Consider the following 267,009-nt stretch of genomic DNA (forward strand, 5'->3'; position numbering starts at 1 on the left):
TAACTGAACACCTGTTGGACAAAACAAGCACGGCGACTCAGTCACGCTTCGTAAACACAACCCTAAAATCAAACAAAGTCCTGACGACATGCACGTTAATATACTGACGGAAACGAATAAGGGAACAATGAAACATATTGGGAAATAAGCTTTACTGTCAGTACATTTGAAATACCACGTATACAGCATCAAATGTTGAGATGTGTTTGTGTGCATTGTTTCCAGCGGGTATTTTGTAGACAAGGCTGAGAACCCATGGTAGCACAACATTTTACCGTGACTAAAACTAAATGTTCCCTTATTCAGTAACTGGGAGTTTGTCTGAAGAAAATACTATTAAAAAAAGTGTTATTATTTTTTTCACCTTTTTGAAAATGAATGTGTTACTGTGATAACAACGAGTGTATAGCGTATGTATAACGTGCAGTGCATAGTTGTGTTATTACGTGAATGTTTTTGGTGTTTGGTCAGTTTGTTTTAAACGGCTTTTGAAGTACCCATATTGAATACTAAGTAATTGATTTTCCCCGCCAATAGCCCCGATATGGCAGGAATTCTACGACGAACGCTCGATTTCAGACACACTAAGACAATGGGGGCTGATTTCTTCAACAGTCGTATTTTTCATCAGAATGAGCAGCTTCCATTGTTTGTAATTTGTACCAAGGCAAGGTATCCTTACATATTCGTTGTATGGATAAGTCTTGTTGACTTTAAACACATTTCTGTAACCATTTGAGCAGTGAGTTAATAAATTGACGTTTGTAATTAATGTTTTATCCGTAACGGAGAAATCATAGGAATCTGTTGATTTCGGAAGTTGATTCTACGTTCAGAATGAACATATTCGAGTGATTTCTGTACGACTTAAAACCATTTTATAGTTGATGTATTAATTTTCAATAATTTTGGATAATGACCTGCAGTTGTGTTAGTTTTACTTTTTTTGGAAAGAGCTCGTTCCGAATGTCCAGTGAATTCCTGGCTCAGAATCAACTGTAAGAACAATAGCGTGACGTCATCATAATTGTTTAAATATGGCAACTAATATTTGAATACTTTCTGACGACAACTAAACCTATATCAACGAATTTGATATCGTAACTCTTTAAAGTAATTGTTTTGTGAAAATGACATGGAGTACTCGTATTTGCAGTACTGATTCGCTTAATGGTATTCTCAAACTTGTATGACTATATTCTCAAACTTGTATGACCATATTCCCAAACTTGTATGACCATATTCTTAAACTTGTATGACCATATTTTCAAACTTGTATGACCATATTCTCAAACTTGTCTGACCATATTCTCAAACTTGTATGACTATGTTCTCAAAATTGTATGACCTATTCTTAAATTTGCATGATCGTATTCTCAAACTTGTATTACCATATTCTCAAACTTGCGTGACCATATTCTCATGCCTATATAACTATATTCTCAAACTTATATGACCATATTCTTAAATTTGCATGAACGTATTCTCAAATTTGTATGACCATATTCTCAAACTTGCGTGACCATATTCTCAAACCTATATGACCATATTCTCAAACTTATATGACCATATTCTTATATTTGTATGATCGTATTCTCAAACATGTATGGCCATATCCTCAAACTTGTATAGCCATATTCTTTAACTAGATCCGACCGAAATTATCAACCTTTTCGCGTGGTTTCCCACCTGTTTGCAGATTCGACCATACATGTAGGTGGACATAAATCGTCAGGTATATTCGAGATTTAGAGGGCCCAGTCTAAGTACACCAGCCTACAATGTTGACTAAGTTTACTTACACCCGTATCACGTGAATCATGCCGACGACACGATTGGCTCCCGATTACCAAACACGCGTGTCACCGTGACAGCTGAAGGTAAACACTGTTCTATGTCGCGTGAGATCCCGTTTTCTTCAGGTGCCCGGTCACTCCGATCCGGATATTGCCAGGTGCCCGTTACCTATGGTACTTGTGATATAACGTTACGAGGATCTTAGAACAGAAATAAATAGTCCGGGACAAAGAGACTGTTGTATAGGGGATAGAGGACTGTGCGTGGGCGACCGCTGCTTGGACAGTCAGAGTTTGACAGTGTCCAATTTCATAGATTAGAGAACAGAATTGATCAAAGGAATAACTGCTTTGAGCAGAAAGTTTCATATTTCCGCTCAACCGATAAAAACTCCCGTTCTCCGAGTCCATATAAGCTTGTATTGTGGTTACGTTCTAATTGATATAATACTTTGGTTCATGTATATCCAGCCAGATGCACAATTGTTAAATGTATTGAAATTTCGTATTTGAATAGAAGTCGCTCTTAATTAAGTAAATTATTCACAAGAGTATTGCATTGACAAGCATAAACCGTGACAGTCCCCGAAACAGCGCAGTATCTGTAATACAGTTAATTCCTTTAAAACGAAAAATATTTGTTTTTATTCTGTTCCTTGATTATTTAATTATTTTGATTTTTAAGAACACGTTTCTAATCGAATTGTTTTTAAGGAACATTTCCAAAAAAATAATCCATTTCGGTTTTTAATTCATTATGGAGACACATCATAACGAAACAGTTCGTAGACCTATTCTCGTTTGTTCTCCTCTTACAAAAACTGCTTTAAGCAATAATATTCTTTTTGTATAATGACATGTAAGAATATTCAATAAATTGTTTTATAACTTTATATATTATATTAACTTAATTGAGACAATAAAGAATACTGAAGCCTTCCTTTCAAGTCAAAAGGGTAGGAAATCACGAGAAAGAGTACTGAAACTGTACCTGTCCTGAGCACCGATAGACATTCATGTCGTGTTTTACCTGGTACAGTTGCATATGTCACGCGCACTGTTACAGTGACACGGGCCGCGCAGCAGCTGCAACATTTAGATTCTGTCTAAGTACACATCGGTTATTTACAAAACCCTGAAACCATCCGTGTACTTCAAGCCAAGTAAGGTAAGTAAATCGAGCACAAGACGCAGCGCCATTTACCGGCAGAGCGAGCGTAGTTTACCTGTAGTAAGACATACCTGGTGACCCACACGGTAAATGTTGACCCGTCGCAGGCATGTGGCACTCATTAACGGCGCGAGTCAGGAAACTGTCCCTCCCCCGGGTTTTACCCCCCATGCATTTTGTTTACCCCTCCGTCAGTTGACCCCCCGGGCTATATGTTTATCTCCCCTCCCCCACATATTTAGCCGGCCAATAAGCTGTGTTTGGGATGTGGTGCTGGGAGTACTAGATTCGGACACTGTGTGTGTTCCAAGAAGCATATCAAATACGACGCAGCCATTACCTGGGGTGTTACTTCCGCAGAATGTCTAAATAACACGGACATTGGAAACATGTGGCCGCTCACTGGATACTCACTGGATATTGTTTAGGATATTTTAAAACTTTAAATGAACATGTATCTAATAATCTTTAAATGCCTAAACGTGATCAGTAGATACTAGAAAGATACCAATTTTCTATAAGATATTTTTGTGGGTTTTTTTAATATAAAACGTCAACGCCAGAGAATAATCACTTTCACTTATCTTCCCAAACAGAATTCATTGGGCATGCCAGGCGAATTAGTGGTGAACATTTTATGAAAGGATCACTTTAATAAGTTGTGACACCAGGTGTTCACGAAAAGAGTAAGCATGTCCTGCTATGTCGGGAGCACCCGATAGCATATTGATGGAACGATTTAAATAGTCTGATAAAGATTATTTTAACCGCATTTTTATTAATATACCTGTAAAATTCATTAAGAAATGGGAAATGTCTCGGATGACATCTGATCTCCGTACGTATTCTTAAATGTATTCATGTCACAACTTTATACATAGATCATGTAGTTCTTTTTTCTTAATTTACTGTGTAGAGACTTCTTTTAAGTGCATTAGAAACGTGGCCTTCTTCAGAATAATAGACACTCGTGATTCAGAAAACTAACTATTTCAACTCTTCATGCATCTTTGGGATATAAGTACTTGTAGTTACACATTGGCTATATCGTCCAATGTGATTTATTTTACTGTGCGAGTGACATAAGATCGTGTGTGTTCGACATAGGATCGTGTGTATTCGACATAGGATCGTGTGTATTCGACATAGGAGACACAAATTATGGATAACAACAACTGTCCTGCTTGACAACGGTATAAGGATCTATACCAGAACGTTGCCTTTACAGTATTAAAGAAGTTGTTATCCATAAGTTGTGTCTACTTTGTCATCCGCCAACTTCTAAGTAATGCCTATCAAACAAATCTTGTATTCGAGATGTTCCGATGAAGGTCCTCATACTGAATTGCAAATCTACGGTTGCAACGGGAGGATATTTCACTGCTTGAAAGCGTTTTCGCTTTACAATGCACACTTTACAGACCTTTACGAAATGACTCACACAAACTCAACTCAAACATCATTTGGGTTGAAACCTTATATCGTATGTTTCTCCGGTATATTCATATTATATGACCATGGTGACCTAACGATAATATGATCGCTTTTGTGGACTGGACACCTGATACATCTTGTTCAGAAAGTCTTTGAAACAACATATGCTTTCTGATACCAAAGTGCTGGTGACATCAAATTACCGGCATTTCGATACAGTTTTAGCGTAGGAGACTTTTTTAAAAACATTAAGTTTTTTAAATAAATATACATGTAAAATACAAGCGTATAAAGCGTTATATTCCATCACTGAGACTTGATTCTAAATTTATTGATATCTTAAACAGACAGACAGACAGACAGACAGACAGGTTTATTCAGTATTATGGTAATATGGCCTAAAGGACAATTGATACTAACTCATAATATGATGTCGCGTGCATATACAGAAATTAGATCTTCTTGAATCTGATAGAATAAACATGCTTTATATATGTAACCACTGAAAAGATAATATATTTTGTGAGTTGATAATATTGATCATTAACATTTCAGATTTATAGTCATTATTCAATAAGGGGAGATATGTAGATCTCAACTTGGAATACTTGTGACACTTAAATAAGACATGGAATTCACCTTCAATTTCACCTCTGTCACAATTGGTACAAACACTGTAAACAGCATCAATATCTTTCGATTTACGACCCATATTTACATTAAAATTATGTAATGAGATTCTAAATTTACAAAACGATCTTATTAGTGACTTGACTGGTAAGACAGATAAATACATTTCCTGTTGAAGATATGTCTTTAGTTTACTATAATTGCTAAGATAATGCGAAGATGTAACAGTTTTGTTCTAGTTTTGTGCAAATATATCTTTCTTTCGCTGCTTAAATATTCCCATAAATACTTGAATGTTTCCAATATCCTCTGCAATCAACACACAAGATTTGGTTGGTTGGTTTGTTGTTTAACGCCGCACTATGCAATATTCCAGCTATATGACGGCGGTCTGTAAATAATCGAGTCTTGACCAGACAATCCAGTGATTAATATCATGAGCATCGATCCACGCAATTGGGATCGATGACATGCATCAACCAAGTCAGCGAGCCTGGCCACCCGATCCCGTTAGTCGCCTTTTACGACAAGCATAGTCGCCTTTTACGGCAAGCATGGGTTGCTGAAGACCTATTCTACACCAGATCTTCACGGGAACAACACACAAGAAAAACCACATGTAAATAATAGATTTCTTACTTCAGATACCCAGTTTTGTTTACCTTTATCATCCAACTGCTTTAAAAATTTATAACATTGAAGAGGATATCTACATTCTTCCATTCTTAGTAACTTTATCGAGTATTTAACTACTCTAACTTGGCTATGCACAAACATATTGCAGCGTCCAGTTTCACCAAGAATTGATTTATTTGAGGCATATTTACCAATACCCAAAAAACGTTTGAAGAATGAGGTATGTACTTTTTCGATGGCAGCATAATATTTTGTTCCCCATATTTCCGAACCATATAGTAATATTGGTGCAATTTTACGATAAAAAATATTGCATGTTGGAAATATATATATACTTATTTTGTTTAAACAATTTATACACAGGCATACATGCTTTTGAAGCTTGAATAGCAAGTTGTTTACATGCTACTGACCACATTAATTTAGAAGAAAACATGATACCCAAATATTTATATACAAGTTTCAACCTTGACCGAAGCATTTCCATAAGTCCACTTTACCCTTTTGGCAACAATACCACCATTTCTAAAGACCATTATGTTTGTTTTATTTACATTTACCACCAGTCCCCATTTCAAACAAAATGATTGTAATACATTTAATTGTTTTTTGTAAACCGCTTACTGCAAATGAAAACATTACAATATCATCAGCAAACAATAGCATCATAATATCAACCATGTCTTGATGGACAAATATGCCATAATTACATTGTTTATGAATTTCAATAACAAGTTCATTGAGAAAGAGGGGCGGTCGGGTAGCCTAGTGGTTAAAGCGTTCGCTCGTCACGCCGAAGACCCGGGTTCGATTCCCGACATGGCTACATTGTGTGAAGCCTATTTCTGCTGTCCCCCGCCGTGAGATTGCTGGAATATTGCTAAAAGCGGCGTAAAACCATACTCACTTACTTACATAGTATAGCAGCCGTATCTATCTATTCGTATGTATCATAACATCATGAAAGATAATACACTCGATAAACGAGGATGATAGTATAAAGAAGCAAACGCTTATAATAATTATAGCGCAACTCAGTGAGCGAGTAGGGTGTAACTCCGCTTGGATCAGTATTTCGGCCATACGAGTCTCGTTTCACGTCTTGCCAGAATCAAGTGAGCGGAAAGTGACAAGTGACAAAAGTCACCGATGTTTACCAATTTGGTGAAACCTATGAGCCTGGGTACTTTGTGAGTGAGTGAGTGAGTGAGTGAGTGAGTTGTGTTTACGCAGCTTTTAGCACTATTACATATTAAGGCGGGGACTCAATAGATAGCCTTCACTCGATGTACCCATGTTGGGAATCCGCCCCGGGTCTTGAGCTGGATGAGATTTAACAACTGAGCCAGCCGACCGCCATGTCAGTGCCATGCAGAATTTACCACAGCAGGAATCTTACTTTGTATGTATAGCGGTTGTCTAGCCAAGTGGTCAAGTCGTTGGTTCGTTACTCCAATTGCCAGGGTTCGATTCCATACATAAGTGAGTGAGTGAATAAGGTTTTACCCGTTCGACTTGAAGGAAAGGTTTCAGTATTCTTTATTGTCTCAATTAAATTAATATAATATATATAGTTATAAAACAATTTATTGAATTTTCTTACATGTCATTAAACAATAAGAATATCATTGCTTAAAGCAGTTTTTGTAAGAGAACAAACGAGAGTAGTTCTACGAGTGAGTGAGTGAGTATGGTTTTACAGCCCTTTTAGCAATATTCCTGCAGTACAAATAATAGATTTCTTACTTCAGATACCCAGTTTTGTTTACCTTTATCATCCAACTGCTTTAAAAATTTATAACATTGAAGAGGATATCTACATTCTTCCATTCTTAGTAACTTTATCGAGTATTTAACTACTCTAACTTGGCTATGCACAAACATATTGCAGCGTCCAGTTTCACCAAGAATTGATTTATTTGAGGCATATTTACCAATACCCAAAAAACGTTTGAAGAATGAGGTATGTACTTTTTCGATGGCAGCATAATATTTTGTTCCCCATATTTCCGAACCATATAGTAATATTGGTGCAATTTTACGATAAAAAATATTGCATGTTGGAAATATATATATACTTATTTTGTTTAAACAATTTATACACAGGCATACATGCTTTTGAAGCTTGAATAGCAAGTTGTTTACATGCTACTGACCACATTAATTTAGAAGAAAACATGATACCCAAATATTTATATACAAGTTTCAACCTTGACCGAAGCATTTCCATAAGTCCACTTTACCCTTTTGGCAACAATACCACCATTTCTAAAGACCATTATGTTTGTTTTATTTACATTTACCACCAGTCCCCATTTCAAACAAAATGATTGTAATACATTTAATTGTTTTTTGTAAACCGCTTACTGCAAATGAAAACATTACAATATCATCAGCAAACAATAGCATCATAATATCAACCATGTCTTGATGGACAAATATGCCATAATTACATTGTTTATGAATTTCAATAACAAGTTCATTGAGAAAGAGGGGCGGTCGGGTAGCCTAGTGGTTAAAGCGTTCGCTCGTCACGCCGAAGACCCGGGTTCGATTCCCGACATGGCTACATTGTGTGAAGCCTATTTCTGCTGTCCCCCGCCGTGAGATTGCTGGAATATTGCTAAAAGCGGCGTAAAACCATACTCACTTACTTACATAGTATAGCAGCCGTATCTATCTATTCGTATGTATCATAACATCATGAAAGATAATACACTCGATAAACGAGGATGATAGTATAAAGAAGCAAACGCTTATAATAATTATAGCGCAACTCAGTGAGCGAGTAGGGTGTAACTCCGCTTGGATCAGTATTTCGGCCATACGAGTCTCGTTTCACGTCTTGCCAGAATCAAGTGAGCGGAAAGTGACAAGTGACAAAAGTCACCGATGTTTACCAATTTGGTGAAACCTATGAGCCTGGGTACTTTGTGAGTGAGTGAGTGAGTGAGTGAGTGAGTTGTGTTTACGCAGCTTTTAGCACTATTACATATTAAGGCGGGGACTCAATAGATAGCCTTCACTCGATGTACCCATGTTGGGAATCCGCCCCGGGTCTTGAGCTAGATGAGATTTAACAACTGAGCCAGCCGACCGCCATGTCAGTGCCATGCAGAATTTACCACAGCAGGAATCTTACTTTGTATGTATAGCGGTTGTCTAGCCAAGTGGTCAAGTCGTTGGTTCGTTACTCCAATTGCCAGGGTTCGATTCCATACATAAGTGAGTGAGTGAATAAGGTTTTACCCGTTCGACTTGAAGGAAAGGTTTCAGTATTCTTTATTGTCTCAATTAAATTAATATAATATATATAGTTATAAAACAATTTATTGAATTTTCTTACATGTCATTAAACAATAAGAATATCATTGCTTAAAGCAGTTTTTGTAAGAGAACAAACGAGAGTAGTTCTACGAGTGAGTGAGTGAGTATGGTTTTACAGCCCTTTTAGCAATATTCCTGCAGTACAACGACGGGGGACGCCAGAAATGGGGTTCACACATTGTACCCATGTGGGGAATCGAACCTTGGCCTTCGCCGAGACGAGCGAACGCTTTAACCATTAAGGTTCCTCCATACATGGGTATAAGGTGTTAGCCTGTTTTCGCAACAAGAACAGAAAGGCCATATTCCTTACTCATAATCGAGGTTAATCTTGGATTTAAATCACGGCCATGGGATCCTGGTATGGTGAATTTATGACAAGTCTGTAAATGACCTATATTAAGTTTTACACACGGTAATAAAGGACAATAATATATGATGGACCCATCCCATGGTTTATTGCTACGAGTCACGTTTCTCAAGTCACATTTTCTCATTACGAGCCATGACATGATGGAATACACATTGTTTACCGTGAAGCATGTCGGTATGACCAGTCAAACTTCATCCGTCTCGACTAGGATCCTGCTCATTCTCAGGGCGATACTGTTTAAATAACACGTCATATCCTGGTATATTTATGCACGTACATTGAATGATCAAATATCAAATAAATATTATTAGTTAAGTTAAAATATATTTTATTTACAAATGAAAAAGGATTAGGAACAAATAATCCAACTTAGGACAACCTAAGTATTGTTAACAGAGACACTTTACATGCTTTGTCAGAAAACTTTCAAAATTTCAAAAATAGTTTGATTGATTATTTGTTAGTTTCGTTTAAAATACCTGTTTAATCTGTGATACGGAATTCGATGTCATTGGTGTTGTTTTCTGAAGGACACTGTTTGAGTGACCTTGACCTTTACTCACCACCTAGTGTTATCAATTCATTTTAACCTGTGGTACGTGTGTTTGAGTTTTTTCCTTTCATTTTCTGGTTCATTTTACTTGTGTGGTTGAAATACGAAAATGAACACCCATAGGTCTTGACGTGTTACGTGTACCGTCTGTAATTCATTACATGAAAAATGAAACACTGACTGAGCGCATAACTCAACCCATGACGCAACGCCTGACTAAACGATTGACGGAACCATTGACACGATGACCGGCATTACGATTAATACAATGACTGGTATGACGTTTGAAACAGCGATTGGCACAACCATTGGCACAAAAACATTGACGATTTTCACACTGTCTGGCACAACGACTGACATGACGATTGTCATACTGTCTGATACAACGAGTGACATAACGACTTTCATACTGTCTGGCACAACGAATGACATGACGATTGTCATACTGTCTGGCACAACGAGTGATATAACGATTGTCATACTGTCTGGCACAACGAATGACATAACGATTGTCACACTGGCACAACGACTGACATAACGATTGTCATACTGTCTGGAACAACGACTGACATAACGATTGTCATACTGTCTGGCACAACGACTGACATAACGATTGGCATACTGTCTGCCACAACGACTGACAAAACCATTGATATACTGTCTGGCGCAACGACTGACATAACCATTGATATACTGTCTGGCGCAACGACTGACATAACCATTGATATACTGTCTGGCGCAACGACTGACATAACCATTGATATACTGTCAGACACAACGACTGACATAACGATTGTCACACTGGCGCAATGACCGATATAACGATTGTCATACTGTCTGGCACAACGACTGACATAACGATTGTCATATTGTCTGGCACAACGAGCGACATAACCATTGTCACACTGTCTGGAGCAACTACTGATATAACGATTGTCACACTGGCGCAATGACCGATATAACGATTGATATACTGTCTGGCACAACGACTGACATAACGATTGATATACTGTCTGGCGCAACGACTGACATAACCATTGTCATACTGTCTGGAACAACGACTGACATAACCATTGATATACTGTCTGGCACAACGACTGACATAACCATTGATATACTGTCTGGCGCAACGACTGACATAACCATTGATATACTGTCTGGCGCAACGACTGACATAACAATTGTCACACTGGCACAACGACTGACATAACGATTGATATACTGTCTGGCGCAACGACTGACATAACGATTGATATACTGTCTGGCGCAACGACTGACATAACGATTGATATGCTGTCTGGCACAACGACTGACATAACCATTGTCATACTGTCTGGCACAACGACTGACAAAACCATTGATATACTGTCTGGCGCAACGACTGACATAACCATTGATATACTGTCTGGCGCAACGACTGACATAACAATTGTCACACTGGCACAACGACTGACATAACGATTGATATACTGTGTGGCGCAACGACTGACATAACGATTGATATACTGTCTGGCGCAACGACTGACATAACCATTGTCATACTGTCTGGCACAACGACTGACATAACCATTGATATACTGTCTGGAACAACGACTGACATAACCATTGATATACTGTCTGGCGCAACGACTGACATAACAATTGTCACACTGGCACAACGACTGACATAACGATTGATATACTGTGTGGCGCAACGACTGACATAACGATTGATATACTGTCTGGCGCAACGACTGATATAACCATTGTCATACTGTCTGGAACAACGACTGACATAACCATTGATATACTGTCTGGCGCAACGACTGACAAAACCATTGATATACTGTCTGGAACAACGACTGACATAACCATTGATATACTGTCTGGCGCAATGACTGACATAACCATTGATATACTGTCTGGCGCAACGACTGACATAACAATTGTCACACTGGCACAACGACTGACATAACGATTGATATACTGTCTGGCGCAACGACTGACATAACGATTGTCATATTGTCAGACACAACGACTGACATAACGATTGGTATACTGTCTGGCGCAACGACTGACATAACGATTGTCATATTGTCAGACACAACGACTGACATAACGATTGGTATACTGTCTGGCGCAACGACTGACATAACGATTGTCATATTGTCAGACACAACGACTGACATAACATTGGTATACTGTCTGGCGCAACGACTGACATAACGATTGTCATACTGTCTGGCACAACGACTGACATAACGATTGGTATACTGTCTGGCGCAACGACTGACATAACGATTGTCACACTGGCGCAAGGACTGACATAACCATTGATATACTGTCTGGCGCAACGACTGACATAACGATTGTCATATTGTCAGACACAACGACTGACATAACGATTGATATACTGTCTGGCGCAACGACTGACATAACGATTGATATGCTGTCTGGCACAACGACTGACATAACCATTGTCATACTGTCTGGCACAACGACTGACAAAACCATTGATATACTGTCTGGCGCAACGACTGACATAACCATTGATATACTGTCTGGCGCAACGACTGACATAACCATTGATATACTGTCTGGCGCAACGACTGACATAACAATTGTCACACTGGCACAACGACTGACATAACCATTGATATACTGTGTGGCGCAACGACTGACATAACGATTGATATACTGTCTGGCGCAACGACTGATATAACCATTGTCATACTGTCTGGAACAACGACTGACATAACCATTGATATACTGTCTGGCGCAACGACTGACAAAACCATTGATATACTGTCTGGAACAACGACTGACATAACCATTGATATACTGTCTGGCGCAATGACCGACATAACCATTGATATACTGTCTGGCGCAACGACTGACATAACAATTGTCACACTGGCACAACGACTGACATAACGATTGATATACTGTCTGGCGCAACGACTGACATAACGATTGTCATATTGTCAGACACAACGACTGACATAACGATTGGTATACTGTCTGGCGCAACGACTGACATAACGATTGTCATATTGTCAGACACAACGACTGACATAACGATTGGTATACTGTCTGGCGCAACGACTGACATAACGATTGTCATATTGTCAGACACAACGACTGACATAACATTGGTATACTGTCTGGCGCAACGACTGACATAACGATTGTCATACTGTCTGGCACAACGACTGACATAACGATTGGTATACTGTCTGGCGCAACGACTGACATAACGATTGTCACACTGGCGCAAGGACTGACATAACCATTGATATACTGTCTGGCGCAACGACTGACATAACGATTGTCATATTGTCAGACACAACGACTGACATAACGATTGATATACTGTCTGGCGCAACGACTGACATAACGATTGATATGCTGTCTGGCACAACGACTGACATTACCATTGTCATACTGTCTGGCACAACGACTGACAAAACCATTGATATACTGTCTGGCGCAACGACTGACATAACCATTGATATACTGTCTGGCGCAACGACTGACATAACCATTGATATACTGTCTGGCGCAACGACTGACATAACAATTGTCACACTGGCACAACGACTGACATAACGATTGATATACTGTGTGGCGCAACGACTGACATAACGATTGATATACTGTCTGGCGCAACGACTGACATAACCATTGTCATACTGTCTGGCACAACGACTGACATAACCATTGATATACTGTCTGGAACAACGACTGACATAACCATTGATATACTGTCTGGCGCAACGACTGACATAACAATTGTCACACTGGCACAACGACTGACATAACGATTGATATACTGTGTGGCGCAACGACTGACATAACGATTGATATACTGTCTGGCGCAACGACTGATATAACCATTGTCATACTGTCTGGCACAACGACTGACATAACCATTGATATACTGTCTGGCGCAACGACTGACAAAACCATTGATATACTGTCTGGAACAACGACTGACATAACCATTGATATACTGTCTGGCGCAACGACTGACATAACCATTGATATACTGTCTGGCGCAACGACTGACATAACAATTGTCACACTGGCACAACGACTGACATAACGATTGATATACTGTCTGGCGCAACGACTGACATAACGATTGTCATATTGTCAGACACAACGACTGACATAACGATTGGTATACTGTCTGGCGCAACGACTGACATAACGATTGTCATATTGTCAGACACAACGACTGACATAACGATTGGTATACTGTCTGGCGCAACGACTGACATAACGATTGTCATATTGTCAGACACAACGACTGACATAACATTGGTATACTGTCTGGCGCAACGACTGACATAACGATTGTCATACTGTCTGGCACAACGACTGACATAACGATTGGTATACTGTCTGGCGCAACGACTGACATAACGATTGTCACACTGGCGCAAGGACTGACATAACCATTGATATACTGTCTGGAACAACGACTGACATAACCATTGATATACTGTCTGGCGCAACGACTGACATAACAATTTTCACACTGGCACAACGACTGACATAACGATTGATATACTGTCTGGCGCAACGACTGACATAACCATTGATATACTGTCTGGCGCAACGACTGACATAACCATTGATATACTGTGTGGCACAACGACTGACATAACGATTGATATACTGTCTGGCGCAACGACTGACATAACCATTGTCATACTGTCTGGAACAACGACTGACATAACCATTGATATACTGTCTGGCACAACGACTGACATAACCATTGATATACTGTCTGGCGCAACGACTGACATAACCATTGATATACTGTCTGGCGCAACGACTGACATAACCATTGATATACTGTCTGGCGCAACGACTGACATAACAATTGTCACACTGGCACAACGACTGACATAACGATTGATATACTGTCTGGCGCAACGACTGACATAACGATTGTCATATTGTCAGACACAACGACTGACATAACGATTGGTATACTGTCTGGCGCAACGACTGACATAACGATTGTCATATTGTCAGACACAACGACTGACATAACGATTGGTATACTGTCTGGCGCAACGACTGACATAACGATTGTCATATTGTCAGACACAACGACTGACATAACATTGGTATACTGTCTGGCGCAACGACTGACATAACGATTGTCATACTGTCTGGCACAACGACTGACATAACGATTGGTATACTGGCGCAAGGACTGACATAACCATTGATATACTGTCTGGCGCAACGACTGACATAACGATTGTCATATTGTCAGACACAACGACTGACATAACATTGGTATACTGTCTGGCGCAACGACTGACATAACGATTGTCACACTGGCACAACGACTGACATAACGATTGATATACTGTCTGGCGCAACGACTGACATAACCATTGATATACTGTCTGGCGCAACGACTGACATAACCATTGATATACTGTCTGGCACAACGACTGACATAACGATTGATATACTGTCTGGCGCAACGACTGACATAACCATTGTCATACTGTCTGGAACAACGACTGACATAACCATTGATATACTGTCTGGCACAACGACTGACATAACCATTGATATACTGTCTGGCGCAACGACTGACATAACCATTGATATACTGTCCTGCGCAACGACTGACATAACAATTGTCACACTGGCACAACGACTGACATAACGATTGATATACTGTCTGGCGCAACGACTGACATAACGATTGATATACTGTCTGGCGCAACGACTGACATAACGATTGATATACTGTCTGGCACAACGACTGACATAACGATTGTCATACTGTCTGGCACAACGACTGACAAAACCATTGATATACTGTCTGGCGCAACGACTGACATAACCATTGATATACTGTCTGGCGCAACGACTGACATAACCATTGATATACTGTCTGGCGCAACGACTGACATAACAATTGTCACACTGGCACAACGACTGACATAACGATTGATATACTGTGTGGCGCAACGACTGACATAACAATTGATATACTGTCTGGCGCAACGACTGACATAACCATTGTCATAATGTCTGGCACAACGACTGACATAACCATTGATATACTGTCTGGAACAACGACTGACATAACCATTGATATACTGTCTGGCGCAACGACTGACATAACAATTGTCACACTGGCACAACGACTGACATAACGATTGATATACTGTGTGGCGCAACGACTGACATAACGATTGATATACTGTCTGGCGCAACGACTGATATAACCATTGTCATACTGTCTGGAACAACGACTGACATAACCATTGATATACTGTCTGGCGCAACGACTGACAAAACCATTGATATACTGTCTGGAACAACGACTGACATAACCATTGATATACTGTCTGGCGCAACGACTGACATAACCATTGATATACTGTCTGGCGCAACGACTGACATAACAATTGTCACACTGGCACAACGACTGACATAACGATTGATATACTGTCTGGCGCAACGACTGACATAACGATTGTCATATTGTCAGACACAACGACTGACATAACGATTGGTATACTGTCTGGCGCAACGACTGACATAACGATTGTCATATTGTCAGACACAACGACTGACATAACGATTGGTATACTGTCTGGCGCAACGACTGACATAACGATTGTCATATTGTCAGACACAACGACTGACATAACATTGGTATACTGTCTGGCGCAACGACTGACATAACGATTGTCATACTGTCTGGCACAACGACTGACATAACGATTGGTATACTGTCTGGCGCAACGACTGACATAACGATTGTCACACTGGCGCAACGACTGACATAACCATTGATATACTGTCTGGCGCAACGACTGACATAACCATTGATATACTGTCTGGCGCAACGACTGACATAACGATTGTCACACTGGCACAACGACTGACATAACGATTGGTATACTGTCTGGCGCAACGACTGACATAACGATTGTCACACTGGCACAACGACTGACATAACGATTGGTATACTGTCTGGCGCAACGACTGACATAACGATTGTCATATTGTCAGACACAACGACTGACATAACGATTGGTATACTGTCTGGCGCAACGACTGACATAACGATTGTCATATTGTCAGACACAACGACTGACATAACCATTGATATACTGTCTGGCGCAACGACTGACATAACGATTGTCACACTGGCACAACGACTGACATAACGATTGGTATACTGTCTGGCGCAACGACTGACATAACGATTGTCACACTGGCACAACGACTGACATAACGATTGGTATACTGTCTGGCGCAACGACTGACATAACGATTGTCATATTGTCAGACACAACGACTGACATAACATTGGTATACTGTCTGGCGCAACGACTGACATAACAATTTTCACACTGGCACAACGACTGACATAACGATTGATATACTGTCTGGCGCAACGACTGACATAACCATTGATATACTGTCTGGCGCAACGACTGACATAACGATTGTCACACTGGCACAACGACTGACATAACGATTGGTATACTGTCTGGCGCAACGACTGACATAACGATTGTCACACTGGCACAACGACTGACATAACGATTGGTATACTGTCTGGCGCAACGACTGACATAACGATTGTCATATTGTCAGACACAACGACTGACATAACATTGGTATACTGTCTGGCGCAACGACTGACATAACGATTGTCATACTGTCTGGCACAACGACTGACATAACGATTGGTATACTGTCTGGCGCAACGACTGACATAACGATTGTCACACTGGCGCAAGGACTGACATAACCATTGATATACTGTCTGGCGCAACGACTGACATAACCATTGATATACTGTCTGGCGCAAGGACTGACATAACCATTGATATACTGTCTGGCACAACGACTGACATAACGATTGGTATACTGTCTTGCACAACGACTGACATAACGATTGGTATACTGTCTTGCGCAACGACTGACATAACCATTGATATACTGTCTGGCGCAACGACTGACATAACGATTGATAAACTGTCTGGCGCAACGACTGACATAACCATTGTCACACTGGCGCAAGGACTGACATAACCATTGATATACTGTCTGGCGCAACGACTGACATAACGATTGTCACACTGGCGCAAGGACTGACATAACCATTGATATACTGTCTGGCGCAACGACTGACATAACCATTGATATACTGCCTGGCGCAACGACTGACATAACGATTGTCACACTGGCGCAAGGACTGACATAACCATTGATATACTGTCTGGCGCAACGACTGACATAACCATTGATATACTGTCTGGCGCAACGACTGACATAACCATTGATATACTGTCTGGCGCAACGACTGACATAACATTGGTATACTGTCTTGCACAACGACTGACATAACAATTGTCATACTGTCTTGCGCAACGACTGACATAACCATTGATATACTGTCTGGCGCAACGACTGACATAACGAATGTGTTTGGTGTTACATAAGTAATGTATGTCATACAATAACAGCGATTCATTCATTACACAAACTTTTAACATTATGTACTTGACATTGTCTCAAAGCAAAGCACGTGTATACTTTGTTTGAGGTTTTACTTTTGATTAACATTAAGACATACATATTATATGATATATATGTGAATGAAAGCGACAAAATGCATTTCCATTACAATAAGGAAGCTATATCCATTGTACGATTCCGGCTATATCATAAGCATGTGTTTATGAATCACTATCAAATAGTGATGACACGAGGTGTTCGCGAAAATGTGACACCAGTTCCAGTGCACATGCAATGGCTCATCAATTGTTCACCTGAAAAAAACACGGGAACGTGGGGAACAAAATAGGGAATTGAATACCAAAATCATATTTGTCGTTCTTACATGCTGTGGAAGTGTCACATTCGTCTGTGTGGTCACGGTTACACACACCTATTCTTATCAACAGGGGGCACGGGTGGCCCAGTCGTCTAAGGCGCCGCGATTCGCTGTGCAGAGTTGCGTCCCTTGGGCACGCCAGAAACCTATGATTGTGGGTTCGAATCCCAGTTCGCCCCAATTATGTTTCTAGGTTTGTCAGCACCATACCCGTGCTCGTGGGTTTCACCGAAGTAGTAAACGTCTTAGACCTGCATCACTTCGGGCTTTCCTCCCACATTAAGCTGACACGCCGTGATATAACTGGAATAATGTTAAAAGCGGCGTTAAACCCAACTCACTCACTCACTCTTATCAACAGATCATCGGCCACTCTTTGAATGATAAAATAAATACGAATACTCTGATCATGCATCGTTAAGACATGTTTGATTGCAGTTGTTTGACAGTACCACATGCATAAGATAGTGTTGTTCTTGTTCTGAATTAGACAAGCATCTAGTTCTAGAAAGAATCATCTTATCAAAAAATATATATCTACAAATAAAAAATATACAAATGGAGCCAAGGACAAATCTAGATTTGCTAAATCATTCTAAACTTTAGTTTGGTATTTCTTTTTTCATTTCTTTTCTAGGGTCTAGGGACTAGGTCTGAATTTGCAGCGAATAATTGCCCACACTCAATGAAAAAGTATAGCTTATAGTCAGGTGGAGGTATTCGTCAAATCCACTTCAACAATATAACTAATTATGGGTGTTCGTAAAAGAATCATGAAGCTGAATGAATCAGGTGTGGCTGGAATTCCATGATGGTGGCTCAAAAACGGTTCTATTGATGTCGTTTAGCTCCGATGATCGTGTTTCAAAGACCGTTTGTTGACAGGAATCAAATGGGATGCGCTGATTACAGCAATACAATAACGACATTGACATCAGGTATGCAAGCGGAACTGATCAAAGCGAGCAGGTTAGAAAAGCGAGTTGACGACATTAGACTACCGTAATCGGGTTCGATCCGACACATCCATCATAACCAGCATCTTAGGTGGCCCTACTTGATAGCGACAACCGTAAATCGTTCATGCTTAACTTGCTTTATCGCAACTTCCTGTCTCGCGACACATATTACAGTTTTGTAATCAGCGAGGTCCTATTAAGGTGAATTATTTTTACAAATATTTCATGTAAGTTCGTATCAATTGCAAGTCTTTTTAAACACTGTAGAATATAACTGTGTGCATTTTTGTTTTAATGGTGATAACCAAATGTTGATATACGTATAAATAATTTCATTTCATGAAATCCAGTCCTGTAACATTTTACGGAAACATTGGAGGCAGAAAAGAATTTGTGGATTTTGACATAATCCATATTGCAAATAAATAAATTATAAAAAACTTGCATCTGTAAACTGATGGTTAACCTGCATGTAATTAATGTAGATATGGCTGACTAATCCAAGGGTGTACTACATACGTATTGCGTAGAAAATGGCATTCGAGTAAATGTATGCAAAATCATCTGCCAGCCATAAAAATGAAATAAACGAAAAGGTTATTGGATGGCTATGAGTTACATACGGGTATCGTGGGCGATATTACATATACATACGGCGACAGCGAGGACACAGTAGCATGTATGTTAAATTCGATGTGTAAATTCAGTAAATTTGTAAAATAACTGAAAATGTGAGTACGTTTTAGTTTTACAGCTTTCTTGAGTCACACAATACAAGCTGTCTGAAAATTGCAATAATGAACAAACTGATTGACTGAGTCTTCTCAAATGTAAAATATAGATTCTGTTTTTAGTGGAGATTCGTAATTGTGGAAATGCTTTTTTCGCTTGTATTTATTTGAAATTTCCCATATGCCATGCATTTAGATATTGACTGTAACAGATATGTGTTAATGTTTGATTGTTTGTTGTTTAACGCCGCACTCAGCAACATTCTAGTGATATGACGTCGGTCTGTAAATAATCGAGTCTGGACCAGACAGTCCAGTGATTGACATCACGAATATATGCTAATGGAATGAGTGGGTGCACGTGTTTGAAACACTCGCCGTCGGCAAAGGAGTTAAGACACTACTTGCTGTCATTCCTCCGTCATGACTAACTTCTTCACATGAAGCAATGTTCACACATTGCTTTAATAGTGCTATGTTACCTAATATCTTTCCATCAGTATACGGCATATTTGTAGTATCCTTATTAAAGAAATCAATACATGTTATCAATAATATCAATAATAAATATTCCATGTAACAATTGCATGTTTTCATACTTATTCATGTCAGAGATCAAACACACTAAATGGTATCTGATTAATTTGATAATTTAACGCGCGCTTCCGATGGAGCCAATTTCACACTCTGGGAAAACATTAAATTCCATTACTGCTTATAGTCAATGACATCTTTTCATACGCTTTACATTTCTGTGTTCGTTTTGGTGTTTATTTAAAAAAAAAAAATTCTAATGCTGATTTCACTTACGTCAGTTAGATGTGCTTATCTGTATCTCCTACTTGGTTTGGTTAAATAAAATGCACATATTCCGAAGTCATGGTGCTTCATATCATGGCAAAAGATCCCCAAATACCTCCACCCTCCCAGGGCCTCAGTGTTTGCCCCGAAGCCGACACCCCTGCCCCTCCCCAGGAATGTGTTGCACAAGAGGAACGGCACCCAGACAAAACACCAGCCACGCTTCGTCTCGCCCCGATGCAGCCCTCTTCAGTGTTAACTGACCGATGTCCAGGAATAGGGGGGCAGTGGATTATCAGAGGGCTAATGGTCATTTAGGCATGTCTCGGGTTACATTCCTGCGTGGTCAAGTGGTCCGCTGGGCCCACCCCCACACCCAACTGGTCTCCCCGTGACCTTAGGGGATGGTCAGGGCTGGACGCGGGGGCGGAAGCCGGGGCTGGTGAATCCATCATTGTGATGACTTCATTGAGAAAAAATTCCACATCAGTGGTCAATATGTGGACATTGTAGATATAACTTTTGTTGGGAAAAGGGAGAAGCTTTAAATGAGATACTTAACATATTAACCCGTCTCTTGCAATCAGTGTGGTCCTTGGGGGTCGTATGGCTGTCTGGTTGATGTTATTCATCTTTGAAACAAGATCTATTATTCCTTGACGCATATTTTATTGAGGTTTTGAATTGATCGCATGCAAAACAATACCACTCTGTTTATTTCAAATGGATCTTAAGCACAAATATCAGGTGTTACATGCTGTACTTCCGAACTGAGATAAACATGAAGTTCCAGGAATAAAGCTATCACATTTAGAAATATATATGTGCAAGATATAAAGTAAAATCCAAAAGGAGCCCAGAACAATGCTTAATTTCTGGACTTAATTTGGATTCGATTTAAAATTTATTGTGTGGGATCTAGGAGACGGACAGTCCTGAACCATAATCTTGGGACAGTGTGTGTGGTTCCAAATTTTGGAAATTTGGGTTAAATTTCAAGTTTGGGTTTGACAACAATTCGACATACCCTATATCTTGGGATATAGGTTCTGAAACATTTGAATTTAGCCGCTGCATCGATTCAAATTTTGACAATTATCATTGAGTTTCATAAATATAACGCCGATTTGGGGACAACTTGTTTTCATTTATAAAGGGTCAATGATGCCAATTTGATCATGGCATATTTAGAGTGAGTTATTATAAAGCTAAGATGACGTGTGAGTTATTCTTGAAGCACCAGGCACTGCGATGTTCTAGCACTGTAGGGGTGAGTTTGGCGTCTTTTGCCATACCTTTTGTACTATCAGCATCCTGATGAGATTCTCTTGACAATTGACACCTACAGGGCCAATTTTTATTTTAGGGATTTCGACATTATCCTCAATATCCCCTGCACGTCCAAACCGTCCAAACCAGGTTCAAAGGTAATTTCCGACCATAATGCATTAGGGGCTGGTCACGTTGCATACCAATACCAATACCAATTTCTGGTTAAAGACAAAAACTTTGACACAACGCGGACCTTAGTACCATTATTGAGTGAAAACAGGTCCACTCCCATTTTTAGCAATACCAGCCAGCTGACGGGGCAAATTCATGGTCTTAGAGGACCGCCTCCGTGGTCTTGTGGTAGAGCGTCCGCCCGGAGAGCGGAAGGTCCAGGGTTCGATCCCGGGCCGCGTCATACAAAAAGACGTTAAAAGATTGTACTTGTTGTTACCCTGTCTGGCGCTCGGCATTAAGGGGCTAAAACAAGGACTGGTCGGCTCGGAGTCAGTATACTGTGTCTGAGTGGGGTATTCATGTTAAACTGCGGCATGGTATCTCAGTGAGCTAGCACTATAAATCGGCATCAGTCCGGACTAGTACAAGCAGCCACACACACACATACACGTGCATGCACGTCGCTATATAAGTGCAATAATCTTGGACGCGACGTTAAACCCAATTTCACCTCACCTCACCATGGTCTTAGAAGAGATGTAGAGAATGGAACCAGTGTCTATAGCATGTCCAGCGAACGCTTTCACTACTAGACGACCCCACTGTCCCCGCAATATGAGTGAGTGAGGGTTATACACCACTATTTATAATAGCGCAGCCCTACCACAATCGGAGATACCAATGAGCTTCACTGATTTTACCCATGTACAATGTGTAGGGAATAGAACCCGGGTCTTTGGTGTGAGGAGCGAACGCTTTAACCACTTGGTTACCTATCTGTCTTACAGACTCTGATACAAATATATCCAATACAGCCCATGCAAGTCTATAATGTTTGGCAAGTCTAGATTTCTGCAGTATCTGAAAATGAAGAGATTCTATGGGCTCCTTTTTATTACATTTTTATTAAGATAATTTAACAACTATTTTTTTCTGCACATGTTGATTTCAGAGACTAGATGTTAGTCTACTTGGTTACCTGTCTACCTACTTCCAATTGTGGGTGAGTATAGGTTTTACGCCACTTTTGGTAATATCTCTGCTCTGTCACAGTGGGGAGTGCGCGCGTGCGAATGTGAGTGTGTGTGTGTGTCAATGAGCTTCATGACATCGCTCTATAACCACTAGGCTACCTCGCCATCTCTCCTGTATATAACGGGGCAATAGGGCGTCAATCAACACTGCCATGTGGACTAGTATTGCCTCACGAGGACTTCCGGGTCGGCCGCTGTAGGGAACCCCTGACGGCTACTTTCATACATGACAATAGATACACGGATATTTCAAATCATTTTCGAAATTTTACATTTCCAGGAATTCTGAATATCACACGTCATCCTGACGTCATGGGGGTTAGAAGTTACTGAAAGTACAGATGTATGGCCAATGCTCGGTATTTGAACGCAAACAACCCGGTAGTCCTTGAACCATATTTATTCCCTTCCGCCAATCCCTTACTTATTATACCCTATACTGTTCTGTTGTATCCTAAATAAAGCAAGTCTAGATTATCCCCAGGTTCAAGCGTTAGTCATACAACCAGGATACAACTCTAGTCGTTCCAGAATGTATTCTAAAACTTCCTTTCTTCTGAAATATAAAAAAATTATTTTCAACTAAAACCACTGCAGTGTCTTCGCTTTGTAAATTAAACATTCCGAATATTAACCAAAGGTTAACAAACCTGTATTTATTATCTATGATATATATTGATCAGTATACCGGTGTATGTTCTGAAACCTTATTTGACGGTGCGCTCATTTTTTTCCCAACATAAAATAGTTTTTTTCGATTCACCGAAATAATCGTATGTGTGAGATATGTGTATTAAACCAGGAAGCCGCGACATCCGATGACGTGTACACGTTTTCGCACGTGTTTGCGTATAACATCAATGACTGCTTAATTTATTTATTTGAGTGCATTGTTTCCCACGTCAAACACAAATGGACTACACATGTTAGCATTCTACTGACGGCTATCTACCACCGTCAGTGGCTGCGCGGGAAGCAGCACGCGCCGCACATCCGGACGGGTGTCACAATCTGGTCATCTGTCGCATGTTGACGGTAAGGGCAAAATTTAAGAGGTCACAGAGTAGCGAATATAACAGTCGGAAGCGCGGTCCTTCCACTTACAGCAAGTGTGTAAACCAATACTTACATCGTAATTACCTCAAGTGGTTTGCATGGAGATCAGTCACTGCATGGAAGTCGGCTTGCGGAATCCCGACTGGGTTCCTGTCTACTCATAGTTATAGCTAAACCAAAAGGATCATTTCAACGTCAAGCCATTTCACAAGGCTGACGGTCTCATTTGCCAAACTAGTACCAGCACATTAGAAAGAGCAGTGTCTTTAACCCAATCATATTTTCATTATGTCATGCTAAGATAGTCGTAAGATGGTAGTACTGGTATGTCATGCTAAGATAGTCGTAAGACGGTAGTACTGGTATGTCAGGCTAGTATAGTCGCTAGAATAGCCGTAAGATGGAGGTACTGGTATGTCATGCTTAGATAGTCGTAAGATGGTAATACTGGAATGTTTTACCTGATATAGCCTTAAAAAGGTAGTACTGGTATATCATGCTAAGATAGTCGTAAGATGGTAGTACTGGTATGTCATGCTAAGATAGTCGTAAGATGGTAGTACTGGTATGTCATGCTAAGGTAGTCGTAAGATGGTAGTACTGGTATGTCATGCTAGGATAGTCGTAAGATGGTAGTACTTGTATGTCATGCTAGGATAGTCGTAAGATGGTAATACTGGTATGTCATGCTAGGATAGTCGTAAAATGATAGTACTGGTATGTCATGCTAAGGTAGTCGTAAGATGGTAGTACTGGTATGTCATGCTGAGATAGTCGTAAGATTATAGTACTGGTATGTCATGCTAAGATAGTCGTAAGATGGTAGTACTGGTATGTCATGCTAAGGTAGTCGTAAGATGGTAGTACTGGTATGTCATGCTAGGATAGTCGTAAGATGGTAGTACTGGTATGTCATGCTAGGGTAGTCGTAAGATGGTAGTACTGGTATGTCATGCTAGGATAGTCGTAAGATGGTACGTGTGTGTGTGTGTGTGTGTGTGTGTGTGTGTGTGTGTGTGTGTGTGTGTTGTTTGTAATAGTCCGGACCGAATTCATAGTGCTAGCCCTCTGAAATACCATGGCGCAGTTTAACATGAATAGTGTACTGACACCTAGCCGACCTGTCCTTGTTTTATCCCCTTAATGCTGAGCGCCAGACAGGGTAAAAAGTACCATCTTTTAACGTGTTTTGGTATGCCGCGGTCGGGGATCGACGTTCCGCCGTCAGGGAGGACGTTCTACTGTCAGACCAGAGGGTCGGTAGTTCTTCTGTCGCAGATCTAACCTAACATAGTATGTCATACCTAAGATAGTTTTGTTCGTTTGTTGTTTAACGCCGCACTCAACAATATTTCAGCTATTTGACGGGAGTCTGTAAATAATCGAGTCTGGACCCGACAACCCAGTGATTGATATCATGAGCATCGATCTACGCAAACGGGATACAATGACATGCATTAACCAAGTCAGCGAGCATGACCATCCGATCCCGTTAGTCGCCTCAATGACAAACATAGTCGCCTATAAGTGTTACGGCAAGCATGGGTTGCTGAAGACCTATTCTAACCCGGACCTTCACAATGAGTGAGTGAGTTGGGTTTAACGCGGCTTTGAAGAGTCTTCAACCATATAAAGATGTGTAATCGTAATGGATGAGGGATGCCAGTAGCAATGCAGGTCTCAGACGTTTTCCACCTTCGTGAAACCCACGAGAATTGGTATGGTGCTGACAAACCTAGAAACATTACTTACTCGAGGCGAACCGGGATTCGAACCTATGATCGTAGGCGTATCCAAGGGACGTAATTCTGCATAGCGAATTGCCCGCTACCCACTAACATAGTATATAGATGGTAGTATTAGTATGCATAAGATTGCAGTACGAGTGGGTTGGCGGGAATCGTTAAAAGCCAAATGCAATATTACTCATCACATTTTCCGCCGAGGATATAAATCCATCTCCTCAGTCAACACAAAGCTGTTATTGTTGCCGGGCACGACTGTTATTCAGTTTGTTATGACGCAAATAGTCCCCGCATGCTACGAAAACATTTACGGGTTTCCGGGTGCAAAGAGCGGGAACACCGCCCTTCTGACATGGCATGACAATAAGCAACAATCAATTATCAGAACAACGTGCAGTGTTCTTGGTAGTCGTACATGAGCCAGTGTCAGACCGGTATTTTCCTCGTGTTCAACTTTTCTCTTTTTTTTCCGCCTCGTGTCTTCATTGTCTATGACCTTTGGACCCAACTGGCATTGCGTCACTGCGCATGTCAGACGAAAGGGGTTATTAGTGATTATTCACCAACGGCCTGCAGTATTAGACTGGATGCCCTGTGAGAGTCTTGTCACGCGTGCCTTAACAATTAAACTAGTTCTTACCGGATAATGAGTATAATTCCAGTTCGATATACTTGAAATATTTCTTTTGGAAATCAGACATTAAATTACTTAATTATAACTGATGTGACATTCTCTTGGCTGCGCTCAGTGCGCGTGGCACGAGACCTCAATATAACCCAGTTGTTAGTGACACAATGAATATTTCATTCAGCGACTGTAAGGGTAGTTATGGCTTGTGTGCTGTATGCAGCAGATGCTCATGAGATAAGCGTCTAATTACCCAAAGTCTGTACTTTTAATATTCTAATAGAGCAGAGCGAGCAGAGTGAAGACAAAACGAACAGAACACATGCAATAACCAATCTCTCTTACAGAACCTGAATCCAAAATATGTCAAGTAAATCTACCATACTTTGGCAAGTCTATATTTCTTCAGTTTTGGAAACAGATTACCCGGGCTCCTTTATATTATATTCTTTTAAAAGTAAGTAGGGGATCACGAGCTATTAATGTTAATACCAAGCATTAGAACAAAAATACGTGTTGACGACAAACATCCAATGCAAGCACGTTTATGTCTGTAAAACGTTACACCAAAACTATAGTTTGCACGTGCCTCACGCAGTAGCGGACACATGTGCGTAGGATGTATATCTTGAGTATGAACGAGTGATGCGGCGTCTGCCACGCACAGAGCGTCTACGGGCTATTGCCATACCTTCAATGTTTCACAGTCTGTAATTAGCGGACAACGGAACAGGTACCAACAAACCCAACATGATCGTCCCCGTTCAGGGCGTCCCAGGTCAACGACAAGGTGAGGTGAGGTGAGGTGAGGTGAGGTGAAATTGGGTTTAACGTCGCGTCCAAGATTATTGCACTTATATAGCGACGTGCATGTACGTGTATGTGTTTGTGTGGCTGCTTGTACTAGTCCGGCTGATGCCGATTTACAGTGCAAGCTTACTGAGATACCATGCCGCAGTTTAACATGAATACCCCACTCAGACACAGTATACTGACTCCGAGCCGACCAGTCCTATTTTAGCCACTTAATGCCGAGCGCCAGACAGGGTAACAGCAGGTACCATCTTTTAACGTCTTTTGGTATGACGCGGGCGGGGATCGAACCCCGGACCTCCCGCTCTCCGGGCGGACGCTCTACCACTAGACCACGGAGGTCAACGACAAGAGTACAGGATCGAAAGCCAGGCTGTACGGAATCCAGATCAATCAGCGAATCAAGATGCCTTCATTAGGCTACTGGAGTAAAAGTTACAGATCACACGACAATGCAGTTCATCCCCGGATCCATGCCACGTGTTGTTCCGCCCTGAAAGTTTTGTCATATTGCTAACAGACGTCAATGGTGTACACCAGGTCGAAACTGGGGAAATCGTCGCTGGTCACGTGTCATGTGTTCAAGTGATGCCCGATTAACTTTGTCACTCTGCACTTCCTTGATAGGTGTGGTCGTTTCTGGTGACGTCGAAAAGAACGTCAAGCCAATGTCAACCTGGGACCTCATGACGGATTTGGCGCTGGATCGGTTATGGTGTGGGGTGGCATCACTATGACTGAGCGAACCCCAGTCCATATTGTGTAAGGGAGGGTTGCTGGACAGTGCTATCGGGACAACATTCTGACACGTGTGGGTCGACGTTTTGTCTTTCAGGACGACAACGCCAGTGTTCACCGTGCACGACTCGTCCAGCACTCCAGCAGCACGATATCCATAGAATCTCATGGCCAGCAATGAGCCCAGACCTTTCCCCAACTGAAGACGTCTGGGATATGACCGGTAGACGTGTGCGTCAACGTCATAGGCCGCCGACCACGTTGGCGGAACTCGACCAGGCGCTGCACGTGGCGGAATCCCTCAAATCGCCATTTAGAGACTCATACGCCGTATGCCTCGTCGAGTTACTGAATATTTGACAATCTCATTAAAATCAGATCTAAGTTCTCGCTGCCGTTAAACAAAGATCTGAGGACATCCCATTGCGCGTCACGTCAGAACGACCTTTCGCGAACTTTGACCGACCACTGAAACGACTAACATGAAGTCGACATCAGCCATTTAGAAAGCAGCTTTCTCGAGCTTTACGGCACTCGTTTCAACCTGGCGACTTCCATTTCAGACTACGCTTGAAAAATATGTTGACACAGTTCTCGATTAAAATTGTGAAAACTGAACAAACGAACATTCCATAACGTCTAATATATGGTTGCGTTTGTATGGCAGTGCTTCCCACGTACTTTGCAACGAATCCTCCGTTAAAATGTTTATCCCACGGAAGCGAGAGACAGACGATAATTTTGACGGAATCAGTCGTACGGTTGCATGATTTGAAAACACATTCCGACTGTCATTTTCATGATCTGGTAAGCGACGCTTTGATTGGTCGGATGAAAGGTCGTTCTGACGTGACCCGTTATGGGATGTCCTCAGATCTTTGTTTAGCGATAGCGAGAACTAAAATCTGATTTTAATGAGATTGAATATTTGACAAATCGTGGCAGGATTACGTACTACACTATCCAAAAATGTCAACTTTGAAATTTCCCATCTAACCCCTATCGTCTAGTCTGTCTTACAGACCCTGATACATTTATATCAACTACAGCCCATGCAAGTCTATAATGTTTGGCAAGTCTAGATTACTGCAGTATCAGGAAAATGAAGAGAATCACTGGGCTCCCTTTTTATTAGATTTTTATTAAGATAACTGAACAACTGTTTTTTTCTGTACGATATGTTCATTTCAGAGACTATATGTTAGTCTACCCTATCGTCCTTTCAAGATCGTAACCGGTCATAACATCTACTGTCATACTTCACTGCTGGTTGTAGTGTGTTCCCAGTTCGTTCATTATTACCATTCAAATATTACTAGAGGCTAATATCGCTAACAATTTCGGATATTTTAAGTTATTTCCGAGTATCCCCTTCTTTTTTAAAGAGAATATTTGCGATGGGGTAGACTTGCACAAGTCTCTAAGGCAATAATAATTAATTTAAATCATAATTTCTAGATTATGTAAATAATAAGACCAGTGTATATAAGGCAATAATTATTACAGTAAACTACGTTTATAACGAACACGCTTACAACGAACTGACGGAAATAACGAACTTATTTTTGTTACCGGACACATGCTGTATATATGTTGTATATATGCTTACAGCGAAATACGGTTATAACGAACTAACAGTGGTCCCTTTGATTTCGTTAAGACAGTAGCTTACTGTAGTTTAAATCACAATAATAAGAACAAGGTGTACCTATAAGAGTCCACACATCAAGACTTGCCTATTCGGAGGATAGAATTACAACACATCCATGGACTTATCTTTCAGTACAGCCTTGGAGCAAGGCTAGCAGTGAGGTTGCCTAGTGATTAAAGCATGGACTCGTCATGCCGGACCGGCGGACAACACAGATAAGCCGTTCCCTATGGAACGACGAGAGACGACGTTTTTGCATTATAACATAAAATATTTACATGCATAGGCATGAAGCAATGCTCGACGTCGAGCTGCCGTGATATGATAAAGGGTTTGGACAGTATTAACAGTGATGCCCCAGCTAGACATGACAAAAACCAGATCTATGTACACAAGTTAACCCCCCCCCCCCCCCCCCCCTTTATATATAACTATATGTTAGTCTATGATAATGCTGGAATATTGCAAAAAAACAGCGTAAAACCACATTGATGCTTACAAACTCCCCAATGGCTACCTTTTGGTGGTATGGGTTGGGTTCTTATCGAAACATAATCGTTTAAACTTTTGTTACTCTCTGATATCTTCAAATGTAATAAATGTCATAATTTGCGTTTTTATCAAAGAGAACCCCTAAACCTATTTTTTCTTTAAATTTAGAAATATGATTTTGCCCTTTAATGTCCGTTCTGACATTATACAACCAAACGAAGCAGATACCATTTAGGGTCGTCAGTCACTCCCTGTTGATATTTCGAAAACAATGTCTGACAACAAAGACAAAACATTGCTTCCAGAAAGCGGTTAATTGCGTTTGCTGAAAGTCACGGATGCAAGTGGAGAAATGAACTTCACGATTTATTGACTAATCGACAATAGAACCGGAAATTGCTTCGACATTGAGGAGAAATCTCTCATATACGACGTCTTGCGTCATATATTAACCGAGATTTACAGTTGTTATTTGTCTCGTATGTGTACAGTCATGAAGCACGTGCTAACCAAAAATATTACCCAATCAAACCGAGTAGGTCGATGATAGCTTCTAAATTGATATAAAAGCACGTCGCTGATTGGTCACTTTTACGAGGGAGCGTAAAACTGCGTTATATTTACTTGTACGGATATGAAACTGAAATAATGTTAATCACCAACCTGATCGTCTGTAAACCACAAACTGCATATTAAACATAGAAAAACAGTTTTTTTCTCTGTCATGTTATTTTAATGAAGTCTGAAAAAATTGAAGATAAAAAAAATAACACAATTATTTTTGTTTGTTATCCCACCATGCACAATATATATTTTGAAATTGCCGCGGAATTCTGGAGATGAACTATTCCTTGTGTACCATATTTGTCTAAGGACAGGACCTAAATTATTTTGGATAGTTACAGCTTGTGCGCTTTTCGTACCCCAAATTCGTGGATCGTTGCTCGTGCTATCAACCACCTGTTTGTCAAGTCAACATTCTAGTAAAAGGCGATCGGGTGGTCAGGCTCGCTGACTTGGTTGATGCACGTCATCGATCCCAATTTCGCGGATCGATGCTCATGATAGTAATCACTGGATTGTCTGGTTCAGACTCGATTATTTACAGACCGCCGTCAGATAGCTGGAATATTGCATAGTGCGGCGTTAAACAATAAACCCACCACCACCTATGGTTGTGAATACAACTGACAAATAGGTGCAAACGTGATCCACAGCTTAATCGTTATTGTGTTATATTCGAAGTGCATTGGTAGGATCTATAGAAAAAGAAGAGAGCTTTTATACGAAAACAACAGAGCAATACTGTTATCAAGTTTTTTGCCTTTATATATGACCTGTGATCCCTGAAGATCCGGGGTAGAATAGGTCTTCAGCAACTTATGCTTGCCGAGCATGGGGCAGCTGTGCTTGTCGCCCGCCGTGATATTGATGGAATATTGCTAAAAGCGGCGTAAAACCATACTCACTCATCCTAAATATAAGGAGAGCGTGCAGGGAAATAATTCTCAATTAAAACACGCCAACACATGCCACCATAGAAATTGAATGTTAATCTGGTGCTACACTTTCAATAACCTTTCTGGGCTAAGTACGTCTAAAATATCGAGAAAAACAATCCATATTTTTTTACCCCCTTAACAGGAAATATCCGGTGGCTGTGGTCTGACAGGGCTATCAGCCCGCATTATACGGCTGCGAGTCTAACGACGTATTACTGTCATCTGAGCACGCGCGCCTCTCTCCCCCGAGGTATACGGTATCCGCACGCGGTCAAATTAAACAGGCGTAGGTTTTTATGGACGTGCCTGATTCAGAGGGTGGGAATGTCAGATATGTCCGAAAACACAAGCGGATTATCTTTATTGTTTATCATGGAAGTAAAAATGAGACAATGGACCTGGCGTGACATTCCGCCCTGGAAAACAACAGGTTCACGTGACTCTCAGAGGAAAGTCCACTGGGGTTGTTTTAAACAATAGGAATCACTTCACAAATATGACACTGTTGGACTCAGCCTTAAAAGATGCCAACAGACAACATGTCTTCATGTTAGCGAGACTGCCTTGCTAATCAGAGCTGACACGTCACTTCCGGTAGTGCGAAATGTCGTAACAATGGTGATTGATATTGGTCTTACGCGTGGGACCCTGCCGGATTACGTTAAGTTCATAAACACCCCAACGTTAATGTCTTAATTCACTATGTTCAAAAAAGTGTGTAATTGTGTCTTAATTCACTGTGTTCATCAACATCTGTGTTATTTTGCCTTAATTCATTGTTCAAAGACATCCTGTTTTATTGGATTGCAGTAATAAGAATGAAACAGAATCTTAGTGTCAGAGACTTTTAAAAACCTTTCTTTTAAAACTACTACATAATGCAATGATATTAAATTGTAGTTCTTACCACATGTATTATATGCAAAGATCGGCACATAGAGTGAAAAAAAACTCTGTACTCCTATTTTGGCAAAACACAATACGAGTTTATGCCATCTTCAAGCGGATATTTTCGTGGAGAAGTACAACTTTGTAGGTGAGTGAGTGAGTGAGTGAGTGAGTTTGGTTTAACGCCGCTTTTAACAGTATTCCAGTTACATCACGGCCTGTCAGCTTAATGTGGGAGGAAAGCCCGAAGTGATGCAGGTCTCAGACGTTTACCACTTCGGTGAAACCCACGAGCACGGGTATGGTGCTGACAAACCTAGAAACATAATCGAGGTGAACCGGGATTCGAACCCACAATCATAGGTTTCTGGCGTGCCTAAGGGACGCAACTCTGCACAGCGAATTGCGGGGCCTTAGACACCTGGGCCACCCGTGCCCCCTACTTTGTAGGTCACTCCATGAGATCAACATGTTATTTGATAAGAAAAGACAGACATCGAAACCTTAGAAATACTTATACAACTAAACTTTTGATAGGGATAGGGAGTATCCAAGTGAAGTCTGAATGTGACTGCATTATTGCTTGGATATGTTGTCATACGAATAGTATTTGAATTTGCCATTGAACTGAAGCATGCGCAGCTTCAGTTTAAGTTACCTATACAAGGAGCGGACCATTTATTTCTTAATCATATTAATTTATGAAATTGGGCTACTTGGTCATCTTGATTGGTATATCTAATACCACATACATGTCGAAACGAGAATGGTGTCAAACTGTCAAAGTTTCTCTATATATGCCTAGGCTGGTTGGCTGGTTTGTTGTTTAACGCTGCACTCAGCAGTATTCCAGCTATATGACGGCGGTCTGTAAATAATCGAGTCTTGACCATCCAATCCAGTGATTGACATCATGAGCATCGATCCACGCAATTTGGATATGATGACATGCATCAACCAAGTCAGCAAGCCTGACCACCCGATCCCGTTAGTCGCCTCTTACGACAAGCATAGTTGCCTTTTACGGCAAGCTTGGGTTGCTGAAGACCTATTCTACCCCGGACCTTCACGGGCCCTGTGGTCTTTGTAGTGCTGTGCGGCTCATCATGGGTTTGAATCCCAGATTAGCATCCATCCTGATTCTTGGTTTAGATGCGGTTCGTAATATTCCAACATCCCTCAAGCATTTCACTTACTAAAATGTTCAATAATATTTTGGTGCCTGTATTGTGCTGACAAAGCAAGAATCACAATCGGGAATCTAGCATTCAGACATGTCAGCAGATTCTGTACAGTAAAGTATGACGCAGTAGACCACTGGGCCACCTGTACCCTGTATTTATATGTTGCAGGGCTTACCTTGTCAGTGCACTGGATAACCTCTTTGGTGTCCCATATGAATTTATTGACTTGTGTTTGTTGTTTAAGGAAGCACTTGGCAATATTCTAGCTATACCACAGTAGCAAGTAAACAAGTTTGGACCAGACAAACCAGTGATTGATATTTTGGGCAATGATCCCTGTAGTCCATACGATGACACATCAACCAGCCTGGGCCTTAGTGCCAAGATGATTGTAACTTCCATGACTTAACAGACTTAGGACAGTCCTAGCAATAAGATCACTATGTGGAACGGTGCCTTGACAATCCCATCCATTAAGTGCTAAGATCGCTGTGTGGAACGGGGTCTTGACCATCCCATCCATTAAGTGCTAAGATCACTGTGTGGAACGGGGCCTCGACCATCCCCTCCATTAAGTGCTAAAATCACCGTGTGAAACGGGGCCTTGACCATCCCATCTATTATGTGCTAAGATCACTGCGTGGAACGGGGCCTTGACCATCCCATCTATTAAGTGCTAAGATCACTGCGTGGAACGGGGCCTTGACCATCCCATCTATTAAGTGCTAAGATCACTGTGTGGAACGGGGACTTGACCATCCCATCCATTAAGTGCTAAGATCACTGTGTGGAACGGGGACTTGACCATCCCATCTATTAAGTGCTAAGATCACTGCGTGGAAAGGGGACTTGACCATCCCATCTATTAAGTGCTAAGATCACTGAGTGGAACGGGGCCTTGACCATCCCATCTATTAAGTGCTAAGATCACTGCGTGGAACGGGGCCTTGACCATCCCTTCTATTAAGTGCTAAGATCACTGTGTGGAACGGGGACTTGACCATCCCATCCATTAAGTGCTAAGATCACTGTGTGGAACGGGGACTTGACCATCCCATCTATTAAGTGCTAAGATCACTGCGTGGAAAGGGGACTTGACCATCCCATCTATTAAGTGCTAAGATCACTGTGTGGAACGGGGACTTGACCATCCCATCTATTAAGTGCTAAGATCACTGCGTGGAAAGGGGACTTGACCATCCCATCCATTAAGTGCTAAGATCACTGTGTGGAACGGGGCCTCGACCATCCCATCCATTAAGTGCTAAGATCACTGCGTGGAACGGGGTCTTGACCATCCCATCCATTAAGTGCTAAGATCACTGTGTGGAACGGGGCCTCGACCATCCCCTCCATTAAGTGCTAAGATCACTGTGTGAAACGGGGACTTGACCATCCCATCTATTAAGTGCTAAGATCACTGCGTGGAAAGGGGACTTGACCATCCCATCTATTAAGTGCTAAGATCACTGAGTGGAACGGGGCCTTGACCATCCCATCTATTAAGTGCTAAGATCACTGCGTGGAACGGGGCCTTGACCATCCCTTCTATTAAGTGCTAAGATCACTGTGTGGAACGGGGACTTGACCATCCCATCCATTAAGTGCTAAGATCACTGTGTGGAACGGGGACTTGACCATCCCATCTATTAAGTGCTAAGATCACTGCGTGGAAAGGGGACTTGACCATCCCATCTATTAAGTGCTAAGATCACTGTGTGGAACGGGGACTTGACCATCCCATCTATTAAGTGCTAAGATCACTGCGTGGAAAGGGGACTTGACCATCCCATCCATTAAGTGCTAAGATCACTGCGTGGAACGGGGACTTGACCATCCCATCCATTAAGTGCTAAGATCACTGTGTGGAACGGTGCCTCGACCATCCCATCTATTAAGTGCAAAGATCACTGCGTGGAACGGGGCCTCGACCATCCAATCTATTAAGTGCTAAGATCACTGTGTGGAACGGGGACTTGACCATCCCATCTATTAAGTGCTAAGATCACTGCGTGGAACGGGGACTTGACCATCCCATCCATTAAGTGCTAAGATCACTGTGTGGAACGGGGACTTGACCATCCCATCTATTAAGTGCTAAGATCACTGTGTGGAACGGGGACTTGACCATCCCATCTATTAAGTGCTAAGATCACCGTGTGAAACGGTCCTTATCCATCCAATCTATTAAGTGCTAAGATCACCGTGTGGAACGGGGCCTTGACCATCCCATCCATTAAGTGCTAAGATCACTACGTGGAACGGGGACTTGACCATCCCATCCATTAAGTGCTAAGATCACTGTGTGGAACGGGGACTTGACCATCCCATCTATTAAGTGCTAAGATCACTGCGTGGAAAGGGGACTTGACCATCCCATCCATTAAGTGCTAAGATCACTGTGTGGAAAGGGGCCTTGACCATCCCATCTATTAAGTGCTAAGATCACTGTGTGGAACGGGGACTTGACCATCCCATCCATTAAGTGCTAAGATCACCGTGTGAAACGGTCCTTATCCATCCAATCTATTAAGTGCTAAGATCACCGTGTGGAACGGGGCCTTGACCATCCCATCCATTAAGTGCTAAGATCACTACGTGGAACGGGGACTTGACCATCCCATCCATTAAGTGCTAAGATCACTGTGTGGAACGGGGACTTGACCATCCCATCTATTAAGTGCTAAGATCACTGCGTGGAAAGGGGACTTGACCATCCCATCCATTAAGTGCTAAGATCACTGTGTGGAAAAGGGCCTTGACCATCCCATCTATTAAGTGCTAAGATCACCGTGTGAAACGGGGACTTGACCATCCCATCCATTAAGTGCTAAGATCACTGCGTGGAACGGGGACTTGACCATCCCATCTATTAAGTGCTAAGATCACTGTGTGGAACGGGGCCTTGACCATCCCATCCATTAAGTGCTAAGATCACTGTGTGGAACGGGGCCTTGACCATCCCCTCCATTAAGTGCTAAGATCACAGTGTGGAACGGGGACTTGACCATCCCATCCATTAAGTGCTAAGATCTCTGTGTGGAATGAGGCCTTGACCATACCATCCATTAAGTGCTAAGATCACTGTGTGGAACGGGGACTTGACCAGCCAATCTATTAAGTCGCCTGGTACAAGCATAGGTTGCTGGGGACCTAATTTAGTCCAGAATCCTCACTGGCACAATCAAAAGATACTTGATTGTGCCACTCGGCCATACTCATGGTGCCCTAGTGGATCAAACAGAAACATGACACGGGACTGCTTGTAGCAATATTTATTACAGTCTGCAACATGAACATTGGCACGTGTAGGACATAGCGTTGCCACGGAGACCTGCAGGTGTGTACTGAAAAAATATCATCCAATAAACCCATGCATACATCAGAAAACATGCCCGTGTACAAAAATATACAGGCAAATAATATTTTAGGCCATTCCAAAAAATTATCTTCGTCTGATAGCACTGCTGTTACGTGATCAAACAACGACTGGAAGCTTACATGAAATGGGGAAATATGCTGACAGCTGACTCCCACAATCTTAGATATCGGGACATACGCCATGATTTCAAATTACACAATGTGACCATTTGTTTTGAAGTCTTTCTGCTTACATAACATGAAGCATGGAAAGAACCCATTTGATCAATGTTGAGTTGAAACATGTCAAAGGTTTCACGCTGAAACCGTCTTGGATCATCAACCTTGGTATCTGTGACCCCATTCAAACAAAACTTAACAAAAGATTCTGCAGGACGCACTAGTGTTAAACACTTCAAATATCAAACATTGTCAAATTATGGAATTATTTATTACTGGGTCAATTGTTTTTTCAGTTTAAATTTTGAAGACATTTCCCATGGTGTAAGATCCTTATCCCAATTGGAGACAAAAATCTTGGTTAATTTTCTGGCTTTGTCCATCAAGTCACCTACATATAGAGAAATAATCCCCACCCAGAAATCAATGAACATATTATATAGCATCCTGTATAATTTTCAAAAGCATAAAACAACAATAAAAAAAAAAGAATATTGGTCCAAATCAACACAAATAATTGATTAACCTGTAGTTTTCAAAAGTTATTATTTATCTATGGCACGATGGGTTTCAGGACGGTGTTTCATTACCCAAAATGACATCGACTTTTTCGAACTGAACGCTGAATAAAAACACAAAGAAAATTGGTAATTGACTAGGATCTAATTCATGAAAGTGAACGAAATAGCTTTCTAAAAATCAAGACAAAAGGAGTCAATTGAATGTCACATATGGTACATCTCACCATCCTACAGACCTCGTGACTCACTTGTCAATGGCACTGTGGGAATATACTGTCACCGGAGGGACTATGGAGTAGACACTTTCATTATAAGATGGACAAGACAACTTTTTCTTCGCAGCTGAAGAAAATAATCAAAGAAGACATCTGAACCAGATAACTTGAAATAATTTTCAGCCAAAGCACTAAGTTGAATTAATCGATCAAGGCTGTCCAAATAAATAAAAACAAACCTACCAGAGTATTCTCTCTTTCAAACCTTTTTCTCACAACAAACAATAACTTATAATGAAGGGACTTGGAATTCCTTTGCCTATTTCAACATGGAAGTGGATAACAAGAAACGGTAATTCTCAATAAACACCAATGAACAATGACTTGCCTGAAATGATCAAACCATTAATACTTGAAACAGATCATCATTATAATTGTAACATTAAGCTAATTATGCACCATAGTACAATAATACAACATGGCTTTAAACACACATTCCTTACAACTTTTGAAATCGGTATCGGTTGATTAAACATTCACCAAACTCACTCTACCAATTCTGGTTCAAACTGACACACAACCATTTAGTTGTAATTTTCACCATGAACATCAAACTAGCATACAACAACAAGCATATTCATTCACAGGATACAAGCTTAATGACCAGTAAATACGGGGCATATCACATACAGACATAAGGCAAACCTCTTCCTGAAGTGAGCCTCCAGAACATGGTCCACATGCATACTGATAGTGTACTGGTGACGGAAATGGTTTTACATGAAGTAGCAAATGTCACCTCAAATTCAGTTATCTATTTTATTAATTTTTTCTTTCAATGATTTTTTCCTGTACTCAAAAGGCACAGGTTGATGTTCTTGCTAAGAAAATATTTGTTTTTTGGAAAAAGTCATTACGTCAACTGTTTTGTAAATATTTCCTTGGTGAACCACCTGCTGACCTGGCTATGCATATAACAAAAGCAACCACACTGCTTTGAGAGTAGAGAGATATTAGCCAATCAGCAGGATTGTTGCAATAAGCCACAGAAAATGTGGTGGTGCATTTTTGCTTGACCTGGTAGACGGGTCCTAATTCTGGACCAAGGCAGTGATTGCAAAGTTGATGTTTTCTGGATCCCGGTCCATGAACTTCCGCAGGACCTTGGCTGTGTCCTGCAACATTTAAAGTATATAAAACGTCAAGGCCAGAGAATAATCAGTTTCAATTACCTGCTGAAACATTTGATTCCGTGTTTGTTGTTCAACGCTGCACTCAACATTATGGCAGCTCTATGATGGCAAGGCGTGGATAGTCAAGTCTGGACCAGACAATCCAGTAATTGACATCATGAACATCAGTCTAGGCAATAAGTGAGTGAGTGAGTATGGTTTTACGCCGCTTTTAGCAATATTCCAGCAATATCACGGAGGGGGACACCAGAAATGGGCTTCACACATTGTACCCATGTTGGGAATCGAACCCGGGGCTTCGGCGTGACGAGCGAACGCTTTAACCACTAGGCTACCCGACCGCCCCCTAGGCAATAAGGATTAGGTTAACAAACAGAGAAATTTAAAATGTCCACATAATTATTATTTTTGCTTCACAGGACCTTAAAGATGGTCGCTTGGCAATATTCTATTTGAAACATAGTGGGTAAAAAAACTCATTTTGCGGGCAGTGGGGTGTGAAACCAGTAAAGGGCTTAACACATTTTATCCATGTTTGGAGCTGAACCAGGGACTTCGGCAGGACAATTGGGCGTTTTAACCACAAGGCTACCCCACCGCCCCCTTGAACAGTGAACACCTGATCCATTTCATTACCACTTACTACCAGCATATTTTGCTGGGGACAAATTCCATCCAAGAATCCTCATGGGCCAAATCACAAGTACACACTCTTGTGGCAAACAGGTAACTATACTTTTCAAATTATTCTTCCACAACATCACTTCTTGTTTTTAAGGTCAGTGGATAGGTAAACTAATAGAAAAAAAATGTATTGTCTCACACAATAAATCAAAAACACTTGGCAACTAGGCTAGGAATTACTTGAAGATTGAGGACTAATCAAGATTACATATATGCGACAAATGTCGTGCTTGTTGACGCAGGACTATGAATGGAGACAGCTGGTGGCTCCCATGCTCCATATGACTTTCAGGAGCCTTCAATGGAGGTCAGCTGGGAAAGTCAGGACTGAGACACCTGATCACATTTCACCGTTACTTGTCAAAGTAAAAATTAACGATTCTTTGAATAGTTTTTTTCTTAGATCACAGCAAGTAATGCTGAGGTGAAACGTGGCAAGATAATTGCATTCATATGGTGCAAGCGTGCGTGTGCGTGTGCTTGCACTAGGCTGGTTTTATAGTGCTGTCCCTCTGAGATACCATGCCACAGTTCAACATGAATAACAAACTCATACTGTATACCAACTCCGAGGCGACCAGTTCTTTGTTTTAGCCCCTTAATACCATCTTTTAAGGTCTTTTTGTATGACTTCATGTTTTCCACTTCAGCACAAGAAAGGTGCTGACAAACCATGGTTTATTATCGGGACAAATCTGGGATTCAAATTCAGAATCAGCTACCCTTACACAGCACCCCAAACACCCATCAAATTGAAGCAACGACTAATGTGAAATGAAATATTATCAAAAACCAAATATGCATAAACCGACAGTCCTCTATTAGTTTGTTTGTTTGTTGTTTAATGCCGCATTCATATTCCAGCTATATGACGGTAGTCTGTAAATAATCGAGTCTGGACCAGACAATCCAGTGATTGACATCATGAGCAACAATCCATGCAATTGAGTGAGTGAGTGAATGTGGTTTTACGCCGCTTTTAGCAACATTCCAGCAATATCACTGCGGGAGACACCAGAAATGGGCTTCACACATTGTACCCATGTGGGGAAATCAACCCAGGTCTTCAGCGTGACGAGCGAACACTTTAACCACTCAGCTACCCCATTGCGCCCACATGAATTATGAAGAACTACAAGTTATGTACAATAACATAGCGTGTACAATAACATAACCTTGCCAGTTCACGACATCATGCATGTCCCTTACTATCACATGACACAATGCAACACAATGCAACACAATGCAACACAATACAGCACAACAAGAGCCAAGGATTCCTACACAGAAGACAGAAAAAGCATTCACTAATATTGCTTGTCACTTCCTCAGTGAAAATTCTTAAATAGCAACAACGTTGAATGGCTTGACCTTTCCTGTGTACATTCTGCATACACATATGCAGAGTTCAAAAGTAAATAGGTGCAGGCAAGTACAAAACTTAGTCGGGGTGTGCTGAGCAATGTAGCTGGCTCTCCTCGGAGATATTGTTGTTTGTTAGTTGCAGGACCCCACATGAGGCCAACAGCGTACACACTGTCTCATATTAACACAGGAAAGACTGCCGGTAAACAGGTGTGCAGTGTACCTGAGGAAGTGAGTGAGTGAGTGAGTGAGTGAGTGAGTTAGGTTTAATGCTGCTCTGATTAGTATGTCATGGTGTGTCATGAGGAAAGAGGAAAGTGATGTAGGTCTTAGATGTTTACCACTCTGGTGAAACCCATGGTAAGGGGTTTGGTGTTGATAAACAAATATTCTCATCCGGCGGAATTTGTGATTAGTGAGGATCATAGGATTCTGTCACACCTAAGGGATGCAACTCTGCCAAGTGAATTGTGACACCTAGGAAGACAACTAAGGGTACAATTACTGAAGGAAAACAAATCACAAAACTGCAAAATTAGAGAGTGATTTGATTATCATTCTCTGTATGGACCACTTCTTTCACATTAAACTTTGTAGTGAGTGAGTGAGTATGGTTTTACACGACTTGTAGCAATATTCCAGCAATATCATGGAGGGGGACACCAGAAATGGGCTTCACACATTGAAACCATGTCGGGAATCGAACATGGGTCTTTGGCGTGAAGGGTGAACACTTTAACCACAAGGCTACCCAGCCGCCCTATTAAACTTTGTAAGTGATCATATGAATTGATAAAAATTCCAATGACAAGTTCCAACATTTCATGAGTACAATTCAAACTGAAGAAGACATGTTTATTAATTTCTTTTAACGTGTTAACCACTAGACCACCCGACCTCCCCTGCAAATTGAGAAACCAAATTCTTTGCAAAACTATTCTGAAGAACACCGAAAAGCAACACATGCTGTTTGACATTATTGTTCATACTGCTGAACTGGTAGTTGCTGCTGATGTCCACGAGCGCCGAACCCCAAGACCACTTAAGGTTTTGCATTCGTGTGTATGGTCTTTAATAACCATGAAACACAGAAAGCTATCTTTAGGATAAACTAAACTCCCACAGTCCTTGAAACAAGATCTTTTTGAGATGGCATCTTCACTGGCTAGGCTGCAAGAGTGAGTTGGGTTTAACGCCGCTTTTAACAGTATTACAGTTATATCACGGCGTGTCAGCTTAATGTGGGAGGAAAGCCTGAAGTGATGCAGGTCTCAGACGTTTACCACTTTGGTGAAACCCATGAGCACGGGTATGGTGCTGACAAACCTAGAAACATAATCGGGGCGAACTGGGATTCAAACCCACAGTCATAGGTTTCCGGCATGCCTAAGAGACGCAACTTTGCACAGCGAATTACAGCGCTTTAGACGACTTGACCACACGTGCCCCCCCTAGACTGTAAGAAAGACGGCATGATTGGCATTGTCACGCATTGTCACGCATGGTTATTTCAGGTGAAAAAACGAGCCATACATATCCACTGTCCGTGAAACATTTCGGACAGCATAAATGTGTATTTGCAAGTTTCACGTTGGAACAGTTTTTCATCAGACCTGACTCTATTGACATTTTCAGCAGACATGCTCTGACACCTCTAAAAGGAATGACAGAGGCCAAACTGGAAATTGCTGTCTGCTGCGTATGCAAAGCTGTCTGGTCTGGTACTTCTACTAATTTTTGGTAAACCTTTATTACATACTTTCCCTGTGGGAAATGAGAGACTGAATGCTGTAAATGCCAGGCAACGGAATAAAGCCACACTACTAGTCTAGACCCATCTTCCCAAGGCGACTGCCTCCGTGGTCTAGTGGTTGAGCGTACGCCCGGAGAGCGGAATATCTGGGGTTCAATCCATGGCCGTGTCATACCAAGACGTTAAAAGATGGTACTTGTTGTTTCCCTGTCTGGTGCTCGGTATTATGGGGTTAAAACAACGACTGGTCGGCTTGGAGTTAGTATACTGGATGGGGTATTCATGTTAACAGCGACCTGGTATCTCAGTGGGCGAGCACTACAAAATCTGCATAAGTGCGCACTAGAACAAGCGAGCGTGCGCGGACACTCGCACGAACACACTATCACGTTGCTATATAAGTGCAAAAATCTTGGACGTGATGTTAAACCCCATTTCACCTCACCTCACCTCTACCTGAGGCAAGGGAGTTAACTCATAATAAAAGTCCAGTTTCCACCCTTACCTAGGCTGGAATTTCTGAGTTTTATTTTGGCTGGACTAATGAGTCTATGCATTGTTCCAGCATCCCCACCCCCCCACCCCCCTCCCCCCCAAAATCGAAAAACAAAATCAACATCCTGTTTGTTCAGATTTCGGTCTACTTTGGTTTGAAAGCATGTGTACTGACAACTGGGCATCGACAGATATTTTCCAAATCCTTCCATGTTTTTAATCAACATGCTCAGGTTTTTTACAGATTAACTTGATCAGAACATCTTGACTCGGCACGACCATTTGGTTTGATGTAAATGCAAGAGATACGAGAGTGGTATCTGATTGGTCAATCATGTCAATAGGAGGGACATAACTCCTAATAGCAACGATATTTCAGTAAGGGTGGTAACTGGACTTTTAGAGTTAGTTAACTCCTTTGCCTCAGGGAGATGGTCCAAACCAGACATTTATTTGTTTCTTTCTGTCTTATTTAACCTGGGATTTATCTAGGATTTCAAGATAAGTGAAAATTGGGTAACAATTGTAATTTTGTTCAATAAAGTCCTGACAAGTCCATATTATCTTAAAATCAGGAGCATTTAAATATTTCATTCAATGCCAAATTGTAAAACTAAACATTAAAGCCTCTTCTTGTTTATTAGTCCTAAAATCAGTAAAAGGCAAGTCACCTCTATAAGGCAATAAGATATATTACAGTAAACTACGCTTATAACAAACCGACGGATATAATGACCTTATTTTTTTGTCCCGGCCACTGCTGTATATATGCTTATAACGAACTACGGTTATAACAAACTAAAATTAGTGGCCAGTTTGAGCTCGTTATAACCGTAGTTTACTGTACTACTATAATAGTGCCACTTGTGAAATCTTTAATTCCACTTTGGGAATTTTTACTGACATTTGCTTCACACTTTGGACAGGTCCAGACATATCCTTGTTAACTCCAAACACTCAGCAATTTTCCATAAATATGATTGCGGCCTGTAAACAATTGCGTCCAGTGACTGATATTATAAAATGTCCCATACAGTTGGAGTATGATGGCAAGCAATCAACAAACTCACCACTTACAACCAGCATAGGTTGCTGGGGACCATTCTAACCCGGAATCCCCAACTGGCCTGGACCAGCATAGGTTGCTGGGGACCATTCTAACCCGGAATCCCCAACTGGCCTGGACCAGCATAGGTTGCTGGGGACCATTCTAACCCGGAATCCCCAACTGGCCTGGACCAGCATAGGTTGCTGGGGACCATTCTAACCCGGAATCCCCAACTGGCCTGGACCAGCATAGGTTGCTGGGGACCATTCTAACCCGGAATCCCCAACTGGCCTGGACCAGCATAGGTTGCTGGGGACCATTCTAACCCGGATTCCCCAACTGGCCTGGACCAGCATAGGTTGCTGGGGACCATTCTAACCCGGATTCCCCAACTGGCCTGGACCAGCATAGGTTGCTGGGGACCATTCTAACCCGGAATCCCCAACTGGCTTGGAGCAGACAAAACGTTGGTTGATAGCATGAGCAATGATAACTCCAAGTGACTGTCACAAGAAGAGGTGAGTGGGATCTATTGAACGTATTTTATATCAGTGGTGTAAGGGAGATAACTCTTTGTCAGACGTGTTGCAATGCCTCAAGATTATCACCACAGTAGGGACCTGGTCAAAACTTTGGTGTCAAATCTTAATTCCTTCAAATTAACCTGATTCATCAGTGTTTTATATACATGTAACTAAACTCAGAAAAAACAATTTCTTATTTTTTATACAAAATCATTGTCTGTCAGGGCGAGTTGAGAGAAAAAACCAGTTAATACAGCCCACAAGCTCTTAGCACCACTGTCAATGTAAAGCAATAGGATTTGCCAGGCATACGCTGTTAGGAGCTGTCATTAGGTTGGGTTTTGCATCACCAACTCTAGTGGCATGTCCCAGTATTACAAGGAATTCAACATTTTTAGAGTGAGTGAGTGAGTGAGTTGGTTTTAACGCCCCTTTTAACAGTATTCAAATTATATCGTGGCGTGTCAGCTTAATGTGGAAGGAAAGCCCGAAGTGATGCAGGTCTCAGACGTTTACCACTTCGGTGAAACCGACAAGCACGGGTATGGTGCTGACAAACCTAGAAACATAATTGGGGCGAACTGGGATTCGAACTCACAATCATAGGTTTCTGGCGTGCCCAAGGGACCCAACTCTGCACAGCGAATCGCGGCGCCTTAGACGACTGAGCCACCCGTGCCCCCCAACATTTTTAGAATTATTGAATATGTCTCAAAACTTGAGGAATTAAATTTTTGATCCTACATTTAACTTTTGAACTGTTCCCTAAGCAACACGACATTGTCGGTGATATCCTCATCTAAATAAGTTTTAACAGTACCACAAGGGATATATGTGGTTTTATGTGTCCCACGTTAGGTTTTATACCATGAGCTGGGGGTGATACAACAAATTAATCTTGCCTCTACTATTGTAAAAGAATTAAAACAAATGGGAAATTGATAGAAAACAGCTGTTCGATTGAGCTGAGGTGAACTGGTGCCAATGTCATGTGACTTTCACGACTCATGAACAACGTGCTGCTTGTTGCTTCATTGCGGGGCCCCTTTCAGAAATTCATTTGCAGCCTCTTTTCTTCCTGGCGGGGTATCAGGGATTTATTCTCCTGCTCAGACATTTATTTCCCTCCCAGGCGGGATATGAAGTATTTTGTCAAGATCACATGAACCAATCAGATCAGTGACAATGAGGTAAGATAAAATCTTATCAATGCTCTGGAAAATGAAAGAAATCAACACAACATGAACAGGAGAGCAAGCTGCATGTGAGGTGAGGTGAAATGGGGTTTAACGTCGCGTCCAAGATTATTGCACTTATATAGCGACGTGCATGCACGTGTATGTGTGTGTGTGGCTGCTTGTACTAGTCCGGACTGATGCCGATTTATAGTGCTAGCTCACTGAGATACTGTGCCGCAGTTTAACATGAATACCCCACTCAGACACAGTATACTGACTCCGAGCCGACCAGTCCTTGTTTTAGCCCCTTAATGCCGAGCGCCAGACAGGGTAACAACAAGTACAATCTTTTAACGTCTTTTTGTATGACGCGGCCCGGGATCGAACCCTGGACCTTCCGCTCTCCGGGCGGACGCTCTACCACTAGACCACGGAGGCGGTCCCGAGCTGCATGTAAGAAGGGTGTTGACCTATGATCAGCTGTGTGTTCAAACAGCTGGGGTGTGTTCAAACATGTGATGACTCATGAAGATCCGGGGTAGAATAAGTTTTCAACAACCCATGCTTGCTGTAAAAGCGACTATGCTTGTCGTAAGAGGCGACTATGTAAGAGGATCGGGTGGTCAGGATTGCTGACTTGGTTCATGCATGTCATCCTATCCTAATTGCGTGGATCGATGCTCATGATATCTTTCACTGGTTTGTCTGGTCCAGACTTGATAATTTTCAGACCACCGTTATATAGCTGCAATATTGCTGAGTGCAGCAACAACAACAACAACATCAAACAGGTGACACTCCTACTGACTGGCATGCCGTGCAGTTAATATATTGTCCCAATGGAAATAGCTGTAAAATACGCATTCTGTTTACCCACACAAACCTTAATCTATAACTTGCCCTGACAAGTGTAGCTTTCCTCAGTGAATTAACATGGTAATAACAGCAGGTCAATTAAGGTGATATCATCTCAGATTTGGTTACAGACCCACTGACCCTAAAAAAATTAAAACTGGGTGGAATATAACCCTGAAAGTGCTATTTTTGTACAGCAATAAGTAAAACTGCCAGACAATAAACATTCGAAGGCTTAAATGACAAGAATTGTTCTAAAACTAAACAAAAATTTGAAATACAAGTTTTGTTTTATTCCCCCTCCATCCCCCCCCCTCGACTACAGACCAGGAGTAAACAATCAAGCAAAAGGCCACGTGTAACTAGCCATACTCAGTCAGGAGAAAATATAGATTTCATTTTTACAGATAAAATTATATCACCCTGTTAATTCTCACTTCAATGCACTCTGTTTACCCAGCAGTGATATGGGTACCCAATAGGAAGAGAAGGTCATGTGGCCTTCTAGTGCCTTACAGACAGCCTGGGTTGTATACTCCCCAGGGAGCAGTGAACACTGATTCACGGACCTGGATAATAATGTAGCGCTGTGAGCAAGCTTTAGGGTGTTGATCTGATGCCTTATAATTACTTACTTGCAGGAGGGTCTCTGGTGTTGAATCAGAGTGTCTGATTGGTCCATCCTTACGCCCGTCTGAAAACAACGATATCATATTATATATGAATCCATAAAATTTCATTTCATATGAAATGGTTACAAAATACAATATACAAAGAAGAAAACATGGACCCATCTTAAAACAGTGTTTGACACTGACCAAAATGGTCCACAGGACCAGAACCAAACAAAATCTGGTCCTGTTGGATCTCCACTAGACACAATGGTGCTCAGAGTTTACTTTCGGTCTAGCTCTGATTTCAAAAGTCATACAACTTAAATTACTTTGTTCATCCCAAAATAGCACTAGACCACCGTACCACCAATTATTTAATTTTACTGGTCCTTAAGCAAATATACTAGACTCGGACCAGCAGACCAGTGTTAGTGTCGAAAAATGAATTGGATTTGAAAGAACAAGCTAATACTCTTTTGAGAATTCAGATTACCAAAGTGATTGAGAGCAGGGTTTGACATGATGCAAAATTGTGCGTCCAGTATGCACGAATGTCTAGAATGGATGCAGGAAAAAATATATAGTAATATTAACTGTACAAAATTCTTGGCAAGAAATATAAAGGTCCTTTAATAAATGGAATGATTAAATCTTACAACACAGTACACTTCACCATTTCACTACAGGACCAGACAAACCAGTGATTGATATCAGGAGCATCGATCCACGCAATTGGGATATGATGACATGCATCAACCAAGTCAGCAATCCTGACCACCCGATCCCGTTAGTCGCCTCTTACGACAACCAAAGTCGTCTGTTACGGCAAGCATGGGTTGCTGAAGACCTATTCTACCCCGGGTACTTCACAGTTCCATTGGGTAATTACGCAGGATGTTGCTATACTATTGGGTTTAAAAAAATTCATCAAGTGCTATCTTTTAACGTCTATTCTTATGATGCGGCCGGGGATTAAATCCCCGACCTTCTGCTCTCCGGGTGAAAGCAGCTTGTATATTAATGGATTGTACCATTGTAGGCTTAGAGCCAACATTCAGAGCTCCAGATAAGCTGCATATCTGCGTAAAGTACGCATCAGAAATGCAGAAATATGCAGTAAAATAAAATCAAAGTGTATCAAATACGCAACGAACATTACAGATACGCTACAAAATAAAACTTGTGCATATCATCAAAATATTGTGAAGTAACCCTGCGTATTCGATAAGCAGATCAGCAACTTATTTTGAAATTATAAACGGGCATTCCGTCAACCTTGCCAAAGTCCACGATGACAGTTACATCATGATTATTTGCCATCACACTTTCTTGTTGAAGTATCGTGGTATTTTTGAGTCCTATAAAGCTCTCGAACCCACACGAAACCAGTTTGCAGGGCCTAGATGAATAGTGTTTTTAAATATTAAACTTAAATACCCACATGTGTAAAAACTAGTGCATAACAGAAATTGGAATACCCAGATAGAATTACTGAGACCCAATGATTTTTAAATGCATGGGTAAAATACCCACAACACCAAAAGCTTATCTGGAGCTCTGAACATTTCAATTTTTCACTATATTATCTGTATGTTTGTTTGTTTATTTGTTGTTTAACGCCACACTTAGCAGTATTCTATCGATAAGATGGTGGCTTGTAAACAACCATGTCTGGAACAGACAATCCAGTGATTGATATCAGCAAAAGATCCCCACTGTCGGGGAAGATGACCAATCCACCGAGTCCCCGAGCCTGACCACCCAATGCCTGGATACCTCTTGTGACCAGCATGGGGGACCTATTCTAACCTGGAATCCCAACAGGACACTTACATGAGCAAATGTCACTGGTTTATCTTGTGAGGCCATGGTATGTTGTTCAGGAATAGATAGTCGTGACCAGGCCTAATCTCACTGCTGCTAAGTCCACCGATTTCTCACGGCTTTGTTGACAAAAATATCAATTTCTTTTTTTTTAACATTCAAGATTAGAGTTAACAAAACATATAACTGATTCTAGTTAAGCATCCTGGGTTTTTGACAAACTGACATCAAATTACTAAGCAAAGTACCGTATTCGACGTAATTAGCGCCCAGGGCGCTCTCAAAATTAGAAATAGGGGGCTCTTATTAGAATATTATTTTAGTGAAAAAAACAGAGTTGAAAGATAAATTTCGTGGTTTATGCTGACAGCCTGAAATGTTTATATACGACAGATATATGTTTCCAGAATTTAATTGCCCATAATTGAGGGTGCATATTACACACGAGTGCGTATTATACACGACAATATAGGTCTTGTGTACATTGATCAATCGGTAGGGGTGCTAATTGGGATTGTTCACTAGCCAATAAATTAGCAAATATCGCCGTGGGTGCTTATTAGAGCGGGGCGCTTATTACGTCGAATACGGCATTCACGATCAAGTCAATAAATACAACTGAAGTTAGCAACACTAACAAAACTGTTTCTCTTATACTGACAAAGTAAGGTTGATACGAACATAGTTTTAAACAGGCTTGTAGTTTACATTTCAGAGTTACAAACTTCTTACAAGAAATAAATTTATCTTAAATTCACAAATTCCTTGGGATACATAGCAAAAGAAAATCCTGTTGTTACAGTTAATGAATATCACACCCATGAACAATGGTCCACCTGGCCCCAAAACACGACAACACTGATGATTAAATGTCACCAAATATGGACATCTGAGATAGACTAAAACAGTGATAAGTCTAGACACATTGCATGTACAGAGAAATGTTCATCTGTTCCCATTTTCTGCCAACTAGACCCAGCTTCAAGACAAATGTTATACAAATACATTATGATATTATGAACACTGTCTGTCTGTCTGTCTGTACGAGCATGCTTGCGTGATTTAATGCTGCACTCAGCAAAATGTCACTTTTATGATGATGACCTGTCAATAATCAAGTTTGGACCAGACAATCCAGTGACTGATGTGTGCCACGCTGTCGGGGTACCATGACACCTAGTCAGAACACCTAAACTTCCTCCTATGGGGGCCTATTCTAACCCGGAACCTCTCACAGGGTGAACACATTGTGATCAACCAAGAGTGGAGTTTAAGTGTACTTTTGTTTATCTAAGGCCTGATTTGTGGATTCTGGGCCAGGCTAACTCAAAGATACAACCTGTCACCCGTTCAACCATCTGATCTTAGTCGGATCATACAAGAACATAGGGTGACTATTAGGGTCTATTCTGCTCCTGGGCCCACTTGCACAAAGCAGACTTAGCGCTACGATGATCGTAATTCCCATACTCTAACATAGACTAAGAACGTCACGCATGTGGGGAATTGAACCTGTGTCTTCGGCGTAACAAGTGCACACTTAACCACTAGACTACCCGTTTCACCTATGAAGCCTGTAATTAATGTTGTCTGGACAGCATTAGAAATTGGCACTAGTCCAGTAGTCCTTGCCAAACTGCCCAATAGTTAAGGTATCATAAGGACAAATAGAAATTTGCCAGTTTTAAGGTTTTGCAAAATGTTATCATTATAAGGACTGGCAGACTAAAACTGTTAGTTTCTATTGCTGTCTGGACCAGACCAATGTACGATGTTATGATCCACGTCCTACACCGTTGGGATATGAGTGAGTGAGTGAGTGAGTATGGTTTTACGCTGCTTTAAGCAATATTCCAGCGATATCACGGCGGGGGACACCAGAAATGGGCTTCACACATTGTACCCATGTCGGGAACCGAACCCGGGTCTTCGGTGTGACGAGCGAACGCTTTAACCACTAGACTACCCGACCACCCCTGGGATATGATTACATGCAGTCAAGTACATCACAGAGTCACCAAAACCATGTAGGCCCCTCTTACAACAAGTTGCTTATCCTGATCTTATCCTGAAGTGAGGCAGGTCTTAGCCCTTGATCCCTTTGGTTTGTTTGTTTGTTTGTTTGTTTGTTGTTTAATGCCGCACTCAGCAATATGACGGCAGACTGTAAATGATCAAGTCAATCCAGTGATTGACATCATGAGCATCGATCCAAGCAATTGGGATACGATGACATGCATCAACCAAGTCAGCGAGCCTGACCACCTGATCCCGTTAGTCGCCTCTTATGACAAGCATAGTCATCTTTTACAGCACGCATGGGTTGCTGAAGACCTATTCTACCCCGGATCTTCACGGGTCATCCCTTTGGTGAAACCCATGCATGAGCCTAGTAATGGTGCTGGCAGACTAAAGATCTAAATCAGAACCCTAGACAGCAGATCCTGGCATGACCAAGGAATGCAACCCTGGACAGTGACAGGTGGCAAAATAGGTGTTTGTGACTGAACTGATAGTAGCTGACCTGAAATGGACACACAGCTTGCCTTCAAATTTATGAATCAAAGATAAGAAGTAGGATTGGCTGGCGTATATTTGCATGAACTGAATGAATATTTAGAACAACCTAGTTGTGAGATTTGAGGTAGTATTACCGTAGATTATTTTAATTTGGAAGCAAATGATTTAGGTTGACAAATGCATACAAATTTATAACAGACTGGTGAAAATCTGCAAGGAGACAAAAACAAGTGAACACTTGATGAATCCTCTTGAGGTTTACAGTTAGTGTTGGGTATTGGCCCAACTTTCGTATTGCATACAAGATACTGCATGCATTCTATCATCTCTATTTTCTTTTGACCCTGAATAAAAATAACCCTCATATTTGACACCTTTGAAGTCGTCCACCATTTTGTTGGCTGTTGCTACGGTCACAACATTGTGTAATAGACACACTATACACAGGAAGCTGGTCGCGATTAGTTACCCTATTTCAATCGCAGGAATCAATTCTGAATGTCATAATTTCAGTTCAACTTGTCACTTATGGAAACCTTGCCAACAAGATGAAAATATGCACGATTTGGAAAACATGCAATACACCTGTATTTTCCATACATATTGTGGTGTACATACATACATTAGTATTTCTAATCGTGGAATACTGGAAATGCCATGTACCACTACTTAGAGTAGGTCCTTGCTTTAGAGAAAGCTTTGGCATTGGTCCTATTGGCAGTCCTTGCAGCAAGTTTGATCTAATTCACGCAGGTGGTTGGGGAGCCTTCTGGTTTAAGACTTTGATTACCCACATGGATACCATGTGTAGCGACTGTTCTTGTGACACCCCACCCCCACAACCCACCCTGTTGTCAAAATTGTCAAAAACACCATACGTCCTGAAAGAATCAAGTAACTGTTTTAACTCAGATTTTACTATGAATACCAATAGAGCAGTTGGAGATAAGCAAATAAAATCTAACTAGGCACCCTAAAACCTAGACTGGAGTGAGTGAGTGAGTGAGTGAGTGAGTGAGTGAGTGAGTGAGTGAGTGAGTGAGTGAATACTATGTTGAGTTTGGGGTACTGGAGACCTATTCTGCCTTGTAACTTAGCATCAATTTTGAAGGCTTTTACAGGGTGCTCCCCTTATACATTGGGTCACTTTATAGACGTCGGTATGTGATCTGGACTACCAGTTAGCGGACTTCTATTTTCTAGTAGCCTCGGTGGCTGAGTGGGTTAGATCGTTGACTTTGTGTGCTGGTGATAAGCTGCCTCTCTTTGAGAATGGGTTTGAATCCTGCATGGGACTTAACCCCCCAAAAAACAAAAATTTGTACTTCATTTAGAAAGTTTAATCGCAAATATAACATGTGTTACGGTCACACATTACTTGTTTTACCCCTGCATGTACTATATACACTACTCAACTTTTGATAGGGATATTTTGGCCTTTCCATGTTACACAACACTGATTCTCTTTACATGTCACGTGTGTATTAAGAGTGATTCTACCATGAATTGGAATTTACTCGATTCTGATTGGTCAATCAGAGACTATTAAATCACAATAAACCCCCTCTGATTGAAACAGATGGTTTGACGGCTGCATCACCGCGGAAGCTAATATTCATAGAATAGTACTATTTTCAGTCATTGTCGGTAGGCATATTTAAATAACTATATCTAGAATTAAAGGTTACAAAATGCCCAGATGCGGTTACTACAATATTCAAAGGATGTGTGGCAATACATTTTGTGCAGAAAAACACGATAGAAATCAACAAAGGGAATGTTTTTACGTTTTGGAGACAACAGAGAGCTTGGAATTTTGTCGCTTTTCTACACGACTGTGACATTATATCTTTTGCGTCACAATGAGCGATATGTCGTCATAATGGTGACGTGCGATGTAGAGCGAAAGCCTTGCAAAACTTGCTTTGTTTTCTTTCGGGATGCCCACCTCATGTTAGCTTACCAAGTTGACGTGCTTATATGCTTTCAATGCCTGTCATATGTTTCAGTGAAGTATTACGGTGTAAACAAACTGTTTGAGTATATACGGCACCATATTTTGTTCGGTGATTCCGTAATTCAGATCGATAACCCACTCAAAACACTGAACTCAACCCATGCCGCTTCACTCAGTATATTTGCTAACACCAAAGAGTTCGCGTTTTATTTAGTCATGGTAGAATGGAGATAAACAATCTGTGTTTATCTCCTAAACGACATATCTGACTAACCCTATCAACAGTGGAGTAGTATATATGCACACACTCACACGTGATCATGTGACCTCAGTTGTACTAAACTCACCAAGTTCGTACAGGCCGCCGTCCTGATGGATGAAGGCCACGAAGTGGGGGTTCACCTCATCCTCTCTCGAAGGAGCCTACAACAAATACAAACAAGTCCTATAAAGTACAGTGCAGCGAGTGGCTGAGCTGGATATAACGCCCTATTGTACAGTATTCCAGTTATACCATGATATAACTGTTATATCACGGCATGTCAGCTTCATGTAGGAGGAAAGCATAACGTGATGCAGGTCTAGACGCTTACCACTTTGGTGAAATCTTACAGCAAGGTATAATGCTGACAAACCTAGAAACCATTCCTGACCAGCTTGTTTTATTCCGGGATAATCAGTTCATGCCCCTCTCGTGGCCATCTTTTCCGACTGGGTTCCATCGAAGTGCAAACGGGCATAGCTAAAGAACTCTTTGAGTAGTGAGTCATATATATTCCCCCGTATATCACACATATTCCAGATGCTATTGAAAACACATCGGGACCTATAGTATTATACAATATGAGTTTAACTGTATCTTGGGTATATTATTAAATGCAAGACATTAAAAATAAAAACAATTTCCTGAGGTATTCTTTGACTGAAGTACAGTCATCCCCAGCAATAACGCGGGTCTCGGGGTCCATGGACAACTCCCCCGCGTTATCAGACACCCACATTATTCCAATTATGGAATGTAGGTCGGGTGATAGTTCAACTAACGGGGACACGAATACGTGTACTGTATGTGTACACTTGTACTTGAAGCCATACTCACATTCCGATTGGTTCGTCATATTTTCTCGCATAACATTCATCGATAGGGGGACGAGTCATCTTACATGTTACAGAAAGGGGCGAGTGGTGACGAATGACCTAGAAACATGATCAGGCAGAATCGTGGATTCGAACCCATGACCATGTGTTTCTGGCAAACCTAAGGGCACCTTAGACTGGTATGTTTCATATGTTCAAACCATGCATTCATAATTTTTACATGAAAGTTCACATTGAAATAATTTCTGATAGATTTTTGTTGTAGTCAGCCATATTGAAGCTGTACCATAGCAGCCTGTAAATAATAAATAACTGATTGGGAGCCGAGCAATATTTTCCATGACATTGATATTTCAGAAAAACTAATAATGGAATTATCCTCTTACCACGAACCATCATATGCCCAACCCTAACACTAACATGCAGCGGGTGCTTCAGTGTGGGGCCAGGGTTTTACGTGACTCACAAATGTGCGTCCATTGAGCACAAATGTAGAGAAATGACACAGAAAAGAATATATCGGGAATCACAATAATATTCATTGTACCTCCAGCACATCAAGTGCAATTATAGGTGTTATTTGGTCCATCAATCATGACCACTGTCCACATGATCATTGATTTATTCCAGGTTCTAAAGTAAACTCTATTCGTAGAGTACACTACACCATTCCATTCCTTTACAGGACCCTCTTATTGTCTGCAGGGACCCTGATAATTGATTATTAGGGGTCCCTTGGACCCCCTCTTTTGCAAGTCAAGCTAAAAACCTGGGGGTCAGTTTCAAAGAGGACTATTTCCATACAAGCTAGAAACAGCTGTAGTACCATATGAGTGAGTGAGTGAGTATGGTTTTATGCCGCTTTTAGCAATATTCCAGCAATATCACGGACGGGGACACCAGAAATGGGCTTAACACATTGTACCCAGGTCGGGAATCGAACCCGGGTCTTCGGCGTGACGAGCGAACGCTTTAACCACTAGGCTACCCGACCGCCCCTAGTACCAGATGAAGATGCCCCAAGGCTTACACGGTCAGCGAGGAAACAAGAATTACACATTACTGAGAGATGCCAACTGAAGCCTTGGAGTAAATCAGTGGGATACAAAACAGAATAATTTCATGTGAAAATGACTTGTTGGCAGTACCATGATGCATGGTTTTGCTTTAACATTTTCATTAGGATAAGACATAAGTGAAACGGTGTCAAAACTCCACATACTTGTAAAATTCCTCATGTGACACTAATTAACTGTTTTTTCAGACAGACAATGTGGTGTTTTCAGTTCCAAATTAATATTGAAGTTCCTGTCTGCACCCGCAAAGAACAATTGACAAAATGATTTCATGTCATTGAATTTTCAATTTGCTCTGCTTGATATTTTATCAGTACATGAAAAAAATTCATAATTTGTGGATGGATAGGTGTAATAATGTATGGTTTTTTTTAAATCATAACTATTACGCCCAAACTGTAATGTTTGGCATCTGTACCCCACTGCATCATTCAACTGTACCCTACTGACTCTGGCAGTGATGAAAATAACAAAATCCTTCAAAATACTGAACCGACCACACTGACTGACAGACAGACAGACAGACAGACAGGCAGGCAGAGACACACTGGCCCATCCCACCCCACCCAACCCCACCCCCCACACACGCAAGCACCCCTTTTGTAAATTTTCGAAGCACCCAATTTACTTATTACAGTGAACAAAGTATACTTTAAAAGATACCTTTTCTTTCTAAATTTTACACTACAATTGAATAATTGTCCTCAGGTTTCTGGACCTGTAGCGTATATAGGTTGATTATTTACAAGTTGAGAATTGTAGTCTATGATATTCCAATCTATGCAATAATGTGGAGTATCATGGGGTAAATATTGTGAAACATGAGTGTGTATCACGGCAAGGCATCACATCACATTACACTTTCTTAGTTTTGTTTACGGATCAGTCCGACCAGAGCGAGAGCCACAATAATGACATCAAATAGTTTTTAGTTGTGCATCCAAACTTTAATTGAAAAAAAATAGATACAATAGCAAAATTAATACAAAAAATAGACAATGATAACTGTTAACTTCATAAATATCAATTCATATAGTCTCTGGTCACTGGTCATCTTCTAACGAGAACAAATACTTGTGTGACAGAAGTCAATGCAGGTAAATCTGGTACTGTTAAGAATTTAAACATATGCACTTAAAACAGAAGTAGCATCGGTGACACTGTAGCCGTATGTGTTGTTTTGTGTCCACTTCAGGCACAACTGAAGACATTTTATGACTGCTTCATTTAGTGTCTGCACCAATACTGCTCCAAATCTGATATTACCATCTTACTAGGGCAAGGGAGGTAACTGACTGTAAAAATCCAGTTTCCACCCTTGCAGAACGAGGCTGGGATTATGGAGTTATATTTTGGCTGGACTATTTAGTTGCCCCTCATGGATAACAACAGGGAGCTGGGGACCCACTGTATCCCTGGTGCCAACAGAACTATGATTGATAAGATCAAACCAAATGATTCCCACTATTATTTAAATGCCTTCCATAACTTCCCATGATGTGAACTAGTAATGGTATTTTTCAATAAGTTTTTATGTGATAGCAATGTTACATATACTATTTTCAAATCTCTAAATGATAATTCCACAACAAAAGTCTTGTTATCATGTTTTTTGCCTTAGAAATTCAAAACATAAAGGCGCCAGATCAGCACTTTGTTCTGATGGGCAAACATGGATTCACAAAGAAAGACTGTGCCGTTAATGAGTTATGGAAACATACACTTCCCTAATTTGAAGTCCAACTTGTCCAACATATGCAGAAATGGAAGAGTAATGAAAACTGACATGTTAAAAATGGTCGCCATGGCAGCCATGTTTACTGTCAGATCAGGAAGTCTGTTAGCAAAGCCAGTTCAGTGAATACCTGACGCGCAAACAAAGTTTCAAAGAAATATTAAAAGGTCCAAGAGTTCTGCTCTGGAACGGAAACGTACCCTCACAATACAATAATAGTTTCTTTACCTGCGTTTGGCCTTCCTGTGCACTTTCTTCATGAATGTTCCCCATATTCTGAAAGGAATATAAACATAAGCAATTATCCTCAGCCATGCTTGTGTCCAAGCACAAGCAACCTTGGATGACGTTCATAATGTAAGAAAAGGGACATAACTCTATCAAATCTGTTCATTCCTTAATTACACTTAATTCCTGTGTATTCAACACCATTATCACATGCAGCAAAGTTTTATGTTTCACCTTTTTGTCAACGACAAAAATTGTAACTCAGTCGACAGAGATGAGAGAGAGACACAGAGAGACAAGAGAGACAGAGATGAGAGAGAGACACACACAAAGACACACACACAGTGTCACAGAGACAAAGAGATACAACACAGACAGAAAGGGAGACACAGAGAGACAAGAGAGATAGAGATGAGAGAGAGACACACACAAAGACACACACACAGTGTCACAGAGACAAAGAGATACAACACAGACAGAAAGGGAGACAGACGGACGGACAGACAGACAGACAGACAGACAGACAGAGTGAAAGGCACAAAGAAACAGAGTTAACAGGCATTGTTTTACACCAGACAGAAAAATGAAGTAGCATCGGTGACACTGTAGCCGTATGTGTTGTTTTGTGTCCACTTCAGGCACAACTGAAGACATTTTATGACTGCTTCATTTAGTGTCTGCACCAATACTGCTCCAAATCTGATATTACCATCTTACTAGGGCAAGGGAGGTAACTGACTGTACCAGGAGTAGCACCAGGAGGTAAACTTCAACTTACAGAATCTTTCTCCAGAAAGCCTGCTCTGTCTTCTGGGCTCATGGTCTTGGTACTTTCCAGGAACTTGGTGAAATATTTGCTATCTAGAAAAAAACACAATCAGATTTGTCACCCAACCTCAGGCAAACACGTTACTTCAACACATATCACTATGGATGATATCAAATGAGGACCACATTCCTTGATAATAAAAATTGGGTCCACTTTGTTTGTTCCACACGCAGACATCAAAATGAATAATTACATACATAAACGATAATCTGAAATGAGTCACTGACTTTAAGTGCCTGTGAGGGAAACATAACTGAGTGAGTGAGTGAATTGGGTTTAACACCACTTTTAACAGTATTCCAGTTATATCATGGCGTGTCAGCTTGATGTGGGAGGAAAGCCCGAATGCACATGTGTGTCTGTGTGTGTGGCTGCTTGTACTAGTCCCTTAATGCCGAGCGCCAGACAGGGTAACAACAAGTACCATCTTTTAACGTCTTTTGGCATGACGCAGCCGGGTATGGAGCTGACAAACCTAGAAACATAATCGGGGTGAACAGGGATTTAAACCCACAATCAAAGGTTTCTAGCGTGCCCAAGGGACATAACTCTGCACAGCGAATTGCGGCGCCTTAGACGACTGGGCCACCCGTGCCCCCGGGAACATAACTAACACTGTGGGTACATCAACACAAGTCCCCACAGGCACTAGTGGACAATGAATTTATCTAACCGCACACATCTTATACATGCATGTCTCATTACTTTTGTTGTTCTTACATGTAGATATATATGCTCTCTGCCTCATAACATTCATTCACCAGATGGAAGGAGTAAGTATATACTCCGAAATTTTGAAGAAGTTTACATCTATAAATTCTCTTCATTATATGTATCACTTCTAAATGCCTTTCAAAGACTTGATGCATGTTTTGGTCCGAATCGGTAATACCACAGTTAGGCATTTTAACACACAACAGAAAACAAACTTAGAGTTGTTCCCCCTAGATCTATTTCATTCAGAAAATATCGTAAATATCTGGAGAATGGCCTCTTACATTATTAATAGATATAAAATTGTGGTTGGTATGTTGCAAATGTAATGCCAACAGTTCAACAATTAAAGCAAGGAATATATGAAATGTACCTTACATGTTACGAGGGTACATTGAAAATACTGCAATGCATCTCAACCAATCAGAATCTGACATTCATGTGTACTGTAAGATAAACTTGTACGTTTGAAGCTTGCCATGTAGTACTGACCATCAAACTCAATCTTGTCCTTGTTATTGGCCAGGGCATGTACAAGCGCAATAGTTCCACAGGCATTGCGGATGGTCTGTCTGATGAAGTAGGCCTTTTCTAAAACACCTGTGTCCACATCTCCAATTGGGCTTCCCTCTACCTGGTAAAGAGAGCATGTGTTGATTGAAATCTTGTTAGTCTGGACTGTCAAACCAGAAAACCATCATTCCGGATGATGTTTTGGGGAAAGCAAGACATAATTAAAGGGACACTTCTCATAATTTGTTAATCGAAACATGATTATCTGGACGATTTCAAAGATTGGATTAGGAGGCTGAGCTCAAGATAAGCTGCATATTTGATGAAAATATGAAAAACAAATCACCATAACCCCATTAATTTTGAGTTGCTTGCGTACAAACACGCATAAAAAAATCAGTGTTCACTAGCCTTTTTATCAATGCCTTGTTTCCCCCCTTGCCACATCAAGCCCACTTCCCTGTGCTAATTATGACTGGACTATCGCACATATCGATAGTCATATCAGAGAACGTTTCACAAAATCAACATCCATGACTGGTACACCTTTGTATGAAAGTGATTTACCGCTGCCTTTGCTGATTCAAATATGTTTCATCTTTTCAACCCCTCAACGATAGCCCATGTTTTTGTGTCAGGGATGAAATCACAAATGTTCGAATATATCTGATCGACTACCAGTAGGTTGTCACCTATTGTAGTTGTCATCTTTGTGAAGCTATACAAAGTAAGATTGGTTGTTGGTTGCACTCTTGTTGTTTGACGTCTCACTCAGCAATATTCCAGCTATATGACGGCGGTCTGTAAATAATAGAGTCTGGACCAGACAATCCAGTGATTGATATCATGAGCATCAATCCACGCAATTCGGAAGAACAGAGATCTGATTGGATATCCCATTTTCAGTACAAGGGGCACAACTCGTGATCTACGCGAGGGGACGCAAGGGTCGAGCCAAGAAAAGTGGCCTTAATGTGGCATGGGTAGAAACCTGGCTTTGATACAGGCATCATGTCTAGCTTATTGTCAAAACGACATGTATGTCGCTGTTGTGAGTTTATGTGATGTTACATACTTGGGGCACCACGAGAATAGGTTCAAATTTGAAGTTACCGGAAACAGTATTTTAAGCAGAATTTTTTTTTATCTAAATGTGCACACACTGGTGTAAAAATATCCATCAGACTGGACCCAGGAGAGTGACAACATACTGAATACCCAAAGAAAGCTGTCAATACCCAATGTGAATGATAATTTGTCATTGTGAGTAAATGCTCCAAGGCTACAACAGTATGGTAAGTACAGCAGGGTATGAGTGAGTGAGTGAGTGAATATGGTTTTACGCTGCTTGTAGCAATATTCCAGCAATATCACGGCGGGGGGACACCAGAAATGGGCTTCACACATGGTACCCATGTCGGGAATCGAACCCAGGTCTTCGGCGTGACGAGCGAATGCTTTAACCACTAGGCTATCCGACCGCCCCTAGCAGGATATGAAAGCATGTCAGTGAGAGGATTCTGTGTTACACCGCAGTATCACGGCAGGTGTGTCATTATTCAAGTCTGAACCAGGGATACCAGAGGTTAATAGCATGATAAATTCAGCCTGACCACCTCATGCATGGGGAACTGGGGGATCAATTCTACATTCAAGATAGACAAAAATTAAAAAGTAGTTTCAGAGCTTTAAATCAGTGTTGGCAGATTTTATTTCTTGCGAAAAGTTCAGGTTGAAAGGTGGAAAAACATTATCAAAACAGACATTGGATTATCATGATTATTTGATATCTGAAATATTTTGCCATATGTGCCATGTTCACTGTTGTTTGTTTGTTTTTAACGCTGCACTCAGCAATATTTCATATTAGTCGCCTCTTACGACAAGCATGGGTTGCTGAAGACCAGTTCTAACCCGGATCTTCACGGATCCATATTCACGGTTAATATAGATATTAAAAAATCATTTTTGGTTATCCTCTTATTTTGCATTATCAGAATAAAATAAAAGTACTTTTCATTATTTTGGAGTAAGCAAGTCTCTAAACCAAGCAAAATCTATATGAAAGCAGTTCTTGAACCTTATTACCATAGAAATGAAAATGGCATCTGAATATGCAGAAAGTATATTAGTAGCAAAAAATTGTTTCGTTGCAATAATGTAAAGTTAATTTTCAAGCCCTGATCGGCAAATAATACGACACCATTAGCCCCAAGTCCCTGCCACAACACTGCAGGTCTTCGATGACACATAGCGTATGTGTTGCACGACAATGCAACAGATTACGCAAAAATCAATAATTCCCAGTCACTGAGACCTGAGAGACATTCTTGCATTCCAAGCTTCTCAGGTTATAATCAGCGACAAGGCTGGAAATTCTATTGATGTAGCATCCTGAATCTTATTTCCAAAGAGCTGTTCATATAGCATGAAAACTTAACTTGTTCAAGGTCTTTTTTTAAGATAAAAGTTTCAATTTTGACAGGTCTCTTAGTTTCCCTGGAAGGTTCTGCTCGAGTTAATTAATTATAAATATCCTATCAATCTGTTATGGGGGACTGAATACTGCATAACACCACAGTGAGCAGTATTCCAGTTGTGTCACAGGGGACTGCAAATAGCTGAGTCAGGACTAGACCACTACAGGATAACTGTCTTTTCTTGTCAAATAACATGTTTATATCGAGTTTGTCTGTTGTTTAACACCACACTCTGTAATATTCCAGCTGTATGACAGCAATCTGTAAATAATCAGGTCTGGACCAGACGATCCAATGATTGACATCAAGTGCATCGATTATCGCAATTGGGATACAATGACATGCATCAACCAAGTCAGTGAGTCTGACCACCCGATCCTGTTAATCTCCTCTTACGACAAGCAGTCGCCTTTTACAGCAAGCATGGGTTGCTGAAGACCTATTCTAACCCCAATCTTTATAGATCTATCTCATCGAGTGATCTGCAAAGTTGATATTTCCTCGAGTAGCGCAGCCACAAGTGAAAATGTCAACTGAGCAGGTCATGCGATGTGCAGTGTTACTTGACACTGTGTAGACTCCCTGGTCGGGATGCCTCTGTTATTGCAAAAGAGAAATGTGGTAATAATAAGATTCTTTACTCTGATAAGATCTGCCATTTATCTGTCAAGGATGAAATCGCAATTTTTTTGTTATCTGATCAACTATGTTAGTCATCTTTGCGAAGACATTAGAAATGAGAACAGTGATCTGATTGGTTATCGGGTTTTCATCACAGAGGACACAACTTGTACATGGGATGGTGACATGATCAATCCAAGTAACGTAAGCTTGAAATGGTGAGTGAGAGAGTGAGTGAGTTGGGTTTAACGCCGCTTTTAACAGTATTCCAGTTATATCGCGGCGTGTCATCTTAATGTGGGAGGAAAGCCCAAAGTGATGCAGGTCTAAGACGTTTACCACTTCGGTGAAACCCACGAGCACGGGTATGGTGCTGACAAATCTAGAAACATAATCGGGGCGAACCGAGATTCGAACCCACAATCATAGGTTTCTGGCGTGCAACTCTGCACAGCGAATCGCAGCGCCTTAGACGACTGGGACACCCAGGCCCCCTAAGCTTGAAAAGGCAAGGGTAGAAACTAGGCTTTGATATAGGCTAGTGGACACTCTCGCCACTGGAAGATGAAGATAAGACTGCATGGCAATTGCATAAAATATCAAGAAGTATTTGTTATTTTCCTGTCATGCCTTACCTTCTCTGTGAGTGGATACAACAGCATAATGGCCACCACTGGCTGGGGTACCATGGCGAGGAGGTCATCGTCCAAACCAAACACATCCACAAACTGCCACTTGCTTGGGGCTCCGAGGTCATGGATATACTGGAAGACAGAAGAGGCCATGTGGGATGTTTGGAGTAAGCATGGGAGTGTTATATATACAGCTGTATCATGGTTATATATACACCTGTATCATGGTAAATGGTAGTCAAGATACAGGGTTCACTCTAGAAATTTTCTGACATGGGCCCTTTATGTGAAAATTTCAAATATTCCAGAGGTACGCCCAAACAGCACAGTATTAAAATGCCCCATTGTGTTTGAAAATGTGGGCCTTTTTCAAAATTAGGGGCTATAAGCACAAGGCCCCACCCTAGAATTATCCCTAAAGATATCATAGCCAGATAAATGGAGTGAGTGAGTGGGTTTGGGTGAGGGAGTGAGTCTTACACCATTTTAAGCAATATGTCAGCATTATCATTACGAGGGACACCAAACATAGACATCATACATTGTAGTCATGTTGGGAATCAAACCCAGGCCTTTAGCGTGATGAGCAAACACCATAACTACAAGACTTCCCCACCACCCTGATAAATGAAGTGATTGAGCAACTGTTTAACAGCCATTCCACACTGACCTGCAACCAACCAAATCACACAGCCTTAAGACCTGACTCAATCTAGTCATCCCCTTCAACCAGCAATAGGGTGTTGGAACCTATTCAAATAGGTGTCCCCATGTATCTTTGCCTGACAAAGTTGGTCATCAGTGTTGACAACATTCACTCACTCGTGCTTCTGACCACTGGCCAGCATAACCAATAATCAATAGCAAGAGAGAGTGGGTTGGTGGGTGTTTTTGTGAGTGAGTGAGTGAGTGAGTGAGTGAGTGAGTGAGTGAGTGAGAGAGTTTGGGTGAGTGAGTTTGGGTGAGTGAGTGTTTTGGTGAGTGAGTTTTGGTGAGTGAGTGAGTTTGGGTGAGTGAGTGAGTTTGGGTGAGTGAATGAGTTTGAGTAGGTGAGTTAGTGTGTGGGTGGTTTGGTGAGTGAGTGAGTGGGTGGGCGTTTTGGTGAGTAAGTGAGCATTGTTGCAAAGCTGCAGATAAACTGCAATATAAATCACAATTATCCGAATCATTTTGAGTTGCTTTTGAGATGCAAACACAATAGTAAAACAACAAAGGGCACAATCACCCTTTGTAGCCTTCACAGCTTGCGTACCTGTATTCTTTAACAATACTGAATACCCTTAATATATGTGTAGGCTTTAAACATAAACTTACTCTTCAAGGATACAAAAGCATACAATTATGTTTGAATTTAATCTAAGAAGGGAAAAGAGCCCAAGTTAACTGGCATTCCAAGAAAGTATGAGTTTGGTTGTTAGTAACATCAAGCACTTTCTTGGGAGCAGGCCATTTGCGAACTAACTTAATTGATGTATATCAAACTAGCACTTTAAGCTTACACTCAGTGCACAGGAACAATTAATTATATCAATGAGATATAATCCAATCTGTGCTGATCCATTGCAACAATATCGATAGACCAGCCCTTCTTTCTTGATCTGTCCGATAACTGGGGTCTGACAAATGGGGCAGAACCATTCCACACACTGCACTGATTACAAAGACTAGAGCCTAGACGGAAAATTAGACACAAAAACATGAGCAGATTTCGTGTGATTCTTATTTGTAGCTAATATAAGTCTTAATAAAACTCAAATTAAGTCAGATCAAAATAAGATATTAAATATAAATAGATCTCCAAATATTGTAGAACTTTTGTCAGTTAGAAATAATGATAAATTGGCTGAACATAATGCTGCCTCAGCAATATTCTAAAAAATTATAAGCCTACTTCAAAACATCCCCACTAGCAACCCACGTCGGCGATCACGGATATCACACAGCCTTTGAATGTTATGGGGTTTTTCTAAACATTGTGTGGGCACACATTTTCTTTGACTTATGTTTATAGATCGCCCAGTTGCAGACATGCATTAGTTATGATAAACACGATGCCGAACGTTCTGCATCATCAGCCTCGGACTGAGCCGGCTCTCCACTGTCGTGTTGACATTTCAGTTGACACTCCGACCGCGATTTCTCACCTTGTTCAGCACCTGTGAAAGACAAAAACAGACATAAACTAGTTGCTAGGAATAATTCTCAAGCCTAATGCGAGTTTTAAACCAATAAAGAGGCTGTCATTACATACATCGGGGTTAGACTCCAGGGGTACCCATCTCTGTTCAGCCATTTTGACGCTTGATTATGAAAACCACGTGCGCACATGGATGGTTCACTTCCGGGTTGTAATGTCAAAAAACATGTTCTATTTTCAACGAAACTGTTTCCTATCCGTAACTTTTTTCCGGAAAAAGGAAGTATTTCGCATCTAAAACAAATGTTCCAGGTATAGATTTTTTTAAATCTATGTTGAAAAAAAACACAGACAAAATATGCGTAAATGAATTATTTTGGAGACCTTTGAAGCTTCAGTTTTACAATGAAATATAGAATTTTGAAGTGGTTAAGTTCATATAACAGTCTACTAATCTAAATACAAATACCATTGCGTGTTAAACTTTTATGTCAGGCTGAATATCACATGTATTTATCTATTCAAATATCTGTCGCAACCACAGTCAGTGGGGGTGTCTGTCTGTCTGCTTTTATATATTAATATTATTAATAATAATTGTTATCGTTATTATTGTGAAATAATAATAGACGGTCCTCATAATATCAATCACCTGTTTGTCTGCACCAGACATGATTATTTACAGACCTCCGTATGATAAAGCTGGAACATATTGCTAAGTGTGACGTTAAGCAACAAACATTATTATTATTATTATTATTATTTTTATTATTATTAGTCATTTGTCAAACACATCATGTTCAAAATGCCCCAAGTCTGTGCTACTGAGACGCGGCAATCAACTATTAAATTAACGGCGTTGTTACACCAATAAACACCTGTACTAATCCCATTATTTCTAAACACCTGTCACCGTTAGGTAATAAAGTATAATAGGATAGTCATCTGCTAACAGAACTGATGTGTGATAACGTATCTAAACAGATAATGTACCGAGCCAATCAAAGCCCCGCTGTCCTTGAAAAGAGCACAAGCTGGACTGAAAAAGCATTCTTTCTTTCTTACTCAACACTATCAAGTAATGCATTGTATCAATCTTCAGAAATATTACAATGGTATCTTTGCCTCGCGAAATGTGTTGTACAAGACGTTTACCACTGTCATTTGTGTAACAGTGTTTTTACCTGCTTGGTTAATAAATCTGTTAGAGGGAGCATGCATGCGATATGTAGTTATTCAAATAGAAATCTGAATAATCCTGAATTTTATGCACTCATAATGGTATTTCTAGTGATCGTTACCAGTGTGTGGATTCTTTTGGTTCCATATTATGTAAAATTTGTTTAGTATGGGATTTTTAAAAGCTAAAACATGCAAGATAATTCTCCCAACAGAACACCAACGTGACGTTTTTAAGTAGTCGTGCCGAAAATGTAATACATTGACCTACCTTTTGTAAACAATTCTGGCAAAATTGCAATCAATGTTTATGTGGGATATAAATCTGTTTCTCCAGTGACGAAATGTCTTATGGTACTTAGCTGAATATATGCGTCCAGAAATCAATATTGTGTTATTGTGACGTTGATGACGTCATGCCCACTATGGCGGCTAAACAAAAGCGTGGAAGTTTGTGCAGACGAAAATAACCACGGAATATCAGAATTCATCTACTCGAGAAGGCCGCAGGTTTCATGCTGTGACAACCGTTTCATGCTATTCTGAAGTTTATTGGAAAGATGTGAGAGAGAAGTGTTGACGACATTGAGGTTGCAGCCTGTCTGCTGGTTTGTTTACGATTTGACTTCTGATTTTAAGCAGGTGCGTGTTTCGTTGATCAGCTGTTCAAGGCTGAGCGGTATGGAATCAGTGAAAGCCGACCCCGAGGTGAAGCAAGCGGCCGGTATGGCAGAATCGGGAGATGCATCCAGCAAATGTTTCAAGGTGGCGTATCTTGGGTCATCTTGCATGGACAGGCGCCATACCCAGAGCGTCCAGCCATGGGTTATGGCCGAGATTCGACGGCGAAAGGAGGGGGCGAGAGAGGTGACACTCGAGGTGTTGCCCCACTGTCTCAAAGCAACAAGTTGTGACGACATGGGAACTGATGCATTGTTTGAACACAAACTGCAGGAGTTGACCAGATTTGCTAAACTGCACCAGGAGCCAAGATGTTTTGCCTATCTCTCTCGTCAACAGCTGAATAGTGATGACTTCGAGTGCCATGTCTTTATGGCACATGAACCGGACGCTGTGAGTATTTTTTTGTTTTCATGTTGATAAAGTTCCAAAAACATAATTTTCAATTCAGACAAGAAAAATAACCCCTGTCTATTAAACTGTTGCAAATAACAAAAGATTTTCCCTGAACAAATCTTTTAAGTATTAGATAAAAATAATGCCACATGTCTTTGAATTTTTTGTAATATATTTGTTCTTTCAGCAAAGTCCCATATACACCTAAAATTCTGTTTGCTTGGAATTTTTTTTTATAAACTGTATATTATACATAACAATGTTCAACATATTTACAGAAGCCATATACATTTTATGGTGTTACACAAACCATGAAGTATAAGAATATACATATATGAAACGATCCTCTCAATTGTATGCCATATTTAGCAACCCTTCAAAAACGTTTTTTTTTTTTTTCATGACAAGCACCATGAGGCCAAATTGCTTTCGTAGTTTTTTATCTTGATTAATAGCAAAACAGTTTCAGTTTACAATTACCTTTTTACAATACAATTACTAATTTTTTGTCACTATTTTCTTCACGATTGTGTATATTCACAACTCTCCACTGATCAATATAGCCCTCCCACCCTTGTTATAAATGATTACATGCTCACGACCAGTTATCACCGAAGACCAATTATCGCCAACTCCTTAATATAGTGTGCACATGATCGCTTCTTGTTTTACTTTGTCTCAGTTTCATTAGAAGAGAGAAGTATTTATCAAAAAAATTATTACCAAAACAGACTCTTGTGAGGAAATATTAAAAAACACCATATGATCACCTTGCTCAAATACAACTTTAGAAATGACACGTAGGCTGTGTCACATGTAATAAAATCATTTCTTCCCAAAAATACAATTCTAAAACCTATTTGAGCTATTTTTCCAAAATGCTTAACCCTGTATATATTGCGAAATCCATCGTTCATAGTGTTGAGGATAAACATGTGTAAATCGAATTTGGGGAATATTGGTTTACATCAAAGATTGATAAAAGCATTTCTTATTAATTGTAGTGAATATAATAATTGAGTGCAACACCACAGAAAATAGAAAAAGTAATTTGTATAACTGAAGTGGTGTGCACGATCCAGGACACGTGCTGTTTAGACAATGCTGATCACTGGTACGGCTGGTCGATGGGAAGTTTCTATTCCCACTGTTTTGATTCCCAATCGTCGCATTATAACAGAAATCAACTGAAACTTTCTACACGGACAGAAATTCAAGCATCTGCTCATGTTTTTACACAAATCAAAGTTGGCACAGTTAACTTTGTACATGGAATATTTCAGAAATAACATGTAAAAAATGGTGATGACTGGTTGGTGACAAGCAGTCTCTACATTTAGTTTGTAAACATTGGTGTTTTCAGACAGACTGTTTATTCAGTAGCAGACCACTGGCTTATAATACATTAATCTGGTATAATAATTGCATGCTGGGGCGAAGTATATAACAATTTCATTCATGAAAATATAGGTATTCAGGTGTTTCTTAGTTTTTAGGCTTTAGCTAAGGACAAGATTGTCACCTGTTTCAACACATCTGCTTCTATTCACTCTCTGCTTGTGGTATTGTCTGTGTCATGGATTTCAAGACATGACCAACGATGTGTATTTTTTTTTTTTTTTGCTTCATATTTGGTGATGAGCTTATAAAATGTTCGTTTGGGGAAAAGTTTCTGCTAGTTTTGGACTTACATGATCAGTCCACAGTTGTAATCTGCTGTTACAACTGATCAGTCATCCATTACCCTAATTGATGCAATTAGCACTTTTGGCATTTAACCAATACAAGTCAGAGGTTAAGAAGGGGCTTATTGAGATCCTGTCTAAGAGGATGCTTGTTATTGCACTTATATGGTGACCATGCTTGTTAGGACACTTAACCTATCTAGTAGCAGATGAAAAATATGTTGACACCTACTGACACCTAGCGCTAATCTTATCAACTCACCTATTGATCTTTTTATCTTACATGATGGTAAATTTAATGTATGGTACACCTGTCAATGATTTATCCCCCATAACAAAAACAACTTTACCCATGTGGTTATGATAAATAATTTGCTGGTAACTTTATGCTTATTGTAAGTGAGTGAGTGAGTTGGGTTTAATGCCACTTTGAACAGTATTCCAGTTACATTACAGCATGTCAGCTTCGTGTGGGAGGAAACCCCAAAGCGATGCAGGTCATAAAATTGGTTTTACAAGGGAGCGAGTTAAGTATTTTATTTATTACTTGTCATTGATAACGTTTTTAGAATTATGCTGTTGAGTTTGAATAGGCTGACACCTACACGATCCACGGCATAATCCAACTGAGTTTAACAGAATAATACTTCAAACACATCAAAAGTTGAAACGTATGAATTTAAAATCATACAACGGTCCACCTTTAGAATTCAGGCGTCCGTTCCACAAAGTCATCGTAGCGCTAAGGTTATCGCAACTCACATACTTTAACTTAGATTAACAACTGTCGATGCGCTACAATACGATCGCCTTGTGGAACTGGGCCTTGCACCTCAAAGCTTACAATCATGTCACAACATCCAATGATGTAATTTGTGGAATTTTGTTACGAGATCCATCGTTGAAACAATGCCATGTGACGTCAGCCTAGCAACAAGGTTGCTCAATGCTGGGGTCATTGAGTGTGCTTAAGCTCCTCTCAGTGATCTATCATCTCCACACGCAATGTCGTTGAATAAGCCAAGGGATGTTGCGAGCTTTCAATATTTGTTCGTGAAACGTGTTCCGAGAGTACACAACACACGTTTTGGTATTACACAATGTGTAATACAGCTGTATGTTTATTGAATGGGTGATCTCTTCAAGGGCAAGTAATAAATTGCATCACATATCAAACAAACAAAATAAACAGTTCCGTCCGAAATGATATATGCAAATAAGTTAAATATTGACACTTGGTGTTTACCCCCTCTTGGTATCAGTTCCTGGTTCAATCTCTAAAATGAATTAAAAATCCCACATAGGGATTAAAATAAATGCATTATCCACCATCCTCTACTGGCTAAATACAGATGCATTGAAAAGGAGACACTGGCTATACAGGTGATATAAATCTTTTATTCTCCACTGTGACTGTCACCCAGACAGTACACAACAATATTACATGATATGACAGCCAACCAAAACAGTGTTCTGGTTGACAGATAACAACCCTCAGTATTCCGTAGTTAAACAAGGAAAAATGTTACCAGTGATTTTGTTTGTTGAACACCCCATGCCTGAGCAAGACATGCTGAAAGTGCGTCCTGTGCATGGAAGGAGGTTGTAAAGTCTGTCAGTGGGTACAGCCAGTAGGAACAATGAAGGTAGAACAGTAGGGACAGTACACAATGCTCTTCAGGGATGTGAAACTAGGTGTGATACGACATATGAGCTTTGTTTGTTTGTTTGTCTATTTGTTGTTTAACGCCACACTCAGCTTAAACCATTTCCATCATAAGTGACTCAGAATATCAGGTTTTTATAACACTGTCAGTGAGTATGTCCTTCTCATTAACTGACTCTTTCAACAATAACAACTCCCCCATATTGTATTCACCATATTATTTGATTGTTTATTGTTTTATGCCGCACTCAGCAATATTCCAGCTATATGACGGCGGGTTGTAAATAATTAAGTCTGGACCAGACAATCCAGTGACTGACATCATGAGCATCAATCTAGCAATTTGGATACAATGACATGCTTCAACCAAGTTCACGAGCCTGACCACCCAATCCTGTTAGCCGCCTCTTATGACATGTGGGTTGCTGAAGACCTATTTTAACCAGGATCTTTACAAGTATGACATATATTTTGCAGTATACCAATATTCAGATGACAGTCTTTCTCTTTGATTATTATCACACTGTTTGAATTGTTGTTTAATTTATGGAGTGTTTTCAAAGTATTGTTCAAATCACATTGAATAAATGTATTGAGAATGCTCCATATATAATGTATGGCAGGGCTGTTGAACATGTGTTAAGAATAATCTATATTTGTGTTAAATGATTTAAAGTAGAACCTTGATATAACAAACTCAGGGGCACCCTTAGGATTAGTTAGCTTAGTGGTTAAAGTGTTCACTTATCAGGTCAAAAGTCTGGTTTGATTCCCCACATGGGTACAATGTGTGAAGCCCATTTCTGGTGTCCTGTGATAGTGTTTGAAGCTGAGTAAGATCAAACTCACTAATTTGTCTTTGAACATAAAATTGGCAGTCCCTGGACTGTTTGGGCTCTGGAACTTTAAAAATCTTCAGTAGAAGTGACCCATATTATGATTTATTGCTAGTCGGAAAGCATTAATGATGCAATGTTATGTTTTTTTATGATCATGTATACTCAAACAACACGAGTTCAAATTTACTACCCGGGTACCCAACCCCCTATTACCCGACCCTCCTGGGTACCTACTGTAGGTCTCAAGAGATACAAAATGTCCAATTGGGAATTTTTTTTAACACAGCACTTGTACAACGTATTTAGATACATGTATTAAACGATCTGACATGCATATCTTTATTCAACTATATGAAAAGTCAGAAGGAATGGGTGCATAGTCAGAAAGAAATGCGAACATTAGTGACTTGTAGTGTAGCCATAGAGTTCTAGATAATTTATTGTCATTAAACAATATTTCATGTGGGTACCCGGGTCCTACTCAGGACCCACCCGACCCGGGTACTTGAGCCCTACTACAAAATCATGTATTATTTAAAGGCTTTTAGAAACACACATTTATTATTATGATTGGTATTCGCTATGTAGTAATCAATATACCTCGTGTTCATACTATCATTGCTGCCAAAGCTTTTTGGTGTTGTTGTTGGTTTGTTGTTTTACGCCACACTCAGCAATATTCAAGTCTATATGACGGCGGTCTGTAAATAATCGAGTTTGACCACACAAGCCAGTGATCGATGTCATGAGCATCGATCCACGCAATTGGGATCGATGACATGCTTCAACCAAGTCAGCGATCTGCCAAAGCTTTTTGAAAGCATTATATTGACCAATTTGTACTCAACTTGGATTTAACTGCTAAGTTATTTCCTTTCAATTTGACCTATTAAAATTACAACATGCAGAACAAAGTAAGATATAATTCAAGCATGAGGAAATCTTCATGCATACCGATACATACGTGTATGCAGTTTAGGACAGGAACAATGTTGAACTTACACTGTTGGTGTATAACCTTAAATATATCACCTCTCCATATCACACATTCGTATCTTCCAAGGGATGGTTAGTCAAGCGAAGCCGGAGGTCAACAAGATTCACTGACATTTTCCACAGCTAGGGGCAGTGAGTGTTCCTTTAGCTTCAGGAGCACTAAAAATATATCATTCTGTCCCACAACAGAAATAAAACTTCCTGATTGTTCTGTCCCACTACAGAAATAAAACTTCCTGATTGTTGCATAAATAACTAAATTGTGTATATATTAGCTTGGTCTCGTCACTATATGGCTGAAATAATGCCGATGCGACGTTAAATTTTAACTCACTCACTCACTCACTCACTCACTCACTCACTCACTCACTCACTCCTGATTGTTGAACAAGACATGTATGTAATGTTACTGTGTGTTTATTTTGAACATATCAGAAACTGGTTAAGGATTTGAAACTGAGGGTCAATGGCAGGATACATTGGGATAAACATTATTTTGTTTCTTAAATTTGGAGGTATTCTAACAATATTTTGAAATAATGTAAAACTAAGTATTATTGTCTTCTTGTTTATTGATCAATGAAATACAAGTCATCTTTGCCAAGTTAAAACATAATTTGTGAGCTTTGAGTATAACCTGAATATGGAATTATTTTCTTGGGAAATTTTACTGAATTTTCTTTTGACCTGGGGTTGAATATCAGCTCGTGAGAACGACATTCATTTATGATACATGAAATACGCATACAGTCTCTGACAGGAAATGTATGGATGTGAATAAGTAAGTGTTGTTCTATGTAATAATAGGGCTACATTGTGGCAGCCTGTGAATAAATAAGACTGTGCTGTGTTGCCGGTTCACCAGAAAAGACCGAGGGCTTCTGCAAATGATAATGCCCTGAAAAAGAGCGTTACCGTTATTATAGCTAAAATGGATGGAATTTGTTATCAAATAAAAAGAAACAACAACATCGGTTTTGAAACACTGCAATCAACACGAATCTCACTGACCACATTTTACAAATATGGAAACGTCATAGAACAAACCAGATGACGTCACTATAATACGTGACGTCATTTTCTCTACGTTATGACGTCACCTAACAACGGGCTTGATAATGGCCCGTCGTCAAGCAATATGAGGGCATTATCAAGTTACAGTGGCCCGCTCATTTCTGATAACGTGCGGGCGGTTTAATGATAATTCTATCTATTTTAGCTATAAATTTGAATAAAGATAAAACTTCAGTCAACTTCAGTGTAGGCATGACCAGATCGATTTATACGTGTATCTAAATACATTTTGTCCAGGGCTACAATCAAACTATTCCCAATCAGACATTTTGTACCTATAAGGGCTACAGTCAAACTATTCCCAATCGGACATTTTGTACCTATAATCTCTTGAGTCCTACAGTGGGTACCGGGGTAGGGTCAGGTAATAGGTGGATGGGTACCCGGGTAGTAAATTTGGACTCGTCCCAGCCCTACTATACACTATTTGACTTCCATTCTCTGTCAGTGACCAGCTAGCAATGAGGGGATGTAGACTTTGCGTCCTTATCACTGTGTTATATAGAACTGTGGGTACATGTACACATCTTAATCACTTAACAATGAGTTCGAAAGGAGCCATTTTGTCCTTTTAGTGTATCGCTGAATGGAGAAGAAAATCCAGCATTGAGCATGAAAGTCATGTACCAACCCTTTCACAACCGTGGCTAAGGATAGTATTTATAATAAAACATTGTCCCACCTTTGAACAGGTACAGTGTTCGGGTTCGGGTGTAGGGTTCGAATATGATTACATACCAGTGCCGTAGCCAGCTGGGGAGGCAGGGGGGGCAGTTGCCCCCCCTGGATTTTTTCTTATAGAAAACAGTTTTATTTGAATCATGAAAATACAAGTTGGGGACAAGTGATACTTGTACAAATATTTGCCCCTCCTGTCAAAAAAAGTTAACAATGGCCTTGCATACAATATTAGACTTAGAATCATGCTGAATCACATGTCAGCAGTAAGGCTGGATCTGTTTAGTGTTAATTTTATTTAGATTTTGAGTGGGCGCATAGACAATATATGTCACTATTAGAATATGTAATAAACACAAAGGCCGTAGTATAAATGTCAATTGGAGATATGAAAGTTATGGTGGGCCATTCCAGTTTCAGGGTAAAAGTTCAAAGTTATTAAATCCCCGACCCAGAAGGTCAGTCTAAACAGGATCTGTCACCGTGTATTTTGAGGCAGTGGGGTAGGTAGCCTAGAGGTTGAGGCGTTTGCTTGTCATGACGAAGACATGGGTTCTAGTCACCACATTGGTACCCTGTGTGAAAATGTTTTCTGATACCCTTGTTAATAATAATGATTATAATAATAATAAATCCATTTATAATGTGCCAAATTCCACTTATAGTGAATGCTCATGGTGCTGCATTATCATTACTCTAGTCAATGGGTCAGTGTGCACATGATTTTCATTCTCAGCTCCCTGGGGACTAAACGACCCAAGCTGCCAATGAGGTGCTAGAAAACCAGGCACATTACTATCTCATCCTACCGGGTACCCATTGCCTGCTAAATGAAAAGAGGCTTATTTTAACTTGCTTAGGGACACAGACCTGTGAAGATCTGGGTTAGAATAGGTCATCAGCAACCCATGCTTGTCAAAAAAGGGACGACTAACAGGATCAGGTGGTCAGGCTCGCTGACTTAGTTGATGCTTGTCTTCATATCGTAATTGTGTGGATCGATGATATCAGTGACTGGGGTGTCTGGTTCAGACATGATTATTTAGAGACCGCTGCCATATTTATGGAATATTGCTGTGTGCAGTGTTAAACAACAAACAAACAAAGCCTAACAAGATACCACATGTGCTTCAGTGTGGGGCAGGACCTGGGCCACAAAAACTCTCATTCAAGCAGCCAAACATGGTCACCCATCCTACTGCTCTCTGTGACCAACGTTGCTTATCGTGACCTGATTGGTGTCCTGCATGCTTTTCATAAGACTACATACCATCTTTGCTCTGATATTGCTGTGATATCGCTAAAACCATACTTAGTAAGGAAAAGAATTTATGGATGAACAACTTCTTTATTACAATTAAGAGTGACGTTTCGGTGTAGGTTCACTTGCTTGATAACGGTGTTAGAACCTACACCGAAACGTCGCTCTTAATTGTAATAAATCACTTGCTTGATAACAGTGTTAGAACATACACCGAAACGTCGCTCTTTATTGTAATAAAGAAGTTGTTCATCCATAAATTCTTTTCCTTACTTAGTACTTCAACTTCTAAATGCCTGTCAAAGAAGTTAAAACTATATTTTCTCACTCAAAATCACGACCACTGTCTGAATTCTGGGTTACAATTGATCCACACAAGTTGGCTTATTAGATCTGGAGGCTAGGCGGCTTGGGTGGTTGCTGATAATATCAATCACAAGATTGTCTGATCCAGGCTCAATTTTACAGGCCACCTTCATTTGGCTGGAAGATGTTGGAATATTGTTGAGTGCAGAATTAAACAAGAAACAAACAAATATTGATTCATGAAACCATGTTTATGGCTTAGTCATGTCTATTGTGATCAGTGATCCTTATCGACACCTCTTTATGGACAAACATCAAGGCTATCAACCGAGAGTGAACATTTCAGTCGAAATGAAAACAGTGTTTGTGGTTAGGTGTTCCTCCTCAAATAGAAATGTGCACTTTAAAAATAACACTGGTTTCTGAACACAGTAATACCTTTTATTCAGCTGTCATGACTGTCACAACTTAGATCTGCTCGTGACAGAAACCTGTTTGATATTGACTCAGATTGAAATTCTAGCCTTGATGAAACTGGACATAATTTTTCTCTCTCTTCTCACAGATTTATGATTGCCTTTGCTCGGGTAATAAAACTGGCTACTTAAATCTGAACTTGGTAAAGTAATATCTAGCTAGCTTGGCTGGCTAGTGCTGATGAAAAAATATTTCACAATCCGGATCTACCCATACAATATCTGTTTGTTTGTTTGTTGTTTAAAGCTGCACTCAGCAATATTGCAACTATATGACTACTGTATGTAAATTATCAAGTTTGGACCACACAATCCAGTGATTAACATCATGAGCATCGATCTACCAAATTGGGATACGGTAACAGTCATCAAACAAGTCCTCGAGCCTGACAACCCCACAAGCAAGTGTTGCTGAAGACCAATTCTAACCTGTCACCAAGCCTGACCACCTGATCCTGTTGGTCGCCCCTTTCAACAAACAATATTCGTATCATGGCATCAAACGTTGAGTAAATCATTACACCTTTACTGAGGCTGCCAATATGCACAGGGTTCTCTTGGGAAATGCCTTGAATTTGGCTATCTTGCCTTATAAAGGCCCTAATTTTGAATGTATGTTGTAAAAATCTTATTATTTGATAAAAGGCCTTCAATTTGGCAATTATGGTTAACTTGGCTTGTGAAAAATATATTCCAATTATTTTTTCTCCAATATTCCATGATGATATGAATCAAAAGATTCCTCCCTAGCTAATAAATAATAATATTCACTGGTTTGTTGACGTGATTAATTGAATAGTTTAGAGAGGACATATGTCCTCTTAAGTTTATTTACAAGACACTTGTGTCTTGAAAAGTGTGGTCATTGCTTTGAAAAGGCCTTAGAATGTCTTAAATTTGTGTGTTTAAGGTCAAGTGTTTTATGAACCATGCAGCCTTTTTTGCCAGGTTAGAATCGCATACAAGGATACAGGGTTTGCATCATAACAGTTGATCGCCATTTTACTCCTTGTCAGCTTTTTCGACAAGCTTGGAATACCGAGCTCTTATTTGCCACGGAATCAAAACAGGACTTTTTACCAGCTTTTTTTATCTTTGAGTAAACAGACATACTGTAAGTCGAGTTGAATAAAACTAAGGACTGCAAATAGGACAAATGGTGTGTCCCTTTCAGTGCAATAATGAAGAAACAGATGACTTTGATCAAAGGGCAACATCTGCCACACTGTGTTGTTTCATTTGTCCTAATATGTCAAGAATCGATTCTGCGAAGAGTGCATGAATGGGTTTTACACCACACTCGGTCATATTACAGCCATGGCGGTGACCTGTAAGGTTATCAACAACTCAGTATTAAATCATTGATTTGATACTTGCTCAAACCTATCAGTGTCATGCTTTAGAGTCATACTAAGAGGCTGGAAGACTTCAAGTTAGATGTGACCTAAATATGTCAAGAAATGATTCTGTGAACTGCTTGAATGGCTTTTTCCCCACACTCAGTCTTATTACAGCCTTGGCAGTGACCTGTAAGGTCATCAGGCTGGTAACAGATGAACCGGGTGTCTGTAATGGAAGTACATGGTGCATGATGAGATTGTAGGATGGCCCGCGATCTGCAGGATTACAGCTGGGAAGCCATCTTCCTAGGCAAGTGAGTTAACTGACTATAAAAGTCCAGTTTCCACCCTTGCCGAACTAGGCTGGTACTATGTAGTTACATTTTGGCTGGACTAACGAGTCTATGCATAGTCCAATCAAAATCGCACACCGAAATCGAAAATCTGGTTCGTTTACTGTCGTGCAGATTTCGGTCGATTGCAGGATTTGCAAAGCATTGCACCGCCAACTTGTTGTCAGCAGATATTTTCCAAATCTTTTCATGTTTTTAATCAAGGTGCTCACGTGATTTGATGCATTTCGTGATGTAAGACTATTATCACAGTATAGATCTTGATTATCGATCAGATCGTCCTGACTGGGCGCCACCATTTTGTGTGAAGCAAACGCAAGTGATACGAGAGGTGGAATCTGATTGGTCCATAGGAGAGGCTTAGAAGGGACATAACTGGTAATAGCCACTGGTGGCGCTATGATTGAGCCCAGTAATTCCAGCCTAGTTCGACAAGGGTGGAAACTGGACTTCAACTCTCTTGCCTCGGGAAGATGCTGGGAAGCATGGCCCAACATCAGTTCTCGTTGTTTGTTACCTGACCCTTCCTAGTGCTTTGTGGGGCACAGGTGGCCCAGTCGTCTATGGCGTGGCAACTGTGCAGAGTTGTGTCCCTTGGGCACGCCAGAAATCTATGAGAGTTCGAATCTTGATTGCCTCAATTGTGTTTTTAGGTTTGTTAGCACCATACCCGTGTTTGTGGGTTTCACCAAAGTGGTAAACGTCTGAGACCTGCGTCACTTCTTTCTTTCCTCCCTAATCAAGCTGACATGCTCTGATACAACTGAAATACTGTTCAAAGCTGAGTTAAACTCACTCACTCACTCACTCACTCACTCACTATTTGAATCACCTTTTATTGTGGCGTATAAGTTAACTCCTTTCAGCCTGCTTCTTAATCCTCTAGTCCAAAAGCAGTCTCGTAAAGTTCCTCAGTAAAAACCTAAATGATTCAAGTTTTAAATGTCTTAACCCTTTGTATTGAGCATGCTACAAAAAACTATTCATGTTTTTGTTTGCTTGATTAAATATTGTGTTTGGAAAAAGTATTTGTTCCCCACACTTTGTCACAGCGAAATGGTTGGTGACCATGACAACAAAGTGTTAAATCAATGATTTGATACTCCTGCTCAAACCGATCAGTATATTGCTTTAGAGATCGTCATTGCGTCTTACTAAGCGGCTGGACGACCTAAAGTAACATGTAAAGTAACAGAGTTTGTTTGTTTGTTTGTTTGTTTGTTTGTTTGTTTGTTGTTTAACGCCGCTCTCAGCAATATTCCAGCTATATGACGGTGGTCTGTAAATATTTGAGTCTGGACCAGACAATCCAGTGATTGACATCATGAGAATCGATCCACCCGTTCTCGTTGCATGAGTCGCCTCTTACAACAAGCATTGTCACCTTTTACATCAAGCATGAGTTACTGAAGACCAATTCTACCCCAGATCTTCACGGATACCCATTTGGCACACATCAGAATTATAACATGTTGATTAAATATATCTCCCACAACAGACATTTTATTTAAACAAACATAACATAGTGCCCTGTATTTTGAGGCCAACTACTGTCAAGATGGCACCATCACTGTGCAGTACGTAATACAGAAACCTCTCACTGGTATCCTAGCATTTTGAGTGTACAACTGATAGGAGTAATCATCGTGAGTGAAGTCCCACGAGATCTCTCTACTTGCAATTGTTTATGGAACATGTCTGAGGAGACGCTATTTCTAACAGATTTTCGCTGGTGGGGAATTAGTGTTCGTGTCGAATATTGTGCAACTGAAGTTTCGTTAAGCATATTCCTATCAGAACTGCAGCTTCAAGGAATATTTAGGTGTTGATTTAGATCGGTCAATCTTGGTGTCTTAAGGTCTGTCAGCCTTCTGCTGCAAGAACTGCTTTAGTCATGTGGATAGGCCTTATGAGCCAGAGCACTGTAACATTGATTTTATGAATTTGTGCGAGGAGACTGCTTATCTTTGATATCAAATTCAGGAGAATGTAATAAAAAAATCAGATGAAACGCCTTTATCTTTCCGGTCCGACTATCTATGAAATCTATAACTAATAGTTTTTTATATATTATTTCATTTTCCAGAACTTCAGTATGCCATAGCTGTGTAGTGTTAGATTGATTGGCATGCTTATGGGTCAGGGTACCCTTTATCTGTGAAAATGATAGGGCTTGATTTCAGAAACATAGGGCTGGGGTCAATATTGATCAGTTGTGGTTTTGAGGGGTCAATGGCCCTTAGTGACCTGAAACACTGATAATCATATTGAAACTAATTATGTTGTGATTAAGTGTACTTTTATTTGTCGTGGGTTTTATGGGAATGCAGTTCTTGTTCTTGTGCCATCACGTTGTAACAAGGTGGGATAATATGCTAAACATTAAACAAGCCTATTTAACCTGTTGTGTGATGTTACAGCCTTCAAAATTCATAGGGGCGGTCGGGTAGCCTGGTGGTTAAAGCGTTCGCTTGTCACGCTGAAGACCTGGGTTCGATTCCCGACATGGGTACAATATGTGAAGCCCATTTCTTGTGTCCCCTGCCGTGATATTGCTGGAATAGTGCTAAAAGTGGCGTAAAACCATATTCACTCACTCACTCAAAATTCATACTTGTGTGCTAGCCCGAGTCTTCTAAATTGTGCTGAGTAGAAAAATCCAATGATGGTGGTTCTTATCGACTAGTAACATTTGAGGGCTATAATTATGAACCAGTTCTCAATTTTGCTACAAATTATTTGTTTGTAGTTTAACCCGGCACTCAGCAATATTTCAGCTATATTATGGTGGTCTGTAAATAATCAAGTCTGGATCACACAATCCAGTGATGGACGTCATGAGCATTGATCTACGCAATTGGGATACGACATACATCAACCAAGTCAGCAGGCCTGATCACCCAGTCTCGTTTGTTGCCTCTTACGACAAGCATAGTCGCCTTTTATGGCAAGCATGGGTTGCTGAAGACCTATTCTTAGCCGGATCTTCATGGGTCTGGAACTCACCGGTAACAAGATGATCGAAATGCAGAGTGACTACAGTACTCAAGACCCCTGGGGATTCCGGGTGATGAGAATATTGGTCCCCAGAAACCTATGCTTGTCATAAGAGGCAACTAAGTGGATCAGGTGGTCAGGCTCAGTGACATGGTTGATACATGTCATCATATCCCATTATTGTGGATCGATGCTCATGTCTGAGTCACTGGATTGTCTGGTCCAGACTTGATTATTTACAGACAGCTGTCATATAGCTGGACAATTGCTGAGTGCAACGTTAAACAAGAATGTGATGAAACAGAACTGGAAGCAAAGCCTGTTGATTTTGTTGATTGCATGTCATCGTACACTGATGGTGTAAGATGTTGCTCATAATATATATATTTGCTTATTTACAATACGGGGTAACGTAGCGGGAAAGCCTGACCACTTGATCCATTTTGTCACCTCTTCCGCAGTTTGTGCCAAAAGCTTTTCACTCGAATTTGGCACTTGGCATCCTTTTCAGTACATTTTAGTGTTATATGGACTATTGTCTGTTGAGCTTACTTGACCAAACAGAATTTCACAGACGAGGGCTTTGGTCTAATGGCTAAAGTCGCAGACTGCTTCAGACAAGTATAGTTTTCTGGAAACCTATTCTAATCCAATTGACATCACTTCCAGTCAAAGCTGTATCACACTGAATTATCAAGGATAGACCTTTTATGGGTCTGTGAACATTTTATGATATCCTTCCGTGTCACCATGGCACCACCTGGTCTTCTGAAGATTTGTTTAAAGGACATCCATGAATAGAATTGATCTTATAAGCTCTTAGGTCTGTTTCGCTTTCTGAAGTAGATTTACCCAAGTATGTGCTATTTTAGAATCTGTAATTTGTCAGTGTAATTGAGCAGTGATAACACAACACAAGCTTCATTTGTTTTCCTTGCCATATACACAAATGTTATTCACAAGCCTTTGAATCTAATGCTCTAGGTCCCAGGAGGATTGCTAATTCTGAAAACAGATTATATGCTTCATTTTGTAGTGTCAGATCAGCAACACGATGCACATTTTCTTTTCCACTGCTGACATTTGGAAGCATCGTGATGAACCTCCCATGAGGCTCTTTACCTTCCTGGATATAATGGTGTCCTTACATCTCTGCCCAATGCAGGTCTGTCAAAATTAGCCATGTTCGTGTTTGACGCTCGGGGCACTATGGCTGTGACATTTACAGTTGACGGCTTTACTTTGTCGCCAGGGATGTTGCTAGTGTGTTTTTGTCTGGCCATCTTTATGTATCTCATCCTCTCATTATGACACAAATCTGGTGCCTAAAAGCTAGCAGTTCCCTTGTGATTACCAGGATTATTGCAATCTGGTCACATGAGCTGTACTTGATGGTAAAGTTACCATCAGATGTCATCAAGCATTAATTAGATAGCCAGCACGTGTGGATAGAGACGCGGATTTACATGGCAGCATGGTCTGAGGAGGTATTGAGATAATTTGATCTGACAGTGGTAGACTGTAAATAGATTATTGTGGTTCCGTCAGTCATCAGATTGTGCTGAATATGGCAAAGGTTATGAAAACATTTCTTTATGTGTTTATTTGTTATGTGAAATCGCTGGACTTTGTGATTGGATTAGACTTTGGTGATGCTTACCATTGTTGTCGTCTTAGTTTATTCCAGGATATAATAGGTACCTAAAACTAACATTTAGTCCCAGAAATAAAGTCATCTCATTTAAAAATGTATATCCACAAAATATAAAGTGAGATCAAAATAGAGCTCAGAACAATCCTTAATTTCCGGCTAGCGCTGAGGCAATCATGACTTGCCAAATCATTCTAGACTTCAGTTGGACTTTTTCGATATTTTCTCTAGGGTCTAGGAGACAGACTATAGGTTCCTATTATCCAATCCTTGTGAGGACTGACTAAAGAGTATTGGTGGTTCCAATGTGTGACCGGGGCGTTCGGGTAGCCTAGTGGTTAAAGCGTTCGCTCATCACGCTGAAGACCCAGGTTCGATTCCCGACATTGGTACAATGTGTGAAGCCCATTTCTGGTGTCCCCCGCCGTGATATTGCTGGAATATTGCTAAAAGCGGAGTAAAACCATATTCACTCCAATGTGTGACCTAGCTGATTGTGTGGTATTGTACCCTGAAGTCTTGTATAGTTGCTCATGCTATCGACCACTATATCAGGCTAGACCAGACTTGATGATCAACAGGCTACTGTCATGTAGCTGGAATTCTGCCAACTTTAACGTTAAGCAATTCAACTCTTCACTATTTGTTGGAATTCAGAAATGCACAAGATATTGATTGCTATATTCCATACAGAGCCCTTTGAGGACCATATCTTTTTTTGTCTTTCTTGAATTTCTTTATGTTTTTCATGATACCAATTTGAAATTTCAAGATACTGTGTTGAAAATTCATGATACTGTGTTGAAGATTCATGATACTGTGTTGAAAATTCATGATACTGTGTTGAAAATTCATGATACTGTGTTGAAATTTCAAGATACTGTGTTGAAAATTCATGATACTGTGTTGAAAATTCATGATACTGTGTTGAAAATTCATGATACTGTGTTGAAATATGGAGATAATACAATGCATGAAATTTCAAAGTAGTACCTTGAGTTTCCAACATAATATCTCATGATTTCAATATACTGTATATCTTGAAATTAACATAAGCATGAATTAAATGTGAAAAATGAAAATGGTCTTTGCTTGCATTAATGAAACTTCGCATTTATGTCTCCAAAATGACTATCAACAATGAGACGGCCTCACTGCACACTTAGGATAGCGGAAATACATGTATTGAATATAAACACAAACACGGTTTATTGAGCAGCAGTTGTAACAAGTATATAACAGTGTCATTCAAAGAATAGGAATCAAACAATCGGCATCCGGTGAGTTATCACTGCTGGGGTCAAGAGTTCTACCCACTCGTGTCAAGCTTGTTGACACCTTCTCTGCATACCAATCAGTGAACTGTTGTTGGTTCAGTTTTTTTATTACCCTTGAACTCACTTAATGCCAGTCAACCGAGTAAACATATAAACTGTGTGATTTTTTTAGGAAAACAGTGTTTATTTTTTTTGCTCTACTCAGCCCTAATAAGTGGTGCTATTTGCTGTATGATTGGATTAAGGTAATGATATGTATCAATCCACTGGGGATGGGGTTGGGGAGTCGCATTGATATTGAGTCGCATTTTTGGCTAGGGGTCAGCAGTCGTATTAATTTGGAGATGCATTAATTTCCAGATTTACAGAATTACCTTGAAATTTCAACATGCTATCTTGAACTTTCGAGAAAAATGAAATAAATGATATGGCTTTAATTTGCTTCCATAATTCTGGGAGGAAGGGATCTTATTATCAGCCTATGTAGAATTTTATACAGTGATTGGTCCACATTGTCTCTCAGGCAGACCCTAAAATAAAAATATCATTACAGATCTTCTCACTCACCCACCTGCCCATTCGCATGCACCCTCCCTCACACACTCAATCGCCTGCCTGCCAGTCCGCATGCACCCTCACTCACTCACTCACTCACTCACTCACTCACTCACTCACTCGCCTGCCTGCCAGTCCGCATCCACCCTCACTCACTCACTCAATCGCCTGCCTGCCAGTCCGCATGCACCCTCCCTCACACAATCGCCTATCTGCTTTCCACATGCACCCTCCCTCACACACTAGATTGCCTGCCTGCCAGTCCACATACACCCTTACTCACTTAATCGCCTGACAGCCTGCCTGCTTGCCTGCCTGCCAGTTCGCATGCACCCTCCCTCACACAATCGCCTGCCTGCCAGTCCACATGCACCCTCCCTCACATACTAGATCGCCTGCCTGCCAGTCCGCATGCATCCTCACTCACTCACTCAATCGCCTATCTGCCAGTCCGCATGCACCCTCACTCACTCAATCGCCTGCCTGCCAGTCTGCATGCACCCTCACTCACTCAATTGCGTATCAGCTAGTCCGCATGCATCCTCACTCACTCACTCAATCGCCTATCTGCTAGTCCGCATGCACCCTCACTCACTCAATCGCCTGCCTGCCAGTCCGCATGCACCCTCACTCACTCACTCACTCAATCGCCTGCCTGCTAGTCCACATGCACCCTCACTCACTCAATTGCGTATCAGCTAGTCCGCATGCACCCTCACTCACTCACTCATTCAATCGCCTATCAGCTAGTCCACATGCACCCTCACTCACTCACTCACTCACTCACTTAATTGCCTATCCGCTAGTCCGCATGCACCCTCACTCACTCAATCGCCTGCCTGCCAGTCCGCATGCACCCTCACTCACTTACTCACTCAATCGCCTGCCTGCTAGTCCGCATGCACCCTCACTCACTCAATCGCCTGCCTGCTAGTCCGCATGCACCCTCACTCACTCACTCACTCAATCGCCTATCAGCTAGTCCACATGCACCCTCACTCACTCACTCACTCACTCACTCACTCAATCGCCTATCAGCTAGTCCGCATGCACCCTCACTCACTCAATCGCCTGCCTGCCAGTCCGCATGCACCCTCACTCACTCACTCAATCGCCTGCCTGCCAGTCCGCATGCGCCTTCATTCACTCACTCAATCGCCTGCCTGCCAGTCCGCATGCACCCTCACTCACTCACTCAATCGCCTGCCTGCCACCCTCATTCGATTTTCACCTGCCCACCCACATATATTCTCACTCACCCGCTGGCTGCTCGCTTTCGCCTGCCTGCACGCACTCACTCATTCACTCGCCCGTCCGTCCACACTTACTCACTCACTCACCCACCCACCCACACACCCACTCAATCACTCGCTCACCCAGTTTCCACCAACTCACTCACCCACTCACCCACCAGGACATGTGCAGGACTGAAAGCATGCTCAAGTGGTATTGTAGCCAACATCATTGATTCTTCTGCAGTTGAGGTTTAATTTCCTTTAAACATCCTGGTTTTTTGGAAGACGTGGGATGCTGCTACTCCAGGACGCTATCTTCCCATTGATTTGTATCACAGACAACTTTGTGGAATTACTGGCGGCATTGTACTGTACATACTTATACATCCTGTTTCTGTGTTGCCATGGAAATATCAATGCTAATTGGATGGAATTATCATCTGAAGTTACGGCTTCATACCTTTAGGTAACTATTTGGCAAATATCAAAATTGACTATTGAATCTAAGTCGGGCTCCTTAATGAATGGAGGCTATAAACATTCAGAACATATAGGCCTGAACTCGGGAGACAGCAACATGGCAAAGTGTGACCGAATTTATATCAACCAACTCTGTTTTTGGGGGGTATGTCAATGCTGACTGCTTACATTGATAGAAGTTTATTTTCTGTTTTATGGGCCATCTGCCCATGTACACAGTTGATACAACAATATCATACATATACGGTAATTTGGTGGTAGATGACACAATATACTTACTATCAAGTGCATATTTACATTTCAGAGCTTCTTTAACGCACATTTGTTAAGGATTGACACACCATTAGAAGTCAGTAATTTATTAAATTTACAAATTTACTTAATTTAAATAAATTACTTAATTAACTATCATGATTTCACTTTTAACTTTTTAAAAAAAGAAGAATTTTTTCAACTTGCATTTTCTAAAATACATGTCAGGTAAAGTAACTGCATATTGGCATTTGGATATTTGCATCCAATGAAATATTGAACTTTGTGTAGTATTTCTGTTTAGGAAGAAGTTTTAATCCGACATGTTTCACATACTCTAGTTCTCCCAACTTCTTAATGTCTGAAAAACATCGAAAGCAATTTTTACCCTAATCAACACAGTAAGGGACCATATCATTATGTGAATTGGAAGATATGATACTATTTAAGATCATGAAGATGGGCATGTCTATTTATGTATTTGCCGTAATATGTTCCCCAGGCACCTAGAAAAAGGGGGTGGTTATTAAGAATATACACCACAAGTTAGTTATTTTGTCAGAGCAGTAGCAGGGACCCCCAATAATTACTTTTAAGGGTCCTTGCAGGCAATATGAGGGTCCTGTAAAGTAACGAAATGGTGTAGTGTACTCTACGAATAGAGTTTACTTTAGAACCTGGGATGAATCAATGATCATGTGGACAGTGGTCATTATTGATGGATGAAATAACAAACACCCGGTATTATTGTGTGTCCTTTGGGATACAGTATATTTTTTCTGCATCCATTCTCTACATTTGTGCGTACAGGAAGCACATTTGTGCATCACATAAAACCCTGGCAGTAGGGAACAAACTAAGTTTAAACATCACTGAAACTACCGTATTTGACGTAATAAGCGCCCAGGGCGCTCTCAAATTTAGAAATAGGGGGCTCTTATTAGAATGGTGTTTTGGTGGAAAAATAACAGTTGAAAGATAAATTTCGTAGTTAATTCTGACAGCCTGAAATGTTTATATACGACAGATATATTTTTCCAGAATTTAATTGCCCATAATTAAGGGTGCATATAACACACGAGTGCGTATTATACACCAATAAATAAGTCTTGTGTACATTGATCAATCGGAAGGGGTGCTAACTGGGATTGTTCACAAGCCAATATATTAATAAATATCGCCGTGGGCGCTTATTAGAGCGGGGCGCTTATTACGTCAATAATAGTTACAAGTCTATTATTCACCCCTTCTACACTGCTGTTTTAGGTAAATGATGAATATATGCAAGAAAATATAGACTGTCATGTACGTTTTCTCTCTCAGTAGGGGACACTTATAAAATTTACTTACAGATGGAGGGATGGTTGGGTAGCCTAGTGGTTAAAGCGTTCGCTTGTCATGCCGAAGACCTGGGTTCGATTCCCGACATGGGCACAATGTGTGAAGCCCATTTCTGGTGTCCCCTGTCATGATATTGCTGGAATATTGCTAAAAGCGGCGTAAAACCATACTCAGTCACTCACTATAAAAAAATGGTATCCTGAGACAGTTATGTTGGAAATTGTTTGAGCGTTTTTAATCAACTATTAGAAATAATGATTTGTACTCAGCTGACCCATGGAATATATTTCATTTTGACTTCGCAAATATGATTCACCTAATAACTTTGACATTTCCGCCTCTAAAAGCCGAAATTGTTATGTCATATTCATGAGTTTATAATAAAAACATTCTAATTTGCATATGACACAGGAGCAAACTATGGAAAAGAGCTCTGTCTTCTGCATCTGGTGCAAATATTATTTTGAATTATGCTCCCTGTTAAAACTAGTATTTCAAGAACAATACATCTATAACCATCAAATGACAGTCATTTCTCTATTCTGGAAAGGTCACACCATCCATCTGCGAGTCTTCAGCCTCCATGTGAGATCTGCTTTAAACATATTTCATTTCACATGGGGGATTGATGAACAGGCAATTGGATACTTATCTGAACATTTCCTTAATCGTACATAACAATTTTTTTGTATTTATTGATATTAAAGGGACAGAAACTCAGCAGTTTTTAAATCATGAAAAAATTAATTTCCAAGTGTGGCGTCCGATGCCTGATTCAGTTCTCAAAACCCAAACAAGACAGCTCCACAAAGCGAAGCCGACAACGCAAACACTGCGCAGAGAAAACAAACTTCAGTAATGTTTTTTATCAGAGGCAAATTGAAGAGAAAGTTTGTGTGTTTTTCTTTTGAGGTACAAAATACTAATTATCAGCTTGATTTGATCAGGAACCAGTGTTTATCAAAGCCAAGATTACAATATAAATAAGCCTCGGTCGTATGAAGCCAATCGCTTTCGTACCCAGAGTTCCTTGCGGCCAGACAAATACCTCTCGCGCGTCGCATCATTATATCTTACACAATCTATTCATGTGTTTTTCATCTGTTTCATTTTGAAGAGAGGCGGTCGGGTAGCCTAGTGGTTAAAGCGTTCGCTCGTCACGCCGAAGACCCGGGTTCGATTCCCGACATGGGTACAATGTGTGAAGCCCATTTCTGGTGTCCCCTGCCGTGATATTGCTGGAATATTGCTAAAAGCGGCGTAAAACAATACTCACTCACTCATTTTGAAGAAGTCTGCACATTTGATTTTTACCATATGTCATGAAATGTTTAACTTTCTTTGAGAAAATATCCTTAAATTGGACAAACTCTTTCCATTCAAGTATTTATCCTCCATGTGCTGTCATCAAACACCTGCGGTCAGTCATTGTGATGTGTAAAGCTATATTACTTTGCATCTCACTGTCGCACCTGTAGTAGTATGTCTATATAATTATGCAAAACAATGGGTATATTGTCTGTTCTTATTTATGAATAAGTGTGTTTGTTTACAAACAAGAGAAAAGTCCAGTCATGTAATAAGTTGCAGAATAAGGCAAGCAGAGCCGAGTAAGCATAGGGGTTACAAACAAATATTGTGTACAAACAAGTGTTCAGAACGGTTGACGTCCTGTTCCTTTAATACCGATGAATAATCATTATATTCACATTTCAGGGACATGGGCAAAAGTTTACTTAAAATTATAAAACATGGCACGATTTGACGCATAGGAAGATTATAACATGCATGAGATGAGAAGTGCATAATTCTTGGTAAAAAATTTAAATTGCCCATTTGTGAATTTAATTATGTTTAACAATCTGCAAATTTGTGGTATTAAATAGGGATAGTTTTTCAAAATACATGCAGGCATGGAATAAGACCTCTGTTCAATCCGCAGTACATTTTAGAACAGTTAGCAATGGTTTACACTATGATATGGAACTGCAGAATTCAACAGGTGCTTGTTATACCTGGAAACTACTGAGAAGTACACGACTCATCCTCTTTGCATCTGTTACTGGATATTGATATTTATCATGGAATGAGGCTGGAGAGACAATGACATTGTGTATTCAGGTTTCTTTGTCTCATAGATGATCCAATACCCTGATAGTTAATGAAGGGGAAACCTGGCATTGCAAGCTGGTACTGCTCGTGGCATGACTAATTAGATTGCCATTGTAGTCAAATATTTGACTTAGATATTTCTAGTTTACTTTAAGACTTATAAATATTGTCATAGTGTAAGGCCAAATATTTATCTGTTAGTAGCAATGATGGTAGAAATATGTAAAAATATTACTGATTTATGGCAGTATGTGTTCCTGCCAAGCAGGAATAGATCTCATTCGAATTATCAATGTAATCTCTAGGCATCGACAAGTAAGCTACTAGAAATTTGGTTTTGTATAATGCTAGTGGAAGTTGTGATGAAATGTTGCCATCTTTCAGTCTTATATGGGTTCTTGAGGAGCTATATGATGACATTGAAGCCATTTATATTAATTTGTATAAATGACTTTTTGCTCTCATGAGTTACACTCCCCATTGCCACACCTAAGTGAGTTGTCTAAGCAGAATTAGATGACACTGACAGCTGTGTGACCATACTGGTCCTAACTGATTGCTGTCAGTCAGAGGTTTCAAATCACAATAACTTCCTTTGATTGAAAGTTGATTTGATGGATGCATCACTGAAGCTAATATTTAAAGAAGAGTACTTGTTTCTCTGACATCGTCTGTAGGCATACTGAAATAGTATTTACAATTATAAGTTATATATGCAGAGTTGCAACAATACTCAAGACCCCTGGGGATTCCAGGTAAGAATATTGATCCTCAGCAACCTATACTTGCCATAAGAGGCGACTAAATGAACTAGGTGGTCAATGTCCGTGGCTTGGTTGATGGAATATAATCGCATCACATTTTCTTGGATCGATCCTCTTGGTGTGAGTCACTGGATTGTTTGGTCGAGACTCAATTATTCACAGATTGCAGTCATTCAGTTGGAATATGGCTGAGTGTGGCGTCAGACAACAAACAAACTGTACTGATGATAAACAAAGTATTATGTCTGTAAACATACACTTTGTTACAGCAAGGTTTAGTTTAAGTATATTTATTATCCAAAAAAGACAATGGAATTGGGCACAAGTGAAACACTTATTGCTGATTCTCCCTACATACAGTTAAACATAATATTACATCATGGAAATGAACAGGTTACAATTGAAGCTTGACATTGTGGAAACAGACATGGTGACCATGTGACATTCACTTTGTTAATTTAAGGGGCAATGTTCTTCTCGGTTTTCTGTCGATGTTGCGATTATGTTGTCCAGTGTGAAATTGAGACATTGTCTATAATTAGGGTAACCTTTTACTGTTGGAATCATGTACACCTTAGAATGTGAGCTGCTCATTTGAGTTTGAGGTGCAGAAAAACAGAACACATTAACAGTGACTAGAATCGAATATGCTTCAACTGCCAATTTGCCTGATCTTGACACCCCTTTAAGAATTCCAATTTCATCGCCAACTGGAATTTTTAATTTTCTAATAGCCCTGCACCATGACTATGGAATATATGTATTTTATGAAACCAAAACAGATTGTGAAAAAGCTAGTCTAGGTAGCTGTATTCCGCACATAATCAGCAATAAAAAAAAATCTTTATTTAGAGTAGTAAAATTCATTGTTTCAACGATTTCACAGATTATGTTAGTCTAGTAACCCTAGTCTAGTACCACCACCCCCCCAAAAAAAACAACAACCCAACAACAAACAAACAAACAAACAATTGCTGTTAAACAAACAAACAAACAATTGCTGTTAACTACAGGAAGACATGAGACTATTCATTTCTTTCATATATCTCACAACATTTTGGGTTTTTTTCTTGCCCTTCAGCAAGTGGGATGTAAGAAGGTGCTGTGATGTTAACATGGAATTAGTGAATGAAGATATTGTGTTAACAGCATTAGCATCTCAAAATGAATGGTAGTTATTGGATAGGATGAAGTCAAGTGGGATAACCGAGGTGGATGAAGCCAATAAGGAGGTGTGATAACAGAGTTATCAACATGAATGGGATAACATGATCACCTGATGAAAGCAACAATGAAACAATAAACAATGTCTCAAGAGTGTCAATTGTCTGAGTATACAGTGAGTAGATAGATGCCTTGATCTCCGTCACTGGTCAACTTGGGTCTCCGAACCATCTCAGCAGCCAAAACACAGTAGTCGAGTAACCATGGAAACAGAAAAGCAATTACCCTCCCTAGATGTAGGACAGTGTTGTATATGACTACAAAAGGTCACATAGAGAAACAAACAGTGGCCAGAAAACCTATATGGATGGTTTTTAATCCCAAAGATCTGCTTTGGTAATAGTATGTGATGGGAAACACAACCTATGTTGTTTGGCCTGTTATGTGTTCTCTATCCACTATATCATCATATATGACTCATCTGTTGTGATTAAGCACAATGTGTGAAGATTAGTCTGATGATATTGCTGAATTAATAATGATCTCTATATTAGGCGCTCTTTTCAAGGTTGTAATTTACAGCATGTGCTGCCATCCTTTGTCACTGGCAGATTGCCCCTCAGAACAAATATGGAGGTCATTTTGTAATTTGTGTATCCAAAAGACCTGCGGGACCACTCTTGACAGAAATAGTTGTAATTGCTTGGCTGGGGATGAGGCCAAGGAGTATCTACCATGTCTATATCGACTAATACCATCCTGGTCATCGTGCCCACCAGCCTGCTGGGATCCAGACATCTTGTTATTGCGTTAATGACGGCTGTAATGATAGCATCAGGATACAATCCGTGGCCAATGTGCAGCCACTTTGTGGAGGCGTCCGGTAAAGTCCTGCCGAGTACAGAGATCAGTTGGAATCACTAAATTGATGCCGCCCAAGATTAACATGCCACGGTGTGATCAATGAAATTTGTAGCCAGGCATGAGGAGCAGGTTCCTAGGACAAGTGCAATGGGCAGCTGTAATGGGGAATATGAGGTGGTGGATACGGATTGTATGTCCTGCCATGTGGTTACTAGAATGTGGATAGAATTATGTTATTGGTGATAGACATGGATGTTAAATGTAGGGAATATAAGGTGGTGGATACGGATTGTATGTCTTGCCATTTGGTTACTAGAATGTGGATACGATGATGTTATTGGTGATAGACATGGATGTTATGTGTAGGGCATATAAGGTGGTGGATACGGATTGTATGTCTTGGCATTAGGATGTGGATAGAATGATGTTATTGGTGATAGACATGGATGTTAATGGAAGGAATAAGAGGTGGTGGATACAGATTGTATTTCTTGCTATTTGGTTATAAGGATGTGGATATGATGTTATAGGTGATAGACATGATGTTAAGTGTAGGGAAGACCTCCAGTAACTAGCAGTAAACAAGTTCTGTATATTTTACAAGGACAATATGAAATAAATCCCCACAAAAAGGTATCCTGAGCTGGATCAACTAGGACCCCAGAGACAGGGGATATATTCACCTGTTGACATGTAGTCTCCACGGCAGCCACGACTGACAGGAACCCATGATTAAGGAGGTAAATGTAAGAGTTTACAACTAGGTCACAGTGACCTCAGAGAGTCCTTATACATGCGAGATACAACAAGGACATATGTATTGAAACACAGCATAATCTTTGTAGAAGTATTTCTTTGGATTGAATCAACTATCTGCTGAATTTTTCTCCACCTGTCTCGCAGATATATTGAAGACAACATTGTTGATCACTGATTGGCAAAACAAGGGTTTGATTTTACAAGATGACCACTTTGGAAACGTACAAAAATCTTATTCCGTTTGAAACAGTGATCTACAACACTACAGTTATTCAACATATTTTGTCGCTTTTATCCTAACAGAAAACAAGAGATATTAAATCAATTAAATTTTCATTGTGTTCATTGTAATTCCTGCATTTTGATTAGCTGAAATGGTCACTGTTATTGCATTCATTTCCCAATGAATGTAAAAAATTAAGCCAAGCCCACCAAAGCTGACTACCTTTATGACTACGGAATGTTGGGGAACCCCAGTATTACAGCTGAGGGAACTCCTTGTCTGATTACGTGTATCATCATGCACAGGACATTTGGCATAATTCATGGATATTTATTTCCAAACTACCCTTTGAGACAGAAGGCCGAGAACTGAAGCCGCAAACGTTTCGCCTGGTTTCGATTCATACCTCAAAGAACCGAAAAAAATAAACAGTCAAACCTTCAATAAATATATCTACACCTTTTTCTCCATAATAATATATAAATTTTAGCTCACAAACAATTGTATTTTAGATAATATTCGCCTAGCCTTTAGATTAGACAACACCGGTGGAAGAGTTTTCACGAACGTACCCTCGTGCAAGAATTATGGCCTCCATGCGAGTATTAAGAATTTTGAACTACATGTATATTCTAGTGGCCAAACAGTCAAGTTCAATGATACGTTTGCTACCAGATTTGTCCATAAAATCAGGAAAATGTGACTTAATCATTCAAATGTAACTCATAAACATCGTGAATGTCGACAGTCTTTTCAACTTCCAGTTCTTTCACAACTTTTTCTGCCTTCTGCAGGAACCAGATGACTTAATTCAACAAAAGAGCAAACCTGACACAATATTCATTGTATAATGAACATGTGATAAAAAGCCACTTCTAATTAATTGAAAATTCTATAATATTTCCTTTGATATTGAACACACTACGGACGGAAATAGACATTGAAATTGATGAAAGCACCATGTTTCATCTCATTCTGGAATGTAAATAATATATTTTTTGCCAACAAACTGTAACACCATTTACAACAGTCACTATTTCATGTCATCTTTTTGAATATATTAAATAAATTTGTAAACACACATCATCGAAGACCTAGAAATTTGATAACTGCTGATTATTGTCTCCTGAATTTGATGAACAGCTGATCGTGGTATACTGAACTATCTATGATTTGTAATTGCGAATAATACCTCCTAAAGTCGACAATGAACAGAAATACATAAATTTTAATGTAATTTCTCCTGAAGTGGACAATGAACAGAAATACATAAATTTTAATGTAATTTCTCCTGAAGTGGACAATGAAGAAAAATACATAAATATTAATGTAATTGTTTTTTATTTCAGTGGACAATGCACGTAATCCAGTAATATATACATATTTTTAGATATTTGCAGTGAAATAATAATTCATGTTAAAAAATAGGATATACAAGGATATATCTATATAATCTAGTAAGATTTATTGCAACATAATTTGAGTCACAAATACCGAAAATGAAATACAGTTTCCATTGTAGACAAAACATCTAGGATAGTTAGCCAAATTTCATCACACGCCAAAAAATCTCATTGCTTTCCGACCAGGGCAGATTTTCTCTCATAGGTAAGTGTTCCCAGAATAATCCACGAAGACGCAGTTTGTTTCTTATTTTTTGCAATTTTTCAGTACTTATGATGTCTGAATGCAGGTAACTTTGAAGATGGGCAGGCAACAAATATGGGTCACGGTGCCCCACTGTCTTGTATGGTCTTAAATTTACTTCAAACACTGTATATAAATCAGGGTCAGAGTGGTGGGATAGCCTAGTGGTTAAAGCGTTCGCTTGCTGTTTGTTTAAATCACTGCCGTAGGAACAGATAACCACGTTAAGCTATTTAATTATCAATCTTGCCTAATGATAGACAGGAAATACTAATCCATTAGTTCCTGAGATATCGATCAGTCACTGATTTTTTTTATCAATCTCTTAGATTCTGTAAACCATAGGCTACTGTTTCCATACAGAATAAAGTAGAGCAAATTTCCACTTCAAATAAGCCTTCATAATATAATAGAAATAGACATAAATTCAGAAATGATAATCCCCTGTTTTACCATAAAAGTCCATTTTTTTGTGGTGGAAATGCATGGTCTGGAAATTTTAATCTCAATCAATCAATCCCGTACTGAAAAACGTTTCTACTTCAGTTCTGTTCTGAAACACAATACTGTTCATATGCTCTCATCATAATCGTTCCAAATGTGTCAAAATGTTTCATCCAAACTGTCTGTGTTAGAGAATTAATCACACTAAAACGAAATTCTGCAATATTTTGAATAAAAACCCATGCTTTTATTAATGAAGACATGAAACTTTTATTGACAAAAACTTTATTCTTTGTAACGAGGTTTTCAGGGCTACTTCTTGACCCTTTAGAATAAACTACCAACTTCTAAATGCCTCTGCTTTAAGACAGAAGGAGTGAGTGAGTGAGTTGGGTTTAACGCCGCTTTTAACAGTATTCCAGTTATATCACGGCGTGTCAGCTTAATGTGGGAGGAAAGCCCGAAGTGATGCAGGTCTCAGACGTTTACCACTTTGGTGAAACCCACGAGCACGGGTATGGTGCTGACAAACCAAGAAACATAATCAGGGCAAACCGGGATTCGAACCCACGATCATAGGTTTCTGGCGTGCCCAAGGGACGCAACTCTGCAGTGCGAATCTTGGTGCCTTGGACTACTGGGCCACCCGTGCCCCCTAATACAGAAGGAGAATTGTTTAGTTTTTTTCTGCATGCAAGAACAGTATATGCCAGACAACAAAAGGTATCTGTTAGAATATCAAACTCTCAGTCTTGTAACACGTTCAATGTTGCTGTGTTAAAAGCTAAATCAATATAACCTCCTAATTCTAATTTTGGTGAAGAAAAGCTGAAACACAACTAACTCACCCACACACCTTAATCCACCCACTCAGATATCCCATCCACCAACACACTATTCAGTATTTGACACACTGCCTAGCAACGGTCCTGTTCTTCATTGGTAAAGAGTGAAAGGGACAATCACATCAGATATAATACATGGTCTACCGTGCCCATTCCATCGTTTATTATTAAATATTCATGCAGCGTGTCTGCCAACCCTCTGAATATATCTGGCGAGGACAACACTCTGTCTATATATGTTCTGTTACAAAAGGCCAACAATGGCTTCAACTGACTCTGATTCCCAGTTTTCAGAATCATAAAAATGTCTCCTAAAATAAATTGGTTGCAGTCTATTGTCTGTGGTCATGTATTGCGGCATAACCTGTCTCAGACAGGATGTTCTGTTCCTTGAGCTGATTTGACTCACAAATGCCCTATACATCTGCGGACTGTCACAGTTTATCATCATCATTTCGCAAATGCTAAGAAAATCAGAAGAAGTCTTTTTTATCATTTTCCCTTTAGGCTGATCAGGATTTGGACTTGCATTAAGTAGCACATTTCCTTCGCTCATTTTATTCTGAGCGTTGGAGATCTTTGAAGTTTGACAAAACTCACATTACTGTGTGGAAAATGCTGACATTGATATGCTGAAGATTTAATTGAAAAAGCCTTCGGCAAGTTTTATTGTCAAAGATAGTAATTGATTTTTGTTAATATTATATGCCATTGGACGTCTTGATGAAGTTGATTATTTGCTTTTGAAAAATGTCATATTTAATAGTATGACTGAACTGTCCTTGCACGATATTTTGGGATGGTGATTTGAAACCAGGGTCATCAACTCAACCCCCCCAAAATAGCTCTGACTGAAAAAATGTTTGTGCAGGCTCTAATTTAAATAAATATAAATTCACATTACTATATTTAGGCAGATATAGACCCATCTTCGAGCACTGGCCCAATCTTTAATTTATTAACTCTGTTAATTGTCTTCTTTTTCATAATTGTTTTTGAACTACATTATATGGCTCTGTCAAAGGTGTTGTAGGAGAATACTTGCAATGTTGGATCACATACAGTGAACTACTTTTATAACGAACTCATAGGGACCACTAATTTTAGTTTGTAATAACTGTAGTTCATTTTAAGCATATATACAGCATATATACAACAAATGGCCGGGACTAAGAAATAAGTTCGTTATATCGGTCAGTTCGTTTATAATAAGCGTGTTCATTATAAACGTGGTTTGTGTAATTCAATGTGGGAAGGAGGTGGCAGCCGTGACCAGTTATCATTGTCTTTTGCAATGTTTGCGATAAGGATCCATCTTCCCCACTTCAGACACCTTACACGTTAACTTTGTGATGTGTATTATATTATGTGTCCCACCCTCACCTTTTTCAATATCGTTGATCCACCTTTGAAAAGATTGCAGAAAGGATCAAAGACATTCTACCCATGGAAAGCTTTGTCTAACACCAAGAAAAGTATCATGATTAGACTAACATCTTGCCTCTAAAATGAACATATCTTACAGAAAAAAACAGTTGATAAATTATCTTAATAAAAATATAATAAAAAGGAGCCCAGAGACTCTCTTCATTCCTGATACTGCAGTAATCTAGACTTGCCAAACATTGTAGACTTGCATGGGCTGTATTAGATATAATTGTATTAGGGTCTGTATGACAGACTATATCATGATGTAAACATATACTTGTCAAAAGAAGTTAGGGACCCCAACTCTTTCATATCACTATGGTTAATCTATCATGACATGAAAGATTAACTTATAATAGTCATATGAAAAACTTGGGTGGAAAAAACTCCAAAGATTATTGTGGTCTTACCTTATTATACATTTTTTATTATTAGAGTTAAATAAATCTTGTAAACTCTTATCAGCCGCCATGATACAACCACCATTTGAAAACCTCAAGAACCCCTGGATCTTCCTTGTTTAGAGAGATTAATAAACATGTCTTGTTCAGTTTGAATTGTATTTGTGAAATGTTGGAACTTGACATTGGAATTTTGATCAGTTTAATGGGACAGTCAGGTAGCCTCGTGGTTAAAGCATTTGCTCATCACGTCAAAGGCCTGGGTTCGATTCCTGACATGGGTACAATGTGTGAAGCCCATTTCTGGTGTCCCCCCGCTGTGATATTGCTGGAATATTGCTACAAGTGGTGTAAAACCTCACTCACTCACTCACTCACTCACTCACTCACTCACTCACTCACTCCAAAGTTTAATGTGAAAGAAGTGGTCCATAAAGAGAATGAAAATCAAATAGTCCTAATCTGTTTTTAATTTTAGGGGTTCATACTATATAAGAAACCTGAGGAATTCCCTCCTCCCCTTTACAATTTAACACTTTCTAGGGATTATTCAAATCATCCAGTTCCTACAGAGAATGTTGGTTCAGTGCAGCTGCATCTGTCCTGTACATGTCAGATCCCTGTGTGTAAATCTCAGTGAGGTGTCTCTGACCAATGAAATAACCTTTAAATTATATCAAATGTGTCAATAGTGTGAAAGGTGTCGCATCTTCGAGTGGGTATTTCAACCCTACGAGAGATTATGCCGTGAAGAACTAGATTAGTTCAAGTATGACCGGCCAATTCAACATCGCTGTGTTTGAAGGATTCCTATGTGAAAAGGGCACATCAAGCTATCAATAATCCAACTTTTTATAGCTTCTTTTGCCCTCATTCCTCACGGGTTGTGACAGGGTTGTATTGAATGCAGGGCTCCAGTCAATCACACCAGAACGTTCCCCCGTTAAGGGGAATTATCATTTCTCTGCAATCATCACACTATAATTCACGACTGTATAACATGTTGAGTTGGCAGAATTCAGCCCATGCAGTGGTTTTTACCACATTTTGGAGTCAAATAGCCTGGAATTGGCACTTGGCTTTGTTCCCCAGTAAATTGTACTTCAAACACATGGAATATTATCAGCTGGCTGACTGGCCAGAAATAGCAATTCAGAACACTCTGTGCTGCCAACTTGTTGCAAAAGTCAATTGATTATATAATTATTCTGTCCGATTAGCTAAGGAAATCGTTATTCATTTCAAATTTTGTTCAAGCATAAATATGGTCAATGACATTTTAGTCAAAGAACAAAGTTATTTTGTCATATAGTATGTGGTTGGTGTAATTAGAAGTTGTATATGCTTGATGTCATTTGAAGATCGAGGCATATGCTTGATGTCATTAGAAGAGGTATATACTTGATGTCATTAGAAGAGGCATATGCTTGATGTCATTTGAAGAGGTATATGCTTGATGTCATTTGAAGAGGCATATGCTTGATGTCATTTGAAGAGGTATATGCTTGATGTCATTAGAAGAGGTATATGCTTGATGTCATTTGAAGAGGTATATGCTTGATGTCATTAGAAGAGGTATATGCTTGATGTCATTTGAAGAGGTGTATATGTTTGATGTCATTTGAAGAGGCATATGCTTGATGTCATTTGAAGAGGCATATGCTTGATGTCATTTGAAGAGGCATATGCTTGATGTCATTTGAAGAGGCATATTCTTGATGTCATTAGAAGAGGTGTATGCTTGATGTCATTTGAAAAGGTATACGCTTGATGTCATTTGAAGAGGCATGTGCTTGATAAATGTTCTAAATTGCAGTCCACATTTTAAACTTTTGTAAATCTATGTTTGATTGGTGGTTACGACAGCAATAACACTAATATCGCATTGTGGCATGGGGCCCTGATTTAACTTGTGAGTTTTCAAGCAGTGTCAATATAATGCAATCCTACGTAAGATTGTATCCAACAGCAGGGAAATCCTGTGGTATACAGCTTATAGTGCATACCATCACTGACCCCTGACCTTATGAGGATACATCTGCAGTGTGGTGTTGAGCTGTAACTCACATGGACAGAATCCATCATTTGAGGGGGCTTGTTTACTCACACAACTGTACACTGTTGTCAGGAACGTGCTACTCAAGGTATTCCAAATCTTTCTATCGGTAATATTTATTTTCAAAATTGACATGTAAGACTTGCATGTTGATTAAAAAGGCTCAGATGATTATTAAATAGAGCAACTTCTTTGTTTAAAGATATTAATGAACATGTCTTGTTCAGTTTGTATTGTCCTCGTGAAATGTTGGAACTTGTCATTGGAATTTTGATCAATTCATATGATCACTTACAAAGTTTAATGGGGCAGTCGGGTAGCCCAGTGGATAAAGTGTTCACTCTTCACGCCAAAGACCTGAGTTCGATTCCCGACATGGGTGCAATGGGTGCAATGTGTGAAGCCCATTTCTGGTGTCCCCCACTGTGATATTGCTGGAATATTGCAACAAACGGTGTAAAACCATACTCACTCACTCACTCACTCACTACAAAGTTTAATGTGAAAGAAGTGGTCCATATAGAGAATGATAATAAAATAGTCCTAATCTGTTTTTAGTGTTAGGGATTCATATTATATAAGAAAACCTGAGGAATTCCCTCCCCCACCTTTTAAAATTAAACACTTCATTAAGACTGATAAAATCATCCAGTTCCTACAGAGAATGTTTGTTCAGTGTAGCTGCGTCTGTCCTGTACATGTCAGATCCCTGTGTGTAAATCTCACTGAGGTGTCTCTGACCAATGAAATAACCTTTAATCTGTGGGGGCCTGTGCATCCCCATGTGGATGAGCTGACTAAAATGATGTTTAACTTGACTGTGTATCATTTTGCCTTGACACAGTGAATCATTCCTCATAGTATCCGCAACTTGTTTGTCTTGCTCCGATGAAATTATTTACAGCTGCCTTTGTTAATGTAGTGTTCATAGCAGTGTAGTCAATACTTACTCCCACTCTCACTCTCACTCTCACTCCACACACTCACTGGCACGCACGCACTCAGTGAAGGTCGAATGAACATTTTGAAAAGATCCAATAACTATATAAAGGACACTAAAGGACATTAATCTTGATGACAGAAAACAAGAATTTGATTGGTTATTGATGCACAATGACTGTGTATGTCAAATAAACAATTTAAAACTATTAACAATACAAAAAGCACATTCGAAAGAGTCGAAAGACAAATGCCGAAACATTTGAGTCGGGACATGTCATTTGAAGTTGTAGTAGCCTGATTACTAAGTGGAAACGATGAAATGTTCAGGATGACTCCTTATTAGGACAGTATGGAAGGATAGTTGGGGGAAAATAACTACAATACTGAGTAGTGAAAATTAGAGAAATTGTTTAAACTGACTTTGTAGTCGTGGAATTGTTTCCTGAGTCCATGGACTTTCTGGAAGCACTGGACCTTCGCATTCTGAAAAAGTACATAGTCAAAGTGAACCCCTGAGAAGACGGTTACATGTTAATAAGTTTTTGTTTCTGTTTGTTGTTTAACGCTGCACTCAGCAATATTCCAGCTATATGACGGCAGTCTGTAAATAATCGAGTCTGGACCAGACAATCCAGTGAATGACATCATGAACATCGATCCACACAATTGAGATTGATGACATGCATCAACCAAGTCGGCGAGCCTGTCCACCCGATCCCGTTGGTCACCTCTTACGACAAGCTTAGGTGCCTTTTACGGCAAGCATGGGTTGCTGAAGACCTATTGTACCCCGGATCTTCACGGGTCTTAATAAGTAGTTAGTAGATGTTGATAACATGTGAAATATAAGTGTTGCTTACTCACTTGCTTGTGTCAGTTCAGGAACAGGTTTGATTATATCTTTTTAGAACATCGATGACAGTGTTTTGATAAATGCGTGACAGTTATAATTATGTCCATCCCAGTTTGACGTACATCTTCTGTGTGTCGTGTCTATCTCCATGTGATTGTGGTATACACTAGGACATACATCTGATAACGGGTCAGCTGACAGGTACTGTATATAGTCAGTTAAACCTCATGGGTTGTTATTGAGTGAGTGAGTGAGTTAAAATTTAACGGCGCATCAGCATTATCTCAGCCATATAGCGACGAGACCAAGTTAATATATTTACAATTTAGTCCTTAATGCAAAGTTTTGTTTAAAAACAAGTTGCAAAACATATTTGAGCATACTCTATTTAGAAACAATTCATGAAACATATTTGAGCATAACAATATTATATACACAGTTTGGGGTTGTTATTGAACGTATTCAATATATACTCATATGCAGAAGTAACTGATAATTTCAATTTAATGATAACTTAGAGTTGATAATGATTATGATTAAAGGGACTATTTAGAGAATAACCAACATGAGGAATTATGGAATATCAGGCTCCCAGTTGGTGTTAACCTCAAGGCTTTTGCAAGGGATTTGCAGCATTCATTCACAAGGGACAGATATGTGATTGGAGTAGGCTATTCTCTGTACTCATTGTCATTTTATGAGAGAAAATAAAGAAAAAACAAATGAAAAGTCAACCCTACAGAGAAACGTACTGAAGTCTTGTAATCACTTTGTCTTCCATCATATGACATCATATCATATTGGACGAGATATGGATTCAATTGACCAATTAGCACTGAGAATCACTAAAATTATGGTAATATATGACTTTACAGACTGATCAGTCTTCTAACTTTGTCACTACATGGCTGAGATATTGCAGGGGCTCAGTTACATTTTATCTTTCTGAAACTGTTTACACAACCAATTTCTTGGGTAGCTTGATGTTGTTTTGATGCATTTGAACAAAACTTTCATTTCTCAATTCTTATTGCTCTTCCTAGCTGATGTTCATCTCTAATGGGAATTGAAAATAACCTGTGACATTTTTCCATAACTAATGAACACAATACATGCTTGGCAGTACTCAAATTTACCATTTTGAATTTGATGTCTTAATTTTAACAGAAAGATGGCCTACAATTTCAGCCAAATTAAACCCAAGGACACTAAATCTTCAAAATTAAAATAAAAAGCTTTTTGTAATGCCATCAGAAATTGTTATAGGCTGAGGTGACATAAAATATTTAATTATATTTATTTTATTTTATTAATGTAATATTATTAATATGCTGTCCACTTGGTTTGATGGACAAAACACATTAAGAATATAGACGGTATTCTGAGCGGAAACAAACATGATGACAGTGATATAACAGCCAGGATATGAATGATGTCACTCAGGACCACTCATATACACCTTCTGTGTGATACGAAGTACATGATAAGAGGTGGATACGACTGTGTGATAAAAACAGGATACTCTGATTACCACGCTCACAAGCCTGTCAGGGCATAGCGTGTGCAGGGACTAATCAAGGGATATGCTCACAGACCTACAGTTGAGTAGTCGATAGTACAGGTGGGGAGCACATTAGTGACTGACTACTCGAAAACAACAGTGTTACCATGCCTGAAGCAGCTACAATGGAATCAGATCTGCGGATACATGTGCTCAAGAGAAGTGCTTCACCCTTGCTGCAAAAATCGGAAAAAGGCCCAAAAGAAGTAGGCATTTGTGTCAATTTTACTTTCAAGGACATGAAATATATGCTCAGCTGAATTATGTTTAAATTTTGTTTAAAAATGTATTTTAATTTCACATTGACAATTCAATATTTAGAAACATATTGTGTTGCATGTTTCTTGGGTCATGTCGGGTGACTGAGCTTGAAACCAAGCTGTTTACAGTTGTACATTTCTGTGTAGATATTTCTGTGCTTAAATTGCTGTGTTTATGTGGGTTCAATTGTTCATATAATTTATCTCCTGTAAAGCAACAGTGTCTGTAATCTTACATAACTAGGATATATAATTCTTGTTCTAGTGTCATGTGATACGGCTTCAATATACATTCTCTGTGACGTAGAGGTTCTGAAGCCGAGGATAAGAAACTGCTTGTCTGTGTGTCAGAGATACATACCACACAGTCATGTTGACTAACCAGCTTCATACTTAATACTTCCTTCAAATATTACCTTTTTAAAAAGCTTAGCAATTAATATTACAACTTATTATTTCTATATTGACAATGTTTATTCTGAATCCAGCTATGAATGATTACCTTTCTGACCAGAGTATTTCATGAAATGCTTGAGGCTCTCTTCAGGTTGTATGAAATTACATGATTATAAGCTCACCTGCTTTAATCATTTCCATGATCAGAGGGAATAGTAGTCGCTTAAGATAGATCACCTCAAGCTATCTGCCTGATGTTAAAGTTATTCTTGGCGTTGATGGTCTTCCTGTAAAGTAAACTCTTATATTTTCCACAACCTATTTGTCTGCTGATTCAAATGAAGTGAAGGTGAGCTAGTGGTATGTTTTAGTCACTGTTAACATTAGCAAACATTAGTTTCTGCAAACATGCATGTAGATGGAGAAGTATGCTGGCAATATGTATGAGTTTTATTATTTTATAACAAAATTGAAGACCCGTGAAGATTCCGGGGTAGAATAGGTCTTCAGCAACTCATGCTTGCCTTAAAGGGTGACTATACTTGTAAAAGGCGACTAACGGGATCGGGTGGTCAGGCTCGCTGAGTTGGTTGATGCATGTCATCGATCCCAATTGTGTGGATCGATGCTCATGATATTAATCACTGGATTGTCTGGTCCAGACTCGATTATTTACCGACCGCCGTCATATAGCTGGAATATTGCTGAGTGCGGCGTTAAACAACAAACCAACCAACCAACAAAATTGAAATATGCATCTGGAAAAAGGTTTAGCACTATCCCTTCTTCTTTTTCTTCTATCCTGAACTTCCATGTATCTTTGGGATATATCTTCGTATTGACCTTTGTTTTGTTACATTGTTTCTGTAACACTACTGATGCCCACTGGCACAAAGATAGAGGACTAGGCAGGCAAGAAGTTGAAATCTGCATCAGGAAAAAGCACCAAACACCTTCCTTGTTTGATTTCCTATATCCTGACCTTCCATGTATTTGGGGAAATATCTACATACGACATTGACCTCATCTTGATAATTGTCTAAAATACCACCAATAGCTGGTTAAGAGTTGACACAGGAACACAGTATGTTGTCTAGATGATTGCAAACAAGGAGGAAGCAGAGGAAGAAATTTAAGAGACTAATCAATTTACTATTGCCATGGTTACGAAACATGTCATTAGCCAATTGATTTTGGTTTGTGTATTTCAATACTGGATGATTTTGAAAAATTACTATTTTATATGGAAACATATATGACACAGTGCTTAACCTTTTTCACGGTGGGTACAAAGAAAATACAATACCCACTACTCTGATGACCGTATTTCTTTCTTAAGCATCTGGGCCCACTTGCACAAAGCGATCTTAATGCTACGACTATTGTAAGCCTATGTTAAAGTATGGGCGTTACGATCATCTTAGCGCTAAGATTGCTTTGTGCAAGGATGCCCTGATCATGGTCTTCATAGTCTCAGGAACAGTCTCCAGTCTTTTATGACATGCAAATACAAGCTACGAGAACCATTTCCATAATTATAAGAAATCTCTGCTAAAGTCGGAGTACAGGTGTAGGAATCTGACTACCTCATGAGCATGTGTTTATGAATCACTATCAAATACTGATGATACCAGGTCTTCGCCAAAAGGTGATCACATCCTGCCCTGCTGGTGGCACCCATCACAAACACATGCAAAGGCAATTCACCTGAGCAAACTAGGGAACATACGGTATAAGTCTGAACAGGGAACTGCATCAGACATAAATTTTAATGATGAGTAATGTCTCAAATAGCCTTAATCAAGCAACCAACAAAATGCAACAAAAATTAAATTAAAAAATCAACCACTCAGTTAATACCCTCTTTTCAAACTTAACACCACATCAACAAATTGAAAATGGCTTATTTCCAAATCTAAACTTAAACATGATATTTGCTTCTCTGAAATAACAAAGTATGGGTTTTTTGTTGCATATGGAAGTAATGGTCCAAGTGTCTACTTTTGTTAAAGATTTTATGAGTGCTTCAAGTGAAGCTGATTTCTCACTCGGGGATGACCAATTTGAAATATGATATTTAAGGTTTGAAGAATAGTGTATGTATAATATATACTACTAACAAGAATTTAAAGAACACCTGCTTCTTTTATATTACAGTAGGAACTGTCATGTCATGATAGATTAACTATAGGGATATAAATGAATGGGGTGTTTTTTACTTCTTTTGAGTAGTATGTGTGTGCTGGTATTTTGGTGTGTTTATAAGAGGGTGTTTGGATTGTTGATGTGATGGTACAATAGAGTAGTGTATTATAGTTATTGGTATCATTGTGGGTTGTTTGTTTAAAGCCTACTGGTAAGCCTTGTTTCCATTGGTTTCATGTTTATTCAGAAGGTGCAGCTGACTGGAGGTGTATTCAAGGCAGGTGTTTATTCCTCTCAGGACTTGGCATACTTTCAGATGGTCGTTCAGCAGATCGGACCTGCAACAAGAATCAATTGTTGTAGGCCTGCTAAGAGTCCGCATCAATATGCCAATATCTAATCAGGCAGTTGTAGGAAACTATCATCCTGTCATCACCAGCCTGCTCACGTACTGTACTGTCGTATATTAATAGTTATCACCTGACAGTGATTAGAAGTCACAGGGAATAAACCTTTAACTCCTGACACTCGTCATACACAGCAATATAGGCTTATATCTACCGCGTGAGTCGTGCCAGGGCATAGGGAAGGAAGTGATGGGTTCGTGTCAGGGATGTGGTAGATGTTGTGTACTATAACGTGTGTGCTGTAACTCCCAAATATTTGATAACATATTAGCCTCTGAGGTCAGGATATTTACATTGTTCGATTTTACCTGAGATGAAATTAAAACTGAAATATTATATAAGGAAATAATAGAAGCATGAAATGATTGTTGAAACTAAATATGTTTTTTGGGGGGGTTAAAAGTCACAAATTATGCCAGTGCGATGTTTTATCTTTATTCCAAGCTGGTAAAAGTGTATATTTTTTCAGAGGCGCCGTTGTGATTCACAGTGAATAGCTATGTACAAAATTGCTATTGTGGTGATAAACAATAACATTTTGCACTGAACATGATCTCTTTTTTTAAGCTGGGTGAAAGTCATCTACAGTACATAAAAATATATCATTTATATTACATTTGCATCTTTAGGCAGAATTATTATAGACATGTTATTGCCATGGCTGTCATGTCCAATTTGTAACAGTAGAGTCCGTAAAGTAGCATAATTGATGGAATTAGTTACCCAGTTCTTGTTCTATTTCATTCCGTTTTTATAGTAACGACCTAGACTAACATCTAGTCTCTGAATTGAACATATTTTACAGCAAAATCAATTCTTAAATTTTATAAAAAGGAGCCAAGAGACCTGAAACTGCATTAATCTAGACTTGCCAAATATTATAGACTTGATGGGCTGTATTGGATATACTTGTTTCAAGGTCTGTGTGACAGACTAGTATTGACCATATGATCCTATATACAATAGGGTAGAAAGCACTCAACATCTAGCCATGACGTTATGAAGTATATAACTGCAGTGCTATATCTCTCACTGGTAATAAAGTACACCGTTTCACCTGACCTTGTTGTATACAGCCTCAGGATAAGTAATGTACGGCGTGTCAACTACCTGAGTATGATAAATATACATATTGACCTGTACTTATTGAAAACTGGTTTTAACCTTTAGTCTTGTCTCAATGACAAACATTCTGAGAAGAAAGATTACGAAACAATGAATATTTTGAATTGCAGAGGTCAAAGAGACTTAAGTGTAAACTATGACCAACATAATGAACTCTGGAATACACAACAACACAATGTTGATATCAATAACAATTGGAATGACGTATTGTGTTACATTGTGCATGGTAGTGTTTTGTCATTACCATGTGTGCAGTGACAGTTCATCTGATGGATGATACTGACTTGTTAGATCTTCTACACCCGGAAAGCAAAAACTGGTATTGATGAAAGTGGTAATGAGGCTTCACTGTCATCATATATAAAGTGTTCTTGTATGTGCACATTGTGTCCTCTGGTGCTGTGGAGCTGTGGTGTGATGTTTTGTCACTGACGCGTTTGAATGGATGTTTTATGTCAGGTAGTCTACAGCAACAGAATATAGGAGTTCCTCTTATTTAAAGAAGGGGAAGGGTAGTTAGGTAGTTGTGTGGTTAAGTGTTTTGTGATCATGTTAAAAAACGGGTTTGATTTTGTTTGTTTATTGTTTAACGGTGCAGGTTTGATGATTGGCTACAATGTGTGAAGGCTATTCATGGTTTTACCCACTCACTCACTCACTCACTCACCCACCACTCACTCACTCACTCACTCAACCACTCACTCACTCACTCACTCAACCACTCACTCACTCACTCACTCACTCACTCACTCACTCACTCACTCACTCACTCAACCACTCACTCACTCACTCACTCAACCACTCACTCACTCAACCACTCACTCAACCACTCACTCACTCACTCACTCACTCAACCACTCACTCACTCAACCACTCACTCACTCAACCACTCACTCAACCACTCACTCAACCACCCACCCCACCCATGTTGATCATATCAGGTTTACTTGGTGTAAAAAGCAAACTGTTTACAAGTACACAGTAATTATTTATATATTCTTTATGATTTCAGGTCCCAGAAATATTTAACTCCATACGAGAAGCTACAAAAGACTTATCGAAAGAAGTGACTCACGAAAAGGTTGTCAACTTACCCTCCAACATGGGAGAAGGGACATTTGACCAATCAAAAACATTCTTTGAGGTCATGTTCATTGGCCGAACTCAGGTTGCAACAAGAAAAGTCCCAACGTCATTCATCGACGAACTTGTGGAAAGGTTTGACGCGAGAGGAGATGAGCAGAAGCTCCGTGCTCAGGAGCAGGAACAAAGACAACGACATGCAAGCGGAACGAGTGTTCGGAGTTTACCTGCGTCTCTTGAGGATATGGTTTGTGTTACGGAAAATAACTTATGTCGGCAACAGGAACGACTTCAACTCCATTATGACAGTGCCGAGAGCAGCACAGATGAACTTGCAAGTGGTGATACCTATGGCAGTTCTTCTGAGAATGTTCATGGGAGTTCCAATGGTTTGTCAAATTCGTGTCAAGGACCTGACCTTAAGGTCGGTCAGAGTGCCGATAGTGACGGAAGTAAGGAGCACTTGAATGGCGAGGAAGAGCATGAAGTGTTTGTTTCTCGATCGTCAAACGTCTTAAAGAATGAAGCTCCTAGAAATGAGGCAAGTCGGGTGATGCTGCTGCAGATCGGCAGGAAGGATCTCACGCTCATCAGCCCAGACAAGAAGCAGCCAGTTCTCGAGAGGAAGTTCAAGGACATTTCATTTGTGTCTCAGGTAGGTCAAGTCCACTGTAAACCTAATGCATGTCCAGAGATTCTGGGGAAATATAGGTCGTAATTACCTGATTCTTGTCATGTCATGTCTGAAAATATAATGTGTGTCACTATACCAAAAATAATTATCTTAAAGAAAATCATAATGTACATGTCAGATTTACATCTTCACAAACTTCTAAAATGGATTTGAACAATGACATTTTTTTATTTTTAAAAAAGGTTAAATTGAATCAGTACAGACCGATTTATGCATGCACCCTGTTTATCCGGAAAACCGATATACTGTATGATTTCCTATGGTAGTGTTTTAATAGGGCCATTACTCCATACCTTTGTCCCATTGAAATAACAATATAGGCCAAGTACTAGGATTTATGTATAAATCATGTTACAATCATCAAGTCATTCAGAAAAGGCCAATATTTACAGGGACAATTTACATTTTACCAGCCCCTTTGATCTGAAATTAGACAGCTAGCCACTGTTCGGAGTATGCTAAGCTTAGTTTCCTTGATAAAAGGTCATAAAGCATTGTTTAGAGTGTCGCATATATAAGTAAGGCTAAAACTATGAATATTGATTTTTCGATTATTTAGTACAAACCTCAAATCTTTCTTGACATTGATTGATACGCGGGTAACAAAAGTCATTGCATGTTATAAATTCTCAGCTGGAGTGCTGGCTCGCTGACTGTATATATTGTGGCAGTTATGAGATGGATACATGTTCATAATTTACAACAGTTATTCCACCTTCACTATGCAATATCATGACCTTGGCTAGCTGGGGTTCGGGGGTAATCTGGACAGTTTACAACAATAATCCATGGAATGCTTAATTCTTACCATGGTGTGGGTTTGGGTTGTCAAAATCACAGTTAGCGACAAGTATTTTATCCTTTGAATGCTGAATGATTTTGTCAGGCCATATACAGGCCTATCCCTCAGTATATGGTCTCTGATTCGGGCTTTTATTTGTAAGCCTTCAAAATTCAAGCTAGCCTGCTGGCTAAGTACTGCTTATTGTGCTGAGGTCAAGCAAAAATCCAATGATGGTAGTCCTCATTGACGAGTAACATTGAGGACTATATTTCTGAACAAGTTCTTGACTTTGCTACGAAGATCCGGGGTAGAATAGGTCTTCAGCAACCCATGCTTGCCGCAAAAGGCGTAAGATTCGACTAACGAGATCGGGTGGTCAGGCTCGCTGACATGGTTGATGCATGTCATCGATCCCAATCGTGTGGATCGATGCTCATGATATTAATCACTGGATTGTCTGGTCCAGACTCGATTATTTACAGACTGCTGTCATATAGCTGGAATATTGCTGAGTGCGGCGTTAAACAACAGACCAAACCAAATCAATCTTGCTTCAAATCAGAATTTAAAAATACTGGCAGAAAATGTAAACATTGTAAACATTTTTGCCTTGTTCAAATGGAGGGGATGGTGGGGGGGGGGGGGGGGTCAAGGGGAGCTGGTGGTCTAGTGACCCTACAATCTCTCTCCTCCTTCCTCTTTTCGTTCTCTTGGGCTATGGAATTTTCAGAATTCAAAACATTTCATTCCTCCTCCAACATAACTATGGTGAAGGCTTAGGTCAATGTAACCTAACAATTCACAATTATTATTCATCCGAAAGCCAGGCAAATGACAGGCAAACACAAAAATGCAACCAGTGGCAGACTGCAGACACTTATGCTTATCGTTGCTCATCTCACAACATCGCTGGTCTCTGGTAATGCAGACAACCGCATTGATATTGTTGTGAGATGACGGGTTTCCTTGCCGGTCAGATCGAGGAGTGTCACTTATTCGTGCCAGAAACTTAGGATCCAGGGATTATAGGACACGACCACTAGTAGTCACAAGTTATTATCTAGAGGGCTTAGTTGTTTTCTATTCAGCAACCCATGCTTGCCTTAAAAGGTGACTACACTTGTGACTAACAGGTTTGGGTGGTCAGGCTCAGTGACTTGGTTGCTTCATGTCATCGTATCCCAATTGCGTGGATTGATGCTCATGATGTCAATCACTGGATTGTCTGGTCCGGACTTGATTATTTACAGACCGCTGTCATATAGCTGTAATATTGCTAAGTGCAGTGTTAAGCAATGAACAATATACAATAGGTTAGAAAGCACTCAACATCTAGCCATGACGTTATGAAGCACAGTAAACTACGGTTAAAACGAAATCAAAGGGACGACTAAGTTTAGTTTGTTATAATCGTAGTTCGTTATGAGCATATATACACCATATATCATGTATATACAAGAAATGGTCGGGACTAAAAATATGTTCGTTATATCGGTCAGTTTGTTGGTCGCGTCATACCAAAAGATGTTTAAAGATGGTACTTGTTTTTACCCTGACTGTCCGGGCTAAAACAAGGACTGGTCAACCTGGAGACCGTATAGTGTGGTGTCTGAGTGGGGTATTCGTGTTAAACTGTGGCTTGGTATCTCAGTGGGCTAGCACTATGAAACCAGAATCAGTCCAGACTAGTGCGTGCATTCGAGTATCATGCAGAACCCCTACACTGTTTTGGGGGAAATTGCTATTTTGCATGTTGTGTGCAGTCAAACACTACATCGTATCGCCTCAGGGAATGACCAGAACATTAGAACTTGGTCCATAAGAATGTGAAATTTGCGATAAAACATCACTAGACTGATGATTTGCTATTTCAATTGTATTTCCTGTCATGCTAAACACTTTTTTTAATTGCAATAGCAATCGGCTGTACATACATTTTATCCTAGATCTACTGGTGATTCAGAAGGAGTTGTATCTGAAGCTATTATTTTACCTGGAAGTATATACAAATATCTTGTTATTATTTGCAGCTTTTACTATAAATATTTAATGTAAAAATAACTATTTGGTATATTACAGGATATTTATGCGCACCTACCTCAACACAGGTGTATAGTTAGGAGATAAACCAACTGTTTGGAAATTTGATGTAGTCCCACTGTAGAGTAGATACCTCTTATTTTAATTAGGAACCAAGCGCTTTAGGAAATGAACCTGACCAGGTACAATGTGATTGCCAATGGAACTGGAGATATAATGACTGAGCATCAATTTTTTAGGTCCAGACGAGCCGGCTTTTTTGACACGAGGGATTGAATCAATATATAGCCTATCAATGTATTCATAATCACGTTTTTTTTGTGTGCAAAGACTTTATGTGTTTTAAAGATATTTCCGTAGCTAAAAGGAAACCCCTTTTTAACCAATCACAATCAAGCCCTTCTTCAATATCATGTTTATTTTAAATGGATATACTATTCACAAGAAAATGAGGTAGGTTTTTTTTCCCGCAAGACAAAGAATACATCACTATGTTTAACATGGTGAAGATGGCTTGACCTACAACTCCTCAATGTATTGTAGGGTAAGAGAAGTTAACATACACCAAAATACTCCGAAAACACATGTTCAATTTCTTTGTAATATTTGGCAAAATGGCCACAAAAATTGAATTAAGCTGTCTTGGTGTTTAGGCATGAGATAATCAAACACAGCAATGTCGAGTGTTCCCGCTGGCTTTTGAACTGTCCTGGTGGACTGGCAACTCTAAAAATTACCAGTCTCCCCTACTTTTTGTCAGTCACAACTTTCAACAAATCCAAAAACATATGAAAATTACCTGGTTTTAATTATTTCAACATCATGATTGATTTCAATGACGTCGTGTCTGAAGTAACTTATTTTGATCCAGGCGTTATTCACACAAAGCTCAGTCACAATTATCTCTCTTTTATTAATATTTCAGGACTAAGTCGCTACAAATATATATTTAACCTCCAAGCAAAGCGAAATGTTATTTCCTTGCTCTAAAAATAGACTACAAGAAACCCTGATGGTAACAGACAAGCTGACTTTGTTAGAAAAATATACTTATTTGAATATCGCCAATGTTTTGTTCTACAACAAGATTTATAAGGTACTTTATTTGCTGGTCCACAGGGACTGGCAGTCACATGAATTACCAGTCCAAGCCTACTTTTACCTGTAAAAACTGGAAATTACCGGTAAACAGAAACACTGAATGTCGTCGTACATGTTCAAATCTCCTTCATCGTGTGGGGGGATTGACTTGAGCACATCTTTTCTGATTTTGAGTTAAAGTTGGTTACCGTATCTGACGTAATAAGTGCCCAGGGCACTCTAAAAATTAAAAATAGGGGTCTCTTATTAGAATATAATTTTGGTGAGATAAAAAACAGAGTTGAAAGATTGAAATTTTGTGGTTTATGCTGACAACCTGAAGCGATATAAAAGAAGTATCTGTGCATATTATACACGATAGATATATTTTCGAGAATTTAATTGCCCATAATTAAGGGTGCGTATTATACACGAATAAATAAATCTTATGTACATTCATCAATCGGAAGGGGTGCTAATTGGGATTGTTCACTAGCCAATATATTTGCAAATATCACCGTGGGCGCTTATTAGATCGGGGCACTTATTACGTTGAATACGGTAATCGTTTTCACAGTATTTCAGTATATGATTGTGACATTTTAGCATACATTGATGATATATTTGTACTCCAGAATTCTTGACAATTCATCAACGGACCGTTTTCTTTTTTTCTTTAAACAAATAGTTCATTACAGAATTTTATGATTGATTGCTTTGTCAAACTGATAGTTTGAGTGAGTAAATGAGCATGTAATTTATTTTTTTCATTTTTCATTTGTATGTCTAAATTTTTCAATGCAAACCTGTAGAAAGTCCATATTATTATATTTATCCCCTCCAGCATATAATGTGGGGGCATAAAGTCATCATCTGGTCTCTCTGTCTGTCTGTCCGTCCGTCCGTCCGTTTGCCTGTCTTTCCACCCGTATTTTGTTTCCGTGAAAGACCGTGAAAAACTTTTAATCCAAACTTGGTCCATGTATTAACCAGGGGCTTAAGTGGTGCCTTTTGTTATTGTGGAGGCCGGGGGGGATTTGTTATCTTCTGATCTTCTTCTCTTGTTTAAATCAGTATAGACTTTGTATGTGGTTTCTTTTTATTTGAATTTATGTTTAAAAACACATTACCTTTTGGGGATGGCCGTACTCAATAAACCATGTGACATATTGCAAACCTGGATATTTTTTGTTTAAGATCAGTAAAATTACAAAGTGACTATTTCTTTTCTACCAAAATCTAGCTATTTTACATGAACCACTAGTCCAAAAGGAGCTATGGAGTGCTTGGATTTGACCAACAGTGTCTTATCTGGACTATTGCCTGTTAAGTATGTCACTCCATGGAAGTGAGACAAGTGGAGAATGAATTTGAAAGATTGCTGATTCATATTTATTTCAATTTTAGGGAAGTAGCAAGCAGGATGTATTTGGTATCATTGCTCGGGAGCCCAAGTTGACGTCTGCTCCAAGTCGAGATCAAAACAAGGCCGAGCTGACACATGTCTTCAACTGCTATATTCTCCGATGCTACAGTGAAGCAGTGGTAAGTTCAAATTGATAAAGAGCAACTGCTTTTACCATACAGATAATGTCGGGGGGGGGAAAATCAATCCAACATAGTTGCTACTGCTATTTTCTCCGATTTTATAATTAGACTGTGGTAACCTCAGACTGATGGTGAGTGTGTGAGTGAACACTGCTTTATAACTAGCTGATGAGTGAGAGTGAATATGGCTGTATGCCATAATGATACTTAGTGAGTGAGTTGCTGTATTCCACACTGATGGTGGTCAAAGGTGTGAAAGGTAAATATGGCTTTATACCATACTGAGAAGGAGTGAGAGTGCATATCGATTCATATCATACTGTTAGGAGTGAGTAATGATTTACATCATGCTGATATTGGGTGAGTCAATACTGCTTCATGTATAGATTTTGAGAGAATATTGCTTCATGTATAGATGGTGAGAGAATATTGCTTCATGTATAGATGGTGAGTGAATTTTGCTTTATATGATACTGATAATGAGTGAGTGAATATTGCATCGTATCATGTACATAGTGACTTAATATTGCTATACATGATACTGATGGTGAATGAGACAATATATTGCTTCATTATGATTGTATGGATTATGAGTGAGTAAATATCGTTCAGATATCGTGAATGAATTTTTCTTTATATCATACTGATAATGAGCGAGTGAATATTGTTCAGATATAGTTAGTGAGTGAAGTTTTCTTTATATCATACTGATAATGAGTGAGTGAATATTGTTCAGATATAGATAGTCAGTGAATGTTTCTTTATATCATACTGATAATGAGTGAGTGAATATTGCTTCGTATTATAAACAAGTGAGTGAATATTGCTGAATATCATACTGATAATGAGAGTAATTATTGCTTCATTTCATATACATAGTGAGTGAGTGAGTATAGTTTTACACCACATTAAGCAATATTCCAGCAATATCACAGTGGGGAACACCAGAAATGGCTTCACCCTTTGTACCCACATATACATCGTGATTTTATATTGCTAAACATCATACTGATAATGAATGAGTGAATATTGCTTCATATTTTACAGATAATATGTGCTTGATTATTGTTTCATATCATATAGATAATGAGAGTGAATATTGCTTCATATACTGATAATGACTGAGTTAATATTGCTTTGAGTGAATGTGAATTTTGCCTTTATACCATGCTGATGCTGTCATGAAGGGCTGTCATTTGTCTTTGGACAAACACTCTGTTGGGATTATATGTCCTGAGTTTTTTGGTTAATATTTTGCACAATACTTTTTTAGAAAGTAGGTCAGGGTATCGGTGGCAAATAGGGTATGATTGAGCTGGCATTCTAATCAAGAATGGTACATTTTCACACCTTGGAAATAAGTAACAACTCACGTACTGTACACGCATATGTACCTCACTTCCTCTCTTGACAAGTTTTTTGTGTGAGTTAAGAATCGAGGCCAAAACTGTGAGTAAGGTTCTGAATTATACTATTATAAAAAGCAACAATATTAAATATTATTTTCTGGAAAATTATGTGTGTGTCTTGAAAACTTCAGACAACTATCTTGAACATTCTACTTGTTCGGTAGTGTTACATACCTGGTCTGGTGAGATAGGCAGTGACATTCCTGAACAAATCCTGTATCTATTTGAGGGAACGTGTAGAGGCAGTAAGTTGCTGTGTAGAGTAATGTCCCTTATCAAGGTGGCAGGATGCACTAGTCATGGGTTGGTTTCCAGATTCACCCCATTTGTGGTCGTTTGTTTGTCTGGACCATGTCCATGCTCATGGCTTTTACCAAAGAACATTTGTGTGATATAAAGAATATATATCACTTGTAGCTTTTTTCTCACAGACACCTGGAATACTGTACACAGTGTCAAACTCATCAACTCAACAATAAGTAATACATTCAGTTCTTTATCAAGGGGGAAACCCCTAAATTTTGTGCAATGTGTTGGTGAAATGGCCTGATTTGTCTTAAGTGGTTGGAGCAAATATAACAGTTATGATTGTTTTGATAAATCTCAAGACAGTATGAGATTTTGAAACACAAGAACATGACTTAAAGCATTCACAGTCTGTTGATATGAAAAGTACTCCATTCCTGGCAGCTTGCCAGAGATGTTATCTCACAGGCAAATAAACTTCCCTGCAATGTCTATGCAGTTTTCCTTATTAGAATAGGTACAATTATCCACTTTGTGTCAGCGACTCAGGTGGATATGAGGAGATTAATACCACAGTGTGTTTTAGATGGCCCATGGTTTTAATGCTCTTTTCGTGTATTAAAGAAGGCGTGGCCAGAGCTAATCAGAAAAGGAGTTGCCTGAGGGCTATGAACAATAATGGACAGTGATGTTATTGTTAAAAGGTTATTGATATTTCACACATGCTCCAGCTTCTTTAGATTATTTGTTTGTCAAAATATCACCTACCTTCTTTCACAAAGAGAATATTACTTTACATTTTGTATTTTCTCATCAGGGACTGATGCCCTGATGTTTTTTAGTTATTTTGTTATTTGGCTAATGAGCTGAGTTTCAGCAAAATAAGATGAAAAGATAAAAATAATAGACCCAAATCTTTTTTCTTTGATATTTCATCAGTTTGATTGAAATGTCAAGAGAATATGGAAAAATATTTCTAATTTTCGAGTTAGAAAATAATTGGCGCTCCTTGTGTAAGTAGGTGTGAAATATTCATTCTCCTCTTCACTCAAAAATATGTGAATAAGAAATATACCAGTTGGTGTGAGTAATGATCAACTTCAAAATGGATGTCACAAAAATATTTCCATACAATATGTACATGTTGAATTGCAGCAGCCCAGGACAAACCTACTTTTTTATGCAAACTGTGTGAATGGCGGGTGCTACTGGTAGGGCTGGACATGCTAACCCTCTTTGTGAACACCTGAATTTTGAGGTTTTGTTGTCATGAATTTGATACGTCTTATCAAGGTGCTTATTCATAATAATAAATGGGTATTAAATCTATAACATACCTCAAATTTCAGGAAATGTCTGTACTTTTATCAAAGGCTAACATGAAGAAAAGGTCATGAATATTGTATGGTGTACATAAGTAAACAGGTTTTGACTGTGTACAAACCAAATTTTGTTTGCAGAGCTCATTAGCAAATGTAAGTTATGTTTGGAAATGGTGGGCAAACAAATAAGACAGCTGGGATATTATTGTCATGTGATCTCCCTGTACAGTTTGTATGAATTTCTAATGAATTTCTTTACTTGTTTATATGTGAAAAATGGCAAAATTACGCATTAAATGGTTTCTGACTTTATAAATTAGTGTATACAGGGTTCCCCCTAGACTCCAATATCTAAGAGTCACCTTGACTCAGCCTATGAATTTTGGGGAGTCAAAAATATGTTTTGAGAGTCAAATGTTTTATTGTATGATTAATGAAATTTAAAGTGTTCACTGTTAATGTTACACTTAAAGTTAAGTATCTTTTAAATATTATATGTCTTTAGTTTAAGTTAACAAGTGCTAATTAATTTTCTCAGCTGATTGTACTACAGAGAAATAAAGGATATATGAATGAAAAACAAAGTTTGATGGTTATATTTTTTCACAGTCCTTAATTACTTCACAGCTCATGAAACAATTTACAGTAACCCTTATACAGGATGAATAAATAACATCAGTCTCAACTGTGAAACATAATTTTTAATCATGGATGGATATTAAATACATTTCATGTCAGATTATAATTTAATACCACTAACTCATTTACATCTTTTATCTAGTTATCTTGTATTATCTATCAACAGTGAAGTTGAACTGAAGAATTGTGAACACTCGTAATATTTTCTGGTTGAATACAGTTTATTAGGAACAACAAACATGCCCAAAGCTTTACATTTCGTATATACCATATTTATTTCGTGTATAATACGCACCCCTAATTATGGGCAATTAAATCCTGAAAAAAATATCTCTTGTGTATAATACGCACAGACTTTTCTTCAGTCTCATTTCAGGCTGTCATGATCCGTCATCGGAAATAGCATAACAAATCCGAATTGAATTACGCAAGTTAATCCTGTTGTTACACTATCTGGTAATAAAAATGTGTTCTCTGTATATCTGACCTTATGTTTGTCATCTATTTTATTAATAGTATTAAAATTTCATTCAATAATGTTTACCTAAATTTTGGCAAAAACATGTGTCCCTCCGATACTTACAACTTCCGTTTACCCTGTTCAAAAGGTTCCGCTTAACCACATACAGTGACCGCGCCAAATCAAAATATTCACCGCAACAATGATTATATTTTCTTCTGTTTCATTTTTTACGAATCTACACATCTAGATAAACATATGTCATGGTTAACTTTTAGTGAGAAAATATGCCGAAACGTAAATAACCTTGTCCATTTGCGGAGATTTCCTTTGTTAACATGACGTGCTGACATCGAAGCCACACGGAGTGTGAGAGTTACTTTCACTTTGATGAATAAATATATTTTGTCGTGTGCCTCAAAGTCGCACAGTTTTAGTAGCATATCTATATAATTATGCAAAACAATATGTAAAGCCCCCGGCTGTTCTGATTTTAGCATTTGTTTTAAAACGAGAGAAAAGTCTGGTCATGTGACAGGCTATGCAAATTAGCCCGTGGCAGTGGTGTTATGCGAAGTTATGTTACTTCTAAAAACGACGATTAATTAAAAACTAGACGTAAATTTTAAGATGTTTGCAGATATTGTCTTCAGAAAATGTTTATAGATTAAGTTCAGGTGAGTAGTTTTAACATTTTCATTCCAAAGCTGGTAAACAACAACATAGATATTTTGAAATTGCGTCAGTCATGACGCAGCCATTTATTTCTGGACGTATTTTTCCTTAATTGAGAGTCATATACACAAGAATTCTGCGTCAGGGGAAACCCTGGTGTATAATTTACCACCTTGAGCAATAAGTTCTCTTGAAAAAAAACCTATAAGTCTGACTAAAAATGTGCAATAATTATTTCCCCTAAAATGAAACTTGAAATGATGAAATAATTACTGAATCAAGCAAAGAGGATAAAAACAGAGTGAGGATGACCACTAGTTGTGTCATCAACCTTGTCTTTGAAATATGTGGGTCATGAAGACCCACAAGCAGAAATATTTGTTTTTGTTGTTTAACACCACACTAAGAAATATGACTTCAGTCTGTAAATAATCAAGTCTGGACCAGACAATCCAGTGATTGACATCATGAGCATCGATCCACGCAACTGAGAAACAATGACAGGAAATCAACCAAGTCACTGAGTCTGATCCATTTAGTCGCCTCGTACGACAAGCATAGGTTACTCGGGACCTATATTCTTCTCCAGAAGCTGCACGGGTTGAAGATATTTGTTATGTTAGAAAGCTACTAAGTATAGAAGAACTCTTGTTTCACTTCTTTCTATGAATTACTGGTAAATAATGAAAGAGGTACATGTTAATGATTCAAATACACTGGAAATGATTTTTACACGTCACTTCCATGGGTCTAATTGCATCCTGATCAAATGATTCTTGCATCATGGAAAACCTTGCCGAGGACTCGGTGCAAGACAAACCCTTTCAATGTTCTTCTCTGTTTACAGGTATCAGAAATCATGTGCGCCCTACAGACGGCGTTTGCAACTGCCCACAAAGACAGCATCGCGTCAAAGACGTGTAGCAGCAGCGGCCCTGCTCGTTCAGCATCTCACAACCAGATCTGTATTCGATGTCCTCTTCATCAGCTGGAGAAACTCTGTCAGGAAATTAATGGTCAGTGTGCAAAAATTAAGCAGCCAATAGGGCTGGGACGAGTCCAAATTAACTACCCGGGTACCCACCTTCCTATTACCCGACCCTACCCGGGTACCCACTGTAGATATCTAGAGATAGGTACAAACTGTCCGATTTGGAAAAGTTTGACCGTAGCCCTAACAGAATGTATTCAGATATATGTGTAAAGCAATCTGGTCATGCTTACACTGAAGTTTACTGCATGAAGTTTTATTTTTATTCCGACATATAAAAGTCAGAAGGAATGGGTGCATAGTCAGAAAGAAATGGGAACCTTAGTGACTTATAGTGTAACCATAGACTTTTTGATAATTTTTGTCATTAAACCATGGGTCCGGGTAGTCCTGTGGGTACCCGGGTCCTACTTAGGACCCACCCGACCCGAGTACCCGAGTTACCCGTCCCAGCCCAGCAGCCCACTGCACTGTACCTCATGCCTCAGGGTTTTATGCATATGTATAGAATGGATGCAGAAAATAGAATATGCTGCGTCAGGAGGGACACATAGTCGTATCCATTGTACCAAACCCTTGTCAAGAAATATAATGTGCTGTAATTAAAGTAATTTAACTTTTTTATAGTTATTGGAACAGTTATTTAGGACGAAATGCAAAGTTTTATTGTCAAATGCTGGGCTGGCTGTCGAACACCGGTTGACATTGCCAGTGGAAGCTGAAAGTGAAACGATTGGAAAAAAGCGTGAGATCTTCGACTCCGTGTTTAAGACGACACCCTTTTAGCCCCCTCATTCTAGGTACGAAAAACTCGCCTTATACACAGCCAAATAAGGTATTATAAAAAACAATAAACAGTATAAAAGCAAAAATATATTTGAATAGTTGAGTTGCAAAGTTCGAGGTATTATGAATATCAGCTGGTACTTTTCCTCCCCAGGTTTAAGTCCCCATGCAGCCTATGACCTTCTTGTGAAGAGAGTGCAGAACCTCACTGAGTGTGAAATAGCAGCCATTTCCAACACCCTCAAGGTCAGATAACTCTTCCACGTGTGGAGTCAAAGTAATACACACGTGTGTGCTTGTCACAATTAAAACTACTAACAATGAACTATTTTGGCAATGGCCTTTATTTAATTATGTGTGGATATCTCTTTTATGGTATGGATGTTTCTCAGCTGTAAATTTATTTTGAATTTGATTCTGAACCGGGCCCACAGAATTCATTTTTGGAAAAGTTTAGATTTTTTATTTTTTCAGTTTTTAGTTAAGTATTTCAAAAAAAATTAAAATAAAGAGATTTGCTCCTTTTGTTCAACAAACCTTACAGACAGCATTTTTTTGTCCTATAATGTTGCCTTGATTTTGTTGCCAGAGTCTTGGTACAACTGATTACCTATTATAGTATGAGATTTAAAGTAATGGTTTGTGTGCTAACCCCAGGTGGAGAACCCCAAGGGATATGATGAGATGGTCGAGATCCTCATGATTGAGTTGAGGAAGTTGTGTGAGAGGAAACAGAAGGAACATGTGCACATCTCAGAAGGAGCTAAGCAGTGCAAGAATGACGTGAGTTGTCTCCCCTACATTGCATAAGCTGTATATCTGCCTGGGGCATACAGGGGCTGCACATGAAATGTCATGCAGAACCCTGGTTGTTTGGGAAAAAAGGACTATTTCGGATAAATATGATTATTAGATCGAGAGTTAGATGAAGTTATGTCCATAATCAGGCTAAAAATGCATGTGAAAATCTGCCCGCCAGCCCAACATGAATTCATTTCTGTTTGATGCAGAATACATTGTCTCATGTACCCATATGTATAATTTAAAATAAATGATATTACGTTATACTCTTTTGGCATTGATGTTGTTAGAATTAAAACAAAATTACGGGAACTTTAATGACAGTTGGATAGATGCAATGATTTTGCTAACACTCCAATGGTTTGAATACTAAATCGTCCCATAGTCTTCCTTGAAAGGTTCCCCTCCCACAGTTAAACAAGAGCGGTCACCCTCCCATAGTATAGCATAGTATAGTGAACACCACTTGAAGATTAGATTGAGGCATTAACTTGATCAAACTTTGTTTTAAGTAGGAGAAAGTCTTCAATCTCTCGATTATTTTCGCGCGTGAAACTTGTTCTCGTGCTCCAAGTGCAAAAATAATCGCGAGATTTCGGACATTCTCCTATACATAAATATATTGATCTGTATTCTTTAAGTTGAATGTAAATTCTCTTTTTGGGATTTTACTCAACTTTTCATGCAGCTCAACTTTTAGTCTTTCCTATTTTCTTAATTATCAAAATAAAAATTCAAATGAGAGGTATGAAAATGGTTGTAAGATATATATCTCCCTGTGGGCATTGGCCTGTGATTGTTGCACAAGCCGACTTAATGGATTGGTGGTCATTGGTTCATATCATGTCATTTTACACAACTGCTGTTATTTGTCACTCACAATATCAATCACTGGTTGTCTGGTCCAGACTCAGTGATTTCAGGCTGCCGTCACAGCTGGAACTTTACTGAGTACAGCATAAGCAACAAATCAGGATATTTCTGGAATATTGCTAAAAGCAGTGTAAAACCCAATTGACTTGCTCACTCTAAATCATCCATGGTAATTTGAATGGCAGAATGGTTCTCTTGTATGCCAGTAACAGAAATGAGTTTTGGTAGTTACAATGTATGACCTGGATGACTGCATGACATACGTTTCCCAGTGATGTGGCTATCAATAATTGGTTTGTTGGGTCTAGACACAATTATTGACAAGCAGCTGCTTTCTGTAAAATTACCGATTGACTTGAGGATACATTCAGTCCACCGTGAGTCATACTGAATAACCTCATGGGGATTCTAGGGCAGAATATGTCCTCCGTACCCAAAGCCACAAAAAAAAATTAATTTTTTTTAACTCTTCACTCAGCAGTATTCAAGGTATTTGATGCAGCCTTAATACAATCGAGTTTGGACCAGACAAACAAGTGATTTATATTATGAATGTCACACACTGTTGGGGAACAATGACACGCAATGAACAAAGTCACAGAGTCTCACCAGTCATTCCATTTGGTCTCCTCTTACTACTAGCATAGGCTTGGGGACCTATTCCCCACATGGTATTGCCTAGTTAAGAACAGGTGGTTGCAACATGTCACCTGTCTGACTGTAGGTCATTGCGACCCGACAGTGTGAATAGATGCTCATGCTCACGACCACAGCTTTGCCTGGCCCAATATATTACCATGACTACCATTACAGACAGGGATTTATCATGGATTCTTAACTAAGTGCCCATGGTAGGCAAAAGTGGGGGAAAATTGTTCTTTTTTTCAAAATTGGGATTTTTGTTTAAGTCCTTATTTTCTTAAATTCAGATGTATTTTAACATTTATTTAGTGTTGCATTAAATGCAATAATAGAAAACTAAGTGTTAAAGCCTCAGCCTCATTATTGGTCCTGTTTTCAGTGAAATACAAATTACCTTTGTAAAGCCATAAAAGTAGTTATTAGTTAAATTAACATGAATTGGGATATTCTTCAATTTGGGAATTGTGTTGACACTTGCTGCAGATTTGGGGCCGAATATCCGCCTCAGAGCAGGTATAGGTACATAGCTGATATGACTGGTATCTTGCAGACATTATCTCCCTCACTGATGTGTCAAAATAATGACATGAACGGATGAAGATTCAGATGACTCCTTTTTTCTTGCTTAAATTGATGATTTGAGAATGTTTATGTTCCTTGATTGAACAACAACGCTGTTACCGTATTTGACGTAATAAGCGCCCAGGGTGCTCTCAAAATTAGAAATAGGGGCCTCTTATTAGAATATAATTTTGGTGAGACAAAAAACAGAGTTGAAAGATTTATGCTGACAGCCTGAAATGATACAAAAGAAAAGTCTGTATGTATTATACACGACACATATATTTTCCAGAATTTAATTGCCCGTAATTAAGGGTGCATATAACACACGAGTGTGTATTATACATGAATAACTAAGTCTTGTGTACATTGATCAATCAGAAGGGTGCTAATTGGGATTATTCACTAGCCAGTGTATTAGCAAATATCATCATGGGTGCTTATTACGTCAAATACGGTATTTGTTATTTGTAGATCTTCCCCTTGGTAATAACCAATCAACACCAAGAACGTTCATTTTAAAAACTTTCCAGTGCACAGTCAAATCTCTTAATTTCAGTTCAACATCCTCGACGACAAGAGCGTGCTTGTGAAGTTGGATACATTCAAGAATAAAGCAAAGAAAAGTCTGGCCAATTCTTTTGAGAGTTTGTTGAGGGTGAGTAGAGCAATTACTGTTCTTTCGTCTGTCACCGTTATTTGATGAGTGTTTTCAAAAGACATCTTTAACCAACAGCGCGATGTTCTCAGCATCCCCAAGTGTACATCTATCTGTCTAGATTTGTGAGTGTTGCTGCTGATTACATAAACACATGGTTGTGGGGTATTATCAAGTAAACAGATCCATTTCAACTCCCTGAGGAGTATACTGCTTCAGCAACAATATTGACATTACCACATATATGCATAGCTTTGAGTTGCCTAGAATGTTTCCATATGGGTAGTAAAGAAGACTCGTACAGCGATGTTTTATTGAGTATTTTACAAGGCAGTGGGGATATCGGTGCAAATATTTAATTTGTTTAAGCAAATGTACTGAAAATTTATGCATGTCATCGGATCCACGGTGACATTTGCTGATATATTGGCTGGTGAACAATCCAAATTAGCACCCCTTCCAATTGATCAATGTACACAAGACTTAATTTATTTGCGTATTATACGCACTCGTGTGCTAAATGCACCCTTAAATATGGCAATAAAATTCAGGAAAAATATATCTGTCGTACATAAACATTTCAGGCTGTCAGCATAACCATGAAATTTATCTTTCAACTCTGGTTTTTTTTTCACCAAAATAATATTCTAATAAGAGACCCCTATTTCTAATTTTGAGAGCGCCCTTGGCGCTTATTACGTCCAATACGGTAGGTGGAATATTGGTGAGTGCATGTCATCGGATCTCTATTGTGTAGATTGATTCTTATGTTAATCACTTGATCTGGTCCAGACTCAATTATTTTAATTTATTTTTAATTATTTTAAAGACCACCGTCATATAGCTAGAATATTGCTGAAGGCAGCGTTAAACAACATACAAATACTGCAGATACAATATCAGCCTGTTAAATACGAACAGTGATTAAGATGGCTGCCATAGGTCATGTGACATTGCCAGTAGGACCTGGACAGACTTGGAAAACTTGGACTCCAGCTATAAACAACCCCACTTTTTATCTCTGTAGGTTTCAAAAACTTGTTTTAGATGTGGCGCGATATGGTATTGATTTCTCCCTAATGACGATGTTTTGGAGAGATTCCTTTAGAAGATACATTTGGGATTTTTATATTTTCTACATATATCCCTCTGATTTAGATTCTTTTCTGTCAGTAAGCCAAATGTTTTATTAATAGGTCTGAACTGGTCTCAAAATATCATTTGGGAGACACCATGTTTGATAAACATTGTAACATCTGAATCTTAGAATGCTTAAGTGAGCTATCAGCTGATGCCCTTGCATTATAATGGATGGCCGGGTATCCATAGCCAGTGTTTAATTGGCCATATTCCCCCTCCTTTTGGTGGCCATGTACAGCCTATCTCAACTTGTGAGATGTGCAACCAATCCTGCTACCACTGAGGCTGGGACTGGATCATTAACTCAAATAGGCGTTGACCAATTTATCGTTGCACAATTGTTGGAATAATTGATTCCACAATTACTAAGTCTATAAAAGATATTGGTTGTCTGCCCTAGATTGGCTAATAGTCCTCGATTAAGTTAACTCGGCAAGCTGGTGTGAATCACTCGCATTTTTTCTGAATGTGCTGTCTCCATATATACAATGAATAGGTTCTGCTCTCTGATTTTCTGTACCGATGTGTATGAACTTATTGCTTATGCTTTGTATTGTGTATGTACAGTTGTGGCTTAGTAGGGATAAGAAAGCATTTGTTTCCCTGTGTGCCAGAGGGCACCCATAAATATGTCAGATGTGCCCCTTGGAATTTAAGTGTGACAGAAAAGTAGTTCTGGTCATCTTCAGATGTAGTGATTATCATTTCACCATTAGCTAGACAATAAACAGTCGTAATTCAGGAGACCCGTGAAGATCCGGGTCAGATTGGGTCTTCAGCAACCCACGCTTTCTGTAAGAGGCGACTATGCTTGTCGTAAGAAACGACTAACGGGATCGGGTGGTCAGGCTCGCTGACTTGGTTGATGCATGTCATCATATCCCAATTGTGTAGATCAATTCTCGTGATGTCAATCACTGGATTGTCTGGTCTAGACTTGATTATTTGCAGACCGCTGTCAAATGGCTGTAATATTGCTGAGTGTCGCGTTAAACAACTAACAAATGTAAATTAGAATGTTTGCCCGCTTCCTTTTCATTGAGATTGAAAACATTTATTAATCCTCAGATTTTTTTATGTAATTTCTATGTTTGTCCAGATTAATTATGCAAAATGACATTCACTTCAAAATGTTAAAAAAATTGAATGCAAACATTTATCGTTTCATATAATACACATCATCACAAGGTAGTTTTTACAAATAAATTCCTATAATTTATATGTGTGATTCAATGAGTAAATTAAACACAACCAATAAATACACTAAGACTACTTACTAAAGATAAAATTATGAAATATAAGTAACCAGCTCAGTGATTATTATGAGATTTAAAATAAATTGTCATTTTCTTACCTTCACACACTGAAAATGTGAAAATTAATAAAAGATGTTCAAAATATATGCCGCGAATAGCTGCAAAATTGCTGATGCGGCGTTAAGCAATATTCACTCACTCACTCACTCAAAATATATACTGAGAAACATTTAAAAGTGAAATGAAATTTTCATGTACCAAACTCAAATAGTGACAACAGGAAATTGCATATTCCTATGACTGTTAAAAAAGACCACTATTTCGAAAAAGTCATACACTTTATGCATAAATTACACCTTTTTAGTGTGTAGCGCCAACATTGCATCTTCCCAAGGCAGGTGAGTTAACTGACTATAAAAGTCCAGTTTCCACCCTTGCCGAACTAGGCTGCAATTATGAGTTATATTTTGGCTGCACTAACGAGTTGATGCATAGTCCAATCAAAATAGCGAAATGAAATTGACATCCGGTTCGTAAACTGTCGTGCAGATTTTGTTCGATTGCAGGATTTACAAAGCATGTGTACCTCCAACTGGGCAGATATTTTCCAAATCTTTTCATGCTTTTAATCAAGGTGCTGACATGATTTGATGCCCCTTGCGAAATAAGACCCTTTAAAATACAAAAACGATTTTGATTATCGATCATTATTTGATATCTTGACTGGGTGCTGCCATTTTGTTTGGGTTTGTTTATTTTGTTGTTTAACGCGTCACTCAGCAATATTCCAGCTATATGACAGCAGTCTGTAAATATTTGCATCTGGACCAGACAATCCAGTGATTGACATCATGAGCATCGGGGGATACGATGACATGCATCAACCAAGTCAGCGAGTCTGACCACCTGATCCCTTCAGTCCCCTCATTCGACAAGCATAGTCGCCTTTTACGGCAACTATGGGTTGCTGAAGACCTATTCTACCCATCTTTGTAATTGATATGAGGTGGAATCTGATTGGTCAATTGGAAGGAAGGGTATAGAAGCAACATAACTCGAATGGGCCACTGGTGTCAGTTAACTCCCTTGCCTCGGGAAGCTGTAACGTCATTTTATACTCATTCATTTGATTTAAACATATATTTATTTGATGAATGAAATCCAGATTGGTAAACAATCAAAACATTGCTTATAAACATACATCTCCAGGAAACACAGATTGCAGTTGGTGACTATATGAACATGCTCATGTTGAATATATATGTTCAATACATTAAATTAATCTGTAACTGTAGGCTAGAACAAGTGGTGACCCAGCTAAAGGGTGCATCTCTCAAATTTAAAATTTTATCCAAAATGTATAAAGATTAAGATAAGTACTACCGTATATCACTGTCTATAAAGCAACCCCGCCTATAAGCGTTGTGTAAAAGCCTTCGAAATTGATGCTAATCGATATACCCTGTCTATAAAGCCAATCAGAATGAAGCACATCACCGAAAAACTCGCCTTATACATGGCGATATACTGTACCATTCAAATCTTTTTCTTTTGACAATAAAATTGTGGACTGATTTTTAAAAAGCTCCATCTTAATTGCAAAACTAAATGAAGAGCTGCTATATAAAACCGTTTTCGGGTTATATTCATGGGTGTAAAAATACATATTATTTCTTATATTTGCACAGTTTCTGCATGTAAATAGACAATGTAAACCATCTTCAAAATGATACCAACAGTTTGCAGTCTGATATGTCTGATACATTTCAATTAAATTTTTGAGCGTTTTTTTTCGCTGAAGCCAAGCCTGAGGTGATAATGCATAATTTGACAGAATCTAGAACAGTAATTGAAGTCTTCATATTTATTTCTAGTGTCAGAGCAGGTGATACTGCATATTTTGACAGAATCGAGTAGAAACAGTAGTTTAAGGTATATTTATTTGTAGTGTCAGGGCCATTGATCAAAGTCATGTCTTGTTACATTCCTTGTTAACCTGTGCTTCTGTCTGTATTTATGTTTCATGTAACTATAGCCTTTCTTAAATGTAAACCAAATTCCCAAATCATGTAATAAAATAATATCTTATATTGAAAATTGTGTATATATGGATGACCAAAGTAAATATTACCATGAAATGGATTTCTTTACCTGACAAGGGTTATATAGTCCCATCATACAGTGTATAGTAATCTGGTGATCCATCTTGTGTCCTCGACACTGTAAGCCAGCGTCATTGTCAGTCTCTGCATACCTGCCACACAGATGTTTACGGAGGTGGCAGTGACGGCACTCACTTCATTATCCCTGTCACAGATCAGTGGCTATCCAGTTGTTGACAGAGGTAATTGGTGAACCCACTGGGGTGAATACTAGTCTCCTGGGGTTGTCAGGTGGAGTCGTGGCAGGTTCGGATCAAGTTTATCTGTGGTTGTGAACGACCAACTTTAATGAAACCTGTTGCCTGTCACCTGTAATCGGAGTTAAGTGGAGTAGTGAACTGACTTCATTGACTAATGGTTGTGGACTGTCACTGTACGCCAGACCGGGATGGTGTTAGGATTGTGCCATTATTAGTTATGGGGATAGTTTTATGTAGGCGTGAGTGTTAGTTATGCACTTGCAATGGGACATTCAGTACAGTTATTTCAGAGTTTCAGACTTGAAGTGGTGAATGGTGTATTTGAAAATGTGCCTGTGTGATTCATGAGTGCTTCATTGGAATTGACTTTCAGTATCTGGAATTAATTTCAATGTTGATTATTTGTGGATATTGTGAGGTGTTAATTCTTGATGAATAGTTCTATCACCTGATTATCTCCTTGTGATATATGCCAGTCTATTCGTGGAATGGATATTACTTGCAGCATTATGAGGATGTGTGGCTTATTCCAGAGTAGATTTTGTGTGGCCTTCATGTTAAAACACACACTTGGAACATGTTCACTTCACGGATTTGTTTTCATGGTGAAAATACATCTTTAGGAACATCTTAAGGATTACTGTGAATTAATAAAGAATCCAATATGCAAGCATTGTACAGTATTGTGTCCATACCAACTTGGGGTAATACGACAACATGAGCCTTGCCGATGAAGGAAGTAGGATGATTGGTGCATTGTGGGATAAAGTACGGGAAACGCTGAATATTGGAAGTGGTAGCGAGGATGATGAGTCTACATTTGATGCATTCCTTAATTTCTTACGAAGCCAGACACAGGTATGTTTTGAAAAAATCCATCTGACCATATCTGTCATTTTCTCACTTCGTCATCTTTAATAGGCATTTAGAAGTTGGGAGAACATGAATACATGACACTTTTTTATGGATAGCAACTTCTTTTATTCTTTATATGATGTTTCAGCACTACTTCTTGCTTCTTCATCAGGTGAATGCTTAGTAGTTGCATAGAGTACTATATATGTCATGTTTGTTTGTTTGTTGTTTTACGCCGCACTCAGCAATATACCAGCTATATGACGGCGGTCTGTAAATAATCGAGTCTGGACCAGACAATCCAGTGATTGATATCATGTGCATCGATCCACGCAATTGGGATCAATGACCTGCATCAACCAAGTCAGCGAGTCTGACCACCCGATCCCGTTAGTAGCCTTTTACGACAAGCATAGTCGCTTTTTACGGCAAGCATGGGTTGCTGAAGACCTATTCTACCCCGGAATCTTCACGGGTCTATATATCTCATGATGTTTACACAACACTAGGTGGGATGAATGTACAAAGATAACAATATGATAATCTCACTTAGTCACTCATATACTGTAAATCATGAAATTGACACGAGCATGAAATTAATGAAAACAATATGAGTGTACCTTGTTCTGTTAATGCTGGGACGCTTTTCATCCGGGCATGTTGGAAGTTATTGTTATGTCAGGTTGAACGCATACGCCAAACATTGACACACATTACAAAGCTCCCAATAAACAATCTAACGTGAGGACCATAGTTAGTGCTTTTCAATATGTTCCGCGTCAAATGTGGTCAGTTTGTTACACAATCAAGTAGTTATGACAGTCGCCAACCATGTATGATGGCATCTTTGTTCTTGGCAAGTTTGTCCAATATGCTTATTATTACAATCAAAACAATGCTCAGGCACTCATTTTTTTGTTTTGTTGTTTAAAGCCGCACTCAGCAATATTACGACTATATGACGGCGGTATGTAATTAATCAAGTCTGGACCAGACAATCAAGGGATTGACATCATGAGCATCGATCCACGCAATTGGGATACAATGACATATATCAACCAAGTCAGCGAGCCTGACCACCCGATCCTGTTAGTCACCTCTTACGACAAGCATAGTCACCTCTTACGACAAGCATAGCAGCCTTTTAAGACAAGCATAGAGCCACTCAGTTAAAACATCCAGTACAGTAACAGCAGCTGTGGTGAATACATACAACTCTGCTTATGTACATTCAAAGGATTCCGCTAACTCTTGTATCAAAGTATTCATGTCGAAACAAATAAAACATTATGGAAAAAAACAAACTTTTGTAACCCCACTTGGAACCATTACAATTTTCATATGTGACCTGACGAGGTTCAAGGATGAGATTACTCGCATTACTTTGTTGACACATCATAGACTAGGGGCTGTCTGTCACTCACATTACTTTGGTGACACATCATAGACTGGGGGCTGTCTGTCACTCACATTACTTTGGTGACACATCAAAGACTAGGGGCTGTCTGTCACTCACATTACTTTGGTGGCACATTAATGTTATGATTTACCGTATGTAATCCTTCAACCCTGTCGCATGGCCTTGTGTAGCCAGTCGTGTTAAATAGAAGGATATCCTTGGTAATTGAGGTTTGTTGCTGCACTATTTGAAATTACTGTTTTACTACAAATAGTATATTCTGTTATCGTGTTTTTTTAATTGCAGGTTTTACTATATATCTTCAAAATAATGATAACCATAACCAGGGTTAGGCGATAGCTCTTTTGTGTATTGTCCGATATTTTTTTAACATGGGACAGTTTGACAAATCACTGTTAAGATTTGGCACGATCTCTGACATTTAATCGTCTAACCACAACAAATATTACTTTTAACATTTACACTGGTCACACTGAGGACCCCAGTTCTATTCCCCACATGGGTGGGGGCACAGGTGGCCCAGTCATCTTAGGCGCCGCGATTCGCTGCGCAGAGTTGCGTCCCTTGGGCACGCCAGAAACCTATGATTGTGGGATCGAATCCCGGTTCGCCCCGATTATGTTTCTAGGTTTGTCAGCACCATACCCGTGCTCGTGGGTTTCACCGAAGCGGCAAACGTCTGAGACCTGCATCACTTTCGGGCTTTCCTCCCACATTAAGCTGACACGCCGCGATATAACTGGAATACTGTTAAAAGCGGCGTTAAACCCAACTCACTCACTCACTCACTCCCCACATGGGTACATTATGTGAAGCCCATCCCTGATGCCCCCTGCCGTTATGTTGCTGTAATATTGATAAATGTGATCTGAAACTCAGTTTACTCAATGTCCTCACTAGAATATTTGCGCATCAATTAAATCATTTATTTCATAATTTTTAATCTAAGAAGTTCTTATGATACACACAATCTAAACACAATGTGCCCTATTTTCATCTATAAGATGCACACTTCAGTATCTTCCGCACTTCCCATTTAGGGTATGGTTTTTAAGTTTTCTTCGTGTAAAATGTGTTGTCAAAAACTGCTGTATGAGCAGTCTATGAATATTGAATATGTGGGAGATTACAACCTTGGTCATAGCTTCAGTGTAGCAGTACATTGGGCAATAACAGTACACAACACAAAAACATTGTGTTAAGAAATCATTAAGCGTTTTCAAACCTATGATATAAGAGTGTTATTGCATCCACATTTGTTCAATATCTGCATATGCAATGAGGTGTTCATTCAACATTTATACACCGGTTTTAATGGCATTGACGTACAACATTGTATAGTGAGCAATTATCAAAAGTAAAGGAATATGAGGTTGGTGTGGGTGTCAGCAGTGTTACATACATTAGAATCAATATATACTTCAATGGGACAATTTCCTGCCACTTGTGTGATCACGATTGATCGAAAACCATGCTCCAGCTGTCTAGATTCCCAAGAAGTAGGTCAGCAGCGGTGGAACACTGTAGCAGTGTACTGAATTGAGGTGTACTGCTCAGCCTGTGTGTTGTCTTGTACATGCGTTACTATACGACTATCATGTGAAGCTGAAATGTGATGTGAAATTGGGTTTAATGTCGCTGCCAAGATCATTGCACCTATATGGCAACATGCATGCACGTGTTTGTGTGCTTGCGTGTATGTGTAACAACAAGTACCATTTTTAAACGTCTTTTGGTATGACGCGACCGGGGATTGAACCCCAGACCTTCCGCTCTCCAGGCGAACGCTCTACCACTAGACCATGGAGGTGTTGGTCTTCAGCAACCCATGCTTGTCATAGAAGGCTACTAACGGGATCTGGTGGTCAGGCTCCATGTCTTGGTCAATGCACTTCATCGTATCCCAATTGCATAGATCGCTGCTCATGTTGTCAGTCACTGGATTGTCTGATCCAGACTTGAATATTTTCATGCCGCCGTCATGTAACGTGAATATTGCTGAGTGTGGTGTTATACTATACTACGCAACTTTTGATAAGAATATTTGTGGTGTCCAGGTTTAGATTAAAATGTGACTGATTGCTGAGACATGTTTTCATATGAATAGTATTCAAAATTGTAAAGGAGCTTCAACAAGTGCAGCTTCATTTTAAGTACATTAAAGTTCACAGTTCAGTACACTTTTTCTTCTATGAATACATGACACTTTTTTGTGGATACGACTTTTATTCTTTGTACGACGTTTCAGAGCTACTTCTTGTTCCCACTCCTTAATGCCTATCAAAGACTTCTGCTCTCTTCTAGTTTCAAAACAGTATGACATATCAGTATCCTTATCAAAGATTGAGCAGCATATCATCAGGAAGGAGCAGTACAGTAGCCTTGTTGTTAGAGCATTCAAACATTGTGACAAAGATTCAGTTCAGCACCTGGGAACAATGTGGGGAGTCCATTGCTGGAATATTGCTAAAAGTGACATAACACCCGATTCAGTCACTACTATCATCTGTATATACATGCATCAGCCACGGCGATAATTGCTCATATATTGGCTAGTGAACAATTCAAATTAGCACCCCTTCCGATTGATCAATGTACACAAGACTTATTTATTTGCTTATAATACACACTCGTGTGTTATATGCACCCTTAATAATGGGCAATTAAATTCTGAAAAAATATATCTGTCGTATATAAACATTTCAGGCTGTCAGCATAAACCATGAAATTTATCTTTCAACTCTGTTTTTTCCACCAAAATAATATTCTAATAAGAGCCCCCTATTTCTAATTTTGAGAGCGCCCTGGGCGCTTATTACGTCGAATACGGTATACACTTTCATGGCTAGAGTTATGAGTGGCAGTTTGTACGTAATGGTTTAGGCAGCAATGCATCCAGTGTGAAATAGGATTTCATTAATCTGGAAAAACCAGGTGCTCTAGAAATTCTTTTCTGTGTGTCAAATATGTAATTTGAATTTTGAACAAATCTGTATATTCTCAAACAAGGTGTGTTTCTATTGTGTGCTTATGTTGAGGCCGAAATGAGTGAATAAGAAATTTGAGACATAAAAGACAAACTGTTTCCACCAACATGTATAAAGGGGATAGAGCATGTGCACAGAAGGCCCAGGTTCTATTCCCCACATGGGAACAATATGTAAAGGCAATTTCTGTTGGCCTGCCTTGTAATTGCTCACTAGCCACATATATGAAGGCACCAAATATATCTTCCTGCAACCATGGTATGGCTCAATCTAGATATTGCTGACTCAGGCATATATCATAGGTTCATTATTTCCCAATAGCTTCCTTTGTATTACATAAGAAACTATATATTTTTAAAATATTTGATTTGATATATAGATGCACTTTAAGAAATGGGAAAAAACACTGCAAATACCCTGGAGTATATCATCAGTTTGTGCAGAAATAACAAAACAACAAATAGACTAAAATTATTTATTATAAAATTGGCACAAAATTGGGAGCTGGCTCGGTTGTTGCTTAAGAATGATTAATGTTTTATGAGATTGGTAGCAGGGGCAAGCCGGCCAGGACAACCGTGGGGAAGCAGCTGAATATATTTTTTAAATATTTGATTTGATATATAGATGCACTTTAAGAAATGGGAAAAAACGCTGCAAATACCCTAGAGTATATCATCAGTGATATTCCTTCTTGTGCTACAAACATGGAGTCTTTAGAGTAGGAAAACATCTCGCCCAGCATTTATTTAGTGATTATGGAATCTGCATTAAGTGACTTTCTCTGAATGGTGACTAATAGGTATTCCCCTTATTTAGCTATCTAGAAAATAAGCTTTTGGTAAACTGGCCCTTAGGCTTCAGAAAATAAACGTTTGATATGGAGTGACATGTTGTACATTGTCTGTCTGTGTTTACCTCTACATTATCGTCTCCGGACTGGGAGGAGGGATTAACTTGAAACTTTAGGGTATGTCTAACACCATAACGGCATCAAAATTAACATTTACAACCTGATACTTTTGTTGGACATGTAGCTCCATTGTTGTTAGAAAAACATGGTATTTAGAATTGAATAATAACTTAGAATTTGTAATAAAATTAAATCAAAGCATATAAAAACCTTCTCTGAACCCACAAGTCACAGTGAACAGAAACTGTAAAGGCAGTATGTTCTACAGAGAACTTTCAATGTTATTTAAACTTCAACATCAGCCATTGTTGAAATATGAAATTCTTATAATACACTCATAATGCCATCTCCTAGATTTCTTGATGTTTGAATCTCACTTCAAATATTTTTTGCTTATTCAGACTATCCATCGTAAGAAGCAGTGATCGGCACTATAATTCCCTACCGTAATCCCCCAAATTGAGTATGAATGCATTACCACCACTCATTCTGTCACACCCAAGTATTATCGTGAAAGTGTTTTCAAATTGTAACCTTGTTTCTTCCAGGGTCGGAAACGTGATGATGCACGGGAAGCGTTCCGCCATCGGAGTGGGACGAGTGACAGTGAGAGCAGCTGGACCAGATCTATGGTAGGTCCGTGACAGGTCTGTGGTAGATGGTGCAGGTCTGTGGTAGATGGTGCAGGTCTGTGGTAGATGGATCAGGTTCTTTGAAGATGGACCAGGTGTGTGATAGGTCTGTGAGAGATGGACTAGGTCTGTGGTAGATGGTCCAGGTCTGTGATAGGTCTATGGAAGATATGGAGCTGGTCTGTAGGTCTGTGGGAGATGGTCCAGGTCTGTGGGAGATGGTCCAGGTACGTGATAGGTTAGTGGGAGATGGTCCAGGTCTGTGGGAGATGGTCAAGGTCTATAGGTGTAAAGGTACTAAAGCTTTTCAAAACTTTCATCAGAAGTGAAAAATATGATTATTTTTATAAATCATCAGTCAGTAAATATTTCAATGTAATAATCACAGTCTAAAAAACACTTTTTGTGTCCATTAAACTTCTCATTTCTACCCCTTTAAATCAATACCTTTGTTGTCTCTCCTTGCTGAGATTGACTTCAGTTAAACTGTCATGGCTAGAGTGTAATGGATCACTGCACAAGCTAGAATTAGCTCCTGCGGCCTGTAGATCACCATCAGATTGTCAGATTATCCGCAGTGCATTATGCAACGTATATCACCCAGGGCATAAAGCAGATGGGTAACAGTGACTAGCTAAAATAGGAGATATTGCTCACACAAGCGGGAATACTGTTGTAGACCACAGCTGGATGTTAACATGAGGATATTCAGTTTTCGAAAGACTCGAATATTTCAAGTAGGTATGAGGAACTCTAAAAAAGAAACTCATTATGTTGATTTGTTCTTCAACATTTCTGTTTAATTCATTTCTGATAGTTTTAAGTCCATGATTTATTATGATTCAGTCCAACTTAATGTAAATTATTTTGTTTTTACTTCATATTTGCTTCAATTTATGGTAGTGGATAATATTTATGTTTAAATATTTTCTGAAGCTAATAAATCCTAAAATAATATACGGATCAATATTAACACATTATGGTTCATTATGTTGGAGGAATGATGTTACTTTCATGGTTAAGTTTTAATGTTATTATATAGCTTAAGATTATTTAACATGTATGTACTTATGTGTTGGTAATTTGTCAAATGTACTATGGATTGTATCTCTAAAATAACATGGAAGTACTACTGATGTTTTGCTCCCCACGTATTGGAGAAGTATGGGTGATGAGTTGACTGTCTCACAGGCCTTGAACCATGTTATTTTCCCATCCTCCCAGCCCTTACTGTAATGCTAAAGCCCTAACAGAGGCAAGTCTAGATTTCCCACAAGGGGGCTGGGGCTCTTTCTCAATTTGAATGTAGTTGCTTGTTTCTATCAAAAATATAAATTTCCAGAGACTAAACGTTAGTCTAGGTGATGGGGGCAATTTATACACTGTCAGGATAATGTAAGGTCACAAGTTCTCAATCTGGCAACAAAATTCCATATTTGATAAAACATGCTTTTTATTAGACTAACATTTAGTCTCTGAAATGTAAATATTGTAAGATTATTTTTTATGAAATTGTCTTTTAATATAATATTGAAAGGAGCCCAGAGAATCTCTTCATTAAACTGAAGAAATACCTGTTTGCCATAGTATTACAGACTTCCTTGTCACAATATTCACACAGTTTTGGACCAGTGAAGATCCGGTTTAGAATAGGTCTTCAGCAACCCATGCTTGCAGTAAAAGGTGACTATGCTTGTCCTAAGAGGCGACTAACGGGATCGGGTGGTCAGGCTTGCTGACTTGGTTGATGCATGTCATCGTATCCCAATTGTGTGGATCGATGCTCATGATGTCAATCTCTGGGTTGTCTGGTCCAGACTTGATAATTTACAGACCACCATCTTATGGCTTGTGTGTGGCGTTATACGACAAGCAACAAACAAACAAATCATACAGTTTTGCCCTCACTATATGTTCTTATCTGATTTTAAACATGGCTGCCACGGCTCCAGTTTTCTGGTATTAATGCATTTTTGCCATATCCTCTGAAATGCCAAGATCTATAGAGCTGAAACTTTGTATGAATGATCTCGACTGTGGTGTCTCTGAAATGTACTCACAGAATGCCAATCCTATCTTAAACATGGCCACATTTTTTTTTCATTTTTCTCTATAACTCAGCCACTTTTGCATATTATACCTTTTGGGGCATATTTTGAATTTCAATCCAGTTACAATATTTAGCTTTCATGCAGCTTTTTTTTCTTGTGTTTCTGTATTTTCAAAATCTGGCTATTAATCTGGGACCTTTTTTTAAAATGTATTGAAATTTTGAATAGGTAGATTAGTAGTGAGGCCTTAATTCAACCTTTACAGCCTAATAGTTGATGTCACCAAAGTGAACATTCTGCCATGGGCAAAACTGGAAAACCTTATCTTAAATCATACCACACACTAGCCTGCCACCATGTTTTGTCAAATTATCTGCATACACTGGCAAAAAGTATGTTTTTGCATATGATTGCCATGCAACCAGACTTGATTTAAAAAAAATGGTTCATGCATTATTGTGAGAGGCTGTCTGTAGGATGGTCCAGGCAAAGTTTCAACATCCTACACCTTTTGATATAGGAGAGGTTCAAGCAAGCCCAAACTGTCCACAGAGAGGAGGTCCTAGTTTTAGATAATTTGACTTGTGCATCACTTACCCCTTCGCTGGTCAAACTCGTAACAGATATTGCTTTGGCCCTGGAGGCAAGTGATAGTGACCTTCAGCACTTCGAAGAGAGGTTTCTTTCTTGTGACAAACAGTTTAAAGGAACACTGTGACCCTCAGTAACCCCAGCAATGACCTTTGCACTTTTACCATGCTCGAACATATCTGCTCCCGGATACTGCTTAACTGATGAAGCTAAAATTTGGCAAGCAGGTTTCTTCTGATGAAGACAAGTTTCTTGTTCAAATCAATGTGATTTTATTGTAAGGGTTTTTTGTACAAATATTTACAACAACAACAAAAATGTACTCGAAGTAACATGGCAAGGGACTTAAACTCTGTGTGAATGTAATTTTTAAAAGAAGATCCAGTTTCGGTCAAGGCATCACTGTTTGCACTCAACACTGTTGCCTTAAAGAATGTTACAAAACTACTATTTACTTTTCCAAAGAATATTTGCACATTTTTTTTTATCTCAGTCGTCTAAGGCGCCGCGATTCGCTGTGCAGAGTTGCGTCCCTTGGGCACGCCAGAAACCTATGATTGTGTGTTCGAATCCCGGTTCGCCCCAATTATGTTTCTAGGTTTGTCAGCACCATACCGTGCTCGTGGGTTTCACCGAAGTGGTAAACATCTGAGACCTGCATCACTTCAGGCTTTCCTCTCATTAAGCTGACAGGCCGTGATGTAACTGGAATACTGTTAAAAGCGGCGTTAAACCCAACTCACTCACTCACTCACTTTCTCTCGCTGAAGATCTTATTATTATTTCTTTAGTCAGGTGAGCTACAAAAGTTTTGGCCGCTATTTGTATTATTTATACTGGTTTCTAGTTAATTAAATGCAGATATTCCGCAGTTGGAAATGTGTTGATATCCCTGTCATAGCTTGAGTAGTGTATCCATCGAAGCTGGCACCTATCATCCACTGCTTACAAGGCTGGATAGTGGTTAAAGCGTTCGCTCGTCACACCGAAGGCCGGGGTTCGATTCCCCACATGGGTCAAATGTGTGAAGCCCATTTCTGGTGGACCCGTGAAGATCCGGGATAGAATACGTATACAGCAACCCATGCTTGCCATAAAAGGCAACTATGCTTGTCGTAAGAGGCAACTAACGGGATTGGGTGGTCAGACTCGCTGTCTTTGTTGATACATGTCATTGTATCCCAAATGTGTGGATCGATGCTCATGATGTCAATCACTGGATTGTCTAGTCCAGGCTTGATTATTTACAGACCACTGTCATAAAGCTGGAATATTGCTGAGTGCGGAGTTAAAACAACAAACAATCAAAACAAACATTTCTGGTGTCCCCACCTTGATTTTGCTGGAACATTGCTAAAAGCAGCGTAAAACCATATTCACTCAGTATAAGGCTGTTGATTTAATATACATGAATATGTGTAGGTGTAGCTTTCAACTATGTCATACATACATGTGTGCATCAATTATTCATTAGTATTGATTTCTCATAGATACATTTTATTCAGGACTTGATGAATAAGCTTAATATGCTGAATGATAAAGCATTATTAATATCCATATGGTTCCAGATAAGCGATTTAATAAAAATCCATACGTACATACAATGTCATGTCATAATGATTTCAACCAACCTTCAGCTATTGTGGTAATGCAGATGTTGTTGTTGACGCAAGACGTGCATCAGACATTGTTGATTTTATGTGTAATGACCAGTAGTGTTGTTGTTATGATTGTGACGCTGTAAGCTTCTTGAGAGGGTTTTTGACATAGAAGACTCTCAGAAAGTCCTCAATTCAATACAAAGTGTTAATGATAATAAAGTTAAAACACAAAATAGTCGTCAGAATTTTGATGTATCCCACACGTGTACAATAATATCTATATACCCTATTTTACCAATATTATCATTAATAATAATAACTAATGGTACACAATTTCATTTATCTTTTATGTTTATTCTGTATGGTAGTCGTTTTAATGATTATTCAATTTCATATACCCTGTGGGTTGTGGAAAAGCGTTGTGGTTAAAGCGTTTGCTTGTCACACCAAAGGCCCAAATTCAATTCCCACATGGGTACAATGTGTGAAGCCCATTTCTGGTGTCCCCCACCGTGATACTGCTGGAATATTGCTAAAAGCGGAGTAAAACCATACTTTCTCCCTCATCTACATTGTAGATAATAGAGGCCCATAAGAATAATTTCATTTTGTTTGTTGCTTAACAACACACTCAGAAACGTTCCAGCTTTATTATAGCAGACTATAAATGATCAAGTCTGAACCAGACAAACCAGTGATTGATGCTATTGAAATCACACAATATACCCATAGGGCCAAATATATGTCCTTAGTATCTCATGGTAGTTGTTTGGGATAACAACAACTTTCATTTGAGCGAGTCATTTTTATAGTCTGGGTACCCAAAATGGGCTTAACATATAATACCCTTGTGGGAATTGAACCCACAATTTAGATGTTTTAAGGGAAAACTTTAACCAATAGTGATTATGGTTCAACACCACTTGTAGCAATATTCCAGCAATATCACGGCGGGGGACACCAGAAATGGGCTTCACACATATTGTACCCATGTGGAGAATCAAACCCCTGTGTGATGAGTGACCACTTTAACCACTAGACCATCCATATAACATAAAACGTACAGCATGTCCTCATCATTTTGACAGTGCATGACTTCATGATACGATACTTGTACCCTGGCGTAATGATGCCCGATCATAAAATGGTGAATCGTTACCAATTTATCACATTCTGTCACAGATGTCTTGAAAAATATTGTCTTCATTTTAGGACTCGTCAACCGCCTCTACCCCTGATGCGTCACCACTCCCATCGCCCATCAGTAAAGATGCCCCCCACCACTTCCCCAGCCCCCCTGCCTCCCCCGAGACGCCGCGGCGGCGAAGCTCAACAGTTGGTGCTATCCCCGACCCCGCCATCTCTGCCAGCAGACGAAACATGGTCCAGAAGAGAAGGCGGGATGTCAACCACAACTCACACTCCCAGAGTCGCCAGAACACCAGCATCAGCCCAATGAAGAACATGTGAGTATCGCATGAAGTGTGCAATCGGGGGTGGTTATATGTGTAATGTCGCAATAGTGTGGCCATAGTTACAACACTGTTACTGTTGCAATATAGATAAACTATTGCAGGTTGGTTGTATGTGTAATATTGCAATAGTATAGCCATGGTTACAACACTGTTACTGTTGCAATATAGATAAACTATTGCAGGTTGGTTGTATGTGTAATATTGCAATAGTATAGCCATAGTTACAACACTGTTACTGTTTCAGTATAGATAAAACTATTGCAGGTTGGTTGTATGTGTAATATTGCAATAGTGTGGCCATAGTTACAACACTGTTACTGTTGCAATATAGATAAAACTATTGCAGGTTGGTTGTATGTGTAATATTGCAATAGTGTGGCCATAGCCACAAAAATGTTACTGTTGCAATATAGATAAAACTATTGCAGGTTGGTTGTATGTGTAATATTGCAATAGCGTGGCCATAGTTACAACACTGTTACTGTTGCAATATAGATAAAACTATTGCAGTAGTATCACAGTTAAATAGTGTTGTAACATGTGAGTAGAACAACGGAAGTGTGCATTCTTGGGCAGTTGTTATTTGGGTTGACTATTAAGTGCATTTGTACTATTGAAATAGTATGTTGATAGTTGAATACTGTTGCAATATAAACTGAACTAAAAAAGTTAGGGATCATTTTTATTTTGGGGGATATTTTATGATATTTTGTGCTCAGTCTTCTACAAAAACCTATCTCCAGAAATATTCAGGATCCCTAAATATTTTTGTTCAGTACAGATACAATTGCAATAATATCACAGTAGTATTTTCATATGTGAGTCGAACAACTAAAGTGTGTATCAAAGGGAAGTTGTTATTAGGTATGAGTGTTGAGCACATTTGTACTATTTAAATAGTATTGTGATGGTTCAAACACTATTAGGATGTTGTTGCGATATAAATACAATTATTGCAGTAGTGTTGTAATATGTTAGTAGGGCATTTTGGGGGCTGTCATATTTATGGCTTACTATTGAGGGCATTTTCAATATTGGAATAGTTACTGAGCTAGTTTGATAAGCTCATGTTGGTCGGTCGAACAGCAAAACACCAACCAACTCACATGACATGTTAAATAGGTACAGTATGTTCCTTTGAGAACAGTTGAATGCATTGTTGCAGGTTTCTGTTAGCGGGAAGTCCAAGCCCTGGCTTTGCAGAAAGTACGTCTTCATCACTTTCGACAACACTGCCCGATGAGTTCACGCCGTATCGGAAACGAAGTTCATGGAGACAAGCTATATTCAACAGAGTTGTCACTCCTGTGCAGATCCCAGAATCTCCATCCTTCTCTGGTCAGTTCAGTCACCCGTTCAGGAAATTTTGGAAGTTAGAGAACACCAGATTCTTTCATATTACTATAGACCGCCTCCGTGGTCTAGTGGAAGAGTGTCGCCCGGAGAGCGGAAGGTCCAGGGTTCGATCCCCGGCCGCGCCATACCAAAAGACGTTAAAAGATGGTTCTTATTGTTACCTTGTCTGGCACTCGGCATTAAGGGGCTAAAACAAGGACTGATTGACTCAGAGTCAGGATACTGTGTCTGAGTGGGGTATTCATATTAAACTGTGGCATGGTATCTCAGTGAGCTAGCATTATAAATCGGCATCAGCCGGACTAGTACAAGCAGCCACACAAACACACACACGTACATGAACGTCGCTATATAAGTGCAATAATCTTAGACGCGATGTTAAACCCAATTTCACCTCACCTCATATTACTCTTGTTAATCATCATGGCTTGACAAGTCACCTATAGTAGTATGAAAGTATTGGGTGTTCTTTGATTTCTTTCGCGTAGTATATATAATTGTTATTACATGGCTGCCAAGACTTTTCACTGGCTCCTAAAAGGTAGCATTTATATTTTATGTATTCATTAGGTAGGTTCTTCTTTCAGTTTACCACATGAACATCAGAGGGATAAGGTAATGTTATTGTTTCACATACAAAAAAAACCATACAGCTCTCCTCCCCACCCCCCAAATAAATTCTCCTTCAGTATGATGCTTGCTCGATTAAGGTAGAGACCCATGTTAGAATTGTCTTCAGCAACCCATGCTTGTGGTAAGAGGCGACTAACAGGATCTGGTGGCCATGCTCACTGACTTGGTTGATGGACGTCATCGTATCCTGATTACATAGATTGATGCTCATGATGTCTATCACTGGATTGTCTGATCCAGACTTGATTATTTACAGACTGCTGTCATATAGCTGGAATATTAATATTGCTGAGTGTAGCATTAAACAACAACAACGTCCACACTGTCAGTTTTCTAAATGCCCGGGTTCTTATCATGGTGAATATGTAGCAATACAGTTTTGACTGGCAGTATTCTCCTGATATACATTCTATGTTGCCTATAATTCTGATACATACACCTTGCAATAGCATTCAGAGACTTGCTACACCATACCGTCATAGACACATAAACCTGTATGACTTTTTGAAATACAAGACAGCAGTTGTCACATAATCACATAGCAATCAACATATTCTTATTCTCTGGCAAGGTTCATGAATAAAACGATGAGAGATGAATTTATTAAGTAATCAACAAGGTTGTGTTGGTAGCAAACATCTAGAAATCATTTCGGCACATTTTAGCACTTTTGATACAGATTGGTTGCAATTAGTTGAGATTTGATTTGATCCTTCTCCTTCCCCAGATGAGGCAGACATTGACTTTGAACCTCCTCGTACACTGACACCGACTAAGATCCGATGTCTGTGGAAAAAAGCCATCTTGGAAACGTTGCTACTCATTCGAATGGAGAAAGAAAACCAGTCTCTGAGAGGTGAGGCCCTGTTTGGGTTTTGTTAAGATTATGTTGGGAAAATGGAGTAGAATAAGAAGATAAGAGTCAAGTAGTTGAAGAGACAGCGAGGAATAATTAATTGTTCTTGTTATTTCAACGATTTCGATTAATGTTTCAGAAATCTTTCAAATAGCTTATCCTTGCATTTCAGACAGTTAATCACTAGATTTTCATCCATATTTGTCGAATTGAATCTAATTGACTAAGCATATTAACAGTAACAAGCTTTGTCCTTGAACTGCTTAAAAAAGAAACTTGATGGGTGATAATCTAGGAATTAATTTCATCTGATTTCTGTGCAGAATACCAAAACGGTTTCAAGGCATGTGCATAAATATAAACACACTCTGGTGTATTTTCAAGTTTGAAATTATCTTCTCAATATTTCAGCAATCAGCAGCAACAATAAAGGTATCTATGAGTGTGGATTGAACCGAATTGACTTGATGCAGCACTAACATAGATATTATTTTGTTCCTAACTTCCTGGTTTTAATGTCAAAGATTTGCTTATAAGGGTTTTTTTCTTCTTAAATAGATAAATTTGTGTGTGGTACTGGGCCTTAGTTGGAAGTATGGAACTAGTTAATGTGTATTTAACGCAACATGAAATGGTGATGGAGATGCCATGTTGGTGAAGGGAATAGCACTAGGTAAATAACTTAAAACTGCAGATCAAACACCTAATGTGGGCTAGAATCCCAGTCTCAATAAACTCAGGTCTTTGTGTGCGTGCTACCGCTACTCAAAGATCTGAGGGCATCCTTTTGCAGGTCAAGTCAGAACAACCTTTCATGAACTTTGACCGACCAATGAAATGACTAACACGAAGCTGACATTAGCCAATCAGAAACCAGCTTTCTCTAGCTTTACAGGGCTTGTTTCAAACTGGTGACTTCTATTCTGGACTACAAAATATTTTGACAAAGTTCTCTATTCAAAATTTGAAAACTGAATAAACAATTATTCTGGAACTGAATGGCCAAGATTGTGTGGCCGTACTTTTCATGGGCCATGGAAAGTCTCTTCCATTTCAAATGTTTCTTCCACTGAAGCGAGAGATAGATAATGATTTTGACGAAATCACTCATACAGCCCGTATGAGGTTGCATGATTGGACTTTTATTTTCATGATCTCATAAGCAACGCCTTGTTTGGAGGTATGAAAGGATGATCTGATGTGACCTGTAATAAGATGTCCTCGGGCTATGTGTAGCAGTAGAGAGCACTAAGATCAGATTTCAGTGGTATTGGTTGGAATCTTAGCTATGCCCTGATAATGTTTCTAGATTTGTCTAGATTGAAGTTGAAAATGTAGATCTGTATCATTTCTGGCTTTCCTCCCACTTGAAGCTGACACTATCTGATAAAACTGAAATACTGTTATAAGTGGTATTAAACCACACTCACTCATTCAATCAATTAATATTACAGTTATACATGTAGTTGAATGTTTGAAGCCCTAATTCCTAGGGTCAGTCTATGCACTAGAGATAATGTATTCACTTTACAGATCGTCCGTCTGTTGCCTGTCTTTTCGCTGATCACATGAACTTTTACATTTTGGTCATGTTTTCTGAAAGGATGTTAAAAGCTGAAATTCTAAGAATGTGATCGAAGAAATAATGTCTGACGTGGCTACCTCAGCAGTGTCATTGAAAGTTGTGAAGTAATAATGTTATCCAAAATGTGTTCATAAGGTCAAATTTATAAGATGGCCTCCTCATCAACAGCATTAAAAATGTCAGCCATTTATTCATGTAAAATGTGCAATTTAGTCAGAGAGTATGCAATATGAAAATTATTTTGTACATATTCTTGTTTTAAATAGACCTTGCATAATTAATTTATAGCTGCCCCTTTTGTACCAAAAATGTCATTTAAAAAGGGCTAAGTTACAGTCCAATTTGAACATGGAAGCCACAGCAGCCATATTGAAAATATTATTCAGGTTTCATGCATGGGTGTAGAAACTTGATCCACTGACTTGAGTCAGTTTCTCCTCTGAGTGTTTTAAGCTGAAATTTTGTATCATTGACCACGGGGAAAATGTTGTAATTCACTCTTCACATGAGTGAACATCATGTATGAAATCTCACAATTAATTTTGGAAAAGTCCTTTATTAAAATATCTGTTCGGGGGACACTTGCAGCCCTTACACATGTCCACTAGCCACTGATAGCAGGCCATGTGTTCCACCAATCGGAATAAATTCAGATCTTAGTTCGCTCTATCGCTAAGCAAATGTCTGAAGAAATCCCATTACAGGTCATGTCAGAACGACCTTTCGCAAACTTTGACCGACCAATGAAATGACTAACAAGAAATCAACATTAGCCAATCAGAAAGCAGCTTTCTTGAGCTTACAGCACTAGTTTCTAACTGGCAACTTCCATTTCAAGACTACTCTTTGAAACATATTTTGACAAACTTCTCAATTCAAATTTGAAACTGATCAAAGAAATGAACATTTTGGAATGTCTAATATATGGCCTAGATTGTATGGCAGCTCTTCCCATGGACATTGCAAAATCTCTTCTATTCAAAATTTTATCGCATTGGAGTGAGAGATAGATAATGATTTTGACAGATTCAGTCGTACAGCCCTTGAAGTGTCATACAGAATACCCTGTGTTTAGGTTTTTGAGATGGTGTGATTGGGAAAAACATTCCAACTGTCACTGTCGTGATCTGGTAAGTGCCGCTCTGACTGGTGGGATGAAAGGTGATTCTGATGGGATCCGTAATGGGATGTCCTCAGATCTCTGTTTATCTGTAGCAAGAACTAAGATCTGATTTTAATGAAGTTGTGTGTTCCCCTGCAATATGATTTAATAACATAACCACATCAGCTGCAAAGTTAAACATGGATTGAGTGATCCACATGTTGCAATTCCTAGAACTTAAAGTGAGCTACAGTGCCATGAGCATTTTGTAGGAATGAGTAAGGATAAGAATTTATGGATGAACAACTTCTTTATTACAATTAAGAGCGACGTTTCGGTGTAGTTCTAACACCATCATCAAGCAAGTGATTGCCACGTCTCCATGAAGACGATGAATAACTTCTTTGATAGGCATTTAGGCATTTAGTACTAAGTAAGGATAAGAATTTATGGATGAACAACTTCTTTATTACAATTAAGAGCGGCATTTTGGTGTAGGTTCTAACACTGTTATCAAGCAAGTGTTAGAACCTACACCGAAACGTCGCTCTTAATTGTAATAAAGAAGTTGTTCATCCATAAATTCTTATCCTTACTTAGTACTCCAACTTCTAAATGCCTATCAAAGAAGTTATTATAGGAATGGTTTTAAACTTTTAAAATAATGAGAAAGATTAATCATAATACTGATCCAGCAAATGTATGTATAACACAACTGACCGTTACATGGAGCCTTGTGTAGGGCTCCATGTTGGTATGGGGTGGCTCCACCTTCAAACCTGCATGACCCCTATGACAGTGTATTTAACCAACTATTTTTTTCTGTCCGCCCTCGTAGGCTATTTCATACTGTATGGCTCACGGTCAGTAGTGGTGTTCAAAGGTAAGGATGCATAGCTTGGTTTCATGGAGATGTGTTCCAGTTTTGTTTAGTTCCCGGAATAGCCTTGTTGTATTCACTAACATCTCAAGCCTGGTTTGTTTAAAGTAATTCCTAACACAGTCTGTTTTAGCCGAATCACCTAGAACAGAATTGTGTTCATTATATCCTGCTTTGTTTCATCTTCCTTCAAACATCATGTCATGCAATATGATTCCTGTTACGAAGAATTTGTTTACATATAGCAGTTTGAGTGTTTATATAATCGTAGAGATTTCATTTATTATGTTGTAGTTGATAATATGTTATGCACATAGCTACCAGTTCAGTTCAGTACAGAGAATCAGTACCAGAAATTTCAATTTTGTGTAATACCTATTTCAGTTGTAGAGTATGAAATATTGATACATGTCTTTGTGTATTACTTAAGATTCTGCACCTGTATTATATATTTGTATAACTGTGTCAGATGTAAACCAAATTCATATAGTTCAGTTTTTTCTCAATTCAAGGCCGAATTTCTTTTGGAATTGAAGGCTGAATATTGTTCAGTTTTTTTCTCCATTGATCCTTCAATGCCAAAAGATGTCAAATCATCCCATGCATGGTGCTAGATGTACTAAGGAGTATTAGGGGACCACAATGGCAGCTCCTTGTGGATAATATTTTGATGGATAATTACACCTTCAGTGCTGGGATTCAAGGCTGAAAGATGTCAAGCAATCCCATGCATGGTGCTAGATGTACTAAGGAGTATTAAGGGGCCACAATGGCAGCTCCTTGTGGATAATATTTTGATGGATAATTACACCTTCAATGCTGGGATTCAAGGCTGAAAGATGTCAAGCAATCCCATGCATGATGCTAGAGGTACTAAGGAGTATTAAGGGGCCACAATGGCAGCTCCTTGTGGATAATATTTTGATGGATAATTACCTTCAAAGTCCATTTTGAGATTTCGGGCCAAAGTAGAGCGTAGTACCCATGTGTGTTGAAAAACACAGCTATGATCATGATGAGGAGAATCAGGTGATCACTTTATGTGACCTGATTGTGTGTCATCGTACTCCAATGGAATGGATTGTTGCTCACACTATCAACCTCGTATCTGGCTATCCTGTTTTAATTATTTACCGACCACAATGATCTGACTGGGGTGTGACACACCATACACTCGCCTAGTCTGACATGATTGGTTCATTGTGAATTTCGCGTGGCATGGGTTTATGCTCATACCATCAAGCACTGGTTTGCCTGCAATATAGATATAGATGTGATATATATGTAATATTGCCCACCATGACATAAAGTTCATATACCCATCTCCATTGCACCTGGTTTGAGTGGCACAGAGTGAGATAGTGCACCAGCTTGGTGGCTTTACATGGAGCGCATTCTGTATACATAGAAACTGCACTGTCAACATTTGTCTAAGATGATGGCAATAACATCATAAGATAATCGTCATATCGTATTTCAAGCATGTGGGGTGCATTTCCTGTATAATTAGAGCTCTCTTTGCCAAATTTAAACAAAACTTGAAAAAATGTTTTAAAAAATTCTAATTATTTACAGGTAGAGATATCAAGTTTTAGACTTAAAGCAACATTACTACCATAAATGTAAAATAAAATTGTAGGAAAATGACTTTTGGCTTCTTTTTTTTATATGAACAAGGCCGAGAACCAAACTGGGGTTTCCATGGGTTGTTTTTTTTTTAAAGAAAACATGTAATTACAATGCTGCGTGTTATTAATATTTACTGTTGACAATTTTTATCTTATTTCCTTGCTCAAAGTTATTTTGTTTCCTTGAAAAACATCAGTTTTTAAAATAAATTCAACCCTCTTCAACTCAATTTTTTTGCAATTATATCTGTCATACTTCTGTTTCCTGCAAACAATTAAAAATTGAATCCACCAATTGAAATTAGTGGTATGGCTGTCATAACAACAATTTACTAAATATAAGAATGTGCCTTAAGACCACTTATCAACCAATCTCCGTAATATAAAAAATGGGATATTTCAAAAAGGCTTATGACAGGTTTAGCAATGGCAAATAACCCATAGCTTTTGTGATTAGTTCTGTCAGAACTCATTGCTACCAACTGACTGTTGTTGTTTTAAGATACATTCGGGCATGCAGATCCGGGTCCCTGCATCAGATTGATAAAACCGGTGATAACATCACATCAGTGTTAAATGGGCTTACAGCCCAGCTGTGTGGATAATTCCAACATGGGGAATAAAATCTTATATTGCCCTGTCCTAAGCTTTGATGTGAGAGGATGATCAAATAGGACGTTAGAGAGTTTTGTGTTTTAAGGTCCTGCTGTTGACGAGAAGCCAGCAATAACCTTTGGAAATCTCTTTATCAATAAAGCCTTGCGGCAGAAAGATCCATTTATTGTGTCCAGTCAGGTTGAAGTAGACTGTGCTCAGATCAGCATGAGGTGGTAATGTTAACACATGGCTAACTACCAACTGTTGATTCCATATCAGATCTCATCTAACAAAAGATTGAAACATACTTTATCAGGAAAGACGGACTCTGCCCCACAGCTCTGTCACAGTTGATAACACAATAAAGTACCTAGTAACTGTGCTGGTATTATCTGTTATAAAATGGCTCCTGAATTATTGTTTGTTTGTTTGTTGCTTAACGCCGCACTCAGCATTATTCCAGCTATATAAATAATCGAGTCTGGACCAGACAATCCAGTGATTAATATCATGAACATCGATCCACGCAAATGGGATCGATGACATTCATCAACCAAGTCAGCGAGCCTGACCACCCGATCCTGTTAGTCGCCTTTTGCGGCTCCTGAATTAAGTTTGCTAGGTAAAAATAGATATTTCAAAGTAGCATGTTTCAGTCATTAAAATTCAGTCTTACTTTTACTTTTGAAAATATTAATCTTAGGTAGATTAATGCAGTGAGCTTCATTAGAAATGCAAGACAGCATGACTGACAGGGTGTTTACAAAGTCTATGTATACAGAATAGGTGTGTATAGGTAGGGATTACTTACCCCCACAGAGCCTTGTTGTACCCCCATACCTCTGAGCAGTCAGGGGTGGGATAACAGGAGATAGGTAGGGAAAGTAAGACAGCAGGATTGACAGGGCAGTTGTAAGTCTATGTATACAGAATAGGTGTGTATAGGTAGGGATTACTTCACCCCCACATTGTCTATTTACACCCCCCATACCTCTGAGCAGTCAGGGGTGGGATAACAGGAGATAGGTAGGGAATGCAAGACAGCAGGATTGACAGGGCAGTTATAACTCTATGTATACAGAATAGGTGTGTATAGGTAGGGATTAGTTCACCCCCACAGTGTCTATTTACACCCACCACACCTCTGAGCAGTCAGGGGTGGGATAACAGGAGACAGGTAGGAAATGTAAGACAGCAGGATTGACAGGGCAGTTGTAAGTCTATGTATACAGAATAGGTGTGTATAGGTAGGGATTACTTCACCCCCACAGAGCCTTGTTGTACCCCCTATACCTCTGAGCAGTCAGGGGTGGGATAACAGGAGATAGGTAGGGAATGTAAGACAGCAGGATTGACAGGGCAGTTATAACTCTATGTATACAGAATAGGTGTGTATAGGTAGGGATTAGTTCACCCCACAGTGTCTATTTACACCCCCCCACTCCTCTGAGCAGTCAGGGTGGGATAATAGGAGGTAAGGTATAGTCTGTTTCTTGATAACTTATATCTCCTGCTCAGCCAGTGTATATAATTGAACATTGTTGATCTGCTTTATTCAGTGTTCACATTGTTGCCCACAGCCTTAGCAGTATATATGCATTGTAATATGTTTGACAAGAGAGGTGATTATGTATTTATTTTAATCATACTTTAGAGGTAGATAAGACTGTCAAAAGTTATGAAGATTTATTAACTAATATTGATAATATTAATAGTTATTGTTGCAACATTAAGGGCTAGTTTCCATCCTTAAAGCGTCTCGTCTTTGGTGTCGTAGTACTTTTTCTGAAATATGTATGCTTTAGTGAGCTATATGATATATGCTCACTTAAATATAATTATTTCAGAAAAAAGCACTGTGATAGCTGTATAAAAAACAAAAACTGCGATATACCATATGTAGTGAAATCTTGTTGACATGTTGGTTTGATAGATATGTGTGTTTAGACAATGTAACTTGGTGCCCACAGTTGAGTAATTATCCACACACTATCAGCAATCTGCTTGTCTCTAATGGCTGATATCTCGACTCAAAAGTGATTATGAGTTTGTGAGGCTTGACTGTATACTGATGGAAAAAGATAAAGGAACACATTGTGATGCAGAAGATTATTCCCCGCTGAGGTTGATAAACATACAGCTTATCAACAAGATAAGTCAAAGAACGAATATGTCGGTCATATCTATTGTGTAAGCCCCAGTTGCCGAATAATTAGGATGTATGAAGTCATGAAATATTTTATGCATTAAAGATCCTCTTTGTTTGTGATGTTTCAGGGCAACTTCTTGCCCCTTAATAATACAGACGAGGGTATCCCTGTTTTCATCTTCTTCCAACTTCTAAATGTCCATCAAAGACTTAATTTGGGTACTTTATAGTGACACGTCAAAACGACCCTAATGTTCCTTTATTTCTTTCCATGAGTATATAAGCACTATTGTCCTACAACATTTCCCTCTTCTGTGTAGTGTTATTTGGAAACAGACTATTGTGTCATACATATGGTGTTATTAGTTACCTAAGATCCTATGAGGTGGCCCAGTTGGGGTGCATGGTTTATGGTGGCGAGAGGTGGTGAGGAAATATTGGATGGTACTACATAGGGTGTAACGATACACTGGTACAGTGCTGTATCATGATTCACAGATGCTCAGGAAATGGATTTACAGTGTTAGATTGTGATAATCAAAGCATTCATTGGCCTATGTTTGTATTAAATATATACAATATATGTGCGTAATATGTAACCAAATTATAGACAGCCTTCAAAATTCACCTTTTGTGTATATATGTCGTATTAAATGCTTTATGTGACAATATGTGTCGTATCATTTCACCCTTGTTACCATGGTTACTGGTGTAGGAAACATGGGTATATATGTTGAAATGTTGAGATGACTGTCTAGAAAATATCACAGTAAAATGGTAAGAGTTCGTCATGAGTGTTATTAAAATATTGTAAATGTTGCAGTATGTTCATTAACATAATTAATCTCTATGATATATCTGCCCACAGGAATATTAATTAAACATTCATAAATACATATTCTCTCTCATATATCATGTTTGTCTATATATATTTATATATAAATAAGCACTTAGAAATTTATTGATATTGTGATGAGTGTTTAGTTATGCAGCGTTAAAAAGGTAAATTCTATGTTGTAGTCATGACAAATGCACAAATAGCCTTGTGGGACATCACTATGATGAAACACAATGTCAATTTAATGTACGGAAAGGACATTTGAAGCAGACCATGTCATCAATGGGTTAATAGTTGCCCCAAGGGTGAGAGAATGGGAGATATTCAAAAGTATTTGTACTTATGTTGATGAAAATGTTTGTTCAGAACCCAACCATGTTTAAATAGAATTATTCAATTTGTGGAGAATAATCATATCCAGATGAAAACATATAAGCCCAAAATAAATTATTTGATTTTCATCCCTGTCTCACCTTATATTATCCATAAATAATAACAAATGAAGAGATTCAAAATTTATGTTCTATTTTCTTACTTTAATGAAATTTAACATTTGTTTAAGGAAAATACTTTTATATTTGTCAAGTGTAACCAAACACTGAGAATTGCATCCACAGACAGTTAATGTACACAGATGCCTTGAGCAGTAAGTATGAGGAAAGGTGTATACGATAGATAAAAGGCCTTCACACCATTTGAATGAAAATCTAATAAGTGTTTTATTGTGAAGGGGCGGTCGGGTAGCCTAGTGGTTAAAGCGTTTGCTCGCCACAGCGATTTTGCTACATGTTTTCATTACAAGGACCAGTGGGCTAAAACTGTTAGTTGCTATCATTGTTTATTGTCCCGGTTATCAGTGAAATACAGACCACCTCTACAAAATCATCACATGTGTTATAACAACACAGCAAATGTATCAACATGAAACTAGAAGTTCCTAATTTGGGAATTTTTACTGACATTTATTGCAGACTTTGGGCCGGTATTGGCCTCTGACCAAGTCTAGATAAGTTACCAATTATCAAGTAACTGATGGTTTACTTTGGGGGGACAAACAGCATTTCAGTCCTAACACATACTTTCCTATAAATCTGATTGGTTACTTTTTCCGTCAGTATGTTAGATCAGTTTACAGATCCAAGTAGGGCCATCCAGTAGTTATCAGGTTTTAAGTGTTTTAAAAGCCCCATGACAAGCTCTAGAGGGAACTACCAGTATATTTAAATACAAATGTATCACAAAATTGTACTCCTTTTATTAGGAAATATATAAAGCCAGGTTACATCAAATTATACAAGAATATTGGTTCAGTGGACACATAGGTTTTTTTAAAATGTTTTAGAATAAACAATTTTGGATTAAGCATGATATCCTGCATGAATGGCATTAAAAAAAGTAAAGATGGTAAATTAGCAGTCGTTGTTAATTTTAGGTTTTGAAGGTGATGCCTAATTAACATTGTATTGTTCCACACGATGAGGTAAATGGATTCATTTACGTATTTGAACATGACATTATGCGAGTGGTACTTTTCTGCAGCTCGGCAGGATGAGATGGACCAGAAGAGACAGAAGTTGGACTACCAGGAAGTGACGCCATGTTTGAAGGATGTCACCAAAGTCTGGGAGGAGCTCCTCGCTGCAGAGAATAGGACGTCGACCAAGATAGCTCAAGACAAACTATTGGGCTGTGTCAAGAAGGGTACAGTGTACTTCTGTTTTAGATCCTCTGCCCAACCCGAGGGGGATTCCGGGTTAAAATTACTCCCCAGCAACCAATGCTGTCGTAAGAGGCAACCAAATGGTCGGGTGGTCAGACTTGATGACTTGGTTGATAGCGTGTCCTCGACAGTGTGATCATTGCTAACAATATCGATCACTGGATTGTCTGGTCCAGACTCAATTATTTACAGGCTGCGGTCCCATAGCTGGAATATTGCTGAGTGTAGCGTTAAACAACCAACCAACAAAGTATCACTGGTTTGACTTTAAACAACAAAGCAAACACATGCTTGTTGCTTACTTCATGCTTGTCATATACTGCTCAAGACAGGTTAAGAACAATGAGATTCTGTCATATTACTATGTTAGTATAGTTTTTGAGTAGTATATTAGCACTGAGAAGAATATTTGAAATACTCAGTGACTTTCTTTCATTGGTTGCAGGCGTGCCACGGAGTCTTCGGGGGGATATCTGGAAACTGCTTGGTGAGCAGCAACATCTCCACAACGCCAGCTGCCTCTTGCAACTTCCCCGCCACCACCTGGCCTACTGCAACCTCCTGAAGCAGCTCACCACTCATCAGCACGCCATCCTTATAGACCTTGGTGAGAGTTGTCCTCGTGTTGCTGCTCACACTAGGGGCTGATTATGTAGTTCCATCTTACAGGGGGCGGTGGGGTAGCCGAGTGATTAAAGCATTAGCTCGTCACACTGAAGGCCCGGGTTTGATTCCCCACATGGGCACATGGCACAATTGCTGGAATATTCTTTAAAGCGGTGTAAAACAAGTCACTCACTCACTCACTCACTCACTCACTCACTCACTCACTCACTCACTCACTCACTCACTCACTCACTCATCCAACTTATTCAAGGGAGGTACCTTTATCCTTTTATCAAGGGAGGTGACGTCTGATGATTAACTAATGGGAGGTAACTTATGTAGTGAAGTTCAATCAGGAGAGGTAACTTTGTTGCTCTACCTCAATCAAGGGAGGTAACAGTGTCACTTGTAAATTCTTTTTGTGTTGGCACATTCTTATAACTCAAATCTCTCCTCAGTCTTGACAAATAAATCAATTGACCCACATCTCGTATCAGCTGGAATGTTCCTCTGTCACTAGGTCGCACATTCCCGAGTCATCCCTACTTCGCCACCCAGCTGGGTCCGGGCCAACTAGAGCTGTTCAACATCCTCAAGGCCTACAGTCTGATGGACCAGGATGTGGGTTACTGTCAGGGCCTCAGCTTCGTGGCTGGCATCCTCATCATGCATGTGAGTACAGCAAGCACCTGCTGAACCACCAGGGAAATGAGCTGAAAGAAAAACTTCAAATATCAGAAACTGTGTAATAATAAAACGAGGAAATCATTTATGCACTAAACATGCTGCGGTGAAAATATGTCCAAATAATGACCTATGGACATTGTACCATATTTATTTTTGAACCATAAACAATACTTACCTGTGGACCATATAACATACTTTAACTATTGACCATGTAATACTTACCTTTGAACCATGTACAATTCTTTACCTGTAGACAATTTACAATACTTACTTATGGACCATGTCTTTCATACCTGTGGATCATGTAATACATACCTATGGACCATGTAATACTTACCTAGGCGACGATTTTTTTATTTCTTGGTTTACGGATGCGCCGCTCTTTCAAAGTCCAAATGTTAAAAAAAAATAAAAATGAAAATTACCCTTTTTTTTATTACCGCCGATGTTTTCGACAAAAAGTTCAAACAAAAAGAAGATTTCATTCCCTCGTCGAGCGTAAAGCAAAGAGAAGTCACTCTGATATTTCTTGCTGGGATCCTTTTCTAATACCATCAAAGCTTGTCAACGCAAAGCGCAGTGGTGACCAGTTTAACTAATTCAACACTGTTGGCCGTTCAAAGCCACAAGTCACACCGCACGGTAGACCGTCCAAGCCACGTCAAAATAGTTTATAATTATATTAACCTACTTGTCATATCATTCATTTATTAAATCTATCACATTTCACAATGTCTGAAATACGTATTCCATTTGATTTTATCTTTTTTTTTTATCTATAGATTTAAAATATATTCACTTGACACTATTTCCCGCAATGTTATTGAAAATAAAATTCTCGGACACACTTCGACAACGGGTCCTCATCGAACATGTCAAATAGCAAAATAAAGACGTTTCACGCGCAGAAACGTCATTATTTACAAAGTAATAAAATCTTCAAAAATATATTTTTCATGCGATCGCATATCGTAAGTCAAATGACATCTCGACTTTCGTCGCCTCGATTTCTCGGCTCGGACACGATGTCTTAATGCCAAAATATATGCATAAGAAATCTTTGTCACAGCTCGAAACCTAGCTCTATGCATCCATAAAGTTCCATATTTTTAATACAGATCGCTAAAACGTTCAGAATAACATGATTTAACCCAAACCTTTCGCCAAAATCTGAAAATTATCGTTGCTGTAATTTGATTAGCTGCCTTAGGTCACGTGCTTAAATTTGACCAATCACGGACCTTGTAGCAGATTTTGTCGGTGAAACAATATAAGTTCTTTTAATGTATACTGACATGGCAGGACGTATGTGTTATTCATACGAAGCTTTGAAAACCGAGGTATTTCCTCATGTTAGTGAGCGGACAGCCACTTTCATCAGGAAATGGGTGATGACAGATATTATTTGTAATTCTTTTTAAAATAATGTTCCAACAACGTAAACAAATGAAAATTAAAAAGAAATAGGTAAGTGGATTTTATGAATTCTTATATTTGCCGAAAAAAATCGTTAGATTTGCGCTAAATTTGGACGTTATGAATGTTTTAGCTTACATTATTATTTATTTAAAACGAACTTTATTTAGTTGTTCATGAATTATTTAAATAATGAAATACACATAACTTTCATATTTATAAACAATAGGATTAATTAGACCTTTCAAATAGTGTATGGCCAAACATGTAGTAGCAAAGATGTTAATTTCAGCAGATAATTCCTTGATAAATGTTGGTTTCATCTATCACACAACAGTCTCTGGGAACTTGGTGTCACAGCAGTAATCTTCTGGTTTGCTGGTGTTGAAAGAGTTAAACGTTGCCCATGCTGCCAAAATAGCAGCGTCTTTCATGCATTTCCACCCATGACATGAATATTGTTATGTTGCCATCCTTGCACAAGCTGAGTGCCAGGGATATAAGAAAATGTTCTTGAAAAATTGAGTTATTTTACTTTTATTACGCCAGGATATTTTTTTTCATACCTACCTAACTTTTTAGGACAAAATTCAGGTAAAAAAAATGTGAGAGGCTTTTTTTTTTTTTTTTTTAAATTGGCCTGCCTCACTTTTGAAATGAGTTTGAAATCCGTAAACCAAGAAATAAAAAAAGTGTCGCCCTATGGACCTTGTTATTCATGCCAATGGACCATGTAATACTTACCTATGGACCATGCAATACTTACCCATGGACCATGTAATACTTACCTATGGACCTTGTTATTCATGCCAATGGACTATGTAATACTTACCTATGGACCATGCAATACTTACCTATGGACTATGTAATACTTACCTATGGACCATGTAATACGTACCTATGGACCATGTAATACTTACCTATGGACCATGTAATACGTACCTATGGACCATGTAATATGTACCTATGGACCATGTAATACGTAAGTATGGACCACGTCATACGTACCTATGGACCATGTAATACGTACCTATGGGCCATTAGCTGCATCATACATTAGTTGTGGAGAGTTGCATCAATTTCCAGATTTCGCTGTGATTATGATTCTTAGTTTGTTGGCACCAAACCTTGCAGATCAGTGTCCCTCTGTGCTCTCCTTCCACATGAAGCTGACACACTGTGGTATAACTGAAATACTGTTCAAAGTGACACTAAACCAAACTCTTGTATTTGTGCTCAATATTCACAGAAAAACAATGTTGTATTGTGTGTGTTGTTTCAGCTTGAAGAGTGCCAGGCCTTTGAGATCCTGAAGTTCCTGATGTTTGAGTTGGGCCTTCGACAGCAGTACCGACCCAACATGATGGCACTACAGGTGATTGGTGTTAGAGGTTGCCCAATAGACTAAATGCTGTAGCCAGGGCCTTGTGTGATGCTGTAGCTAGGGCCTTGTGTGATGCTGTAGCTAGGGCCTTGTCAGATGCTGTAGCTAGGGCCTTGTCAGATGCTGTAGCTAGGGCCTTGTGTGATGCTGTAGCTAGGGCCTTGTCAGATGCTGTAGCTTGTGTCTTGTGTGAAACTGACATTTTGTCTCCCATGTAGTTAGATGTCATTCATTACCTTTGATACCAGACAGAGATACATGATCAACCTGTTTATATTATGTTCACGATTCACTAGGACTTTTTAGGACTCGTCCGGAAAAATTAAAAATCATGGCTTCTTTTGAAAAAGCTGAATCGCCATTCTTTTTGGTCATTACCTAAGTACAGGTATTCGATGTGACTTTTGCTGGGTTTATCTACTACCTGGCAGACCTTTCACTGCGTGATGTGTTGATGTTCAATTTGTTTAAAAAGGAAATCATTTATCTACAGACAATGAGAGTCTACACTAACTTCAGGATTCAATAACCCCTCTTCTAAATGTGGCATTGATGATAAAGCACTGAAAATAGAATTATGAGTTTTGGGTAAATTTATATTTTAAAAAACCACGATTCCCATGAAACCCCAACTTGAACCCCTCCTTGTGTTGCTCAGATCAAACTGTACCAGCTGACACGCCTGCTGCATGACCACCACAAGGACCTGTACAACCACTTCGAGACCCATGAGATCGCCCCCACTCTGTACGCTGCCCCGTGGTTCCTCACGCTCTTCGCCTCACAGTTCCCCCTCGGCTTCGTGGCCAGGGTGTTTGGTGAGTCAACCTTCATACAACTTAGCCTCTTTCACTCATGAAGATCCGGGTTAGAATGAGTCCCTTGCAACTTATGATTGTTGTAACACTTGACTTAAGGGATCGGTTGGTCAGACTCAGTGATTTGGTGGATTGTGTTTCGTCATATCCTACATTGAGAGATGTTGCTCATTATATCAATCACTGGTTTGCCTGGTGCAGAATCAGTCATTTATAGGCCGCTGTCATGTAGATGCAATATCGTTTAGAGCGGCATTAGTGAAAACAAACGAACGAAACTGGTTGATTATTGACAGTTATGTGCCTGGAACATTGCTGACTGTTGCATAAAGCAACATTTAATCATTCACTCTTAAAAAAGGCGGGCGGTCGGGTAGCCTAGTGGTTAAAGCGTTCGCTCGTCGCGCCGAAGACCCAGGTTCAATTCCCGACACGGGTACAATGTGTGAAGCCCATTTCTGGTGTCCCCCGCCGTGATATTGCTGGAATATTGCTAAAAGCGGCGTAAAACCATACTCACTCACTCTTAAAATAGGACAAACATGAAGTGGCTTTCTGGAAGACAAATAATCAGTGTCTCTTTCTTCTTCAGATATGATCTTCATTCAGGGCACGGATGCCCTGTTCAAGGTGGCGCTTGTGTTGCTAGGCAACCACCGTGAGCTGATAATGCAGTGTGACTCATTTGAGAATGTGGTTGAATTCTTGAAGACAACCCTACCTGAAATGGTGCATGTACAGATGGAGAGAGTCGTTAACCAGGTGAGACAAACTACAGGTGTGGATACAGTCAGTGCCTGCAGGGTTGTATGTTTACAAGGGCTGTAAGGTAGCACAGTTATCAGAGCATTGGCTGATCAATCCATAGGCCTTGTTTTAATTCCCCCAAAGTGTACGTTGTGTGAAGGCCATTCTTGGTAAAAGAAGGGTTTCAGCAACATGTCTGTATGTCAGGATGGTCCAAACACAGCTTTACCATTCTTCAACGTTAGATATAAAGAATATAGCAAAACGAGTTTAAGCGAGCCCAAAATTCCATGGACAGCAGGAGATTTGGACAATTTGACTAGTTGTTCAAGGAGTCACTATTTGCTCTCAACATCATTGTCATAAACGATGTTGCAGAAGTATTTGTTTTCTATTTCATAGAATTTTTTGCACCATTTCTTTCCTATTTCTTTATAGATGTTTGTACCAAAATTAGGTTAAAGTGTCATAAAATTATTTCTTCTAGAATCAGGTGAGCTACAAAGCCTTGTGGCTCTGTTGTTTCTATTAAAATATTCAATGTGTGCATTTCAGATTCTTGGGTACTATTGCTCATTATTTTGTTATAATATTTTAAGGTTTGGTAACAAAATTGACGAACTGATCACCTTCGATTTTCATACTTTTGTTAATCTGATAATTGTTAGAAATTTACCCTTTCATCCTTCCAGGCCTTTGATCTGGACATCACGGCTCAACTGCGATCCTACGAGGTGGAGTATCACGTGCTACGGGAGGAGATGATGTACTCCCCACAACGAGGCGAGTCTGACCTCGTCATCAAACTAGAGGGCATTAACCGTAACCTACGGCAACAGAACATGGAGCTTCTGGAGAAGCTGCAGCAGGCTCACGGACAGACGCACAGCCTCGAGATCACTGTTCACAACCACCAGGTCGGCGAGGCAAAACTCAAGTCACACATTCGTACGCTGGAACTGGAGAGAGCTGCTCTGCTGAACGCAGTCACCAAACTGCGGCAACACGTTTCGGCCGAGGAATATGAAAAGTTGGATCTCACCCTTCCGATTTTTTCGCCTTCATTGCCAATAAGTCCAGTTCATGGATTCATTAACCATAGACTTCCTGTGTCCAAATCAGCCAATCAGCCCTTAGCTGATGAGCATAGTGGGAAAACTTCGCGGCACACAGACAGTACAAAACAGGACCAAAAACCAAGACATGCGGGACTTACAAAGCACAGTTCTCATTAGCGTGTATTGTGGTGTGGTGGTTGGATGGAGGTAGATTTGGCTTGTCAATTCAATTCGTGAATGTTATTGTAACATACTTTGAACTGAGCAGGCCTGAAAGTGTTGATACTCCATGTTATTTCTCTGCTATGTTCATAGGTGTATTGATCTGAAGATATTAAGATACTATTTTTATGGGGAAATAATATACACCTGAATCTCATTACACAGTGCAATATCTTTGCTCAAGTCTTCGCTTGGGAGCTTAGAACAATTTTTGAGTCCTATGCCAGTTACGAAACACATGCTCAAGAACAAAATATGTTATTTTATAGAAATCTATTGGTTCTACAAGTTAAGAATGACTTTTACTTGACCGCGGTAGTGTTCACATGTTACAGACTAATACGATCTGGATCTCTCCGTCAGAGATTAGCTCAGTAGCTAGTGCTGTGCCATCATAACAAGACTCAAGTTTGTTTCCAGATTGGGTATGGAATACGAGCTCATTGTTTATGTCCCCTGTTGACAGCCTGCGTAAGGCCCTACTACTCACAATCACAAGGATAGCTTCCATTCCAGAACCCAAATCAAGACAGTTCATCTCTATGGAACTGGGCACACACTCCTGGTTGTCTGGTGCCTTTTGACCTTGACCACTTGGCAGTTGTGTTACTTTTGCATTTACAAGCAGATGTGATCAGTTTGTGCTGAGAGAAGATTCAAAGAACTAAGGAGATCAGCTTCTGATGAGTATTTGAGCGTTGCCCGTTGAGCATTTGATTTCAATTTTTTACCTTGGTGTTCAGTCTCAAACTGATTGCATTTTGAGGGCGACTATGCTTGTCGTATGATGCGAATAACAGGATCAGGTGGTCAGGCTTGGTTGATGCATGTCACGTATCCCAATTGCGTGGATCGATGGTCATGATGTCAATCACTGAAATGTCTGGTCCAGACTCGATTATTTACAGACGTCATATAGCTGAAATATTGCTGAGTGCAGTGTTAAACAACAAACAGACAAACAAAGCATTTTGGGTAATCCAAGGAAGGTCAAGGTTCGTCAGTCATAAACTGTGATAGCCCAGTGGTTAAGGTGTTTGCTCTTCACACCAGGACTTAGGTTCAATATCCAAACGGGTTCATTGTGTGAAATACAACAGTATTGCTAAAAGCTACATACAATTTAGCTTACTTGCTACTTGTCATGTTAGACTATACGTTGCTATTCATACAGATGGTTGAATACGATAATTATAAGGATGTAGACAACACTGTTGTGTTGCTAACGTTGTGATGATTTGTTCTATTTGCCTCCTCCAACCACACTTGTATATCTGTGCAATACTGTAATCATGTTCTTCTGTATATAGTTTCTCTTGTGTGGTTGTCATGACAACAGTATGTCAGGAAATTTACCGTTTATATTAGTTTGACCTCCTGGCCAGCAGTGGAGTTGAGGGCTCCAAGGACCCGCTCCACAAACCATCCTTAGAGCACTAGGACTACCACAGCTCCGTTACTTTTACTTCGGGACAAGTCATTTCTACAAAATAAAAACTATTTAATGAATGTTTTTATTTGAAAAAATGACACAGCGAAATTTGAAATTTGGGGGTTGCCAAAAATTTATCCCAAATATGTGGCAGGGTGGGGTGGGACATGAAACTTGCCTGGTTCTAATTTTTTTTTTAATTTTTGGAGAATTTTTATTATTATTTAGGGACTGGACACTTGTTAGGGAAGGAGGGGGAGGGGTAGCAAATATGTTACCTGTATTTCTTTTTGGGAGGTTGGGAAAATGATAGTCCTAAGACCATTTTGACCACCCATTCCAACCCCGCCACAACACACCATCACCCCCCTAAAATAACTGACCTATCCCTTACCTGTAATAGTCATGGCACTTATATCAAATTGTCAAAGGTGTTGTATAAACACATCACAGATACTCCTGCTGTGTGTGATGTGTAGCAGTTGTTGAAAAATGTTCTTTCAAATGATATGAATTTCAAGTATGTCTCTTACAGTGTCACTGTATCGACATTTATTGGGGTTATTGTAACTTTTATCAATATATCATTGTAAAATTGACATAATATGAAACTGATAGAAAGACAATGTTAAGAAGTTACATTCTGTAAAATGTGCTACTCAAAAAGGTCAATGACCACCCAATTCTTTCATATCATGGCATGATGGATTAACAATAGTAATATGAAAGAATTGTGTTGTCCTTAACTCTTTTTTTAGTAGTGTGTAAAAAGAACATTGATTAAAACTGTGACATCAACACAGAGTGACACTGTGCAGTACATGTAATTTAAACTGCAATGCATCACAAACCTTGCGATTTGGCCTTCTATCTGCGATGTGGTTTAAGTAAGGGATGCTTCCTCGATTAGATTGGAGCTGTGACATATCGCCAAACAACACCACAGTCGTACTTCATGCAATGTTGTTCATGCAATGTAGTTCATGCGATGTTGTTCATACAATGTAGTTCATGCGATGTTGTTCATACAGTGGGCTCATGTTCCACCAAGTGTTCTTAGTGCCAAGAAATCGCAACCCCCAAAGACTTACACCAGATCTCTTTGTGGAACGGGTCACAAAGATGTCAAGGGTCACATCTTGGGTCATGATTCTGAAGTTATTTTGAGGAGCGGTTTTCTTGACATATTTCCCTGAAGCTCTCTCCTGACTGCTGGACCTCGGCCAACCAGAACAGGATTTAGTCCACTTTGTCTGTTAGTGTCAATTATGTATATATTCCACCACAGCACAACTTGATATGGTACATGTCCTTCATATGGGCTAGATGGTATAAAAAGGTTGCCCTGAACAAGGACATGTATCATGCAATTCTGGTTACAGGTTCATATATTTACAATGTATCCAGATAGAAGATATGTACGAGAATAGGTGTTCGAATGTAGCCGTGTATAGGTCCGATATGTTGCTGCAATTATTTGGAATGTAAATGGAAACTTCTCTGTCGGAATATGGCATGGCTGACAGTCATTTCTTTAAAAGAAGCAAGTGATAAAACCTTGCAATCAGAAGCACAAAAAAATGTGGGTCATGGCCGTGTGTGTTCAACATTTCTTTCAGCATCTATTACGTCTTGTACATACAGCAAAACCCCATTAATCCAGACCTGTGCCCCAGTCCATCTGGGAACATCTGTCTAAAGGGACATTACTCCATTTCATTACTCCATTATTCGATAATATTGGAATTTGTTAATCCAAATTATTTCCCGAGAATACTGTCCAAATTAATGGGGCTTTGTTATAACGTGCCTCAGTATAATGGGCCTGTACATATTGTAGATGCAAGACAGCAACACCTATTTGTCATTAGTTGTTTGTTTTATCTTTGTCAACAAGGGAGTCAATAGGTGCCATGGGTAGACATCATATGTCAAATACCACTTGTCATTAGTTCACTTTGACCTTGTCATGTTTAACATAACAAAGGAAGGACCTCTACTGGAGATGGGTACCAACCAGTGGAATCATTCCATTATTTTGAATCCAATACTGCCAGGGTGATTAGTGAAATATGTTATGAAGTTTGTTCAAAATACATTACCTAAAAAGTAAGGTAGATATTGACCTTGCTACAGGCATCGTTACATACATAACTAATTAATGATAAATTGTTTAGCTTGTGATGTGAAATTTTACAGATTTGGAGGAGTTTGGGTTATGATATAAGCGTAATGCTATTTTTCAGGGCATTATCATTTGCAGAGGTCTTCCATTAACTGTACGACGAAGGAGGGCAGCTGAAAAGACTGAGGGCTTCTGCAGATGATTATGCCCTGAAAAATAGCGTTACCCTTATTATAGCTGAATTGGATCAAATTTGTTATTAGATAAAAATAAACAACAATATCTGTTTTGAATTATCTACTGCAATCAACACACAATGAATTTCACTGACCCACTTTTACAAACATGAAAATCATATAAATAATTATCTTTAATTTCTTTCAAAAGTTAGTAAGTTTAGACAGCAGTTGTCCCAGATATTCCTCATTGCCTAAAATTAGGGTTGTCCTCTCGTGGCCAGTGACATTTAAAACCCTGGGCAGTAGGACAAGTGAACTAGTGGCGGGTGTAACCCTGTAACCCTGCAGTGGAATCTCCTGTAAGCAGGTTCCCTCAATAGATGCTGACAACATCACTGTGAAGTGTTCCTCATCACTGTACATGTGTGATGTACTTAAGTCAGTCTTGCTCATGCCGTGGAAGTCTCTTTAAACATATTCTGCTCCAAAGAAGTTAAGGATCACCCAATTTTTGTATTATTTTTTTGTAGTTAATCTGTCATGGCATGTTAAAGACTAGTAATCACATGCGATGACAGATTAACTACACTAATATGAAAGAATTGGTTGGCCTTAACTTCTTTTGAGTAGCATATATGTCAATTACTGTATGATACAATTCAGGATCTCATGGGTGTTGTCATGGTAATTTCGCCAAGGAAGTTGTGTAAATGTTATATTTATTCAAAATATTGTTAGCTCTTGTTTTGCATTTGTTCCAACGAAACAAATACAAAGTGCCATTACATGCCAAATTTATGTTAGACATGATGAAAACATTAAACTGACATATCTATTGAAACTTTTGTTTTGTTGAAGAATGTCTGTTAGTGTATGGAGATGTAATGACTGGAAGAGAACTGGTTTCTTGTGATGCCTGCCATTTCATGACCTAGAGTACATTAAGGTTATTGTTGACAAGACTTAACATGTGTCACTAGCAGGGTGTACAGAATATTATGAGCTTAATGGGCGTGTACACCACGAGACCGAAGTTCAGGTCATAACATCCCATACACCCCGCTACTCACACATGTAACAGACTGATCATGTGTCCACCAGTTACAGAAGGTAATTTTCAGTTCAATTTTGTTTGTGTGACAATATAGATCAGCCTTGTGACCGCCAGTGGGATCACCATGATAACTTAAAATGTGAACGAGGTCAGTTATGGCATGACAAACAGATGATCATATTAACACTACAGGTGATTTGTAAGATCTTTACATGACAGCGACTAGCCAATCAGAGAGCAGGATTTCATTTCACTTAATGATAATACTTTATACACACAACTGTTTAAGTAAAGTCGTGCCATGTCTGTTCATAGTTAGACTTGTAACAGAAATAGCAGGACTTGTAGGAATTCAGTCCTACATTTGATCAAAAGATCAAATTTAAAACAAATTGTACCTGTTTTAACATACTCCACAAAGCCTGTACTCCAATATTAACTTTGTTTACGTTTCTGTTTTGTCCCCATCTTTCTAGCATTTAGTGTTAGCTGATGTGTGAACCAAGGAATGTTGTGTGTGGTCATAGTTTGGACCGTGTTTCAGTGCTTCCATAAGGTCGGTCCTTCCCATGTGATATTGCATGATATTGCACAGTGCATAGTTACTCATCGATCACTGCCATGTGATAACACATTGCATATATTAGACTTGTCCTGTTATCCACTACTTGAAACATTTGGAATGAGATCAAAGATTTGAGTTAGATTTGATTTAGAGTTTACTGGTCTTCAGCAAAGCTAGTCATGAGAGGTGATCTGGTGATCAGACTCAGTGACTTGGTTCATGTGTGTTATGGTATGCCAATTGTGTACATTATGCTCATAATATCAATCACTGGTTTGCCTGATCCAGCCTTGATTATTTCAGGAATGCTGTCATATAGCTGGAATATTGCTGAGTGCGGCATAAACAAAAAGCAGGTAGATTTCTTATAGTCTTTTATGCTTTTATCAACACACCTCATTATTCAAACTATGGATACTCAATATTATTATCATGTGCGTTACATGCAGTCACATGTGTTTGTTATTTAGCTTTCTGATCCTAAGATCAGAATCAAGGACTGAATTATAAAACATATTTTCAAGCTATGTGCTTAAAAGTCACAATTTCATGTGCCAAGTGAGTTTGTATGTTTAGGCCAGATGTTTCTCTTACATTTTGGTTTACTGATTTTGACAGTGTCGGTAGTCAAAAATATATAAATAATAACAAAAAGTACTGTACAGGATTTTTTTAATCATCTTAAAGTTTGATTTTGATTGATAGGTGATTAAAAATATCCTAGGAAAAAAAATATGTTTTAGTCCTAGAAAAATCCCTTGGACTACTTTCATTATCAAAGTGATATTTACCGTGGTATAACAAATTATATTGTCTTTCTGATGATTTTTTTGAAAGTCCTGAGCTTTATATTTTTAAGGTCGAAAGATCTGTAAACCAAGGAAGACAAAATTGAAATATACAGTTGTAGATGAATCTAGTCAGTCAGACACCTCCTTCCCTGCAAGGCAGGTCCATCTCTGTCAATAGACCTGCAGCTGTTGGATCTCTCATACCAGAACCTACACTTGTCATGAGGGGGCACAGGTGGCCCAGTCGTCTAAGGCGCCGCGATTTGCTGTGCAGATTGCGTCCCTTGGGCACGCCAGAAACCTATGATTGTGGGTTCGAATCCTGGTTCGCCCCGATTATGTTTCTAGGTTTGTCAGCACCTTACCTGTGCTTGTGGGTTTCACCGAAGTGGTAAACGTCTGAGACCTGCATCACTTCGGGCTTTCCTCCCACATTAAGCTGACACGCCGTGATATGACTGGAATACTGTTAAAAGCGGCGTTAAACCCCACTCACTCACTCACTTGTCATGAGTTGCTGTTAAAAGATGTTAAAATGCCCTGCGGAATGAGGCCTATGAAGTTTGTTGTAGGAACACAGTATTATGTGCCCTGTGAAAATATTACTGAGAAGATAGGTTACAGTGGATATGTCTTATTACAAAACTACCATATAATCAACTGTAGAATTTTTAGTACATTTTCCTCCTCTGTACATTTGTATAGATTAATACACAGACCTAAACAGTACTTAATCTAGGTCTGTAGGTAAATTCAGTATGTACATATTTTATATCATTCCAACGTAGGCATTACAGTTTTAGCGACAATAGTGTACTTGTATATACAAGAAGTTGTAATCTCAGGTCAGAATGTAATGGCCTGTTAATCTTATCTCATGTGTCACATATGCTATTTTCCTGTCACTAATAATTATTATTGCACGTTTAGAAACTTCAGACAATATTCAGCATCCCACTGAATTAGACATTGTTCACTGAAAGAAGGGAGGTTTTTGTATGTCTGTGAGCTGACATATGCTAGTTTCATTTGCAATTTGAAGATACCTGACATTGATGTATGGCTAAGTTCCATAATAAAGTGTTTGATATATTGTATGGACATTTGTCTATCTCCACATGGCAAGTACCTGTAGTTAATTACGCAGGAAATAAAATTCTATTACAGTCAACACAGGTGTGATGGGATAATGATGATATACTGAGATGGATTTTGCTGGGGATACGTAAGTGATTTACGGTAATTCTTGCGAATCCTCTACCTCTATTACATCTTTGCCATAAGTTATTTATCTAATATCTGTACTATCTGATCTTGGTGCTCAGTGATCAGTGACAGTGTTCAGAATTAGTGATGTAAGAGTTCCTCATCACTGGTCGGGTAGCCTAGTGGTTAAAGCGTTCGCTCGTCACGCCAAAGACCCGGGTTCGATTCCCGACATGGGTACAATGTGTGAAGCCCATTTCTGGAATATTGCTAAAAGCAGCGTAAAACCGTACTCACTCACTCATCACTGGAACTGATATATGAAATGCTCTAGCCAAAACCCCTAGGACCAACATGAAGTTAGAACAATGCACTGATCCTATTATTGTAACAGACACAATAATCTTGACACTTAAGGTAATTTTGTACATGTGAGGTGAGGTGAAATGGTGTGTGTGGGTGTGCGTGGGTGTGACTAATGCTGGTTTTATTGTGCTAGCCCACTGAGATACCATGCAGCAGTTTATTATGAATATCCACTCAGACACATTATACTGACTCAGATCTGGCCATGCAGGCCATTGAGGGAGTCATTTCCGTAAACAAGTGTGAGTGAGTGAGTGAGTTGGGTTTAACGCCGCTTTTAACAGTATTCCAGTTATATCACGGCGTGTCAGCTTAATGTGGGAGGAAAGCCCGAAGTGATGCAGGTCTCAGACGTTAACCACTTCAGTGAAACCCACGAGCATGGGTATGGTGCTGACAAACCTAGGGCGAACCGGGATTCAAACCCACAATCATAGGTTTCTGGCGTGCCCAAGGGACACAACTGTGCACAGCGAATCGCGACGCCTTAGACAACTGGGCCACCTGTGCCCCCCCGAAACAAGTACCATTGTTTAACATGTTGTGGTATGACGCAGTGGGGGATCAAACCACCGACCTTCTGCTCTCTGGGTAGATGCTCTATTCACTAGCCTACGGAGATGGTCCTTCGTATATTTGGGGACTGATGTAACTGTTATTGACAGAGGATGAGTGACAGTACTTTAAAGGGGCAAGGCGGGGCTGAATCCTATTGTTCTCGCTGCTGTTCAATTTTTAATCAAAATAAAGGACTTTCACAAGTTGTCTGTCTTAGAGCACAGCCATTTACTTGAGTTCCACATTTAGCATATTCTTTGTACATGGTGAACAGCTCACACTTTCCACTCAGACCCAGGAAGATCCGGGGTAGAATAGGACTTCAGCAACCCATGCTTGCCGTAAGAGGCGACTATGCTTGTCATATGAGGCAACTAACAGGATCGGGTGGTCAGGCTCCCTGACTTGGTTGATGCATGTCATCGTATCCCAATTGCGTGAATCGATGCTCATGATGTCAATCACTGGATTGTCGGGGCCAGACTCGATTATTTACAGACCACCGTCATATAGCTTGAATATTGTTGAGTGCAGCATTAAACAAAGAAACAAACAAAAACTTTCCACTTGGTCCGCGTCCAAGCAATCTTCTTGATTGTACATACAGCACTGAAGTAAAACATGCAAGATTATAGTACACTGGCCATATTAGGGTGGATATGATGATATACTACTCAACTTTTGATAGCGAAAATTAGATTCTATTTAAATATACACTTGACATAGACATGTTATGACAATCAGTTTTGTGTATCGTGGAATAGTGTACTACACATGACCCAAATGATGAACACCCATTGGCTCAGAGCTTTTAGCGGTGCTCTAACATGTAGAGATCAGGGTGCCGTTGTACAAAGCGATCTTAGCGCTAAGATGATTGTAACTCCCATACCATAACAGACTTACGACAGTCATAGCCCTAAAGTTGTTTTGTATTATGGCACCCTGTGCCCCATTCCACAAAGCGATTGTAGCGCTACGACTATCGAAAGCCAGTGTTAAACTATGGGAGTTACGATTATACCATAGCACTACGATCGCTTTGTGGAACGGGCCCTGGACACACATTGTCCTTGGGGCGGTCGGGTAGCCTAGTGGTTAAAGCGTTCGCTCGTCACGCTGAAGACCCGGGTTCGATTCCTGACATGGGTACAATGTGTGAAGCCCATTTCTGGTGTCCCCCGCCGTGATATTGCTGGAATATTGCTAAAAGCGGCGTAAAACCATACTCACTCACTCACACATTGTCCTTACTACTGTGATACTATACCGACTACTTTCAGGTCTAATTGGCCGTCACTACACATAACATATTTCTGCTATTATGTGCCTGGCCTCCAATACTTGTGGCCTCTAATTGACACCGGGTTATACGCTCTATAACAAATAGACGCCAGGCCTCTAATAGAGGCTGGGTGCATCATTTGATGAAATTATCCCTATCACATTAAATTACGGCAAGTAATGATTACTCCCTTCTCTTAATAATGACTGTTTCCTGCAAATGTAATCTTTGTAGGACTGTAGAACTTGGGATTGGATAGGGTAATAAGTTGCCACTGTGCCAGCGTTAAACAGAATAGAATCCAGATCAGTGGCTTGCCTGAAATTAAGACGCCTGGACGTCTAATAGAGGAAATGTGGTACATTGTCATGGTTAAATAGCCAGGGGGACCTACACTTTGTGTCCTGTGTAGTAATGGTAGGAGGTGGAGGGATATTTACCCAAGATTTATTATGAATATTATTCTAAATGTTGGGTGTATTTTTTAACCAAAGTGTACTTTTTCTGCCATGATATTAACAGGTGATTAAGGCTTGGAATGTTGGAGGGGTTCTCAAGCATGGCATTAATAAAACTGCTGAGCATCCTAACTTTCACAGCACTTTGCTCCTATCTGATGACAAGGCCACGCCAATTTATTTAGTGTTTTATGCATAAGACTGCCGAAGTTCTGCAAAAGGAAAAAAAGATTAAAGGCTGTGTTTTATTGAAAATATGCCCATTATGGATAAACAAAATTGGATTTTTTTTAACTTTAGGAAATTATTCAAATGAACCCTTAAAACATTTCCTTTACTTTCTGCCTTTCTGAATGCTGACCAAGCTTATTTGTAAAACGTGACATCAAATAGGTCCTCATCCTCATCCACAAAGTGATGATAGTGCAAGACACTTGTTACTCTTGTACTTTCACACTGACTGACAACAGTCATATACCCCTGTGATGATCCAGCTTAGAATTGGTGTTCAGCAACCCATGCTTCTTGTAAGAGGCGACTAACAGGATCAGGTGGTCAGGGTCGTAGTGATTGGTTAAAGCATGTCATCATGTTATGGTAACTTTGTGGAACAGGGCCCTAGCCTGTACATGACAACTCACCCAGGTAGTAGTACTAACTTCCCCTTCACACAGCAATTAAAATGTCACCTGCATGTTCTATTTAAGTTATGTTAACCGAGGACTTTCTTTTCATATTTCAGTCTGACTTGAGAGCCTGTACTCTAGTATTGTGTAGAGGGGCGGTCGGGTAGCCTTGTGGTTGAAGCGTTCGCTCGTCACGCCGAAGACCCGGGTTTGATTCCCGACATGGGTACAATGTGTGAAACCCATTTCTGGTGTCCCCCGCCGTGATATTACTGGAATATTGCTAAAAGCGGCATAAAACCATACTCACTCACTCACTAGTATTGTGTAGATGGTTTCACCACAGTTAGTCAAGGTGCAGTGAGATTAGCTTTACCTCAGCGTACAAGTTCGGAGTAGATTCTTTGAACATGGTACGGCAGAACCAAGTTTTGTACCACAATGTATGCAGAACCCATTGCTTGTGTCACAAATATATATCATAGCCAAAGCTGTATGAATTTATCTGCTACCAGAAGCAGCAATAAAATATATAACACTGCCGGTCTTTCTGGTTTGTTTATTATTGTTGCTCACAATATCAATCACTGGATTGTCTGGGCCAGACTCGATTATTTACAGGCCACCGTCATAGCTTGAATATTGCTGAGTGCGGTGATAAACATCTCACCCTCTCAGGGACACCACCGCATCACTCCACACATTGACACTGCTAGCATGGCTCCATGTCCCACAATGCCTTGTGTCAGGAACATTTATGCAATCCAGGCAATTAGGGGAAGCTGTTTTAACTAGGAATCCACCCACGATCATTGCTCATGAGATGTTATACTGACAAGCCAACTGTTTGGTTTTGCCCCTTCATGCTGAGCTCCAGGGACGGTAACAAGTACCATCTTTTAACATCTTTTGTTATGAGGAAGCCGGGGGATAAAACCACAAACCTCCCGCTCTCCGGACAGCTGCCCATTATCATGTGAAGGAGTGAGCGAGTCAGTTGGGTTTAATGCCGCTAATAACAGTATTCCAGTTACATCATGGTATGTCAGCTTAATGTAAGAAAAAAGCCTATAGTGACACAGGTTTCAGACGTTTACCACTTTGCTGAACCTCATGAGCACAGGTATGGTGCTGACAAACCTAGAGTGAGTGAGTGTGTGTGTATATGGTTTTACGCCCCTTTTAGCAATATTCCAGTAATATCATGGCGGGGGACACCAGAAATAGGCTTCACACATTGTACCCATGTCGGGAATCGAACCCGGGTCTTCAGCGTGCGAGCGACCGCTTTAACCACTAGGCTACCTGACCGCCCCGACAAACCTAGAAAATTTATCAGTGCGAATGAGGATTTGAACCCATGTCCCCATCAGATGAAGGAGACCATGCAAGCTGCTAAAGATGCAGAAAAAAAGTATACATCTGTTCATTGAAAAATACAAACTTTCAACTACATTTCAAATATATATACACTTTATTGATATCACAGACATAAAACATTCAGATAAACATGGACACCACGAAATCAAACTTAACAATACTCTTCAACATATGCACGTTAATAATTTCCCCTCTGATGAGAACCACACTGGATTTTAGACATGTTCGATAATTAACAATTTTCATGATCAAGTACAAGAATAGTTCAAACAAGAATATCGAAAGTTGATAAAGTTGATTATTATTTTTATAAAATGACAGAAAATTTGAAGAAACATTTCAAAAAGTCCCACAATATTCTCCAAAAGACAATGGTAGAAACAAAGTACCGGTACATAAAATTGTTACAAAGTGTCAAAATGCATAAATCATGGAATAAATAAATCAGAAAAACTATGATTGGAATATGATGATAAGTGTTAACAGTGCTCAACATACTGGAAGTGAGTTGCAATCAAGGAAGTATATGCATAATTATCAAACTTGAGATTCACTGCCGGACAGGTCACGATATGGCTGAAATACTGCAGATGTAACTTTAGATATTAACTCACTCTCAATCACACACCAGATGGCCATAATTATTGAGTGGTCCTCTGCAAATGTTGAATAGTATACTTTTATCAAGGTTCTGTCAACAGAACACAATCTGGCTACTCCATACTGAAAGCGCCACAATCAAAGCTTTGAATGGACAGAATACTACTCAAAAGAAGTTACAGACCACACGATTCTTTCATATTGATATAGGTAATCTGAAATGGCATATCAGATTAAGTATAGCAGTGGTCCTCGGGTGGTCCTTAACTTCTACTGAGTAGTATAGATTCTGGTATATTCACCATGACACAATAACTGACAAGCCTGAACCTCATACACGCAAGTATGAAGCCATTCAAAATATGATCAGAAAGTATTATTTCTAAAGATGTAAAGTGTAACATTGGACTAGTATTAAAAAGATAAATGTCACTGTGACCCTCACTGTTGAGATGGTTGGAGAGGCTGTTCATGACAGTAAAACTTTCGGTATAAAATTCAACAATCTATATTTAAACATGACGAAATGAAACTGCAGAGAATGCAGGATAACAATCATTGCACACAATCTTTGAAAGTATTCCCCATTCCACAATACGCTTAATACACCCTGGAAGAAACTATGGTACATTCCATGTCTTTATCTGGACAATACCATTCAGGCCACTAAGGTAGGATAGGTTGAATGCCAAGTCATTTCCTCATCATCTGTTTCAGGAAACTTCGCACATTGATTTTTCTTGCTGTTGATGCTGCTGCAATAGACGGAAACTCCGATCAGGACCATACACTCACGCTGACACTTTCACTGCCTACAAATTACAAGTTGACAAGGAAATAATAAATATAAATTTATAATCAGCATGTTGTAAATAGCAAATAAATCAAATGCCCCTAGAACCATAACAATCATGTTAGAAGAAAGTCTCGCCAAGCTGACACTGGCTCATTAACATGATCAATAAATAACCCAATATGACCATTTTTTGTTTTAGCAATATGGATCCCTGGCCACTTATTTCTGACATCTGGTCCATCATTTTCACAGACAATTTGTCTCTTGACAAAAGTATTCAGATAATTCTGGAGCTACAATAGGCATGATAGGTTCATAAACTAATAAAAACTTCAGAACAACAGTCAAATCCAGATACAATAATTTCTAATGGAGCATTATCATGAAATTTGTGATTAAAATGAACAATGTTCGTTTCCAATAATCAGCAAATGAAATTTGGTTTGTTGTGGGTGAAATGATTCCCTATATACTCGACTTCAACATGTTTCAATATATCATGCATGAAGGTCCCAATAGTCTCTCTCCCAGACCCTAGACAAACAAAAAAAGGAGTCCTACTCAACACTAGGCTGATTGGGCAAGTCTAGATTGCCTCAGTTAACTTATAACTGGGACAATGTCAGTCTATGTCCCCACTGTAGGGCTGGGAGGACTCCAAATTTACTACCCGGGTATCCTACCCCCTATTACCCTACCCTACCCGGGTACCGGCTGTAGGTCTCAATAGGTAGGTACAAATTGTCCGATTGGGAAAAGGTTGACCGTAGCTCTGGAAAAATGTGTTTAGATATATGTATGCAACAATCTGTATACATACACTGAAGTTGACTGAAGTTTTATTTTTATTCAAACATATAAAAGCCAGAAGGAATGGGCGTAGTAGTCAGGAAGAACTGTGAACATTAGTGACTTGTAGTTCAAACATAGAGTTTTAGATAAAACATTATATCACGCGACTAACCACGGGTCCGGGTAGTCCTGTGGGTACCCAGGTCCTACTCAGTACCCACCCGACCCGAGTACCCGAGTTACCCGTCCCAGCCCTACCCCACTGCCTATGCAGCTGCACCTACCCTCCTCCTCTGATCCCTCCTGGCCTCCTCCTCACTGGCTGCCAGGGCCTGGGCCAACAGCTGGTCTTCCTGCTCCTGGGCTGTCAGGCTGAAACAAACATAAACACGTACACATGTTTGTTGCTTACACCGTGTGGCGAGGCGTGGAGTCATCCCACAGATGACATCCTTACCATGTCAGCTTGCTGGTCATGTGGACAAGGCGTCCGACCTCTGATCAGAAGGTTCGTGGGTTCGAATCCCATCACAGAACTTGGAAATTTTATGGCCGCCTCAACCACCCTCAACAATATTCCACCTAAATGACGACAGCCTGTAAATAGTCGATCGGGACCAAAAAATTCAATGATTGATCTGAAGGGCAATGATCTATGCCATCAGGTGTACATGACATGCAATCAACCAAGTCACCACTCATCACCTGATCCACTAAATCGCCTCTTACGACCAGTGTTGGTACTATTCACTATCTTTGATGATGGAAATGTTTCCTTAACATGTATTTCAGTTTCCATGTAAGGTATATCACATCATGTATCATACATGTGTCATATCGCGTCACTAATATCGAGATAAGTATTATATCGCAATGATGTGCAACGTTACAGCCCTACTTACTTCTGGTGTCAAGGGTTAACCTGTTCGTGAAGCTCCACCAGACACAGCTCCCCACTGGGCTGAGTGACCACAACCATGCATGGAGTTGGACTCTCAACCAACTGAGTTGTGTTTACAAACATTAGATGAGTGTCTCCACCTAAATTATTTTGTTTGTCTATTTGAATTTAAATTTCATTTCAGATATCATGTAGAATGAACACGGGAAGATGAGAGCTTCTCCGTTACTCTACAATCTTGAACCAATCTGATAAAACAAACAATTGTAAATTCATCTGCGAACAAGTAAGTCAGTCGTGAACCTTTTCCCAATTCATTATTATGACATTTCCACTGACAGACAGAAAAATATACATATCACAAATTTTGGGGTAGAGGGAAAATATTCAAGATTTTTGTAATGGCCACTTACACACTGGTGGCAGAGATGATACTGAGAGGGTAACCATGGTAACAAAGGTGTCGCACGCTGGGAAGGAGCTTGGTCAAGGGTATGACAAGGTCGGGGAACTTTTAACCATACTTTTGTATGACCAGGAACCATTACACTGCTATCTGTATGCAATATTCATGATCATGAAACAAACACTGACAGCATAAATGTGGGAGGAAAGCCCAAAGTGATGCAGGTCTCAGACGTTTACCACTTAAGTGTAACCCATGAGCATGTGTATGGTGCTGACAAACCTAGAAACATAATCGTGGCAAACCGGGATTCGAACCCACAATCATAGGTTTCTGATGTGCCCAAGGGACGCAACTCTGCACAGCGAATTGCAGCGCCTTAGACGACTGGGCCTTCCATGCCCCCCTAATCTGTGATGACAGATTAACTATAGTAATATGAAAGAATTTGGTGTACTATAACTACTTTTGAGTAGTATATATTACTTGATCATGGTTATGTTAGACATTTTTTAACGGCACCGAAACTGGTATTTCTCAACAGGTTCAACTTACTCATCATTCATAATCTGATGAAGCAACTGATATCAAATAAAAGTGATGTGGTTAGTACAGCATGCAATCAAACAAACAGATCCATAAATCTGATCAATGTGTATCATTATGTGCTGATGGAAGTAAGGTCACATACCCTTGTTTTTTGCCCTGCGCTGGTCGCGGTTGTGACTGACCTTCAGCCATAGACAATTGTATTGCACGGGCAAGAGCTTCATCCTCCGTCTGAAATCAAGGCATAAAACATATTTAGAGGTTGTCAACAGAACAATAATGATCTGGACAAATGGAATTATAAATTTTTCAACAACCATGAAAATGAACAATTTCTGTATGTATCAACAAGCCCTCTCTAGCTACATACCATGCCAGCTGGCAATGTTGCTGCTGCTGCTGTTGGTGGTGCAGCTTGTCTTTGCTGCCTCTCTCTACGCTCCCTGGTAAATTAAAAGTCTGGTGTGATATATGTGTGATCAAATGCATCTCAGCTTACATGACCTGGTGTATGGTCAATCATTAAGAAGAAGAAGAAGAAGAAGATGGAGAAGAAGAAGAAGAAGAAGAAGAAGAAGAAGAAGACTTGGTGTAAGGACCCCATATACATACTGTGAAACACACCATACACATGGTGGCATGCGAAACATTAGAAACTGCAAGCTTTGCTTGATTCTTCCATCAACTACCATATCATCATCCTCCTCTTGTAGGATATCAGAACACTTCAATGTTCAATATATAACTGCCATTAGTCCACAAGAGAAGTGTGAGTGAGTGAGTTGGGTTTTACACCACTTCTAGCAATATTCCAGAAGCATGGTTTAAAGGTGGAAGAAAACTTAGCAGTAGGTTAATGGCAATATACTGCAATATGCATCACAATTCAACCTAAGTATCGCATTTTTACTGCAGTACACATGTGAAATACAGCCCTCATCATTTCCCATGTCTACTGTTGCTACCTATTCCATGCTTGTCGTATAGAAGATGAAAAATACAGATGATTCTGACAAGTGTCCCAACTGGACAAGTCATGTAATGACCAAGTTGGTGGTTATGCCCTGCGCCACAAGACCATGAGAGAGATGTGGTGAGTCACCTGTCCAGGCCTCTGCCGAAGGAGGTCAGTGTTGTCTGTTGTGGCTGTTTGCGGGGTTTCTGAGATGTGGAGCTGCCAGATGAAGAACCTGCACTAGTTTTCCTCCTAAAGAGAGCTGCGACACTGCAAAGTCAAAGAAGATCCATGACATACACGGCATCCTTTATCATGATTATATACACTTCATCCAAGACAAGGCTCTGTGCACAAGCCCCACCGGTGGCCCTTAGTATTCGATGAGAACACTCACTACAGTACATGGATGATATACAAAGTGTACATCGTGGATGTCACAAAGGAATGATAACACTCGCATTTGATATTGCCATCACAACCTCAAAGCCTAGCATAATTATGAAATATGAAATAGTGCTACCATGGCTACAACAACCTTAAGGTGAAGCAAAAGTAATAGACTTCTACACATCTCATCAGGAACTCTTGTAGTTTCATCATAGCTTGTTGCCTGCATCAAACACTTCATCTTACAGGGTAAACTGATGCACTCAAATACTACCTTCCCAACAAATGTTGAACTGCACACATTACTTTCAGTTTTAACAACTCATCCTCCTACAAACCTGATTCCCCTTAAACATGATTCTGGGCATGGCTTCCTGAGGTACTGACCCTGCATTTGATATCCCTTGACCAGTGTTCTCAAATCCCTGACACTTGTGGTCAGTTTCGTGGCGGTGACGGAAACAGAAGTTTTGATGGCACTTGTCACACTTTACTGGCACAAGCTGTAACATCGGTATTATTGCACATGAAAAGCACATACATGTATTAACAATAAATTCAGTATAGAGGACTTTCAACAATGTTCAGGTAGATCTTTGCATTAACATGCTTAAAATTTTAGTGAACAAAAATGAAATATCTATAGTTAAATATTACTAAAGTTTTCAAGCACACAAAACTCCAAATATTGAACTCAACTGCACCTCTCCTACAGGTATTAAAAGTGTTCAAGTTTGAAAAGAATCCACTTGGTAGTTTTCAAGTTATAGGTCGCACAAAAAAATGTCCTTGGAAGGACAGACGGATGGAATTCCTTGGTATAACTATATACCCCAGCCCTTCAATATGTTGAACACTTACCTCTTTCTGCTTGCAGCCTTTGAAGGAACACTTATTAGTATAGATCTGAAATTTGGAGAGACCAACATGATAAACATGAAAAAAAGATTAACAAAAACAAAATATACCACATATGGTACGATGGATGTTTTCACAATCTTGATAATCAGTATAATCTGGAGCCGGTGTGTCGATTAACATTCCATTCAGCAATATTCAAGCCATATGATGACGACCTGTAAATATTTTATTCTAATCCAGTGACTTGTGTCACACAATAAACCAAGTTGCAGAATATGAGCACCTGATCCATTATGTCACCTCTTGGCTTACAACCCACCCAAGGTCTAACCTGGAATCCCCACAGAGTGAGTGAGTGAGTGAGTGAGTGAGTGAGTGAGTGAGTGAGTGGTTGAGTGAGTGAGTGAGTGAGTGAGTGAGTGAGTGAGTGAGTGAGTGAGTGAGTGAGTGTGAGTGAGTGAGTCGAACCCACAATCATAGGTTTCTGGCGTGTCCAAGGGACGCAACTCTGCACAGCGAATCGCGGCGCCTTAGACGGCTAGGCACCAGTGCCCCTGGGCAATGAAGTGAACATATAAGAAGAGTGACTCAGTGATGTGTACCTTTCTTCTCTGTTTGGCAAGATCTGAGGAGCAGTCATTGTCTATGTGGCGACTCACAACAGCATCAGGGAGGTCACCTTTCTTCACCGATATGGCCTCATTGCATAGTGGACAGACAGGAACTTGATTGTCCTGCAAAGTGGTACATGCAAAACATAGAATTAGCTTTGAACATCATGAACATGTAAAAGGTCACTTGTACATATTTACTACATAACACATTATGCATATACATGACATAACTAAACCAAAAATATCCTGATATTTAACTTTTCACCACAAACACTTACAAGATATAGTTTACGGTTTTACTGAACTTGCAAAACTGATGCTATACAACTATGGACCAAAAATCAAATCAAAATTATCAGCTGAGTATGACAAGGATGAAGAATTGACACATTAACGACAACAAAACAAGAAATGAGTAGAACATGCAGAAATTGTCAAAGTCTTGTTCGACCATCATGTTATCAGGCCTCTGTTCCACAAAACGAACTTAGCACTACAACTACAGTAAACCAATGTTAATGTAGGGGAGTTATGATCGCCTTAGCTAAGATCCCTTTATCCCCAGGTTATGCCATACCTTCTTGTATGATTCTGTACAACTGTGAGTGTCATACTTGATATGATCCCGACTGAAAACATCAAAAAGAAACACGATGATGGGTTTGTACAAGTGTCAGGAGGTGGACCATGTTTCATAACACATTAAAAACAACTTGTCACAGTATCAATACAGCGTTAGAAATTGGCACCAGTTCTGTGGTTTTTGCCAAACTGCCCAATTGTTAAGGTATCATAAAGACTAGTAGAAAGTTGCCATTTTTAAGGGTTTTGTTATAAGTTATCATTATAAGGACACGTTGACTAAAACTGTAAGTTTCAACCGCTGTTCGGTAGGCGTATTGTGACACTCCTGACATACAAACACAAGGCCTGGAACCACTTGACAGGTCCTTTCAAGTTCAGGGCATGCAAGAGGAGGGTAGGGAAAAAATTAGAACATACCCTATAAAATTGGAGGAGTGCTATACTGGCAATGAAACAAAATAGACTCTTTATCATGTTTATCCTCAGTTCAAATATTCATAACGTGGGATTTTCCTCTTAATCATGATAAGACACTATTTTCACATTTTTGCATCTTTAAATACCAGTATATATTTTAAGAGGGTGGCAAATAATATTATGATTATGGTGACTTACCAAAAGATGTTTGAACAGGCATCACATTTCATAGGAAGAAAATCTGCAGAAGAATGAGTTTGTAATTGAAACAGGAATTATTAATGTTAACACAGCTAAGGGAAATGAACATCTAGTGATCCACAAATGGGCCCAGAGACTGTAACCATTGTGTAATGCCTAGACAGTAGTCTACTACCAAACTGCAACCTTGTTTCTATGTAATTACTGTAATCGATTATATTTAGGAAGATCACATAGGACACCAGATGCACAACAGAGGCATATCAAATGATGAGTATGCAGTGAAACATAGCTAACTCGAATGGTACCGTTTTAAGCAAAATCATCAAGAATAACATATCATTGAGGTGAGAGAATTGTTCCTGTAAATATGCAATAGAGATGTTTCAAACAAGGTCTTCCAACTAACAGGGTCCAGACTAAAAAGATTTCACATGGAACCTGTCTAAACTGGACTTTGTGGTACAGACAATGACACGCAATCAACCAAGACACTGAGCATGCTGAGTCTGACCACCTGATGTATTACAATACCTGTAATGACCAGCCTAGGTTGATGGGAACCAATTCTAACCCAGAATCCCTACAAGGTTCATAAAAACCCACTTATCATGACTCCTGGCCCAAGATGCCATTGCAGTATTTGAAATTTAATTTAATTTGTGGGTCCTTGAGAATGATGACATGGATCCCTTGACTTTCATTCTTAACTTCAAACACTGCATTGTCACAATTAGTGTACTAATACTCAGTGCTTATGAATAATAAAAATATATGCAAATTTTTATATACCAGTAGTAATTTCAGATTCATGTACTATTTTGTCATCAAACTCAAAAATATATGGGGCCCGATATATGTCACCAATCTCTTCATCACATATTATATTACTTTGTAAACATTGTTTCAGAGCTCCTGATAACTTTTTGAGCAATTGAGTTTTTACTCGAAGGTTTCTATTTTAATTGGGTCATTACATTTTTCATTGGGTAACCAATATTTTTCCCCTCATCTATTCATCATTCTGTTGGGTTTTCCTCAAATGAGTTATCATTTTGAGATTTAAAAAAAAATGACATTATGTTTTAGATGTATATAACAGTTCTAAATAAAGGCTTGACTCAGAAAGTAAATTAGCTCATAATTGTGTTTCAGAAATTAGCTCCATTGTACGCATGCTGAAAAAGCTTCATTGGGTATTTACGAGTGCTGTTTTTAAACAATTGAGTTTTCCATTTAATGCATGCGTTTCAGTACGCAAGTTAATTGAATAGTTTTTTGGGGTATTTTACGCAAATACGCAGCTTACCTGTAGCTCTGTTGTTTGTTGATGAGAACTGCTCACCGAAAACGTGAGGGGAACATGTGAAAAGTCAATCCGGATTAGGGAGAGTGTCAATTACATTAATTAAAATGATCCTCTGTCGCACAATTTTAGTCCAGAATCCAGAGTGAAGGAAGTCTGGATTAGGCAGATTAAACTTTATGAAAAATTATTTCAGTAAATCTGGTCCGGTGTTGACAGAAATCAAGATTAGTCAGAGTCCTGTTTATACAATTTCGACATTAGGTTTATTAGCTACAGAAAATTAACTAGATCTAGTTTGGTCAACCAATGGAGAGGATATCATTTAGGCTGCTAAAACAGCTTGGATCATCAGTGATTGCAATCATGATATCACATATTGACAAAAACACGTCAGTGTGATTAACAGTTAATGAATAGAATAAAAAGAAAATTAACTATTCTATATTATCATAACTATATAGAATAAACAATTTGACGAATCAGACATTTCTCTGACACTCCATTCACGCATGAACTTCAGAAGTCATTTGTCAACTGACAACTCTGGGAAGTACAAATTCCGATTTCGAGGACACAAACGTTGTTGACAAATATATTTAGTTCCCATTTAGGTAAAAGCTGGTAATAATGGAAGTTTAATGACATATTTGTGTTTCTAAATGGACCAAAAACACACTTACCCAGTTGTTTACAACTCGACTCAAAGCAATGCTTTCCTAAACTGGGAAACTCCATCCTTATGCTTCGTCTAGAAATATGACTGTGCACTTCAAGAGATCTGTCAGCTTTTATATACAACCTAACGTCACTTCCGTAATACAGCCTCGGTTTGATTCTGCGGCAGCATGGCGTCGGAAGATGGGAATCCCCGAGTTTTCTTTGACATTGCGGTCGACGGCGATTCCAGTGAGTCGCGTTGTCACGTGATGCTTCTGGTGTATTTTTGCTGTATGAATAGGGTGCATTGTGCGATGAAGCTTTCAATCAAAATTTGTAAATTATCGTATTAACATGGATATAACACCACAGTACATGGTTGACGGGTCTTCATAGTCTAAAAATAGCTCTGTGGAACTTGCTAGAGGAATCTAGCCTGCATGACGAGCACCCAGTCACCTGTAACAGTTGGCTATGCATGACTATGACAATTTTGTAAATGTTTCTAAGTTGTTTATAGCCTATTTTACATTTTGGTACAATTAAAAGGTCTAGAACATTTTGTACACTTTCACTTTCTTACAACATGTACACTAGAAATAGGGAAATGTAGATGCTACATCAATCGATCAACATTTGTTTATCTATTGAATTAATTGTGATAATCAAAGTTATAATATTAATCAAGACAAGTTTATTGGAAAAAATAAAAATATATGCTATTAACATGATTAAGTAGTACCGAACAGGAATGGAAATTGAATGAATATGTCTCCAACAAGTAGCTGCTCCATTATTAACACTGATTAGGTCGTTGAAGGCACAGGTATACTCGGACCCCGTGGTACCGCGACATTCATGGTATCGCGGCATTTGTGATAACTGGTAGTTTACGCAGGACACACCTCTTAGCGGCTGTCTTTTAATGCAAATCAGTAACCAGGAAGTGCTTCGTAAACAATTTCAATTTCCTCGGAATGTTCCGTCTGCTGTAAGTAGGGAGTTATTAACACGTTGATTCTTACTACTGGCGGGCGGTCGGGTAGCCTAGTGGTTAAAGCGTTCGCTCGTCATGCCGAAGACCCGGGTTCGATTCCCGACATGGGTACAATGTGTGAAGCTCATTTCTGGTGTCCCCCGCCGTGATATTGCTGGAATATTGCTAAAAGCGGTGTTACTACTGGCATCTTTTTAATATTGCCTTACCGCTATCTGTCAATGGACAACGATATAACCCGCAGTTTCCCAAGTAAACTTTCTCCATCGACCTGAACTAGATCATCTGCATATTCATGGTAACGGAAGTTACGTCGTCAGCACATTTTTTCCTGCCTTGTGGCCAGAATCTATTAGGAGATCATAAGGGCCATAATGCCATACTTAGAAATACGTTCTTCACTTGTAGCCAAATGATAAATAGTATTAAATACATACTATTGGCATACTAGGAGTGCTTTTTATATATTTATTGTTAACTTTTAACATATTTCCATTTTTTTGACAAATTATTGTCATCCAATTTTTTAAACAAAAATCTTAAAATATCATTTCTGATATTTTGTTGTTGATTTTTTTAAATATTCTGGTCTTACTTAAATATGCATTGAATACCTATTACTGATAACACATTCAGAATTTTACTTGTGCTGTCTTTGCACTTGTGTGAACAAATCAGTGAAGTCTGGCATCATCATACTTAGTGGTTGGTGGAATTATGTCCTGTTTCTGTCCAATTCGGACCTCCATACACAACTTTTCCATGTACCACTACATGATGGAGTTGTCTCCCTTGTCAAACAGCGCAAGGCCCAGCTTTTACTCAACACTACTAATGTAAATAATGAACTTTTATCAGTAAAATATTCATACTGAGATAAAATAAATGACATCAGATATAGAGAACATGAATAATCATAAATGTTTGTGAGTGCATTTTGTTCCGTTTAGCGTACATTACAAGTACTGCGATACCCCGAGGTTGAAGGCTTCTACTGATATGTATACCAGGTACATTTCTGTATACAGATTGTGCCCTAGCCAAAATCAGAATACAGAAAGGTACTCTAAGAGAAGTCCATTCCGCCGCATGCCATATTGAGCAATGAACGTAACCGTTTCCTTCGTACGCTTACGTAAACGACACATCCTGGATGCCAAACCGTGGTAAAATTCAACATGGCAGTATGTGTATATTTTTCTCTCTGTATTTCCTTTCCATAAATGGATCGGTACTGTCATATTGTGTGCCATAGAAAAAAACAAGCAAATACAGTTACGTACATACATAACTAAAAAAAGATCCACGATTCACTGCATTATCCGGCATGTACCGATGGGGTACATATCTGTAGTACCTGTGCTGACAATGAACTTCTCAACTCCAATAGCTTGTCCATAGTCAAAGTTTATTTGTCCAGAATAGTCCTGGTAATCTGTTTTAGCCATAGTACCAAGAAGCCTGACCAATCACAATAAAAATAGCTGAGTTTTTAAGGTTTGTGCAAAGATAGCATTAAATCCTGTAAAATCATTACCATCATTAGCCTAGTGTTGGAGGGATCCATAGCTATATATCAGGGCTGGGACGGGCAACTCGGGTACTCGGGTCGGGTTGGTACTGAATAAGACCCAGGTACCCACATGACTACCCGGACCCGTAGTTAATCATGTGATATATCATTTAATGAGAAAAATTCACTTCTACAACTTCAAGTCGCTAATGTTCGTATATCTTTCTGACTATACGCGCATTCCTTCGATCTGACATTTATATGTTTTGAGTAAAGATACAGCTTCAGTCAACTTCAGTGTATGCATGACCAGATTGTTTTACAGATGTACCTAAATACTTTTTGCCAGGGGTCCGGTATAACAATTCCTATTTGGACATTTTGTACCCAACTCTTGACGCTACGGTGGGTGTCCGGGTAGGGTCGGGTATAGGTGGTCGGATACCCAGGTAGTAAATTTGGACTCGTCCCAGTCCTACTACATGTATTAGTGATAGATGTTGGATGATAACAGTGGATCATTCCTTAGCTATGATTTTGCAGCAAGGTAAATACATGCAATGATTGGATAATAATCCAGAAATTGGTTAACTTTCCTGGTAAATTCACGAAAAGGGTATGTCAATCTTCTTTTTCAGTTGGCAAGGTGGTGTTTGAACTATTCAAGGACAAATTACCAAAAACAGCTGAGAACTTCCGAGCCTTATGTACAGGTGAAAAAGGAGTAGGAGAAACCACGGGAAAGCCTCTACACTTTAAAGGATGTCCATTTCACAGAAGTAGGTCCTGCTTGATACTGGTACCGACTTTAACAATGTTTAAAATTAGATATTTCACTCTGGTACTATACCTCTTTTTATCTGATTTGATCATAATAAAGTTAATGAGACTGGTGTCTTTCATGTCAAATTAATTTGCAAAGATATAATTATAATGATTATGGCTGTCAGTGATAATTGAAATGACATTACAATGTGTCATGTATCATTATACCCCTGTTTAGAAAAACAGGGATATATATATATTATAACTGTCAGCATGTCCGTCCATCTCTCCGTCCATCTGTCTGTCCTGCATCTGGTTTCCATATCCGTAGCAGTGTTCCTAAACACTGCTAAACTGTTGAATATTTCTTAGTGAAACATGCTATGCAGATCAGTGTAACGGTGAACTGGGGCTTTTGATTATCTGGGATTTTTTTAAATTTTTTTTTTATTTTTATTTTTTTCAAGACGACATGTTGGACTTTACTAAAATGAGAGTAGTGCTCATTTCTGGAATAGAACTCCAAAACTGTTGAATATTTCTGGATGAAACCATACAGATCAGTATTGTGGTGAACTAGTGCCATTTGGTGATTTGGGTTTGACAAATACTGAACAGTATTATTTATTTTATTTGCTAAACTAAAGGTATCCAATGGCAATGAACTAAAAGCAGGGGATAAGAAGCCAAACTACATTTCTGAACTGCACCAGATCGGGGGGATACCGTATTTCCTCTATTAGACGCTGTGCCTCTAATAGAAGCCGGGTCAGTTGTTCAGTGCAAACATTTGTATTAGTATTAGTTATGTATTGTATGTACTGTCTCTGGGAACATAAATCAGTGTATCCACATTGATCGTGTTGATTGGTATAACATGATATATTTCACAATGGATATGTATGATACTCTCCATTGTCATTCTTCGAACCAATGACAGCCCTACACATTCTAGGTATTATGAAACTTTACCTTACATGCTTAAGTTTATGAATAATATTTGGAATTGAGGCATCCTTCTTGGCATCAGGTATATTCTGTGTTACCATGATTACATTGTCAAGGACCCATAAAGTTCTGAGGTAGAATAGGTCTTCAGCAACCCATGCTTGCCATAAAAGGCGACTATGCTTGTCGTAAGAGACGACTTACGCGATTGGGTGGTCAGGTTAGCTGACTTGATTCATGCATGTCATCGTATACCAATTGCGTTGACCAATGCTCATGATGTCAATCACTGGATTGTCTGGCCCAGACTCGATTATTTACAGACTGTCATATAGCATATTGCTGGGTGCGGCGTTAAACAACAAGCAAACATTGTCAAGCTTTTGGAGGACAAATTATATAATTTTATTATCTTGATCATGTTGATTATAAGATGATTTCCAAAAGCTTTTTAACAGTAATAGTTTTATTTATGTTTTTGTTTTGCTAGTATACATGGTCATGGTAATATAAGAAGTAAGTTATCTCAAATAGCAAAACAAACGTAAACTATGTAAGTGCAAAATAAATTTTATTTGTATTTAACACAGTACTCATCAATATTCTCGCTATATGGCGGCAGCCTGTAACTAATCAAGTCATTCGTGATTGATTTTATGATGCTCTACACCTTCAAGGCACCCTGACACACAATCAACCAAATCACTTGGCAGCCACATCCATTAAGTCCAGGCTGCCATCATCATGATCATACAGCAGCAATATCATCACAATATGGCTGAAATATTAATGATGTGACGTAAAGCATAAACTCACTCATTACACCAGCAATATTGCTCAGTGCAGCATTAATTAACAAAGAAAGAAAGTTGTATCATACAAAAAGTGTCATTTAGTTTTAACAATCATACTAACATGAAATATGTGTCCTGGAGGCTTTTCTAAGATTTCATGCTGTTTTCAGTAATCAAGGATTTCATGATCCAAGGGGGGGATTTCTCCAACCAAAATGGCACCGGAGGAGAAAGCATCTATGGAGCTAAGTTTGATGATGAGGGATTTCCCTATAAGGTATTAATTGAGCATATTGCTAGAATTTTCCAATTTTGTCTTGAACAAATCGTTTCATATTTTTTTTTAAAATATATCAACCCTTTAACAGAATTTCAAATGGTTAGCTCCTTACCCATTTGTTAATCAGGTTTTTTTTACATAAACATGATAAAAGGAATAGTGTTTATATCAAGGTATGTAAATCATGTGAACAGTTCCGAGGCTGTTCGGAACATATTGGTGAGGTCATTGATATGCTTTTACCATGTTCACAGTTAAACGTCCCGTGAAGATTCCGGGTTAGAAAAGGTCTTCAGCAAACCATGATTGTCTCAAGAGGCAACGAACGTGATCGGGTGGTCAGGCTCGTCGCCGACTTAGTTAATGCATGTCATTGTATCACAATTGTGTAGATCGATGCACATGATGTCAATCACTGGATTATCTGGTCCAGACTCTATTATTTCTATATAGCTGGAATATTGCTGAGTGCGTCGTTAAACAACAAACAAACACAGTTTAAACTTGTTCAGTAATATGGCAGTTAAATTATTGTGTAAAATATTATTTATAATTTACCTATGTAACAATTGTTTCTGCAGCATGATATCCCAGGTTTACTTAGCATGGCAAACAGCGGCCCCAACACCAATGGGTCTCAGTTCTTCATCACGACAGTGCCCACACCACACCTTGACGATAAGCATGTCGCGTTTGGTAAAGTCATCAGTGGGATGGGTATCGTCAGTGAGCTGGAGAATGTGGAGAAAGATGGGGAGAGACCTATACAGGTGGGTTGATAATGATGATGATGATGAGGAGGAGGAGGAGGAGAAATTTGTGTCATATCGATTCAAATTGTCACTAGCCTGCTTTGTTTGTGACTTGTATGTTATGATTTTTATGAATACAGTTGTTGATGAATACCTTAGTTACACATAGGCGGTGGGGTAGCCTAGTGGTTAAAGTGTTTGCTAGTCACGCCAAAGACCCACGTTTGAATTCTCAAATGGATACAATTCGTGTGGGGGGCACGGGTGGCCCAGTTGTCTCAGGCGCCTCATTTCGCTCTGCAGAGTTGCGTCCCTTGGGCACGCCAGAAACCAATGATTGCTGGTTCGAATCCCAGTTCGCCCTGATTATGTTTCTAGGTTTTGTCAGCACCATACCCGTGCTCGTGGGTTTCACCCAAGTGGTAAACGTCTGAGACCTGCATCACTTCTGGCTTTCCTCCCACCTTAAGCTGACACACCGTAATATATCTGGAATACTACTAAAAGCGGTGTTAAACCCAACTCACTCACTCACTCACTCACTCACTCACTCACTCACTCACTCACTCACTCACTCACTCACTCACTCACTCACTCACTCACTCACTCACTCTAATCCTGGGTATGAATGTCATAAATGTCACAATATGGCTGACATACTGTAAATCTTGAATTTAACGCGAGAGTGAATTATATGCAAAACATGAGTGGTCTTTGCTTGCATTAACTAAACTTCGCATTTATCACTCTCACTCACTCACTCACTCACTCACTCACTCACTCACTCACTCACTCACTCACTCACTCACTCACTCACTCACTCACTCACTCAAAACGACATAAAACCAAATACTTAATTACACACAGACAACATGGGCAGTGTCTCAACACAAGTCACTGATTACAACCAAGACTTGTAATGAGTACCAAGTAGTGGAGCATAGTCCCCTTTTGCATGTTAAAAAGTACAGAAAAAAGTCAAGTTTTTGGGGATGTCACATGTTATCACAGGGAATTATCTGAACCTGCTCTGAGGCCAATATTTGACACCAAATCTGCAGCAAATGTCCATAAAAATTCCCAAATTTTGATAAGATTTTCCAATTCCCGATAATATATACATGATATACTGGTATGAATAATAACTATGGCTTTGTGGAGGTAACTTGTATTCATTCCACTGCTAACAGGACCAATAAAGTTGAGTAGGTAATAATGCTTAGTTTAATCTAATTGCATTGAATGCAATCTCAAAGTACAATGTTACAATGCCTTTGAAGTTAAGTAAGTGAGTGAGTATGGTTTTACGCCGCTTTTAGCAACATTCCAGCAATATCACGGCGGGGAACACCAGAAATGGACTTCACACATTTTACCCATGTCGAGAATCGAACCTGGGTCTTTGGCGTAAAGAGTGAACGCTTTAACCACTAGGCTACCCGACCAACCCTTGAAGTTAAGAATAGAATAACATTCCAGGCGGCGATTAGTTTAGAATAAGCTGTATCACTATTCAGGTTAGAGATTACGTTGCATGCCTGTGTGTGAGCTTGTCATGCCTATATAGCAGATGTCTTGTCTTGTCTTATCATGGTGTCAATCACTGGATTTTCTGGTCCAGGCACAATTATTTACTGACCGTTTTTATATGATGGAATATTACTGAGAGTGGCGTTAAACAGCGTTAAATATGAACTGTTTTGTTAAAAATGAGTTTTTCAACGAAGTAGCTAAAACGTTTTATTTATCGATCATCTGTTAATTCTGAATACCCCTGATTTCAGGAATGCGTAATCTCCGACTGCGGGGAGCTTCAACCAGGGGAGGACTTCGAGAAAGCCAAAGACGATGGAACAGGGGACACATATGCTGACTTCCCCATAGATGCTGGCCTGGACTTCTCATTGGTAGGAGAAACAGGCATTGCTAAGAGTTGCTGCATAGAGAGTACTTGAACATTAGTAGCTTTTATTTGTCAATAAGCAATCTTTTTTTAAATAGGACTTGTGCACGCCAGAAACCTACAAGTATGGTTTTATATCCCGGTTCCAATTATGTTTCTAGGTTTGTCAGCAGCATGCCTGTGCTTGAATGTGGTAATTTTTATGGCTATGTTGTGATGCTGAAATTGTTTTTTTAATGTTACAGAAAGACAACAAGGAGAAAATCATAGTTATTGCTCTTGATATCAAGAAGATTGGAAACACATTGTTTAAGGAACAAAAATTTTCCAAGGCCAAGAGGAAGTACAGGAAAGCTTTAAGGTGAGGAGCAGGTTATCAGAAGTGCAGTATTACTTAAAATTCTCTCAATCGAGGATTCCTCGTTAGACTATGCTTAGACACATCTGAAACAGATTGTGTGATCACAATGGCTGACAAGTACATACAGGACATGGATGGGTGATCACGACTGACCGATTTGGTTTCTTCTAATCCTAGGGGGGCGGTGGGGTAGCCTAGTGGTTAAAGCGTTCGTTCGTCGTGCTGAAGACCCAGGTTCGATTCCCCACATGGGCACAATGTGTGAAGCCCATTTCTGGTGTCCCCCGTCGTGATATTGCTGGAATATTGCTAAAAGCGGCATAAAACCATACGCACTCATTCATTCTAATCCTGGGTAGGGACAGGGGTGGCCAAGTCGTCTAAGGCACAGCGATTCGCTGTGCAGAGTTGCATCCCTTGGGCACACCAGGTTCTTGAATCCCGGTTGCCCCGATTATGTTTCTAGGTTTGTCAGCACCATACCCGTGCTTGTGGGTTTCACCGAAGTGGTAAATGTCTGAGACCTGCATCACTTCGGGCTTTCCTCCCACATTAAGCTGACACGCCGTGATATAACTGGAATACTGTTAAAAGCGGCGTTAAATCTATGTATCAATCACTGGACTGTAGTATGGTCTCAATTACTTAAAGACCGCCGTCATATGCATATAGCTGTAATATTGCCATGTGTGGAGTTATACAGCAAACAAACATTACATAACTCTCTCTCTCTCTCTCTCTCTCTCTCTCTCTCACACCCTCACACCTCTTCTCACCTCTTCTCACCTCACCTCACCTCACCCTACCTCACCTCACCTCACCTGGTATCTTTATTGAATGGAATGCTGCTCACACAATCAACAATCAAGTAGTGGTTTCTGTTGAAAATATTTGATTACAGACATGCATGATACATCCTTTCTAGCCTTGAAGTCAGGTTTGTGGACAAAAGTCGAGCTGTTCCCCAAACATTGTCTTGATACAGTTGCCTAGACACCTCTTGAACCCAGGTATCATTGTTTCTAAGTCCAGTCCCTATTTTGCCGTTGAAGGTATCTACACACGATGAGTAATCAGATGTCGCTACCTGACCAAGAAGAAGAAGACATTGGTCGCACACATATTCTACCATTTTTTCTTAATCTGTAAGTAACTCAACAACAACTGTAAGTGCATTGTGTATGTTGTGACAGTCAGAAGTTGTTTCTATTTTCTTTAGTCAGAAGTTAAACATGTTTGGTCTCTGATGATAACAGACCTTTTGGTTAGAGTCGTATATATAAAACATTGCTACATTCGGAGGGTAAAGATTGTATGTGCTAACCATGGTGTTAGACTTCTATGATTGTGTTTATTCTAATTCGTTTATCCATTCAGTACATGTTCAGTCACTCGTTGAGTTTACATGCAGTCTCACAGTTAGAAGATTTACTTCTGGATTGACAAGACATGAAACATTGCCCTAGATTTTGCATCCATCACTCTAATAGCGTTATATGTGTATAGTAATGCAATCAAATGTATTATACAGGCATACAATCATTTTTGTGTTAATAAAATTAATTTCCCCTTTGTCTTTGTTTTCAGAGCAGCATGTAATTTGAAATTAAGTGAATATGAAGAGGCATTTGAAAATTGTCACGAAGTAAGTTCTTAAATTATCATGAATATTTCATGTCATTTGCTATTAATGATAATAAATAAATAATATATGAGACATTTTTGTAATGCTCCATCCAGACTAGTGCTCAAAAGTGATCTTGCTCATAGGCTGTCAGAAACGAGGAGTTTTGAGCTGTGATCTGAAAGTGTTCAGTTTTTCAATGTTCCTCATCTCATATGGAGAGTTCCTCAGAAAGGGTCTGACTTTCTGAAATGCTCTGTCACCGTAGGTCTTGGTTGGAACATATCTCAGTATCATATGTATAATACATGTTTATCTTGTTTTATCCATTAGAATTAAGTAAATAGGATTCTGAATGATACCTTCATAAAATGTGAGACAAAAAATGAAACTAAAAGTTTGTATTCTAAAGAATAGTACAGGTTGCCTGCATGGTCAGTTGTTAAAATCCTTGTTGGTTTTAGGAAATTTCAAATTATTGACATGAACATTAAATGTTTTCTTGTAAAGAGTTGTTTCTTTAACTTCATCCCTATTTTGTTTCTATTGTGTTCAGGTATTGGAGAAAGAACCTACAAATGCTAAAGCTTTATTCAGAAGAGCTCAGGCCCAAAATGCACTTAAGAACTGGGATGATGCTATAGTGAGTACATATGGAAGAAGGTAGTGTTGTCTAATGTTGTCACAGGGCAGGATGACACAGCATCCAATGTGTGTCAATGGCAATAAGATCCGTGGGGTTACCGGGTGAGACGTTCAGTCCCCTGCATCCCATGCTTGTTGTAAGACAAAATGGTGCGGATGATCAGGCTTGGGGATTTGATTGATGCGTGTCATTGTACCCCATCAGAAATTGCCACTAATTCTTTAGCTCTTGCCAAACTGCCCAATAGTTAGGTATCATAAGGACTAGTGGAAATTTACATTTTTTTAGGGTTTTACTATGTGTTGTCATTATAAGGACTAGTGGACAAAAAATATTAGTTTCTAGCGCTGCTGGATTGTCTGGTGCAGAATTGATTATTTACAGGTCACCGTCGTATAACTGGAATACTGCTTAATGCAGCGTTTAACAATAAGCAATTTTACTGACATCACTGATTGTTCACGTAGATTATTTTACATCACTGATGTAAAATAATCTACGTGAACAGTTAGGGGCCACTTGGCATTGTTATTTTTTAACTCTGGTGTTCATATTGATTTGATTAGAAAACATCTCACTACAAAAATGGGCAAAATAGTGACATTCTTTTTTGCTATCAGTTGTGGATTTTCAGAGAATTTATTGTAGAAATTGTATGATTTTTCATTCCTACTTTGGTACAGATAATCATAATTAGTAATCTTAAATGATCTCGATTCACTCATTCTTATTGTGCTTAGTGTCCTAGAAATATGGACAGCTTGTTTCATCATTTAGTTGTGTGGTATTTTTTCAAAGATCTGCTGCTTGCTAATTTTTATTGTCAGTTAAAAATAACTATCCACCTGACTGTATGCTTGTGTTTCAGATCGACCTTGAAGCAGCCTTGAAATCTCAACCTGAAGATAAAGGTCAGCATACAATCAAATAATCATTGATAATAACTGCATGATTTATGAATTTGGAGGATAGAATTTCAGCCTTGCCATATGCAAATTACAAACATATTTACTTTTTGGAATTACTCAAGGCTTGAAAAAGAAAAACCTTGTTTATCTTTTTATAAATTTTTAATTTTTTTTTTTTTGAAATATCTTCCTAAAATGATAAAAATGTGACTGAATGATAATGATCATATATTAATTCAGGCTTGTGTGAAGCATCATGAAATGGACACTGAATTGTTTGTTTACTGTGTTATTCTGATGTTCATTAGGCATAATGAGAGAACTTCAGAAGACACGAAAGATGAAAGAGGATTACAAGAACCAACAAAGGAAAGCATATTCCAAGATGTTTGCTTCCTGAAGTCCATGACACCAATACAATACAATATTCATTAATGGCCTCAGCTCAGTATTTGAAGTCGGCATCAGTACACGTTTGTTTGAAATGGATGTTTACTATATTAAAGCAACAGTCATATAAACAGTTGCCCTACAAACATCATCACAATCTGCCAGTTTTGATGGAGAAACTATATGTTAACAACAGTTGTCATTCAAACAGTATATGTACCATCTTCACTTGGATGGGCATCCAAGGTTGGATAGACAAAGATTACTCGGTACCAGTATGAAACTGATATACCAAGACCCTGGTGTTTTCAGATGTGACATATCATCTATGAAACGCATTGTGTGTAGACTTCATGATTAAATTGAAAATAGAATTACTTTTCCAAGTTTGTGTTAATTGCTAATGTTTTCTTTTAAATCAACCAAGAGTCCTTCTGTTTCAAAATCTAATGCAAATATTTAGGTTGTGCATTGTATCTCTCAGGGATTCTGGGTTAGAAAGCCATCTTCTCGAGGCAAGGGAGATAACTGTCCATAAAAGTCAAGTTTCCACTCTTGCTGATCTAGGCTTGAATTATGGAGTTATATTTTCCCTGGACTAGCATGTGTACCTCCCAACTCGGCGTCAACAGATATTTTCCACATCTTTTTCCAAATGTTTATTTGATGTACTTTGGGAAGTAAGATCCGTTTTATCACAATATAGATTTTGATTTTCCATCAGACAGCGGTAAAACTAACATTTTTAGTCCACTAGTCCTTATAATGATGACAAAGAGGAAAACCCTTTAAAAATGGCAAATTTCTACTAGTCCTTATGATACCTTAACTGTTAGGCAGTTTTGCAAGGACTACAGGACTAATACCAATTTCTTACGCTGTATCAGATCGTCTTGACTTGGCACTGCCATTTTGTTTAAAGCAAATGCAAGTAATATGAGAGGTGGAATCTGATTGGTCAATAGGACGGACTTAGAAGGGACATAACTTGTAATAGCAAATGGTGGCACAAGATCCAGCCTAGTTCAGCAAGGGTGGAAACTGGACTTTTACTGTCAGTTTACTCCCTTCTCAGGAATATGGGTTTGAGTAGGTTCCTAGCCACCTGTGCTGGTGGACTAACCGAATCCGGTTGTCTGATTCCATGACTATGTTGATAAGTGTGTCATTATTCCTGGTGACATGGATAGTTGTTCATAATATCATTAGTTTTGTCTAGACTTTATTATCAACATGCAGACGCCCTATAGTTGGTGCAGTGTTAAACAACAAAAACCCAAAGCAAACGTATATACATGTTATATCTCTATGTTGATATTTGGGGTGCCCTAGCTTCAGTTTGGGTACCTGTTAAACAATTTGTACTCATCCCAGCCCTAGTCACTTTGTAAGGTGATAAGATACATATCACATGGGTTTAAAGTTCACAATACATTCACAGAGCTCAATACTTGTGATACTGTGGAGATCTATTTCATTGTCAAAATTTAAGATTTGTCTTATATGGAAGTATTGGTTTGGATCAAGATGGCCATAATAAGTGAGCAAAATGGCAAAATATGTATAAAACATGTTTACTTAACCAAAGAATGAAATATATGATGTCAGTTATGCCATATCTTAGCCTCTAAAACAAATTTGTACCAGTGGCCAATTTGTAGCAGAGTTGCATCCCTTATTGGTGCCAGAATCCGATACTTGTGTGTTTCAAATACCAGACTTGTGCTTCCGATGATTATTTGTCAGCAGGCGGTGGGGAAGCCTAGATGTAAAAGCGTTCACTTGTCACACCCAAGACCTTGGTTTGATTTCCAACATGGGTACAATGTGTGCAGCCCATTTCTGGTGTCGCCTGCCCAGACATTGGTTTTATGCTGATTTTATATATATTTCAACATTCTCACTCACTCACTCACTGGTTTGTGGGCACACCAACCATGCTTTGGGGTTTCACCAAGTGCTAGAACCTACTGCCTTCCCCTGACATTCAGCTGACACTCTCTGATGTAACTGAAATAGGTTCAAAGCAGCCTTTAACTCATCACAGGTAAGCCAAGGTTGGAGATTGTGGTTTGTGGTGACACATAAGTGATGTGTGATCCAACTGCTACAAGTGAAGCTGATGGACAACTTTGTCAATTAATGTAACATCATTGAGTTACTGTGATCATATTTTTCCCATGAGTGGTATCCAAAATGTGTCATGTCCTATGATTATTAACGCACAAAAGGAATGCTTTCATTGGCGTCATTTCAAAAATATGTTTCCTTCAGCCCATATAACCTTTCAGGTGCCACAAGTGAGGCATACTCGTTCTGTACTAGCTGAATAATTGGCGCTGGTTCAACAGAGTGGCGCTCACACATACACATTCGTGGCCTCTCGTGCCACTCCGGACAAGCCGGTTACGGAAAGGGGCGAGCGGGTCGAATGAGACTTCTGAAAATTTTAATAACCAATGTAGTATCAAAATATCAAGAATATAATGTGATTGTTTGTTGTCAATGTCTTTTAACGCCTATCTTAATTACGTCTGTAAAACAGATAAATGTTCATTGTTGTCAATGAAGATTGTATTGTATCATACTACGGAAAGGCAATTTTATTTGTATTTTTTGGATCACGGTGTTTTTTCTCCCAATGTCAGATGTCGGAGGAAGGAGTTTAATATAGAAAATGACAGCCTCAACCTTGGTACTTTTTTTAAGTTTGTAACTCTATGTGAAATATCGGATTTTCTCGGAGTTCATTTCGGCAAAGTCCGTGCATGAAACACAAGGCCATAACTCCACATATCTTATGGCCATACTCGGCTACCACGGATCGAATTGGTGCATTTAAGACGAATGTCTAATATTGCCATCGTATAAGGGACCATTTTTCTTAAGATAATCGGTAATCAATTTGACAAAAATATGGCATGCATATCCGTGACCGTGATCCAATAAATAAATAAATAAATAATGGCCAAAGCACAAGCCATAATATGTTTTCTTACTGCTGAATTTAATTCCTGTTCCTTAATAAAGTCTGCTTCATGGTTCACCGTGCCTTGCATTGTATGTGTTGCTTTGGGTGATATGCCCATTGGTGAGGAAAGATGCGTGTGTTTGTTGTTTAACGCCTCACTCTGAAGTAGCCCAGCTATATGACGGAGGTCTGTAAATAATTATGTCTGGACCAGACGATCTAGTGATTGACATGTCCATCGATCTACAAAATTGGGACACGATGACATGAATCAACCAAGTCAGGGAGCATGACCACCCGATCCAGTTAGTGGCCACTTACGACAAACTTAAGTTGCTGAACGTCAATTCTAAGCCAGATCTTCACGGGATGGAGACAAACATGGGTTGCTGATGACCAATTCTCGTCCAGATCTTTACGGGGAAGAGACAAACATTGGTTGCTGGAGACCAATTCTTACCCAGATCTTCACGGGAGAGACAAACATGGGTTGCTGAAGGCCAATCCTTACCCGGATCTTCACGGAGGTAGACTAGCATGGGCTGCTGATGACCAATTCTAACCCGGATCTTCACGGGGTCAGAACCTCTAGACTGGGGTTGATTATATATTAATGTACTGTCAAACAATTACATGTGCAAGCAGTACATGATCACAGTTATCTCTCACAGTTCAACTGTAGTTCGATACTGACTACAGGAAGCCAACTACTGATAGGTGCAACTATTTGACAAAGCGTCGTATAATTTGAGTAAAAGCTGGTGGCAATTTGACATCTTGCGTAATTTGCCGATATGATACTCGGTATAGATGCTGTATTTTGCCGTAAGTGCTGAATAAATTACACCTCACAGTCAGGCCCTTAATGTTAACATGCTGTTATCTGTATGCTTAAAAGAGGCAGTGGGTAGACTGACGCTTAGTCTCTGAAAATATATATATTTGATAGAAAAAAACAACTTCATTTAAATTTATAAGACGTCCCAGTGAGATGGGAGAGCAGAACCTGTGGAAAACATCAATCTCATTAAAATCAGATCTTAGTTCTCGCTAGCGCCATATTTGTTTAGCGGTCGCGAAAACTAAGATCTGATTTTAATGAGATTGTGGAAAACATAGACCCCGTCTTTCAGGGCTATAGCATTAAGGGCTGGTCGGAAGGGGAAATAATATAGTTCAGGGACTGTCAGGCACCTAGGGCTGTGGGGTTAAAGCGTTAATCGGCTCGTCATGCCGACGTTCCGGGTACACAAACCCACATCCAGCACCAAGACTGGAATATATGTATTTAAATGAAAACAAAACCAATATAGATTATAATAAAAGCACATCTAGCCAGTTCTATTCCACAGTCATTAATTCAACATCGGGAAAAAGACTATATGTTAGTGTTTACAAATGGGAGCGTGTGTGAATCTCGCAGTCAGGGATATTCCAGCTACATGTATATCAAGGCGGTCCGTAAACGATAGACCCTGGGCTAAGAAATGTCTGAAAGATGCACACATGCACATCGGTGTTTACGTTGATATATCCAAAACGGCAAAAATATATTGAAGTCAAATCTTTAAAAAAATAAAAGTTCTTGATATACACTGATACACTGATTGCCAAACCTCAATATATGACGTAAAACGGGTGACGTGCTGGCATGACAATTATTAACACTTCATTCCCAATATTGTAAAACATACGTGGCGCAATCTGATTGGTTGTATCATATTGCATTCAAGCCACACACGTCGATATGTTGACATAACACTGAGTCACAAACATACGCCAGCCAGTCTATTCAGTTTGATAAACACGCTCCCCCCAACCCCCCTTATCAACTACAACAACACATGCATCTGTAGTTTAAAATTCACTGGCTGACACTGAGACTACTTATCAACTATGACACCTGAAAAATTATCTTTGATCTTTGTAAATCTCATCAACAGGGTGTCGCAAAACGTTCCAGGCGCACTTAAGGCTGGTCATTCGCAATAATTTCATGGCGAAAAAATGTCCATGTTTACAGTATAGTGTCAACTATGTTCGATACTAGTCTAGCTAAATATCTTTGTTTTCTCAATCTAATAATGACGCTTCCAGATGCTAGCCATGATAAATAGACCAAAATGTATGTTTACGTCATAGTAACGTATATTAGTTTTGACCGAGAAACGCTACCAGAGCTAGATTGAAATTCTCAGGTACGCAAAAACGTGCCTTTTGCTTTATGAATGAAACTCAACTTAACCAGACCTACCTTTCTATGGAAACTGCCACAACTAGCCCGACAGTGCCATGCAAATAAATATGTACATGTTTAATATAGAATAGTTTTCAAGCATTTATATATTCATTTGTTTTCTATTAGAAATCGTGTTATTCGTATTTCAGTAAAATATCATCTTGTATGAAATGTTGTACACTATAGCTCCTAATGCAATGGTATTAGGTTACAATATTTATCTCGCATATATCGGGGGCGGTCGGGTAGCCTGACGGTGAAGCCCATTTCTGGTGTCCCCCGCCGTGATATTTCTGGAATATTGCTAAAAGCGGCGTAAAACCATACTCACTCACATGTATCGTTTTTATATTTTACACCATCTTCTTCTTGACGATAACTTTTGACATTCACATACACCATGTTCCTTCACGCATTGTCTAAGAACCCACTGTGGGCCTCGCACGTCCGGAAACACCAGAGCAGACGACCAAGTGTCAGGTTACAAGATGGCGTGGGGGAGTGGGGAGCGAGCTAGTGTGGGATGCTGACGCGACTAAGTTTGGCTGCACTGCAAAATGTCGTGTCTCCACTACGCGCAGGTCATTCTCTTTTCTCTTTGTGTCGTTCAAGCTAAACCCAACCTAGACTACGTGAGTCCAAAGAGTATTCTTGTGTTCGGAGGGAATGGTTTCATGGGCTCTGCCACGGTGGAAACATTGTTAGAAGCTGGTCACGTGATTACTATAGTAAACAGAGGCAACTGGTACTGGGACTCCGTCTTTACCATCAAGCCGCGTGTACGACATATCGCTTGTGACCGAGGTGTGCCCCTACGTAAATGCGACGACCTTGTTGGACTTGTTGAGAAAAATTCTGTTGATGTTGTGGTGGATTTCAGTGGGTATCATCCATTTGCTGTGACAGAGGCTGTGGATTTGCTTAAACATAAATTAAGCTTGTATATCTACATTAGTTCTGATTCCGTGTATGAGGTTTGTGAAAAGAATCATTCAGAACCTTCCCGTGAGGTTGACGCCGTGAGACCGAATTCCGAAGAGGTGCGGAATGCACTGGCGGAAAAAGATGATTATGGTCATCGGAAGTTGCAGTGCGAGGAAGAACTTATAAAGCAGCGCCAGAATGGAGGATTTCCATATGTTGCATTACGCCTCCCAGACGTCATAGGACCGCGTGACAATACATACCGCTGGTGGATTTATCAAATGTGGATAAAATTGTCAAAATACCTTGAAAAACCAGTGTCCGTCCCAGCAAGATTTCTTAACAAACCCATCAGTTTAGTCTACTCGCTAGACGTCGCTCGTATTATCGGATTGTTATTGCATCCTAATCCAGAATGGATAGATCAAGCCTACAACCTCGCTTTCAAAGAGACGCCATCTTTGCTTGACGTTCTAACAGACATGAAAATGGCGCTGAACATGACGGACCTAACGATCAAGACCCACACGGGGGAGGACGCCATGTATCTCTTCCCCTCCGTGCGACAGGGCCCCGTTGACACCTCCAAAGCCGTGGACGTCCTGGGGTGGGACCCCACGCCATGGGAAGAAGCGGTGCTGCAGACGGTAGACTTTTATGAGAGTGCAGTGACCCACAGCCATTTTGACGTTCCAAGGAAGGACATCATACGAACAATGCAGATCTATTTCACTAGCCGTCCCTTCAAAGTGTTGGTTGGTTTGAGGAGGGAGTATGGGTTAGATTATCAAGGTCCAAAGTTGCCGAAAGATGAACTGTGATACACCGAAGTGATGCTTAACATGAATGTCGTACACGCATGTCATGCAGTTTTTGTGATGTCCCATATGTTATTGTGAAGTTGTCATATCAGATTTTAAGATGTTCTCCAATCAGTATTTTTCTATTGTGAATAAATCAGACTTTGCTTACAGAAAAATATGCTTCTTGTCATTGGCTCCCTCTTTACTAAAGCACCAGTTAATATGCGGCGGTAATCTATCTCTGATCTTGACTTGACACTGCGAGCTGTCCAACAGTGTTTTCCTAACAGATCCCCTATCCAAATCTGCACCGCACCTTATTTTTTTCAGCAAAGTGCACACGTCGCGATCTAACATCAATTGTATCGTGATTCACTTCCTAAGACATTTGCCTTCATATACGAGTAGGCCTACTTATATTTTAGATCGTGCAACAATTATAGTTTCTTACTGAGTTGGAAACCGGACCGATACAGATTTTTTAAATCCGCCATTGCCTCAGCGATGGCGGCCATGCACAAATCCGTCGTTTCCCGATGGCGCGGGTCGTCGCTCATGCTTTCAGTCATGCACTGGTTTCACTGGTCCAGGTTCGATCGCTTACAGATAGGAATATATCTGGGACATTGCTGACTGGCAAGAAACAACATTCACTCACTCAAGTTAGTCACTGGTCTCTTGTGCCCCAAGGGCACGTCAGTTACAAACGGAGAATAGATCTTGTGGTTACAACGCTGCTCAGCATGAGTGCGTCCGAATGAGAGAGTGATTTGCAAAACGAAGAGTTGCGACTTGAGACCTGCCAGAATTCTATGATCGTAGGTTCGATTCCCAGATGCGCCTGGAGTATGATTCTTGGTTTGTCCGCATCATACCGGTGTTTGTGGGTTCAACCAAAGTGGTAAACATCCACGACCTGAAAACTCTACGAGATTTCCTCCCACATTAAGCTGAAACGATGTGATAGTGAAATACCGAAATACTGGCACTAAAACCCAACTTACCCTTGAAATCAATAATCTAACTTCAGAAACATACGCAATAATCATATTTAAAAAATCGCGAGGGACAACTCTGATATCGAATGAAGCGACTGTAATATTCTATTTATTGCCACATATATAATTTGAAGAGGCTGAGTACTTCATAGGTCGGTGGAATTAATATCCAACTTCACCTTGCACGTAAGTCTCGTTTAATATTTGAATTTATTACCACATATGTAGTTTGAAGAGGAACCAACCAGGGTCCAGCTCTTATAATGCCTTAAAGGAATCGCGATTTTGAACAATGATTAGATAACAAATGCCCCTGAAATGAAACCAGAAATAACTTTTGGTAAACTATGCTGAAGATAATGGCCACTTATTATGGTAAATAAATAGTTGTGATTGGTCAGTTATTACTAAAGCCGCGCCTTGCTATTTTAAGCAATCGGTGGTTATCTCACAGTTATTTCTCATGGGACTTTGACTTCCCGTGAAGATCTGTGATGGAATAGATCAAATGAACATAGCTGTATTTATAAGTCAAGAGGATCCTGCCTTGTGACTTGGTGACCAAAGAATTGATTGTTTGTTTGTTGTTAAATGCCGCACTCAGCAATATTCCAGCGATATGACGGAGGTCTGTAAATTCTGTTTGTTAGTTTGTTGTTTAACGCCACACTCAGCAATATTCCAGCTGTACGTCGGCGGTCTGTAAATAATCGAGTCTGGACCATCAATCCAGTGATTGACATGAGCATCTATCGATGGAATACATGCATCAACCAAGTCAGCGAACCTGACCACCCGATCTCGTTAGTCTCCTCTTACGAAAAGCATAGTCGCCTTTTACGGCAAGCATGGGCTGCTGAAGACCTATTCTAACCCAGATCTTCACGGGTAGGCGACCACAGAACGCAAACTCAAGTAAGGCTTGAGCATCGCCAATCTCCACCTCCTCAAATGTAACACGGACGACCATGTCTATGTACCAACAGACAAATGAACGATACAACTGAATATCCCCACCTAGCACAAGACGCGTTAAAGGTAGAAAGTGTCTTTAACTGCATGTTTTCAAGTACCAGCGTTTCCCATGACACCCAAAGCCCAAACAAATATTCAACACCAGGTGTCAGACTCGATCAAGACAGTTGTACCAGACGCCACTTTGCAGAAGTAAACAAGGTAGCTGTACGCACTGACACCAATGACTTTAAGCTTGCCTGTCTCTGGCAGCATCAAATATAATGGCCGTGGACACTATGAGAATAGAGAAGGTCAACCAAAAGAAGAACCTATCGACAACACGCGCGATCTGCTTCCACTGATTCTCCAAGGCCGCTTCCACCTCGCCAGCCATCCGGGTCTGATACAGTTCCTGGTACACGTCGCGAACGGCGGACAAGAACGCTGTCTTGGACTGTGTGCTCGACGTCTTATCGATGTTGGCAATGCTGCGAATCAGCTTCACCGCCGATATCGCCGCTCCAGACCGTAGGTTCTGACACGACGCTCCGAGGAGCCCGCCTGTAGGGTGGAAGTTGTGTGTGGATTCGACGGGCGAGTCAGGGAGCACGATCTTTGGGTTACTGCTGCTTGTTGCGGGCTCGTCGTGATGGTCGATCTCGATCTTGGCTTCCATTTGCTCCATGTGGTCGTGGGATTCCTCGACAATCGGCCGGACGTCTGTGACCCGGCTCCTGGTGCCCATGCAGAGCCAGTGGCCGAGGAAGTCGAGAACGAGGCGCCGGAGCCAGACCGGAGGCTGGTTGTACTCGGTCCGGTGATGGAGGTTCAGGACCATGACGGAGATGATAACGGAGAACGTTGATGCCGACATGAAGCAGAGCAGGTATACCTCTGTAAAACAGATAGCATGTCCATTAGCAATCGATCATTTAATACAGCAAGTCCTTTAGAGATCGATCATTGCGCACAGCATGTCCACTATAGAGATTGATCAGTTTAAAGCTTGTCGGAGAGCAGATTTCTTTTTACAAATTGAAGGGTTTCCAATATAGGAACACGTTCTACTTACATAACCTAATCATAAAGCGATGTTTGTTTGTTTGTTGATTTGCATGTTTAACGCCACACTCAGCAAAATTCCAGCTATATAACGGCGGTCTGTAAATAATCGAGTCTGGACTAGACAATCCTGTGATTGACATCATGAGCATCGATCCGCGCAGTTGGGAAACTATGACATGCATCAACGAAGTCAGCGAGCCTGACCACCCGATCCCGTTAGTCGCCTCTTACGACAAGCATAGTCGCCTTTAACTGCAAGCATGGGTTGCTGAGGACCTATTCTATCCCGGATTTTCACGGGTCCTCGTAGTGATGGTTATATAAATTATGAATGATCTGTCCCGAGTGAATTACACGAGAGAAAGATACTCCGTAATTCCGAGTTGCGAATAACTTAAATCTATTATCTATTAAATCTAGTATTACCCATAGTTGGTTTCCCGACCACAAATGGAAACACTGATACTATTTGAATCGATCTCCGTGTTGCTATTTGTAATGGTATTACATTCGTTTATGTATCATATACCGAAGCTAGGTTCATACTTCATAGCGAAAGTTTCGTAAAATAAGTATGACACCAATTATTAACTAATTAATAATAATGACTTATCCTAAAATCCTTTTATCGGTAATATGGTCTCGTATCAGCATCCCCAGTATCCCCAAACTACGGGTAGCACGGCATATATCCGATTGTCCAGAGGACTGGCAACGCCAGACAACAATTTTTCATCAAATGCTTATGTATGTATTTGTTTTTAATCCAAATTGTGTGAGTGGCGGTGCTACTCGTAGGACAGGACATGGTTACCCTATTCGAGAACACCTGGTGTCATCACTGATTTTCAGTCATCTATTCATATAAATGTCACCTCTATTGTGATATTAACGCCCACATGAAATGGACTGTGTTGACGTATTATATTTGCCCAAAAGTAAACTAGATCAGTCGCCTCTTACGACAAGCGTGGGTTGCTGAAGACCATTTGTAACCCGGATGTTCACGGCGGACTATGACCAGTACCTAGTATAGGCATGGCGCTGGCTGATGTCGGCATGTCCCCGGCTATCATCAGCTGGAACACAGAGAAGGCCAGGAGAACTGTGACGCCGAGCGAGACCTTCTCCCCGGAGTCCGGCGGCAGGTAAAACACCATCAGCACCAGGCACGACATCATCAAGCAGGGTATCAGAATGTTGATGAAGTAGTACGTGGACTTCCTCCGTATTTGTAAGGTCACAGCAACTTCCGGGTATATCAATTCCGGGCTGTTGATGTAACTGAACCTGTCCCCCTCGACTTTTGAGCTCAGGATCTCCCACTCTCCGTTCTCAATGTAGGCGTCCTTGTCGAGTTCCGGCGACGCGAACGTGAGGTTGACGAGGTCGACGGTGTAGTCCCACGTTGAGAAGAACATCGTGCACGTCTGACGGTCAAACGGGTAGAGCGTGATGTCCATCTCGCACGACGTCGTGAACACCCCCGCCGGCTCCCACGACATTAGGCCGGTGTAGGAGATGAGCACGTAGAAATTGTCACGGAAGTTCTTCTCGATTATATTGTCGACGCTGAAAGTGGAAACACACCTTTTGATCAAAGAATGCGCAAGTTAATTGAGTATGCTTAGTAAAGATTTATTTATTATTTGTTGTTAAACGCCGGAATATTCCCACTAAACTGCCGGGTTTAAGACAGAATACACCCATGTTTGATGGTGGCTAAAAAAGAAACAAACAAGAAATTGTTATTCGATGGTGATTTATTTAACAAGGGTATCGTAGATGTGTTTTGGGCCTTAAGTATGCAGTGTTTTGGCAAATGTTTTGTTACGTTTTGATTACGTTTGTAATTGAATTCTTTCTTTTGCCCCGCAATAATCTTGCTATTATCGTGCTTGTCGTATATCGCAGACTAAAATGCTAATTATAGACGGTCAGGCCTTACGACTGAACTGAATGCATTTCATCGTTCCCTGATGGCTCGGATCGTAGCCCACACTTTTTGTGGCGGGTGTTCCTCAGTTCCTGACCCACTCACCCATGGAGCCTCGATTTTTGCAAGCTGCTTGAAAAATGCTTAATATATGTAACCATTGCTGACTGTGGTGATAAATAACACTCACTCACTAAATATTGTATAGCATCTAAGTAAAGACGCAAAAACCGTGTTGTGAATGAACATGTTCTTTTTCTGCCCTGCTTTCTGAATAATCATAAACATGTATTATATTGTATAAAACATAAATTGTGCCCAACTGTGATGTTTACGACGCGGAAACACACCAGGGTAATGATCACTTCATCCCATATATAATGTCATTCTTACAATTAATGGATGTTTAAGAAGTACTTTCACTCAGTGGAGTAGCGTTAGAAAGTTAGCCGAATTTGTCCTATAGTGTCTGTGTCTCATTGCAGCCATGTTTGTCTACACAAACACGGCGCTATATCGGGGATCCCTTTATTTGAGCATATTGGGATAGAAGGAAGGCGACAAGGCAATGATGCATCGATGTATGGAGTTTGAAAGTAGTTCCTACTAGGTGACACCAAGTTTATCGTATGGGTTTATCAAATCATGGCAATATATTCCCTCTAGCGATCGGCCAACCTCGTCCATTTCCGTAACCGCAAACAAGAATCTAATTTGAGGGAAATGGACAATGGTGATCAGTGTTTTTCAAGGCACAACCTTGCAAAGGCTTTCTCCGGGAACGATTAGAAGAAACGATCAAATGCAGTGTACAGTGTAATACTAGCCATTAGATGCCAATACCAACCATTTGTAAAGCAACAGTCACTGGATAAATAGAGGTTATCACGCTTGTGTGTTTGGAGATGGTAAATATCCTGTATTAGGAATAAACACTATGTATTTAGCGAGCCTTGGCGAGCTAAACACACAGTGTTTATTCCTAATACAGGATATTTACCTTCTCCAAACACACAAGCGTGATACCCTCTTTATCATAAAATGTCATTCTTTAATTTTGTGCTTCGCTTTCCCTCTCTCACAAACATTACGGAAACATTGCCAAGGCTCGCTTAATACAATGTTTATTCCTAATACAGGATATTTACCATCACAAAACACACTCGCGTGATAACCTCTGTATACTCCAAGGAGACTTTATAAGGACATATTGAACCGATACAATATAAGGTATGGAAACGGACAATCAACTGATTCAGTGTCCCAACCTGTTTCCACGGCAACATGTGCATGTGCGTCCCTTTACTCCCATGTGATGCTGAAATGCCTTGGTGTAACGGAAAGACTGTTCCCAGACAGCGTTAACCCAGCTCCCTCTCCACCCACCTGTTGTCCAGGGCAATTATCGGCAGCCATACAGAGGCCGTGGGCAGCACTAGTTTAGTGATGTTGTCGTACTGGGCGGGATCCCATCGGAAGATGTCGTCATACCACCTCTACAACAGGCACTTGAACTGTGGACGAACTCTACAGTTGTTCTATATATACTACTCAAAACAAGTTAAAAAACACCCGATGCTTTCATATTGCTACTACAGTTAATCTGGCAAGCCATGACAGCTATAATATATAGCATATAACTATAATAGTAAGAAAGAATAATTCTTTAACTTCTTTTGAGTTGTATATACCGATGAAAAGGAAAAAAAGGGTCCACGTGTTTGACGATATTTACCCAGAAAATGACTTAATGACAGTGAAGTGATCATACCAGATACAATTATTTCATTAACAGTCTCTATCTTAATTACCAAGCAGGCCAATATACATTCTTCTGCTATATTTTTACCTGTTCCTTTATTTTTGTCCATCAGTATACACACCCTTTCTTTGTAGAATACGTCAAGAGAAGACTTGCACTGTGGGTATGCACTCCCATGTTCTACACCAAGTATACATACAGTATATACCATCATGCCCATATTAAAGTATGGGCCATGGGAGTGGCTATAGTCTTAACACTAATTAGTTCATTATCGCCGACATAAAATGATAAGTGAATGCAGCACTAAAACAGATTCACCAAGGAGAAGAAAAAAATATTAGAAGTGTAGTTTAGATGTGAAGGTGATACGGCATTCTAAACTTGAACTGTCAACTTAACAGTTCAGATTCATCTTGGAGCATGCTGTACGCCATGTTTACCAAACTCCAACGCAGCACGGTGGGGAACACGAATGGCTTCCACACTCTATACATGGGGAATCAAAACGCCCTACACCCAATAGGGCTTAAAACCGCTCATGAATTAAGGATTACCCCAATAATTAGCACAGAAGGTAAACGGCTCTGCTCGGTTTGAATCGGAAAAATTAACAAATGTTTTTGAAGAGGCATTTAGCCGTCGTACTCCTGTGACAATGAACCCATGAAGAGCCGCGTTAGAATTGATCTTCAGCAACCTATGCTGGTCGTAGGAGGCTCGCTGACTTGGTTGATGCACGTATCCCAATTACATAGATCGATGCTCATGATGTCAATCACTGGATTGTCTGGTCCAAACTCGATTATTTACAGACCCCCGCCATATAGCTGCATAGAATATTGCTGAGTGCGGCGTAAAACAAGAAGCAAACAAAGAAAACAAACCTATGATAATACATTCTTCTTATTGTACAGTCAACTACGGTTATAACGAACACGCTTATAACGAACTGACGGATATAACGAACTTACTTTTTGGTCCCGACTATTTGCTGTGGTTATGCTGTATATATGCTTATAACGAACTACGGTTATAACGAACTAAAATTAGTAGTCCCTTTGAGTTCGTTATAACCGTACTTTACTGTACTTACCATCACGATCCACCCGGTGACAGACAACATCTCACTCCGCATATTCTGGCAGTGGGAACAAGAAGTTGATAGCTTGATAAATAGATAATCGTTGTGTTGTCAAATTCATTCGTCTATTTGACGATGAAGGAAACGACACACCTTGATGCAATACTATAATGAACAAAAAGGGATCATGACTTATTTTTTGGGGATAGTTTTTTATAAGTGATGGGGTGAAATAGGGTTTAACGTCACGTCCAAGATTATTGCACTTATATAGCGACGTGCATGTACGTGTGTGTGTGTGTGTGTGTGTGTGTGTGTGTGTGTGTGTGTGTGTGTGGCTGCTTTTACTTGTCCGGACTGAACATGTTTGATATTAGTCCAAATAATCCATTAAAAAGCTCTTTGTTTACCTTAGTTTTCCACACAACAATGTGTAAAGCCATGCAATCATTTACACATTCTTATAAAAATCTTATCCTAGTGATCCCAGGGGATCAGGTCATGTAAGTCGCTATGCAGGTGAGGTGAAATGGGGTTTAACGTCGCATCGGAGATTATTGCACTTATATAGCGACATGCATGTACGTGTGAGTGTGGCTGCTTGTACTGGTCTGGACTGATGCCGATTTATCGTGCTAGCACACTTAGATACCACACCGCTGTTTAACATGAATACCCCACTCAGACACAGTATACTGACTCCGAGCCGACCAGTCCTTGTTTTATCCCTTTAATGCCAAGCGCCAGGCAGGGTAACAACAAGTACCATCTTTTAACGTCTTTTGGTAAGACGCGGCCGGGCGGACGCTATACAACTAGACCACGGAGGCGGTCTTTATAAGTGATGACTGACCACACAATTTCCCCAAAAATGTAAATCATCCCCATTTTTTGTGTCCAGTATTTATAGGCTTTCTATTTGTTTCGACTTCCACCCAGCCCATTGTTTATATATTCTGAAACTAAAATAAATAAAGAAGCGTATGTTCGCTTCAAGCCTACACAGAAATAATAAATACATATGAAATAATATGAGCTGTGAACACTTATAAACGGTTATGATAGCAGATATTCTATTCAGAGGCAGGTATTGACGTGATCTTGACCCACTGATTCAACAGTCAAACCTTTTACAGAGCCAAGGTAAAACAATAAAATAATACACCACAGTCATCGGGCGAATACAGGTAAAGTATTTCAACCCAATAGGCCGAAGAGAGTGCGAAATCGAATTCCCCGGAAGCGCTCGTAAGTCGACAACGTAATAAGAATATGAGCAAAAACTCCTATGACAAGTTATTACGAACATTTTAAGATAAATATCTTTCTGTGAAGCACTAGAAACGATTCTACCGCGGCATAATTGTAGAACGTCGTATAAGAGTAACTTACCAATATGTCTACCCTCGTCATGTAGAAGGCGAAGCTCACGTCTACCGTCTCCGAGGCGTTTATCCGTGGTCTGACCCTTCGGTCATAGTTGCTGGTCAGCTGGGCCACGAGTCGTGCCTCGGTCGTCCGGTTGCTTGTCCCTGTAATACAACAGCCGCCATTGTCATGAAAAAGTTCTTCCACTCTTGCCATGTATCATGATTTCACAATGCGTCCCACTTTTCGTATTGATGTTGGATTTGAAGGGAATTTTATAGGGATAAAAAAAATACGTTACAAAAGTCAGAAACAACTGCATTGTTAAAAAATTAAGGAGTGTCCTCGGGACCTTAAGGTTTTCTGCTGTAATATTTGAATCTAGGTTCCCCTTAAAATCTTTCATAACGGACGGGTCGTCGCCGACCACTTAGGCGCGCGATAAACCTATGATTGTGGGTTCGAATCCCACTTCTCCCTGATCATGTTATTTGCTTGTGGATTTCATCAAAGTGGTAGACGTCTAAGACCCGTATCATTTCGAGCTTATCTCCCACATCAAGCTGACACGAAGTGATAGAACTGATATACTCACTGTTTAAAGCGGCGCCATACATAACTTTATTTCGGAGAATATATGTTAGTCTACCTTATTCACTCATAGGTAGAAACAGTTCGTACAGTGACATTGATAAAGTGACACCCATTCAAACATTCACTTGCCGACCGCGCCCCTTGATAACTAATTATACATCCCTGCAAAAGACACATACTTAATCTATTGCAAATGAAGATATTATTCCCTCATTTTCCTGCCAAAATAAATATTTTCATATATATTTACACAACATATGCAAAAGTATACATTTGTGTTTAGACCAATTGAAACAAATTAAATGGTTTAGATTTCCCCACCTAACGTATGATGTGTAGCTGGTGTCAAAATTTCTTTTGGTTCATGCCCATTCTTTTTCATCATGAATGTTTGGGAAAAGAACCTCTAAAAATGAAATATACAAACCTTCCGTAGCAACTGCAGATATGCAGAGAAGAAGTAATTTCAGAAGCAGCAGCCATTTTTCCAATATCATCACGTCATTGTACCGGCGACATAAGTGTATGACGTCATTCAGTATATGACGTCATACCAAACTACGTCACATGGAAACACAAACTCCAATCTCACGTTCGGCTATTTCCGTCAAGCCCGATAAAAAGAGCGTCCTCTGTTGGCAGATTGGCACAAACCCGATCAGTTCACTCTGTTGGGGCGATTCTGGATATCTGGTTACATTGCACGTAGATGTGGTTACCAGTGTAGCCTTCATTTCATCCGAGAGCATTCTAGAAAGCCATCAGTTTTTTGTAGTGTATTTTTTAGGGGGTGGGGGTAGATGAGGTGGGTCTTTTTCGTAAAAGAGAGCTAAGATTTTACCAGTCACATTTCAAATTATACCAATGGAGGGAATGTTGAACTTTTGTCACGATTAACTCAAACGTAATTTTACTGTACAGACGTATATAGAGGCGGTGTCTGTCTGGACTTGGAGTACTCACTGAAGCCGAGTTTGACACGAGTGAGTAGGGGTCCTCACCCCTGCAATGATAACTCACCGGTGGTCCATTATGTAATTTCTAGTGTATGAATGACATATTGTTCTTAAAAAAACGTTATGTGGAAATAGATAGTTCTTTGTTTTTATATTCATGTTGATATTTCCGCTATTCAAAGTGTGCAGTGAGGCCGTCTTCTCAACAGTCATTTCAGAGACATAAATGCAAAGTTTTATCAATTAAGTCCACTCGCATTTTTCGCATTTAACAAACACGCGCGTTTATTTAAAGATTTACAGTTTATACTATTCAAAAGAAGTTAAAGAACACCCGAGTGTTTTTGCTGATATTCAATGATCCATTCCTATAATTCCCACCGCTATGTTGACTCTTATACCTAGAAATATTTAACATTTTGTAGTAGATAAATGTCAGATATAGATACAGAATGCTACTCGTTTAGTTTCTATACACGCATGTGTTTCTTTTCTTGTATTGTAGTAAATAAGCATGATTCACATACACTGCAACAGAAAAATCTATACACAGAAAGTTCGCGGATCATTTGCGATTTCTTTGCGAAACTTAATTGCCCCTAGTGTGGGAGTTATTAGTTTTATGCCTACCACAGACAGATATACAGACAGACGGAAACACACACACACACACACACACACACACACACACACACACACACACACGCAGCATGACAGAGGAAGACAGACAGAACACAGAAATACAACTCACCCACTTGCATAATTTGACCAAACTATACTTAAAATATACATAAAATATTAGGATGACAGCTGATTTAACATATGTTATAGATAATCATAGTAATGCACTTCATAGTGTTATGATGGTTAACTGTGTCGCCACACTAATTAGGATGTCTCTCCATATGTGTAGTTTACCCCAGTACACACATCAACTGTGATAACACCATTGTCACAGGGGAGCCGGGAGGTAGCCTAGTGGTTAAAGCGTTCGCTGGTCATGGCAAAGACCAAGGTTCGATACCCCACTTGGGTACAATGAGTGAAGCCTATTTCTGGTGTTCCCAACCCCAATATATTGCAGGGATATTTAGATTTTAACCTGATTTAATTAGAGCTATTGCCATGACCGGTCATGCACTTTCAGGGTGATGGTCACATAAACTCCTAAATATGGCCATAAATCAATCAGTTACCTTCTTCGCAGAAATCCGTGATTGTTTTAAAATCACCTTTGTCTGTACAGTTAAATTATGTTTAAGTAAATAGTGAGAAAATTCCCACTTTCCCTCAATAGGTATAATTTGAAATGTGACTAGAAATAATCCCCAAATTTTGATGTAAAATAACATCTTTAGGGTGCAGCCACTTTGTATCTATTCACGCCTGGTGGAAGTCAATCTACCAGCCCATACAAAATTACCCAGGAAGAAATATATTTTCATGTTTCGACTGTGCATTATACACAGTTAGTGGAGAATTAACCTACCGGTATGACCTCATAAGGGCGTGACGGAACACTGATGTTATTGACCAGTGATGCCAGGCAACTCCTTGTGCGTCTCATGACGTGGTGAGGTCAGAGTTGGTTTACACCATGGTTCTCCAGCATCCCAGGGGGCATGGGTGGCCCAGTCGTCTAAGGCGCCGCGATTCGCTTAGCAGAGTTGCGTCCCTTGGGCACGCCAGAAACCTATAATTGTGGGTTCGAATCCTGCTTCGCCCCGATTATGTTTCTCGGTTTGTCAGCACCATACCCGTGCTCCTGGGTTTCACCGAAGTGGTAAACGTCAGAGACCTGCATCACTTCGTGCTTTCCTCCCATATTAAGCTGACCCGCCGCAATATAACTGGAATACTGTTAAAAGCAGCGTTAAACCCAACTCACTCACTCATTCACTCCAGCATCCCGAATACACAGGCCGATGTGCAGTGTAGCAGTGACCTGTGTCTATTTTAGTCGATTTATTTGTTTAACACCACACTCAGCAATATTCCACCTATGACAACGGTCTCCAAAATTATCGAATCTTGACCAGACAATCCAGTGATTGATATCATGAGCAAAGACCTACACAATTGAGATATAATGACATGCATCAACCATGTCAGCTAGCCAGGCCACCCAATCCAGTTACCTCTTGAGACAAGCAAGACCTATTCTACCCCGGATCTTCACAGGGTCGTGGTTTTGAAGTAACATCTCCACCTGCTGTAACCATGGTAACAATCCTGGGTTTGTGTAATAAAACGACACAAATTTACAAAGGATGACATTTTTATTTACAACTTACAATATATATACATATTTACTGATGAGTTGAGACATTTTGTAATCAAAACATGAAACAGGAACAATAACCATGTGTTGCTTGCAGTCAGAACATATGAGAAAAGACCTGATCTGTTCTCTAATACTTCTTTTCAATGACTACATACCCTCCATGAGTTCCCACCATCGGTCTCATCTCGTTTGTTTATTTGTTTGTTTGTTGTTGTTTAATGCCGCACTCAACAATATTTCACCTCTATGACGACAGTCTGTAAATTAATGAGTCGGACCAGACAATCCAGTGATTGACATCATGAGCATTAATCCACGCAGTTGGCATACAATGAAATGTATCAACCAAGTCAGTGAGCCTGACCACCCAATTCTTTTAGTCGCGTCTTACGATAGTAAGCATGGGTTGGTGAAGTCCTATTCTACTCCAGATCGTCTCATTTCTTAATCCCTGTAGGTATGATATTGTGTGTTTTGCCAAAGATTAGTTTTGTTCTAAGTATTGGTCAATGAACCATACCACAAGTTATTACAAGTCTGAATTACTTCGCACATGAATGAGTAGCTGTTTCACACACTGTCCCCATGAAGCCAAGAGTCCGGCGTGACGAGCCAAAGTATGATTTTTATTTGTTTGTTTGTCTGTTTGTTTGTTGTTTAACGCCGCACTCAGCAATACTCCAGCTATATGGTGGCGGTCTGTAAAATAATGGAGTCTGGACCAGACAATCCAGTGACTGACATCATGAGCATTGATCCACACAATTGAGATCGATGATATGCATCAACCAAGTCAGCGAGCCTGACCACACGATCCCGTTAGTCGCCTTTTACTCCAATGTATGACTGTTACACCATCCCATCACAAATATAAATCCAAACCATCTCAACTCTGACTTTATATACTTGTGTTTACTGTATCTTGTCCACATTTCCTTACTAATAAATCCCTATGTCCACGCCATGGTCCTCCGTGAATGGTCTATCCAAGTACGGCAGGCTGACTCATGTCATAACGCCTCCAGTGCCAATAGTCCTGGAACAACATTTGTTTCCATAGGAAAATGAAGAAGTTGTTCAGTGTACTGACAATGGTTCACACAGCACGCAATGTTCCACATGAGTGAGTCTGGACTACCCCACGTTGAACAGTATTTCAATTATACCATGGCATGTCTTGATGGAGAAGGAAATCTCCCAAAGTGATGCAAGTCTCCGATGTTTACCACACTGGTGAAACCGACAACCCCAGGATACCTGAGGTATAATGCCAACTGCTGCACATGACAACAAAGTGCAGTGCATACGAACCCAGGGGTCTCTTGAATTTGCTGAGTTGCCAGAGTTGCAGGATCAAACATAAAGACATCTTCTCCTGGATGTGTTACAGCACAAGGGTCATTTAGCTGTATGCCAAGGTCAATGTCAGAATTTGCCAAGACTCCATGAAAAGAAAGCAAAAATATTCCATCCTATTGGTGTGAGTGAGATGTAAGATCATCTTCGTGTCTGTGTATCTGCTAAGGACGATTCTATAAGGTGAAGGTCAGAGGCATCGTCCTTCAAGATTTGGATCAGATGATTGAGACCATCTTGTTGTTGTTTCAGGAGCTGAGAAAAACAGAACAGAGCAATGTCTTTTAAGTATTTTAATATATTCACCTACTGTTTTAAAACTAAGGATCTTTACTCTATAACTTGGTTGGTTTGTTGGTTGGTTTGTTGTTTAACGCCGCACTCAGCCATATTCCAGCTATATGACGGCGGTCTGTAAATAATCGAGTCTGGACCAGACAATCCAGTGATTAATATCATGAGCATCGATCCACACAATTGGGATCGATGACATGCATCAACCAAGTCAGCAAGCCTGACCACCCGATCCCGTTAGTCGCCTTTTACGACAAGCATAGTCACCTTTTACGGCAAGCATGGGTTGCTGAAGACCTATTCTACCCCGGAATCTTCACGGGTATCTACAACTTGGGGTTTCCGAACCTCACTCAATGGACAACGTATTACCAGTAACTGACGATAATATAGTTAAAAAGCCATACTATGAATGATTAACTATAGTAATAAGAAAGAATCGGCTGTTCTTAACTGAGTAATATATATACCAAACACTGCATAGCTTTATTCTAGTTCTCCAACATAGCAGGGTTTTAACAAAAACAAAAGTGTGTACCTACCCTTGTTTGAAATTATCGGCAGGAGTAATCATGGTAACAGGAGCCACTACATTATTTTTATTAGACTTATTAGCAATAACTGGATAATATTAACTACAGACAAACATGTCAAACACTGTTGTGTCAAAGTTTGATGTGTCAAACTTATGTTTGTCTCCGAGTGAAAACTTTGTCCCTGTGTATTCCTTCTTTATTCATCCTTTTGGGTTGTGGTGAACCTCGTATAACTATTAAGTATTAATGTAAGTCCCTTCAACACAACGGTGTTTGACTGAAATTCGTAATACTCCTTGACCATAAAAAGTACACAGGAACCATGGTAGCCTATACATGTCTAGTAGTACCTGTTTTATCTCCGACTGTAGTTCTGTGTCCATCTGAAATGACACCTCCTGTCTCTGAGATGAAACATGATTCTGCATCCTGATCTGGGACATCAGCTCATTGAGTCGACCCTGGAGATAATGGGCAAATACATCAGCTCATTGAGTCAACCCTGGAGATAATGGGGAAATACATCAGCTCACTGAGTCGACCCTGGAGATAATGGGGAAATACATCAGCTCACTGAGTCGACCCTGGAGATAATGGGTAAATACATCAGCTCATTGAGTCGACCCTGGAGATATAGGCAAATACATCAGCTCATTGAGTCGACCCTGGAGATAATGGGGAAATACATCAGCTCATTGAGTCGACCCTGGAGATAATGGGCAAATACATCAGCTCACTGAGTCGACCCTGGAGATAATGGGGAAATACATCAGCTCACTGAGTCGACCCTGGAGATAATGGGGAAATACATCAGCTCACTGAGTCGACCCTGGAGATAATGGGTAAATACATCAGCTCATTGAGTCGACCCTGGAGATATAGGCAAATACATCAGCTCATTGAGTCGACCCTGGAGATAATGGGGAAATACATCAGCTCATTGAGTCGACCCTGGAGATAATGGGGAAATACATCAGCTCATTGAGTCGACCCTGGAGATAATGGGTAAATACATCAGCTCATTGAGTCGACCCTGGAGATAATGGGTAAATACATCAGCTCATTGAGTCGACCCTGGAGATAATGGGTAAATACATCAGCTCATTGAGTCGACCCTGGAGATAATGGGGAAATACATCAGCTCACTGAGTCGACCCTGGAGATAATGGGTAAATACATCAGCTCATTGAGTCGACCCTGGAGATAATGGGCAAATACATCAGCTCATTGCGTCGACCCTGGAGATAATGGGGAAATACATCAGCTCATTGAGTCGATAATGGGAAAATATTACTGTCATACTCTTCATGACATTTTGAACTGTATTTCAGGCAGGCCCAAACTTTCACTTTATTAATTCAGGGTTTAAAGTGGGAGGAAAGCCCGAAGTGATGCAGGTCTCTGATGTTTACCACTTTGCTGAAACCCAGAAGCATGGGTATGATGCTGACAAACCTAGAAACATGATAGAGGTGTTCAAACCAATGATCATAAGATCCTGGCATGCTCTGCACAGGAGATTGCCGTGCCTGAGAAAACTGGGTCACCTATGCTCCTCCGGACTAATGGCGATTTTATAGTTTTACCCCCACTGAGATACAATGCCACAGTTTAACCTGAATACCCCACTCAGACACAGCATACTGACTGATCCAAGCAGTCCTTGATTTCACCCCATAAAGCCAGGTGCCAGGCAGGGCAAAAACAAGAACCACAAGAACCCCTGACATTCCTTCACCTTCCTCACGCGCACTCACGCGCACTCACACGCACACATGCAAGCATGCACACACAAAGAGTCAATCCAATAATGTTTAATACAACGTTAAATCTGATGTCAACTCCCCTCCCGTACAAGTTTCTATCACGTAATCGGGTAACCCCCTCTCCTTCTGTGAGTGTGGTTTACTGCGACACTCAGCAATATGCCAGCTATATGACAGTCTGCTTGTGGGGTACGACTGACCTTAAACTGTGTGGGGTGGTTGAGTTCAGTCTGCAGAACCTCAAGCTGCACCTTGAGATGCTCTTCTTCCGCCTGGATGGCGTACCCCATCTTCCGGTAGATCTCCTGCTTCACAATCACCTGCAATGAAACAACACACCTGTAACGATCACCTGTCATACACAATCAACAATATGTATCGATCTGTAATGAGTACTGATGTGAAATAAATCAATATTCACAAAATATTACCACATTAACAATAGCTAGCCCCTAAATTAGTTTCACCCCCCCCCAACCTACATGTCCAACCCATCCCCGCCCCTAGGTCAGCTCCTCCCTCCCCTATCATACCATGCCCCTCATGTCCACCCCATCCCCGCCCCTAAGTCAGCTCCCCCACCCCACATCATACCATGCCCCACATGTCCACCCCGTCCCCTAGGTCAGCTCCCCCTGCCCCACATGTCCACCCCATCCCTCTATGCCCACCTGCAACAGTCGGTGGCCCAGCTCCAGGTGCTTCCTCTTGTACTCCTCCTGTCTAGCTAGCATGTTGCTGTGCTTGTTCTGCAGGTCCGTCAGATCACCAGACATCACCTGAAGCAACAGGATCCCACAAATACATTCTTTGTCATCCATTCATGGAATATAGCTTCTCAGAACATGTTTGATATTAGTCCAAATAATCCATTAAAAAGCTCTTTGTTTACCTTAGTTTTCCACACAACAATGTGTAAAGCCATGCAATCATTTACACATTCTTATAAAAATCTTATCCTAGTGATCCCAGGGGATCAGGTCATGTAAGTCGCTATGCAGGTGAGGTGAGATTATTGCACTTATATAGCGACATGCATGTACGTGTGAGTGTGGCTGCTTGTACTGGTCTGGACTGATGCCGATTTATAGTGCTAGCTCACTGAGATACCATGCCGCAGTTTACATGAATACCCCACTCAGACACAGTATACTGACTCCGAGCCGACCAGTCCTTGTTTTAGCCCCTTAATGCCGAGCGCCAGACAGGTTAACAACAACTGCCATCTTTTAACGTCTTTTGGTATGACGCGGCTGGGGATCGAACCCCGGACCTTCCGCTCTACCGGAGGCGGTCCAAGTCGCTATGCACGGGATTACAGTGCAGTTGTTTGGGAGGTGACAATGATGAAGCTGGGATGTTTTGGGGTGAGTTGTTTTTGGAAGCTGGAAACTTCGTTCAAGTGTGTTACCACATAGGATCAAAAGAAGAAGTAAGAACTGCATAGTGTGAGATAGGATAAGTTTAAAAATGTAGTATTTCTGAGTATGACAAAGCTGTACTCACATCGAGACGTTGTTGATGTAGTCGTGTCTGTTCCTGCTGGTGCTGTAGTCGCCGCTGAACCTCCTTGAAGCCGATCATTGGGACTGGGATCAGTCTGGTGGGATCTGGGTTGTCCAGCTTGGCCTGCTGCCACAGCACAGGGTCGATACCTGGAGGAGGCAGAAGAGTGAGTGAGTGAGTAGTTTGGCCTGCTGCCACAGCACAGGGTCGATACCTGGAGGAGGCAGAAGAGTGAGTGAGTGAGTAGTTTGGCCTGCTGCCACAGCACAGGGTCGATACCTGGAGGAGGCAGAAGAGTGAGTGAGTGAGTAGTTTGGCCTGCTGCCACAGCACAGGGTCGATATTTGGCCTGCTGCCACAGCACAGGGTCGATACCTGGAGGAGGCAGAAGAGTGAGTGAGTGAGTGAGTAGTTTGGCCTGCTGCCACAGCACAGGGTCGATACCTGGAGGAGGCAGAGGAGTGAGTGAGTGAGTAGTTTGGCCTGCTGCCACAGCACAGGGTCGATACCTGGAGGCAGAGTGAGTGAGTGAGTGAGTGAGTGGTTTGGCCTGCTGCCACAGCACAGGGTCGATACCTGGAGGAGGCAGAGTGAGTGAGTGAGTGAGTGAGTGAGTGAGTGAGTGTGTGAGTGAGTGAGTGGTTTGGCCTGCTGCCACAGCACAGGGTCGATACCTGGAGGAGGCAGACAAGTGAGTGAGTGAGTGAGTGTGTGAGTGAGTGGTTTGGCCTGCTGCCACAGCACAGGGTCGATACCTGGAGGCAGAGTGAGTGAGTGAGTGGTTTGGCCTGCTGCCACAGCACAGGGTCGATACCTGGAGGAGGCAGAAGTGTGAGTGAGTGAGTGAGTGGTTTGGCCTGCTGCCACAGCACAGGGTCGATACCTGGAGGAGGCAGACAAGTGAGTGAGTGAGTGAGTGAGTGAGTGAGTGAGTGAGTGTGTGAGTGAGTGAGTGGTTTGGCCTGCTGCCACAGCACAGGGTCGATACCTGGAGGAGGCAGAGTGAGTGAGTGAGGGAGTGAGTAGTTTGGCCTGCTGCCACAGCACAGGGTCGATACCTGGAGGAGGCAGAGTGAGTGAGTGAGTGAGTGAGTGAGTGAGTGAGTGTGTGAGTGAGTGAGTGGTTTGGCCTGCTGCCACAGCACAGGGTCGATACCTGGAGGAGGCAGACAAGTGAGTGAGTGAGTGAGTGTGTGAGTGAGTGGTTTGGCCTGCTGCCACAGCACAGGGTCGATACCTGGAGGCAGAGTGAGTGAGTGAGTGGTTTGGCCTGCTGCCACAGCACAGGGTCGATACCTGGAGGAGGCAGACAAGTGAGTGAGTGAGTGAGTGAGTGAGTGAGTGTGTGAGTGAGTGAGTGGTTTGGCCTGCTGCCACAGCACAGGGTCGATACCTGGAGGAGGCAGAGTGAGTGAGTGAGGGAGTGAGTAGTTTGGCCTGCTGCCACAGCACAGGGTCGATACCTGAGGAGGCAGACAAGTGAGTGAGTGAGTGAGTGAGTGAGTGAGTGAGTGAGTGGTTTGGCCTGCTGCCACAGCACAGGGTCGATACCTGGAGGAGGCAGACAAGTGAGTGAGTGAGTGAGTGAGTGTGTGAGTGAGTGAGTGGTTTGGCCTGCTGCCACAGCACAGGGTCGATACCTGAGGAGGCAGACAAGTGAGTGAGTGAGTGAGTGTGTGAGTGAGTGAGTGGTTTGGCCTGCTGCCACAGCACAGGGTCGATACCTGGAGGAAGCAGACAAGTGAGTGAGTGAGTGAGTGAGTGAGTGTGTGAGTGAGTGAGTCGGTGGTTTGGCCTGCTGCCACAGCACAGGGTCGATACCTGAGGAGGCAGACAAGTGAGTGAGTGAGTGAGTGTGTGAGTGAGTGAGTGGTTTGGCCTGCTGCCACAGCACAGGGTCGATACCTGGAGGAGGCACGAGAGTGAGTGAGTGAGTGAGTGAGTGAGTGAGTGAGTGAGTGAGTGAGTGAGTGAGTGAATGATTGGGCCTGCTGCCACAGCACAGGGTCAATACCTGGAGGAGGCAGACAAGTGAGTGAGAACAGTATTCCAGTTACATCCCAGCGTTTTAGCCTGATGTGGGAGGGAAGCCAAAATTGATGCAAGTCTTAGGCGTTTACCACTTTGGTGAAACCCACAAGCACAGGTATGATGCTGACAAGCCTAGAAACAATCGGAGCAATTTAAACCCACATTCATAGGTTTCTGCCTTGCCCAAGGGACACAACTCTGCAGAGCGAATTGCAGTGCCTTAGACGACTGGGCCACCCGTGGCCCCAATTAATGGTTGAAGACCATTAAGATCAACATCACTGGACACAGACATTGTATCCATCTTAGATCAGTCTCATGCTTTAGACAACAAACATGGGCATTGGGAGCTATTCTATCCTTGGGAGTACATATTGTCCATCACATCACCAACTGGTGGAAATCACAAAGGAAGTGCCCTTATCCTAGTAGTGTCATCTCTACTTTTCCAAAGTCAACGCCGCCTTACCAGCTGGGGGTTTATCTAGGTACTCCTTCAGCTGTTCACTGGACCAGCCCATCTTTGGCACAATGTTTTCCACAGTCAGCTGGGTGACCAGTGTGTTCTTAGTGCCTGCCTGGTTCATGAATGTAAACAGATCCGACGCTCCAACCCGTCTAGCAGGCCCTGTCTGTGGACGCTCCAGCACATAGATCACCAACTCTGTCCTGCAATGGAAGATTTACAAATGGTAAGTAGAAAGGCCTGTTGTCACTGTTCCAGGCCTAAATGATACTTAACCATAGCCATATACATGATACCAATGTTTCCGTTGCTTTTGAAACTCAAGTTCTCCTCGCAACTCTAAAAATTACCAGCCCCAATTTTTGTCAGTCCCAACTTTGAACAAATAAAAAAAGTATGATAATTCAAGGATTTAACTCTTTTAACATCATGTTCAAAGCAGTGTACATTCATGACTGACAAACTCAATGACATCATCTGAGAGGTTACTTAGTTATATCTACATGTCATTCACACAAAATTCTCTAGTTTCTCGGAATATTTCATTTAACCTCGAAGCTGAAATGTTAATTTCTTGCACCAAAAATAGTCAAAGGAAAACCCTGATGATAAAACTTTGCCCAACCTGTCCTCTGGGAGTGGTCGGATGCCCTCCACACAGACAGAGAGAGTGGGTTTACTGCCGAACATCTTGTGTAGTGTGTCAACGATTTGCTGTTGCGCTGCAGCCACATCGGTCTGCTTCTTCTTCAACATGAGCGCCACCAACCCATCCTCGTTCCTCCCACTTGGTATCACATGGTACCCAATCGCCTAGGAAACCAAACAATTCAGTGCATAGAAAGGTATGTGAGGGAATGTTTGACCCCGCTATTTCATATTTGTATCATATTTGTCTTGCAATGTGTGAATCAAACAGTATCATTTTCCATTTTTTAATTCATTCAGCAGGCATATACACGATGTACACTGGTCTCATATATCATGACTATACATATTTTTACATATCACATGTATTGTCGGATCATAGGTTTAAGGACGTCATACATTTCGGGACAGCCATGTTTATCGTGATTACTTGCGCTATAACAGGGGGTGTAGCATCACATAGACATTGTAAATCCTCAGATGACGGCTTGTTTTGAAGAGAAAGTTGTCTTTTATAAGTAAATGAGATGTTTTACAGTTGTTGATGTGATTAGAGAGGACACTATGAATGTTTCGTAAGTGTCCGAAAACCCATAACACGGGGATATACACATACATTTACATTGAATTACTGGTAGGACTGTACCTTGAATCTGCAGAAGGGGTTATCTGCCTTAAACTCCACCACGCCATTCGGACTGTAGAAGCCCTTCCCAGTTCCCCAGCATGCCTGGAGCTGGTTCCACTTGGCTATCATGGCATCTTTCTCGTCACCATAGATCTGCGGCAGCGACACAGCCATGGCCATATTGGTGAGGTCAGAGGCACCCTGCTGCTGCTGAGGTTGCTGGCCTCCTGGAAACAGAACATTCTTTTCAGGTGGTGAGGTGAAAGGGATTAAAGCATATAACGATGTGCATGTACATGTGTGGCTGCTTGTACTAGTCTGGACTAGCCAGTTCTATATTGCTAGCCCACTGAGATACCATGCCACCACATGACATGGATACCCAACTCAGACACGGTATACTGACTCTGAAGCAACTAGTCCTTGTTTTATCCACTTAAAGCTGAGCGCAAGGCAACAAGTACCATCTCTGAGCATCTTTCGGTATGAACCCCCCCATCTCACCTTTTGTCACAAGCTCATTCAAATCAGATCATAGTTCTCGTTACTGCTAGACAATGATCTGAGGACATTATATTATGGGTCTCGTCAGAACGACCTTTTGTGAACTTGACATACCAATGAAATGACAAACTGGAAGTTGACATTAGCCAATCAGAAAGATGCTTCCTCTAGCTTTTCAGGCCTAGTTTCAAACTGGCAACTTCAGAGTACCAGTAGTACCAGTAAGCTTTGAAAATATTTTGATAAAGTTATTGATTCAAAATTTGAAAACTGAACAAAAGAACATTCTGGAATGTCAAATATATATATGCCCATGATTGTCAGCAGTAATACCTACAGGCTATGAAAAGTCTTTTCCATTTGAAATCCCATTGAAGCAAAGAGAGACAATGAGGGAATCATCCATATAGCACATGACTGTCATTCGGCATGCCCAACTTTTTTAGATTGCGCAATTACAAAACACTCTTCGGCTGTCACTTTCCTGATCTGGTACGTGACGCTCTAGATTGTCAGATGAAATGTCGTTCCAACGTGACCCGTAACTGGATGTCCTCAGATCTTTGTTAAGTGGTAGCAAAGAACTAAGATCCGTTTTAATGAGATTGCCTTTTGTCAGGAAGTGGGAAGAAAGCTCATTTGACAATGTATGATGATGATGATGGTAGTAGGACCCAAATATGAGACCCGTGATGATTCCGGGGTAGAATTGGTCTTCAGCAACCCATGCTTGCCGTTAAAGGTGGTTATGCGACTAACGGGATCGGGTGGTCAGGCTTGCTGACTTGGTTGATGTATGTCTATCCCAATTGCATGGATCGATGCTCATGAGTTCAATCACTGGATTGTCTGGTCCAGACTCGCTTATTTACAGACCGCCGTCATATAGCTGGAATATTGCTGAGTGCGGCGTTAAACAACAACAACAAAAAAAAAAATGAAAGCACTGTTACTTCCATTCACTACTTCCATTGGACATTGGCCTCATCTTGTGCATAGAGAAGTTTCCCTGTTAACACGTTCAAGCTAAAACCATATTTCAGAAACATCACCGAACACTGAAACATAGAAACTTCTACCAATTTCAAGATAACAAATTAACCATGTTGACAGGGAAATAAAATAATCGGACAAATCGCAGCCAAAGACTGATACTATACCTGCAAACAATCCCCCTCCGAAGCCAGTTTGTCCTGTTGCTGCACCACCAAATCCTGTAGTGCCAAATCCCCCAAATCCTGTTGAAGTTCCCGTGGCTCCTGTCGGTGCTCCAAAGCCAGTTGTGGTTCCCGTTCCAGCACCAAAGCCAGTTGTGGTTCCCGTTCCAGCACCAAAGCCAGTTGTGGTTCCCGTTCCAGCACCAAAGCCTGATGTGGTACCAAATCCACCAAATCCTGTAAAACCTGTCAAAGTCAATAATCATGGTAAACCATGTGACCATGGTGACTGCTCCACTGATTTCAGAGCAATAAACATAACTATCACCAAGGTTTGTTTTTTGGTTTGTTTGTTCCAAGGCCAACTAGAAGGTGTGGATGAGTGAGTGAGTGAGTATGGTTTTACGCCGCTTTTAGCAATATTCCAGCAATATCACGGTGGGGGACACCAGAAATGGGCTTCACACATTGTACCCATGTCGGGAATCGAACCCGGGTCTTCGGCATGACGAGCGAACGCTTTAACCACTAGGCTACCCAACCACCCCGGAAGGTGTGGATGAAGAGGTCAAGTTTAAGGTCTTCCTTGAGGTCAGTTATTAAGGTTCAGACATAAGCATGCAAACCACAGTAGATTATAATCAGATAATACAGGTATGTATGATAATGTTGTTATATTGCAGCAATATTGCAGCTATGACCATGATGACAATGGTCTGCAAATAATCAAGCCTGGACCAGACAATCACCAAGATCACCAATTCATAACTAGGTATTATTTATCATTGTTTACGACATGTGTGAGCAGGGATTTCGCTAGGATTCCAAACAAATTGCCCTTGGCAGGCAGGAAAACTATTGGGATATTGTTCAAAGTTGGATTTCTTTTACTGTTCTCACTTGCATGATATCTTTGGAATTTGGACGTGTTGGATTATTCTTAATTCCAATTGGGAATCTTTACTGTCGTTTGCTGCAGACTTGGGGCTGAATATCATCCTCTGAGCAGGACTAAATAAATCTCTGATAAGCTAAGTAGGGTAACCTAATTACAATGTGGACATTGTGAAGGCAGTGGTAAGGGTCTACAGTAAATTACATTAACAAAGTCGTTCTGATATATCCATCATCATGATTACCAGTATATAGTTAATACCAAGTGAAATGGCACTGTTTTTTTCCAAAACATACTGACCATGTTTATCAAAATTATCAAGAAAAGAAAAGATCAAGAAATATTCCTAAACAACGAAAATCTCTCTGTCCATGATTTCTATTTGCCTCAGGTATATTTAGAAAAATGTCCCATTACTTCAACCCTACCCCTGCTACCTGAGGCAGTAGTTGTTGGTGGCACTGCTCCTCCAAATCCTGAGAAACCTGGAACGAAATTACCATGATTATGCAAAAGACCATAGTAGTGGGATAACATGATACAGTTCATGTGTTGAATATCTGTAATGACTGATCATTTTCATAGGACTGATTACCGCAGTCATGGCAACGAGTATCACAGTCATGGCACTGATTACCACAGTCATGGCATAGATTATCGCTGTGACGGCACTGATTACCGCAGTCATGGCACTGGTTATCACAGTCATGACACTGATTACCGCAGTCATGGCACAGATGATCGCAGTCATGGCACTGATTATCGCAGTCACGGCACTGGTGATCACAGTCACGACACTGATTACCGCAGTCATGGCACTGATTATCGCAGTCACGGCACTGGTGATCACAGTCACGGCACTGATTATCGCAGTCACGGCACTGATTACCGCAGTCATGACACAGATGATCGCAGTCATGGCACAGATGAACGCAGTCATGGCACTGATTATCGGACTGATTTTTGCAGTCATGGCACTGAAAATCACAGTCACGGCACTGATTACCGCAGACATGGCACAGATGATCGCAGTCATGGCACTGATTACCGCAGGCATGGCACTGATTATCGGACTGATTATTGCAGTCATAGCACTGATTTTAGAATTTGAATGGGTTTGTAAATTATCTGACTATAATCTATAACATGACCATTATCACTACACACCAATGCTCACATCCAACTGACCATGCTCACAGCAAGCTGGCAACTTACTGACAATTGCCATATTTTTCAATATCATTACCATGATTACTGGGCCTTACAAAAATAATTTGATAGTCATAGTCATGATAGTCACTGTATACATTTATGTCAAATTACTCATGAGTAAATCCACAAGGGCACAACATACCATTACTTGTGTCACACTCACACACATTAATTGTGGCACGCATCATAGAAACACAATATGAAATACATTTTTAAGACCGAGGAGGAAATAATAGTCATTGTAATAATGTTACACAACATGCACAATGACTAAACGTACAAAAATTGTTGACTGCCATTAAGATTATTGCAAAATTTCTTCAGCAGCCCATGCTTGTCATAAGAGGTGACTACCGGGATTGGGTGGTCAGGCTCACTGATTGGTTGGCCATGTTGATGCATGTTATCGTATCCCACTTGCGTAGATCGATGCTCTTGATGTCAATAACTGGATCGTCCAGGCTTGATCATTTTTTCAGACCACCATCATATAGTTGGAATATTGCCGAGTGTGGCATTAACAACAAACTTGTGAAATATACGAGAGACACTCAAGGTAACTCCTTTTGTACCATGGCCAGGAGCCTCGATGAGGTTCTACATTGAAGACTTAACCCCATATCAGCTTTGAACCCTATCTCGTCTCTCGGCTAATGGGAGCCTAATTTTTGTAATGTATTGACCTTTGTCCGGACTGGCAGCATTTTAACCGGACTGGCAGCATTTTAACCAGACTGGCAATTTAGATATTTGACCTGCCAGTTCGACAGTCTAGCTGGAATTTATCTGAATTTTAAACACTGCAATTAATAGCCGATCTTACTCATGTTACACGACAGAACTTTAGACTGGTATGATGTTATAAGCGGAGTACCTGTAGTGGATGTGCCAGGGTTAGTCCCGAAGCCACTGAAACCTGGTGCTGTTGCTGTAGTCGTTGCCGTGGGAGCACCCCCGAAAAAACCTGTGCCTTGCCCCACCGTCGCCTGGGTTCCCGTCCCGAAACCTGAAAAGCCTGTTGGTGCTGATGTTGTAGCGGTGCCGCCGAATCCACCAAATGCTGGCGCCGTTGTCGTCGCCGCACCACCACCAAATGAAAACCCCGTGGCAGCAGTTGTAGCGGGGTTAGTACCAAATGCTTGTGTAGGATTGGAAAACAACGACATCTTTAGAGATTACAAGTGCGCGCTTGATGATGGATTTCAACTTCCTGTCAATTAGAGTTACTTGCCCCTGTGTTATTGCTAAATGCATGCGCATGATATAAACGAAAATAGCTATATTGTTTGATAACTAATTTATTTGGTGGAATTTGAATTTCAAATATAGAATTTGTTTGTATACATTTTATTTAATCTTTAGAAAAAAAGAAAAACATTTTGCTTGAGAGTCAACTCCAAATTCTAAAATGGCCTCCGTATGTTAACCATTTCCCGATATTTTACATATTTGTAACATATGCTGTCCCCGTTGAGTCGCTGCAATATTACTGAAAACTAAAATGGGGATCGGGTGGTCATACTGTGTGATATGACTGATTGCGTATGGAAAGCTCGGATCGTTGTTAATCTTCTGCCACTTGTTTCTCTGATCCAGAGCCTCAACCATGCCAGTGTTTCAGCCAATAAGCGCGGACATATCAGGCTTCAGCCAATGAACTGACATTATGCCATTGTTTCAACCAATGAGCTGACAATATTCCAGTGCTTCAGCCAATCAGCTGACATTATGCCCTTGTTTCAGCCGATGAGCCGACATTGTTCCATTGTTTCAACCAATGAGCTGACATTATGCCAGTGCCTGAGCCAAAGATCTGACATTATGCCATTGTTTCAGCCAATGAGCTGACATTATGCCATTGTTTCAGCCAATGAGCTGACATCATCACAGGGGGTAAGGGTTGTCCATGCCAAACCGGAAGTGGGTAGGTAGCACATACCGTTGCTGAGTGAGGCGTTAAACAAAAAACAAACAAAACAAAAACAATTTTCTCGCTGCACAGTAGAAAATGTGATTTCACTCTAGAACATATGAAGCAGGGAAACCAACTCGAGTCCTTCGCGTGAGGAAGATTACCTCCCTTTAGCTGTGGTACGACTGACTTACCAACAAGCACGCAAGCCCTGTACCACATTAATTACAAGCTCTTTCGAAGGAGGTTACAGTTCTGTTATTTCTCATTATTCTCATAATAGTAATAATACTGGTTTGGTGTCATGGTAATGAATTAATTATGCAATTATCCTTATTTTACAGTGTTTTGGAACAACAGGGGTACACATATGTCAATAATAGTTTACAACGTGAATGTTTTTTGTGAAGGCCCTTCCAAATTGACAGTCGAATTCTAATAACGTTACTCTATGGGGGGATTTAACGTAAGTATAATGAAAGTTAATGTGCGATTACAACATGGATTACAGTTCGTGGGAAACATTAAAAACGTTCAACATTTCTTCCATGATGACAAAGGTCCTCCGCGGTTTTTTTAATCAGATATGTTTTTAAAAATAGTTTGAAGAATTAACTCAAGGAATGACAATCTGATTTTTGGAACTGACCCCGTTTACCCATGCCTCCATATCTCCTGTATACAAAGGATGTGTATTAGAAACCAATACATCACATTCCACAGTAGACTTTTAAACGCGTGCAGTACTCTATTTCGTTCCTTTATGTCCTCAACATTTGAACTGTTTTCTTGGCATTTTTAGAAGTTGGTAAGTAACAGTAAAGGCAACAGATTTTATGGATGACAACTTCTTTATTCTATTATGATGAGATGTTTCGGTATCGATCCTTTTACAGTTGTCTTGGTATTGTAACAGTGCTAAAATTGCTATATTTTATTCAACTTTTTGTGAAATTCGCCTTCAATTCATAAGTTGTCGGTTAACCATTTAAGACCTGTTGGTACATACTAGCGATAAGAAATTGCATAACAACATCTGGCACTTCAGATTTACGCCGCCACAATCAGGTCGGCGGGCGAGGCTTTAATTACATGTTGAATAACAACTAGTAGTGGTCAGCGCGTTCGGCACTTACCAGTGTACCGTTATCAGCTATTTAGCGTCAACTGACCAAACTAGAAAATTGAAAACGCGAAACCAAACACGAGCTGAGTGATTCTATCGGCATTTATAATCTTCTATTACGCAACTTTCCAAACTGACCGTGGGCTTTGGCTATTAACAGACCAAACCCATCATACAAAATTGTATAACATGTCCAGTCTTTATTAGTCCAAAGTCTCAAATTTCAAACTGGACATGCTCGTGTAGACTTGCCTTCAGATTAACAAAGGAGGTCTCAGGTATAAATATAGGGGGAAATCGACTGTTAGTCATTCCTGCTTTGCCTGAGAACCTCTCTCTGTTTGTCTTTGAAGGTAAGTCACTTTTACTTGTTACTTTGGCATTTAGGTTGAACTTTGCTTAAAATTGTCTTTTAAAATTGTCTTTAATTTTGTATGAATATCTTGCTTGAACAATGAACTTATACTCTATGTATTCGAAATGCCGTGCGAATCTAAGCTGCATATTATTCAAGTTTTACTGACACAAATTAACTACAGTACTTTATATGCGTGCGTCGCATGTAGAAATATTACTATTCCACAATCAGCGTTCGTATCCCACATGTTTACTTATCGGGTTAAAACTACTAGGCAAATACATTTGTAATTAGTAATCACAGGTGTCGTGGATGCTTCATAATTATCATGTTTTAATGTGAACAGCGTGCATTATAATAATGTATGAATTATTTGTCCATGTATCGGTAGGACCACTATTCATATGTGTGTCGTGTTATTTACCTTATTGTATGCTGTATCGTTAGTAGAGTGGTTTTATAATGCAACAACGTTAAATGCGTCAATAGGCATTAACATGATCCAGTTACTCGATATAATTTACGTTATGTATATTTGTTTGCGTTCTTATGCCTGATAAATACGGTTCAAGAATATAACTTATACCCGGATTCTCCACCAATTGAAACACAGTTAGTTTTTACACTAAAACTGATCAAAACCTAGAATGCTTTCGGGGAATTAGCCACGGGATCAACACACCTTCAAAGACAAACAGAGAGAGGTTCTCAGGCAAAGCAGGAATTCTTTATTAAATGTTTTCATCATCATCAAGCATATAGACATAGTCAGACAATCTCCTTCATCATCAAACACAAAGACATAATCAGACAAATAATGAAGCAGTGATACAAAAACTGTTAAGATATTCTTTGTCATATAATAGACATGCGTTAATAAACAATTGCTTGTTATGTGATCTCACTTTGAGAACAATGCATTAACTTCAGAGACGTCTCAGTACCTATTCAAGTTACAGCCTAATATAACATTGCATAAGATTACGTAACACATTTATAATTAAAATACCATTTGTAAAATAATAACAAAGTGTAAAGTGTAAGCTCAACTCATTGGATATTCATTTATATTATAGCAGTAAACATTTGATATAATGCAGACCTTATAATCAATTCACATTAAATTACTCATTGATAATTACTCATAATGTTTGGTCTATATATTTAAGGTGCTCATAAATAACATCTGAACAATGTTTACAAAAGCATTCATGTGAAAGATTATAACAACACCTTTCTTGAACAAAGACATGTCTGATAACTTATTTTACATTAAATACGGTACATGTGTCGTCATGAACTATAGCTGATTCAGGTGTACACTTCAGAGATAATAGCGAATACAAGATTTAATACGGTAAATAATACTGGGACCTGCATTCAATGACTGAATACATTATACTAAACTCAGATAACAGCTATGCGCAAAAATGATTAAATACGGTACGTGACGTCACTGCCGAGCGCTGGTGAGTGTGCCGTTATATAACAATGAGCGGTGCCGCCTGTGCATGCCGCGCTATGCGGGCCGAGCTTATACAAATCACACATGAATGAACACCGTATTTGAAACTTGAAATATATATGAATTAAAACTGATTATTAGTGAACGTATATTCTATTGTGAATGTTTATGAACCTTATTGGAGATTTCGCCAAACAGAGAAATTGCTTGTGAACTGTAATTTAGAAATGGATATAAACACTGCTATAGGAAAGCCTGTTTCATTATAACTATTCTACAACATAAAACTACTACGTTATCTGTAGCGTCCAAATTATGCTAAAAGTATAGTATCTGAGATATTCTATACAGCGTCCATTCATCTTACCGAATGGAAATAATATGCATAAATTGGAAAACATAAATGTATCAGGCATTGCTTAATTTGTGTGCATTTATCTAGAACAAAAAGTTACGTTCAAGTATTGTAGTCTAGTGATATGCCCTCACAAAGTAGTTACCTAATGAGAAATATATTTTGGGCTACAGATAAGAATAATATACTTTGCTGTACTTGCACTGATCTGGTTTTGTATATAAAGAATATATTTGATGCATGAACATCGGATATATGACAAAGAATATCTTAACAGTTTTTGTATCACTGCTTCATTATTTGTCTGATTATGTCTTTGTGTTTGATGATGAAGGAGATTGTCTGACTATGTCTATATGCTTGATGATGATGAAAACATTTAATAAAGAATTCCTGCTTTGCCTGAGAACCTCTCTCTGTTTGTCTTTGAAGGTGTGTTGATCCCGTGGCTAATTCCCCGAAAGCATTCTAGGTTTTGATCAGTTTTAGTGTAAAAACTAACTCTGTTTCAGTATATACCGACATCTCGCATCATAATAGAGGATGGAAGTTGTCATCCATCAAATATCTTGTCTTTACTGCTCTCAACATTTGAGACATCATATCAAGTGTATCTTTGTGTCCTTACTGCTGCATGTATTGTAAACCCCTACCCCACCCCACCCCGAAAACGCCCCACCCTACCCCAGTTATTTTGACAAGAGCTTGAAGGTGAGGTGAGGTGAGGTTAAATGGTGTTTCACTTCGTGCGTGCGTGCGTGTGTGTGTACTAGTCCATCCTACTGCCGGTTTTATATTGTCATCTCACTGAGATAGGCAGTTTTATAATAAGAATTCTTCCACTTCCACACAGCAATACATGCTCAAAGCAACACATGCATAAGTAAACAAGAGTTAAATGACTGAGTTATCGAAAAAGGTGTTGCCGACTATTCTTGCGAATGGAACGACAGGACGCTAAAAAATACGTCGATATATCGCAGGCCAGTCAAATGACCATTCACAATAACCAAATCAATTAGCCTGTCATGTGTGACTAGCGTTTGTGTGCACGTGCATGACGTGCAGTTCATGCAAGATCTGGATTTCATGAACATCATTAGATGTTGCGCTCATATGTAACGCCACGGTATTGTAAATGTTCACGTCAAGCTTTGTGACATTCAAATCATTAGTTCCTTTATTTTCTGTCGGTAGTACATTTTCCACAAAACAAACTATTACTTTTTTTCACCATTGTCAACAAACTATTCATTCAATTTGGAAATATCTCTGAACAACATTTAAAAAATATCTCATAGAATGGTCTCAGACAATCAGAATCCGACATTCAAGTGTTAGGTAAGATAACTCTTTATTAGCCATAGGGTTAGAGGTGGTGAGGTGAAATGGGGATTAACGTGGCGTCCAAGATTATTGCACTTACATAGCGACGTGCATGAACGTGTGTGTGTTTGTGTGGCTGCTTGTACTAGTCCGGAGTGATGCCGATTTATAGTGCTAGCTCACTGAGATACCGTGCCGCAGTTTAACAAGAATACCCCACTCAGACACAGTATACTGACTCCGAGCCGAGCAGTCCTTGTTTCAGCCCCTTGATGCCGAGCGCTAGACAGGGTAACAACAAGAGCCATCTTTTAACGTCTTTTGGTATGACGCGGCCGGGGATCGAACCCCGGACCTTCTGCTCTCCGGGCCGACGCTCTACCACTAGACCACGGAGGCGGTCCCATAGGGTTAGAAATAACCGAGTACATAAAAATCGTTTGTGCACTAGTGCAAATATGACCTCACGCGCACCAGTTTTATTGTACGATAAATAACTCTCACTCTTCGTTTATTTCTCAGCAGTTCATAGTCATATTTCAACGTTAATCTCGTCAACGTGCGTCACCAAGGGCAACTTCCGGGTACGTGTAGACATTTACCAACCCAGTAATGACCTATACACCGGGACGATATTAATCATAGCGCGTCAGGTAACTAACCCTTCAAAATATAGGGTACTCCGTCCATTGCTACTCAGCAAACATTTATACAGTTTTCGGAAAATGTTTCGTATTTTGTGATTTTCAATTTCTTGTTGGTTAGTCGTGTATTTCTTTTAAAAACAAAACATCACCAACTAAGTTACGTATAGAGTTATACAATGAATATACTCGGTCACATATAAACTTAAACTTTTGCTTGTAAACTGTGGGGCAAAAGAACGTGTACCGAGTTTGTGTTTTATGCAATTGAAACTTAAAAGAACTGTTGTTAAATTGGAGTTTGTCTATTCACCAATTTACCTTTCCTGTAACAGTTTGCAAAAAGACATCTGTGGCTGGTAATGTTGTGTAAAAATAAATTGGTTCAATGAAGACTGGGGTAAGAAATGAATTTGCAACCACATGACCACTAGACTGGTTCTCGTTTGTTCCTGCGACAGACTGGATTTCCTTGGAAAGCAGAGCAAGAGCAGCGACACCAGGCGGAGGATCCGGGAACCAGTCTAATGACCCCTACCATGTTTGAAATGTTGTAAATTTGTGCTGAAAAAAGGCACATTATAGATTTTTAAAGAAAAGATGTCAAAGATATACCCATCAGCAGTATTATAAACAGAATTAATTTTTAAAAGTTTTAAATCAAATTACTTTTTAAATAATAAAACCCTGTAGACGTATTGCCTGTAAAGGAATTCTTCTTACACCATATAATCACAAATGTCACACAGAACATATAATGCATAAAGGATTAAACGAAAACAAATACACATTTAGAACACACACGTAACATGGGACGTTAAGAACATTAAAGTGTTTAAAGTTAAACTAAACAAATTCGGTAGATATTGGGTTAAAAAGCTTACAAACACCAGGATTTATCATTTGTTTAAAAGGGACATGCTAACTGGAATAAAAGAGGTCTTGGATCGTTAAGATTTAACTTTCGGAATGGGATATCTTCGTCCGAATGGTAAACACAGAATAACAAGTGTTTAAAAAACTGGTATGGATCGTCTAAAAATCGTTAGTCTAAATGAACAACATTCGTTTCATAAAAAATGTCAAGGTTCTCACATACACGTACATCATATGATTTGATATCATTCCAGTTTACTATAGACACCATGCACTAAGATTTACAGGTAACCGACAAGATCGCCATTCGACTTGTCCAGGAGTGGTAGTGTTGATCACGAATCCCCAGCCCAGTTCAGTTGATGATCGGCCAATTAGGAGATCGTATGGCCTATTGGCGTGTGTAGACAGTCCGTTCAGTTCAACCAAACATGTATCACCCATACAATAAATAACATGAGCGGTGTATACATACATTCACTTGAGTTTTATCAATGATATCTAATATCTATTTCTGGGTGAAAGAGCACATTGTGATGAAGAAATTGAGAGAGCTAAAATAATATATGTACATAAAGAGACATATTATAGCAAGTCATATGGGTTCATACAACTGGCCCACACTATGAAAACTCGTACTCCATAAACTCACCGAAACCAGAAGTCAGTTCAAATTTGTACATTTAAAATACGTACAATCCTACAATCTAGCAATCCAGTACCACTCAACATTTGATAGGGGTAATCAATGTTCCCAGAAATACACATGGGTATCTATTTACAGGAAACTATTGCCCAAAAGTTTTGTGTGGTGAGGTTGAGGCGGCCCGGAAGAGCAGATCTAATGTCAAACTGGGCAACAGAGGTTCTTTTATTCCGGTAACTAGGGCGTGACGTCTCCGAAGTGTTTTTTGTGTGTTGTTTAACGCCGCACTCAGCAATATTCCAGCTATATGAATGCTGTCTGTAAATAATCGAGTCTGGATCAGACAATCCAGTAACTGACATGTAATCGATGACATGCATCAACCAAGTCAGCGAACCTGATCACTCGATCCCGTTAGTCGCCTCTTACGACAAGCATAGTCACCTTTTACATCAAGCATGGGTTGCTGAAGACCTACTATATACCATCTTCCCCAGGCAAAGGAGTTAACTGACTATAAAAGTCCAGTTTCCACCCTTGCCGAACTAGGCTGGTATTATGGAGTTACATTTTGTCTGGACTAACGAGTCTATGCATAGTCCAATCAAAATCGCGCACCGAAATCAAAATCCGGTTCGTAAACAGTCGTGCAGATTTCGATCGATTGCAGGGTTTGCAAAGTATGTGCATCGCCAATTCGTTGTCAGCAGATATTTTCCAAATCCTTTCATGTTTTTAATCAAGGTGCTCACGTGATTTGATGCATTTCGCGATGTAAGACCCGTTTTATCACAATATAGATCTTGATTATCTATCAGATCGTCCTGACTGGGCGCCACCATTTTGTGTGAAGCAAACGCAAGTGATACGAGAGGTGGAATCTGATTGGTTCATAGGAGAGGCTTAGAAGGGACATAATTGGCAATAGCCACTGGTGGCGCAACGATTCCCAGGGATTCTCTCTGGAATTATTGTGTACTCCTAACCTAACGGATGCCCCGTGCATTACACGTACGGGGAATTGCCAGTTACTCACGCAATAAATACAATTGTGCAACAAAAACTCAATATCATCCTTTTAAGTTTAGATAATCATGGATGGACCAAGGTGTTGGAAATGTCAAACAATTTATGTCTTTATTATTGCAAAGAGTTAAAGATTGTTTTCAGCAAATGTGGGTATAAATACGAAATAGCAAATGTACATAAACGTATTCTCTCTTCAAACAACACTTTATACTCGAAGAATATCTAGTATATGCTACAATGGAAGATTCCGGTCTTTAGAGCACAATTCAGAGCAGGTTATTATGATTTAAAGTTCTATAAACAATATCTGTACATCTTGCAAGGCTATTGTTGCAGAAAATAAGTATCATTTTATGCTTTTGTGTAAACTCTATCTTCAATTAAGAAAAGAATATATTCCAAAGACGTTTACATCTTATCCAAATACAGTAAACTAAGGTTATAACGAACTCAAAGGGACCGCTGATTTTTGTTCGATATAAACGTAGTTCGTTATAAGCATATATACATGTATAAACAGCACACGGTCGGGACCAAAATATTTGTTCGTTATATCCGTCAGTTCGTTATGAGCGTGTTCGTTATAAACGTAGTTTACTGTATCAGTTTGTTTTGCATACTCACGATCAACCTCAAATGTTACATTATTACAAAATATAGCGGTATACAAACTTCAATACATCATGTTAGAAGAAACACACATACCTTGTAAATATGTTGAACTATGGACCTATGGCCTCTCAGTTTGCAATAATTAAACACATTTGTGACAAATTCCCATTCGCTGAAGGCAACGAAGAGTTTAGCAAAATCGTTCCTTGCTCGCCATTTCAATGATGGAGGGACGATCACATCAACAATGAGTGAGCGCGTGAGTTCGAGGATTATTAACACGACTAACAAACAACGTACCCATCGAACCCTTCTGCCATGTGAACACTCCATTCGGGGAAAAGTAGTGTAGGATGTGTTCCTGACAATAGTTGTTATCATCGTGGTCTATAGGGTGTGTACACACCAAACATAAGCTTCCCGTTGTAACTGTTCCCTTATTCCATTCTATCTGTATAGGTCAGACCCAAGTTGATACCGCACTTAAACGAAGCCATCGAGTGATATTATAAGGCTGGAAAACCTAGAGTAACACTTGACTTCAATACGTCACAATGGAATTTCCTTTTGCACACGACACCGGTGTTCTTTCTAGAACTAAATCATGTTGATTGATGAAAAGAAGGAAAAAAACTCCTTGATGCCAATAACAATACAATTATACAAAACTCGTTTGAACTTAAGCAGCGCTTGGAATGGCCGGTCGATGACTACCTTTACTTGTCCCAATGTTATATTGAAGCGATCCCAAGCAGAAAGTCGTGTCAAAACCAAGAAAAGTGAACGTAAGGATGACGCACACGTGTATATGAAGTATCAAATGTTGAGTTTGATACTTGCTAATATCAATGCCCTAGTGGCTTGTTGTAAGACATAGTCATACCATGAACGTCATCGAATTCAGTCCAGCCGATTTGATCTGTGTCAGTGATGCCTTGTTCCCGATGACTTGGATGACCGTTTCGAAATTTCTTAGAAGTAGTTTGCAGGCGTCTTCTAAACAGACAATACTGTAGCCCTCCCATGATTGTGAGGAGGATGATAGTTCCGCCAGCCACGGCAGATACCGAGATGGCGAGTTGTTGTTGCTTCTCTGTAAAACTCAACGATGGCCTTGTCGCATTTGAAGATACCGTAGTCGCTGACGTAGTATATGTGATCGTAGATGTTGCAATCAGGGTAACTGTTGAAACCTCAATCGTGTTGTTCAAAGCAAATGAACTCGCCATTTCTGTGTCTGTTGTGGATGTGCCTGACGGAGTCAGTGGGAGGCTACTTGCGCTGCCGTTCACGTCTGCAGAGAAGGTCATGCTCGGGTCCAGAGATGCTGATGGATGCGAGGACAGAGAAGGAGCAACTGTAGCATCGTAGGAGGATGTGAGTTCAGATGATTCCGTCGCATAACTGGATCCATAAATAGCATCTGAGGAAAGGGGAGGCACGACCGAGTCAGTCTCCGCTGTGTTTTCAGATGATGAATTTGCAAAGCTTGTGCCAAGAGTTGAGGATGACGTCATCAGAGACACAGGCGTGACGATCCCGGAAAAGGATAACTCCGTGTTGATTGAATTTGAAAAAGCACTGACGTCAACGTCTAGAACTGTGGATGCGGTTTGTACAACAGTCACGTCTGATTCTGATAGTGACATACCTAGTGGTGCAGACGACACTTGGAAAGAGTCCGTGTTTTCTGTTACTGAATGTTCGCTTGGAAGAAGGTTGGACCCAGGAGAACTTGATGCAAGAGTTGTCGTGTCACTAGGTGGTATCGTAAAACTCATGTCACTGGCAGCATCTGTAGAAACAGTTTCTGTGGCATATGTTGACTGGGAACTAGCACCCAGCATGTCCGTTGTCGTGAGGAAGTTCGCAGTAGGAGTATCGCCGGCCGACATGAATTCAGTCGTATCTGCTACAGCAAAAGAACTTTCTTCAATGTTCTGCGTTAGAGATGTTGTTTGGAGACTAGCAGGCGCTGGGGATGTTTTGTATTTTGTGGACGGGTCAACCGATGACAATTCCATATTCGAAGCCATTGTAACAATAAGGGATGTTGAGCTAGTGGCCACATTCGTAGCCGTTGTTTCGATACCGGAAGCAGGAGTAGCGGGCATATTCCTGGCCGTTGTTTCGATACCGGAAGCAGGAGAAGCGGGCATATCCGTGGCCGTTGTTTCGATACCGGAAGCAGGAGTAGCGGCCATATCCGTGGCCGTTGTTTCGATACCGGAGGAAGGAGTAGCAGACATATCCGTGGCCGTTGTTGCAATGCCGGAGGAAGGAGCAGCGGACATATCCGTGGCCGTTGTTGCAATGCCGGAGGAAGGAGTAGCAGACATATCCGTGGGCGTTGTTACATCGCCGGAGGAAGGAGTAGCAGACATATCCGTGTCCGTTGCTGCAATGCCGGAGGAAGGAGTAGCAGACATATCCGTGGCCGTTCTTACATCGCCGGAGGAAGGAGTAGCAGACATATCCGTGGCCGTTCTTACATCGCCGGAGGAAGGAGTAGCGGACATATCCGTGGCCGTTCTTACATCGCCGGAGGAAGGAGTAGCAGACATATCCGTGGCCGTTCTTACATCGCCGGAGGAAGGAGTAGCGGACATATCCGTGGCCGTTCTTACATCGCCGGAGGAAGGAGTAGCGGACATATCCGTGGCCGTTCTTACATCGCCGGAGGAAGGAGTAGCGGACATATCCGTGGCCGTTCTTACATCGCCGGAGGAAGGAGTAGCGGACATATCCGTGGCCGTTCTTACATCGCCGGAGGAAGGAGTAGCGGACATATCCGTGGCCGTTCTTACATCGCCGGAGGAAGGAGTAGCGGACATATCCGTGGCCGTTCTTACATCGCCGGAGGAAGGAGTAGCGGACATATCCGTGGCCGTTGTTACAATGCCGGAGGAAGGAGTAGCGGACATAGCCATGGCCGTTCTTACATCGCCGGTGGAAGGAGTAGCGGACATATTCGTGAGCCTTGTCTCAGTACTAAACTGTGGGGAAGTGGCTACAACACTGGACATTTGGTCACTAGCCATGTATGTTGTTGCTTCAGTACTGGACGACGGAGTTGTAGTCATAGCTTGTAGAGCTCCAGTCCACATAAACACACAACAAACCGACAGTATATACTCATCCGGCGGCATTTTGAAAATTTCTCCTCCAGAAATCCTTAGAAAACTTGAAACGATTTCAACCTCTTACCGATGTTGATTTTTACCGCCACGTTGCGACTAAAGCATGTTGCTCTATCTGATTCCGTTGCTTGCAGTCTAGTCTAGTCAACTCCGGGCTGCGAGTCCATTTGGGCATGTCGAACTATCTGATTATTAGTCAACGCTCAACAGGTAAAGAAGACAAAGTTGCGTGTTAGTTAACAATGACAGTGTGTAAGTCTATACCTTAAATACTTCTCCGCTCACCTAGTGCCACACGTACCCGAATAAATGTTTACGCTATCCATTCAAACCCGTGTTAGGATTCATATTAGCAGGACGCCTTTTCCAAAATATATCAGGAACTTTAAAAACCAAAGCTCCATAGCAGTAAAACTATAGAACCAAAGGTGGGTCACCAGTATCACCAGTCTCTCAATCGCCACTTTGAAAATGTCAGATGCTCTCGAAAAGCAAAAAAAGCACGGGTATGGGCGTGACATCATTGGGTAAAATATACTTAGCGAGGTTCTCTTTCAGTATACGGCTGTGGGAGTGGCATCATTGAATAAAGTATACTTAACGATGTTCTCTTTCAGTATACGGCTGTGGGAGTGGCATCATTGAATAAAGTATACTTAGCGAGGTTCTCTTTCAGTATACGGCTTTGGGAGTGGCATCATTGAATAAAGTATACTTAGCGATGTTCTCTTTCAGTATACGGCTGTGGGAGCGGCATCATTGAATAAAGTTTACTTAACGATCTTCAGATAAAGTATACCTAGCTAGATTCTTAAATAGATTATCTTAACGCTTACGGTGCTAGGACGATGCATCAATGGACTTCGAGCCGACCAGTCCTTGTTTTAGCCCCTTAAAGCCGAGTGCTAGGCAGGCTAACAGGCTTTGGAATGATGCGGCCGGGAATCGAACCCATGACCTTCCGTTTTTCGGGTAGAGGCTCTATCCACTGGACCACGGAGGCGGTCAGTCATTTCAAGACCTACATTAGTTAATATCGAAATATTTAGCTGCTAAGTTCCTGTTGACCAACGAGACGAATGCATATATGTGCATATATGTGACCATTTACGGTAGGAGGTTTCCAGAGCGCGATACATTGCCCTGTAATGAGTTCCGGGACAGCGTCATGCTTCATTGATTTAAAGTGGATCAAATACATGTTTAGCAACAACACATAACAACTGCAACAAACAGAACAGATCAATGTCTCAGTTCGTTTCCAATATGAATTGAAAAATAATATTTAAACAAACCCGAGATGTATTGTTCTTCGTCCCTGGTGTGTCCCGAATGACTAAAAACGTCTGGAAACATTTTTATAAATCTTTAATATACGGGTGTAAAGTGGCATCATTGAACAAACTTCATATATGTTTTTGCATTTTGTTTGTTTGCCTTATTAGAAAATATAAAATGTTTCATGACAGTATCACAGGAATTATTAAAAGGCATCTTACACGTGTAAGAATGACTGCAACGTTCAACATGCAATTATATTTGACATGCTTTTGATTCAATGTTTGTACTTGTATATACATGTGTTTGATCTTGTTCTTTTAACTCTACTAAATCGACATGACGTGAGCGATAGGTTGTGCTCGGGCTATCAGTTAACACTGTGAATGGACACAGAGATTACGTTATCTCAACCAATCTGTAACCCAACAGTGAAATGCACTTACCCCAGCACTTGTAGATCAAGTGTGTTACTGCATGATCACATCTCAGTATACTCAACATGAACAAAATTTAAAACTGAAATATCGTCTTTCAAAACATAACATTAACCTGTACAGTTAACGTATAAAACATCACATACATTTACTTTATCTCTAAATCAGCGCCATGTTAATCTGTTTCCCATGGAGACCCGGTTAGAATTGCTCGTCACGCCGAAGACCCGGGTTCGATTCCCGACATGGGTACAATGTGTGAAGCCCATTTCTGATGTCCCCCTCCGTAATATTGCTGGAATATTGCTAAAAGCGGTGTAAAACCATACTCACTCACTAACTCAAGGTGATCTAAGCGCTACGGCTACGGTAACTCCAATATAAATTTATATACTACTGTCATCTGACAGGTCGTGTTAGATTGTTTGTTGGTTGGTTTGTTGTTTAACGCCGCACTCTGCTATTCCAGCTATATGACGGCGGTCTGTTAGTAATCGAGTCTGGACCAGACAATCCTTCTTTGACATCATGAGCATCGATCTACGCAGTTGGGATACGATGACATGCATGAACCAAGTCAGCGAGCCTGACCACCCGATCCCGTTAGTGGTCCCGTTACAAGCATGGGTTGCAGAATATCAGTACACAAAGACTAGTATTTATAAGGCCAGTTAAGATCCGGTGTAGAATAGGTCTTCAGCAACCCATGCTTGCCGTAAAAGGCGATTATGCTTGTCGTAAGAGGCGACTAACGGGATCGGGTGATCAGGCTCGCTGACTTGGTTGATGCATGTCATCGTATCCCAATGGCGTGGATCGATGCTCATGATGTCAATCACTGGATTGTCTGGTCCAGACTCGATTATTTACAGACCGCCGTCATTTAGCTGGAATATTGCTGAGTGCGGCGTTGAACAAAAAAACAAACAAACAAACCATTATTCATAAAGGTTATGCATTTCGTTTACCTGATCTTTACAAATGGTACCTGCTGACCGCAACCATTCCTTTGACATTTATTAATATGAGGATAAATAAAACAATATTTCAGAAGACCTGATCCGTTAGTATCCTTGATATCAACAGTACTGAGTAAACAGCAAAAGCTGTGTTCACTACAGTACTGAATACTGTAATCCTGCACACTGAGCACATACGTTTCTTTATACCTGTTCCCTTTTTTCATTCCATGAGTATATAACATACATCTTTACAGACACCGAGCTGGGCGGTGGGGTAGGATTGTGGTTAAAGCGTTCACTTGTCACCCTCATGGGTACAATGTGTGGAGCCCATTACTACAAGCGGCGTAAAAACATACTCAATCACTCACATGGATCGACCAGTTCATACATTTCGGCTCTGCGTACAAAACACACTTTCATTAAGGAGGAACAAAGAAATTGTTTTTCCAGTATTTTGCCGTAATTTAGGAAATAGGTCCTTGAATATCAACTGTAAATTTAGTGTCTGCAAAGGGACAATATAAAAAAGTCAGATGGGTACTTCCTCGTACAGAGTAGGGGGTTGGCAATGGGGCCTATCGATCTGGTGAGTAATACTGCGGTACTGACACCCACGTGTGTGACACGACTATCAGCCGTTATAAGTGGACACGTGATACAACCATGAAGGACATGTCACATGACCTTAATCACTTCCTCCTGCATTAAATAGATTGCAAAAGATCGGAACAGAGTGAGTGAGTGAGTGAGTTGGGTTTAACGCCGCTTTTAACAGTATTCCAGCTATATCACGGCGTGTCAGCTTAATGTGGGACGAAATCCCGAAGTGATGCATGTCTCAGACGTTTACCACTTCGGTGAAACCCACGAGCATGGGTATGGTGCTGACAAAATAATATAATCAGGGCGAACCGGGATTCGAACCCACAATCATAGGTTTCAGGCGTGCCCAAGGGACGCAACTCTGTGCACAGCCAATCGCGGCGCCTTAGACGACTGGGCCACCTGTGCCCTTTAGATCGGAACAGAAACACATCGGTCATTTATTGCGTGCGTGTGTGTAGGAGGGAGTGGGGGTGGGGGTCTTTGCACTGTATCATATTTTGCAGCCAAAACCCCTCAGACACAACCCTCATCCCTGGAAACTCAAACCAATCACTACCGTAAATTCTGTAAATCGTTAAATGAATTACAACGAGTTATGGTTCTTGCTTTATTTGTGTCCACATCCAGTACATCTTCACTGTTAACTATTGAACGTCATTTGGCGCTGGCACTAGCTGATAATGAAACACATGAGGAAATCATATATAATAAACATAGTACAATAATGTACGATTTCAAAAAGCAGACACATTAAATAAAAAAATACTAAAGAAATATCAATTACACCCAAACTGTCAGGCAAAAGAAAGTATCTACTTGAACACTTCACTCTGCTCATTACTGTGTAGTGTGAAATTGCGACCCAATGTTCCTTGAGACGTCACGTGCACACGTCACCTGTCGTGAGATGCTCATTGATATGATATATGTAGTATCGCCTGTGATACCCGTACCAAAAGCATCACTATCGAATAACAATTTCTTGTTTGTTTCATTTTGTGATGAAATACAGTGATGTATACTCTCTTTTGCCGGGCAGTTTAGTTGGGAGCACATATATATGTAATATCCCAAGGATACGCACACGAGAATGTATGTCTGATCTTTATATTACGAAATAAAAAGAATATTTCAACACTCGACTTCGTCATATTCGGGGGAAATATCTGAGCAATCGACTTCGTCTTACCCTGGGGTATAGGGGGTCTCTCGTCGTCGGATTTGAGCACTCGACTCAGTTACAACTAGGGGAGCTACCACAAGGTCCCCCGATAATAACACATGTGACAAACAGATCACTCCTGTCAGTGGAAGAGATTGGACAAGGACCTTTTATGTGAAATTATCATACCTCCATGTCAGAGTGATGAGATCTGAATGGTTCACGTGTTATTGATAAAATTCGATGTATCCCGCCTTGGAGTTAAATAATGTTGTCAGGGGACGAATAAATCCATTATACCCCGCCACGAAGAATCAGGCTTCACGTGGATTTCTCAGTGGGAGAATAAATCCCTTATACCCCGCTTCGAAGCAAAAAGCCTCACGCTTTTCCGGGTCAGAGATAGTCACACGATAGCACAAGTTCAAACCTCAGCTCAAACAAACAGCTGTCAAGTTTGGAGAATTTGTTTTAATTCCTTTACAATGTCATACTAAAACATGCCGGTAAGATAGATTCGTTGTAGCCGCGTCACTCGGGGTACATGTGGATTTATGGGTCCCTCGTTAGGTTTTATACAACTTGCCTCCGGCACGTGGTACGACATTCGTAACCAACTCGTGTTATTCCGGGACAAGCCGATCTTCTTGCAGGTTACGGAAAGGGGCGAGTGGTGACGAATGGTGGTACGAAACCTAACAAACCGACTCGTGGTAGAACACATAACCCCACGCCCCCCTCGTGATCCTCTACAACTTATCATATGTTTTCAAATATTACAAATACGTTTCCTGGAAACCAGACATTTTGACACATTACATTCTTATCTATACGTGTTGCTACAAGCCCACAACATACAGGTTATGAAATACCCATACCATTCACATGAACACACGAGATAACGCTAATCGTATCTTAGATTATGCAGACCACGTGGTAAAAAAGTGGCTATGTCATAGCATGTACATATTTAAAACTAGTATTGTATGACAGTGATCTAATCACCCGCCAACGGATACACAGTGATATAATTTGACTCAGTGTCAACTGTTTTCACAATGATGGTAGAAAATTATTATCCTTTGAATGAATGATAAAGTAAGTAATACAAACTTATGAACTATGAACACACAATGCCATTTAGAAAGTGGTCAAATGTAACAAATGTTATATTTGGGATAACACTTTCTTAGTAAAGTACAGATTCTCGTACTTTTGGGGGTTGAGTCCCGTCCCCAAAAAGTACGAGAATCTGTACTTTACTAAGAAAGTGTTATCCCAAATATAACATTTGATAAACCTATGAAGATTGTGAAAATCAGTAGATGACTAACACGATACACGGCATTCTATGTTTAAAACATATTATAACATATTAAGTATTTTGACATAAAAATATATGTAACAACTTCAAATTAGATATAATATCTGTATGATAAATAGCATATTGAGAACCTTTTAACAAAGCTTTTCATTTATTCCCTGAACTCCATCTTCCAGAAATAAAATACAGTGAGTGAGTGTGGGTTTCAGTTACACCAAGGAGTGCCAGTGAGTGAGTGAGTGAGTATAGTTTTACGAGGTTTACAAAAATTATTATGTTTGATATTTTCTAAGATGCTAAATATATGACAACCATACATTGTTCTAAGGAAATGATAAATAAAGCAAAAATTCAAACCACGCATATATAGGATTTATTAATCATAAAGTTTGATTTGGATCTGTAGAATCTTGGCCTGGTTTGGGTCTTTATAAATATTATAATTCTACAATCTGACAGCTGCATGTCATTGTCAAAGCGATCTTTACCATCGACGATATAAACAACCCTTGTCATTCTCATTTAATCGTTTTCTGAATGTTCGATTTTTAAAATCGGCAGGTCCGTAAACCATAATATATAATGTAAGGACTAACAGTTTCCACGAGACTCGCACATGTGTCGTGGGGACTTCATTCATGATACAATATACGAGGTAGGCCAGTTATCATGTACTCACCCGTTACTAAGACAAATGAGTAGTTGCAATCTTGTGTGGATCACCCGCTTTGTTTAGGACACTTATGGTGTAGATAAGGTTCGGCCACACCCTTCTCGACAAACAACTGACATGGATTTATTGTGATCACGCATCAGGTTTCACTAAGGTCACCGAATGCAACCACATGAATCTTAATATGTGAAATATCACGAGCTTTTTCTTCACAAAATAGTGCAACGGCACTGTAGCTTACTTGTATAGCAGTCGACATTAGTCGACGAAGGCATCCACTTATTAAAAGATGCTGTCAGCATTGTTTTTTTTCAAATTTATTTTGCATAAATACAGACGAGATAAGTATAAGTGTATGGTTTTACGACGCTTGTAGCAATATTCCAGCAATATCACGGCGGGGGACACCAGAAATGGGCTTCACACATTGTACCAATGTCGGAAATCGAACCCGGGTCTTCGACGTGACGAGCGATCGCTTTAACCACTAGGCTACCCGACCGCCCCTCATATGTATAAACAAAATAAGAAACAAGTATTGTAATTTTCGCAATGTTTATACATATGCAAGAATGAATATCCATGCACTAATGTAGAGCATTGTGATCCCTTATATACGCGTACATTTCAATGAGAATATTTTTTTCTAATGCCATACAGTTTTTCCATCTGTAAAATAAAAGCCACTAAACCCTCTCCATACTCATAAGAAATCTCTGCCAAAATGACAGTCGACTGCACGATTTCGACACTATCTTGAGTATGTGTTCATATCAAACAGTGAAGACAATGACACCGGTGGCACCTGTGACAAACACACGCAAAGGCATGTCAATTGTTCACCTGAAAACGCACGGGACTATATGGTACCAGTCAAAACAGGGAATTGCATTGGACATCATTTTTGTCACTGGTGCTTTAAATTTGGAAATGTCCTCCACATGTCTACCATAGAAGGTTTTGAAAGCTTTATTGAATCCTTCAATGTTGTAACCTTGACGAACAACTTTCAATGAAAGAGTTGTAGGACTGTCTTTGAAATCTTTGTTCAAAAGAACATGCTCGATTGTATCTCAAAAGTTGTCAAACGTAGATACCAAAGGCTGGAGCTGCTGGAATATTGCTCGACATAAAGGTGAGTGAGTGAGTAAGTATGGTTTTACGCCGCTTTTAGCAATATATTCTAGCAATATCACGGCGGGGGACACCAGAAATGGGCTTCACACATTGTACCCATGTCGGGAATCGAACCCGGGTCTTCTGCGTGACAAGCGAACGCTTTAACCATTATTGTCTAAATTGCCTCATGATTTCAACAAATTATTATGCCACCATAAGGAGAAACATTTGCTAAAGTTCATCTTCTGGCAATTTCAGGGGAGAAAATGTTTACAGAGCCAAAAATACATTTCGAGGAAATTTAAAAGCTTTTAAATTACATTTCGCATTGAGCTGAAATGGCCATGGCCAGTTTCTTAAAAAATATCTGCCTGGTGGCCATATCAAAATTCTAACTCAAACCTTTTGAACAAATTCAGATCTTGCAAAAATATCACAAAAATTAAATATGTGTTCAGTCGAACTATCAACTGCACGTTCACAAAATGTCATTATATATTGAACAAAAATGACTGAATAATGGACATGAATCGTTTGTATCAATATGGCTGCCGTGGTGCAAGTCGGATTCGAACCGCGAAACATAGTCAGGTTTCATACTTGGTAGGAATAAGCATGTGAAGTTTCAGCTTCATTGTCCCAGTGGTTTCTGAAGAGATGTTCACAATGGATGACTCGTGATTCTATGGTATTTTCTAATATGGCCACTGGCAGACATATTTGATTTCCGATTAAGATCAGGGTATGAAACTCCCAAAAATTTCAGCCAGACCACAGGACTGGCTAGCTGAAATACTTGCCAGCCCTGACCAAAACCTGCCTGCCCACTATAATCATATGTTTCTCAGGATTAGCTAACGGGGTTTCTTTTTGGTTACATTTTATCATTCATCTTTACATGTGAATTAATGCTTATCATCGGGAATTATTTAGAATATTTTCACATATGAAATATAACCCGACCGTCGGGCAGGGGGATTTGAAAATCTGGCAGCCCGAGTTGAAATCAACCCGTCTCGGACGGTCGGGCAGGCAGGTATTTCGAACACTGTTAAGATGCTTTGAACAGACTTCATAAGGACTCCGTCTCACCACCAGGTTTCAGGCCTCTGGCCCTTCAAGTCAATACAAGACATTAAATAAAAAACAAACTTGATCCTGGCGGTCATATTGAAATTCCAGTGTTGATGCATTGAAGAAACTGTTTAGTAGCCAACACATACACGTCTGTTCAGCTGAATTTCGGGGAAGATGTTGAACTTTTAAAAAGTTTATGGAAGTACGAGCACGGACGACTTGCGACGACATGAGCTCATATTGCCTTTCAGGCCAGGTGAGCTAAAAGGACTAATTTACAAAAACAACGTTTGCAACGTTTCCATAGAAATAACATACTACTGTTTTCTTAATTGAATGTATCCGTGCGGTTTATTAACATTGACCTTTCACACACATTTAGAATTTTTCAATGAAAACCGTATCCTGTCCAAATACGAATTTTGTCAACTATTTCAGTTTTGGCACCAACGGCCATACATACAAGGTGATAAACAGTGTTCATACAAGTAGATTATATATTCTTTACATTCTTTGTCCATCATATAAATATAATTCAAGACTGACTGTACCTCGTTTCCAAACGGTAAACAAAGCTTTGTTTAGCAATAGCGAGAACTAAGATGTGATTTCAATGAGACTGAGCATTTTCATAATCTAATTTGCATACTGTATACCTAAATTGTAAGAATAAAGGGTTTTATAAAACAGGAAAACATCGTCGAGTTTAACCCAAAAAAGCCAAAGGAAATCAACACCAGAATCGAAAGACAAAAGTCGTATTTTCATGTCCAACATATATATTTTATCTATCTATCTCTCTCTCTCCATATATACATATATGTAGACTGAGTTTAAAAGACACGCAAATCCCCAGTCATCCACAATAGTAATACACTGGGTCCACTTGCACAAAGCGATCTTAGTGCTAAGACGATCTTATAACTCCCGTACTTTAAAGTGGACGATAGTCAAAGCGCTAAGACAATCGTAACTCCATTGATCCTTGGGGACATCGCCACAATGAAATTGCACAACAATATGCTTTGCATACCACTTGTGATGACATCATAATCAAATGACGTCACTGATACCTCGAGCTGGTTGGCTGTACTTTTTACCTCGAGGACACACTGGCTGTTACTGTTGATAAACTGTAAAAAGTTGGAGGAATAACTTTGGATGATAAATAGAATCTGACACGTGCGTCTTGTAAAACTCCGAGGCTTGTCAAGTGTTGATATATTTGATATCAAAACACTGGGGTGATATTATCTATATACAGTGAAACGTGACTACTTTGAACTAAATAATCTGGAAACACCGCCAGCTTTCGTTCACTGTTTGAACGTCTATATGGGACTTTACTGTGTATACCCACGATTCGCTAATCCAGACACTTGTTAATCATTAAACTGTTAAACGAGGTTCCACTGTTTTTGTCAAATGAAGAGTGTCAGAATCAGAAAGCTTTACGTAAAGTCAAAATAGGTACCTTTGCTAGGAACCGAAGTTTAGGTCAGGTTTTGCATCTCAATGTCAGGAGTATATGCACTGTTCACTTGTCCCTGGTCCCCTTCTTCAATACTGCTATGTATTTCTTCAATACCGCCATCCTTTGGTTTTTTGTGTTTAGCCAGCCGACGGTTATTTAACACCACAGTGAGCCCGGCCACTAGTCCTATAATAATCACAGACACTGCTATTAAAATCACGATGGAATACGCAAGTTGCTTGTCCTTCTCAGACTGGGCTAAGGCAGATGGCGTCACTACCGTCGGAGGTAGAGGGGTGGTTGTATGTGTTTTAGTCGGTGTAGTCGGTGTGGTGGCCGATGTCTCCGTCGTTACGCTGCCGTTGTTTGTTGTTAGGGATACGCTACTGCTGTTGTCTGTTGTTAGTGATACGCTACTGCTGTTGCCTGTTGTTAGGGATACGCTACTGCTGTTGTCTGTTGATGTGACTGAAGTGGTGTTAGACGCAGATGCTCCAGGAGATGGGATTGTTGCAGTTTTTATTGTTGGTGGCGTAGCCCCTTTGGTTGGAGTCGATGCTGACGGTTGGGTTGAACTTGCTGTTGTTGGTGATGCCGATGTTGTTGAGGACAGTGTCCCTTTGACTGAAGATGATGTTGACAGGTGGGTTGAAGTTGTTTTTGCCGTAGATGATGTCAGCGTTGTTTCGGAACTACTTACATTTGCCGCTTGTATCAATCCACTATCAAACACCAGCAGGAGGTGGATCACACCCATCACCAAGATAGTCACCGAGGTCGCCATTTCTACAACGATAGTGTAAATATATATAAACTCAGCCCTATGTAAAACACAAACACTGACAACACAAAGGTCCTCTGTCTTCAAGTAAAATCCAGTTCAAGAAACGCCACCACACTCATCCATGAACAATCCACACTATCAAAATGCTCCATGCACTATGACAAAGGCAAGTTACGTCTATATAGAAATGTACTATGCCACCGTTATGCTTCTTGATCCGTCACCCTTATCACGTCATCACATATATATATATATTGTGGGGTTCAGGCCGTACGTAGTGTGATGAAGACCCACCTGTCTTTCTCTCTCTCACTCTCAACACTGTCGAGAGGGAAGTGGGGCCTGTCGCACACACCACGTCCTGTCATGTCTCATATTGAACAAGGTTCACTGTTATCTATCAAAGAACACTTGGCGTTGTTGCCAACTCAAGATTAACAACTAAAAAAATTCGTCTTATCAAACCATGCACGTTCTATTCAAGGCAAGAGGCAAGGGGCAGTGAAGGGAGGTGGGCTGCACACACCCTATTTTGAAGCATATAGTAAACTACGTTCATAACGAACACGCTTATAACGAACTGACCGATATAACGAACTTATTTTTTAGTCCCGGCCGTTTGTTGTATATATGCTGTATATATGCTTATAACGAACTACGGTTAGTTCGAACTAAAATTAGTGGTCCCTTTGAGTTCTCAGTAACCGTAGTTTACTGTATTTAAGAATTACACATTTTGAATGAGGTGGTATTAACAGTATATGTATAACAACAAAATATTTTACACGATTAGTGAAAGCGAATTGCCAGATCCAAAATGCGCACCCCTTTTCCAAAGAGGGGCGGTCAGGTAGCCTAGTGGTTAAAGCGTTCGCTCGTCACGCCGAACACCCGGGTTCGATTCCCGACATGGGTACAATGTCTGAAGCCCATTTCTGGTGTCCCCCGCCGTGACATTGCTGGAATATTGCTTAAAGCGGCGTAAAACTATACTCACTCACTCACTGTTCCAAAGAGATGTATCCGTGCTTAAGCTTGAATTAACAACGATATTTAATTTTCACGTTGATCACTTTTTTTCATGTGACAGAATGGCAATAGTCATATATTTCCCCAAGGAGCCAATTGTATTTATTCTGTGCAATGCCTGGATACACTGGGGTGGCCCAGCCGCATGGTGCTGCATTTCGCTGTGCAGAGTTGCGTCCGTCGGGCGTGCCAGAAAGCTGGGATCGTAGGTTTCGAATCCCGGTTCGCCCTGATTATGTTTCTAGGTTTGCCACCGCTATACAACCGCGCTCTTGGGTTTCAGCAAAGTGGTAAATGTCTGACGCCTGCAGCGCTTGCCTCGCACATTAAGTAAATAACTGAAAGACTGTTAAAAGCGACGTAAAACCAAACTTTCTCGCACACGCACACCTTGATACACTGATATGGTCCTTGCCCTCAGTTAATATAACGTCTTGTGTCGTGAATGCTCGAGGATTGAGTAAATAACATACACGTGGTATAAAAGATTTAAATAACAGGGAGAGCATCAGGTCTTACACCGCTTTTAGCAATATCCCAGCTTTATCAAAGGGACTCCAGGAATGGGCTTCACACATATATAATGACAAGCATGAATATCTGGTCTCTGGTTGTTTTGTTGTTGTTGTTTGTACATATATTATCTAATATTTATACACCTGATGAAATCACTTGTTATATATATAGTAAGTCCAAAGATGAGCTGTATAATGAGCTCAACCGGGGTTTCACGAATGTGATTATATATACTGACTATGGGCTACGTCACCACCTTTGCAAATAATGTATATTGTACTCTTTGCACGTCTGATAAATGCAGGCAACTACGGATATTACGAACAGCTTCGTGTCGGATGTAACGAATCCGAGCCCATTCCCAAATACTTAGTCATAGGCGTTAATCTGAAGGCCTAATGGACGCAAACGTGACGGTCTAGACCGTACTTTGCACAGCGGGTGCAAGTCTTATTATCAGACAGGAGTGACCCTTCGTTTCGCAGAAACAGGCAACGTCACACTGTTATCGACACTCGTAATCTCTCCTTGTACAGACTGAAAAGGCAGTTCGTGACTTCACACGTTAAACTCTGATTGTATAATCTATTTATATATTAGTTACATGCATTATGTTCGTTTGTTGTTTAACGCCGCACTCAGCAATATTCAAGCTGCGTCATGTAAATAATCGCATCTGGGCCAGACAATCCAGTGATCGATAGTTCGAGCAACAACCTACGTCTCCGTGGTAAGATGACACGAAATCAACCAAGTCGCCTGGCATGACCATCCACGGGCGCCTCTTACGACCATCATAGGTTTCTGGGGATCTATTCCCACCAAGAATCTTTACGGAATACCACGGTTGGCCTGGTTTCCCACGTTTGACCTGGGCAAGACTGTGGAAGACGACACTTGACCACATAGTCAGGGCGTACGTACTATAATCTGGACAAGACCTTTGATGAAGGCAAATGGCCATGAAGTAATGTCCGCTATTCAACACTACAATATTGGTAAGCCACACGACTTTGAAGAGGGTCTACAGAACTGGAGCATTAATATCACAATCATGCCAAATCTCCTAACGAAGACACAAAATCGTTAACACTCGCACACTCAGTTATCTAGGGCGCTAACACACAATCTAGGCAAGCCTCGAGACGAAGACACAAGATCGTTAACACTTGCACACTCAGCTATCTCGAGGGCTAACACACAATCTAGGCAAGACTCGAGACGAAGACACAAGATCGTTAACATTTGCACACTCAGCTATCTCGAGGGCTAACACACTATCTAGGCAAGACTCGAGACGAAGACACAAGATCGTTAACACTTGCACACTCAGCTATCTCGAGGACTAACACACTCTCTAGGCAAGACGCGAGACGAAGACACAAGATCGTTCACACTCGCACACTCAGCTATCTAGGGTTCTAACACACAATCTAGGCAAGACTCGAGACGAAGACACAAGATCGTTAACATTTGCACACTCAGCTATCTTGAGCGCTAACACACAATCTAGGCAAGACTCGAGACGAAGACACAAAATCGTTAACATTTGCACACTCAGCTATCTCGAGGGCTAACACACTATCTAGGCAAGACGCGAGACGAAGACACAAGATCGTTCACATTTGCACACTCAGCTATCTAGGGTTCTAACACACAATCTAGGCAAGACTCGAGACGAAGACACAAGATGGTTAACATTTGCACACTCAGCTATCTTGAGGGCTAACACACTATCTAGGCAAGACGCGAGACGAAGACACAAGATCGTTCACATTTGCACACTCAGCTATCTAGGGTTCTAACACACAATCTAGGCAAGACTCGAGACGAAGACACAAGATCGTTAACATTTGCACACTCAGCTATCTTGAGGGCTAACACACTATCTAGGCAAGACTCGAGACGAAGACACAAGATCGTTAACATTTGCACACTCAGCTATCTAGGGTTCTAACACACAATCTAGGCAAGACTCGAGACGAAGACACAAGATGGTTAACATTTGCACACTCAGCTATCTTGAGGGCTAACACACTATCTAGGCAAGACTCGAGACGAAGACACAAGATCGTTAACATTTGCACACTCAGCTATCTTCAGCGCTAACACACTATCTAGGCAAGACTCGAGACGAAGACACGAGATCGTTAACATTTGCACACTCAGCTATCTTGAGGGCTAACACACAATCTAGGCAAGACTCGAGACGAAGACACAAGATCGTTAACACTTGCACACTCAGCTATCTCGAGGGCTAACACACTCTCTAGGCAAGACGCGAGACGAAGACACAAGATCGTTCACATTTGCACACTCAGCTATCTAGGGTTCTAACACACAATCTAGGCAAGACTCGAGACGAAGACACAAGATCGTTAACATTTGCACACTCAGCTATCTTGAGCGCTAACACACAATCTAGGCAAGACTCGAGACGAAGACACAAAATCGTTAACATTTGCACACTCAGCTATCTCGAGGGCTAACACACTATCTAGGCGAGACGCGAGACGAAGACACAAGATCGTTCACATTTGCACACTCAGCTATCTAGGGTTCTAACACACAATCTAGGCAAGACTCGAGACGAAGACACAAGATCGTTAACATTTGCACACTCAGCTATCTTGAGGGCTAACACACTATCTAGGCAAGACGCGAGACGAAGACACAAGATCGTTCACATTTGCACACTCAGCTATCTAGGGTTCTAACACACAATCTAGGCAAGACTCGAGACGAAGACACAAGATCGTTAACATTTGCACACTCAGCTATCTTGAGGGCTAACACACTATCTAGGCAAGACTCGAGACGAAGACACAAGATCGTTAACATTTGCACACTCAGCTATCTTCAGCGCTAACACACTATCTAGGCAAGACTCGAGACGAAGACACAAGATCGTTAACATTTGCACACTCAGCTATCTTGAGGGCTAACACACAATCTAGGCAAGATTCGAGACGAAGACACAAGATCGTTAACACTTGCACACTCAGCTATCTAGGGTTCTAACACACAATCTAGGCAAGACTCGAGACGAAGACACAAGATCGTTAACATTTGCACACTCAGCTATCTTGAGGGCTAACACACAATCTAGGCAAGACTCGAGACGAAGACACAAGATCGTTAACACTTGCACACTCAGCTATCTCTAGGGCTAACACACTATCTAGGCAAGACTCGAGACGAAGACACAAGATCGTTAACACTTGCACACTCAGCTATCTTGAGCGCTAACACACAATCTAGGCAAGACGCGAGACGAAGACCCAAGATCGTTAAAACTTGCACACTCAGATATCTAGAGTGCACAATCTAGGCAAGAGTCGAGGCGAACGCAAGTGACAACGAAGATGTCCCACAGAGCTACGGCGTTAACACCGCAATCTTATAGGGACTGGGCTTAACCCATGAACGTCATATCTTCGACGACCTACTCCATACCAATCAGGAAGTTACTGGAAATCAGACTGACCTCTGTATTACAAAACTAACCTAAAGATTAACTTACACCGTTTGGAGCGGACGACCATATAGTGTTTGGGAACAATGTTCTGAGTGAACACTCATAATGGTATTTCAGCTGAGAGCTCGTCGTATGTAATACTCCCTGTTCCGCTTTATGAGTTTTGTAGAATTGTTTTTAATTTTTGTGCATTTATCGGAGCATAACAGTCACGAATCGTATAAAATCGCACAGACACAGGACAGTTAAGAATTGCCCACAGAGCTATCTAGCGCGCTAACACACAATTTGGGCAAGACTCCTTCGATAAATGCTAACACAACGAAAATTTTAAACAATCCTATCAATTACAAAGTTAAACGCCTTTTCGTAGATTTTCAAAAAACTGTGTCAGGTAAGTATGGAATACTGTAAGGGACACTCTCGCGTTCTCGCGATCTCGTGTTTTGTCCCTTACATTATTCCATAGGAAGGTTATGGTGTCAGGTACATGAACAAAACAATGATGTATGTTGTTCACTGTCAGTCTGCGCCTTCTCTTTTCTCATCTCATACGGAGATGCGATCTTTTACCGAGATGTCAGGGCTTAATTAAATTAAAGGTGTTATTAATAATCAACTGATCTTATTTCAATAATGCTTCAAGCACATTTTTTAAAAGATCGCAGCAATCAAAGAAAGATTTGAAAATGTCATCTTCCCGATGCAAGGTGGTGAAAATGCCTTTTTAGCGATAGAAACTAACAGTTTTATTTTAGTCCACTGGTCGTTATAATGATAACATATAGTAAAACCCTTGAAAAGGACAAATTTCTACTAGTCCTTTCGATACCCTAACTATTGGGCATTTTGGGAAGGACTACAGGACTCGTGCAAATTTCTAACGCTGCTTTTACAGTCAGTTACCTCCCTTGCCTCGGGAAGATGGAAAGTGTGGATGTTTCCCCAACTGAAGAACCTTGACCTTGGCCACTACCTTCGCGAGACGTTGGTGTCAGTATTGACGTCGCTGATGACGTTCGCGATTCATGCCGCAAATGGTGATGGGAACAGACATGAATTGAATATTGAATGCGGAAATCCAATGGATATCATCAAAGCCACTTAACAAGGAATAATATGTGCATCAGAGAGGCTTGTTTCCTCATTGACGAAGACCGTTGACGGGTGACCGGGACATGAGTTTTCAAAGTTCACACGGAAATTAACCTATTTTTCTTGTACTTTTTCCACATTAAAAGTGTTAACCTAGAAGTGTCATAGACAAAAATATAAAAATATCACAATCAATTAACATATTTTTCGCATTAAAACGATTTATATTTTTCTCATTTACCAAGTGTTCTATTTCCACAACAAAAACACCATGGCTTATGCCCCTTGCAATATGACGTCATTGGTGCCAATTGATAAACATTATGACGTCATCATGCTTTGTTAGAGCCGCTTCACGTGGTGTAGGTCTAGGTGTGTGATTCTAGCGTCTCAGATGCCAGCCAGCATAGTGTTATGCTGAGTCACCACTGCGCCGGAGTGTGTCGTAGGCCATGTTGTTTTAGCGCAAACTGGTACTTGATATCTTTTGCGTTGAGAATAGACAGGGACCCAGTTGAATTGGCACCAATTACGTCATAATCTAAGGGGGATAACTCAGGCCTGTTTAGCTCGAAAAACGAAGGCCTCATAACGGCATATCATTTTCACACTATTGTGAGCTTCCTACTTTCACTGTGAAAAAAATGAGTGTATATTTTCAAACACAGATACTAATTAATTCTAAAATTGCGTTTTGTTTAGAAAAAGAAAGAAAGTGATTTTTGCGTGTACACTTCCCCTTTAACCACATCTCGACCAGTTTACAGTCACTGGGGAAAACATTATAGGTTGAACATGGTGACGCTAGAAATAACACATTTATCAAGTGAAGCATTCAAGCATATCAGGGTCATGTAACAAGGAACTTATAATCAGCTGTCATAATTACTTCTGACAGTATACAGAAAATGTCCTAGATCGGTAGTTACAGGTTTTAGTTAATACTTGGTCTACTAATATTAACATCTGTGAAGATCCGGGGTAGTATAGGTCTTCAGCAACTCATGCTTGCCGTAAAAGGCGGCTAACGGGATCGGGTGGTGAGGCTCGCTGACTTGGTCGATGCATGTCATCGTATCCCAATTGCGTGGATTGATGCTCATGATGTCAATCACTGGATTGTCTGGTCCAGACTTGATTATTACCGCCGTCATATAGCTGGAATGTTGCTGAGTGCGGCGTTAAACCACAAACAAACAAAAACTTAGGCTCTCGGTAATGTTCAGTATTTCTGTATGACATGCCGTCCAAATATTCGTATATACGAGGCTTGGTCAAACAGTTCTAAGCCTAACAAACAAAACCAACAATTGTGAAAGTGTTTTTAATTTTATTTGTCAACATAATCTTCCTGCTTTTCAACACATAAGTTTTCTGAATCCATCCTCTGACATCTCTATCTCATTGATTGAATCTTCATTGATGGAAGTTTAGGGGCGTCCAGACCTCGGGTTATCATCTAGGCTTGTTCTCCCAGACTCAAACATAGCTGCCCAACGTTTAACTTGTGACATGCGGTCATGAATTTCTTGGGTCTAGGACTATGATCACGAGTCAAAACGTCAATCCATGGAATGGTACCATTCCACCTCTTTGGCACCAAAGAAATTCATGTCTTCAAGATCAGTGAAGAAAGTTATGGCCACTGTATTCTTGGATGCAAAGGGTGTGGTCCAAAAGACGATTACCGTTGCCTGCTATGCTGATTTGCTTCATCGCCTAAGAGATTCTATCCAAAAAAAAGCGGAGAGGAAAGCTGACAGCTGGAGTTCTACTTTTTCATGACAATGCCTCTTCTCACACCTCTCGACTTGCAAAGTCTGCTTTGTGGGTTCGAAGATCTTCCTCACCCTCACACCCTTACACATATGTATTGAAGTAAGAATACAAAATACCATTTCGTTAGTGGTAGGCTGATAAGATTTGTGTTTTGTGTGAAAGTAAATAAGTCCACCCCGTTGGTGCCCTGGGAGAAAAACAGTATTCAGGTAACTAAATTGTAAATTGTACAGGGGTACGTACGGGGGAGATAACAACCCTACTTAAACGGGACACAAAGCTCTGGTGTTGATATATTTATGATATTAGTGGTGTTCAGATATATATAATGTAATAGTTGGACGTTTCAGGGCTTGGTTACTAATTTCAAGATTGGTTCTGCGTTTGAAAATATGACTCTCACTTTGACTGCCGAGATAATATACGAGACAGAATAGACGATACACTTGAGTGAGACAAATGTGAATAGACATAAGCCCTTGACGCGAATCGGTATATCGGTAAACAAAAAACGATCCCGCACCCGTTATATATCAAACGAAATGCTGAGATATAGGTGATGTTTTAACGGGTTGGGATCAACACGGACATTTTATAGGCGTCATGCCTGTGTTAATTACCGCCATACTGAGGCCGGACGTTGCATTGAACTTTGCTTGATTCAAAACGAGAGTGGGCACAGAAATCAGTTCCTGCAAGAGTGAGTGAGTATGGTTTCATACCGCTTTAAGCAATATTCCAGCAATATCACGGTGGGGGACACCAGAAATGGGCTACACACATTGTACCCATGTCGGGATTCGAACCCGGGACTTCGGCGTGACGAGCGAACGCTTTAACCAGTAGGCGTTCCGACCGCCCCGTCCCTGCAAGAAAAGAAATAGCCTGAGAATCATGTTATTATAACAAACATTAGCAAAAACGTGCATTTCAAACGACATTACCACACCTAGTAACGTCAAGAAAGGTGTTTACTTCTTTTAGGTAGTTAGGCCAACTCCTGAAAGATCTTAATTTCTTTTTGGTTGTTAGACCTATTCATGAAAGATGTTTAATTCTGTTTGTTACTATATGTTAGATAGATCTACGTCAAGAAAGGTGTTTATTTCTGTTTGGTAGTTAGACCAACTCATGAAAGGTATTTATTTCATTTTTGTTAGTTAGGCCTCCTCATGAAATGTGTTTATTTCTCTTTTGTAGTAAGGCATACTCATAAAAGGTGTTTATTTCTTTTGATTAGGATAGTTTGGCAGTTTAAAATAAATATAAAAAACGTTGGAGAGAGGAAGAGACTAATAATAACTGAGCCTTCATGAAGGGTGCACTTGTCAGATTCCGACAGCATGAACCACTTTGCCATTCACATATTGAATAAGCGACCTCTGATTTTTCCCATTGAAAACCAAAGACATATATGGGCGATAATTATAATCGATGCACACAGTATTATTCATCTTACTACATATGCACGTGACCCATGATGGAAGGTTACACATACTAAACAATGAGAACAGAGGACATATACGTATTGGGCTATCCTGATTGGCTCTCATTTTGACTGTCATTCTCCTAATGTTTTCGAATACATTAGGAATCTCTACGGAACAATTCCAACGCTTGAACAAGGTCCAAACCATATATTGGTGTAAGAAAGAGTATATTTATCATTCAATCTTATCTTGAATTTCGCGCTTGTCGGCAACCATGTTTGTATCCGCTGTTTCTCCGTTGATTTCGTATTTGATAAAAAATGGCGTTAGTCACGTTGTATTTATTTATTATTTATCAATTTCCATCTAATCACGGAGGTCAACCGTTTTTTAATACAATACTTGAATATATTTTATTTTCATCTTCCTATCCGTAACTTGCAGCAAAAAAACCAAACACTTTGATTAAGAATTCGAGAATAAACGCGAACACACACACACACACACACACACACACACACACACACACACACACACACACACACACACACAAACAAATAGTGAGTAAATTGGGTTTAACCTTTTGACCCGACGGTCTTTTTAAGAGGGGAATCTATTATAGAGAGTCCCTGATAAATCATCCAGTCTTATATTAACCCCTATTAACACCTGTGGGCCCACGTTAGTTTTCTGAATAGAGTTGGCTGCCACATTTTAGAATGTTAGTAGTTATGGCATGTTGAGTGTGATACTATGATATGCACATCCTCAGTGGTTGGTTTACTGTTGATAATAATTTTCTAAATTGTGGCCCACTTTAATTATAATAATTATTGTCAGCCTCTAGATATAATCTGCGTCATAGTATTGGTGTGACGATAACTATGAGCATAGATTTTTTGGGTGGTCGAAACAAGTCGGCCCGCATGTGTATATCGTCAAGCTACATTAGTGGTGACGATTAATCTCTACATGTTGGTCCCCGACTTTTTCCCCTCATAGTCATCGCAACTGGAGGAGTGAGTGAGTGAGTGAGTTGGGTTTAACGCCGCTTTTAACAGTATTCCAGTTATATCACGGCGTGTCAGCTTAATGTGGGAGGAAAGCCCGAAGTGATGCAGGTCTCAGACGTTTACCACTTAGATGAAACCCACGAGCACGGGTATGGTGCTGACAAACCTAGAAACATAATCGGGGCGAACCGGGATTCGAACCCACAATCATAGGTTTCTGGCGTGCCTAAGGGACGCAACTCTGCACAGCGAATCGCGGCGCCTTAGACGACTGGGCCACCCGTGCCCCCCGCAACTGGAGGATCCACATTTATAAAACGTAGAGCTTCTTGAGGTTGACTTCTACTCATGACTATTCTAAGAAATGAGACCAATTTTTTCCGGCATGAACTACCGGGCACAAGAAAATACACGCTTGAAAATAAGGATTTGACCCAAAAAATATATACGTTTTGAAAACGTGAAATCAGTCGCCGAAACACTGCAAACGTAGGTCCAAATCACAGCTATGGTACCGGTATCATATACATCGCCATCGATAGACCATTTCATGTTAGTTTCATATTTAGCTGCCATCAATCATGGGTATATACTCTTTTTAACCGTCAGTTTAAATAGT

The 267,009-nt window shown here is 40.0% G+C and overlaps 8 protein-coding genes across 20 annotated transcripts; 3 read left to right on the plus strand and 5 right to left on the minus strand.

Moving 5' to 3' along the window:
• Positions 1–37,723: 37,723 nt before the first annotated feature.
• Positions 37,724–67,042, minus strand: LOC124144172 (ubiquitin carboxyl-terminal hydrolase-like). Its single transcript, XM_046513442.2, has 9 exons — positions 66,927–67,042; positions 66,820–66,831; positions 64,679–64,807; positions 60,922–61,063; positions 59,665–59,747; positions 58,887–58,934; positions 55,097–55,172; positions 48,470–48,528; positions 37,724–39,914 (listed from the first exon to the last, which is right to left on the minus strand). Exons 1-9 carry the CDS (start codon positions 66,966–66,968, stop codon positions 39,831–39,833), a joined length of 675 nt encoding a protein of 224 aa, XP_046369398.1. The 5' UTR covers positions 66,969–67,042; the 3' UTR covers positions 37,724–39,830.
• Positions 67,043–68,281: 1,239 nt separating this feature from the next.
• On the plus strand, positions 68,282–169,896 carry LOC124144171 (TBC1 domain family member 1-like). 6 transcript variants are annotated; one of them, XM_048387873.1, is made up of 20 exons: positions 68,282–69,065; positions 110,939–111,664; positions 117,015–117,152; positions 122,754–122,922; positions 123,838–123,929; positions 124,341–124,466; positions 127,120–127,218; positions 138,700–138,783; positions 144,239–144,492; positions 145,667–145,839; positions 147,218–147,346; positions 147,758–147,778; positions 150,872–150,916; positions 157,665–157,826; positions 158,291–158,452; positions 158,972–159,123; positions 161,837–161,929; positions 162,597–162,756; positions 163,349–163,518; positions 164,196–169,896. In XM_048387873.1, the coding sequence occupies exons 1-20, from the start codon at positions 68,673–68,675 to the stop codon at positions 164,736–164,738; spliced, it is 3,891 nt and encodes a 1,296-aa protein (XP_048243830.1). In that variant the 5' UTR covers positions 68,282–68,672; the 3' UTR covers positions 164,739–169,896. The 6 variants fall into 6 exon arrangements, with proteins under 6 accessions (XP_048243830.1, XP_046369395.2, XP_046369394.2 ...); XM_048387875.1 differs by lacking the exon at positions 68,282–69,065 and adding an exon at positions 72,287–72,399; XM_048387874.1 differs by lacking the exon at positions 68,282–69,065 and adding an exon at positions 105,579–105,799.
• A 6,987-nt stretch (positions 169,897–176,883) lies between these two features.
• LOC124144173 (AN1-type zinc finger protein 2A-like) lies at positions 176,884–186,972 on the minus strand. Of its 3 annotated transcripts, none has more exons than XM_046513443.2 (11): positions 186,865–186,972; positions 184,873–184,915; positions 184,250–184,301; positions 183,661–183,792; positions 183,059–183,103; positions 182,585–182,700; positions 181,955–182,077; positions 181,223–181,295; positions 180,995–181,083; positions 179,281–179,368; positions 176,884–178,163 (listed from the first exon to the last, which is right to left on the minus strand). In XM_046513443.2, the coding sequence occupies exons 1-11, from the start codon at positions 186,917–186,919 to the stop codon at positions 178,122–178,124; spliced, it is 858 nt and encodes a 285-aa protein (XP_046369399.2). In that variant the 5' UTR covers positions 186,920–186,972; the 3' UTR covers positions 176,884–178,121. The 3 variants fall into 3 exon arrangements, with proteins under 3 accessions (XP_046369399.2, XP_046369400.2, XP_046369401.2); XM_046513444.2 differs by having other exon boundaries at positions 176,884–178,160; positions 186,865–186,967; XM_046513445.2 differs by having other exon boundaries at positions 176,884–178,220; positions 186,865–186,967.
• A 33-nt stretch (positions 186,973–187,005) lies between these two features.
• On the plus strand, positions 187,006–201,768 carry LOC124144174 (peptidyl-prolyl cis-trans isomerase D-like). Its single transcript, XM_046513447.2, has 11 exons — positions 187,006–187,090; positions 189,990–190,130; positions 192,029–192,135; positions 192,720–192,908; positions 194,675–194,797; positions 195,039–195,154; positions 196,207–196,299; positions 196,742–196,799; positions 197,335–197,421; positions 198,293–198,335; positions 198,641–201,768. Exons 1-11 carry the CDS (start codon positions 187,030–187,032, stop codon positions 198,730–198,732), a joined length of 1,110 nt encoding a protein of 369 aa, XP_046369403.1. The 5' UTR covers positions 187,006–187,029; the 3' UTR covers positions 198,733–201,768.
• A 2,630-nt stretch (positions 201,769–204,398) lies between these two features.
• LOC124144176 lies at positions 204,399–205,835 on the plus strand. Its single transcript, XM_046513448.2, has one exon. It carries the CDS (start codon positions 204,490–204,492, stop codon positions 205,675–205,677), a length of 1,188 nt encoding a protein of 395 aa, XP_046369404.2. The 5' UTR covers positions 204,399–204,489; the 3' UTR covers positions 205,678–205,835.
• A 2,009-nt stretch (positions 205,836–207,844) lies between these two features.
• On the minus strand, positions 207,845–215,946 carry LOC124144177 (neuronal acetylcholine receptor subunit beta-3-like). Of its 2 annotated transcripts, XM_046513449.2 has the most exons (6): positions 215,851–215,946; positions 214,854–214,993; positions 213,474–213,518; positions 212,002–212,111; positions 209,707–210,251; positions 207,845–208,508 (listed from the first exon to the last, which is right to left on the minus strand). In XM_046513449.2, exons 1-6 carry the CDS (start codon positions 215,918–215,920, stop codon positions 207,862–207,864), a joined length of 1,557 nt encoding a protein of 518 aa, XP_046369405.2. In that variant the 5' UTR covers positions 215,921–215,946; the 3' UTR covers positions 207,845–207,861. The 2 variants fall into 2 exon arrangements, with proteins under 2 accessions (XP_046369405.2, XP_046369406.2); XM_046513450.2 differs by lacking the exon at positions 213,474–213,518.
• Positions 215,947–218,639: 2,693 nt separating this feature from the next.
• On the minus strand, positions 218,640–232,900 carry LOC124144178 (nucleoporin p54-like). Of its 4 annotated transcripts, XM_046513451.2 has the most exons (11): positions 232,537–232,891; positions 230,888–230,935; positions 229,559–229,801; positions 227,913–228,121; positions 227,244–227,431; positions 226,622–226,821; positions 224,122–224,270; positions 223,287–223,394; positions 222,816–222,935; positions 221,200–221,310; positions 218,640–220,274 (listed from the first exon to the last, which is right to left on the minus strand). In XM_046513451.2, the coding sequence occupies exons 1-11, from the start codon at positions 232,826–232,828 to the stop codon at positions 220,161–220,163; spliced, it is 1,782 nt and encodes a 593-aa protein (XP_046369407.2). In that variant the 5' UTR covers positions 232,829–232,891; the 3' UTR covers positions 218,640–220,160. The 4 variants fall into 4 exon arrangements, 2 of the variants coding, with proteins under 2 accessions (XP_046369407.2, XP_048243754.1); XM_048387797.1 differs by lacking the exons at positions 218,640–220,274; positions 221,200–221,310 and adding an exon at positions 221,678–222,046 and having other exon boundaries at positions 232,537–232,892; XR_007219030.1 differs by lacking the exons at positions 218,640–220,274; positions 221,200–221,310; positions 222,816–222,935 and adding an exon at positions 224,310–226,026 and having other exon boundaries at positions 224,122–224,244; positions 229,559–229,792; positions 232,537–232,900.
• A 21,220-nt stretch (positions 232,901–254,120) lies between these two features.
• Positions 254,121–256,503, minus strand: LOC124144179 (uncharacterized serine-rich protein C215.13-like). 2 transcript variants are annotated; one of them, XM_046513454.2, is made up of 2 exons: positions 256,345–256,503; positions 254,121–256,052 (listed from the first exon to the last, which is right to left on the minus strand). In XM_046513454.2, exon 2 carries the CDS (start codon positions 256,048–256,050, stop codon positions 255,286–255,288), a length of 765 nt encoding a protein of 254 aa, XP_046369410.2. In that variant the 5' UTR covers positions 256,051–256,052; positions 256,345–256,503; the 3' UTR covers positions 254,121–255,285. The 2 variants fall into 2 exon arrangements, with proteins under 2 accessions (XP_046369410.2, XP_046369412.2); XM_046513456.2 differs by having other exon boundaries at positions 256,252–256,395.
• Between the last annotated feature and the right edge of the window lie 10,506 nt (positions 256,504–267,009).

Source organism: Haliotis rufescens, unplaced genomic scaffold, assembly GCF_023055435.1.
Source record: "Haliotis rufescens isolate VD_foot unplaced genomic scaffold, xgHalRufe1.0.p SCAF_7, whole genome shotgun sequence".
NCBI lineage: Eukaryota > Metazoa > Mollusca > Gastropoda > Lepetellida > Haliotidae > Haliotis > Haliotis rufescens.

Bases quoted from the DNA above. Each gene is read 5' to 3' on its own strand.
- LOC124144172 (XM_046513442.2), bottom strand. From the start codon at position 66,968: ATGGCTGAACAGAGATGGGTACCCCTGGAGTCTAACCCCGAT. The intron at 59,748-60,921 runs GTCAGTACTACA...GTTTTTTTCTAG, and splicing joins GGACAAGATTGAGTTTGATG to ATAGCAAATATTTCACCAAG. The intron at 55,173-58,886 runs GTAAAGAAACTA...TATTTGTTGTAG, and splicing joins CACAGGAAGGCCAAACGCAG to GCTCCTTCGAGAGAGGATGA.
- LOC124144171 (XM_048387873.1), top strand. From the start codon at position 68,673: ATGGAATCAGTGAAAGCCGACCCCGAGGTGAAGCAAGCGGCCGGTATG. The intron at 127,219-138,699 runs GTGAGTAGAGCA...TGTTTCTTCCAG, and splicing joins CTTTTGAGAGTTTGTTGAGG to GGTCGGAAACGTGATGATGC. The intron at 144,493-145,666 runs GTGAGTATCGCA...GCATTGTTGCAG, and splicing joins ATCAGCCCAATGAAGAACAT to GTTTCTGTTAGCGGGAAGTC.
- LOC124144173 (XM_046513443.2), bottom strand. From the start codon at position 186,919: ATGGAGTTTCCCAGTTTAGGAAAGCATTGCTTTGAGTCGAGTTGTAAA. The intron at 184,916-186,864 runs GTAAGTGTGTTT...ATTCTTCTGCAG, and splicing joins GTCGAGTTGTAAACAACTGG to ATTTTCTTCCTATGAAATGT. The intron at 178,164-179,280 runs GTAGGTGCAGCT...CGTCTATTGCAG, and splicing joins GGAGGGATCAGAGGAGGAGG to CAGCATCAACAGCAAGAAAA.
- LOC124144174 (XM_046513447.2), top strand. From the start codon at position 187,030: ATGGCGTCGGAAGATGGGAATCCCCGAGTTTTCTTTGACATTGCGGTC. The intron at 190,131-192,028 runs GTAGGTCCTGCT...TGCTGTTTTCAG, and splicing joins AGGATGTCCATTTCACAGAA to TAATCAAGGATTTCATGATC. The intron at 196,300-196,741 runs GTAAGTAACTCA...CTTTGTTTTCAG, and splicing joins CTACCATTTTTTCTTAATCT to AGCAGCATGTAATTTGAAAT.
- LOC124144176 (XM_046513448.2), top strand. From the start codon at position 204,490: ATGTCGTGTCTCCACTACGCGCAGGTCATTCTCTTTTCTCTTTGTGTC.
- LOC124144177 (XM_046513449.2), bottom strand. From the start codon at position 215,920: ATGATATTGGAAAAATGGCTGCTGCTTCTGAAATTACTTCTTCTCTGC. The intron at 213,519-214,853 runs GTAAGTTACTCT...TCCCACTGCCAG, and splicing joins TGACGAGGGTAGACATATTG to AATATGCGGAGTGAGATGTT. The intron at 208,509-209,706 runs GTACTGGTCATA...TCTGTTTTACAG, and splicing joins CAGCGCCATGCCTATACTAG to AGGTATACCTGCTCTGCTTC.
- LOC124144178 (XM_046513451.2), bottom strand. From the start codon at position 232,828: ATGTCGTTGTTTTCCAATCCTACACAAGCATTTGGTACTAACCCCGCT. The intron at 228,122-229,558 runs GTATAGTATCAG...TTCTGTTTCCAG, and splicing joins CGGAGGGGGATTGTTTGCAG to GAGGCCAGCAACCTCAGCAG. The intron at 226,822-227,243 runs GTTGGGCAAAGT...CTTCCATTGCAG, and splicing joins CGACCACTCCCAGAGGACAG to GACAGAGTTGGTGATCTATG.
- LOC124144179 (XM_046513454.2), bottom strand. From the start codon at position 256,050: ATGGCGACCTCGGTGACTATCTTGGTGATGGGTGTGATCCACCTCCTG.